This window comes from Tasmannia lanceolata, unplaced genomic scaffold (genome assembly GCF_043159265.1).
Source record: "Tasmannia lanceolata isolate RefF3 unplaced genomic scaffold, GAP_Taslan_0.1 ptg000005l, whole genome shotgun sequence".
Taxonomy (NCBI): Eukaryota; Viridiplantae; Streptophyta; class Magnoliopsida; order Canellales; family Winteraceae; genus Tasmannia; species Tasmannia lanceolata.
The window spans coordinates 1,937,441-2,163,844 of NW_027518682.1; the positions used below are offsets into that span (position 1 = coordinate 1,937,441).

Genomic DNA, 226,404 nt, shown 5'->3' on the forward strand with positions numbered 1-226,404 from the left:
GTAGCATTAGAAAGTTTTCAATTCGTCTTTATTCTAGGTTCTGGCTCGTGAAAGTTAAGAGTGTTACTTTATAGGTAACACTGGTATATTAGCATACTGGCAGATCAAGATATACACGTCGGATCGTGTTTCTATATTATACTAGATTGACAGATCACAGCTAAACTATTTGTTTTTACGGCTACTTGTGTCTTATTATTTCTCTGCCTTTGTATTTTCCCGCCATTTCTATTTTATTGCCTTTATCACAGAAAATAATATCTATATTTGTTTTACCGTGATTGCAGGAATTACTTGGAGCTGGAATTCTTTTTGGTGTATTTGGAGTGATAGCTGTAGTGTCTCTCCTTTTCATATTCTTCTTTATACCAGAAACAAAGGGGCTTAGTCTTGAGGAAATTGAGGCCAAGATTCTTTAGAGAAGTGTACTTGTCTTTCAGGGTTGAATTTGAACTGGAACCGTCTATTCTCAGAGTAGTAACTCAGTTGGGCAAGGGTTGTATAGCAAACTTCTTCCCTTTTTCTGTTTTCTATATTGTTTGTACACCAAACTGATTCCTATACCTTTCCCACATAACAGAAGCATTTAAAATGTAAAATGGCTCTAGCCTAGTTGAAATACCAGAGCTGCACTTCTATTTGGCTCCAATGAATGAAGGAATTATCAGAATGATTGTTGGTATTGCCACCCTTATCAGATTGTTTTATTTCTTATGCTGGGCCACGATGCAAACCAGTCTAGAAGATCTCCATTCCTTTGGCTTTCTACTTTCTGAATCGTTAATTTTTACTGCCTTCTAACATGAATGTTTAGGGGTTCCCACAGTTTCATCTAAAGGGCGTGTGCCGGCTCTGATGTGGAGATCCTCTCCTTTGGGTTTCCTTCACCGATGGATGTTAATTTGTTTGTTTCTGACCCATGTTGGTTTTGTTTATGTTTTCTCTCTTGTTGCCCTTTTGAGCCTATTTTGTTCGTGCTGTGTTGCCCCCTTGTCTAGGTGGGTTTGTCTTTCTCATTGTAATTCCTTTTTTCTTCTAATATATCTGGACGGGGTCTGCCTAACCCCAGCGTACCTATCAAAAAAAAAAAAAAATTGCTTAGGGTTGGCAAATGGAGAAGACTTTTGATGTATGGCGTATACGCGTTGAAAACCAACCCCCTTTTTTTTAAAAGGAAAAATAGGTCAGGATGTTTACTTGTTAAGCACGCAAGTTTAAAGGCAATTTAAACTTTAAAGCTGGGATTCGATGAATAAAATGACAATAAAACCCTTAAAATTTAATTGATTTGGCTAAAATATCTAAGCATTGAGTTTTGGGAGATTTTATATGGTGTTGTACTGTATGCTCCAGTTTTTTTTCTTAAAGTACATACGGCCCATTTCATGGGATGATCCAAACCGTCCATTTGTTGAGCCACAGGGTAAATAGGTTGTGCCCCAGAAATCATTCCATGGGATGATCCTAACCCTATGATCCATAGATGGACTGCACACTGTAGAAACCTCTATAGATCGTCGATATGACCATCAGATAAAAATAAATTACATGTGCATCCTATATATGTTGTGGCCCAACAAATGGACGGTTTGGATCATGTTATCGATTAATCTACCGGCAATCAAATCCAATCCAATTGTGCACAAATTAAACGGAAAAGAAAAATAACAAACAAGCCACAAGATGAACAACAAGGAGAAACACGATCTTCTAATATGAGAAAACAATATACAAGTATTATAATGAGTTTTTGGAAAACCTATACGAAGGAGTTTCTATCAACGCTTTTTTGCCTTCCCACCGAGTGGTGGGAAATAAGGCAACTTTCCCAACAGGGCCAGTACTTTTTTTTGGCCTATACGGCGTCTACACGCCGTGTACAACTCATGAGTTGATTTTTGTTCAGGATTCCGAAGCTAAACCGTTGATTTCTGTTGTCGTTTATTATATGAAGATGCTGTATGGATTGCCTGATGATGTTCCGAGATGAACGATCTAGATTCCAATGTCACATATGGGACCCAAAGGTAGGTTTTAGGATTGATTCAGTGGCTAAAAAAGTTTAGGGTCCAGTAGATTGCCATGACAACCAGGCTCCAAGTGGGTTTTCATTAATTTTCTCATCAATTTTAAAAATAGTAATGCTAGGCAAAAGTGACGTTAAAAAAGTAATTTTTTAACACATGCCACATTCTCATTGCACCTCCTGCTAGCTTTACTGTCGGTCTCCATATTCATAGAACAGTCAAAATGCACCATGTGGACCCGCTTTGACCATCTATAAGTGTGGCCCCCCACCACTGGAACAGTAAGAATGCACCATGTGAACGCCTCATGTAAAGACAGAGAGAGAAGAGAGAGGAAGCTCGAAATCTTTCTACTGGTTAGACGTTTCTAAACCACACAATCCTTCGTAGCAGCTCTCCTCATAAGACTCAAAACTTTTTAAATTGGAGGACATCGCTCACGCCTTTCCTAAATGACCTCTATTTATCTCCTTTAATTTCAGCCTGTTTATTTTTAACTCGGACAGGGTACTTTTACTACTGCTCTCTCTCTCTCTCTCTCTCTCCCTCATTTGTTTGTTTAGAAAAATAGGAGAGTGAAGAGGTTAGTAATCGAGGCTACTTTTCCTCTATTTGTCCAGATCTCAAATCACCCTTTTGCGTTGCTATCCTCATCACAAAGGTATACTTTCATTCATTATTCATTATTTCAATTCCCATAAATGTCCAATGTGCAAATAAGATAAATTTTAAAAAATATATTATTTGCAATTAAGGATCCATGTACACGAACCCAACTAGTGTCAGGATTAGACTCAGTCAATTTGAGCCGGGTAGATCCTTTCACCTTCTTCATGAAAATTTTCTAAAGGATTCATTAGCTGACCCCAAGGCTTAGTTGAGTTGAGTTGTATTATTAGCAATTAAGGACCCTTTTTGTTGGCGTCCAAAGAGGCCCTTGATTCATAAGTATCGATTAGTTTAATTTGAGCAAGTTCCTAACTTGGTGCCTCAAGGAATTTTCCATCAAGCGAAGTAGCTTTGTTATATTCTGAATTGTCACACTCTAACCATCTTCTGTTGTTGTCCATGACAACACCACTCTGGGCCTTCAAGGTTCCATTTCATATACTGTTGTCTTGAATTTTCAAACTCTAACGGGTGACGGCACGGAAGCATAAGAGTGAGAGTGAAACTGAGTAGAACCAAGGTTTTAAATTTTAGTTTTGGTTTCGGTCATCAGTGAAAAGGAAACATTTTGATTTCAGTACGAAATTTTCGCTCAAATTTTGTAAAATCACGGAAACATATCGGTGCAAAATCATGACTGCAATCCAGGTTGGATTCTTCAACACTGGTTTTTCTTTCTATTTTTTGTCGTTTTTAGGAATAACTTACAGAAATCTCGTTGTTCTTCTCTTTTACGCTGATGGAATTGATTTTTGTTAGGGTATCTATCGAATTGTCGACATTTTGATAGAAAATTTTCTTTATATGTGTGTATCACAAGTTACATGTTTCGGACGAAATCTTGTATTTTTCTGAAACCAAGTTGATTTAGTTTCAGTAGTAGCCGAAATCGGAAGAAACGAAAGGTTTCGGACCAAATTTAAAACCATGAGTAAAACATAATTTTTTGTGATGGATGTAAACTAGAGAAGTTGCTGTCATGAACAGAGATGAAATTATTTTTCTCATAGCATTATGTTTCTACATGTATCGGCGTCCTCAAAATATACTTTTCCATAGAAAATTATGCTTACTTCTCAGTTGTTTGAAAATTTCTACAGAGTTTAACTGTAAAAAACATGACGTCCACGACGTTCTGAGGTTGTTCTTGAAGTTCTTGATAGAAAGCACGGTTGTAGATCAACTCTTTTTGTGTGTTTACGTCAATGAAAGGAAGAATCTTTAATGGATTGAGAGGTAAACAATTCTTGCTTGTACTCATCGTTCTTGTTTGTACAACAATTATATTTTGGGCATGGAAGAGAACCCCATTTGTCTCTACATTGTTGCCGCTGCAGAATCAGCTCAAGATCATTTCTCCAGGTTTGTCTCTTCAAGTCCATGTCCCAATTTGCCTTACAATGGTTGTCTTCAATTTTGATGACCATGCTATTTTTCTTTTATCTTAAGCCTTTGTATTATCTTGTACTGGTTCAGAAATTATCATCAGCACCCCGCCGACTTACTCAATACCCGGTGTAAGAGAAAAGAAAGAAAAATACATTGACAAAAACTTGACACATGCACCTGAGATAACAAAAAAGAAAAATGCATACCCAGTAGAAGATTTGTCACATGCACCCAAGGTAAGAGAGAAGAAAAATAATGAAACGGGGCAAAGATATGATGTGAAAGATTTGTCACATGCACCCAAGGTAAGAGAGAAGAAAAATAATGAAACGGGGCAAAGATATGATGTGAAAGATTTGTCACATGCACCCAAGGTAAGAGAGAAGAAAAATAATGAAACAAGACAAAGATTTGATGCTTCACCTGCAAGTGCTGAAATCACAATCTCCCATGAAGAAACAAAAAAAGATGAGAATTTTACAACATTTCCTATGGAGAAAAAAGGTAAGGTAATTCTTTCTGCAGTAGCTTTGATCCTTATTTTATGTCTGTTGCATTTGCAAATATGGGTTATTTGATGAATTTAGTGTTAGATTTTCCAAAACGTAGTACCTGTTTCATTTACAACTACAGCTGAATGAGTATCTTAGTGGTGTGTTTTCTCAAGCTTCTTTCAATGAATAACTTGTGCTATTTGTTGTGTTCTCATAATCAGGAACCTAAGGTTATTCATGAAAGGTGGTTTGTCCCAAGTTTTATTTTCATCCATTGTTTTTTGATTGATCGTCAATGCAGGGTGTAACTATGGCAAAGGAAAATGGGTTGCAGACAGCAGGCGGCCATTGTATTCCGGTTTTGGTTGTAAACAGTGGCTATCTTCGATGTGGGCTTGTAGATTGACCCAACGCCCTGATTTTTCCTATGAAGGATTCCGTTGGCAGCCAGACAATTGCGAAATGCCAGAGTTTGAAGGCTCAATATTCTTGAAAAGGCACATTTTTTACCTTGATTTAATACACTTACAGTTCAAAGGGATGGTGTGATGAACCTATTTGCAAGGACTGATGATTTCCCGTTTTCTCACTTAATGTCATGGATCATCTTAATGTTGTTTAGTGCTGATAGTGACAATGGGTTCCAGGATGCAGGACAAAACTCTTGCTTTCGTAGGAGATTCCTTGGGCAGGCAGCAATTCCAGTCACTGATGTGTATGATCACAGGTGGGAAAGATAGTCCGGAAGTGGAGAATGTTGGATGGAAGTATGGTCTTGTCAAAGCTCGTGGTGCTGTTCGACCCGATGGTTGGGCTTATAGATTCCCAAGCACCAATACTACCATTCTCTATTACTGGTCCGCGAGCCTCTGTGAATTGGAGCCCCTAAGCATTACTAATCCAGCTACTGAATATGCTATGCATCTTGATCGGCCGGCAACATTCTTGAGCTGGTACCTTCACAGGTTTGATGTTCTGGTTTTAAATACGGGACATCATTGGAACAGAGGGAAGTTTAATGCAAATCGGTGGGTGATGTATGTCGGTGGCATTCCCAACAACAATAGGGCACTTGCAGCGATAGGAAGTGCCAAAAATTTTACTGTTTACAGTGTTGTTAAGTGGCTGGATTCGCAACTTCCAAAGCATCCGCGGCTGAAAGCCTTCTTCAGGACAATATCACCTAGGCATTTCGTCAATGGGGATTGGAATACAGGGGGGAGCTGTGACAATACCACTCCACTGGCTGGAGGGAGACAGGTTTTACAAGACAAATCTAGTGACCCTGATGCTGAGGGTGCTGTGGAGGGCACGGGAGTTAAGCTTTTGGACATAACTGCCCTGTCACAACTGAGAGACGAGTGCCACATATCCAGGTACAGCCTTAAAGGCACACAGAATGTGCATGATTGCTTGCACTGGTGTCTACCTGGTGTTCCAGATACATGGAACGAAATTGTTTTTGCACAACTGTAGGCTGTCATTGGTAGCTAGCCAAGGGAAGCATCCTTCAAACACACGAATTTTATTTTTTGAATGGTAACAAAATTTATTAAATGCATAAGTAACCCGATTACAGCAAGAGACAATAGGCCCCACCGAGTGTTACTACATTTACAGCCCAAGTCTGAAACAGGGACTGAACCGATGCCTTGGAAGAATATGGTGAAGCACTTGCAAGTTGGTGGTATCTCTTATGAACCAAATCCGAGATGAAGCCATCTTGGAGCAGTTGACTGTCCAGAAAATACTATATTGTGTAGTCTATTTTGCTTTCCAACTGATAAAAAGGAAAGCACATGGATTCAGTTCATTAGCATTATAATTATTTGTAATCTATCATGAAATAAGCATTTTTTTTTTTGTATAATTCAACTTTTCCAGGGGTTTATGCCCGGAGCACTCTATTAATTGACTGGAAGAATCTGGAGGGCAGACTCAGCATTTGAGCATTGTATTGATTTTGGCTTCAGAGAAGAGGAAAGCCTCTTTCTGTCGTATACCGTCATAAAATGTGTATGTTCAATTATGTTGTAAGCTTTTACTTTGAACTTCAACATGTTTTTATAAGAATACCATTTTGAGTACTTTTTCTTTAAAAGTGTTGTGTTAGCCACTGTTGCAGGCTGGAAAGTATTTTCTCTACTGTCTTAAGTCACCAGTAATAAGAGTGGACGCCCAAGGTCTTGTTGTGGGTGAAATTCTTCAACTGCATTTCTATGGTAAAAAAGTTGTTTCTTTCACGTAGCTGAACCATGTATAAAATCTGGTTTTGTGCATGTGTTATTACTCTGTTTCAAAACCAATGGTTGTATAGATTTGATGATTTTCCCTGCCGTGTAAAAGTCGGAATTCATAATATGCAAATTCTTCTCTCGACTTGTTTTGTCAAGGAAGAGAACTATTATAGGTCTCAACTATTTGTTATTGTAAATATTTCTTAGGAGGCATTCTTATGCAGTATCATTTTTGCTTAAGTAGAGATAAGAACTATAACTTAGTTGTATAGGGATGACTTTGAGGCTGCTGATGGTTCTAACAGGCATGCAATGATCTGAGGTAGTGCAATTTCTCTCCTGTCAAGGTCAGCATTTATATTTTTGTCGAGATCACCAAAGGTTATTGCTTTGTTTTATATTCCTATCACTGTTCACATGATCATCTTTTGTGTATGCTGTGTTGCTTCGGATTCACAGACAGAGGTGCTTATTTTTTGGATGTCTTCTCAGTTCCTTTCCGAAATATTTTTTTATTTAAGTCCAATTGATTGCTTCACCATATTATTGCATGAATCCTATCTGACTATGCAATAAATCAGAAAGTTTAACAACCTTAAAACTCGATTCAAACACGAATAGGAGCCATACTCTTGAGTATTCTGCAAACTCAATAGAGTGTCTTTGAGTTTTATAAACACTTGACAAATCACCTACATCCAATTCGTATGGAAGAAGTAAGAAAGCAGAGAGAAGGGCATAGACTCACAAGAACTTCAGAATTACAGGGGTTTTCAGGTAGCGCATTAGTCCACGTGGTTTTAAAATCTTGAAAGTTTAACATTCTATTTTTTACCATTATTTTGGGAGAGTTTTGGGCCTCACTAATATGTCCAAATAAAGGAAAGTTTATGGGCCCTACTTGTAGGTTCAAATACTTTGATTCACATTTCTGGCAACGTGTACGCGTAATCTTCTACCAATTTTGTGATTGTTTTTGTTTGATTTGAGTGCTTCAAGGTGTGATTGTTTTTGTTTGATGGTGATTGCTTCCTCATATTTTCTTGTGTAATTTCATCTTTGAAGTTATTTGAGGGTTCATGACAAACGATTTCCAATCTTGTGTCAACACCGAATCAAATTCTGACATCTTTTGTGTTTTTTGATTGTGGGATAATCTAACTTTCAATAAGACCTTGTCCTGGATTGTTTGTTGTCATGGGTAGCTTGTGATGAATTAGTTTTATCTTTTGTTTGTAGACTTTGTTTTCTATCCTGGAATTATTTTTGTTCTTTGTTTGTTCTATGTCCTTACTAACTATTTAGGAATTAATTATGTAGTGGAACAATAACGTGAAGGGTGTTGCAAGAGCCCAACAGAAAAGGTGCATCACACACTGCAATGGGAGCAACCATACCTCATAGAAAATGACAAAAATACCCCTATCTCATAGAAAATTACCAAAGTACCTCTATATCATAAAAAATAGCCAAAATTCCCCTAATTCCGAATGAAAGATGAGGGTATTTTGGTTGTTTTCTACAATAAAATCCCCCAAAATTATTCCCTTACAAAAGAAGCATACAAACTATCTTCGTGGAAGTTACTGTCAATAGAATAGTTCAAAGAGAAAAATGAGGCTCTATATCTTCGTGGCAGTAACCAGAGGAAAAATAGGCAACAATATTTCAAGAGACGCTTTTTTGGTAAAATGAGGCTCAACAAACTGGGTTGTGGGCATGGTTTTAAATTTCGAAATGTCACTTTTCCGAAACGGGGCGAAATTTCGTTTTTTTCCGAAATATCAACCAAAAAACATGTTTTTTATTATTATTTTAATATTTGACCAAAATTTCGGTAATTTCGGCCGAAATTTAATATTGAAAAAAATAGGCATTTTTTTTGTACCGGATTTCTACTGAAAATTTTAGGTCCGAAACCGGTACTGAAACTGAAATTTTAAACCATGGTTGAGCATAGGGGTGTAAACGGATCGAATTTGGAGTGGATATGGCTATATCCGAATTCGATTACAGTATACATTATCTGAATTCAGATTCGGATTCGGATTCGACGGATATTTAATATCTATTACCGAATTCGTATCCGTAGGATATTGTTCGAATTCGGATATTATCCGTATCCGTTTATCCGGTAAATTCGAACATTTTATTACAGCACTTTATCTTTTTTCTCCTACTTACTCGAATGAATTTTCCAAATCCTAAAACTAGACCTCTACATTTTCTTCACAAAATTAACTCTCAAACCCTAAAATATATAAGATCATCTTCTTCCTTTTAAAACAAAGGCAAAGAGAGAGAGAGAGAGAGAGGGAGGTGATGTGGATGGATGATAGTGTTGGTAGTGGTCTTTGGGTTTTTCCTTCTTCTTTTTTGTATATGATGGAATGGGTTTGGTTTATTCTGATGGAATGGGTTTGGGCTATTTTTGTTTTTATTTTTATTTTTATTTTTCTAAAAAGAATATTCACTTTTCTTATAGAAACAAAAGATAGTGTGTCACTACTAAAAATAAATATTAATGATATTATTAATAATAAATAAAAAGGATTTACTTCTCGGATTCGGATGTTAAACGGATCGGATATACCATTTACCAGATTCGCATCCGCTAAGAGCTGGATATCTCATAAACGGATTCGGATAATATCCGCTTGAAACAGATTCGGATAATATTCGCTTTAAACGGATTCGGATGCGGACGGTAATCGAATTTCCGAATATCCATTTACACCCCTAGTTGAGCATCCCCTCTCCGACATCAAAGAGAAGGTTTATGATCACACACAAGAGAGAGAGAGAGAGAGAGAGAGAGAGAGAGAGAGAGAGAGAGTTTCCAAATCTAAATTCAACTAAAATGCAACCTTGTATTATACTCTTACATGCAAATCTACTCCTCGAAGTTATCCTATTTCTTAAATGAGTCCTTGAAATCCATAATGGACAAAGAAGATGGACTTCAAAATATCAAAAAAGAATACTTAGCAATGCAAGAGCTAATTCTATATAAACTAAAATTTCAATGGAAACATGCAAGAGATCACACAAAGTCCCATTCCCCAAACATTTTTGTTTTTCAATTTCCTCTCATTTTTTACCTGTTTGACATTCCCAATATTAACCCTTTACTAGTCACCAACCATTGTTATAGAAAGTGAAATACTAAGTAAGGTCTTAAGGCCAAAACCCTGAAACTCATCCCTATTGTCAGTTTCTTTATGTGTGAAGAGGCGTGGGGTTGTTGTGAATTGTGATACCCATTTCTAGCAACATTAATGGCTATATTTAACGGGATGAGTGCCATTTTTTAAGCCTTAGGTCCCAAATTCAACGATAAAGCAGGAATCCCAAACCCACGACTGAAACCCACCTCCCTTATTAAATCCAGTTCATGGTTTTTCAGCCAATCAGACTCCATTCCCATCAGTAGGCCTCCTTTCATCTCTCAGATCTGCCAAACCCATTTCACTGATTTCCCAAAAAAACAACTTTTCTCTATCAAAATCCCTTCTTTGGGTCTCTCTAATCTGGGTCCTCCTTAAATTCCCCAGGAGAACGGAAAAGACGAGATCTTTTCGAGGAATTTCTTAGTTTGATAGATCCAAAACCTAACCCCTCTCTGTTCTTTCAAATTCCAATCCTTCTGTCAAAAACCCTTTCTTTTTGGGTCTGTTGAAGATTTGCAGGAAAATATAGAAAAGTTCTGTTTTTACTATAAAAAAAAAACTTTAGTTTGATGTGGATGTAAGGATCTTCGGTTACACAGATCAGCGAAAGCCATTTCGCTACTCTTTTCGACCAATTTTTATCTCTTTTTTCTTCTTCTTTTGGGACTGTTTAAACAGGCTTGGAAGATCTTAGTTTGATAATCGTGAAAATGGTGGGAGCTGTTGTTATTGTTTTGTTCTTGATTGCTGGTTTGAAAGTTGAAGCAGATGGTTCAAATCACAAGTATAAGGAGGGAGATCATGTCCCTTTGTATGCAAACAAAGTGGGTCCTTTTCACAATCCTAGGTAAGTGGCAAATATATGGGTTTTTAATTTTTATTTTTCAAAAGCAAAGATCTTTGATTGCCTTGGCCATTTTTTGTCTTTTGGATTTTTAGGGTAGATCTGCACTTGTTTTCTTTTCTCTACGAAATTATAATACATATGATTTTGATGGAGAGTTCATGAATTTGCATCATGTTTTTCACATGGGACAGATCTGTTTGATTTCTTGGTGATGGGTTGTAATTTTGTGTTTATTTGTTTAATGCTTGTTCTCTATTGACTTTGTGTTTCCTCGGATCATCCTCCAAAGTTGGCCTTTTGAGGTGAATTTATGAGAATTGGTTACCGTTCAAGGGCATTTTCAATAAGATTTAAACCCAAGCTTGTGCATAAAAAATCATGATAAACTTTCCTTTTTAACTTTTCTGACTTCTGATTCACATGTTTGGTTATTTTCTGTTCTTTTTTATGGCACTTTAATCTGAAATTTACATTTTTGTTTTTGAAGTCTGTTTTAGGAATTCACCTTTTGTTCACTATATGTGACTAAACAATTAATGAAGGAGCTGAAAACATATTGTTTCTAGTGTTTCAATGACACTATTTTACTCTTCTTTTTAAGCTTTTATGTGTTATGTTAATAGTGGGATTTTTCTGCATCTGCAGTGAGACTTATCGATATTATGATCTGCCATTCTGTGCACCAGGTTTGCCAATAGCATAGTTTTGTTCTATAAAATTTGCAATAAGGATAAAATCCATCCTTATCTTGACAGTCTATTTTACTGGTTAGTTTGGTAGGTATCAGAATCTTAATTGATAAAATCATGACAGATCACGTGAAGGAGAAGAGGGAAGATCTTGGGGAAGTTCTAAATGGTGATCGTTTAGTTGATGCACATTATGAATTGAACTTTCGAGTTGACAAACAGTCTGAAATTCTATGCAAGAAAACATTGTCAAAAGAAGATGTTGCAAAGATGAGGGACGCTGTCTCTAAGGACTACTACTTTCAGATGTACTACGATGACTTGCCCATTTGGGGATTCATGGGAAAGGTTGACAAGGAGAACAAGCTGGATCCAAGCGAGTACAGATATTTGCTCTTTAAACATATTGGCTTTGATATTCTCTACAACAATGACCGTGTCATAGAAATAAATGTTCAAACCAATCCAAATTTAGCTGTTGACATCACAGAGGACAAGGAAATTGATGTGGAATTCTCATATTCAGTTAAGTGGAAGGAAACCGATATCCCCTTCGAGAAGAGGATGGAGAAGTACTCAAAATCTTCGTCGATGCCCCAGCACTTGGAAATCCATTGGTTCTCGATAATAAATTCATGTGTAACGGTCCTCCTCCTAACCGGGTTCCTTGCGTCAATTCTTATGCGTGTGCTCAAGAACGACTTCATTAAGTAAGAGATACATTCCAAGTATCTTTTTAACTATTTGGAGCTCTACCGTACATTTCTTGACTGGTTATTTTTCCTTGTTATGTTCAAAGGTATTCGCATGATGAGGAGTCACTCGATGACCAAGAGGAAACTGGTTGGAAGTATATCCATGGAGATGTCTTCCGATTCCCAAAGAACAATTCTTTGTTTTCAGCAGTTCTTGGATCAGGAACTCAGCTCTTAGCTCTGTAAAGTCCCCAAGCGCTTTACCTTCCAATTCTGTGTCACACACGTACATGCACTGGAGCTAATTTACATACTATAACTTACCTAACATGCATTTTTCTGTGCTGTTAACAGTGCAATATTCATCTTCCTTCTCGCGCTTGTTGGTGTATTCTATCCATACAACAGGGGAGCCTTTTTCACTGCTCTAGTTGTCATATACGCTCTTACGTCTGGCATCGCAGGCTATACTGCAACTTCCACTTATTTGCAACTAGAAGGAACTAACTGGGTATGAGCTTTCTTTTTTTAAAATGTTTTCTGTATTTTATTGATCTAATCTCTCCGTGTGTTTATTTTATTTTTCATTTTCTGTCATTGTAGGTGAGGAATTTGTTGTTAACAGGCTGCTTGTTCTGTGGACCCCTGTTCTTGACATTCTGCTTCCTGAACACCGTTGCCATAGCATACAGCGCCACCGCAGCTTTACCTTTTGGTACTATCTTGGTTATTCTTCTCATATGGACACTAGTAACATCTCCATTACTTGTATTGGGTGGCATTGCTGGTAAGAATAGCAGGGCAGAATTCCAAGCTCCATGCCGCACAACAAAGTATCCTAGAGAAATTCCTCCATTGCCTTGGTACAGGGGGACTATCCCTCAGATGGCAATGGCAGGGTTTCTTCCCTTCAGCGCCATCTATATTGAACTATACTACATATTTGCAAGTGTGTGGGGTCACAAGATTTACACTATATATAGCATCCTATTCATCGTTTTCATCATTCTCATCATTGTCACGGCATTCATCACGGTTGCGTTGACATACTTTCAGCTTGCTGTCGAGGACCATGCGTGGTGGTGGAGGTAAGCTGCGGGCTTTCTCTATTTTTTTTTTAATCTTTGGTATTAATTCAATGCAAATAACAGTATGTACATTTCCATGCCTACATATATGCTTCTAGTTCACCAAAATATGAATACATATGGTACATACCTGATATATGTTGCAGACTTACACATCCAATTATTGCCGCAACTTTGTGTGATTTTTTGCTCTTAGGAAAATATTGGCTGCACCTATACCATTTTTATACGTCCTTTAGCCTCTTTAGGAGTAATTGGCAATCACTGTTCTTGTAGGATGATGATTATACTTTCCAATACAAACAGTGCCCTCTGCTCTTTTTGTATTGTAAAAAAGAACCACAATTTTTTATTTCATAATTCTAATATGAGAGATGCTAGGCCTAAGTGATCTTGTCTGCACTGCACACCCACATACGCCCTTTTCTAATTGGATGCTGGAACACTCACGAGGAATGTGCTCTATGCAACCGGCTGTTACGAATTTCGTATGTTAGATTTCTCTTTCCTTTCTTATTCTTCACGTTTTCATCCCAATCTCCAAGTATAACTGAGACTCAGGAAAAAGAAAAGAAAAATGAAAATATATAAAAGAGAAGTCCAATCTTTCAAGAAAAAAGAAGAAGTCCATTTCTTCATCTCAAGCAGAACTCATATCCAAACACGACAACCAAAACCTGAAATAAAAGATCTGACAAACGAAGCCAAAAACACCCATCAAACCCAAATGAGGAAACAAAAAAGGTCACTTATTCTGGTTTGAATTTTGAGTGTAATTCTACTTGTTCTCAGCTTCTTTTTCCTGGGTTTCCGGCTTCTCTTTATCTTTGTTATCACTGAAAGAAAGGCCCTGCTAGAAATGGGGGTGTCAAGGTACCTGGGTTTCTAGTCTCCGGCCATACTCACGACTACTTTGGCTTCCAATATAGGGTGATTTTCATAACATCACTAGGATTTTCATCACCATTTCCAAGATCTTTGTTTGAATCCTCTCCATTCTCCTGATTCCCAGAAAGTTTCCAGTAAGAAAAGGTTTCCAGTAACAACATGCGATAGTCGAAAAAGTGAAAGCTATAAGTATGAGCATCATGGCAGTCAAACCTCTAAGCAGGTAAGGAACCAGAGAATGCCATGGTGAGTGCTGTCCAGCTCTGGCACATGATCTGCATTAATAAGACAGCAAAGCAGTCAACAGAGTACTTACAAGTTACAATCCCACTTCTTGAGGAATACAAAAAAGATGACTTTACATACATCTGTGTGGCAGTGTGGGTGTGGCATTCACTCTCTCTCTCCAACTCATAGGCCTTATCATGGAAATGAGTATGCTTACTGGGTGGCTGGGGTTTCAATTATGATCGCTTATACCTAGCATCTCTTATATTATTGTTTGAGAAATTCCTTTTGGGAAGCTATTCGATCAGATTTGACGACGCTGGCATAAAAGTAGAGTAGTGTCAACACAACTGCTCCCTTTATGTTGCTCCATTCAGACTTAAAATAGTATTCTGTGTTGGCATTATTGAAGTGATTAGATTCTGCCTCCAGGCTCTTTGCTGCAAAAATCATAATCAAACTGCAATTCTTTAATTGTTTCTGAGATATTATCATATGCAAAACATCACAAAAGTAGCAATATATATTTTTTCATTGTCTACCAGAGACATTATCAGATACAGAGCATCAAGGCACCATCATATTAGGCCCTGTTCTTTTGAGATTATGATAACTTAAGGTGAGCCCCCAAACCGATTATTGGACTCAAAAGTGCATTACTTCGGTGAGCCCTCACCATCTGTTGTCATAATGTCAAATGAACAGGGCCTTAGTAATTAATGGCATAATGTTGGTAGGATATTTGAGAATTACCAGAGAAGTAAGAAAGAAACACTTGGATGTGATTCCTCAAGATCTGAGAGCTCGTTCACTCAGACATAAAAACCCAAAGCATTGCTTTTAGAGGTGTTCCTTTTTCATGGCCTGACCCTTTTTCACATTTTATGCAGGTCTGTTCTCTGCGGAGGCTCCACTGGTGTATTTATCTTCGGGTACTGCTTGTACTACTATTACGCAAGATCAGATATGTCAGGATTCATGCAAACATCATTCTTCTTTGGCTACATGGCCTGTATCTGCTATGGATTCTTCCTCATGCTTGGGACTGTAGGTTTTCGTGCCTCCTTGCTGTTTGTGCGCCACATATACCATTCGATCAAGTGCGAGTAGGTGACTTGATCGATCCCGTCACTTTTCCATGCTGTTGTAGTTGGCGCTGCTGTCCCAAGTAACATTGTAGTAGTAGCTTTGTAATAGGCAGTTCCTATTTATTCTTCCATTGCTTAAGCTTCAAATATTCATCCTAGAGAAGGACTAGATTCTGTCTCTTGAATCAAATGTGTTTTTGTCTTACCTGGTTTTAGCTTTGAGCATATGATACATCACTTGAAGATCACTTGAAGTTTTGCAGATTAAAATCATACTTATATGAAGTTATTTTTTTATATAGATGATTCACTTTTAACAGGGTTTGCTTGTATATTTGAGTTCCTCTGTGAAGGAATGATCTTAACAGTTGATCATGGCCTGCAAATGGCTACAGCCAAGATTTAACAGGAAAAACTCTGAAAAGACTTGTCCTTTTTTATCTAGGGGTTAGGATCAATAGTTCCCAACAGCCCCATGTGACCTTCCTGTGGGGTCTCACACGTCAACAGCCCTGATCACCCTACACGTTTAGGCCAGTAATTGGAGGGCTAGGATCATCTGGAAGATTATACTTTGTCTAATGGGTTATTTTAGGTGGGGGCCGACCTCAAAAAGTTATGGTCACCCTGCAAGGATATGACAGATAAGATATGAAAGGATCGTGATCAAGATGCATGTGGATGGATCCGTTGACACTAGTATTATATTACCAGATGTTTGAGCATGAAACTTGCTTGCATCAATTTGGTAGGAGTTTATTGTATGAGCCTCTAGGGAGATGGTTCTCCGTATGAACGGTCCAGATCCTTCAAGCATACAAATGCGTGTCCTATACTCCTATTCTAACCGAGTTTGGCCTGATTGAGTGGTCTGTTTAACAGAGATCAAGCCCATTAGATCAAGGTCTAGGAGCAATAAATACTAAACTTTTCTTAAGAAACTTGTTTATCCCTAATCATGGCAGGTTCAACATTTGATAATCAAAAGATTAGGATCATCTGATCTACGTAGGACCAACAACAATGGAGCAGATTGTAGGCATGGCTGAGTAACAGATCAATCGACCGAATCATCCTACACGTATGGTGGGCCATTGCGACCTTGGTCACAACTCACCCAAAGATTCCCATTCTTCAATTAGAATATTTCGTTAAAATAGTCCCACATCGGAAAGTATAGAGGAATTCTACCTCAGCAGCCTCTTATATAACACCAGGATAAGAAGGTTACAGAGCACGCAGCCTCGTGGTGAGCACAGAGCGAACTATTCTTTCGCCTTTTACTAAAGAATACCGTGTGCTCGCCACTCTAAGAGGCATACGCTTATTTTTGGAGGGCTTCTTCTCTCTTGAGAAAAAGCCCCTTACCAATACACTAGTTTAAGATTTCTTCCTGAAGCGTGGGAAATTTAAGCTTACTTCTTTCTTTTGACAAGTTGAGGACTCAAATTATTCAGTGTTTTGTGTTTTAAGAAAGGCTAACATCAGACGAGTGTTAAGATCAATTGCCTATACAAATTATTCAAAGTTGCAAACAATATTTTCTTTCATTTTCCTAGTGTCATTAGCTCATGGGTTTGTCTTTTTCCACATGAAAACTCACTGCAAAATGCTATCCTGCATAAATGAAATGTACTTCTTTCTTCATAAAGAGAAGGTGTGGAAAAATTGATACCCACTTGCAACAGAAGCATAAACATAGGAAAGTCAGTTGCAGAAGACATTATAATGAGAATTAGTCAAGAGAACTGGGCAAGCACCTAATCAAAGCTTCAAAAATGGCGATGCTTCTGTAGCATCAAACACCTATTTCCTCTGTTTTGTTTTCGAGGCTACGCGGTTTGTACAGGCTGAGGAAAAAGGATACTGTAAAAGCTACCTTTGAAGAGGCTTTGAATTTGGGCAGATCCAACCTCAGATGCCCACCAAAAAACAGCAGTAGATGGAGTCTCTTAAACTTTAAGAAGAGAACCCAACTAGAGAGAGGCTTTTCTTTAGAATTGTTGAGAGAGGGGGGCCTTTATTAAGAAGTGTTTTAATTAAATCAACTAACAATCAAATTATCACACCACCATCCGAGTTGACTCACCATTGCCTATTAACCATCAAAGGCCTTTAATGAGAGGCCTTTCTTTTATAATTTCCATACAATTCTTTTTAGGGATAATTACATTTACACCCCCTCTAGTTTCTGACACATCCACTTCAACCCCTATAGTTTAAAAAGTGACAAAGACATCTCCTCTAGTTTCGTTTTGTTTAAGGTTTGCCCCCTCAGCTGAAGGTTCATCCATAGATTGAAGGGTTAGGATGATCCGATGGAGCTGATTTTTTGGGCACACCCTATCTGTGTCAGGACCCATCAAATGAACGTTTTGGATCATCCAAATAAGTCTTCCCCGGAGCTTCACACTTTTTCCGGGTTAAAACCCCTGCTGACTTGTTCATGGAAATGTGTTGGGCTTCCATGCCAAATCAAAGATCCCACATTAGAAAAGTGAATGGATGTGAGAGGGCTTAAAAGGACTTGAGAACCTCCCCTTGATGGCGAGCTTTTGAGGGTGAGTTCTACCCGGGTCCCAACAAAATGATGGATGAATTTGCAAACAACTTCACAGCCATCCAAATTCCGGTGCCACCCTGGGTTCCAAGATGAAGTCCGGGTTTATAAAAAAATACTTCTAGTCAATCCAACAACTACTTTTTCTGTTCCCTGGACAGACCCTCTATTTGCAAGGTCCACTATGTAAGGAGGACAAATTGGTATGGTGATTGATGAAACAGTGGAACCGCAAATAATCAAAGTAGGAAACATAAATAATCAAGAGAAAATAGAATGGGGTATAAAAATGGGAGGAAGGGCAACGGAAGCATGGCTTTCTCTTAAAAGACTTTAATTTCCCTACTTATGCCCAGTAAATCAGTCCTGACGATACCAGTATGCTTAGAGACAAAACTACTAGAGCGAAAGAGAAGACATCCTTTCAAATGAAATTGAGAAAGTACGGAATGGGGCTAATATTTGGAGAAATTACGGATTGTGGACACCTTTAAAACAAGAACAAAACATGGGCTAATCTTCAAAATCGGGTGGGAAAAAGACCATGATACCCTTCTGACATCAGCAGAAACATCATTCAACTTCCTTTTTCATTACTAGTGTGTTTCACGAGGCTTCTATTGGTTCGTTTGAATGTGTATTTGAACCGACAGAACCTTGAGTTCGTTTCTATCTTGGCCGTCGGAAATAACTAGAGATGGATGAATGCTTGACACGTGTTGAAAAACTTTTTGGAACGCTAGCGGCTCTATACACAGTTGGTTTGGTTTGGATTTGAATTCTTTCTTTGAACCCATTGTCCCTTGGGTTCGTTTAAATCTTGCCTGTCGCCAATATGAATAGACTGTCGGATCCACGACACGTTGACATCAATATGAAACAGTGGCGTCTTCTAATAATACTGCCTCTCTGTACCCGTTATTTCCTCTTACACTCTATTTCCATCGGCATACCCCTTGATATTCCAGCGGCGTACCCTATAATCCGGCGGCGTACTCTACAATCTGACGGCGTATTCGATACGTTTGGAACACATGTTTGAACCCATAAAATCCGGCAACGTACTTGATATTCCGGCGGCGTACTCTAGAATACGCCGGCGTATCCCTGATATTCCGGCGGCGTACTCAATTGCCCCCTAAAAGTTAGGTTTTTTTATATTAGGCTTAAGTTGATAGATTTATTTTGATTTTTTTTTGTAAAGTTTGCGCCCTTAATTTTGGGGTTTTTTCTTAAATAGGTCTATCTTTGATTTTTTTTTTTCCAATAATTTACCCCTTTATTTTCTGGATTTTTTTTGCTTGAATCAATTCCCAAACTCTCTCTCTGTTTAGTTTTATTTTTTCCGTGAAGTTCCCCTTTATTTCAAATTTTTGTTCTTAAACCAGTTCCTAATATCTCTTTCTTATTGTTACATAAAGTTGGATGATCCTAATGATCCTATCTACAATGGGATTGTTCGTTATAGAAACCTATATAGATCTGAGGGTTGAGATCATCCAATGGAGATGATTATGCGGTGGATCTTATATATGTTGTGGCCCAACAAATGAACGGTTTGGATGATATTTTCACTCCTCTACGTTCTCATCTTTAAGATAATGATTGGACATTTTCAAATCTCATCCATCTGGAAGGGCAACATACGAGGACTCTTATGATGCCAGAAGGGTGTGAGAGTCTTTTCCTCACCCGATTTTGAAGATTAGCCCGTGTTTCGTTCTTGTTTTATAAGGTGCCTACAATCCGTAATTTCTCCAAACATCGGCCAACATTCATCGGCCAACATTCCGTACTTTTCTCAATGAAATTAACCTTTCATTTAAAATAATTCTTTTAACATACCTTTTCACAACACTAGTGTCTTTTGAACGGAAATACCATTTCACAAATAGAAGAAGTGTTTCCATAAATCAATTTTATAAAAAAATATTTTGAAAAAAATCCAACAACACTAGAGCATCTGATTCCTTAACAAAGATCTACAGCATTAACAGGATTAAGTTGTAGTCGATAATAGAATCACTTATCCAGGGTTGCAATTAATGTAGCTGATATTTATGTTGTGCGTAACTCAGTAAAAATAGAAGCTATAATTTATTTGAACAAAAGTGGCTGAAGGCCATATAATTCTCCTTGTATACCACCCATAATGTCACATAATCACATTATCTCTTTTGGAAGTTGAGGACCCTGATGCCATAGGCGAAGATGAATGTGAAGAGAAAGGCAAAGACAACATGGATTCCAGCAACCACGCCGAGAAAGTCGTAATCAAATCCTAACCTCTCCTTCACGAACATCTTCACAGGCATGCTTGGCGCCCCCGGTATCTCGACTAGCTCCTCATTTTCACCCACCTGAGACACCACAACCCCGTACACTGTCCAAGCCACCGGAGAAGCCCAATAGTACCACCTCCACCATATCGGGATTTGCTGCAATATTTGAACATCATGACTAATAGAATTAAATCTCAACAGTTAATTTTCTATGCCTTGTTATAGATATATATCATGCACCAATATTTGATTGTAGAGGTTTTCTCTAGTGAATGTTGGCCATTTGTTTCAAGATACTTATTTTTAAGACCACAAATGGGAGGCTTAGGATCGTTCCACTTAGAAGAGTTTTGGTTCATGATGGATCTATAACAAGGCCTAGAAGATAAGTGGTTTGGATCCTTGAACAAGTGGCTCCATTGTACTTCTGCCTGCACATATCTTTCGAGAAAAATATGGCAACGGTTACATAATGACTCATTTTAGTAATAGTAATAGCATAGTTAGGAAGTTCGAATTCGGGAACAATTCTGAGAGGCAAATATTTGAGAAATTAAAAAAAAAAACTCATTTTCTATTTGAACTATGGTTTATCTGTTTTCTAGAGTAGGATGAAAGTTCAGTTTTCACACCAATTTCTTTTTCAATAATTTTAAATTTCACACAACATCTACAAATAATATATCAGAAGGTGACTCTTTTTTGAAAATTTTAAATTTCTCGCAACATCCACAAATGATATATGAGAAGTTGACTAATTATTTGTCAAATTTAAATTTAATTCAGAAACTTGGGGTTTAATTTGGAAATTTTATATTTTGGATTTTTGAATCATTTGGTACTTTTTAAAGCTTAAAAGGTGCATTAAAAGATTCAGGATTTTTCCAAGAATTTTTCAATTATTCGAAGTAATAGTAATAGAGTTGTAGTATGATGCATGGGTATATTTTTCTCTTGAAAATATATGGGCGGGCATAAGTTCAAGTGAGGACCACTTGTTGAACGATCCAAACCCTTTATCTGTTGTTCCAAGCCACAAATAACTCATGATTTAAAAGGAAACAGACTAATTATCCAACAAAGCCTCCACAAATCAAAGGGTTAAGATAGTTTGACGGAGAGAAATGACCCTCCTTAGCAAGTCGTAGCAAATAAATGATTTGGATTATTGAACAAGGAGGTCTCACTTATGTATCATGTGCATCTAATATAACAAGCAATTGCAGTAATAGCAACAGTAATACTAGTTGTAGAAGCAATAGCAGTTAGGCTACATACCGGTCTACTGATTAGGAAGCCAGAGAACAAATTCCAAAGGATCATGAAAAATGACATGACAATGGAAGCTATTGGGTAGTTGGGAGTCAGGGACACGGCCATCATTCCGTACACCGTGAAGACGACCAAGGACATGAACAGGAAGTAAAAGAACCATAAAAAGTTTCCAGCGACCCAAGGGAGATTGATCAGAGCGAAGAGTGGCACACAGTAGACAACGGCCTGCAATGCTAGATACAGTATCTCAATGCTTACCTGCGATGTTTAAGGTTGTTAAGAGACTAGTTTGGCATTTCAGAACTTATAGGAGAATTTCAAGTATGCATCATATGCCCCATATATTTCTTCTAGTTCTGCTATTTAATTTCTCAAACAGCAAATCAGACTAGTCATTGCTAGTCCATATGGTGCGGTGAGTGGTCTTGGTTAGGCACCATGGTTTCAGTTTCTTAATTGCAGCTAAACCAGGAAAAAACACAAGAAAAGAAAAGGAATGTGTTTGGACATGAGGGCTCACTTGAGCAAATGCATAAGCTAATGCAGAGTACATCCCCGCAGCCTTTTCACGGTAGAAGATAGTCCTTTCAATTGCGACAACAGGTTGCACTGTGGCAGCATTGATGGATCCAAGGAAGAAAACAGATGAATAGATGGCTCCGAGCAGATTCAATAGGTCTTGTTGTTTTCTCCTGTTTATGTAATAGAAATGCATAAAAATCAAATATCCTACAAACAACTTAAGAAGAAAAATAAAGAAAAAGTCGCAGAAATACTCTAATGATTTCCCGTATCATTTTGACATGTTCTTGGTTCTCTTAAAAGGATCAGAATACTAATACCCTGTAAAGTATCAGACTATGATCGTCAGAGTAATGGATTTTACGATGTTTTTCCATTTATTATACCAGAATACTAATACTCTGTACAGTATCAGACTGTGATCTTCACAGTAGTAGTTTTTTCAATGTTTTTCCATTTAAATAATAGTAGTAATAATTAATAAATACTAAATCAGAATTGATGCAATTGGGTATTTTCATAATTTGGCATTTCCATCAGGTGAGTTTGAAGGTTAAACTAAGGATGAGGAATAGTTATTTTACCATGAATGCTAATGTCTAGCAGTTCCAGATTGTTTCAAGTGTTATAGTTGCTGAGTAATGAAAATTAAGGGTATCATGATCTCATTTTACATGCCAAAATATGTAACTAGAAGTAATCCACTTGAGAGGATCTACTGGATTCCATATAGTTTCAAATTCTGGATTAACCGACCAAAAAGAAAAATTCACTAAATACTTTGCAAGCAACCAAAAGTTGAGTTTGTTAATTATTGCTCGTGAGCGAGAATCTCCTACAATCAACTGCCATTATCTGCCCAGTTTGGATGTGCTTCAATTCTTCATATTTTTTCTAAAAAAGAAAAAAAAAGCATCTGGTGTAATTATTACTATATATAGTTATTGTTGTTGGTTATAGTGTTTCTGCTCTTGTGTTATCGATGTTATCTAGTCACAACAACAAAACTTCAATACTTACGTCTTATGGCCATCGTCCCAGAAGATAGTACCAAAGAGAACACTAATTATAATTGTCATGAAGAATCGAACTGCATTATACTGTGGGTTTCTCCAGTAGGACCAGTATTGCTTCCATAAACAAGCCATGAATTGAGTAGTAAAGGTTTGAGAGTATCTGGTAGGAAAGTAAAGATCACTGGACTCTGGTGCTGGCGTGCTCAGCTCCTTGATTAGTTCCTGGTTCCGCCTGAAAGACATTGAGAGTATGACAAACATGACAAGATAAAGAATAAAGAGAGTAAGAAGACAAGACTCAAAAACATTGTAATATCTTGTTTCACTTACTTATAAAGTGCAGAAATAGAATAAATTTCTGCAAAATCCTGTCCAAGTTGAGCTTCTACTGAAGAGGAACTGACCTCCAGCATCCACGTAGCAGGATTGTAACCATCTCTGATCTTGGGAACACCTTGGATTGCCTGCAAGATATCATTCTTCATAAGTTGAAGATATTACACTTTGGGATTTCTGTGAAGAGCCTACTATATGTGGCATGAGAGTTGGCTTCTTATACAACTTTTTATATGGTGAACACATCAAAACCATATTAACTAGAAAAAGAAAACTAGTAATATCGAAATTTTTTGCCCAAAACTTTAGGATTTGATGAGGAAAGAGGAAGAAATAAGTAAACCACCTACAAAAACATGAATGTCTTTAGGCACATGAGTGTCCATGCTGCATACAACTATACAAGCGCAAATGTCACTACTTGTGTTATGTATAATTAACTATAACATACTCTTATTTGTTCAATATGGAAAAGGGTCAGTGAGTTGCATGTGTCTATTACTGAACAAAATTATAACCAACCTTGAAAGACATTGGATAATAAGTTATAGCCACCAAGGAATTATTAATCTTTTTCTCCAAACATTCTTTAAGTTCCTAAGAAACTAAGATCCTAGAGGTTCTAGGATCAATTGCCTATGCAAATTGTTCGAAGCTGTAATGGATTGTTTGATTCATTTTGTGATTTATGATCAAAGCTTTAATATATCATGTTATTTTCGAGTGAAAACAAAATTCCGTGACCAACAATTTGAATGGAAGATGAAAGAACTCACTTCAAAATACTCAATAAGCTTGTGGGAATGGCGACCAAGAGGTCCCGCATAAATGAGTTGTCCTCCTTTCTTCATCAAAAGAAGCTGTGGAGTGTGGACAAATTGATACAGTTGAAACAGAAGCATAAACAGATACATGACAATCGCATAGAGGAGATTCTAAAGACAAGGACCAAGAGAACTGGGAAACATACCTCATCAAAAGCTTCAAAAATGTCAATGCTTGGTTGGTGAATAGTGCAAACAACTGTTCGTCCTGTATCCACTGTATTCCTCACTGTCCTCATTACAATTGCTGCTGCTCTAGCATCAAGCCCAGATGTTGGCTCATCCATGAAAATGATGGATGGATTTGCAACCAATTCCACAGCTATCGTTAGCCGTTTTCTCTGTTCAGTCGAAAGACCATCTACTCCAGGGATGCCCACCATAGCATCTCTAAGCCGATCAAGCTCAACCAGATCCATAACTTCGTCAATGAACATCTATGGCAGACAGATTTAAGTTACAGCCAATAATAGCATCATACATCTAGGGCTAGAAATCATGTAGCTATTCATGGGGCATGTTAAGGCTAACAGAAGTAAACAATATCAATTAATTGGAGGGCCAATAATCAGGGTTAGCTAAGGACATGTAAGAAAGGAATGCAAATTCAGAACATTGTATTCTTTGTGCATGTATCTATGTCTTCTTATCTAGAGAGACAAACACCAACATACCTTCCGTGTTTTGGGTTGTACTTCAGGAGAAAGACGCAGCCAAGCTGAGTATACGAGAGACTCATACACAGTTACATTTGGTGAATGAATATCATTTTGCTCGCAGTAACCACTAATTCGGGCAAATGTAGCTTGGTTTTTTGGGTAACCAGAAACACTAACAGTTCCTTCAACGATCCCTTTTGTCTTCCTTCCAGCCAGAACATCCATCAAGGTGGTCTTTCCAGCACCGCTACTTCCAACTAGTGCTGTCAATACACCTGGTCTGAAAGCACCACTAACATTGCGTAGTAACTGGAGATGGGTTCCTCCAATTCCCTGCTTCTTCATTTCCTAGATTGAAAAGAAACTTTCCAGCCTAAGATTTTTTTTACCTTGAATTTCTACTGTAATGGAGTTCAGAATTGTCATGCTACATTCACGAACTAAAAAAACTCTTTTCAAGTTACCATCAACAACATAAACTTAGATCTTGGGGAATCTTGGACAAAGGCACTAAAAATTATGCAAACTTCATAGTAATCAACATGATAAAAAGTTATCAAATGAAACTAGAAAATCCAAGACTGTTTGAAAACTTTGACTATTTAAATCTTTCACAAGTTAAAGTTTGCTTAATTTTTCATTACTGTTTAAAAGGGAACTAAGCATTTCATTGAAATGTAATCCGATTTTAGTTCTTCGATGAAAGAACTGGCAGAATCCAACACTGTCGAGACAGAAGGCAGTGCTGGCTGAATAATAGCCTTCTCCTCCAATCATCAAGATTTTGCAGCGTTAGGTTTCTTTTGACAATTCTTTTGATCTTAACAAAGCAGTTTGAAAATAACATGACTGCTGTGAAGTAAATAAAAGAAATAAGAAAAGCCTCTTTAGACAGTTGAAGTATTTGATGCAAGTGACCTACAGACAATTCTTTTGATCTTAACAAAGAAGTTTGAAAATAACATGACTGCTATGAAGTAAATAAGAGAAATAAGAAAAGCCTCTTGAGACAGTTTAAGTATTTGATGCAAGTGACTTACAGGGGGCATGTCAACATAGTAATTCACGTGATCGAATGCAAGGGAGAGAGGCTGGAATGGCAAAATCATTCCTTTCCTAGGTGCATGGTTTGCATCACTAACACTTGAGTTGGCACTAGCAGGAACATCCCTCACTGGCATACCTGTAATATTGGACACATTGCCTAAGATTACTATAAATAGACCCAGCAGTATGAATTTCCATGCTAATCATATATTTAAGAGTAATTATTATGATTTGCATTTTACGCATTGTATAATGATGCAAGGCCCATATGATCCTTACTGTCTGATAGTTGTCCAACAGACCAGAAGTTGAAACAAAAATGGAAAAATGGACAACAGTCCACATACAAACAAGCAAAAGGTCTATTTTTTCTGATAGTTGGGATAGTCAAGACAGTATGATTTTAGACTGTGCCCCTTCCACTATGGCCCTACTCGATGAGCATCTAGATCATCACACAAGTGGTCAAGTATAGGGTGTCAATGGGGCAGATGTGTAGCCCTCACATCAAATAGTTTCTTTATCTTTTATGTGTAGTGCATATGCTAGTATATAAATGCTTATTGGGTGTGTCGCAGATGTTTAGCACAAAGACGAGCTATTTTTGTCTTCCCCATGTTCATGGTATGACTATGACTTTGTAGTAATTTGTGTACTCAATAGTTTAGTCATCTGGGAACATGTCTTTTGATTAGAGGGAACCAATTTGTACTTTCGGATATTTCATATTTCTCAAATGTTCATCTTGTGAACGATCCTTAGCTTCACACCTTGCACCTAATAACTATGATACATAAATGCAATCGATTAGGCAATAAGAAAGAAACTGGGCTAGAAAATATCTGTTGTTGATTTATTTTGGTCTTGATTATAGTGAAATAGCTTCTAAATTTAGGTTCCACTGCTTGGTTTCTGATATATACGACAATCGAATACAAGTAAAACTCAGTACAACAACTTATTGACTTGGTTAGACTGAGACTGATACGGACAAGTTGTTGATTGACAATGCAAGTTTTAAAAAATTAGCTAGTAGTTTGATCACTAAAATTATCACACTAGGGGTGCTCGATGCTTAACTGAATTCAATGGCTTCTGATATTGGCTCCTTGTTGGAGGATGACTTCTCCTTACGTTTCTCCTCTGCAATCTCATCCAAGGTTACAGCTTGGGAATTACCTAAAGCTGCAATCCATATCATTAAAACAGGCAATGTAAGTATAATACTTGAATCACAGAAACACATACCAGTTATTGATAAGTGGCGACTTACGATTTAGGTACGTTAGTGCCACAACAAAACAAACATTATAGAGAAGAGAAAACCCAATAAGGGCTCCAATAGAAATCCAGAACCAATATTCATCAACAAAAAGGCTTCTAGATTTGAGAAGGGCCTTTCCAATTGTGGGTGCATCAATTTTTGGATCATTGTTGGGCTGTAACAGAGGAAAAATAGAAATGAATGATATTTGGATAATGGCATCAGGGACGTTGAGCTCACTACTAGTTCTAGACATTGAAATGATAAACATCCTAAGATTACTAAAAGGTTAAATCGTAAGCATTTAAACTATATAAAAAAATTAGTACATATATTAGGAAACCCTACAGTGCTCCATCTGTCGTCAAGAAATTCATTGATGGCTATGGCATTTTGTCCATACATCATTGGAGATGCCCAGTAAGCCCAAATCCACCATGGCTGAATGTCATCTGCAGGCAGAGGAAGATAAATTATCCCAAGCACCGTATCGGTATGTTTCATTCTAATTTTCACACAAATTAGGAGCAAAAACATTCATCAGATGCCATAGTCAACCTTTTATTTTCAGTCTGAACTAATCCTTGTGAATTTAAAAAAAGTTGGGATGTGCAACAATTAATAATTATAAGGAATTTCAACAGATAATTGATTATAAAAGAAATTGTTTGGAACCTTTAGCAACGACAAATCCTCCCAGCGTAAACACCACTAGCAAACTGAAAGTTCCAATTGTGTTTGATACAACCATTGTTCTTCCAACTGCAGCAATGAACCGGAAGAGAGAAAGACCCATCTGATGTGTGCAGAATAATGCCAAAAACTGTTTGAAAAACCTGAAAATATCCGACAAACAAGAACAAAAAGAACTTTGTAATTTGCAGCTACTTGTTCCATGGAATAGCCTGCATATGAATATCACTAATTTGAAACTGAAAATAGGAAATTTGTCAATTGTTTACCTGCTGACACCAGGAGCGAAACCAACTGTATAATAAGTAAGAATGATCATTATCCCTGACTCTAGCAGTGAGAGGGGAATCCTAAGGATCGAAAGAGATAAACTGAAAGCCCATGGAGGATAGAACAATAAATCTCTCTGCTTATAGAACACAGGAAGCCTGAGAACAATCATTCCAAGCTCTGCAATGCCATTAAACATTATGTTTATTAGAATGAAAAACAACACCCCTAAGTATTTTCCTCCATCAGCAATTGTTTGGTGCTTCATTTTTGTTCTCAAGAATACAGTCAGGATGATTAACGAAATTGTTGTTATCTGGAAGGTTTTGAATACATAAATAAACCAATTGCGCTTCATCAGCAACCATTCCCTTGAAAAGCATATCTTGAGAATCTCCCAGCTTGATATGCCATATGGTTCTGTTACTAATGCAGAAGGATAGGCTTTGACTTCAGTGTATGGATTTTTGAGGAGTTCTGTCAGTTGTTGGCCAATATAAAAAGATCTGAAGCACTGTGCAAACTCAGAAACTGGTATGTACCGGTAAGATTGGTTCCTATCAGCCCAATATTGTTCCTGATCCTTCTTTGAAGTTACCTCTTGCAGAAAGTCTGCAACTCCTTTTCTTTCAGGACATTTGAAGCCTATGAACTCAAAGAAGTCAAGGATTTTGTCACAAGGACCTTGGTAGACAATCTGACCCTCCGAAAGTAGGATAATATCATCGAAAAGATCGAATGTTTCAGGCGTAGGCTGCAAAAGTGAGATAAGCATGGTGCCATCTGTAACATGAGCCACCTGGCTCATAAACTTAACAATCTGGAAGGCCGTGGAACTGTCCAGCCCAGTTGATATATCATCCATGAGGAAAGCTTTTGCAGGTCCAACCAACATCTCTCCTGCACCCAGAGTAAGCTGTGACTGTTATCTCCTGTAAGTCAATAATTATAAACAATGTAGAACTCACTACAAGCATGTTACATTGTTGAAATGGTTAAAAATGAGAAAATTAAAGACAGGAATCCACAAAGAATTTGAAACAAGGTATTACTCAAAATTAATGAATGGGTCGCATATTTCATAGTTTATAGGAGATCTTGATCAATAGTAAATTCAATGCTTCATATCATTCATTAATTAAATGAGATGAGTTATCCTTGATTTTATGTGCAAATATCTCTCTCTCTCTCTCTCTCTCTCTCTCTCTCTCTCTCTCTCTCTCTCTCTCTCTATATATATATATATATATATATATATATGAGAGAACGGTTCCTACACATATGTGTAGATAAGTTATCTACACACTAGCTTAAAATACAGTGGGGGCCACATTATTTGGGTGATCCAAACCATTCATTTTTAAGGCCCTCACATAGATAGGGTGTCCATAAAAAATCAGATCCATAGGATCATCCTAACCATTCGAACTGTGGAAGCAAAAAATGGACTAATTTGTGAAGGTTTAAAGACATCCATTTTACCTCCACAAATCGTAGGGTTGGGATGATCCTATGGATCTGATTTTTTGTAGACACCCTATCTATGTGAGGGCCTTTAAAATGGATGGCTTGGATCACCCAAACAATGTGGGCCCCCACTATATTTTAAGCTAGTGTGTAGAGAACTGTCTACACATATGTGTCGGAACCGTTTTCTCTATATATATATATATATATATATATATATATATATATATATATATATATGAGAAAACATTTCCTACACACTTGTGTAGGTAAGTTACCTACACACTAGCTTAAAATACAGTGGGGGCCCACATTGTTTGGGTGATCCAAACCATTCATTTGAATGGTCCTCACATAGATAGGGTGTCCACAAAAAATCAGATCCATAGGATCATCCCAACCATTCAAACTATGGAGGCAAAAAATGGACTAATTTGTGAAGGTTTATACACGTCCATTTTACCTCCACAAATCGTAGGGTTGGGAAGATCCTATGGATCTGATTTTTTGTGGACACCCTATCTATGTGAGGACCATTCAAATGAATGGTTTGGATCACCCAAACAATGTGGGCCCCCACTGTATTTTAAGCTAGTGTGTAGGTAACTTACCTACACAAGTGTGTAGGAAATGTTCTCTCTCTCTCTCTCTCTCTCTATATATATATATATGTGTGTGAGAAAACTGTTGGTGCGCTTAAGCTCACCCTTTTTTTGGTGCGCTTAAGTTGTTATAATGCCTCCTATTCGTTTAAATGTTTGGGTCCCGCTTAAGCGCACCAATGGGAGGCGTTATAACAACTTAAGCTCACCAACAGTTTTCTCTCTCTCTCTCTCTCTCTCTCTCTCTCTCTATATATATATATATATATATATATATATATAGAGAGAGAGAGAGAGAGAGAGAGAGGAAAAGGATTGTGAGCTTGAGCATTGGAACATATTCGTGAGCTTGAGCTAAAAAACCATTGAGGCCCACATTGTTAGGATGATCCAAAGCATTCACTAGAAAGGGCCTTACATAGATAGGGCGTGTACAAAAAATCAGCTCCATAGGATCATCCTAACCCATCCATTTGTGGAGGTCAAAATGGACAGACCACAAATCTGCCCTTTTTTTGCCCTCCACTTTTGGAGGGGTTAGGATGATTCAATGGAGCATATATATATATATATATATATATATGTCATTAACTTTCCTATATGAGTTTAAAAAAACAACACAAATGTACTTAGCAATTACTCAACTTTTATGAGTGACACACTAAGAATGTATGACACCAGTCACACCACGCAGAGAAATTTGAGATATTACAAAAACAAGAGATTAAAACCCAATTATATGATGTGAAAAGCCAGCAGTGACATTTGTGGCCCGCTGAACAAAAATCATTAACAAGTGGAGGTGGTATCGAGAATAACTTGTTCAATTTTCCATGCATTAAGTTTATGCTGGAAATTCATGCATAACTCAGACCTCTGAAAAACAATTATATGTTTTGGACTTTGCATTTTCATCACTATAGAGACATACCAGTAGTCACACGCTTCATTTGCCCACCTGAAATTCCCCTTATCATCTCATTGCCCACAGTAATATCCGCACAGATATCCAAACCAAGAAACTGTACAGAATTTCGACAATTCAGGCTTAACAAACTTGGGTTTGTTACATAAGAAGAACAGAAAAATACATTCTGCAAACCTACGTAAAATGGAAGAACTAACCTTGAGAATGGAATTTACAACCACAATGCTTTTCTGGCTTTCCATTGAATTGACTTTCATGTATTCTTCAATCTCGGGATCCAGAGTAATTCCGGCTTCCTTCACTTGTCTCAACAATGTTGCTAGCATTTCATATCTGCCTTCAACTCCCAAGCAATGTCCAGAGAAATCTAATGTCTCTCTAACTGTCATCTCACCACTGTGAACATCATGCTGGCTAACATAAGCACAGGTTCTCTGAGGGACGAATTCCGACAATTTGCGACCACAGTAAGTGATTTTTCCATGTAACTGTCAACCAGACCATGGTATCAAAGGAAGTTAAACTAGCCAAGCAAACATATATGCATAAATACATAAAACAATACACTCCTGTATTCATGAGAAAGAGACCTTTAGCTTTTTATCAAGTTTCCCTGCCAGGGCCAACAACAGGGTTGATTTCCCTGAGCCTGGAGGTCCAAGAAGCAGTGTCATCCTGAAAATAAATAAAGAGAACATAAAAACGACCCTTGATACATTTTCAATGCATTTACGTACTATGACAACCAATGGTAGTTTTTTTTTTCAAAAAAGTTACCGTTAATGTATCGAACCTTCAAGAGTAAACCATTGCTAAATTTGCAACATGGGTGTTCAACAGTTGTGCTAAAACAAGAGGAGAGAAAAGAGCCACCCATGATACATTTTCCATAGTTATGCAAAAACAACCCATGATACATTTTCTACAGTTATGCAACATGGGCACTCAACAATCTACACAGCCATTCACAGCCCCTCTTTTTCAAGAGAGGAGCCACCTCATAGCCGAATTTGTCGTATTCATTTTATTCAAAAGAGTGGCACTTCTCTTGTGAAAAAGAAGGGCTGCAAAATTTCTTTTGCAAAGTTGTCTAGACAATGTAATACATACATACGTAAACATAGATATAATATGGGAAATATCATTTCCTTATATATTTATATTTTAACACTCCCCCGCACGTGTGACCCACTTGGCAAACACGTGGCACATGTGGTCCCACTTTGGGCCGACCATCACATGTGGATTTTTGCTATCCGGGAGGTTTGAACTTGAGACCTTTGGCTTTGATACCATGTTAACTTACCAACTTCTCCAAAAGCTTAAGCTGTCGGAGAAAGGCATTATTTATCTTTTATATTTTAACATAATCTAATATCATATTTATAGTTAAATATATACCTGGATGGCCTCAATACTCCAGAGACGTTGTCAAGTATCTTCTTAACTCTTTTTTTGGATGGTGAAAGCCGAACTAGTCCAAGGACTTCCTGTTGAAAAATGGAAGAAAGAGAGACCAAATATGTTTATGAGGGCTAAAATATTGAAGCTTTCAACTTGCATTTTTATTCTTGTTTTTTCAACTGAAATACTATCAATCATTAGATACATGATGAATTACAGATGAAGAATGATTCAATGTGGTGAGTTCAATTTAAAAATGATGATGTGGCATTCTGGTGTTGCATCGATGGCCCCCACCTTTGGCTAACCCAGATTTGTGACCGTCCGATTGGTGGGACAATCTGCATGTGAAAGCACCTATAATGTATTGATGGCGTTGTTGACTGATCTAAAGTCTAAACCACCTACTAGGTGGGCCCACCTCAAGAATCACTTCACTTAGAGGATGCTAACCATTTGATCTATGTTGCATCAGTGCGGATACGAGTGTCGAAATCCGACACTATGGGTATTGGGTGTTGGATTCGGCAAACCATAAATAGAAAGATTCGTGGATTCGCCAAAAAAATATAATCAATTTTTACATTTTAATTTTTTAGATGATAAAGTTATAACAAGTAATATGATGAAAATTTTAATAGTTAAGCAAATACAATATATTATTTTCACATAAAATTTTATTATTAGGATGGAAAAAAAAACTCAAAGTATACAGTAATTATAAAGTTGTGGTAGTAGTATTCAATAAAAAAAAAGATAAAAGAGATGTAAAAGTGTCGAAGAGAATCCTAAGTATTAGTCACATGTAAATCTAATGCACCATCTGATCATTTTTCATATGAGTAATGATATAGTGAAAAGGGGGCTGCAATTACCATCCCTTAAAATTAGACAGGCCATCCATATCAGTTCGTCTTATAAAAGCAGAGCAAATAAGAGAAAGAAAACATGGTTGCAAAAGTGAATAGAAAAACAAAAGAAGGTACCTCAATTGCATTCATGGTGGCATTGAGCAAAGTAGGAACTGCTCTGCTCCCAACATGAACTTCTGCTTCCACTGACAAATTCTCAAACCGAATTTCAATCTTCCCATTACTTTCTTCATTCTCAACACCTTTCATCTCAACTGTCTCAAAAAATAAATAATTTTGCAATTTTAAAACATCTTTTCCAACAAAGAACACATAGAACGTAGCAAATTTAGCCCTGAAAAAATAGCATTAAAATAAAAACAAATGTTATACTACACCAATAAAAAGCAGATAATAGACGAGACTCCTAAGGAGAAACCCAGTTGAATTCTTCTACTATGACGGTCCAGTTCACAGGGCCAACATGGAACAATATTGTTCAACAATCATACGGTTGGGATAATCCACTCTGTGTGGGACCCATAATCAATGCCTTTTCAGTGCAGTCCCACCAACAACTACGCAAAAAAATATCCATGAAGTTTTGCCACTGTGTAGAGTGGGCCCACGATCAAAAATGATTTTTTTAAGAGGGTGAGAGTGACCTTCGCAGAGTTTATGTGTTTTATGCTCACCCTCTCATTCTCGCTGTGCATGTAAAAACTGGGCGTAATGTTCAGGACTCTGGAGTAGTTTTGGAAAATAACAAAAACAAAAAGGGGGTGGAAATATCATTTCAAGCCTCCTCTATCGTCCTCTTCCTCAGTTCCTCAACCTCCTTCCAAAACGAGATTTCGTTTGGAAATTATAGACGAAACCCTATGTAGTTGTGACAAGTGAGCACGAATCCCCATGAAATCGTCTTTATTTTCGAAACGGAATCCCGTCTTGGGGGCTAGGAACATAAGAGAGAACATGACCTTAGATAGTATAGAATGGAAGAAAATAATCCATGTAGACGAACCCAACTAGTGTCAGGATTAGACTTAGTTAATTTGAGCCGGATAAATCCTTAATCCTTTCACCTTCTTCATGAATTTTTTCTAAAGGATTCATTAGCCGACCCCAACTAGTTTGGGACACAGGCTTAGTTGAGTTGAGTTGAGTTGAGTTGAGAATCCCGTTTTGAAAGTGTTTCCCCATCCTTCTACTTCCAAACCTTGGGTCTAAAACAAGCGAGAATACCTGGAATCATTTTGACTTTCGATTGCACAACTTTGAGTTTCTGCACCACCACCAAAGAGCAATAGAAACGGGGTTCCAAACTGGAAGATAGTCCATCCTAACGAATGAAGATGTGTATTTAACAGTCATGTCACTATTTAGGGCTAAACGGGTTTCTTAATTAGGCGGGGACCATTGCCAACCATAAAAGGAGTTATTGCACTTAACTCTACAAATCTACTCGGTATGCTATACATACTTTTGAGATATGTGCATTTCTACCTGCTTAAGTTGGAAATACTTGGAAATGGGTGGAAATTTTCATTTCCCTATTACATACAAACTAGTTAACAAGCCGTACGATGCACAGGGCGACCAAAAGAGTAAATGATTATAAAAGGATAGATTAAAACAGTGTTTTTAAATAACAAGCCGTGCGATGTACAGGGCGACCAAAAGAGTAAATGATTATAAAAGGATAGATTAAAACTGTGTTTTTAATCAGTTTTGTCCAGCCTTTTCACAGCTAGTACAACTATTATTTTAAGCACAATTGTAGAGAACGTGTTGTTTGGAAGCTAGAAATGCAGGGGGGGAATCTTCAAATGGGTACCTTGAAAATCTTCAAAGGACCGATCAAACTCAGACAATTTATGGGGAAATATGGGAAAGAAGATAACATAAATGGAAAATAGTAATCAATATCTGAGAGTCAAAACCACTTAATTCCAAATCATCCACAACCAATAGAGAAAAATCAGTATAGACATAATTGATTTCTCAAAATCTAAAAACTACTCATGATTGATTCTTCAAGAAGATGCTTGGCCATTATATCCTTATTCGTTTGCATGATCATATTTAAGTTGAGGATGCATGTCTGGATCTTACCCATGCTCTAGAGCAACATAGGAAATAATGGAAAAAGAAAACTTGCGGTAACAAATGAAACTAAATAGTCGTATATAGAAACAAAAAAGTAATACTTTTTTCCATTGAATAAATTATGGGCTACATACTTACCGTGATAGGAGGTTAGACCTCATATTTGCTAGGTAATAGTTGTTAAAGTATAAAAGATAAATAACGCCTTTCTCCAAGAGCTTAAGCTGTTGGAGAAGTTGGTAAGTTAACATGGTATCAGAGCCGAAGGTCTCGAGTTCAAACCTCCTGGATAGTAAAAATCTCAAATGCGATGGTCGGCCCAAAGTGGGACCACATGTGCCACATGTTTGCCAAGTGAGCCACACACGTGCGGGAGAGTGTTAAAGTATAAAAGATAAATAGCGCCTTTCTCCTAGAGCTTAAGCTGTTGGAGAAGTTGGTAAGTTAGCATCCTAAAACCCGTCAACGCAAAACTAACTCGGGCTCCATGGAAGCGAAATGAAACATCGTTATAAAGAGAAAGTGCCGTGTGTTATAAAGACTAAGAGTCATTGCAAATATGGCTTAGGTGCCTGCCACATCAGAATGGGGAAACTGCTATTCCTATCATGTGGAATAGATATTTATGCTATTCCTGTCAAGATTATATATATCAAATAAAGGAATAAGGAAAACCTATCATTTTAGAAAAAAATGAAGAGAAGATAATAAACTGCAAAAAAAAAAAAAAAAAATGGAAACAGAGAGATCACCAGGATTGCCACTAAGGGAAGCAGAACATGAATGTATAGATATCACCCATTTGGATTTCTAGAAACAACTATGAAACAGAGAGATGGTGCAGAAGGAGAAGTAAAGAGAGGTAATTGGAAATAAAGAAGATGAGGTGTGCGTCTTGGAAAGTAGTATGCGTTTTGGAAGAGGGGTTTTATCAAGAGAGAAAAATAGAAAGGGCTTTAATGGTTAGAAGAATGTAGAGGACTCTTAGAAGAAGAATTGGAAGAGCAGTATGCCTTTTGAGTAACCGCTTTGGTAGTAAAAGATATTCATATGAGAGATTTTCTCTGCGAGATTTTCTCCATCGGATAGGAGAAGGGTTATTCGTTTAAGTGAACTAAATTTAGATGTATTTTGTGAAGAATAATGATACGGACACGGGACCAAGAGTGGAACGAAACAATAGTCTCTTCACAGTTAGAAATCACGTTCCTCTCTTTCTGTGTTTTTTGTTATTTAAAATGACAAAACTACCCCTCACATGCCACATGTGAGGATTTTATTAAATGGTCCTATGTCATATTTTGCCGCTGCTAATTTTAGCCATCCAATACTTACTAATAGGGCTGCAACTCGGGTCGGGTGGGTCGGGTTTTGGAGAACCCAACCCTACCCGAGAAATATCTCGGGTCGGGTTTTTTTTCTAAAATTTATAGCATATATCAACATCGTGGCCCACCAGATCAACGGTTATAGCATAGAACAGGTGAGTTATAGCACTAATTCAAACACTTGTTGGTAAGTCTAGCTTCATACTATAAAGAGAGGCCCAAAATGGCCTTAATGTCCCTTTTGCAAATAACTGTTATAATAGTTTTTTATGAGCAATGCTAAACTCACAGGAGCCTTTGCCAAGTGAATTGTTTGGATCACCCTCTGAAGCGGCCCCAGATGGCCTGTTGAAAAAATACTGCGCCTTGATGTCCCATTTGAAAAAAGGTACTGGTATTTGAACAACCATGTTTTTGATAGGTTAGTTTATGCAATTATCAAAACATGGTAGTTCAAACATCAGTAACCTATGCAAATTAAATTAAACTTAAAAGAGGAATGATAAATTGAAGGCCGCCCTTGCAAATACCAGCTACAAGGACGCCCCCCATAGGTCAAAGCCACCAAAGTGCATTTATAAGGGCATTTATAAGGGTCTCAGAAATATATGACAATGGTGCAGAGAAACAAAACAATGAATGTAAACCACCAATACGATCGCCCTAGTAACATGGTAGTTCATAAATCTAATCTCTTCTCATCCAAGCTCGTTTGGATTGCCAGAATCATGAATCAGAATCGGGATCGTATTCTTCCCGATTCAGAGAAGTACATAGAAAACCTTTGCATTGTATTCAAGAAAAAAGAAATAAATTACATATTACATATTTACATGAGATAGGAGAAAGATAAGCTAGCATTGATGGGGTTGGCTGAATGGGAATCATCACTGCCAATATGGAATTGGTAGTGATGTGATGGGACGGGACTTCGGGTGGCATTAATGATAATGAAGAGGATACTAACATTGCTCTGTAATTGCTTATATTTAGGCTATTATATAGGCACCACAATGTTTTAATAATTGCACAGACTTAGCTTGCCTTCTTTTTCTTAACGAGAGCTTTTTGGGAAATGTGTTAACTTTTGACAGCTGTTTAAATAATAAAAGACAAGGTGAGTCTGTGCAATTATCAAAACAAGTGCTGCCAATAGCAGTAGTCTTTCTTAAATACGAGTAAAACTTTACTCCCGGGTTGGATTGCAGGAATTTTCTGGAAAGGTTTGGAAAAGAAAAATATTTCTAAAATTTCATACTATTTTTACATATGAAAAAATTTTTTTCCTGTACTCTGTTCTTCTTCCTTGATTTGTATCTAGGGATAGACTGTTTATGGATTGTATCCTCGTGTTCTTGATTGTATCCCTATCTCTGTGATAGGGATGGTGTTTTGTATGCTTGACTGTAATATCTGTTTCATTTTAATAAACCGGTACTGGTAGGGGTCCTTACAAAACCCCAGCTTACCTACCCAAACTTACCTAACCAAAAAAATGTTAAAAAAAAATAAAAAATATATAATGGTGTACCTCTAAATTAATCATAACTATATTGTTTTTCTCTAAATTGTACAAGAAAATTTTTTTTCCAAGAAATCTTTTTCGTCATAAATGTTTTTTTTTTTTTGCAATCCAAACAAGGCCTTAGGGCATGTTTTGATGGGTAGAAAATTTTCCCTTGAATATTTTTTGTTGGAGAGTTTTTACAAAACTTTTCCTAGAAATTTTTTTATTGTTTCATTCACATCTTTTAATTTTTCGAAATTAAAATACTATTGTTTGGCTGATGCTGAATAGCATTTCATGTAAAATTATCTAGATGAATAAGGCGCCCTTGCAAAAGCCCAACAAAAAGTGTACCCCATTAGATCCAAGTCATTCATTGAAAAGCAATCCTACCTCATGGAAAATATCCAAAATACATGTATGCCATAGAAAAATCCAAAAGGCCCCCATGAAAATAACGAAAATATTAAGGGAAATGATATCCCCCCCCCCTCCCCCCTTTGGACTCACAAGGAAAATGTTTTCTGAGAAAATAGAATCCACATAAGAAGTTTACCGGAAAAGTACAGTTTCTTTTTTTTTTTTTTTGCATGATTTATTTCAGAGCTGTTTTCAAATGTTATTCTAAACATTTTCAACTGAATTATCATTTTTTTACTAGTAGTTTGATCAATGGAATATAGTTGAATTTGTAGGGTTTAAGAAAACAAATTGGGAAATGATACCCACACTCATTAGCTTTAGTAGCGGCACTCCTCCACTTTACACTTTTCTAACGAGTTCTCGGCCAATTGAAATTTGTTTAATAGAGAGAGAGGGGAATGTAAATCTAAAAGAGGAAAAAAAAAACAGATAAAAATGAGATGGAAGAAATACTTACTTAAGGTGCTTTCAAACAGGACGACTCTCAGCTTTTGCAAGCAAAAGGATTGCTTCAAGAAGAAGAAGAAATGGGATTTGAAGTGAAAGAAAGGGTGAGATTTGGAAGTGAAAGAGAAGGGTTTTAGAGAAAGTGAGAAAGAGAGCAAGGGAGAAGTACGTATTTATATTTGGGAGGTACACGTACTTTTCAAAACATAAATAGTTACTTCTCATGATTTTTCTCTCTACTGTTTTCTTTTTTCTTCTTTCTTCTAGAAGATGTGATACTGTCATTTATCTCTCCCAACTTTTATAGTAAAACGTGGGTGTGAAGATTAACAGTGCTATATTTGGTACTTTTAACCGTCTAGATGGACAGAGGAGGTTAGTATCCTTATCAAAATGAACCGGACTTACTACCTTCTCAGGTATTCTTCTTCTCCTTTTTTAGTAACAAATCGATTTTTTTGGGTCCCACTGAGAATATTTTTGTGGGATCGGGACCGTTGATCTTGTTGAGCATCGTGGGATTATCTATGTGGTTTTTTACACGTGCTGAAAACTCTCACGCAATCGTCTCGTGCAGCATGACTGTCACATATAAAGGGAATATATGAACAGCTGTTTTCAAATGTTTAAGCTAAAATAAAGAGTAGGGTGGAATGTCAAAAATAGTGGGGCTGTTGACTTTAATAAGAGCAAGGGTGGAAATATAAAAAAAGAATGGGTTGTAGACATCAATGGAGAGGTCGATATCGAGATAAAATGATCCTAACCATCCAATTAATGGCCAATTATTCTAGCCCCTTGAGCCATTAGGCCACATTAATACCCTACTTGTTTTGGCCTTGCTTGTTTTGGATTTCGGTTAGGTTGAGGACCGAAACACATTCCGAAACCGAAATTTAAAACTATGGTTGTACATATATGGCTGGTTTTTGAATAATTACAATATTTTTCATTACAACCACTTATTTGAGGATTAAAATTTTATAAATATGCCACTCCTAAAGAGAAGCATTGTTCTTAGGGGTATTTTCAGGCCTTGATCGATGTCCTTCTTGGACCTCCCTCCTTTGATCAGACCGTGGCTGGAATCGTCATTCCCCAACTATTATGTCATATGCATGGTAATGATATTCACATGGGATGAGATCGCCAATGTTGGACAGTGTGGCGTCTATTGAAGATCCATGATGATCTGATCATGGCCATTGGTGAAGATCATCAAGTGACAAACACATTGCACAAAACCACATACATTAATGACAAAAATATATATTTAAAATTATTATTTTATATAAAAATCAATTTCTAAATGAGTGTCAAATAAATGGCATATACATTGGGGACTTTGGAAGAGGATATGATGCCACATCAGTTAATGAGTCAGCTTGTTGTAGGTGGACCCATCTAGTGGTTGACAAATGCACTACCTAGTACGAGATCACTCCTGTGTTTGTGAATGATGGAGATAAGGAGCTTCGATCTTGGTCGTTGATTAAAAACATAAGGACCTAAAAGATAGGGGTGCAACTTGGGTCGGGCTCAACTCGAACCCGATGGGTTCAACTCGATTTTGGCTCTGGTTGGATTGACACTTCCTCAAGTCTTCCAACCCTATTTATTTTCGGGTTGGGTTAGGGTTAAGGCCTTGGCAAGTCGACCCACTCAAACCCAACTTTCGTCCTCTAATTTTGTCGTGATTTTCTTAGGGTTATGTTGCTAGTGTCCATCGCAAAAGGCATTTTGCAGATGGTCCGTTGACATATGTGGCTGCTCTGACAAGGTTCAACCCGACCCGACTGAACAACCCTTTTCTAACCCGACTTTTTTTTTTTCCGGGTTGAACTCAACCCAAGTTGCACCCCTACCATTGGAGGAGCTCCTGACCCGAGTTGCACCCCTACTAAAAGATGGGTCATACTGGAGATGAAAAGGATAGTGCAAATCTCCTCAGTGTACATCCATGTAATTAGAGAAAAATCATATTTCCAAGGAGATAATGAAAATCCACACACTTAAACAGAACATATAACCCTAATGTGTCCTACCAATGCAGCTCTGCACTGATTATTTTTTTTAAAATTTTAAATAGGCTTTATTTTTATGGCTCTGTTTTTTTTTTTCGACAAAAATTGGGGGTAAAACAAATTTTATGCGACCAAAATAGATAGGGTGTTTCTTTCATTTTTATTTTTTTTAACATTTAAACGGGTTTATTTCTGTTTCTTTTATCGTAAAATGGGCATAAAACAAATTTTACACCTATTTTTTCCACTTAAAATGACCGTAAAATTTGTTTTACGGCCATTTTTCGTCACCTTAAATGGAAAATGAAAAAATCAACTTAAAATTCAAAGATCAAATCAATGGGGCGTTCAATTACAAATAGAGAGAGCAGATATCCGCTTCTTTTCTTCCCGATTGTATTATGTAACACGAGATTTTATATGGTGTATACAACCCACACCATAGGATGATCCAGACCGTCCATTGTAGGGACCATAACTAAATAGGTTGTGCCCCAAAAAATTATTACCGTTGGATATCCTAACCCTCTGATCTGGTTTCCGTAAGAACTTCACATTCGTTATCTCAGCCTCTCAGGTGTCTAATTATAATTTAATATTATTTAGCTATAACATTTAATAATCTAGATATTAGTATGAGTGACTAACCTTCCCCTATCATTGCCATGTAAACCAAAAATAGGGGCAGTTTTTGTCATTTCATGTAGAAGAAAAAAAACACTACCTTCTGTCATGAACTAACTACCACTTATAGGGTTGCAGGTTTGGGACGTCCCAAAAAAGGCAGTTATTTAATCTGAAACACTGATACATTGATTCAAGTCAGTGTCTCTGGAGTCTGGACCAAGGTCCAAGGCTGCATTTAGACTGCCCAAATCAGGAATCAGCATCCTATTCCGACCCCTATTCCAATTCTCCGGTAACACAATGAAAATGTTAACCAAAATTCTAACAAATTGTTAATTCCCACTATAGCAGAATCATCAGAATACTACCTCTTGGTGTAGGGGTGGACATGGTTCGGTTCGGTTCGGTTTTGGGCTAAACCCAGAACCGAACCATGTATAATCGGTTCCCTGGAATTGGAACCAGAACCGAACCATATATGTCTGGAACCGAACCGAACCAGAACCATATATAATCGGTTCGGTTCTGGGTTTACCCAACCGAACTACAAACAGCCAAACAGGTATATATCCCTATCAAACATGCCCTATCAAATTATATGTGAACAGGTATATATGGACTACAAACAGGTATATACCATTCGTATCAAAGTTTTGGGCAATTCCTAATATACAATATCCAATGCATATCAAAGTTGGGATAACATTTATATATGTGGACTACAAATAGGCCCTATCAAATTATATATGAAGTTATGAACTACAAATCGGTAAAAGGGGGGTGAGTTAAAATTTTAAAGGCAAAGGAAAACGTTACAGAGGGGTGAATTAAATGGGGGAGGACTGATTTTATCAAATCCCTAAGTAAGTACTAAGTAGTGTCGGTTCTCGATTCGGTTCTCGGTTCCGGGATCCCAAACCCAGAACCGAACCGAATATCCACCGGTTCCAAATTTTTAGAACCGGAACCGAACCATATATAGCTGGAACCGAACCGAACCGAACCAAATGTGCCGGTTCGGTTCGGTTCCCCGGTTCGAACCGTAACCATGTCCACCCCTATCTTGGTGAGGGGAACAACTCGGGCATTTTTCCCTTTAATTTCCGCTCCAGTGTCATTTCAGCCTTCTGATTCCGTTCATATTTTGAGCAAATTGCCTGAATCTGATGGAGTCAAAATAGGATGACAATTCCAGCTCCTAATTCCGAAAATCCAAACGCACCCTAAAGCACTGTTCGTTTATGATTATGCCAACTGATTGTGAGTCCAAAACCAATTATTGGACTCAAAATTATGTTTAATTTTGAGTCCAATAATTGGTTTTGGACTCACAATCGGTTGGCATAATCTCAACCGAACAAGGCCCAAGTCCTGGTTCGTCTAAGATTTTGACAACCGATTGTGAGTCAAAAACAAATTATTGGACTAAAAATCGTTTAATTTTGAGTTCAATAATTGGTTCTGGACTCACAATCGGTTGTTATAATCTTAAACGAATATGAGCTGAATGTAGCTGGGAAAACAAGTTTAATTTTGAGTACAATATTAATTGGTTTTGAACTCACAATCAAATCTAAACGAACAGGGCCTAAATGTAGCTGGAGAAAACAAGTATTTATATGGTGGATGACGTGTGGCTAAAAAAGTAAATCAGCTTCCACATGAATGGATGATCCAAACCATTCATTTGTTAGGCCATGACATAAATAGGTTGTGTCCCATAGATCAAGTACATATGATGATCCTAATTCCTCAATCTGTAGAGGTTTCTATAATATGCAATCCATATACTTATCTGAGGATTAGGATTATCTTAGGAAATTATCTAGGGTGTACAATCTATTTATGCTGTAGCCCAACAAATGAACGGCCTGGACCCTCCTTTGAAGTGAGGCCCACTACTTTCCGAAAAATATTGGAGTTCACAGGCGCACACATTATAAATTCTCGTATTGTGAAATTGAGTGTTACTATAACAAAAAAAAAAAAGGATATAAATGTGTGAAAATGTAAAACCTCCAAGTAGAAAAACAAAATTAAAACTCGACTTTACTTGGACTTTACTTCATAAATACCACTATTTCATCGGCTTTTTTAGAAGCTTCACTACCATGGATTTGCACGACAAACGATCAGACGAATCCTAGTGGAATTACTTTTATTTCTCCACAACCATGGCTTTTTTGAAAACAAAAAGTATAGTTATTACACAATAATGTTAATTGCTTGTGTCTAAGATTGGATTTGCTAGGCAATTTCACGGAAGGTTAACAGATGGGATTTGCTTGTGCGAGTGAGTCCCAATCCGATTATGGGACTCAAAATTACACATATTTTTTAGTCCAATAATCAGTATTGAACTGAAAATCGATTCTCAGAATTCAAAACGAACAGGGCCTATGTTTGTGGCGAATGGGAGTTAATTATGTGGTCCCACTTGTCATCAACAATGAGACATAAACCCGTTGCTTTTGACAGGACATTGATGGCAATGGTATGTCTCTGCCCATCTGATACGTTGATCTATGTGGGCTCCAATGCATCGAATAAATTGCTCTCTTCCCTCCAAAAAAAAGTTGTATAAGTAAGGAATGCATCCAAAGACTTCATTCCCATATTCGTAATCCACGCGAACATGGAATTTGAAAATTCAAAATGAGACACATATGTTAGGACTTGGGAACTTTTATCATGTGATGGGTAATTAAGGGCCTGTTTGGATAAGTCACATGCACTGAAGTATGAAATTGGTGGACTTCCTAAGTTCTTTCAATACTCACTTCTTGCTTGTATTATTCAATAATCCCCCACTTCACCCATGACCCATTGAATCCTACCAAACCCTAAATTGCTCCCATGTTCACATGCTATAAACAAAATGGCTTATTTTTTTAATAATTTTGTATAATCACCTACATTAAATTTATTTTATAAAAAGGAAAATGATATTTTCTTCCTCTTTTACAACATTTTCGCTAAGGTTGTTAACTGACCCAATTCAGATCGGTTCTACTTGTATCTATGTCGTGATCCAATTGAATCCTAACCCGGTCGGTCCTGTAAGGTCAGACCTTCAGGTCCTACCTTCTGTGTCTGTGTTGCGGTCTATCAAAGAATCTCATGTCACTAGTGATGTTGTGGCGTGAAACAATTTGTTGAGTCCCCTTTTAGGTCCTACTCTCGGTTACCCTAGCATTTACTCTTTGTATATGTTTTTCCTAGGAATAATATGAGGTAAAATGAATGCCGTTTGTTAACTTATCCAAGCCATTTATCTACTAGGCCTGCCTATGCATGGTTCACATAGTTCTCCTGATTGAACAAATCTGCCTTTGATTTGTGAAGACTTTCGTGATAAATACATCTCCGCGATAGAGCCAACCAAATAAATTGTATAGATCATAGTAATCTTGCTAAGCTGTAGAAGAAATGAAGAATAGTCATGTGCGCACTGCACGCTTGGCTTTTAATATAAGGAAGCAAGCTATAGAGAGAGGGTTGGAACTGGATTCCAAACTTGTCTTGATGAATTTGCCTTTCTTCCTTCCTATCTCGTCTTTCCTTATTTAATTTCCACTTTTTGGCCCAATTGGATCAGATTCCACGCATGCTTCTGTTTTTTTTTTACCTATTCCCCATTTTCATTGTCTCTCCTTTTTCCTTTATTTTATAGCTTGACGCTCAAAAAGCATTCCCATAGGCAGCCATGATTCCTTTTTCCTTTTTTTAAATGATAAAGTAGTTTCCCAAGTAGTGAGAATGGAGCAAGGCGTAGTGCGGGTGGGGGAAGGAGAGACTTGAGTGGGCAAGGATGAGTAAAGGGTGACAAGTGATTAAAAAACGAGGAAAAATAATCATATTTTGGGTATGTCCTTTTTTTTCAGTCTTTTCTTATCCTCCCCTCACCCCGTCCCTTATGCAGTCTAAAAATCTGGATGCTCTTTGTAGCGCAGGAACGGATGCAAGATTGATAAAATAAATGAAAAAATGGGCCCTTCGAACACCGTCGTAAGGAATATAATACTCCGATCACCGTCGAAGATGATGTGATTTACTTTGATCCCGTCGAAGTCGAGTTTCTTAGAGCGAAACTAGAAAGTACTCCTCCAAGTGCTAGTCCAAACAACCAAAAGTTCTCAAAAGAACTCAAAAACTTAAAAGCAAATTTCATTCAATATTAAAAGTCCATTACATTACTTTCATGACATCTATTTATAATAAAAGAAACCCTAAAATCCAACTTAAGGCTTAAGCAACTAATCGTAGCCGTCCATCTAAAATAGCATGACCTAAAACTTGACTAAAACTCACCTAAAATAGTAATTCCCTAATAGACACTTACCATATCCTAAAACTACCTATAACTTAATCAAAGCAAGTCCAAATCACGTGATCTTGGACTAGGTAATCAAAAAACATTTCTAAAAACACCAAAATCATGCCAAAAGAACAAAGATTTGATGCCCTAAATGTCAAAAGCGTTTGGGAAAAAGAAAATATTTTCTTGGAAAGATTTGCTTTTACAAAAGGATGTAGAAGTGTAGTTGAAAAGATAGTCCCGTACCGGATGAGAGAAAAGAAGGAGAAGGGCTTATAAAGCACTACACTTTTCTATTACTTGTTTGATTGCACATTGGGTTGAACCCATGGTTGGACCCGCGGGACGGTACAACGCACCGTTCCCACACGCGCATGCGCGGCGTGGGCAATGGGCTATAGGGCGCATAGTGGCGCTTTTTTAGGTGCACTTTGCACAACGTCGCGAGGAGCGATTGGAGCCTTTAATTTTTTCAGATTTGATCTGCACCGTTGGATCAAGATGAAGGTGGACAGGTCGGATGGATGGGTCAAATGGTTCGTAGGCCCATCAAGCCGAATGGGTTGGGCGGTTGGGTTGGGCTTCGGTTCGGGCCTAATGGTCGGCCCAACGGGCCCATAACTCCAACGGTCAAAGAGTGTGATCAAATGGGTTGTGTCCCTTCCCCCAACGGTCATGTGCCAAGGGGGTGCGATCCACACCATAGATGGTTGATCTAACGATGACTGGGTTGGAGAGAGGTTTTACTCAAACCAACAGTCACATCTAGGATCGATCAGGACCATTCAATATCAATGGGTGCGATCTAACGGTGAGATTTCAAACATTCTGGAAAGGTGCCCTGTAGAGGTGTTTTTCACACTGAAAAGTCACCAGGTGGTCTACGAAATGTGCAGAATTCAATCATTTCATATAGAAAAAACGAATTGGCAATTCTGACAGACTTTACACTCTCTTCTACACTCCTACAAAAATCCCCAAGTATTTCTACATACTGTTTTTCTTTTGTTTACTGTTCTAGATACTGTTTTTCTGCAGAAACAGAATCTAGAGATTTCTCTAAGGCTTGAAATTTCGGAAGGGCATTTTGGGTTTGATTCCGCTAGTGCTACGCGTCATCAAACATTAGTAGGGCTTCCCTACTAGGCTTCATTGTATCTTGGAGGCAATTCGCGGATCCCTTATGCACACTACTAGTGGGGGCAAATCTTGTCTTAAGGAAAGTGATATCACGCCTTAAAGCAACAAGTTTCTGTTTTCTATCATCAACAGTACCCTCAACATATTTTCCAACAAAAATTACTACAAATAAAATGTCGAAAATACAAATTTAAAAATAAGAAAATTGTTCAACGCCAACAAACCGAAATATTCTTGGTGATTTCCGTCCGCAGTACCTCTCATGTCTATCCGTCTCCCACTCTACCTCACCATTAGGTAAGCTAGTATTCTAGAAGATAAAATTCATGGCAGACGGGCACGTTTGGCTACCATAATTATTTTTTTTCATGATAAATCAGTGTCTCCAAGTGGAGATGAGGGTGAAGTGGCTAAAAATTAGGACACTTGTGACTCCAAGTCCGCAAAAAATTGTAAACAAAATACTCTGCTCAAAATAGGATCGACTTTTTACTTATTTTTAGCCACTTCGCATGTTCATCTCAATGGTGCCCTTTCAAATCTCTCTTCTTCTCCCGCTGCCCTTTCCCTCTCTCATCACTTGGAAACACCACCAGTTCATCAACGAAGACATCCTTTCTTCTTTTAATCATCATCCGACATACGAGCCAACATTTTGCTTTTCGTAAGCCGTGCCATTTGAGGATTAGACAATCAAAACATCAGATTAACAGTTGAAATATTCTTCCAATATTCAAGAATAATTTTTAATTTCAACATTTTCAAATAGATGAGGCCTACCAAGGCAATGTGAGGGGCGCGAGGGTCGGGATAGCCACTCCCTATGCACCATGTGTGTGGGGGTGGGCCTCTTGACCCTGACACTCTCTAGGTGGATGTGGTGTCCTCCTATCATTTTTCCTTTCAAACATCAATATTCGTATGAAAATTACAGGCTACTGATATTGGCGTCAACTTGTTTTGTTAACGGGCTAACTCACCGTGTCTCGTGACTCTCGTGAACACTGTCTTATTTAAAACATTATATTAGCTACCTCTAGTGTGAAAAACTTAGGTGGCCTCCAAAGTTATTTAAAACCTTATAAATAAATATAAAGTTTCATCAACTGTGCTTATAAATGTAAATTTCTTCAAAGCTTTTTAACCTCCTATACATGTAAATTTCTCTACCTTATATTTTTTAAGCTGCCTAAAATTTTTGACCTCCAATTTGTCATAAAAGCCCTACATTTTGACATGAATAATGTAGGGCTGGTTTCTTATATTTACAAATAGTGATTTACTAGGGACCATAACATAAGGCATTTCGCAGATAGGATGTTGCATGTGAGAGCAGCAACAGAAGCTCAGCTTTTGTCTTACTCATTTAATACATCTGAGGTGGGAGCTCTCACATACAACAGCCCATCCTGAAAATGCCTTCTGCCATGGTCTCTAGCAAATCCCATATAAATAAATAAACGTAAATAACCTTTTAGAAAGGGGTTGCTCTAATCATGGTTTTAAATTTCGACCGAAATCTGAAATTTTGGATTTCGGTGGAGACCGACACCGAAACCACTCAAAACCAAAATGGTCATTTATTTCGGTCGAGATTTCAGTTTTTCCGAAATTTGACCCATAAAATCTGTTTTTTTTTTAAAATTAATTTAACATTTAACCGAAATTTAATATTAAATAAAATAATAATTTCGATTCTTGTACCAGATTTCGGCCGAAATTTTGAAATTTCAGGGTCCGAAACCGGTACCGAAACTGGTACCGAAACCGAAATTTTAAACCTCGGCTCTAATTAACACCGAAAGCAGGGTGATTTTTTCTTGAGTTTATAAAATAAACGTCAACCTCTTAGAAAGGTGATGTAACACAAAGCAACTGATTCTTGTTTTTCAATTTTGTTTTTTTCTCTTACACCAGATCAAAGAGCAATAATTATATCACATGAAAGGAATGACGAGTGCCATGAAAATCGCCGCGTTGAACGGGGCGTCCTTTTCCGATAAAATCGTCGTGTTGGGCATTTGATCGCGGAGAGATGATATCAGCACTCCCTTGATAAGGATGATCTCGTCATGCAAATCGGCTATAAATGTGGTGCTGACACGTGGTATAATAGGAAGGGCTTCAGGGTTAGAATTTAGAGAGGCAGGCTCGGGGCTCGAGTTTTGGAACTTTAATTAATTACTATTTAGTTTGATATCGGCACCCATTTCTTATTTATCAAAGAACATGTCATCCTCGGATTCTAAAACTATTCGGTTCTTTTTTATTTCATTTTTTAGATTTTGGAATCAGGATCCGGGAAACTGCGGGCTTGTTGCTAAACTTGCATTAAAAAACAATTAGAGCTCTTTAATCCCGACATTGATAGTTTCACACCGACAAGAATAAAATCCTTTGCAATTACCAAAATATCCCCAATTTATACTGCCCAGTCCACCTAGACGGTCCAATTATCTGAATCGCAACTCAAAAAGGATCGCAATATTGAGTCCGAGAACCAGTTTTGGGCTCAAAATCAGGGCCTTAGCCCTTAGGGTCTCAACAAAAGGGACGTAAAAGCTGAGACCACCGTATGAGAGTATTTACGTCATTTCACAAATTTGGGTTAAAGGCCTTGGGTTAACCCGACCCGAAAATAACATGAGCCCGGTTTAGAAATCATGGGTCTTGGCCTATGGGTAGGGTGATTTTAAATTGGAAAACCCAACTCAATCTCAGGTAGCGCCGGATTTAAAAGAAAATAAACTTGAAATCCGACCCGACTCATAAGAGTGTATTGTGACTTTCTTAAATATCTCTTAAATAACATAGCAAATTATTTTCAAATATATTGATACAATTACTTTTATTGAGGTGATCGTGTTTGTTATGTAAAAATATAGTGTCCTTAAATTTATACACTTGATGACATAAACGTAGAGATTTTTGGTGTGAAGATTTGCTCTTTTTTTCTACATCCTTCAAAATTAGTCACCATCCTACGCTAAAAACAAATGAAAAACTAACCGACCCTACCCAACCCGAGAAACTATCTTGAGTAGGGTCGGGTTTATGAATTTCGGATTTTTTTCTGGAAAAAAAAAAAAAAAAAACCGACCAGACCGGAGATAATTCTGGGACTGGGTAGGGTTTTGAAAAACCCGACCCGCCTGACCCGATTAAGTTGCACCCCTGGTCCATTTACTCCCTCTCTCCTCTTTCTCGCTTATCTGGACAACCGATTTTTTTGCCGATATTCTACTTTTCATGATTAGCTTTCTGCAGCGGGAAGCTCAAAATACGCTGTAGGAACAGCAGACCCTTTTTCATTTTTCTATTTTTAATTTTAACTTTACTGACAATTTATAAAAGCAGAAATGTAAAAAAACATCTCATCTCTACCCCACTCTACCCTCCTTTCTTCTTCTGTTATTCCTTTGCATTATCTCACACGCTTCCCCTTTATCAGCTTCTTCTTAGAAAACCCAATTCTCCAAACCATTCCTTCTGGATTTTAATGGCTACTCTTGAAGATATTGGAGTTTCTGCTTTCATAAACATTGTAAGTGCATTTGCCTTCTTGTTGGCTTTTGCTGTGTTGAGACTTCAACCTATTAATGACAGGGTCTACTTCCCCAAATGGTACATTATTGGGTCTAGAAAAAGTCCTAGAAGGTCTGGGAATCTTGTTGGCAAGTTTGTAAATCTCAATTTTAGGACTTACCTTACTTTCTTGAATTGGATACCTGGGGCATTGAGGATGAGTGAGAGCGAGCTTATTGAGCATGCTGGCCTAGACTCTGCTGTTTATCTCCGGATTTATATACTCGGGTAAGGAAAATTCTGCTCTTCTTCATCTCTGTCTCTCTCTTAAAAAAATGGGTTTTGGGTTTTTGTAGTTTTGAACAAATGGGTTTTATTAAGAGTGCAGAGTGCTGGTGGGGTTTGGTTGATTGTCAGTTCATACTTGACTATTTCTAAATTAGACTGTCTATTATATTCTTGGATACATTTCTTTTGAACAAATGGTTTTTTTGTAGTTTTGAACAGAAGGTCCATTGTTTTTTTGAGAATATAATTCTGCGCTTCTTCCTCTCTCCAAAAAAAATTTGGTTATGGATTTTTGTATTTTTGAACAAACGGGTCTTTTTTGTTGATTACTTTCTACTGTTGGTTATCGAACAATTCAATTATTGAAACTTGAAGGCTGCTGATGGGGATTGTTTTATTGTTAGTTCATACTTGACTATTTTTAAGTTAGACTGTCGATTGACATGGAATTATATTCTTGGATACATTTGCTTTTTATTTAGTTTATGGGTTTTTATACTTGTAGACAGATGGTTTTTTCTTTTTTTCTTTTTTTTCTGTTGTCATAACTGTATTTCACTGTTCAGTGTCTATTGAATTACTGTGGAAAATTTATCTGTCTGAAAATTCCAAATTACTTATGTAACTGATTTGGGCTGTTTGATTTGTAGAATACAGAGACTTGTGGGTTTGCTAACATTTTTAATTCAGACTATTTGCCATTTATCTTCTTCTTCTTCTTATTTATTATTATTATTTTTTTGAAAACTTTGTTGTTGGAAAAGAAGAGGAACAAGGAGAAAAGGAGGACAAGAGGTCCTCACAAAGCAGAATAATACAGGAGGAAACTGTTTAAGAAAAGGAAACCAGAGTCCAGACACTAAGAGATGTAGTTATTGGTAATCAAAATGGACAGAGGGCTGCATTGAAGCATCCCTTTAAAATATTTAATGGAGAATCAAATGGGGGAGGAGCATCTGAAACCACAAACCTATCATCAGCTCTATTTCCTTACAACAAGTCTGTGAGATAGACCCTTAGATGGGAGACAGGGGACACTTGACCCATTCAATGCAACCAAAACAGCAACCCTTTCAAGATGTAGATTATCCCCTAGCGGTCATCAACATAGAGAATATAATTGGTTCAAATACAAAGCTTATGATAGCGTCGGCTTTGGTTGCTTTTTTCCTGTTCGTTTCAGATTCTAAGAACAGACTTGAGTCCAAAGCTGATTATTGGACTCAAAATTAGACATAATTTTGAGTCCAATAATCAGTTTTGGACCCACAATTGGTTATCAAATTTCAAACAGGGCCTTAAATGAAGAACCTTGAAAAGGTAACTCCAAAAATTGGAGACCAAATTTTAGTGTGTGTTTCTAGAATTTGATGCTTTGGAGCCGAAACATTTGATTAACTGACCTTAAGAGCTGTGAAACAGACCTATAAACCCACATTTTATAAGATTTCGTCGAACTGCTTTATTGATGTTAAACTTGACCATCAAGAATCAGGGGTGGCCAATTGACCTCATTGATCTTTGGAGCCTCCAGGAACTGATATGGGTTCCCAAAGGAACTGATTGAGGGAAAAGTGGGAATGGGATTGACGAACCTAACTTCTTTGATATCATTGAGGATGTCTATATATGTGTTAACCTTATATTTCCATTTGCTGACCAGGGTTGAGCAGTAAATCTTTCATGGTCAGCTTTATTTGTAAGGTTCCATGATTCTGACATAGTAATGAAGGTGGAATAAATTGAAACTTTCAGTTTAATGCTTCACTTTCAATAAGAAAAAGCATCTTCATTCTTCAATGCTCAACATAGGCACATAAGGAACTTGAAATCAACAACCAAGTTAACCAACATGTTAATGTATTTGGGTTTCATATGTGATGGGATTTGAGATAGCAAGTTGTTTGGGATCAGAAAAGAGGTCCGCAACAAGTAATTTCAGGCAGTGTTTAAAAACTTGCTTGATTTGACTTGGAACTCGGATGAGGCAATGATTAACAATTCCAATCCTTAATGGATGCACTGTCTCTTTGATCTTGTGATTGATCTGTCATTGCTTGTCTAACTCAACATGAGTATTGGCTATCTTTGAAAGTTTTGTGGTGTTGGAAACCATGATTGGATGAAAATTTGTGATGCAGATTATGTCTCTTGCATCCTTATCTGTTTTTTCTCGAAACAATTCCAAGAGGAAAAGAGTAAATGGTTATTTACTTTTTTAGCTGTGAAAAATAGAAATGATTTATTTAAAAAGAAATGGTTACTTTACTTTCATTATGGGAAAATCTTTACCCTTTAACGATGCTAAATGCTGTCAGAGATTGAGGGAGGGGAAACCTCCTCTATTTTAAGCACATATTGATGGCCTTGCAAGATATTATTGCATGCATCATTAAGTATATCCCGAAGTCTTATTTCCTAGTTCGAGTTCACATTTAACTTTTTAAGCACTGGTTTTACTTTCGAGTCAGATTAGAAGTTGGGAGGTCTTTATATCTCTTGAATTTTCGCTCTTTAGTTTTTACTATTTCGAACCACTATTTGTGTTACCTCTTAGATTAGAATTTGGTACTTGGGAGGTCTTTATATATCTTGAATTTTCACTCTTTTTAGTTTTTACTATTTTGAATCACTATTTTTGTTACCCTTCACATGCATGCTTTTTTCCCTAGTGCTATACAAACAGTTCTAGCAAGTGTTGGTTTATTTTTGTTCTGTCTTCTTTTGCTATGTGGTCTGCATTTCTACATATCCCTTACATTACTTTCTTTGCATGTCTACGGCACAATCTTTTTATACTTCAGAGTTAGCTTTGTTTGTTAAAGTTAATGTCTAGTTGTTCATGTCAATATTCTTTCAATTATAATTATTGTTTATTGATCTAAAGATTATTCATTTCATGTGACAGTTTGAAGATTTTTGTGCCAATGACAATCCTAGCACTCTTGGTTCTCATTCCTGTCAACGTATCCGGTGGAACACTATTTTTTCTAAAAAGAGAGTTAGTTTTCAGTGACATTGATAAGCTTTCAATATCAAACGTTAAACCTCGGTCCCAAAAGTAAGTTCATACTTCTCTTACTAATGGAAGAAATATTTTATTTACCACAAAGTATCCCTATGTTTATGTTTTTCTTACAATTGAAAGTAAGTTTATATTGCTATGTACTTGTAGAGATTTTCCCTATCACTTATGCTTCTTCTCCTAAAGCTGGATCCTTATCTGGTCTTAGTATAAGAAGATTGGATGAATAATTTCATAGGACATGCCCATTTTATAAAATAGCTTAATGAACTGTTTACAATTTTACTTGATTGTAAGAAAAGGAGATGTGATTCTGTTGCCTAGTGAAAAAATATCTAATGTTAGTTTACTTTGTTGCAAGTCAGCTTCTCAGGATATTTTAAGGATATGGGTTATTTCTTAGAGAAAACTGAAAAATGATGCCATGGAAACTGTTACCTTGTTTATTAAAACACCATCATACTATTGCAAGAAGAACACTGGATAGTATCCTGGGTGCACATATCCACATAATCCTAATTTACTACAATTTAATTACAAATGTTCTCTCTTGCCTCACAATTGACTTGCCAATTTCACAAACTGTATCACAGTGTCTAGGAACTGCTCGGGAGTGACTCACAATTTAACACCGAAGGTCATGATCAGCCTTGCCTTATTGTTCGTCTCACATTTGTTTGGCTTTTGTAAAGTTTGGATCTCTGATAAATATTGTTTGTATAGAGTTGATGACAGAAAATTCATCTCCATCATCTTCAATTTCATCCATAAAGGATGTAGGATTTTGAGTGCATCAGGTATTTGGTTAGCTATTTGGTGGTGACTTGTCTTTTGGCATTGGTTGCCATGTTGTGTGATGTAACCTTGATGTCCCAGGCCCAACCCCAACCTACTTACCAGATACAGAACCACAGAAGGAAATAGAAGTTTCTGTTTGCCAAAAACTTGGATACGTGAGGTCATTTTCTACTTTACTGCCATGAGGCCATCAGCTATGTCACAAATATCTCTGATATCTTCAAAATATAGCGTTTTTATCGTGAGATTTTGATAAAACGACAAAATCCCGAACTAATCCCGAGTTTTAAAAATATAGCGATATTTTCATTTTTATCATAAAATACCCCGATAATATTGCGATATTATCCCGATATTTTTACTTTATATTTTTTCTTAAATTTAATATTTTTATATATTTTTTTAAATAATTTTAATTTCACCGTTTATTTCCCGATATAAACCCGAAAAAATTTATAAAAATTAATATATCCGAGATTTTCCTCTGCCGAGAAATTCTCAAGAACGACATTTGTGACATATAAGTTTCAGATTTATGCCATTGATAATATCATCTATTTATCATTCCCAGTAGTATTTGGGTCTACTTGTTCTACTACTTTTCTTAGTGCTTCTTTTCTCTAGGCTAACCCAAACTATATTATTTAATTAGTATTGAAAGAGATCATATGTTGCTTCTCCCTACCGAAAAATCCTACTTGAAAGCTCGCTGTGGCTTTATTTCTCAGGTTATTGAGGGTGGAATAGTTCTGTTGTTTGCCTTAACTTTGTGTACTGTAAATTCCATGTATATCTTTTCCTGTACTTTCAAAATACTTTTTGTCTTTCTGCAACGACGTATTTTTTATCTCTTTAGTGTGGTCATTCTTTTTTAATTGACGAGTGTATACAATACTCTATTTAGGTGTACATTCCTTTCTTAAAAATCAATTTTTACATAGATCTTCTGATGAATTACTGCAGCTTCTCTTAGTAATGTGTACTAATTCTAAACGCCTACATTTCCATTTGCATAATTGTTTCATGCTTGTTCTGGTGTTCGATACCACTTGTTTTTTGGGGAGTGATAAATCGACTCCCAAATATCTTAAATCGACTCCCCACTTGTCTTTCTCTCTCCACTTTCTCTCTAACCCAGAAGAGAGAGAAAGACACATGGGGAGTCGATTTATGATATTTGGAAGTCGATTTATCACTGCCCTTGTTTTTTCCTTTTTATTTTAGAGGAGATAATGTTGGACATTGCATTAAGAAAATAATTTTTCTGTTTCAGGTTTTGGGCCCACCTATCAATGGCATACGTGTTTACAATATGGACTTGCTATATGCTCTACTTGGAATATGATAGAGTAGCATTTATGAGGTTGCATTTTCTAGCCTCACAACATCGCCGTGTAGATCAATTCACAGTAAGAGTTCAATGGAAATTGAAGCTTGATAGCACTCTTGAAATTAAATTAAGCACCCTAGTTACTGGGAGAAACCATTCATGTTGTGTTGCTCTTATCTTTTCAAACTTCTATTATTTTGCATTTTCATAAAGTAGATCTGTTATTGATGTTTTGTGAGTACTATTATATTATGACATAACTTTATGCACAAATTTACTTTGACTGTCATCAGTATGCATTTACCATTTTCTGAAAGATTCTGCATAAAACTATGAAGAGACAAGTGGAGGTTTAGTGGAGTTTCTTGGAATTACTTTCAGATCATGGATGCATAAAAACCTGAAAGGAAAATGAAACTATCATAGATATATTCTGAATAAACGTGGATGGGTGAACTATTGCTCTATTGCAGAAGGGAGCAAAATGTCATGACCATGAACTATAGTGACTCATTGAGCTCTCATTTAGAAAACTGATATATATTGGTTGTCGTCTCTAGAGTGCAAAATTGAGTGCATTGCACTAAGAATGTCTACAACATGATCAGGGTGACTTGAAATACTAATCTAACGGTGTGCAATTATTAGAGCTATGATCACGAAAGCAAGGATGTCAGTTTCAGAGTGGAGAAACACTTCTCCTATAATAGCTAATCGAAAATGAATTTTATAATAGTTTCCCCAAAACTGTGGAACCCAAGGAGAAGTCTGGGAAGATGCTAGATGACCTCGAAGAAGTGCTTAGGAAACACATTGCGTGTGTAATGTGCTGCAAAGCACGTTTGTTCATTCCCCAACTTTTCCCATGGATATGATGCACTTCTCCCATCATTTCCTGCTTCATTTTCCATTTCTTGTCTCTACCTCCTCTTTATCTAGGGTCTTCATTTCTCACTCGTGTTTTGCCATTTGTTTTGCTTCTTACTCTGGTAACTTTAACTCCAAGTCATCTGGAGCTGACAAATTTATGTTCTGGTAACATATAATGTTTGCTTCTACATGGAACGATAAAAATGCAGGGAGTAAAACTCCTCAGGAGCTTTGGGATGTATGGTGCTCGAGCTAGTTTTATTGGAAATGGAAATGACCCTTTAAGCTTTTATGACCCACAGGAATTCGGGTTTGATTGCAAAGAGTTTGTGGAGTGATCAAATTGGTTGGTAGAACTCTACTACTCTGAATTCAGAAATCCACTAGCAATGGGCTTCCTCATCTTTGCGCTTGTCTTTGATGGTCCTGTTACAGTTGGTTACCTTAGACTGTTCAGATATGAGGTTATGTGACTTTTAATCTGTTTCTCGGTGTCAAAACATGGTCTTTGAGGTACGATTATGTGTTCAAGAGGTATTTACCAAGGAAGCACTTATTTCTGTGGTGTACTATTCATTCATGTTATAATGAAAAAAGGATAAAAGCTCGCATGCATAGAAGTAAGTCCTGCCTATTTTTTTATTTTAATTTTTTGATGATGATTGGTGAGTCACGACCTACACTTTAATATGAGTAGTTCTTCTTTCATGTATCGACTATGCCGTAATGTGATATCCCACTTCTAACATTGTAGCCAACGGTTGTGGAGTATTTTGAAGCTCACAAAGAATTTTAATTTGGTTTCTGGTTATTTTTGCAGGTAGTGGTCAGAAATGTGCCACATGTTTCAGGCCACTCACTGTCAGAGACTGTGGACCACTTCTTCCAAACTAACCACCCCAACAATTATATTGGTCACCAGGTAGTATTCATTCTTGTAATTAAATTTGTTGAAAATAGTAATGTTCTTTGCATGACATGGAAGGGGAAGCTTTCTGCAGTTGTTGTCACTTGTCACTATAGTTATCATCATGATAAATATGTTGTTTTACTATGGATAATTGTATGGATTTCATGATAATTGATGTTTGTTATTTTTCAGGCTGTCTACAATGCAAACAAATTTGCTAAGCTCGTGAGGCAGAAGGATAGGCTCCAAAACTGGCTGGACTATAACCAGCTTAAGTTAGAAAGGAATCCAGAGAAAAGGCCAACTAGAAAGGTATATCATTTTACAATTCCATGATGATAAAAATCCTTGTCTAAGCTTACCTACTTTTAACCAGACTCAAATTTCAGTACAATCTAGTTGCCTTTGATTGTTGCTTAACTATTGAGTATTTTATTGGTTGTTCTCTTTTCATGTTCCAGAATGGATTTCTTGGCCTTTGTGGTGCAAGGGTGGATTCGATTGACTTCTATAAACACAAGATCAATGAGCTTGAGAGAAATGTAAGTCTTCTAGATGCATAGATGATAATCTTGTGTGGCATATTCAAGTTGCTTGATGATAAATATCTTTGTAAACTTTTGGAGATTTATAATGCAAATGCGTTATATTTTCCCACAGTTTTAAATTTCCACCGAAACCAACACGAATTGACCAAAATGTTTCTGTTTCCATTCTCACCTAAATGTTATTGAAACTGAAACACATACAGGATCCAAATCGTAAGTGCATTAGTGGTATACTGTATCTACATGTGTTACATAGTTACATTTAGATGAATTGCATGTGAAATGTGGTGTATGTATTGTGTATACATATTATATAAATTACATGTGAAATGTGGTGTGTACTGAATTATTAGACATGTGCGACAGCTTATGTCACTAGATGTTCGATGTTATTAAACCATTATGGATGATTGTATTGCTTATGCAATGGTTATTAAGTATGTATTTGTATTTATTCTAGCATTTCCTTACATCATAAAATTCTATCATTTACATCCGTTTCCATGATTTTATTTGATTTTCACTCAAATTCCCAACTGGAGCCAAAACATATCCGTTTTGCTTGGCAGCAACCGAAACTGAAATTTAAAACCTTGCATTTTCACTCATATGGCAACACATGCTGTTCATACTCGGTTTCTACTTCCTAGTTTTTTATGACAACTGATGCATTTTCTTAGTTTGATTGGCATGGATGTCATATGTTTGTTTTTGTTTTGTTTGGATTATCAATTAAGTATGCCCCAACAAGTATTTATACAATTCTCTTATATCATGTTTCAGATTGTATCTGAGCGTCAGAGGATTCTTAAGGATCCAAAAGCTATTATACCAGTAGCTTTTGTTTCATTCGATTCACGATGGGCGGCCGCTGTATGTGCACAGACACAGCAAAGCAAGAATCCCACACTGTGGTTAACGGATTGGGCCCCAGAACCACGTGATGTGTACTGGCAAAATCTTGCAATACCATTTGTTTCTCTCAGCATCCGGAAGCTTGTTATATCACTATCGGTGTTTGCATTGGTGTTCTTTTACATGATACCCATTGCTTTTGTGCAATCACTTGCAAATCTTGATGGTTTAGAAAGAGTTGCTCCTTTCCTTAGGCCAGTGATCGAAGTGTAAGTTTTCTGTCCGAGGTGCTTTATAAGTAGAAGAAATTTTATAATTTTGAGATTTTAAACTAAGCGATTATTTAAAATGACAGGACAAATTAGTTGGGAATCTATACTTCTATATTTGGGTTTGAATGTGTACCGTGGAGCATAGAGTTGATTCATCATTATGATTGAAATGCATTCTACAAGCTCAAAATGAAACCATCTTTAGGAATTTCTGAAAGCTTAGATCAATTTGGTTTTTATGTCTGATTATTTCATTGCATTTCAACATTTTATTGAAGAACCTCTATTATTTCTATATTTTCTTTGTTCATTTTGGTATATTTTACTGTGGTATGCCCCATCCAATAATTTGACTTCACTAATGATTTCGGTTGTGTGTAGCATACTTACAATTTTTTGTGTTGATTTCTATCACTTAATTTGTATTAGGAACTTCCCATCAGTTCAGTGCCATAGATATTTCTTGACCGTTGGATGACTTGGGTTGTGCCAATGATACTAGAATATTTTTTGCTTTCCATTGTTTCTTGTAGCTTTTCTAGTTTGTTATATTATAAAAATGAACTCATGATTTGGGCAACTCTAGTTACTCTGCTTAAGTTTATTGAATATTGAAGTCTTGATTGCTCGTTCAAGATTTTATTGGTGAGATTTTCAAAGCTAACTCTTAGAATAGGTATCAGTTAAATGTTTGTTCTAGCCAAATGTTTGTTCTAGCCTGACATTCATTTCTATTTGTATTGACTTTGGATGCTTGTAATATCATGCAGGAAGGTGATCAAATCATTCCTCCAAGGATTCCTCCCCGGTCTGGCTTTAAAAATATTTTTATACATTCTTCCTTCAGTTCTGATGGTTATGTCAAAAGTTGAAGGCTATATGTCACTATCATCGCTCGAGAGAAAGACCGCATCTAAATATTACTATTTTATGTTGGTCAATGTGTTTTTGGGGAGCATAGTGACTGGAACTGCTTTCCAACAACTCCATTCTTTTCTCCATCAATCACCAACCCAGTAATTGTCTCACACCTTCTGATATTGCGTGTTTTTATTTGCAGATAGTACACTTCATATTTTTGAGCAATTTAGTATAAACGAGGCCATCTTTGGTATTTCACTTATTGTTCTTCATAGTTGAACTTTATAGAAGTTCAAAGTTATCAAATTTTAAAGAAGAGAGAATATCTAACCTAGAATGAGGAGACATCAATGGAAAGTTAAAATTATTCATGTTAAGTTCTTGATTATTTTTCAAAAAAATGTTAAGTTCTTGATTCAAGAAGTGATGGCTCATGATGCAAGTATAAAACTTGCTAGATAATTGAATGTTCACACAAAATTATTCATAGTTAAAAATTATTAAGAACTCATCAAAAGTACAAAATTTCCTAGATAATTGAATGATCACACAAACAATCCAATAGATCTTCACAACCAAATTTGGAGAGATAAAGCGAAAATAGATTTGATCAGAACGTGGTCAAAGAAGGATAAAAGTCAAATCCCAATTGGGGAAACTCACAACTATTCATTGACCTCTTGAAAAGTACATCAAACTTAATATAATATATGCCCAAGACACCTTAAAAACCTAGTTCAATCCTAGCCATTGATATACAATCAATTTAAAGCCCTTGTATCAACGTCAATTAAGCTTGATTTCTGTTTAACATAAAGTTTGAGGCTCAATAGCTAAATACTTGGCAATTGAATCACTAGTAAGAATCTAAAGAGGATATTAGAGCCCCAAAGTCCTTTACATTTTGCTTTCCAAGAAATCCACATAACCATTTTCTAAAATTATAGAACTCTAAAATTAGACTCCATATTTGACGGAAACACTATTCAAGTTTTTGTTCGTATGGCTCACTAAAACCTAATGAAACTTTACGCCAAAATTAAATAAATATTAGTTTCCATTAATCACAATGACCCATCTTGCCAACTTTTCTGATGAATGGAGCTTTGTAGGGCCCACAATTGGAATTAACATGATGTTTTCATTCCCTCTCTGGTCTACTTTTTTATCCTGATTGACCCTCTTCTTCTCTTGAATCATTTTGTTGAATTATGGCCTTGAATAATTTTTTTTCCTGAAATTCGTTTGCCTCGGTTCCTAAGTAGGTGCAAGAGCATACAAATCAGTATGCAATATGCTTAAAAAAAGGGCGGCCCGGTGCATGAGGCTCCCGCCATTGCGGGGTCTGGAGAGGTCTAGATGTACGCATCCTTACCCTTGCTCTGCAGAGAGGCTGTTTTCGTGACTCGAACCATGGCCATCAGGTCACAATGGAGCAACCTTATCTTTGCGCCAAGGCTCGCCCTCTAGTATGCAATATGCTTAGTTTTTTTTTTTTTAAATTATTTGATGTGAATGCATGCATTTTTTATTTTGTGTGGAGTCGTTTGCATATTTAATGAGACAAGAGAAAACAAAAACCATATTTGGATTGCTTGATGTTTAAGCTATTATGATTAGTTTAGAAGTGAAATTTCACAGAAAATGAATGAGACCGTTCAATTAAGGTGGTTTTATCTACTTTCCCGAATTATGATTGGTGCGTCATGTAAAATGCGAGGTGTGGTAGCTTGTATGTCATGTAAACTACGAATCTTTATTTTGTATTTGATAAGGTAATTTGCTCATAGTAGTTTGCAAGTTCTTACACTCAATCTTGCATAACCTCAGCAGTCCATGATTAATTTGAAATTTTCTCATCCAGTGAACAACTCTATTACCGGGCCAAATTGATCTTGCATATACATACAAATCCTGGAAACTCTTTTTCTCTCTCTACAGGATCCCCAGAACCATTGGAGTATCTATACCGATGAAAGCTACGTTCTTCATTACATATATAATGGTTGACGGGTGGGCTGGCATTGCTAGTGAGATTCTACGACTGAAGCCACTGATCGTATTTCATTTGAAAAACATTTTTTTGGTGAAAACTGAAAGAGATAGAGAGAAGGCAATGGACCCTGGAAGTGTTGACCTCCCAGAGACTCTCCCAACACTCCAGTTATACTTTCTACTGGGCATTGTCTATGTTGTGATCACTCCAATCCTTCTTCCTTTTATACTAGTCTTCTTTGGTTTGGCATACCTTGTTTACCGTCATCAGGTTTGCAATCATCCCAATGCTGTTTTTTCTCTTTTCATCCCAATACTTGAATTAAATGTTGAAGGTTACCACATTCTTTAATGGTGCAAACTGGCACAAGACATTAAATATTGCCACCATAAACTTTCCTTTCAACTTGAAAAGGCACTATTTTCAAATATTTGCAAGGTTATCATTGTGGAAAGCTGTTGATGTTTTTTAAGCACTTCGGATATTGAAATTGTTATAAACTGCGAGTGTTATTACTGTTGGTAAGTTCTGTAAGCTCGTGTCTGAAATCAGCTAATCAGTGGCTCAGGTAATTCATGGACATTTAGACTTGGAATGTTAAATATTTGAAAGAAGTGAAAGATTAGGAATAAAGGTTAGGTGAAATATGATAAATATGCAAAATAAGAAAACAATGGGCATAAACAATTTGCAGATGCATTTTTGGAAGGCTTACTGATCTATTATTCATGAATCTCACTGGACCAAACCATTTGAGTTGGTGTTAAATTGAGCTTTACACATCTCCAGTGGTTTTTCTATTTTCAACATTTGAAGAACATGTGACTCCTTTATTTTTTCCCTATAACTTTGCCTACTTTACAATTCTTGCATTCCATATAAATCCTATATGTGAAGAACAGTGTCAAACTTTCATATCAAACTTAATTTTTACTACATATTTGGAAGTCTATCTCAGGGTTTTCTTCTTTACATTGTATCTTCCAGATTATTAATGTCTACAATCAAGAATATGAAAGTGTTGCTGCATTTTGGCCACATGTTCATGGCCGCATTATTGCGAGCTTGTTAATATCCCATCTTCTTCTGCTTGGTCTGCTCAGCACAAAGAAAGCTGCTAAGTCCACTCCTCTTCTTCTTGTTCTGCCTGTACTCACAATATGGTTCCACCGGTACTGCAAGAGTCGCTTTGAACCTGCATTCGGAAAGTATCCTCTAGAGGTGAGCTTGCTAGTATGCATTATTTTCATTTTTCAAATTAAACATTTCTTGCCAGTTGAAGAAAAATATTTGATGGATTCAGAATTAGCAGTTTCCCAGTCAGTTTGATATGGAACTAGTAGTACCCAGCATTCTATGTTATACAAATGTGGGGTATATGGACATACATATAGATACACATATAATGGGAAATGGCATCAACACTCCCTTGTCTTAGTGATGGCACTCTATTTGTTCTACACTTTTCTAATAACCTGCTATAAGCTGTTACAATTCTTCAAAAGCTATTGATAGCTAATCAAAAGGTTTAGTGAAGCGGGTAGTTAAATTATTAAAATAAGGGAGTGCATATTTCATTCCCTACATGTGTATCTTTACGCTTTTCGTGTTTTCTTTTCTGTAATTTACTTTTTAAGTCTCTTCTTTGTATTTCAGGAAGCCATGGCGAAGGACACATTGGAGCGAGCTTCGGAACCAAACCTCAACATTAAAGCATACTTGGCTGATGCATACTTGCACCCAATATTCCGGTCATTCGAGGACATGGAAATGGGAGAGGTCAGAATAGACAAGAGTCAATCTCATATAAGTACGCCCGCCATGAGCGAACTAAGCTCACCGTCTCCTCCCCATTATGTCTATCATTATGAAATCGAGTCTTGAATTGGTGCTTGCCCAACTTGCAGATGGTCTGAAGCGGACCTTTTGTTTCTAGACTCACCACCCCTTTGGCTCAGGTCATCTCCTACACTTCTGTTTTATGTATTTAGGTTCATTTATGTCACTGTAAATTAGTAGTGGACTTCATGGGTAGGAAAACACAGGAATTCAGAATCCTCCCATGGCTGAAAATGCATGGCCGAGGAGTTTCTTGTTCAATTTGGTTTGAATCGGCTTTATATATTATATATCATCAATTTTCCAGTGTAATATATGTTTTACCTAGGTAGGACACAGGACTGAGACGAGTCTGTCTTCTATACATCTTTTACACTTTAAAATTGAATCTAACCCAGCACTTGATGATGTAGCATCAATCGAATTGGTTGTCTCCTGTTGAGAAAATATTCCCACCCAAATAGATTGCATATTCTCTTTCTATGTTGCATCAGTACAGGTACTAGTAGTATGGGTATGTGTGTCCGAATCCAAAACAGGGGTGCTAGTAGTATGGGTATGAGTCTCCGAATCCATACTACTAGTGTCGGATTCAGCAAACCTAAAAAAGAATGCCAAAATATTCCAATCAATTCTCAAATTTTAATCTCTATACATAATAATACGGTTATAGCAAGTAGTATATAGAACAGTTTTAAGTAAATAATTTTTTTTATTTCTATTTAAGAAACCATTAGGATGGTTAAAGCTCTGTAATTATATAGTAATGGTGGTGTAGTAGTAGGGGTGTAAACGACCCGAGCTGAGCCGAGCTTGGCCCAGCTCGGCTCGGCTCGTTAAGCTCAAGAGCTCGGCCCGGCTCACGAGCGGCTCGTGAGCCTTACCGAGCTTGGGTTATATTAAGGGCAATGATATATTCACACCCCTCATCTTCCCTGGACAGCCCTATCTAGTGTAATTTGACTACTCTTTTTACACCACTGGGGGTGGTCCAAGTAACAAATGGGGCTCCAAATAAGAAGTGACATATTTTGCCTCCCTCTTTCACTCCCTGGACAACCCTTTTAGTGTGTGTGTATGTGTGTGTTAAATCCTTAACGAGCCAGGCCAGCCTGGCCTAGCTCGGGCTCAGCTCGTTAAGGATTCAAGCGAGCTCAAGCGAGCTTCCGAGCCTGAGCCAAAATTGACACCCTTATGTAATAGTATTTGGAAAAACAGGTAAAAGAGATATACAAGTGCCCAAGTGAATCCTGAAGTATTTCAACCACGTAACGGAAACAACTTCTCTGCAAAGCAGGGGTAAGGCTGTGTACATCTAGCCCTCCTCATACCCTGCAATGGCGGGAGCCTCGTGCACTGGGCCGCTTCGCCTGCCCATTAAATTGAATTATTTCAATCATATTTACAGTGTTTCTTCCCAAATTGCCTCCGTTTAGACAGCTAAATGCCTAAATTATGTAACCCTGTCTCATGTAGTTTTACCATTCGTTCCTATTTCTAGGTTGCAAATTTGGTTCATTATTTCTACCTCTACCCGATTCATTAAAAAAAAAAAAAAAAAAGTACAATTTGGCATGTTATATATCATCTGATATAATCAGCAAAGGCACTTTGGGAATGGAGGAAAGAGGAATGCAAAGGCTGTGAGTTCCTGCAGTCATGCTTGTAGGAAAAAATTTCTAATACATGAATTTGTCAACTCAGGGCATTTCTTTATATCAGCCACAATACCTCTAGCTATAACAACAATCTCTATCCTCCTAAACGAAATCCTGGCTCCGCCGTAGGTCCCATGTGACATTTGGCCATGCATGGCTTATGTCCTTTCTGTCCTATTTGGTTGCTCAAAACAAGGAGATCATCGGTGTTTTAATCTACCCAACACATGTTTGGTTGTCATTTTGCATTGAAACTCCCTTTTGCAGCTTACTTTTGTAGGAGGGAACAGCCATACAGGCTTATTGATTGTGATATTAAATAACCGCAAGTGCATGGATCACGTGTAGTCACGGGTCGAACTCAGGAAAGATAAATCTTATTTGTGAATCCTATTCTTGTATCGCCTGGCATTTACTCAGGATTTCTGTGGACGTACCTCGGAGCCAACAATATCTATAAATTTTTATTCTAAACAATCTAAGAATCTAACACAAATAAGATTGCGATTTGAAAATCTTAATTTAGGCAAAGTGTACCAAAATTCTAATGATCTTTATTAACTGCTTATCTAATCTAATTACAAAACCAAATTCTAAGGGCTTAAGTAAATTGAAAAATTGCAAAAGTAATTTGGAATAGTGTAAAAACCTTAATTCAATATAAAAGAATACTTAGAGTTAGAATCCACCATGTGTTTGGATAATTTGATTAATTAAAACAATCATTTGAATTAGGTTGAAAATCCAACTAAACAGTCAATAAATAATAAGATCTAAAAGATGTCATTATTTATGAGTATTTAATCAAATTAACCCTCTAATTTATATTAATTATATAGAATTTAATCTTTTTCAATTAACAATCATCCATACGAAAGGGGAAAGCCAATGGCATGGATGATTGTGATTTGTACATAAACAAAACCCTACATAATTTGTTATATAATCCACTTGTTTTAATTACTTCTCTTTCTCCTTCCCCATAGCTTCATCTAAACCCTAAGTATAGTGGGTTTAGCTACTCATGGAGAAGGGGAAAGAAATACAGAAAATGAAATAAAAAGAGAGAGCCATTAAGAGAAAGTGAGCGAAGTGAGAAAAAACAATAATAACTTCTTTAATTGAAATTTGAACAAAAATACATTGAATTAGAATAAAAATAAAAATAAAAAGAGTAAAAACACTTAGGCTCAAAATCCCTCTTAGCAATAGCCCAACCCTTCTTCTTCCTTGAATGATTGGAATTGATGATTAGCGCCAAAGACAACACCGAATGCTTTAAAGTAATTGGAAGAGAAAATTTGGGCAAAAAATAAGACAGGAAAAGAAATGAAAATTCTAAAGAGGAGGATTAGACCCAAAAAAAAAAAAAATTAGAGACAGGAGTGATGTATATATAACTATATAAGTGATGGGTTACCAAATCCATTACTCATTGGATTTCCATATATATTGAATCCCAAAAGGAAAGACAAAATCCATCCAACGGTTAAGATGAGAAATGAGAAATGGCTTGCTTTCTACTTTCTATTCAAATTGCCCATAGAACCCGAATGTGGAAACAAATTGTGGAGCCTTCTAATATAACCCAAGTGGGTCCCACTTGCAAGAATTGTAATTAGCAAAGACAACAGATAACTCGATTCATACCTTCCAAGAAAGATAATGTCGGTTGGAATCATTCTATAATGCTTGGTTGTATAGCTTCCATAATTAGAAGACTCCCAAAACCCAACCCATATTTCCACATATACTTTAATTATTGCCTTTTTCCAGCCCATTTTCAAATATTGGAAGCGTAAATGTGGGGCCTACTCCAAGCCTGGTCAATCGATATGGTAGCCCTCCTCCAAATTTGGCCGAATATGTATCTTTTCCAAAATCAATATATTTTTTTCACATTAGTGGGCCCACTTGAAATTCGAATCATAAAATATGAGATAGAGATAATTGTGCAATCTTGGATGATCCTACCGTCCATTTAATGGTCTAGGAAAGAGATATGTTGTTTACTTTTTCATGTTACCAATGAAATAAGGAATTTCCCTACCAAATAGGAAAGATGGCCATCGAAATAGGGAGGGGGGTCTAAAAATTAGCAAGAGTGAGAAATTATAGGGTCGGTTGGTCATATTGGGATGATCCAAACCGTTCAGATTATAGGTATCCACGCCCATGGTTGTGCCCACTTCATTTTCTCCATAAGATTTGAACCACACGTTGGATGATCTTAACCCTCCATTTACTGAGCTACAATGTAAATGGGCTATTCTCAATGGGTGATCCTAGCCATTCAATTGTTGGGCATAATGTCAATGGGCTACTCCCATTAGTGGTTGATCCCAACTGTCCATTTAGTGGGCTATCAATATAAATAGGTGATGCCCAAAATCAGTTTCATTAGATGACCCAAGCAGTCCATCTAAAGGGCCAAAATGTGAGCAAATAACACCCATAGTTAAAATGATCCAAACTGCACAATTGATTGATCTAAACCATTCACTTGATTAGGCCACAATATACATGGTGTTCCCTTCCAATCCACTCTCACAAGTTGATCTTAACCATCCATCTTGTGGTATTTTCACCGGTTATGCCCATTGAATCAATTCCATAGAATGATGCAATCCATTTGAATGATGGGTCCACTTGCAATTCAGTTATCTCCCAAATCAGCACAATTCCAGCAATATCATTCCAGCATCTACTCCCATTCCAATTCAGCAATTTCTTTCCATTCAACAACTGATTCCAGCAGCATTCCCATTCCAGCAAGTTATTCCAGCACAATTCCAATAACTGATTCCAGCAACTGATTCCAGCAAATGATTCCAGCAGCTTTGAATTCGGCAATTTCAGCACTACTTAATTCCAGCCACTGATTCCAGCTTCTCCATTCCATGCCAGCTTCTTTTCAATTCCAGCAGCAATGCTAATTCCATTCCAGTTTCCAGTACTATTCAATTCGTTTCCAGCAGCTTCTAATTCCAACAATTTTTCAGTAACCTAATTCCATTTCAGCAACCTGATTCCAGCAACATGGAATTTCAGTGTGGTGTAATCCGAACCATTCATTTTAATACCAAAATACAAATAAGTTGTTTTCCCAAATTGCCTTCCCAAATTTGTAACCGGTAGTGAGAAGATAGAGATCCAAATCACATACACTTCATCTTTGCAAACCATATAGATCCTTGAATTCTCTTTGCAATTCCATCTCTTAGCTCTATTTTCTGTGAAAATTCAGAAAACAACCTAAATCACCAAAAACACACAAAATACCTTAATAGCACCGCTTTAAATGAGAGAAATGCGTGCTTTTCCTACCTATAATGCACACATAAATATGCTCATCACTTATCTTTTAGCAGATTTTGTCTTATCCATTTTATTCATCTGACGTGGTGTTCTCTCCTGCAAAAGTTATATGCGAAATGGCTTTCCACGAAATTACCTAGCATTTCCCATATATTAGTTTACGAAAATATCCTCTAATTATTTTTATAACTTTAAGTATTAATTTAGAGGTGTTTTAGTAAAAATTAGCCATATGCGTTTTTTCCTCCAAATCATTCCTAATTTCAATAGTTTTTTTGCTAGGAGCCATCGTAAAAGGTATTTTGCGGACTGGCGGTTGCATGAGAGAGCAGCCACATTAGATGAGTTAAATGAATAAGACAAAATCTGTGCCGAAATGCTTCCTGCGATGGTGCCTAGCAAATCCCTATATTTATTCTTCTCTCTTAAGTCTAGTCACCATCTTCTCTTCATTTTCTAACCATCAACCGAAGTCTCGTGCTGGACTTTGACAAAATTTAGAGATTTCCACTAATTCTTGAATGGGATAGAAACATAGAATGATATCTTGACAATTATACAAGGAAACAATCCTAATAAAATCTACTTTCCTATTGTATAGAATCAAATCTACTTTCCTAATCTCTAAGATTACCTCTTCTAATGTACTTGCCTAATCCACCACCACAATGATCTTACGGTGACATCTTAACCTAATCCAACGGTGAGATCTCACATATTCTAACGGACTTTTGCCCTCTTCTGGGAGTTCAATTGTGTACAATGTAAGTAGAACCTACTTGGACACTCCTATGGATGATCTAATTTGAAATGGATTGTGGCCGAGACACAGGAAGTATATCGTTGGACACTCCTATGGATGATATAATTTGAAATGGATTGTGGCCGAGACACAGGAAGTATATCGGTGCGACACTTTGAATCCGTTCATACCGAAAAGGGAACTGAATGGATAGTGACAAAGACATAATTGGATCAATCCGAAATGGATCTGCTGCACCTATAATTGATTTTGCTACACAAGATCAGCATTTTAAAATTTTGATTAGTGTGCCTGTTTTGACAATTTGTTAGGGGACAGTTTGGTTCCTATTTTTTTAACGGGTGCTCTAGGGGGACAATTTGATAGGGGAAATGATATCAGCACAATCATGTTTTAATAATTGCAGGGACCCAGCTTGACTTTTCTTTTTTAATTGGCTTGACTTGGGAACTGTAATAACCAATCAACAGCTCTTTATTAAATACTAAAAGACAAGACGCATTATGGTTGTGCAGATATCATTTCCCTATGTTATATGTTGACATGTTGGAAAATGATCGGAGGGTCCCTGAAGAAATTTATCAGGATTAGTTTCGGTAAAAAGAAAAAGAAAAAAGGTGAGGACTACCGAATTTCCATAGTCTCGCGGGAAACTAAATAAAGCGGTTACTTTCTAGGAAAAATTATTAAAAAAATGCAAAGTTTTGTCTAAATTGTGAATAAAGGGTAGTGACTTGAAATTTATAAAAAAAGTGTTGTCAGGTGAGAGAAGATGGCTTTTAGGACAAATATACCCCTCCTATCTCTTTTTTCTCTCTACCTTTTTGCATCTATCCCTATGCACTTATTACCTTCTCACCTACCACCTTCTTCTTCCTCAAGACTTTTCTAACGTGGAAAACTCTATGGAAGGGTTTTGAAGGTTGCCATTTACAATATGTTTGGTATTCATGAGGGTTTATTCATGATTAAACTTATCAAAGCAGTGTTATAAAATGTAAAGAAAATGAATTTTAAGCCTAAAACTGAATTTTGTTGTTTTTCCCATTTTCAAGATAAATCCATTTTCTTTGCATTTGTTGGATTCCAAAACATCAAAACCAAGCTTCAATTTATGGTTATCTGCATGACACTAAGATCACAATGTATATCCCTATTATCCTTGAAATTAGTACTCAATTGAAAATAAAAATCTTTGGAACTATCCATATTTTACTAGCTTCCGAATGGAAGCCAGTATACGTAACCAAAATACTGGTTCCATTCGGAAGTTCGAAGGTTTGTTCGGACTTCCGACGGAAGACAGTCGGACTTTGTAGTTCAGTAATTGTCATATGTTAGTGCATCCTTTTGGTATTTTTTTCGTAGTTTTACTACTTTGCTTCCATTTTTTCGTAATTTTTCATTTAAAACTTAGACTTCAGCCACAAATCCGTAATGATTACTATTTTTTGCAATTATGTTTTTGCTAGCTACCTTTGCACCCCCAATCTTTGCATCAAAGGATGGGCCACAAGCCGAGAAGTTGCCTCAGCGAAGGTGGCTAGCAAATTCCTAAACAAAAAAAGGGAAATGTTATCCACACTACTGTATTTCGATGAGGGCACTCCTCACATAATTAAAAGTACGGTATGGCCCCCCATAGGATGATCCAAAGCGTCCATTAGATGGGTCACAGCCTAAATAGGTTGTGTCCCAACAATCATTTCCATAGGTTGATCCTAACCCTCCGATCTATAGAGGGTTAGGACCAACCCTCTAACATTCTGATCAAAGGGTTAGGATCAACCTACCGAAATGCTTTTTGGGGCACAACCTATTTAGGCTGTGGCCCATCTAATGGACGGTTTAGATCATCCTATGGTGCGGGCCATACCGTACTTTTAATAAAGTGAAGAGTGTCCTCATCAAAATACGGTAGTGCGGATAACATTTCCCAAAAACATCTTAAAAAATACGGTAAAAATCTAGGTGACTCGCTGGTCGACCCGGCCCATACGGGCCCGGCGTGGGAACCGCATTTTCTACCCCGGAACCACTAGGGAACCACATTTTATACCCCGGAACCACTAGGGAATCACATTTTATATGTTAGAACCACTAAGGAACCACATTTTATACCTCGGAACCACATTTTATACCCCGGAACCATTACGGAACCACATTTAATACCTCAGAACCACTAGGGAACCACATTTTATACCTCAAAACCACTAGTGAACCACATTCTATACTCTGGAACCACTAGGGAACCACATTTTATACCTCAGAAGAACTAGGGAACCACATTTTATACATCGGAAGCACTAGGGAACCACATTTTCTACTCCGAAACCACTAGGGAACCACATTTTCTACCCCGGAACCACTACGGAACCACATTTAATACCTCAGAACCACTAAGGAACCACATTTTATACCTCGGAACCACTACAGAACCACATTCTATACTCCGGAACCACATTTTATACCTCAAAACTACTAGGGGACCACATTTTATACCCTGGAACCACTAAGGAACCACATTTTCTACCCTGGAACCACTACCGAACCACATTTTATGCCTCGGAACCACTAGGGAACCACATTTTCTACCCCGGAACCACTAGGGAACCACATTTTATACCTCGGAACCACTAGGGAACCACATTTAATACCCCGGAACCACTAGGGAACCACATATTATACCCCGGAACCACTAAAGAACCACATTTTATACCTCGGAACCACTAGGGAACCACATTTTCTACTCCGAAACCACTACGAAACCACATTTTATAACCCGCAACCACTACGGAACCACATTTTCTACCCCGGAACCACCAGGGAACCACATTTTATACCCCGGAACCACTAGGAAACCACAATTTCTACCCCGGAACCAATAGGGAACCACATTTTATACCCCGGAACCACTAGGGAACCATATTTTCTACCCTGGAACCATTACGGAACCACATTTTATACCTCATAAGCACTAGGGAACCACATTTTATACCCCGGAACCACTAGAGAACCACATTTTATACGTCGGAACTACTACGGAACCACATTTTCTACTCCGGAACCACTAGGGAACAACATTTTATACCCCGGAACCATTATGGAACCACATTTTATACCCTAGAACTGCTAAGGAACCACATTTTATACACAACAACCACTAGTGAACCACATTTTATACCTCGGAACAACTAGGGAACCATATTTTATACCCCGGAACCCCACAATTTCTACCCCGGAATCACTAGGGAAGCACATTTTATACCCCGGAAACACTAGGGAACCAAATTTTCTACCCTGGAACCACTACGGAACCACATTTTATACCTCGGAACCACATTTTATACCCCGGAACCACTAGGGAACCACATTTTATGCGTCGGAACTACTACGGAACCACATTTTCTACTCCGGAATTACTAGGGAACAACATTTTATACCCCGGAACCATTAGGGAACCACATTTTATACCCCGGAACCACTATGGAACCACATTTTATACCCCAGAACCATTACAAAACCACATTTTATACCTCGGAACCATTAGAGAACCACATTTTCTACCCCGGAACCACTTCAGAACCACATTTTATACCCCGGAACCACTAGATTCTAACATGTAACCAAACATGATTGTTTACATAGAGAGAGATAGAGAGAGGTCAAAATAAACATTGCAACCAAACAAAGAGTCTCATAAATAGGGTGAAAAAATCAAAGCACAAAAAACATGAAAACATGAAGAGCAGATGTTAAACCTAACCGAAGCTATATTTATCACCCAAATAAGCAATAGAGATTTTTTTCCAAACTACAATGGCAATGGAGCTATATCACGTTGGCAATGGCTTTTTTTCAAAAGTACAATGGCAATGGACCTTTATCACGTTGCAAATGGAGTTTTTTTTTCCAATACTACAATGGTAATAGAGCTTGGAAACATTGGCAATGGAGCTTGGAAACGTTGGCAATAGAGTTTTTTTCCAAAACTACAATGGCAATGGCAAGCTTCAAAAACCTTCCATGAAGCCTTGAAGAAGAAGAAGGTGGTAGGTAAATGGCAACCTTCAAAACCCTCTCATAGAGTTTTTCACGTTAGAAATGCCTTGAGGAAGAAGGTGGTAGGTGAGAAGGTAATAGTGTATAGGGATAGGTGAAATAGTGGAGGGAAAAAAGAGGTAGGAGGAGTATATTTGTCCTAAAAGTCATCTTCTCTCACCTGACAACACATTTTTTATAATTTTCAAATCACTACCCTTTATTCACAATTAAAACAAAATTTTGCATTTTTTTAATAATTTTTCCTACTTCCTATATAGGGGTGTCAATTTTGGCTCGGGCTCGCAAGCTCGCTCGAGCTCGGCTCGAAAAAAGCTCGGCTCGAATCCTTAACGAGCCGAGCCGAGCCGGCTTGCCAGGCTCGTTAAGCTTAACGAGCCGAGCCCGATTTAGGCCAGGCTCGGCTCGGCTCGTTAAGGCTCGTATAAAATATAATATAATTTTTTCCGTAATTGTAATAGTAATAAATATAATTTAAATATAATAGAGTAGGAAACAACTATACATAATCATGACTTTTTTCTGTAATTGTCATAATTTTCAAACTTTTGTTCGTATTTTTTTAGTAATTGTCATAACTTGCCAACTTTTATTCGTAAATTTTCATTTAAAACTTTATTTTAGGTATTTTACTTACTTTTTTTTTCTTTTTCCTTTTTGCTAGCGACCTTTGCCAGACAACTTTTTCTTTTTAAAATAACCAAACCAGTTTTTTCTTTTTGCTAGCGACCTTTGCGAGACATCTGTTTCGTTTTAAAATAGCAAACCAGCCAAGCTCGATAAGGCTCGGGAGCCTAGCCGAGCCTGACCGAGCCGAGCCGAGCCGAGCCGAGCTTGGCCAAGCTCGGCTCGGCTCGGCTCGTTTACACCCCTATTCCTATAGTATCGGCATGCAGATTAAAAAATCTTAAGAAATCTCGAGACGCTCGTGCTCTATGTATCTCTTCTTCTTTCTATTTATGCTCTTGTATTCATTTTCTTCATCTCTCTCTTCCACAGGCCTTCTAAATAAACCCTTGAAAAACCCTAGATTTCAATTGAGAAATCAGTCGCATTTCCTCGTGAAACCATCAACTCAAACATGAGGAAAAGCTGTGATTGGTTTTCTTCTGAAACAGGAATTTACAAAAGCAAACACATGTCTATAGAACTGCCCTCAGACCCATTTTTAGATGTTGTTTCCTTCATATTTTCTCACACCCACCAAGGTGTTTCAGCCTTTGTAGATTCTTCATCTGGGTCCTCAATAACCTATACAGAATTACAAGATCTGGTGAAATCTGTGGCTTCTGGGCTTCACGAATTTGGGATTTCTCAAGGACAGGTAGTCCTTATTCTATTGCCAAATAACATTTACTTTCCTATCATTTATTTGGCTGCTCTGTCTATTGGTGCCATCGTCACTGCTCTAAATCCACTCAGTAGTTTTGCCGAGATCAACAAACAGTTAACAGATCTCAATGTAGGTATTGCTTTTACTCTTCCTTTGTATCTCGAGAACATTAAACAAATGGGTATTCGATCTGTCGCTGTACCGGAGAACAGAGACTTCGATTCGAGCTTGTTGGAATTTTCCTGTTTTAATAGGCTTCTGTTGAGTAATCCGAAACTCACCCCGAAACCCATAATTAATCAGGAAGATACAGCAGCATTGCTCTTTTCTTCAGGTACTACTGGTTTAAGCAAAGGGGTAATTATAACCCATGGGAATTTGATAGCTACAGTGGAGCTTTTCGTTCGTTTCGAAGCTTCACAGTACGAAAATCCAGCTTGGGAGAACGTCTATTTGGCCGCCGTCCCCATGTTTCATGTGTATGGTCTTGCGCTTTTGGTCACAGGGTTGGTGTCATTGGGTTCGACGATTGTGGTGATGAGAAGATTCAGTGAGGAAGAGATGATTCGAGCTATTGAGAGATATAGAGTCACGCACTTTCCGACTGTTCCGCCTATTTTGTCTGCCCTTATCAGAGTAAAGGGTGACCATGACTTGGGATGTTTGAAGCAGGTGTCATGTGGAGCTACTCCTGTCATCAAGAAGCTTATACAAGACTTTCTACAGAGTTTCCCTAAAGTTGATTTCATTCAGGTAAAGGCAAATACCTTTTATATCTTTGGTTTTTGCTTATTTAAGCCTAATTATTTTGTAAATTTAGCTCGAAAGGGCTCTGGTTAGACGTGGAGCTCCTCTATAAGTTGCAACAAATTTGGGCCACATCGAGCAAATGGGCCCAATTCCTTTGATTGGCACTAACAAAGTATAAGTATTTTTCAAGAAGGGCATGGACCCTCTCTGTTTGTCTCCAAGGTTCTGTAATTGATGTAAAGTTTGGGACTTTATTTTTCCTATAAGTCTCTGGATGTTCATGGTAGTCTAGATATTACTTTATTTTTCTTGTAAGGCTCTCAATGTTCAAGGTAGTCTAGATATTACCCTGTTCCTATTTGACTTAATTTATGTTTCAATTGAAGGAAAAATAGCTGGCTACTAACTGAACTGAAAGAATATAAGATAATGGATCTTCTGTTAAACTTGTACATGATAGTGAATTGGCAGTGTAGATCCTCAAATCTTTTCTATTTCAAAAGAAAGAAGAATGAGAGAGATGGATTGTAAATGGTACAGACCCGTGCCATATTGTTGGGGGTTCCACGCAAAATTAAATGTCCTACTTCGGAAAGTGAATGGATTTGGAAGGCCTTATAAGGACTTGGGTGTTCTTCCCTTAACGGTGAGCTTTAAGTGTGAGTTCTACCTAGGTCCTAACAAGTGGTATCAAAGCAGGGGCGTGGTAACCCCTGTGTACCCTCGAGGATGGAGTAAATCCCTCAAAGTAGATTCCCACTTTGCATCCGTGTGGAGGGGGAGATTGTTCGGGGTTCCATGCGAAAAGTAAAGCTCCCACATCGGAAAAATGAATGGATATGGAAGGGCTTATAAGGACATGGGCACCCTCCCCTCAACGGCTAGCCTATAAGGGTGACTTCTAGCTGGGTCCCAACACATAATACTAACCAGAGAGAATATGGATATACTGATTCATCCAAAAGCTTTATATATAGCCATATCAACTCACAATCTGCGTCTGAACTATACAGATCAAGTTGAAGTATCAATGCCTCAACAGTACCAGCATTGTAGAAGAATGTGGATTAGTCTAAGATAATCTTGCATTTTATAATCTTGTCGGCCGTTTCTCCATGGTTTTCCCGTTTGATTTGTTCCTCATTTCGCTATTATAGTTAGAAAACCTTAGGGGCCATTTGGATACGCGGATTTTAGAATCCGGGGTTTCTTCAAAATTGTAGATGAGAGACAAGAGAAGAAGCGGACCAGCCATCGTTTTCTGATTTCTCGCCCTTCTTTATGTCAGCGAGAGAGTAGCAGATCATCCCATGTTTCCAGGTTTTAGAAATCTTAGGATGCGAGAGAGATTTCTAAAACCTGGATTTCTTACTTAAAATCCAAGAAACACTGTCCGGACAGCAGACAGCAGCTTGATCATGAACTCTTTTTACACTGTTTTCAACCTAAAACCTGAATTCTAAAATCCTCGTATCCAAACGGCCCCTTAGAATTTTTAAGATATTCGAATTTATACTTCTTGAAAGTTCAGGTTATGGATGGTTGTTTTAAGTCTAAATAATCTAAAGCGTCTATCTAATTAAGTCAGTGATAGAGCTTTTTCATTCTCGCATAATTCAAGTATTTTTTGCCTAACATTTATGCTTTTTTGGTAGTCTTGTGTATTATAATTTAGTAGATACTTTATTTTTTGTTATGTTGAACTTCTGCTAGTTCCAATAGTTTTTTGGAATAAATCCAACACCATGAATTTTTTATAGAATAAATTATGATACCAAGTGATTTGATAGGGGAGTGATAAATCGACTCCCAAATATGATAAATCGACTCCCCATGTCTTTCTCTCTCCTCTGGGTTAGAGAGAGAAAGAGGAGAGAGATAGACACATGGGGAGTCAATTTATCATTTTGGGGGGTCGATTTATCACTGCCCTATTTGATAATGTGCTCTGATATATAAGATACTCATATCTCCATTTTGTTTTCTCGTTATTTATACTTGCGATCTCTTTATTTATTGATGTTTTCTTGTGAACTCTGTTCACGTTCAGGGCTATGGTTTAACAGAGACAACGGCAGTAGGAACTCGTGGATTCAATACGAAAAACATTAGAAAGTATAATTCAGTTGGACTGTTAGCTCCAAACATGGAGGCAAAAGTTGTAGATTGTAACACTGGTGTCTGCTTGCCTCCTGGAAACAGTGGCGAACTATTGCTACGTGGTCCGGGTATCATGAAAGGTAGAACTTATGTTTCAATTGAGAATTCAAGTATCTAAAATCCCTTTGAAGTGTCCTCAATCCCATGAAATTTAATAGGAATTGGAAATGTTGGCTGTCCATCAGCTCATGTATCGATGAATATTACTATAATGCTCTTCACTGTGCTCCCTTTCCCGTTATCTTGCTCAATCTTTTACCTTTGGCTTGATATGGCATTATCATATTCTCTGTAAACTCAAGTATGTTGCAAACATTTTGCACCATTTGTTTTAAACTTGAATTCGAAGTTGATGCTAAAAGTATAAGACTAGGTAGAGAAATGAGAAAAACTTGAGAAGAAGATAATTAAAACTTGAAGCCAAAAACATCCACGCTATGTAACAATGGACACTTCACATTGATCCAAGTGGATCTCAACTGTATGTGGGCCTAAATCAGGTGGTTAACATGCAAGACAATATTTCACATGTTTGCATATTGCACGCGTAAAGAATAAGATATGCACCAATGATATGCATCAATAATATGCATCAATGAGGTGGCATAGCACATTTACGAGGAGGTCTCTCCCCTATTTTGTTGGAAACTTCCCTATTTAGTAGGAGCAGAGAAGAGGGAGGGGTATCTCCATGAGAATATCGCAAGAAAAAATATTTCCATCTTTTATTTCAGAGGGAGAGATAATTCATAGCGAACTTACTATTTATATCAGTAAGTCTTAAACAGTAGACACTGTTTGTAGTAAGTACAAGATTGAAGGAAACCCCTACTATTATAAATAGGGGGCATGCATATCAATCAAGGAGATAAGTGAAAAAAAGGAATTGAAGAAATCACACATTTGAGGCTTTGAAGGAGGCTCTATGCATTGGGACATAGATCTGAGAGAAAGGAGTACTTCTCTTGACTCCTTTTTTCTCTCTGAGTAATTTATTCTTTATTATTGAATTGATGTTACTTCCCTACATCTTATAAGTAGAGGAAGTATTCTGTTAGCTTGTTTAGATGTCAGTTTATTTATCTTTCTAGGCTAAAAAGATAATTGGTATAATGTTTAGTATTTCTAATTATTGGAAAAGCGTATTTGGAGAAGGGCTTGTTTTCTCTCTTCATTATATTGTTTGTGTGCTGATCTTCTTGTCAATACAACATTACATGTATGCTCTCCTCACTTGCCACCTCCTCAAGTCTCTCCTCTCTCTCTCTCTCTCACCAGCCTTCTCTACTCCTCTTTCACCTTGGGTAAGCAAATATTCCATGAATTTTATTTTCATGGCACCCAAACATGGCCTAAGTTTCTATACTTTTGATAGCATTTCTTATATTCCCCTTGTCCCTGTGCATGTCTCATCAGAATAAGATTGACAGTTTAGCTGTTCACCTCTACCTCTCTTGGGTCTCTCATGAGAGGTTTTAAATCATCTACTCTTACAAGACAGATGTCAATTTCCTAGCGTATAAAGTACTTTGTTTTGGAAGGACAGTCTCTCTCTGATCATTCCAAAAAAAATGATAGTCTCTCTCTGGATTGCATTGGAAAATTTATTTAACATGACATTAACATTTATGCTGTATCAAAGATTTTTCCACCTCTTTATTTTTCCCTCCCTACGTAACATCAGCAATTTATGTGAAGCTTTACAGGGTACTTAAATAATGCGGATGCAACGGCATCTACAATCAAAGATGGGTGGTTACATACTGGAGACATCGCACATTTTGATCAAGATGGGTTCCTGTATATATCAGATCGTTTGAAAGATATGATCAAATACAAGGGATTTCAGGTAAATTCAATCTCTAGACCAATTTATTTATCACTAATTTTTTTAATCATTGTATTTGAACAATTCATTCAAATGGTTTTGCTTATTTATCATCGTAACTGAACAATTCATTCAAATGGTATTGCTTATTTACTAATAAACATATTGATTTTGAGTCAAATTCCACAACTTCAACTACTGGATATATTTTTAAGGACCCAGATTTGAACCAAGTATAAATGCCGCCAAATCGATGTTAGCAATGAGCTTGAATAGCGGATGAAATTTTTCTTTTTTCCTTGAACAAGAAAACGAAATAGAATGCCAAAAGACTCCCCCTCAGTGAATTTTTGTTCTTATTTTTCTAATAGTAAACAAAGGACTTCAAGTGGGTAGCAATTAATGCTTCCACCATCCAATACCAAGAAAAAAAAATACAAATGAGATCGTTCCCGCGTGTCAGGTGAGGTTGCAACTTGGGTCAGGTTTGCCCGACCTGAAAATAACGTGGTTTGGGTTTAGAAATCATGGGTGGCTCGGGTTTAAAGGAAAAAACCTGAAACCCGTCTCGATTCTTACAGGTGTGCTATGATTTTCTTTAATGTCTCTTATATAACATGTCGAATTATTTTCAAGTATATTGATATAATTGTTTTCACTGAAGTGATCATGTGTTGTGATGTGATGTGAAAAAATAGAGAATTTTGATGTGAAGATTTGTTGTTTTCTACACTCTTTGAAATCTTTCTACACTCTTTGAAATTAATCACTATAATAATCTAAACATTGAAAAAGCTGTTCGACCTGACCCTAATCCAAGAACCTATCTTGGGTTGGGTCAGGCTTATGAATCTCGGGTTTTCCCATAAAGACCCTACGCTACCTGACCCAACCCAAGATAATTTCTTGGGTAGGGTAGGGTTATGGAAAACCAGACCCGCCTGACCCGAGTTGCAATCCTAGTGTCAAGTGGCCCCCAACTCCACTTAAGGCGGTGAGATCCCCCGATAGTTTTTGTACAAGATCGATCTTGAGTTATTAGCGATCTTTAATGGGGTATAAACAAATCAAAGGATTTTATGAACATTGATTTTGTGGAACAAAATTTCAATCTTAATAAGGAGATGACAAATTCACATCCCCTCTAGGAGGGAATTATCCTACAGGGGGTGCGAATTTATCATTCCCCTCATAGAGTCATAATGTACTCTTAATTTTTATCTTATTGACCCTATGGTCCTTATGCAGGTTGCCCCAGCAGACTTAGAAGCTGTATTAATTTCCCTCCCTGAAATTCTCGATGTTGCTGTAACCGGGTAAGTAAAATACTTCACTGCTACAATGCAATCATCGACTCATCGAGTCAACTCGGTTTCATTACGAGTCCGAGTTTACTCCCTTTACTTTGGTTGAGTTCTCTTTCAAGTATGAGTTTTCAAAACTGATTTTTTTTTATTGTTCAGTGTCATGGATGAAGAAGCCGGGGAGATACCTGTAGCGTTTGTGGTCAAGAGACCTGGAAGTGCGCTCTCGTCGGCTGATGTTATTGACTATATGTCCAATAAGGTAAATTATTTTTTAGTAATGATTTACCTGCTAAAGACATTTTTCACTAAGGTTTAACTTTTTGAAAAACATTTACATTATCTAAAATAAATAAATGCTAATCCGCGTGAGACACTTAATTTTAATTATATAAAATGCCCATTGAGTAGCTCTAGACGCAAAGCAAAGATCCCACATCGAAAAAGTGAATAGGTGTGGAGGGGCTTGTAAGGATTTGGGTATCTCTTTAGATTTTATATGGTGCACGGCCGAGAAGTCAAGTGTTGGCAATACCACCCTTGATCCAACATCCGACCGCTCTGATCAAATGTCGAAGGTGGTAGTTTTAGAGTACCACCTACACCTGACTTCACGGTCAAGTGGTGTCAAACCTAGGGCATGGTGACCTCCGTGCACTCTCAAGGACAGAGAAAATCCCTTGGGGAAGATCTTGTTCTACCCAAAAACAAAGATCCCACATTGGAAAAGTGAATGGATGTTGAAGGGCTTATAAGGATTTAGGCACCCCCTTAATGGCTCAGTTTTTTGTTTCCCCTAATAATATGACAAGCGATATATCCGCCTCCCTTTTTTTACTCTGGACAGCCATCTCTAGTGTATCTATGACTAGGGGTGATTTACTTCACGTGGAAGGACTCAACGGCCCGGAGTTGGCTGTCCCATGTAAAGAAAAGGGGGTGAATTTATCATTTCCCAATAATATTCATTTTTATACACGTGTGAGAACTTCAATCATTTTGAATATAAGAGGCACTATGTCTAAATATCTTTTTGGCAAAAGTGACCACAATTTTATATGTGAATGACCGGCATTTTCGTCCATACTTATCGGGTTTTTTTTTTTCGGAAATATTTTCAAAAGGTTGATTAAACACTTTGCAAATTAGTGATCTATCTGTAAAAAAACCATTTCTTAAATGATAAAATGCTTACTATATTTTATTCTAGTAATATTTTATCCGAGAACTAAGGTTGGCTCGAATAGAGAATATCATGTCTATCCAAGGATAAGATTTATCTTAGCTTTATGTTTTCTTTTCAAAATGTTGCAGGTTGCCCCTTATAAGAAGGTAAGAAAGGTGGTGTTTGCAAATTCCATTCCAAGGTCTGCTGCCGGCAAGATTCTCAGAAGTCAACTACGAAGTTATGGGATTTCCAAAATGTGATTATAACTGCATTAATCTTGGTTTTAATCTTGGTTTATATCTTTAATTTGGGACAATGGTTTGTTTATTAAATAATTGAATTATTCTCATATTGCACCAAATTTTGACTCTTGTCATAGTGGTGTGATTTGCTTACTAGTTGTGTCCAATTGACACGTGTCCTACATCAATTAGCTACCACCCACTTACGAAGCCTACACACCATTCACGCGCTTTTTTAATGATATTTAATTGTTAAATCTTTCTGGTTAATTTGTTAAACAATATTTGCATAATTTTCTTCTCCTCTTGTCAAGTTTGACTAAAGGAATTTTCGGGAAAAGTTTGGAAAAGAAACATGTTTCTAAATGTTGCGCCGGAAGCAAAAAAGATAACTTGAACCAACCCAATTCAATTTTTATTTAGTGGGACCTTCGATTTATGATGATATCCTTCTAACTTAACCATAATCGTATCTTTTCCTCTTAATTTGTTCTAAGAAATTTTTTTTCCAATAAAACTTTTTGTTAGAAATATTTTTCTTGCAATCCAACAGCGCTAGGGTTGAGGCTTTGTTTCTCAACCTTGAGGTCGCAGGTACGATCCCAGCTTACCAACTAGGGGTGTTCATTATTCGGTTAAAACCGAATAACCGAACCGAACCGAATTGATTCGGTCGGTTCGGTTCGGTTTTTTTCCATTTCGGTTCGGTTTCGGTTTTTATTTTTGGCAATTCGGTTATTCGGTTTCGGTTTCGGTTATCTCCAAAAAAATTCGGTTAACCGAAATAACCGAATTAATGATAAAAACCATTATTTTTTCAAAAAAAGATGTGATATGGGCACTCCAAAGGATGATCAAAACCGTCCATTTGATTGATCATGACTTAATTAGGCTATGCTCAAAAAATCATTTCGATTGGATCATCCTAGCCCTCCGATCGAAACAAAGATTTTGCTTTTTTCCCTCTTTTTCTCCCACTATTCGGTTATTCGGTTTATTCGGTTATAACCGAATAACCGAATTTTTAATCGGTTCGGTTTCGGTTCGATTTTTTAAAATTTCGGTTCGGTTTCGGTTACCAAAATTTGATAACCGAAATTATTTCGGTTATCAAATTTCGGTTATTTCGGTTCGGTTATAACCGAATAACCACCCCTATTACCAACCCAAAAAAGAGCCTCACTCGAACTCCTCATGCCCGAGGTTGGCATAATTATAATTGGATCCGTTGATCTGACTAGCAACCATAAGTCCGACCCATTTCCGTTTACACCATAATCCGATGATCCATTTCTTTTTCTCCATTAAGTTTTGCCGACAAAGACTAAAGCGGTGACCATACCATAGCTTTCGCACTCATTATGGCTTACCAGATCAACGGTCTCGATAACACATGCATGTCCCTTGTGGGACCCAAAACTTGATCAATTTTTGGCACATACTACTGATTTGATGGGCTCTTAATCATTCAATTTGTCGAACTCGTGATAATCATTAACAGTTGAAATTAGGAAAATTTTATTCTTGTTTTTAAAAAGGAAAACAAAATGGGTGGAATGATGCAAAAAGGAGTGGAAATATCATTTCCATTTTTTAGGGAATAGAAAATCCTTTTGAAATAAGTGAAAATCAGAAATGGAGCGATATTGTTACTCACCATCTTGTGTACGGAAAACGAGTTTGTGAATTTGACAAAGATCCCATCGTCGTGGGATGATTCTAGAACCTTGATTCAGCAATGGGAAAGACGTCCTAAAATTGTGTGCGCGCGAGATTATTCAGAAAGTACAGTGGGCCCACTTTTAAGATGATCCAAACCGTTCATTTGATTGGCCACAACGTAAATAGGCTATTCCCTCAGATCATCTCCGTAGGATGATCCTAACCCTCCAATTTGTACAGTGGGCCTCCTTCATGAGATTTTATTTATGGTCGTGCACGTGGAATCAAGGATTTTTCAGAAAGTAACCCTCCCATTTGTACAGTGGGCCTCTTAAGATGATCCAAATCATTCATTTGATGGGCCACAGCATAAATTGGCTTTACCCCGTAAATCATCTCCACAGGATGATCTTAACCATCCCATCTGAAGGGACTCACACATCATTTAAAATCATATCATTTGAAGCCGTTGATTTTCACGTGCCTCAATCTGGCAAATAAGATCCTCACCTCATGTGCAATTCCATCAGATCAACGGTCACGATTTTGCAATCAAACTTTGAATTTTTCCTTTCTTGGGTTCGTACTTCTCGAAGTTCGTACCTACTTAACGTTCTTTGACCACCTTGCACACACACCGGTCCATAATTCGTTGCCAAAAATGGGCCCACATCTTTTGAATCGCGCGTCTCAATTATGTTGACGTGCTCTGACTGCTGACATGGCAGTTATAATTCGTCAGGTGTCAATGGCCCCACACGACACACAATCAAGGCCGTTGGGATCGCATTTCATCTTCGCATCCTAATTACAGAAATAAGACTCTTAACCACATTAAAATGCTAATTTTCCGCCTCATAATCCGGAAGGGATTTCTTTTCGAGGAGTGCTAATACCATTACCCCACAAAGTCCCTATTATCTTCTTCTTCCTTCTTCGGGACCAACTCTACGTGTGAGAATCGTGTGTGTCCCCGACAAAATTTCTCAATAAAGAAAAAAGAAAATGAATCCTAAAGATGGAGAATTTATATGATGGGGGGCCGTGAAAACACGTGAAGTCTAAAAAAGTAGGTACGGCCCACTCCATATGATGATCCAAACCGTTCATCTGTTTGATCATCATATGGAGTGGGTCGTACCTACTTTTTCTAGACTTCACGTGTTCAGAAGGAGACCCTAAACAAGGATCTCTCTCTCTATCTCTAAAGAAATAAAACAACTGCTTTTCTCTCTCTAGATTTTACCTTTAAACGGCTTTCCAATCCCTAGATCTACCCTCCAAAACTACTCTCCTCCGAGAAAACTCAGATTCCCTTCCGATCTGAGAATAAAAGAAAGCAGATCCAGATCGGACGGTGGGAATTCGATGGCGCGATTGTCTCGAAAGCGTCAGACCGTTCCAAAAGCCGACGGAGAGCCGGCGGTGGCAGCCGGAGATTCGCCCGACGCTCCTTCGGTCCGATACGAGCCGCATCCGAATCCGGCGGCCGGAGATTCCAAGAAAGAATCTTCGTCGTCGGAGAAGCCGGTTCGTGTATATGCCGATGGAATCTATGATCTCTTCCATTTCGGCCACGCTCGAGCGCTTGAACAGGCCAAAAAATCGTAAGCATTGTATTGCAATTTTAAGTTCCTTTCATATTTTTCCTTTTTCTTTTCCCCTTTGATCGGCGAGATTGGAAATTCGGTCTCTGATTCGTTAATTTGGAAGCATTTGATTGGAAGAAACCGTGATTTCATAACTCAGTTTAATGAATTTCATTAATTTATAATAATACTTGGAATTCCGAAATGTTTAGTTTTTGTCGAGATCAGAGAAAACGGATGTCGTGTGTGAGAGAATTTGAATGAATTATGTAAAATCAAATTTATGGAAGAGAGATTCGTAGTACGATTTCATGAAATGATGTTTGTTTTCTGATCTCCAAGAAAATTAGGGCAATCGGAGCTCGGGATGGATTGAGTTTGAAAGGAACTGTATCTAATATGAAACAGAGCCATCTAATTTGCTTGGAGTATGGAGGGCCTTCTGTTATTTTGGTGCAAATCTTGAGTTTGTATTGACATTTGGACATTGTTTCTTTTGAGTTTGATGAAATTGAGTGTAATTTGTCTTAGCTTAGCTTCACAATTTTGTGGGCATGGTGGATTTTGAACTCTGCATATTTATAGTCTCTTTCATCATCTTATTGCTCGCATCGTGTCATTGGCCATTCCATGGATCTATATGACTCATGTAGCCTCTTGATTGAGGTTTTTTCTATTTCTTTTTCCTTTTTTGACCTTGATGAAATTTGTGGGTTTTTTTTTTTCTAATGACAATACATGCGTTTTTATTAACCGTAAACTGATTTGATGTGCTTATCATTTAGGTTCCCCAACACACATCTTCTTGTTGGTTGTTGCAATGATGAAGTCACTCATATGTTCAAAGGGAAAACTGTTTTTACTGAAGCTGAGCGCTATGAATCTCTTCGCCACTGCAGGTATTCTGCTTCATTGAAATTGATTCACCTTTGAGTTGTTATATAATCTTCCTATGACATTGACATTGCTATGATTCTGTGGAATTATTTTGTTGGAACCAATTTTATGTGAAATAAAGCACATGTTATGCTATCATTTCGTCTAGCCTTTCTCTTAGCTTATGGTCCTTCTTAGATCTATCCATTCTTTCTTTTTACTTTGCAGATATCTGCCCAGTGTTGACCCGTTATTCATTTGATGTAGTTTTATCTCTAATTTCTTCATTACATCTATCTTTCATAAAAGAAGTAAAAGGAACCACTTGTCAAATGTTGGGCAACACATGCAGGTAGAGGCTAATGTTCCGAACAGTTGATGACACATTAAATTCTGTGTTATACATACCATGTTTCATGTATTTATGTATGTTTGTCTGATGCCATAAGATTTAGTTAATGCATAGCACACTGTAATCATATTGTACAAAACATAACTTTTACAATATCCATACAGGTATGAGCTGTATGGGAAATTCTATGGTATATCTTATCATACTGGGCACTTGTATATGCTTTTGTATCTACTATTCATAGATTTTTATTTGTAAATAGTTTCATATAGAATATTGAATTTGTTCATTCCTCATTGAGAATTTTGAATTTGGACAGTGCTTATTGAGAGTGACAGTGCAAGAGACCTCATGCTTATCTTTTCTTTTTCTGCCTTGCTTTGGAGGATTTGAAAGGAATGTATTGGAAATGCTTTAAGACTGGAAGCAGGCAAAGAGATGTTTTAACGATCTATGAGGATACTCTAAAATGATGCAGATTCGGATTTCTACTACTGCCTAATCTGTTTGTTAGGATCTCTTGCAGAGAGCTAATGATAAATCACATCTGATATGCACATTTGTGGAGGGTAGTTCTATACTTTTATCCAGTCTTTCATAAGTTGTACAGTGGGATAAGTTTTAAAGGACCGCCACAATTAAAAAACTTTTTCTGTATTAGATACCCACAACGGTCTCTGGTTATGATAGTTCTTGACCGTTTGATTGGCCATTTCTGCCCACTTTTGAAATATTACTGGGAGTAAAAAAACATTCAAGTCAGTCAGGTTTATGGTCCTTCAAGGGTGAGGGGAAGATGTGGTTGAGTTTACCCAATCTTTTGGAGTATTGTGATTATACAGTGGTAGATTAGGTGGTCAAACCTGATATTTATCTTCGAATGGCAGCTCCAATGTATGTTGTTTTCTGAAGTGAGTTGCTTAATGTGATAGCTGAGGGTAGCTAGGCCTCATCAACTGTGAGCAGCCTGTTTGGAAAGATTTTTGATCTGATGCAGTGGAGATACTCTCCACTGCCCATGATGGCTGTTACACGTATTGGGATGTAAACTAACCTGTTTTTAAGTTTACATGTTAAAATTGTAAATAATTATTCGAAAATACAGAGCATCTTCTTCCATATCATTACATATTTTCTTTGTCTAGAATTATTATTAGGGATTAGGGAAAAGGCAGTTAGTACTTAGTACACATTTATTGGGTGCAACTGGAGCCCCGGAGAAATAGTAAGGGACAAATTTGTGTAATGGGACTTTTTCCACTGAATGCACCAACAAAAACAATGTAGTCTACTTTATGGTGTGACTTCTGAACAAAGATGCATGGCCCTCTTATTATTACCCTGTATTACATTATATATACCTTTGATATGACTTTAGTTGATTCATGCAGATATGCAAATTAATATATGCATTTTGAATAGTTTCACTATCTATTTGTGTTTCTGTTATACTAGCATATTTGTGTTTCTTTTATAATATATATAATAATATATTTGTGTGTGCTCGCGGTATTACATTTTGTACCTCGGCTTAAGGTTCAATATGGTAAAGCTAACATATCCATGCCTCATCCAGGGCTTATGTCCCCTTATGTCTCTTGTGCATGTCTTATTCAATAAAACTCTATGTTGAGCTTCTATCTTGGACCTTGTCTGCGAGAATGTTATCTAATTTTGTTTAAACTGCAAGAAATATCATAATGTATATGACACCTCAGCTTCAATGTTATATCTGAATCATCTCCATGGTCTTGGTGTGCTCCACATTAGCATATAAGAATGTCATTAAAAAAATAACATATAAGAAACATGGCTCTTTTTGGCAAACATTCTCATAACTGCATAGGTTCCTTTTTTGGAAACATTTAGTATGACCTGTTTTCGTGGATTTGTTTTTGTTTCTTAATTGGTAATTTATGAGACGTTGATAATGGCTAATGCTGACGTGGCTTGTATCTTTTGTCATAGGTGGGTTGATGAAGTTATTCCTGATGCTCCATGGGTGATCACACAGGAGTTCATTGACAAACACGAGATAGACTATGTTGCACATGACTCTCTTCCGTAAGATTTGTGAACATACATGTATTCAATTTGTGGTACTAATCTCATTTGACAAATTGGAGTGGTCATGTACAAGTGTATCAGACATTTGTACTGTGAGAAAATGTGATTGTGTACTGGAGCTTTTTCTGTTTGAAAACCTGATCCTTCCTCATTTATGTCGATCCTCTGTAGATATGCTGATGTCAGTGGAGCCGGCAATGACGTCTATGAATTTGTTAGTTGTTTCCTTGCCTGGATAAATGTGTATCCTTAGTTTGGTGATCACTTCATTTTAAGCATGAGAGTGATCATAATGATCTGTGTGTAGGTTAAAGCCATTGGGAAATTCAAGGAAACACAGCGCACTGAAGGGATCTCTACATCAGACATTATAATGAGGATACTTAAGGACTACAATCAGTATGTTATGCGCAATTTGGCCCGTGGATATTCAAGGAAGGACCTTGGTGTGAGCTATGTGAAGGTACAGAAAAGATGCTAATTGTCTATCATGTTCCTAATAAATATCCGACACATTTTCATTTCAACAACCTTGTTGATAAGTCTCTGAAACTAAATTCTCGGTCCCATACTGTGCTGGTGTGACCTGTTTTTTCTTATTGAAGGCTCTGATCCTTGGCTTTTCATTTTTATTTCCATCAGGAAAAGCAATTGAGGGTGAACATGGGAATAACCAAGTTGCGTGAGAAAGTGAAGGAACATCAGGAAAAGGTGGGCCAGAAGGTTCGTAGGTCCCAAACCAAATGTAGTTGTTTTTGGTCAAATATCTGAAATGAACGTGAAATATCTGAAATGAACTATTCTCTATCATGCTTCAGATCTTTCACAGAACTTGTTTCTTATAGGGACTGAAATCAGTACATAGTAGTAGCAAGCACAACACTGCTTAAGAATTTCCAATAGAATGTCTTTGTTTCTACATCCTTGAAGCTGAGTGTACATCCTAAAAGCAATACATTCCGACGTGTTGAAGAAATGCCTAACCATCTGCATGTAGCTGGCTAATGCTTTGTTGCTTCAATGCGGGCCACTAATTGCTGCCATTTGGATTGTGGCATCGGAAATGTTTTTCATGGAAAATAACAAATTTTAGTTCTCTCACTGTTTTTGTATTTTTGCAAGGAACTGGAGATTGTGACATCTGTATAACCTGGTATTTTTTGCAGTTACATACCGTGGCAAAGACTGCTGGTATGCATCACGGCGAGTGGGTGGAGAATGCAGATCGTTGGGTTGCAGGTTTTCTCGAGAAGTTTGAGGAAGGTTGCCATATAATGGTGAGTCTTCTAGACCTTAAAAAATCTTTTACAGTCCACCTAGCACCTGGCCATCACCAACCCTTGGTTTCATTCTTCTTTCTTTTGGCACAATATTTTTTCTTGAAAGGATAACTGACTAGTGACTTGTAGGCAGGGGCGATGCCACATGAGAGGAAAGGGGGGCAGTTGCCCCCCTTATTTTTTTGGAAAAAAAAAATATGCCTTTATTTTTTAATAATTTTTTAATACTTACCCCCTTTTTTAAAAAATATGCCCCCCTTTCCAATAGAAAATAAGTTTAAAATTTTAATTTTACCATTTTTATCTCCCTTTTTTGTGCAAGATTTACTATAATTTTTGCCCGCCTGTGCAAAATTTCAGATAGAAATTTTTTCTATCTTAATTTCAAGATAGATAAGAAATTACTATAAATTTTGCCCCCCCTTTGCAAAATTTCTGGCATCGCCCCTGCTTGTAGGTTGGGTGGGCTGACAATACGTAGTATTGCAACTTGGGTCGATTTTTTGGAATTTTGGTTGAGCTTTTACCATAAAATGGGATCGGGCTAGGTTGTTTCCAATTTCCTAGTAAGACCAATGCTGGGCCCAATATGACCAGAGTTCAGGATGTTTGCATGAATCAACATAACTATTTTCACTGCACCAAGAATGGGATCCGCTTGCTCTGCTATGTTGGTCTGCTGTTTAAAAAATTGTTGCTATTGTTTGACAGGAAACTGCCATTAAAGACCGGATTCAGGAAGGGTTGAAGAGGCAGCAGTCCAAATTGGCCATGAACAACCTTCTTCAAGACGAAGAAGAAGAAGAAGAAGAAGAAGAAGAAGAAGAAGAAGAGGATGAAGATTGATAATGTTTGGGCTCTGTTATTGGTTTGCGATGATTACAATAACTGAGGTTTTGGAGCCACAGTCAGTACTCTTTTTCCCTTTCAAATCCCTTTTCCGGTTGGTTTTAAAGTTGGTGAATCCTTTAGCTGAAGGTAAATCTTTCTAGTGTACTACTAATATAGAAGTGAAACGAAGTGGACGGGATGTGTTCCTGTTCAATGTTCTGATTGCAGTAAAATCTGCATATTTTCTTCCTAATTTTTTAAATAAACAATCATATATACTCTATATTCCTTTTATGATCGTAGATCATAATAATTCTTGCAAACTTATACTGTTGATTTCATTGTTCCTATAGGCTATTATTCAAGGTTTTTTAATGAATAAAGAATTTCTTGAAAAAAATGCTACTGAAAAAGTGGCAAGATGTTGCTAAGCCATGCATGTTATGACGCATTGGGGAAAGTTTTGCAAATTGGCCGGTGAAAACTGTTATTTTGCGTATGCTTTCCCATTTTTCATTTGTCTTGTGGAAACTGTTTTTTTTTTTTTTTTTTTGCCCTTGACCAATAAACATAAGTCATCAGAAGTTGGTATTGTTCCTTGAGAAATTTAAGAGTTTAGGAGATTGGGGAATTCAAGGAATTAATAATCCTCTTGACGATGCCTAACTATTTTGTATTGGATTTCTATATTCATAAAGCACTTTTACTAAGGAAATCATGAGATTGTAATTTCCAATCATGTGGCTCTCCCAAAAAGAAGGCAAACTCCATCTTTTAACATGGAATTTCATTTACTAAGGGGCCGTTTGGATAAGCAGATTTTAGAATCCAGGTTTTAGTTTGAAAACAGTGTAAAAAAAGGGTCATGATCAAGCTGCTAGTATGCTGTCCTGGCAGCGCTTCGTGAATTTTTAGTAAGAAAACTAAGTTTTAGAAATCTCTCTTGTAACCTGTGATTTCTATAACCTGGAAACATGGGATGATCGCCAGCTCTCTTGCTGTTGGAAAGAAGGGCTAGAAATTAGAAAACGACGGCTGCTCTCTTTCTTCTCTTGTCTCCCAACTACAATTTTGGAGAAATACAGGATTCTAAAATACGTGTATCCAAACGGTGCCTAAGAGTGGAGAACATGAGGTGAGAGGACTTCTACGGGTCACGAATATCTCTCATACATATCCCGTAGGTATTGAATGTCCATAGAGAAGAACTTCCTTTGATGATGCATGTTAGGAGAACAAGCACATATGTGCTTAACACTCCCTCCTAATGAGTCTAATTCATAATTAAAATGGGCTCTCTCCTAAAGATTCTAATTCAGAATTAAAATGCTCTCTCTCTCTCTCTCTCTCTCTCTCTCTCTCTCTGTGCACTGAACTTTGTTGCTGCTTCCAACAACAGGACACGATTACTCCCAAAGATTCTAGTTCAGCTTCTGAAGCTCAAATAGAGGCGGAGACCACGTAGGAGGGTTTTTTTTTTTTTTTTTTCAAGCTTGTATTGATTTGTTTGCACCCTTTTGTTTTAACTTTGTTGAAAATGGTCATTTTGAAGAAAAGACAAACAAAAAGGGGTGGAAAATAACATTTCCCTAAATGGAGTAAATACCCCCAATTTTTACGTCCAATAATACAGAACCTTTCCCCCTTCTCCCAAATTAGCCACTTGCCCACTTGTGAGCAAGGTTTTAAATTTCACCCGAAATTTCAGATTTCGGTGAGGACCGAAACCAAAACGTTCCGAAACTGAAAATGCCGAAATTTCAGCTCAAAAAACGACATTTCGAGTGCCCGTTGCCGAATTTTGGGATTTCGGCTAAAATTTTGGTTTCGGATAGGAGCGAAATTTAAAACTTTGCTTGTGAGTGATGGGACTCACGTGCCTATTTATGGCAACCAAGTTTGCTCCGTACTCTCACGGACTACCAATCTCTCTTATTTGGAATCCAGTAGTGCCACCCTTGCAATTTCGGGGCTATTTATTGGACCCGGAGATTGTATTGCATATAATTTTGGATTATGCTCCGTATAAGTAATTTATTCTATTCAACAACCAAAATTAATGGAGGAAAATGAAACTAGGACACGCACAAGTTATGTTTATACCTAACAGCCACCCTTAAGGCCTTAATATTGTCATGTCCCAATAAATAAAGATCCACTTGACATTCTTGTCATAAAATAATGGCTATTGTTCCACTTGAGAGACATGCTGGTTGGATAATGGTTTTTGTTAGACTACAATTTAGTGGTGATGCCATTTGTTTGAAAATTTAATCCTCACCATGATCCTTGATTTTTATTACCAATCAAAAGACAACGCGTGTATCTATCTATTTCGATCTAAGGATTAGAGTTTTTCGGTGGCGGCAGTGTCAGGATTAGACTTAGCCAATTTGAGCCGGGTAGATTTTTTTCACCTTCTTCGTGAAAGTTTTCTAAAGGATTCATTAGCTGACAAAGGCTTAGTTGAGTTGATTTTGGGTATAAACGATTTAGATAGAACATTAGCAGGGGCGGAGCTAGGAATTTACACTTGGGGGGCGGACTAATTTACACTTGCTAAGCATTGGTCATGGGGGGGAGGGGCATGCCCACTAAACTAGCCAATCATATCTGCCTCCGCCCCTGAACGTTAGGACTATCAAGTTGCAGTTGGCAATGGATCATCCTCTTTAGATATTTTGAAGACTTCGAGGGGTATTTCTGTAAAAATTTCCACTCCTGAAGTTCGGTAAATAGAGCAAAAAAAGGAATTAGTACTCCGCAAGTTTTTCATGGCAATAGAGACCTGCTAAGAAAAGAAAGCAGAGCCTTTTTTTACTTTAATTGCTCCACAGTAAAAAAAAAACATGAAAATTGAGATCGAAAATAAAATCTGCAGAAAAAGTAGAAGAAGCAGAAGAAGAAGATAGGGAGAATAACTGTTCATGGGTCAGCTCTTGCTGTGAGTCTTTCTCTCAAGCTTAAGAATTTCCCTTTTTCTTTTTGTTTCTCTGCTCTTTTTTCATACATGTGAGCACTTGATTACTCAATTTCTACTTTATTTTCCTCTTTGCAGTGGTGGGTGTTTGTTTTTCGAGTTGTAGTTGGTTTTTCATCATGGAATTATGAGTTTCTGTTGGATTGTGACGTTTTTCTAGTTTAAATCCGTGACCCAGATGGTATAATCATGTGGGTTTTGCAATTTGACTTTGTTTCCATGGTTTTTGAGTTTTTTCAGTTGTGGTTTTTTAATATCTTAGATTCTTTTTTCCTTTTTCTCTTTCTCTTCTTTGATCCCATGGCTGATCTTTTATCCTGCTCTCATGGCTGGAAATTGTCAATATTCCATGTATGCTTATGTGGTAATGGGTTATAATTTCACTAGGATGGACACTATTTTTTTGTGTTTGTTCTTTCTTTGGAGTTTGAACTTGGAACAATGTGTTTTTGTTCATGAAGTTCTTTGCTTTCTCTAGCTTAAATCCATGACCCAACTGTTATATCATGTGTTAAAGTTTAGGGGTTTCACAAACAGTTCAAAGCCTTATAAATCAAGTGCTTAAACGCAAGGCACAGTTTTAGCTAATTAACAAACTAATCAAACTCAAAAGTATATACAGAAAGTTTTTTATGCGATTTGGGATTGAACCTGTGACTTCAATGATGGGATACAAAGCCTCAACGATGGAGCTACATGTTCAACCCCTGTATATGCAGAAAGTTGTAAATGAATACCCATCAAACAAAGGAGATCTATAAGTGGTAGAGACATGTTATTCTTTAAATGTTACCCTTTAGTTAGATTGATGCCGCTCATCACCACCACCAGTTCGTGTGCATCGGGATTGCTAACGACTTATCTTTTTGGTACGACCACGTCTCTCAATTGTGCCCTATTCACACAGTAGCTCAAACTTGACTAACACAATCAATGCCAAAGATTAGAAGAGGACATCTGAAAGTTGAATGCTATTCTTGCAAATCAATTCAGGAAATCTCAATCTCAATCTTGAGAACTCGAATCAAAGAAAGGAGGGAAGAGACTTAATAGAGGCGTGTTTTGGATGCACTAAACAAGAGAGCTTGGTCTATCTTATATGGACAACGGAACCCTCAATGTCTATCCTTTAATAGGGCTGAATGGCTCTCAAAATTAACATAAAAAAGTGATAGGCATTAATCCAAAGCTTGTAACATGTAGCCATTCACCTATAAGCTTCAACGACTTATAAAAAAGGGTATTAAATTTGCAAACTCAAAGGGCTAAAACATAAAATAATACCAACAGGAAGGATAAAATAGTATAAAAGATAGGACCCATTGGAGGCACAAGAACTTACAGACATGTGACTGCATGTAAGCCACGCTCACCGTCTTGCGTTGTTGCCTCAGCTCGATGTGTGCATACTTAGTAAAAATATTTGTAAGAATAATATGATACGCAGCAGCATGTGCATTTTTTCTGAAGAAGGTATGGATGAGGTCATGAAAGAGCAATATATAATCCAAGATGAGAAAAACTCGAATAAAGGCAGATTGCATGTGGTTAATGAGCTTATCAATCACAAACTTTAATTTATTGGCCAATATCTTAGTTATGATCTTATAAATGAAATTACAAAGAGAAATGGGCCAAAACTTATCAGGCATAGAGGCATTGGTGGATTTCAGTACAAGTGTGATGAATGTTGAATTGACCTCCTTGAGCATATTTTCCCTGCTGAAGAAGTTTTGAGCTGCGGCAACCATGCCATTTGCAATCAGGTACCAAAAAAGTGTGCAAAACTCCCCAATAAAGCCATCTGGCTGGGGGGCTTTGCTGGGGTTAGAAAACATCACAGTAACTTCAATTTCATTCTTTAGGGTCAGGCGAGGTAGCCAATCAACATCCCGACAAAAGAGTCCTGGTAGGAGTATTGGAGCTACCCAATTTATCCCGTGTAGTAGCCAACAGCCTTTGTGAAGGAGTTCAGGGCAGCACTAATATCATTTTGAGTTTTATCAGCCAAATTGTCCCATGCTCTACAAGTCTGCTTAGTAGACTTCCAATTTTGAAGCAACAACAACAGACTAATGGTGAGTTTTATTTCTTTTGAACGTAAGATGTAGTCCATGTCATTTATATCCTCCTAATACGGTGAGATAACCATCATGGTAGACCATATTCCATATGTGCTCTTTAGATACCTTATCATTCAAAAAAAAAAATCTTTAGATAGCTCAATACCTCAATTCTCTAATAGTGTATCCCTATGTTCTTGAACAGCTTACTCATTTATCTACTTAAGCTTTAGGTACATCAACACTCTGTAAGTTCATCTCGGTGTTTCTGGAAGTGGCTCTTTTTCCTTTTGAAATTTTGTGGTTTCTTAATGATCTCTGCCTGGTATATGTACAAGTCCTCAAAATTGGATTCATTACTTTTATACCAATTATTCTGGACATCTGTTTTTTTTTTTTTTTTGAAAGATGACAATTTTATTGAAACTATGGGAATTACATCGGGGACCAGAGGTCCCAACTTGCAATACATAGGATCAATTAAGGATGGCCAGCAGCATACTTCTGGGCATCTGTTTTGGAACTGAGATTTATTTTATTTTTTACTTTTGTGACGTTAGCTTCATTGCGATCAAAAGATATGTTTCTATCCTGTTTATGAATGGATTGTATGTAGTTGTTTACAGATTTGATGGTGATTTTGGTGAATTTCCCATTTCCAAAGATAGGTTTGGATAGTACTCTGTTGGTAATTCATAACTGTTGTTTCGCGGTGTTCCACTAATTGTTCAGCTTGGTGATATTCTGTTTCCCAAGAGGGGATTCACCAACTTTGTGGTACTCACTTGTAATTACTTGACTTAGAATATGGTTGTTGCATTATGCATGTTTAGTTAATTTCATGGACTGAGCAGGACATTTATCGAGGTTTAGTATTTCTCATGGGCATGCATGGATGAGAAAGGTGAATTAGATATTAGAAATTGGAACTTCACAGAGCAGGCTACAAGCGTAAATTCAGTGTTGAAAGTGGGTGATTTTCCAGACAAAAATTCTACGATTTCTGAAGCTAAAGCAGAAGCAGAAGCATCTTCCATGGAGTTTTCTGATTGGGTTCATCAGAGAAACTTCCAAGCGGCTTCGGATTCTTTGCAAGCAACTCAGGTCAACTCAGAAATGAAATTTGCTGATATTCCAATGGTTCTGGGTTTACCAGAACACGCATCAGAGAATGGCGGGTTTGATACTAAAAATACTAAAATTAAAAAGCAGAAGCCTTCTACGAAGAGGTCTAATCAGATTGCTTCTAAGGTTTTAAGGCCGAAACAGTCAAAACAAAAGGCCTCTGTATCTACGAAGAAAAAGGGTGGTGCTGCAAAACATGAGAAAAACAATACTGATGTTGTTATACATGGGACGGCATTTGATTTTTCCCATGTACCTACACCAGTGTGCTCGTGCACTGGTGTGCCTCACCAATGCTACAGATGGGGTGTGGGAGGGTGGCAATCTTCGTGTTGTACTAAAAACATTTCTGAATATCCTCTGCCAATGAGTCCCTCAAGGCCAGGGGCCCGCATGGCTGGGAGAAAAATGAGTAATGGTGCATATGGAAAACTTCTAGAGAGACTTGCAACTGAAGGTCATGACCTTTCTAATGCAGTTGACTTGAAGACTCATTGGGCTAAGCATGGCACTAATAAGTTTGTGACAATCAGGTAGATGTGAAGAGGTGGCACTTTCATTTATCTGGTAAGCAAAGTCCTTTGTTGCACTAATAAGTTTGTGACAATCAGGTAGATGTGAAGAGGTGGCACTTTCATTTATCTGGTAAGCAAAGTCCTTTGTTTCCCTTTTAAAATGCTTCATGATGTATCTTACAGAGTTTTCAGAAACATTATGTAAAGATCGTATCTGGTTTAAACACTATAAGCTATCCTTGGTTCCTGCAAGTTTGCAAGCTCTTCGAAAATTGCTGATTGCTTGTGTTTTCAAAATTACTATTTTATATGCAGTGTATAAGTAATTACTATTTTATATGCAGTGTAAATAATTTTCGTCCAATCATGCATCGTACATTCGTACTACATATGAAGTGGGCAGGCATTCTCTTTCCAGAAATTCTAAGAATAAATATGAACAATGAAATGCAACTCAAACTTTACTATGTTTCATGATTTCAGCCTTATCTGACTGATGCGCATCCTAAAATTCATACATTTGTTCGTATATGCCTAGATTGATTGTATTTAAACTTTAAGGTGGGTAGTAGAGTGGATTCATTTTGGGTTATGATTTGTGATTTCTTCTTTTCCATTGCAAATAAAATAAACGCCTTTTAAAAAGCCGAGCATCCTCATCGGTCTCACCGTACTCATCTTGAGCTGCAACTAAACCTTGTTTTAATGTCACCAGGTTTTACTTCACTGCAACTAAACCTTGCTTATGTCCTATAGAAACTATTCATAGGACATAAGCAGCTATATAAACAATCTTTCTCTTAATATCTTGTTTCTTTTGGTCAATTCACCAAGGGTTGGAACTATTGCTTTTGCTTCTCCCCTCTTTTCCAATTTGTAGCTAGAGAAGTAGAGAGGCTCAGAAGATAAGAAGTAGGAATAGCTCGAAATGTGAAGAACACGAGAAGTCCTCAGTTTGTTCTACTAATGGAATGATTGGCAAATCTGAGCCATTGCCGTGATGATTGACACTAAAATCACACTTATCAAGTGATCTATAAGTGTTCAGTTAAGGAAAAATGAGCAATGCATCTTGGTAAGCATTATTGTGAAGAGACATGAACCCAAAATCTCACAAGACATTCTCAATTGTTCTATAGAAGGCTTAGAAATGGACATTTAATAAGAAAATTGAGCAATTTTACCCACCAGCATGATCCTTCATTTGGTAATCCTATTGAAGCTGACATGACCATAAAATCAAACTTAAGGGCCCGTTTGGATGCCGAGAAGATTTTGATTTGGTTTTCTCACATTTGCAGCCCTTCTTGAATTTCCAATTCAGCGACTGACAGTGAAAAAAATCAGATTTCCAAATAAGCTGTGGAAATAATAAATTGGAAATCCACAGATCTGGCAGTTTCCTTCACCCTCTTGGCTCCTCAACCTCTCGCCTGCAGCAGGAATTGCCCCTTGCCCCCTTCCTTCTCTGTCTCCCTCAACATGAGCTGGTAAGATCTATTTATTTTGTACTGAAAACTCAATTCCAAATCCAAATACAAAATCTGAGGTATCCCAACGGGCCCTAAAAGAATTTGTTGGTTCTTCCAAGGTTGTGGAAGAGAATAAGATGTGGCCCACCAGATCAACGGTTCTGATAATCAGAATTGTGGCCACAGCTACTGAGCTATGTAATTAATTTGGACAGTGCCCGTCCCATAGTCGGACTTAAGACTAAATAGAAACTCAGAGTAGAGACTCCTGTAATCTTCTCTAACGACTCAACTGAAAGTCCATAGTAGGACCCACTGTGTATAAATGTCCGGATAATCCTGATATCATGTTCGTGGCACAAGCACTGCATCTCATAGTATCTTTTGTGTAGTGCATCTCACGGTTCATCTTTTTTCTTTTTTTTACATGGTCCATTTTTTGAAAAATCAACACTTCACTGAGGAACAAATTTGAAATCAAACCCATCTCATGAAGAGTTGTGGTCTGGAGCAGAATAAAATATTTGCCTCGGAAAGTGTATTTCTCAGGAGATTTTAATTTTAAATTTTTTTTTTGTTACTTTCGTGTTTATATTGGGGGAAACATGAAAAAATGGGAATATGTAAAAATATTTGATTTAATAAACATAGGGTGATGATATTTTCACCCCCCTGCAGTACTTGCACACCCCCTGATAACGGGATTTGACATAAAGTTGCCCACTTTTCACGTCAAATCAGGTTATAAGGGGGGTGTGCACGTAACGTAATGCAAGGGGGGTGAAAATATTCTCTTCCACAACCTTGGAAGAACCATTTTGGATTTAAAAATGAAAATGTAGGATTTAAAAATAAGTAAATAAATAAATAAATAAAATCTCAGGACCATTTCAGGATTTTGTTGTTTTATCAAAACGTTGCAATAAAATCACGATATTTTGAAAAAGTCGGAGATATTTGTGACGGTCTCAAGACCATGGACAAAATTGATGATGGCAGGCAGGATGGCATAATTCAAATGTCCCAGCACTTGAATGTGTTTAGATTTTTACTACATTTTATCATCTTTTTGCTTCTATATTACAAATCTTGACAAAATTACATGAAATGCATAAGGGTGCTCTCTGTCATAGGAGCCTAAATGCAAATTTAATAGGAATGGAGAAGGAAAATTGAAAGACAGGACTGAGGTGATTCTGCAATGTTTACTATTAGGCTTTGGTAGCTTCTAATGGTGCCGCGGCTCTGCTGGAGATAATCTGCTCGTAAAGGTCCCTTATTTTCAACCCAACCATAGTTTGGAAGAGACCAGTGCCATTGTTACTGCCGGGGAAGTCGGAGTGCTTCAACATTTGCTGCGTAATTTCTCCATAAAACTTAGTAGAAATGTTGCTAAGATGGCTTTCCACATAGATCAGTTCATCTAATCTGTCAAACTGCCCATCCATCTCCAACACAGATACCTGATGAAACAGAAACAAATAATAGGTTTGTTATAACTTATAATCATGATCATAGTATAGAAGGGTTTTGTTTCAAAGCAATTATCACATTGATCTACTAATAATAATGTGTCATCCTACTTCGGAATCTTACAGTTCATAGACTTCTTGGGTCTTGAAATTGATTATGGTGTACGGCTTTTTGGTGACCAAGGTTCTACTCAGATTTTTTTTCTTATAGTTTTTTTTATGGGGACGCAACACGAGGAATTTCCAAGAGGTCACCCATTCTAGTACTACGCTCGCCCAAGCATGTTTAACTTGGGAGTTCTGATTGGATCCAATGCATATGTGCTGGTATGATAGCACCCTACTAAGGTTCTACTCAGATGACAAAGCTAGTTACGTTAACTAGCTTAGCTTCGTCATCGATAAGTTGCTGATGGAAGTACAGCAAACAAAAAAATCATGGGGAACCAATCCAGTCCTTTTAACGGGAATTCTCTGTCTGTTCTTAGAACTATAATTTGGGTTGAGAATCAACTAACATTAAGTTTTTCCACCACTAACTACTTTCCAGGAACCACAATGAAAGATGATAGGAAACCCATCCAATTCAGATGAACAAATCGATGTGGTTTATATCAGTGTGAGGAATCCTTCTGCAAATCCTTATATTTTCATAACCACTCCAATCTAAAACCATAAGGTAAGTTTACTTACTGAGCTTGAAATTGGAAAGGCAGAGAAAACAAAGAAATTTGGTTTGAAGATTTTGGTTCAGTTACCTCATGGGAGAAGTAAGCGTCTGGCCCATAGAAGAATTTGATGCCTGGATAGGAGCATGTTAGCTTCCTCCCACAAGGTATCCATGAGATAGTGGAGCCTTCATCGAACAAGTAAATCGGGCTGAAATATTTTACTCCTTCTTTCATTATTAAACGAACCCTCAAGACCTTCCCTTCATTATCATCGGGAATCAGTTCTGTGGGCAGAACTTCGATCACTGCATCTGCATATTGCTTTTGTGGGTCTGCACAACAAAAGAATGGAAGTAATGTTAGGATTGCACGGGAAGGACTGAATATTCAAGCAGAGAACATGAGAACACCAAAATATCCATTTACTATTATATATTAAGGGCCTCTTTGGGTGCCACCAAATTCAGTCCTTATATGCAAAGAAATCTATTTTAAGTTAAATCATTTTTTGGAAGGCCTTTTTGGAAGCCATTAACTATATCATTCCTACAACTGCTATCATTATTTGCAAATAATCAGATTTAACTTCAAAAACATTTGCGTATAAGATTACATGCAAGTAGTTTCTAGAGACAACCAAAAAGACCCAAAAGATTAAAGGTGTCTGGAGCTTTTCCTGTTATTCTAAAAACACCCTCATCTGTGTATAAATCCCTTTTGCAAGCTCATTTTCCTGTAATGTGGTGTCTGGCTCTTTTCACATGTAAATGCTAATTTGAAAATGTTCCTCTTGATTTGCTTTGTAATTACACTTTATTGAATTCTATGAAGAGCTAAAAGGCACAAATGCAACTCTGTAAAAGGAAAGATGGCTGATTATATTTGATAAAGAAATATACCAATGAAAGCATCAAAGTCTGGTTTTCGGGCTTCAATACTGGCTTTAATACTCTCAAGACTGTGCCCCCGTTCCGCCATGTCTCTCTGCAACTCTTCCAACAGTATCAGACCAAAGAACAAGGATAAAAGCGACTCATTTGCAGAAAAAATTCTTGATAAGATGCCTGCTTGCTTACCTGAATTTTCCAAGCAAACTTTACTTCATTGCTAATGTCCAAGTAGATGCTGAAATCCAGGAGTTCCCTCACACGAGAGTCATACCTGAGAAACAGGAAAATTTATCGACTGGTATTTATTGATCAACTGTACAGAAAGAGTTGCTTGTAAACCCAACTGTTTACTAATTCATAACTTTGTAAGTTTTTTTTCCTTTTTGATGAAGATAACAAGCTTTATTAAGATTACAGAAAAACAATGCAAATAGAGGTAATTGGGTAAAAGAGGCCCAATATACATTTGCTGTCTCCATACTCCTGAGTTTGCCAACTTATCGGCTAGGTCATTAGCACAGCTCAGAACGAAATCAAAAGAGATCTCCCGGTCTCTACAGAACTTAGTTAGTTGTTCAAGAAGTTTGTGAACTCAAAACTAACAGTTGATCATAAAATAAATATCTTAAATAAATTTAAAAGAATGAAGTTTCATCGAATAAAACTATTTGGTGGTATTACAATCTACCATAGAGATGGTACTCTTTCAAACCAATGAAATAGACAATAGAAGTGAAAAGTTGGCAAGCTGATGTGAAACCTAAGAGAAAAATGTATGTATCTCATTTGGCTTCCTGAAATGAATAAGTAGGAACTTCTTCAGTTTATGAAACGAAATGCAAATATAACTAGTATGAGTAGACAACTGATCAAAAGAACAGTGCAATTATAATATGCAAATTGACCAACCAAGTCCATTATTTGAACAACTAACTGGATGAAAATCCATTAATTGAACATCTAACAGGATGAAAATCTTGCAACATGGGAATTCCTAATTTCAGAAAATAATTAAAAAGAAAAATTGTCCCATTATAATAAAAACCAGAGAATTTCTTATCTATCCTTCATGACCTGAGATAAATATTTATGAATTTAAATTTGCAATACTTGTTATTTTTTCAGAATTTATGATTTTGTAAAAATTTTCAAGAGCACTGATAAAGAATACTCATGCTATTCTTGACAAAAACTATTCATATTTTGGTCATCTATGAGGATTCTAAATTTTTTCTCATTCTTGAAAAAACAGGCATTATTGTGAATTCGGGCCATTAATAACTTCCTGGAGTGAAAGCAAGTCATAGAATCCATTAATATCAACAATATTTGCCAAAGTGGGAAGCGAATGTGAGAATCAGCTTGGGAAGCAGGTAGCCGGAAAGCGTGAAAGCATTAAAGGAAGCAATGGGGAAAGTAATGCAGAATCAGTAGCCTTATATATACTCCCATTCCAATACACTCATTCGGCACAACCCAAAGGGGAAAACGCTCTTTTAGGAAAAAAATAATCATCGAAATATGGTACTCTTAATTAAGAGGAAGCAAGTTGGAAGAGCACTTCCACTAAATTTGGGAAGCAAGAAGAATTTAGCTTCCGATGTGAGCTTCTAACCCACTCATGGAGCTTCCGGTAACTAAAGGTATCAACTTTGAGGAATAAAACCTTTCAATTCTATGTATGAAACCCCAAAGTGGGAAGAAAGGTTTCCTTTCTATTTATGGAATGTAAGCCACACAAATCCATAATAGATAATCAATTAAGCGGTTAATTAAAATTACTAATTCCCATCGTGAAAGACCTTAGAGTAGAAAATCCTAAAAGCAATACAAATTGAATATTAACCAAGACAATATCAAGAGAATTGAGACAAAACAAAATATACACAGCATTATATATGCTATCCACCGATGAAGGTAACAAAATTGACTTCAAGAAAATTAAAACTACAAGAAGAATCTATATCTTTCTAGCAATCCTTGCTATCCATATCAATAACAAGACATCCATCAATTAGAAGACTAATAAAGTATAAACAAAAATCCAACATAGACCCAATAATTCCCAGACAGAAAACATAGAAATCAGAAATTTGAAACTTACATTGGATGCAACCCTTCAATGACCAGAATCTTGGGAGGCTGAATAAGCTCAGGAGGATCTAGCAGACCAGACACATGGTTATAGATTGGTTTGTCAACTGCAATTCCTTCCTTGAGAGCCTTCACCTGCTCATACATGAGATCAAAGTCGTTGGCTCTTGGGTCTAATGCAGTCACCCCCTTCTCCTTCCTCCCTTTCCTATCAAGAGAGTGATAATCATCCAAGCAAATGACAGTGGTTGTGTCACTAATCAAGGTATTGGAGTCAGGATTTCCACCCTTTGGTGGCTCTGCTGCACCACCAAAAACACTTGTCAATCTCCTCATGAAAGTGCTCTTCCCACAACCAGAATCAGCTGCCAACCCAATGACAATTGTCTTTTCAGCAGAGCATGAGATCTCAGAATAATTGTTTCCTCTGCTAGTTTTCTTGCTACTGCTGTAGAAAAAAACCTGTCTCTGATGAAAACCCAAGTGGGTTTTTGTTGGAGTGGAGATGGAACTGGTTGAGTGAAGTGAATGGGAGGTGTAGACTGTGCAAATTGCCATTTTTGGCCTTTAAGATGCTTTTGGGGAGAGATATGAAGTTGGTTTTTCTTCTTTCCTTCAGTTTCTGAAGGTTGACATACTGAATTCTAGCTGGATTTTAGAACAGACATACATGGGTTTTTTTTTTTTTTTTTTTTTTTCTCCTATGATTTCAAAAGAAAAGCTGGAAGAGAGGATGTGGATGGAGAAATCTGAAAGTAGTTTTTTTTATTTTTTTTTAAACTGCTTTTGTTATCAGAGTATTTATATAAGGTTATTGTGATGATTGAATGATGATGTGGGGTTTCAAAATAGGCTGTTACTACCCCTTGTTTTTGACAAAGTTTTGGAGGTTTTGAGGTGGAAAGAGTGTGGACATGGTTGGACTAAACTTAGGGCGCTCTAAGTAAGTTGTCTTTTAATTTTCTTTTATTCTAGAATATAAATAAAAAATCTAAATCTTTGTGTGTGTGTGTGTGTGTGTGTGTTTTGTTGATTAGGTGATGCTTGTGATGAGCTAACAATTGAGGAAGAGCTTGGTGGTGGTTTCCTGACTTTGGATATGGCCCTGCCAGGTGGCAACAAGAAAGTGGTTGGTTGGAGATGAGGAAATGAAGGGTGTGGAATGGGAGAGATATGGAACATCATCCAGTGTAAGGGGTTTCATTGGCTTTGGATACGTTGAGAGAACATTTTTCTTGAACTGCTTTGGCAGCTTGTGATTAGACCAAGATGAAGTATGTGGGTTCATACAATGAGACCTTCCTATGTGAGACACAGGTAAGACTCCATGTCATATCAAATAAGCCCACCATCCATCCAATCAGAATACTTTTGAATGTGGGACTGTAGCTCAGTTTTCACCGATCCATTCGCACTCCACCCTTAGGATGGTTAGGATCATCCTGTGAGTGTTATGTTACTGATGCCAACAGGATGAAAGGTCTGGATTAACCGGATGTGATGTTGGTGGGTCTAGTTACGAGTGTCTTATAAAGCTGCATCTCATAATATAACTCCACATTTAATAATTATATCAAGTTTGCAAGGGGTTTGTGCCACAGCCACATGCCTTCACAGACAAACAACCCTTGTTCAAAATTGAATTATTGGAAATATATATAAGCCCCCTTTCTTCCCCGGGCCACCCCCTGTAGTGTAAAAAAGAGTAGTAGAGGAGGAGATGGCCCTGGGAAGAAAAGGGGACGAATGAGTTTTGGTAGGCAATATTGAAGAAAGACATTTTGCCCCTAACTTGTGCGCCAGAGAACAGCCACCTCAGATGAATTGAATGAATAAGACAAAATTATCTAAAAGATGAGGGTCTGTGACTGTTCTCTCTCGCAAAAGTGCCTAGCAAATCAACTTTATAAGGAGTATATGTTGGCCCCACATCCCGTCTCACTTTTTGGTTTTCGCACACAAATTGTGGATCGCAACCCAATGCCAATATGAAGGAAAAGGATAGAATTATTAATTACACAGTTTCGTTGAAATATGTAGTTTATGGAGAATACAGATGTTTAGGGTTAAAAAACTTTCAAAACAAAGAAGAAAAAAGAGGATGGTCCATGTTGGAATATCCACACAAGTGGGAAAGTTAGGATAGTCTGAATTGGAGATTCTTCAGGACATGCGATAGGCCCACCAACATAAGGCTTATGGAAGAAAACCTAAGGCCCTGTTCGTTTTAGAATGTTGCAAACCGATTGTGGGCTCTTCACTGATTATTGAAACTCCAAAAGTAAACGTAATTTGGAGTCCAATAATCGGTATGGGCCCACATTCGGTTATCCCAATATAAAACGAAACGAACAGAGCCTAATAGACAGAAGAACATAAGGCTTCTCATCAGCTAAAGCAAGAGACATGTATCTCCTGAGAGATAATATGGCTGCATTTGGATTGCCGGAATCAGGCGTTTGAATTGGCATCCTATTACAATTCCACTAGATTTCAGCATTTAGTTCAAATATATGAATGGAATAAGGGCGGACAGAATTGAAACCGGGGCAGAAAGATGGGGGGGGGGGGGGAATGTTAGCATCTATTTCCCGCCACACGAACTGGTTTAGAATTAAATTTTTACTATAATCTGTTTATTACAAAAAAATTCTATCGAATTAGGGGAATTGGAATAGCTATCGAAATAGAGCGCGGATTTTGATTACTGATTCAGACAGAAAAAAATTGGTAGAGCATATAGGGGTTTGTGGAAGTAGGGGTGTCCATGGATCCACTTTGGACCGTTCACAATGGATGGAATCTATTTCGAATTGGACAGTCCATGAAAGCATCATAGATCCTACTTAAGTTGTACAGTTAGGATTTAAGGTTGGGAGAGGGAGGGAAGAAACTCCAAAGAGAGGAAGAATCATCACACAAATGAAAAAGTGGGAAAATAAAATGATGGGCAGGGTTCTTAAAGCTTGCTTTTGTTTAACAACGCAGTTTCTCTTCACTCCTAGCTGATCGCCTATAACAGAAAATAACTAAGATGGCTTATTTCTCTTTTCACAATAAGATCCATCTTTCACAGAGGGGACTCTGATTTTGCCTACTCTCAGCAATCAGGAAAAAACAAAACAAAGTTTGCTTGAACAGCATCAGATAAATGGAAATCTTACTATGCATGGATTTAAAGAAACAAGACTCAAAAACATGAATCCTATTGGGCAGTCCCGGTACATGAACATCCACATGAAAAAAGAAGGAAAAGCTATGACACCTCCAGCAGTATATGTATATCAACATGTAAAATCAGACGGCATATCATGGCATTCGACTTCAGGTCTTGGCTCCCCTGAAATACATGTATACTTTCTGCAAAAACCAAACAATAACAAAACTTGAGTTATATAAGCAAGCAAGAAAGAAAAAACATATAAAATTTCTCCTCTTTTTTGTGTGTGTAGAATGGAATTTCACATGTTTGGAGATGAGTTTAGGCCTTAGTTTGAGCTTTAAAGCCTTTGTTATCTATAAGTCAAAAAAAAAAAAAAAAAAAAAAGGTCTTTGCACGAATTAGTAACACAGGATGCATCAAGAAAAGAAACTGAAATAAAAAGCATTAAAGATCATAATTTGCCCAATCTCTCTTATTTTTTATGAATTCAATATCTAATTTTCTATCGTTGATAAACACATGCCACATCTGATCATTCATGAAAATGAGAAATAAATCAGGCATGTGAGACTCGAATAGAACCATAAAAGATGGGTGCTCAAAGCGAACCATAATAGGGTTATCATATAAGAAGACACCATTTTATAGAGGCCGTTAATACGAAAGAGATAGAGAGACCAGATTCTACTGAGGAAGTTGATCTCTTTGGGCTGCTTTCAAAAACGGTAGCATGCTCCTAGAGCAGCTGGTTTTCGCAAGCTATTTTTTCAGGAGTTATGGGAGGTGGACAAAGTTGATGTTACGAAGTATGTTTGAGTAGTTCTTTGTAGGGCTGGCAAAGGGGCGGGGCGGGGCAGGGCAGGGCCGGATGTTGCAGTCCCCGTCCCCGTCCCTGCGGGGAATATCTAGTCCCCGTCCCTGTCCCACACAAAAAAATCCTCACCTCAAAAAAAAATTTTAATGCCCGTAAAAAAGAAAAAGACAAGCTGTGTTTGTGCACTTATCAAAATACGGTAGTGCCAATATCACTAGCCTAAAAGAAATATTTACTGTTAACAAAAAAATACTAAAACATTACTAAAATAAGAGGATATTGATAATGGCTTGAGTATTAAAACGGGGCGGGCTGGGGCCATCCCAATCCCCGCTCCAAGTCGGGGAATCCCCACCCATGCGGGGCGGGGCAGATCCCCGTTTTCACGGGTGAAATTGCCAGCCCTAGTTCTTTGACGGGACGTGACTTGATATGAGCGAGGAGGCCTCTTTCATTACGCTCATTCCTAAATGGGATGGACCGATCCACTTGGCTGGTTTTCACCCCAATAGTTTGATGGGGACATGGACCTGGCCAAGGTGTTTGTTGATCGATGGAGACGTGTTTTTGGGAGGATTATTTGAAACCCGCAAAGTGCTTTTATACATGGGAGAGGGGCACATATTTCCAACAAGTGCTTTGAATGGTATCACAAGCATGGTCGTAGTGGGATGTTGTGCAAAGTCGATATGGTGAAAGCCTGTGACAGGGTGGAGTAGTGGAGAATCTTGACTACCTGTTGGATAAGATGGATTTTGGTACCCGCTAATGGTGAAGGTGGATCCACTTTGTGTTTCTTCCGCCTAGTTCTCAGTATTGGTGAATGTATCTCTCCTAGGGGCATCTTCAAGAGCTCCAGGGTATCTGCCAAGGAGATCCCCTCTCCACTCTTCTATCTATGATTGTGGGAGAAGCTAAGTCAGATGCTTGACAAAGCACGGATTGATAGGCTCATGCAGGGTTTTGTTCTTAACCCCTTTAGTTTGGGCACTCTTCTCTTTAGCGATGCTAGTGAGAAGGCGATGACCTTAAGGCAGTGCTTCGGAGTTATGAAACATTGATGGGTCGAAGAATGAACTTCCGAAGTCATCACTTATGGACACTAGGTTGGAAAAAGGGGCGTCGGATGATTTACAATATAGTGGGGTGAAGGCATGCCTTTATCCCAAACTCTTATTTGGATCTTCCGTTGTGTGAGTGGAGACCTCATAAGTCCTCCGGACTCTTGCATTTCAGCATGTTGAAAAGTTGTCCACGTGGAAGAAGTGCATCCTTTCTTCGAGGGATAGAATCACACCTGTAAAGTTTGTCCTAGCTAGTATGTCAATGTCCTTTTATTTTGCTTTCTAATTGTCCAATGGAAGAACTATGGAATGACATGGAGGAGTCTAGGAAGTATCATCTGGATATTGGAGGTAGCATACAAGCATAAGAAAGTTTGGGGTTCAGGAGTCTCGGAGTGATGAACTCAACATTGCTCAGCAAGTGAGTTTGGTGATTTGGGGAGAGGCAGTCCCATTTTTAGAGGATTATGAGCATGGAGTGCGACCTTAAGAGAGGGAGAATGGCTTTATATAATGAGATATACCTCGGAGTTACAGACAGTGTAGATTTTGCATCAAGGTTGATCATTGTATTTGGCTATCGAGTGATCCATGGTGTGGTGACCTATCCCAGAGGGATGAGGTGTTTCTTCTATTCATGATGCGATTGTTGGGGAAAACTTCAGATGGGAAGAAAGTAAGGTGGTTTGGGACATCAAACTTCATCATTTGTTCTTTGCCAGAGAGGTTAGACACCATCACACCGTGGCTGAGTTTACGAGGAGATTATCAGTTTACATTCAGCAGTCGAGTTGAAACTGAAGCATAAAGAAGGCTTGCCATAACGGAGTTATCCTGTGAGATCTTTCTTTAACCAGTCAAACGTGCATTTAGTCTCCGCATGGATGGTGTGGCAGATTCCAACACCCCTCCGGTAATGGCTTTCTACTAGACAGTGTCTTGAAAATATCCTCACGATGGATCAACTACATAATCAAAACCAAAATATAATTAGCAGGTGCAGCTTGTGTGGCAGGGTTGAGGAGGTTGTGGACCATATCTTCATCCATTGTAGGTTGTAGCTATGTGGGTGAGATCTGGAGGTTTAGCCTACCCTTGTTTGAAGTGCTTCGAAGCACATTGACAAGCTGATTGGGACTTTGAGCCTTTGCTCCATAGATATCAAGAGGTGGGATTATTTATAATCTCTTTGGATGCTAACTTATAGTTGGATTGGAAGCAGATAAAAGGATTTTCAAAGGCACCTTGCAACCAACGCATGCATGGTGCTTTCTCTACTACAGTGAGATGGGCGATGGGGCAGAAAGAGTTTAGTGATGTAACGGAGCATCAAAATTGGCACATTTCCATAATTAATACTATTTGATGTTGGTATGAAGTCGTCAATGATAAAGGGACTAAGAGTAGACTTAGCCCGAGTCCATTTCCTCCACTGCCCTCAAACTTAACATTGTCTGGAGCTAGAAAAGCAATCCTGGACAAACTGGTATCAGTGGTGGGGTTGGAAACCAAAGAGGTGAGATCATTAAAGCCTTCTCAGGTCCCATTGGTGTTGCGGATTCTAATGAAGTGGAGCTAAAGTAATGTGAGCCGACGATGACTGCATGTTATTTTTAGAGACTTTAGATTAGTTTAGTTGCAATTTTGTATCTAGGACTAACATTTTAGTATTTTGCTATGTTGGAACCTAGATGCGGAGGTTGTCTACATCACTCAGGGCCCACACCACCTCACACCCATCATCCACACAATCTCATCTCATGCCTTGACCTTATTAGCCTTAAGTACGTTTATTCTTTTATCCAATTTCACCGTAGAATATCGAAAAGCATGGCACCCACCGGTAAAAATGGTCTGCGGTGACAACGAGTGCATCAAAGTAGCTCGCATCGAGGTCGTGTTACTCATCAAGATAGTCAGCAAGTGGTGGTCACTCAATTTTTCAGTCTTCGTTTGATCCTACGTATGAGTTGAAAGAGAGGATTCCGGTGGTTAGCTAATCACTAGGGCCCGGGTGTTCCCCCGGCGTGCCGATAATGGGAGAGTTCGAAGAAGACATCTCTTCTATATTAGAGAGAAGGCGAACCCCCTAACTAGTTCAAAAACTTCAAGCTCGTTACGGTTCATCCCCGAAGAGGGGCAGTAATAATAGATGCTCTCCCCACTTTCTCTCTGAGTCTCCTCCCTAGAGACAATATAGTAGTTCACCCCGTATCACGCAAGGCCTCTCCTATAAGCCCTATATTAGTCAAGGGATCAAACGAGAGAGAGGAAGTGCCTATACTATATTCAATAGTCCTTAGTAATAGGGGTGAAAGGGGAACATTATGTTGGGGTATTTAAGTCATTCACCAATGACTTACGTTATCTTATATCCTATTAATCCATAGGGTAGACCCACTCACTTAAGTTATATCTTATTGACTAGTAGGGAGGGTCCAACAGCCCATTTTTATTATAAATAACTTTAGACAACAAAGTACCAACTCATCTTATAATCAAATACGTGAATCTGACCATATTACTCAACCTAGAAATATCATCATGAGCATTCCCTCAAACTCATCATAGGATATAAGACTTATGTACTAAACCTGATAGAGCAAAAATCATAAAGTCAGCAACCGGGCAATAGATGTCGTTTAAAAGCATGCTTTCTCAAAAGCAGGCCCTGTTAGAATTATACCTATCTTCACGTATCTCATTTCAATTTTCGATAAGTTGAGATACACAACATAGGGGAAGAGGGGGAGAGGGAGAGAGGGGAGGGAGGTCTTGGGTTTCCAACACTAACCTGAAGCACCCACAAGCTTAAAAGCGATTCCAAACAAAACAAACCGAATCCAATCAAGTAGAAGATCTGCAAGGGAAACAAAAAAAATATTATTACCATTTAAAAAATCATAATACACAACAATCCATATTCAGAAGAAAAAAGAACCAGGGAATACTTTCACAAAGTCGATGATTCCCATAAAACTCAAAGCCCTTGAGTTTTTTTAATCATTAAGAACAAATATAGTTTTGTTTAGTATTATTAGGTAAGCTACAGTTAAGGACTAGAGGTATACTGAAATAAGATCCCTCTAGGACTTTGTCTGAGTTTGCATGAACTCAACAACCTTACTATTCCTCTAATAAGTGAATTGATCAAAATGATAGTTCATTTCTGATTCAGATTATAAGTTGCAACAAAAAATAAAAAATTAAATGTCGCAAAGCATGTCTAATGCAACTTACCCCAACCAACACATGGTCCGAGAATACATCAACAGCCGCAAGGATGCCCCTGCATACAGAAAGCAATCATCACATTAGTTTCATAGGATTTTGCTATTCTGAGTTGAAGTATGCATATAAAAGGTGGCAAATGCAATAAAACACATAAAATGCCCTTAAGTACTATCATATCATATATACAAAACTGTAAGACATGGTAATAGGAGCACAGAATGTCGAACCCAAAAACTGATGGTAGCATAACAATGTTGAATAACACAAAGCCAGTCAACCACCATTCCCAACTTAATTTCTCTTTTAATTATATCTAAGGAACAGAGAATTCTTACGGAAGCACTTACGTCAATGACTTTCCGTGAAAGACAATCGGAGGAGCAATAGCAGCAAATATGCAAAAACCTACGTGGAGCTGCAACATGACAATATCAATAACATGGGAAATATAAGTAGAGAATTCAGAATGATGCTTAATCAGAAGATAAAGTTCAGATGAATACCAAGTAAAACAGGAAAAACCAGCTAAAACTCAGGGCACTATCCGTCCTGTAAATGAGAAAAGACAATTAACAAACCATTCATCATCAAGCAAAACAAACTCCTGTAATTCCATGCAATTACAAATGCAAAATAACCCAAAACAGCTGGTATTTTCTTAGGTGATCACCATTTTTTTTTTTTAAAGGGAAAAATACAGTTACACACACATTCAACGATAACCCTGTAGTTTCAAACTCATCAACTACAGCCCCTGACTTTTCATTGTGGATAAGGTAGGCCGCCTTAGTTGACGGTTCGTCCACAAATCAAAGGGTTGGGATGATCCTATGGAGCTGATTTTTTGGGCACACCCTATCTATGTCAAGGCCCATCAAATAAATGCTTTGGATCATCCAAACAATGTGAGCCCAGTGTGTTTCTGGTAGTGTTTGAATTGGGTATGGGGTTTTGATAGGGTTTTGGGGTCTTAATTAGCATTGATAGTGTTTCAAAAGAGGGGGTCTACCTTATACGCATTGAAAAGTCAGGGGGTGTAGTTGATGAGTTTGAAACTACAGGGTTATCATTGAATGTGTCAGAAAGTTGAGAGGGTGTAACTGTATTTTTCCCTTAAAAAAATGTGAGGATACTCCAAATCTTTCAAAAACAATAACGACACCCCGCATCTATGCAACTATACAAGTGTTCGACGGAGATGTAACGCCAATGTTCCAGGTGAAGCAAAAAGATTAAAGTGTTCTGGTTTTCTTTTTCATATATATTTTTGGAACCATTCAAAAAAAATTATTTTTGGAACAAAAGGATAAAAATAATTGGTCATCAATTTAAACTTTAATATATCCATACAATCTAGAAGGGTCTGATAGCAATTTTAGGAACATATGATTCTTACATTGTTCTAGATGACAATAAAGGTTTTCTTACGAACTAAAAGGGGCATCATTCTTGACAGTTATGGCAACTACATCACCCAGATATCGGTATGGCAAGAGTGCATCATGGGTACAAGACTTGCACTTCAATTGAAGTTTCCAACACATGCACAACACTCATTTTGAAATGTCTAGGAAACATAGTGTAGCAAAGGTTATGAAGCAAGAATTTTTCCTGCTTCTCAATTGCTTTCGCCCTTAATACATCGAAAATTATTCCATTTTCTCAAAAATCAAAGCACTATAGTTATTGATAATTTATAAGGCATTTTGCAAATTACTTAGGTCATATTGGAAGAAAAGAAAACAACTGTGCTTGGTCACTTTGCTGAAACCACAAATTTTGGTACTTCGGATAAAAGTGCTACCTTGCGTAGCTGTCCCAGGATAAAACAAACTACCTCAAAAGGATCTATTGGTCATTTTTACCATAACTTTTCTACCATACCTCATACCACGATACAGAGGCCTATACCACAGCACATATGAAAGAGGACATCCAAGTAAAGAATAGATAATTGCAAGGAAAAAGATTTTAACACCTGCAAATGGTGAAATACTCAGAAATTAATATAAATTAAGACACACAAAATGACATTAGAGCAAACCAATTCATGCACGTTGCCTGGAAACTACAGCTTACCTCCACCTTTAATCCAACAAACAGTCACAGCAACTATATTCCATGTCAGACAAAAAACGATACCTGTAAGACCACTAAAAGTAATTAGTTCACAAGCACCTGGAGCGAAGAATTATAATATACATGAGGACAGGTCAAAATTTGACAAATCTACAAGGAATACTTTCCAGTCACAGACTTCATGGAGGATTGTCATGAAGAATTCAAATTTTTAATGGGAAGAAACTAACAAAGTGGGATATTCAGGATAGAATGGCCAGGATAGGAGGGTAGCAGCCACACAACTGGTTTTTGTTATAAGCCAAATACTCTTTAGAGGCTGCAAGGCACCAAAGTGGCTACTCCACATCACAGATCCTTCTCCGAGCATGTAAGGTGAATACTAAGCAGTGGCTCTTCCATCAAGGTAAACTCCATATCATACGATTTTTCTAACAGCATGGGGAGAGACTTCTGGAGGGACTCTTTTCAATTACAGTAGCAATCATTCTGGTATATTAGGTTCTGCTGGTTAAAACTTCAATACAGTCCATTAAAAAAAAATACTCCAATACAGTACAAGGGATAAAGAGTATTTTGACATTCTTGATTAACTAGAATAACTTGGCCAAAAAATTGTACAGAATATGCACAGCACAAGTAAGGGGTCGATATTCCTCGATTTCCAAGGCTCCTTGCTTCTTGGTGATGAGGGAATTGAACCTCGATTGGTACCTCTATTTATTTTTCCCCTCTCGTGGAATCAATTTATGAATTCGGCCAAATCTCCCTTAAGATGATCCCAAAACTCAAGGACTGTCAGATCATGGTGCTTCATCTCCCTCCAATCTTCATAGTCCATACTGAAGATTGTTGTGTGTACCTCTTTCTTTTTTTAATGGTTCTTGTGTGTACCTCTTCTTCATCAAAACTTCTTTAAAAACACACAGCTTTATTCCTCTCAAGGGATTTAAAGGGTAAGCAATCCAATTTCACTCTCCATTATCAAGTAAAAAGTTTTGCTTAAAAAGTTCACAATTTCCTCTTCAATCGCTTGTTTATCTTCACAAGACAGTCTACCACTTCAAGACAAGAGATACAATTCCTCCTTTTTCTAGTGTTTGCCATTTATGATAAAAACATGTGTTGTCCCCTTATTTATCCAAATAGCCCTCAATTTTAGCCGCCAACTTTCCTCTTCCCTTCTAAAAGTTTTCATTTTCCTCACTACATTCAACTCTCTCCATGTATTCTATGGTGAGTTTAAAATTACATTGAAGCAAAGAGATTCATGACAAGTGTTTGCACAGTTGACCCAGAACAAGCAATGAACACATCTAATCTGGCAACATCATTTCATTTAGCATCAATTATGTGGAGACATAGGTGTCTCTTGCTCTTGAATCTTGACCATAGGCAATTGGTAAAACTATAAAAATCTAGGAATTGTCTGGAGCAGTAATGGAGAAGAGCCATGATCATTTGTGTACATTGTTCCTTTAGAGGCTTTTGAGGTGACACATAGCATACCCTCTATATGTTTGCACTCCTCTGCCCTGAGTCCCAAAATTTCCTGAGTACACCTAAATTTGTTTCGTATTGGCCCAACTGCACTACGGTTTTTCTTTTTCCCTCATGTGTATGGCTGTGTGGTTGTGTTAGTTTCTTCTGCAGCCATTAACCAAAATACCCTTATAATTCTTTTAACATTTACTAGAATCTTCAACGAAATTGCCTTTTCAAATATCTAGGGTAAATATACTATATATAGGATAAATATACATATGCAAGTCATTTCAATTTGATCCAATCTCTTCAAAAACACTTTTTAATGATGGAAAAATTTTATTGGAATAGAGGGGGGAAAGACACCAAGACCGAGGTGGTCAAATAAAAGAGAAGAGTACAATGAGTTCAGCAACAAAGAAGTAGAGCCCTCAAGGTGCAAGAAAGTCAAAAATCTCCAACCTATAGCTACCAACACCTGCCCTAACTAATTTATTGGCATCACTGTTAGCCGATCTACGAATGTGATTAAATGATGGCGAAAATCCTGCAAAACAATCCTGAATCTCGTCGAAAAAGTAGGCGAATCTCCAAGGATGGGTGGTGATTTTGGTCTACCCACCGAATGACGTTAAGAGAATCTCCCTCAACGGGATATGGGTTAGTCAAACCTGTTTTTGGTTACAATGATTTCAATGCCAAATAAGAAAATGATTTTTTTTTCATTTCGAAACAGCGCACGGAAAAATATCTTCTAGAAATGTAATTTCTAAATTATAAAGAGAAAAAGTTAACTTTTTTAGTAGATATAAGGAGAAAAAGGCTAACTATGAAGTGAGAAGGTAAATTCATTAATGACCTGGGATCATATCTCTGTCCAGTGCAAATGATAAACGAAAGCTACGGTGGTAGGTTTTAATTTGAAGAGAAAATATGAGCATTCACCAATATTATTGGGTGCAAAAGGGGAACATATTTTAACCAAATGCTTCTAAAATGGAAAATCTTCAAGAAAGAGGATGTAGGAAAGATTTACAATCCATACCTAGCCAACTTGCAAAAGCCAGATACTGCAACCTTTGAGCATGGATTGGTATTTCGTTTGGTATATCATGATGAATGATTGGAAAGAAAGGGGGCCAGTTTTTGTCATCTGTGGGTACGCCAGCTGTATTATCCAAGATTGACAACACATAATAAGTATATGGCAAAAGTGAAAACAAGCACCATCCCTAACCAAAAAAACACAACACATAATAAGCACCTTAGGTTGCAATAAAGCTTACCTCTAGCCACAGCGTCTTCCCTTCGTTTTATGTCCTGCGTTAAATAAGATATGCATAAGGCATCTCAAAAAACTTAATATAAATACTCTGAAGCTATCGTGTCATAATGAGAGTATAAATATATATAACTGCGATAATGTTGATTAAATGATGCACTGTTTTTTTTTATATGATAGGTAAGCTGGAATTGAACCTCGGACCTCCGGGTTAAATGATGCACTGTTTTAGAACACGCATAAATCTCATTTACAAAGAAGTAACTCTGGAGTATTTATTTTCACAAAAAGTTATAGCGCTACCAGCACAGTAAGCTATATTTAAACAATCATTTAATATAAAAAATAACCTTCTCTCTTCTTTTCAAATCTGCTTCCCAAGATGAAAGTTCTCTCTCTTTTTTCTTGGGATCCTGCACAAAACCGCATGCCCTTCGATAAACAGCTCAATTATACACAAAAGTAAATATCAATATACATGGGAGATAATAACTTGTCAACTGCTGTTACATACATTCATTGTATCCAGTGGTATGTCAACAGTTGCATCATGTTTGTGGGTAAAGCCCAAAGGCTCAGGTGCCAGAGGAGGGAGGCGTGATTTTGAACCAGGACCTGCAGAATTCTGCAAAAGGACTACATCAGTGGATTTAAGATGGGCATTGAAATCAACAAAAAGATTTGCGAAGAAAAGTTCATCTCAATTTACGCTTTTACGGTGGCCCTATAAATATACCTCAACCAACATGTAAGCTGTACACATATAAAAAGAATATTAAAAGACGAGAAAATATCTCATTTTCTCAGCTCCATACACAACAGGCTTCAAGTGACATTGAATAAATAATCCCTACAATCTGGCTCTACAATAGACAATGAAGAAAGTGGACTTTCCCATTCGATTATTTAATGCTACATAAGATGCCGCTTGGCGTTCCATTTTAGAGAAGACAAGTTATTGATTATTCTTTCTTCTTTTTAATCTTTTATTCTTTTTGTTACTGTTTACACTTTGCACTAATCTCATAGATTCATGATAATTAGAATGTAATAACTCTATGCTCCTATAAGAAATGTGATCGTGCTTTGACAACCAAGGACGTCCACCAAGCACACCTCAAAAGTTTTTTTTTTCTTTCTTGTTTCTTCTTTAGCATACAGGTGTGACTTCTTGAACCATACATGACTGATGAGTGATAAGCAACCAAGAAAGAATTCTGCCATGTATGCATGAAAGGTATTAATTCTTTCAACGCAAGTCTTCCTCATTTAAACCTCGCCATTGGCGTTACGGCAATGCCATCCTAAAGTGCTACTAAATGAAGGATCTTATCAACATCCATGAATCATAAAAACATAGATCGAACTGCCGAATCAGAAAAATTAGTTATTGAATACCTCTCTATCAGCTAGGATCTTCATTCCCATTTAAGTGTAACCTCTCACATTATATATGGCTGAAAACCAACAGAGCAAAGATATTTTTCTGTTGTGTGCCAAGTATAACATGCCTTAGTGAGGCAAGGATGTGCGGCTCACCATCTGAAGTTATTTCATCCTTTTTTATAAGAAACAAAGAAAAAGAAAATTATCAAAACAAGAAAGAGAAGAATGTATTGCCAATCCAGGGTAAATCAATCGCACCCAACAGTCCAGTCTAAGTCAATCGCACTCAACAACATTGTCCCTGAAAATGCCCCTAATGGTCCACAGAGACCCGTATTGCCCAAGAAGAGTGCTAGTGTAGATGTCCCTTCCCAGTGCGGTTTCTCAAGTGTAAAATATACCATACACCTTGAAGGGAAATCTTCCACTAGTTCCCCATTAAGTCAACCCAAATGTCTAAGATCTTCTGAATACGAATCCAAGAAATAATAAATCCTTTAATCATCTCAATTATGATCAGCAATCCTACCTCATTATCGTCAAGGATCCTACTACTCCAGTCCTTCCAAAATCCTAGAGAATCGATCCACACTTGTAGTCGCACTTTTGGCTTTTATTGTGTCCTCACTCTCGACCATCTCAGTTTATCCACTGTTGTTTTCTTTTTTCTTCTTTGAAGAAAGTTTTATTTTCTATTTTAGAGAAGAGCAAGGATGCACAAGTTCCAAAGAAATCAGTACTTAGAGGAAAGGACAGATTGTCAAGGCCTCACCAATCAGTATTTGTAGGTTCAACCCACTGGACATCAAACAAGGAAATGATTAATGAATGATGTGTGCATGGAACTGTTTGAGCTCCCAACCCTTCCAACCCCTTTAATCGATATCTTTCCTCTGTCTGTCATCCAAATTTGGTCGGGAAGTTCATATGAAAAGGGGCAAGATAAGATCCAAAAAATCTGGCAGAAGTAAAAACAAATGTCTAAGATTGCAGAAAGGGGAGCAACAGGAAAAGCTGGATTAGTGGATAAGTTCATGGTCAATAAAAGTTCAGTTTTCTCTTGTTTGCTAGGCCTTTTGGGTGTAGCAAAGTTTAGCACTGCTGAAATGAAGATCCAGTCTCAAAAGGGACTCTGAAGTATAGGCAACCTCCTCAACAACCGAAAATATGGAAAATATTCCCATAGTATGAGGACATATTAACAAGGAGCGAAAGAAAAAGAAAAAAACAATCATCAAAAGCTCATCCAGAGAAACAATTAGAATCAATAAGGAGACACTTTTCCCGGGATGACGTTTTTTCTCAAATTTCAAATTAAACATGTACAAGGGGAAGAAAAGCAAATCTTTCAATGCACACACTATTCTTGGCTGGTAGATAGGTTGTTTGGGAGATTGTTTGCCAAAATTGTTTTTCCATGTGACTGGAATTACTTGTTCCTTATTATTTTCCACTTTGCAATTACCTAACCTTTGCAAAGTTTTCCATCGGATAATCCAGTAATAAATAAATAATGTACAATATTTATATCACAAGTGACTTAATAAATCTTCAAGCACAAAATATAACTAGAGAATCTACAAGAGTGACACTTTAAAATCTACAGAAGAATCCATTCAATCTACTCGAAATGAAGCAAATGGAAACTGAAACTCCACAGAAAAAAAGTGATGTGTACTTATAGGAATCAAGAATTATAGTTTTCTTGCTGCAATTTCAGCTTGTAATGAAGTTTACTAAAAATCGAAATTCCAGACTAGCAGTGTTCCGAACTACTAGAAATCGAGAGGTTAGGGTTTTCATGTCTACATCAAAATCTCACAATCGAGATCGGGTGCAAGGAGGAGGTGATGTGTACTAATAGGAATCAAGAATTATAGTTTTCTTGCTGCAATTTCAACTTGTAATGAAATCAACGAAAAACGAAAATCCACAGACTAGCAGTGTTCCGAACTCCTAGAAATCGAGAGGTTAGGGTTTTTATGTCTAGCTAAAAATCTCGCAATAGAGATCAAGTGCATGAACATAGCATTACATCTTTCCAGTAAGAAGTTCAGATAATCTAAGAATAAGGCTAGGATTACAAGGGAAAAAAATGAAGAAAATCTAGGGCAAAACAAGAGTAAAAAAAAACTGAAAACTGCGAGAAAGATTCTTATGAAGTTACCGCAAATGGATTCACTTCTTCTTCGTCGAAAGGATTCGGATCATTTTGTCGACGCATTTTTTCCTTTCCGGAATCTGGAAAAAATAAGCAGGTAGGGCGGAAAGAACGAGAGATCGACGGAAAATGCGATAACTCAAATGCGGGAGATGTTGGAGCTTTTTTCTGCTTTTATAAAACGCGCACCATCGTACATGCCACGAAAATTACATCTACTTTCCGTTTTTACCCCTGATGGCGTGTTGCACAACATCCTGCCGTAACTCCCCAGGTTTTTCTTCTTCGAAAATGCCAAAATAACGGCGAAGTCATATATCAGCCCTCTTTTCTCCCTCGGCCCACCCTCTTCTCGTGGCAATCTGAAGAGAAATCATGAGCCCAACTGCCCGAGTCCATGGCTAAACAGATACTTTGTTAATAAGATCAAGGGGCTTTTAGAATATGGAAATCGGACACTATTTGAATCAAATGGTCAAGATCATCCAATCATGGCTAAATCGGGCTGACCAGATCAACGGACTCGATTATCTGCCACGTTTGAAAACATGGCCTATGTTATACAAACTATTTGATGAGGGCGTTCCTTCTCTCTTCAGCAATGGCGATGACAAGAAAACCTGCTTTTTTTCTGCTCTCGAATCTCCTCAAAACCCTAGATTCCTTTCACGCCAATTCGAACTCCAGAAATCTCTCACTTATCAGCAATCATACCGCGAAATGGATGCAGGTATTAATTTTCCCTACTCTTTATACATTGATTTATGGGTATGTTTCTTTTGTTTTTCTATCCCTCTCTTTTTTTTATAATTCTTTAGCGCAGTAATTGGATTTGGGTTCGATAATTTAATTTGTAGATTTCTGAATGCCAATTTCTGGATCTTCCCACGGTGTTTATGTTTTCTTCGTTGATCAGATCCGTTGTTTTTGTTTGTAATTGTGTGAGATTTCTGGTCTACCTTTGGATTTTGTCAATTTAGGGGAAAACCCTAATGAGCATGTTTTCTTTTTTGTAAATTAGGGTTTTTTTAATGGTTTGTAAAATTAGGATTATTAGGGTTTAGATGAGAATTTTTGATTAAGTAGTTATGAGTTTCAATTTATGGGATTCAATATTCTTTTGCTTCTTTGCATTTTTGAAGAAATTGTTCGACTTGGAGTTGAAGATTACATGCTTTCTGAGCCTCATTTTACTTAACTGATTAACACAGCATGGTCTGAACCAGCTTGTCTTAATTTTCATAAGAATCTTTATTAGCTGTGGAGGAAATTCTATTTTTCGGTATTATCTCTGTAAAATTTGGAACGACCTGTGTATTTGAAGGAGCTGTACTATGTTGACTGTTAGAGAGGGCCAGCAAAATGTGTTGTTGACAGTTGATTTGGGATAGAATGATTGTGGTGTGGAACTTAGAATTCTAGATTACTTCAACGTGGTATTCTAACTATTCGTATGGTGAAACACAAAAGTTTTGATCTCCATGAAGTCACAATGGTTGCAATGGCTTAGGCAGGACTGCAGGATGTACTAGACATTGAATTTGTGTGAGCCATTTGTAGTGCACTTGTTTAATCATTTATTAAGTTGCTACCATGAACTTCTTGAAAGTTCAAGTGCTGAAGATATCAAAACAAATGTCCATTTGGTGAAAATATTGGACATATAACTGATCTTATTATTATGAAAGCTTCAAGTCTCTCAAAGCTGAAGTAGAAGCACAGTTATCTTCTGCCCTGCTTGGCACCTTTTTTATGTTAAAACAATGTTGTAGGTTATGGTTAGTTATGATAATTAGAGATTTATGAAGGTGACTGTTGATTCAGGAATGGATTGAGTGTTGGGTTTTGCAAAACCAATTCATACAATTAGATTCATTACCATTGTAACTGAAGCTGGCCTCTCAAACCAGGAGGGACAGTTCTTTATGGCTTGATAACACTTTCTTATTCCTGACTTTTAGTACCATTCGTGGTTGGAAGGTATTTATTTATTGGAAAATGATAAAAGATGGTGGTTGTTAGGTTCGTTACTAACCCACCCCACTGGGCCCCACTTGTGCCAAGTCTATGTGATTGGATCCATTGCTTTGATTGGGGACTACAAGTCCGGCTAAATGCCTTTGGGAGCACCTTAAGCGGAAGATCGTAGGTACCTGACTCATCAAGCCTGTTTTAGGGTTCCTTCAACAGCAGCTAGACCATTTTTTTTGCACCTTTTTATGCACATGGGATGTCCATTCGGCTTGGGACCTAGATTGTACACTCAGCCTAGTCGTTCTCTTATGTATTTTCTGTTCAGTTTCTCTTTAGTTCTTGTGGGGGCATTCGTTGTCTTTTGTCTTTTTTATCTCCTGCAAGGATTGGAGACAGCTCGTGTCTCTTCGCTGTAATGTTTATGCATCATGAATGTAGTTTCTGTTTTTGCTAAAAAGAGCAGCAACTCAGACAATTCATTAAGATGTATGTACCGAGAGAGCCTTGGAAGTAAAAGCCAGGGATAATTCAGCGCAAAGAGAAACACTAATCATTTTAGGTAGTCTATATGCGGAAGTTTCTCAAGGTCCGTGGTCAAGATTTGGAACCAGGATCAAGGTGGCAATGTAAAGTATTTTGAAGTTGGAATGGGTTGGAATCCTGTGCATATTGAACTGTAGAATTACATTTCTCTGCATCTCTTGGTTTAAGCCTCTAGGACCATTAAAAGTCCATTTTAAAAAAAAGGCTCTCGGGCTTTGGTTGAATCAGGCTGTCTATCTTTAACCTTATTTACTACAAAAGCAGTATATTGAGACAGTGCTCAATGTCTCCAAACAGAACTCCAGTAGCTTTCTAGTGAATTTTCATTTTCAAAGTCAGCTCTAGAGAAGAAACATATCAAACACTAGTAAATGTATTGGTTTTAAATAGCAATTGTTTGATACTTGGTACAGGACACAAGTAAGAAATCTCCAATGGAGTTGATCAATGAAGTTCCACCAATCAAAGTTGACGGCCGAATTGTTGCTTGCGAAGGAGGTAATTGTACTTGTACTTAAACCTTATCTTAGAATTGGCTAGGCTCTTCTCTTCTTTCCATTTTCATTTATACATAATTGCATCGCTTGTAAGCTGATACAATTTTTTTGTGCCTACTGAATGCAGACAGCAATCCTGCCCTAGGGCATCCAATCGAATTCATATGTCTTGACCTGAAGGATCCTGCTGTCTGCAAATATTGTGGTCTCCGTTATGTTCAGCATCATCATCACTAGGAAGTCTGCTGTTTTTTAGCAGGATCTAGAGGGAGTTTATCGACCTCTAGTACAAACCATATTCCTCTTGAATGTAAGCTTTTACAAAAAACATGCATTGTGCCTTCAGATGTTTCTTGCCTTTGGGTAATAAAATGTAACTGACCGACTTTTTTAGAAATCAGTTATGTTGCCCCTGATAGCATGAATCTTTTGCCTTAAGGCATTGCTCCCATTTCGACATTACCTGAACAATTTGAGCACAATTTAAGTATTTTCTGGTATTGCTGTTCAAGTACTGAAACTGCATTTTGAAAGTAGTTATATCCAGATTACAATCTGGATATACATCGAAACACATCCTAAAAGCTTAGTCATGACACTTGACTGCAGGAATCTACCCCGACTTCCTTCTAGTCGGTGCATCCCTCGTTGAGTAGACGTACAAGGAAAGTAAAACTGACAACATTTTCCTAGTAAAAACCAAAGTAGAGGTAAAAATCCCATGAACTCCTAGTGAGGATGGATTTTGAAAAATCGAACTAGATGGACTAGGCCCAAGTTGGGTTTCTAGCTAAAATGACAAATTAAATAAGTAGATGCATTTCTTTCGCAATTCTACATTGATGGATGGACTTCCAAGAGGCTTTAAGGACCTCACATCTCTCCGCAGAAGCTAAAATGAGCATGATACAAATCTGAAATTGCCTAAATCATGAAGATGAATATCCTTCTCTGGGAGAATTTTTTAGTAGAAGTCAAGGGTAAAAGAGATGACCTCTTGAATCCCATCTCAGCACATTCGAAAATTTTCTACAGGTTTATGTCAAATTTTAACTCGAGTAAATCTTAAAGATTGGTAACAAGAGAAGCTGATTATTATGAATAAATATAAAGGTAAAAAAGCATGCTCAAATTGATGTAAAGGACTCAGCTCTATGCACGTGTAATGTTGATCTTTCATGCCATAAAAAGGTCACTGTTGATTGTTTGCAGCGTTGAATCTAGGGGCCGAGTCCATCTGTCTTTGAATTTTCTTTCATGTCAATGTGTAGTATTCCACTTTCTACTTATCCGGCGAAAACTTGCCCTGTTTTCTGTTTTTTTTTCGTGTACCACCACATGAAAACACTGAATTTTGCGCTGACAATGGCATTTTAATTCAGTTATATATACAACTGTATCACATCTACAATCCGGATGCCTTCGGCCTTCCAAAAAAAATGAAAGAAAATTCCCACCTCCCATTCGTAAATCTCATGGCAAGACATGAATTGGAAAGGGCTTCCAATATAAATCTTGCACTAAGCTGTCAAAAAAAAAGGAACTGCTGATGGGTGCAGTTCTTGTTTTGTCACTTTGGATTCTCAACAGGCTTTCAAAAACTTTCCGCTTTCGCTCACCTCTCATTTCCGGGCAATTCTAATACAAAATTGAATTCTCTTGCTAGCCATCTCAGCTAGACTAGCACAAGGTCATATCAATATCTCAAAAATTGCTCATGAGATGTTATCCCCAAGGAAGGAAAAAACCCTTGTACTAAACACTCGAGCCAATTCGACAATCTCAGCTTCCTTCATCTGCATTCTCTCTGTGGTATTAGATTTCCGCTTGCCCCTGCTTTTTCTGGATATCCTATCTGCAACATCGAGGGTCAAGTTTGCCATCGCTCTGCTGCTTGTTAGCACTCCCAAGACAGCAGTCGAATAAATGGGATTTGATGCCAATCGATTCAGAAGAATCAATGCTTCCCTCATTAGTAGCATTCTGCATGTTTACATGAACAGAGTACTCATAAGTTCAAGATAATATAATTAGAGTAGCTAATCACGACAGAGTTAAGGCTGCCCACGGGAAATTAGAAGATGTGACATTTCACTAAGGTCACGCTTGGCAACCATGAAAAATTATTCCATCAAATATCAGCGGGGCCAAGTGTGAGAGACTTGCGGATACGGAGAGACTTCAGAATGTGGGAGTGAAGGGAACATGAAAACTGAAAGACCCTGAAAAACCGGAGTGGGGGAGGGGGGGCACCAATCTCGAGTAGCATATTTTTTTTTCACTGTTATTTAGGGATTTCTCATGCTCTCTCTGCTTGTGCCGCATCATCTCTCCGCCTACCTCCTCACCTCTTTTACAATTGGACCCACGAATATTTCATGGAATAATTTTTCATGGTTGCTAAACATGCCCTAAATACAGAAGCAATAGAAATAGAAGGGAGGACTTTCAACAACATAACATGTGACTGAGGAACCCTAAACGACCAGTATCGCACCAATAACAAATGCAAATGCATTTCATAACTTAAACTAGAAATTACTTGGCTATTATATTTACCTTTCTTTGCAGAGGTCATGTGAGTCAGCCAACTCTGCTGCTTCAGCATCCATCTCAGAAGCCAAGACTTGCACAATCAACTCCAGAAAACTGATCCTCTTGGTAGAACCCAAATTCAACAGAATTTCAAAGCCAGATTTGCCAGATGAAGCTATAAATGCCAACAAGATTATTGCATGCCTACGCAGCTTGAGCTCCTGAGAGTTTTGTTCTTGTTTAGAACTTTAATATAAATGATAGAAGAAATAAATGAGAGCAAAAGAAAGTCCAAGGAGGTTCATAGAACTCAACCAAAAGAATTGCAATTAGAGAAAATAAAAACATGACATGCATACATGCAAATGCGATTTTCAGAATGATAGGGATACCTCCGAACAATAAAAAGAAAGTAAATTCAAGAAATGCACATGCAAATATTTCATTGCAAATAATAAAAAAGACCTAATTGAGCACCTGGAACATTTTTCTATTTTTTTATATAGGAAAACATCCAAAATGGCAAATTGTGTTATGAACTTTGAATTCCATGGATTATCTTTCAAAAAAAAACTTTGAATTCCTCGGATTAGCTAAAATATCAAAATCTTTGGTGAAATAATAAATGGTGAACACCATATCCGCAAGTTAACATACTTGGCATTCAACATTCTTTCAATTATTTTAACATTCTTCAGTGAAGTAAGCATAATTGACCACTCTTGTCATCTCAGCTTGGACTAGCGAAGCAGAACAGATCGCATTGCTTACACATTTCTAACACGATCTACCAGAATATGTCTGGAAATATGGTTAAGAATAATAAGATATGTGCTTCTGAATTATGAGTACCATCTATTTCTGGATGCCCATTAATAGTGCCTACGAATCAATAACTTCAACATTATTATAGGACTTTGTTGCCTTCCAAACCAGATCACTCGAGCCCAAAACTGAGAAGCACTAGCAGAACGGACAAATAAGTGAACCGGTAATTATTGAAAGGATACCTGTGTGCCACTCCCTTTGCAGGCTATGCATTCTGTCAAGCCCTCCAGAATACTGCTGACTCCTCCATGCATTATTGGAGCGTCTTTTGGAACATCAGCGGCTCCCACAGATTCCATTTGAGCTTTGTGGTCATTGCAGAACATTGCCAAAAGCTTTGGGCCTTAAATTAAAATGACAGCAAACAGTTAATGAATTTAATGTATGCATACTGACAAAGGTTATCTGATTTATTGATAGATACTTGCCCCAAAATAATTTTAGACGATGATGCCACAGTTTCCATTACAATGGCCAGAATGTTAGCAAACTATCAGAATATTCATAGTTTACATGGCAAAAATGAGAGCACTAGAAAAAGAATAAGGAAATATGAAAATTAAGCGAACTAAAATACAGTGTCACTCCATTACGGACAAAAGCATTTACATTTGTAAACAAAACATAACCTGAAGGGCTAATTGTAGCAACAATAGTCCCAAGTTCAAAAAATTAAAGACTCAAATAATAGTTGCACTAGTAACTCGGAGGGTAACCAAACTGAGTCAATCTGGCCAAATTCCAATTTGATCAGCAAGTTTTCCAAATATTGGTTTCAGTTTTTATTACTATAAAACCCATTCAAGATAACAATCATATGCATATCTTTCCACTGAATAAATTATATATCATTGCCTCGTTGAAGTAAACGACTAACCTTTAGTGCTCATCACTACCCATTCTAAAAGATAGTGGTATCACAGCAAAAAAACAAAAGTTATGCTATAGAAAGGAAAGGAAAAACTGTACAGGCTCCCATGTCAAATATTCGGAAGGAAAAACTAGCGTGCCGCCGGTCAAAATTGGGAAGCCACGGTGAGGGTTAGGTGCTTTTTTAGACTAAACAACTAGACAAGCCGGGCCAGTTACCCTGTTTACCCAGGATTACTTAGCCGATTAGAGTTGAAATGAATGAATCTCCAAGTGGCATGCAGAATCAATCCAAAGAGCACTTCAACAAGAATGTGAACCTACAATTCAAGAGCAGGAATAGGAGACGCACTGCCTGCTTTTGCACGTGCAAGCCAACTTTCTTCCTCAGTAGCGGCGACATGCATTCAAACAGTGGCATCAACCCAAACCTGTGTAAACCAGGATTCCATCAGGTAGGTAAATAAATGATAGTATATGTAGAGATGAGCAACAAAAACAACTCCATCAAACTTACTTTTCTCTCTCTGAATTGGGATCACTTTTCATGAGAATCAGATTCATAATAGACAATGCTTCCACTTGAACGTATTCTTCTGTATTCCCCAAAGCAATCCGATGCATCGTCTCAAAGAGAGAAATCCAATGTGTAGGAGAAAGAAACGTCTTACAGCTAGGGCTATCATTTCCCTCTTTAAATAGATCTTCCACATCAAAGGATCTCGTACTTGATGAAAATAAACCTGGAAAGGATGTCTCATTGCTGTTCATGGAAAACTGCACTCCATGGTGCACCTTCCCTAAGTCAAGGAACTCTGCAGTCATTTTCTTGGAATAATTGTTGTTTTTCTCTTCAACAAAGTTGGGATTTTGAGAATGAATGATCATGACATTGTCCCTGAGCAGAGTAGATCAGTAGAAGGAAAAAATCATACTCAAGTTCATATATTTTTTAACCAGGCGAAGATTTATAAAAAAAAACCAGGCCAAAAAAGGGTGCAAATACAAGAAATAAAAGAACCAAAAAACAACAATGTAAGCATCTCATGCCAAACTGTCAATCATGTGCAGGAGACGTCAATCCTATCATAATGAAGTTCATAATCATAAGCAGTTCAGTACAGAAGAAGCAATAGGAGAGAAATTTATGAATCAATCCAGTCCTATCTATTGCTTATTTACATCCTTATGACATGAATAAAATGTGCAGTTTATTTTTTAATGACATAGGATATCCCTATGCCATTTAGAGCAGGACTAATCCCTACGGATGCACGCAATCACCCGTAAATAGATTATTTTATCGTAATTAACAGATAAAATGACCTCCTTTTCTTAATTTATTCTAATTCAGATAAAAAATTTAAAGAGACAACTAAGCAGGTTACTTATGATTACTTTTAATGAAACAATAAAGACGTTGGGAAGTGATCAGCGTATCACGCTGCAAAATTTATCAATAGGGTTAAACCTACAGACAAAATACAAACTGGCTATTAACTAACATTATACAGGTGCCCTAGCCTATCAAAGTTCTTCAGAGTAAAAGAAAAGGTTGTATTAAAAAAAGTTACATAAGATAAATGCAAGAAAATAAAAACCAGAAAAACACACTGCTTGATGCACATGCCTCTGAGAAACAGCTGAAGAGGGTTTGTTCTGTCTACTTCTCTTTGAGAATTTGGAACCTGGGACATAAAAGGAGAATGCTAAATTTATGAAATATCCACCCAAAATGGGCGCTGACTTTTGGAAGTAACTAAATTTACGCAATGCTCTGCATTCCAGTTCTCCCCGAGTTGTTCTCAGAACAACAATAAATCCAGACCATTAAGTATGAACTCAATAGTTCTACTTTAATCCAGTCACTTTCCCCCTAGAATTTCTATGAACTCTTATTTTCCAGTCTATGATTGTATACAGGTTCTCACTGATTCGGGTAGTAAATTTTAATTAATTTTCAGATGTAAATGTTTTTTGTAAAAATCGATTATATTGCATTACACAATGTGATAGATACATGTAATGTTATTGTTAACTTACCAACTTCTCCAAAAGCTTAAGCTGTTGGAGAAAGGCGTTATTTATCTTTTATACTTTAACACTCCCCCACACATGTGGCCCACTTGGCAAACACGTGGCACATGTGGTCCCACTTTGGGCCGACCATCGCATGTGGATTTTTGCTATCCGGGAGGTTTGAACTCGAGACCTTTTTCTTTTTTTTTTAATGGGTGAAAAAAAAAATGTGATAGATAATGTGATAGATACATGTAATGTTATTGTTAACTTACCAACTTCTCCAAAAGCTTAAGCTATTTGGAGAAAGGTGTTATTTATCTTTTATACTTTGACACTCCCCCGCACGTGTGGCCCACTTGGCAAACACGTGGCACATGTGGTCCCACTTTGGGCCGACCATCTCATGTGGATTTTTGCTATCCGGGAGGTTTGAACTCGAGACATTTGGCTCTGATACCATGTTAACTTACCAACTTCTCCAAAAGCTTAAGCTATTAGAGAAAGGTGTTATTTATCTTTTATACTTTGACAGTTATATTTTTGCATAAAAGCTTTCCAGCGAGTACGGTGAATTCAAAACCTTTACAAATGCATATTGATGCTATCTGCATTATAGAAAAAGATGAAAAAAAAATATAGAAGTGTCACACCTGAATAATGATGTGTCGAAACCTGAGATGTGTTGATATGAGTTAATTTTCTGTTTAGAAGAATAGTGAAAATATACTTCAGAGGTAATGCTTTGGATTAGAAGAAAACCATTGAATGAGCAGTAATGCTCCACCACCATCCTTGCATTTCACAGCTTAAAGACTAGTCAAATCTATTCCAATCACAATCAAATCAACTCAACATTGAGTTCACATAACTCTGGATTTTTTAATCAGTGAAAAAGTCAACGACCTTTTAACAGATATGAAAAGCCTGGGTGGAAACCAAGACTTCTTTTTTTTAATGATAACCAAGACTCATTTTTTCGAGTTCATGCCAAGCATTTTACCCTTTAAGGGTTGGATACGAGATGCTGGACCACTATTATTTTGCATTTGTGGTTTTGTCGGTGGTAGTCTATAGCGGAGACTGGAGAGTGGAGACATTTATTGTCATCAACTGACTCAAATGAATGGTCTTCATTCATGCGTGTGAAAGTAAATTGGCATCAGAAACCTTGTAGGTATGCCAAGCCATATATGTTTGTACACACTGATTTGCAGTTTAATATACTTTTTTTTTGTTATACTAGTACTTTTTCTGATTTTCAAGATATGCAAAAAAAAAATTAGCTGAAAGATCAGCTGAGCCTTTAGTCAGCTGGAAGAACAACTATAAAGTTGACATGGACTCGAGCCGAAATCAACTCGAGGTTCAACCACTGTTGTCTTTAACAAGCCTTAGTTAAATATCCCCATCTCCCAATTAGCATGACTTCAAGCATTTTAAAAGTAATCAAGTAACAAATAGCTAAGACATGGCTAAATCTGCCCAATCAGAATCCGGATACAAGACTAAGGGCCTCTTTGATACCACAAAAAACAGTCATTATTTGCAAATAAATTGTGGAGTAAATGGGCTTCTAAATGCGGTATTTCATTAGTGATTCTTTCAGGGCCTTGACTTGTCACATGAGTCTGAATTTCACATTTCCGGATGTGAAAAGAAGTATAAATATCTCCATATACCAGACGTTCACTAATGAGTACCGCGTCTTCAAAATTGTAGCCTTCCCATGGCATATAAGACACTAATACGTGAGACTCGTGATTCATAGCAGCTTGCCAATGCGGAATCTTTCAAGCGGACGTAGGAACAGTTTCCGAGGCAGTAGCAGTAAGTAGAGCCTGATCTTCGACAGGAAGACGATCATCAAAGACATACTGAGGAAATGGCGGAAATTGAGAAATCGTATCCTTAGAGAGCAACGAAAAACGGGAGTCGGATGACTCACAGTTGGCGGTGAAGAGGTCTCTAGTGGAATGGTGTTACCTGAGGAGAGAGACGGAGGAGATGTTACCGGACTACTCAGTACAGGTCACATAGAATTAGTCATTTTGACTAACATGTTTAGTTTAGAAAAAATAGAGATCTTATCTTTCACATTTCAACTTAGAATGCATCATGTGAGAATCCAAATATAATAGATGGGCATAAAGTTTCTATAAGTGACTAACTTACCCCAATATGAATATGAGTGGAGCGGGACGGGCATACACTGAACGGCCCATCCCATTTTCTTTTTAATTCAACTTTGATCTATGTTCCCATCCTACCTAATATCAAAAAGGATTATATGCAAATCTAACACTAAGTCCAATTTGGAAGCCATTAATTAAGATATAACCATTATTTGCATAAAAGATTTTTGTTTTTTGAAAGATAGCCAATAATATTAGATAGTAACGAAGACCGGGATGGTCAGTACAAAGATGAGCAAAGATAAAGGGGGAAACAAATACAACAATAAAGGTAATCAAGGGGGAAGAGAATCATAGAGCGCTAGGGATGCCTTGGAGACTCCAATTTTTGCAAGGTGATCAGCCACCTCATTGGCAGAATGGCCGCTATGCTCCGTTGCTCTGCTACAGCCGGCCCCTGGACTATGGAAAAGAATCGAGGCCGGGAGCGCACATGCTGAAAAGTTACAGAGGAAGATCCCACCAAATCAAATATTTCATCAAACAAATTATTGAATCTCCACGGCGGCTTTTGAACACCCTTAAGCCATCGAATCACATTCAAAGAATCCCCTTCTACAACCACGTTATTAAAGCCTTTACTTGCTATGAGCCTCAATCCTTGGTGCACTCCCGCACCTCAGCTTCCATAGCATCCGCCACTCCTATGGGACCCGCAAAAGTCCACTCAATCTCCCCTTTCTCATTTCTCAAAACTCCCCCAATTCCAGCTGGGCTAGGATTCCCCAAGCTAGAGACATCAAAGTTAAGTTTCACAAACCCAGGCACAGAAGGATCCCAGACTTGAATAAAAGATTATATGCAAATTATTTTTAGAGGATGTTCTAAGAGGCCCTAAGATTACCAACACAATGAACCAGATGGAATGGAGCTTGTTATTTCACAATAATATTTAGAAAGCAAATTATATGTTATCTTGAGAATACCGAAGAGAACAATGAGCAGCTGCAATCTCTACCTTTTATCAAATCTGGAGCCAAAAATCAGCATGTGTTGCAAGATCACACGCACTATACGGAGAGATCTATGAACAACAACAGCCTGTGGAGAACATAGATATGTGTGAAAACAGGGGAAAAAGAGCAATGCACATTCTATGAAGCTAGAACTAGTAATGTGAAACTAAAGAAACTTGAATTATATGCCATATGCATTTTCAAACCCTTACAAATCGCGAAGACAGTACAAAATTGGATTAAAGATATTCTGCACAATTTATTTTGATTGGTACACCAAGAATAAAGGTTCAACCTGCAGCAAAAAAGAGCTTTGCAGTATGCAGAATAAAAGCATGCCTGGTGTGTCTGATCGTAGTTCTGCAGAAGCGGATCCACACATTTATACATTGCAAGTTGGCTAGAGAGACGTAGTCTCGAGTCCTTGATAAATTCGGCATTTAGCGGATCTTTCCGGCACGGTTGCTTAATCTCCTAGATAGCTGGTATTTAAACTCCCCCCCCCCCCCCCCCCCCCCTCTTGTTTGAACGGTAGTTGTTCTGTTAACCCTTAGAGGGACATGGGGAGAATTTTGTGACGAGCAGTATTTCTGGCGTTACTATGGGTGATTTGGAAGGAAAGAAACAACAGAGTTTTGTAGGCTTGTCCAAAAGCTCGCACTACCTAATCATCAAAGTCATCTCCCTATTTATTTCTTTGGTCAAGATTCTCCCTTGCTTCGGATTCATCTCCTCAGATTTATGGAGACACTGGCGAGAGGTTTGCGCTAGCAATGAGAAGTGGGGCCGCCTCTCCACATTGGACCCTTCCTGAACAAGGCCTATTGAAACTTAGTTTTGATGGCTCAAGCTTGGGTAACCTCGAGAAGTCTTAAGGGGGCGAACACGGGATGACCAGGTGGGCCTTTTATGGGTCGATTGCTATGTTGCATGGATTCTTTGCCCCCCTCTGCCGAATCCGTGTCGACATGTCTCCACATCTGAATCGGACATGGATTCACGTGGGACACACCAGGATTCTTGTCGTAATCGTGTCCTGCACGAATCCTACTTTTTCGGGCAAATCTAATTCATCGTTGTCTCTTTTGAAATGCGAATCCTGTATATTTTCCCTTTAGACGTATTTTCTTCTTAACTTTTTTTATATGAAAGCACAACCCGTACTTTTTTAATAAAAACCCTAGCGCCCCGACCCTCGAACACCGACCCCCTTCCTCCAATACAAAACTTGCCTTAACCCTCTACCCTCAAATTTTTCATGAATATATATGCATATACACACACAAATATATATATATATATATATATATATATATATATATATATATATATATATATATATAAGAATAGTGTTCCTGCGCAGCTGCTGAGAAGCTGCTTCAAAAACTCATGTGGCCCACATTTTTGAGGTGATCCAAAGCATTTCATTTGAAAGGCCCTTCCATGGATAGGGTGTGTACGAAAAATCAGCCCTATAGGATCATCCTAACCCAATCAAAGGTGGAGGGGAAAATGGACAGACACTGTTTCTGACCATTTTTTCCCTCCACAAATGGCAAGGTTAGGATGATCCTAAAGGGCTCATTTTTTGTACACACTCTATCCATGGAAGGGCCTTCCAAATGAATGCTTTGGATCACCCCAAAAATGTGGGGTCACATGAGTTTTTGAAGCAGCTGCTGAGATAAGCTATCTGAGCAGCTGCACAGGAACACCTCTCTCTCTCTCTCTCTCTCTCTCTCTCTCTCTCTCTCTCTAGAGAGAGATATATATATATATATATATATCTATTTAAATTTTAAATTTTTAAATTTTTATTTTATTTAAAAATTACCGAATCTGAATCCTACTTTTGGGGGTTTGCCGAATCCGACACCTCGAATCCGTGCCGTGTCGGATTCCGACACAGGAATCAGAATCCATGCAACGCTGGTCGATTGGGATTACAGACTCCAATAAACCTGAATTAAGAGCGGTTCTTCAAGGGATCGGATCCTCAGATGAAAGTGTACTAAGCAGATTAATTGTAGAGGGAGATTCGCTTAATGTCATTAGGTGGGGCAGTCATCCCTATCCTCGGAGATTTGGTAATTTAATAAATAAGATCCATGAGAGAGTAGCTAACTTCCATGTTTGGTTTCAGTATGTGAAATGATCAGCTGACAGTTTTGGGAACTGCAATAACCTTTGACAGCAGTTTAAATAATAAAAAGACAAAATGAGTTAGTGCAATTATCAAGACATTGTAGTTCCAATATTTGCAATAACTCTTCTTGTCTTTTATTATTTAAAGAGCCGTCAAAGGTTATTACCTTTCCCAAAAAGCTGTCACAAGCCAATTTAAAAAGAAAAGAGAAGCTGAGCTTGTGCACTTATTAAAACAAGGTTGTGCTGATATCATTTCCCAAATTATATTGGAGGAAAATATGTATCCATTTGTTTGTTTAGCTTCTAGAATTCACTGCTCCCCTTGCGTTGTAGTATTTGACCAACAAATCTAATTTTCTTTAGGATATAATAATGAATTACACACAGTGCAATGCATCATGCAAGATGTGCAAAGCATTGAATTGAAACTTATGAACAATCCATTTCTTTATTCTAGAAAATACAAATAAAATATGTTGCGACTCACATTTTCAAGAACACAGATGTCAAGTAATGCTTCAAGTAATGCGTCCAGGTGCACCATCTCATTACTTACCTGTAGAGAGAGAGAGAGAGATTAGAATTCAAATAAAGCACATAAGGCAAAGCCAGGATGATATCATTGCATTACTCTAAAAGACTAGAACTTGAACACCGTCAACAGTATGAGTTCAGGTTTTCGTGAAGTAGGAAGGTTTGCATTATATTGGTACTCTAATATATTTTTCGGTTGCACCCAGTTAAAATTGTGCATATAGCCATATAGTGTAAAATAATAGAAAACATTACAACCTAATATGAAAACAAGTCAAACAGGAAACATAGTTAACATTACAATCCATCCAAGCAGCAACTGAATATATATTAAAAAAAAAGAAACGAAAGAAAGCCTAAGAAGCCCTATCTGTCAGCCAATAGCTGATTCAATGCTTCAGGGAATTGATGGTTCAGAAATTGCATGACCATTTCAAAAGTGTAGAAACCACTGTTTAAAAACACCCCAAGCCAATCATCGGGTTACACGAGTCAACTCTTCTTGACCGAGTTCTCTTCGGAGTCCAAGTTCAGCCCTACCACGCCAATCAAAACCCCTTTGTCTCATCCGAATTAATGAAAAATTGAGCAAATCAATTATTGACTCTCCTGAGTTGATTCCCTTTTACCTTGGCAGAGTTTCATCCAAGTCTGTGTTTTTAAACATTGGTAGAAACAATAGAACAGTGGGAATAACCAAAAGGTAGAATCACAATAAAACAACTAAAAACTAGAACAAGTACTCCCAGGTCATGAGGCTTAAGGCATAAGCCCCATCATTCTATCAATAGAAATAAGAGAAACAAGCCAACAACATCAGAAGTCAGAAGCATATATTAACAAATGATGAAACCTTAGGTAACTAACAAATGATGAACTTTTAGAACATGCTAAACATTATATGCCACCAATGATTGTCAACAGCATCTCTTACGTAATATATTTATTATTTATAGATTATTATTTATATGCAATTGAATGGAGATTAAAAACTAAAAAAAAAACACATCACCACCCATTAAAGTTAAAATAAACCTAACAATGTGCTTCACCCAAATAACATCTCAAGAATAAAGTTGTACGCCTTACTTGCGCCTCAATATGCCCTTTAACATACCCGAACTGAATACAGTAGCATATAACATGGTACAGATATCACAGTTGAAGAAAGACATATAACTACATTATTTATCTAATTACCTTCATTAGTATATCATAGAGTCGAGAAACTTTTAGAGCTTCAATTGAATGAACAGACTGCATGTGATCATGCAAAGTCCCATCAGAAAAGTTTTCATCTGCCAGAGAGTCCAGAGTTATTTTGGAGGCCATGCCCATGCACCTGAAAAGCACATAAAAATCTAATGCACAAGTTTCAAACAACTTGGAGACCAGATTTCTTCCTGTTGTTTTGTCCTTTGGAGAGTCCCAGATTGAAAGCAACTTGTTTGAGAGATCACCCTGCGTAGATAATTCGTTCTTTGTAGTAAAATGGCTACAAGCCTCAGACAGATTAGTTTGAACTCCCATGGATTTAGTACACTTTGCTTGTGCGGTCGTTTCGGGGAAAACAATTCCCTGCGTAAAACAACCCATCTTATTAATGTAACTTTATTTTGAACACGGTAACTCGGAGTGAATATATGAATTAGGTGTGTGAAGTAATGTTCCATGCGAAGAGATTAGGAAATCACCTGAATGGAGCATCTGTTAGAGATCGCCGAATCTAACAAATATCAAAACCAGCACATATCAGGAAAAAAGAGTGATGCAAATATAAAATGCTAGGATAATGTGATTTTTGTCTGAAATATATCTTCAAGTCCAGTTCTCACCACTATCAATCAGGATGCGACGCTTCAATTCAGATGCTGCACCTAATGCATCATTTTGAACATCTTTTCTTGTTGGCTCATGCTCAAGTTCGTTGTTGGTGTTATATAATGATCTTTTTGATGTACTTTCTCTAGGCCATGGAGCACTTGAAGCACTTTTAGCTCCAAAAATAGGATATCCAGTGCCAACATGATCAATAGATGTGCTTGTATTGCGAAGTTGCAGAGAAATCTGAGGATGGTCTTGCATAGATGCATCATAATTCCTGTCAGTGTAAAAATCAATGGCCCACCTCATCCATGACTAGAAGAAAATTCTGATGGTACTAAAGTTATGATCATATAATAAAATGGGACATCTCCTCAACGCAGAACATATACATGAGCGGGCACTCATTCTTTGTCATGTTGTGTTCACTTTTTTAATATTTATTATTGAAGTTTTTTTTTCTTTTACTTGTGACTCAATTTCAGAAACTACATAATGGTCTGACTTGCATGAAGGAAATGGCTCTTAAAAGTATGCATGCTTATATCACATAAGGTGTTGTGTTATGTTTTGTGGACACGGACACGAGTGTCACAAGTCGACACAGACACGGAGTGTCGGACACGGCGAACTCCCAAAATTTAGAAACAGGGACATGCCTAAAATAGAAAGTACATATAATCATGATTTGTGGACACGGATTCGTGTGCCGAGTTTTGACATGGATATGAGGTGTCTAACGCGGCAACCCTTAAAAATCTAGAAATAGTGTCACATTCATACACATACATATATATAAAGTCACTGGCCCCTCGAGCAGTACACTTAAAAGTGTCCAAAGGAGTGTCAACACGTGTGGACATGGGTGTCGTGTCGGACACGACATGACACGACACATGTGTCGGCAATAAATTCAAAGTGTCGACCAAATCATAGGTGTTGTGTTGATTGAATCATTTGTGACAATACACGCTCTTCAACATAAAGGAAGCGGGTCTCTTAGTTTGGCGGTCATGATAATACATCCTTCACTAATATATGACATCTTCTTCATTCTATGTATTTCAATGTATAAATCTATGTATTTCAACGTATTGTGGAAACCTAATACATACCTTTTCTTTTGTTACACATTATGCCTAAGACAAGCTTTATTTATGGCAAGGTAAAAGAAAAAAGCAAGACAAAGTTCTACTAGAGATCATGATAGGATGTAATTAACATGTAATTCAAAGAACCATAGTTTAAAACACCGAGAGTCAAACATTGACCTACCAAATAGACTCAGTTTAGGCCACACCAAGTCAGGATAAAACTCCTTTGGCTCGACCAAGTAAATTTTAACCTGCCACATCAAACATTGACTAGCATGGATCGACTCAATAAATACAAACTTCCCGCATCAATCATTGACTAGCCTGAATTGAATCAATTTTACATTGGGCAAGTTTTAATCCACGTACGAGTTTTTAAACAATGGTTTAAACTTTAAACTACTCCCAAAAACATAGATGGACACTATAATAAAACAAACTACTAACATAACCTTGAAATACAAAACTTTCTTTCCTTTTTTCACATTCTCAATTCTTTGGTTTTGGAGATAGGGCCCAAGCTCACATCACATATGGCATGGAAGAGATTTGGCATCTTACAAAAGAAACTTGCTTTGCTTAGAAAAACAAAATCCAGATCACAACGCACTATATTGGCAAAGAGATTACATTTTTAAAATATATGCATACCTTATTATCACCATAAGAGAAGCATACAGTTCTACTTACATGTCTGTCTTCTTCAAACAGTGAATCTCGGTATCTTTTGCTTCCATCTGTGAAAAGACATGTTTAAGCTGTTCATCTTTCTTGTCTCTATCCTTTTTAAGCTCCGTGCATTCATGTTCCTGGAAGCGTACAACCATTTAATTGAAAACCACTATTTAGCACACTGATGGTGGGAAGACTAAGACAGCATAACTGGCAATATGCAAAGCCAATTTGTTGTTATTCAACCTTTCAAACTTCTCAAAAAAGGAAGATTAAATCAAACGCACAAGAAATGCATTTTTACACTGCAAACTAAAGGAACATGTGTTCTTGGAAAATCTTCCAAGTTTTTAGGAGAGCAACAGCTAACGGGTTTTCTAAATGTAATGTATTTAAGCATGAACGTAAGACGATTGAGATAAAATAAAAACGAAAAACAGCACCAAAAAAAAAATAATGATTTGCATATATAAATTTATAAATATAGAAAACATACTAGGAGATTAAGCTGCTTCGAGACGCGCCCCAATTCCCTCTGCAATTTAAAGAGAGAAAAGAATTAAATACTAAAATCAAATAACTTCAACTTTTTAACAAGTTTTCAAAAGATTTGCTGTCTAACCCAACAAGATTTCACATCATGCTTGTGACACAAACAGTAATTCAGTCTTTTGGGAATGGGCTACTCCCCCAAGAACTCAAGATGACCTGTTAGATGTGTATTCCTTATATTCTCACTAAATAAATTTCAAGTTTAAAAAAAAAAGATTTGCTGTTAAAAGAAACAAAACCTTCAATCTCTCGATCTCTTTTTCCTTCCCCTTCCCGCCATGAGCGGCACTGCCCGAACCAGCGACCCGATTCCCGCCACGACCGGAATTTGCAAATAATCCGATTGTTTCGGGGCCTTTATCAGGGAAATAATCGGATTGGGGTTTCTGAGAGAGCTCTCGGGGAGGGGAGAAGCTGAGGTCACAGAAGCCATTAAAGGAGTTAGGGGCATAAGTGGGAATAGAGAAAGAGGTTGATTGGGTTGCGTTTCTTGTGGAAATGACTTCCTCTTCGAGACGAATTGCTTGATCTAGAAATTTCTCATCCCATTCATCGAATCCTTCGAATCCCTCAAAACTCATCTGATTTTTTTAGAGAATGGTTTCGAGGGTTTTGAGGGATTTGGGAAATGGGTTTCTCTCTGGAAAGAGGGAAGAAATGGGGTGGGATTTCAAATGTGGGCCAAGGGGGGAACAGAGTGTAAGAGAGTCAAGAAATTGCACGAGTTTAGATGACGGAAGGGTAGATTTGTCAGTTGTGGAGGAATTGGGAGAGGATATATGTCCTGTCCTCGAAGCAAATTTTTACTACTTACGGGCCTACTGTAAAAACTATTTTGCCTACGTTGGGAGTTGGGACCATCCATATATGTGGTTTGGACACTGAACTTTTTGGCATAGCCATGGTACGATACAAGTTTAGTTTAAAGGGTTTAGCCATCAGCTTTTAAACTCTTAGCTAACCTAACATTTGGTGTGAAAGTACCCACAACATCACGAGTGGTACCGGGGGCGTGACAAAGGGCCATCAAGCTGTATTGAAAAAAGGCCAAAGTGTAAGCTGCCACAGATTGGGCCACTGATATAGTGAAATATGATGTTCCTAAGTGGGACCTAACATGGTATGAGACCAAGTGGGACACAGCCTGATATGGGACAGGTTTAAAGAACCTAGCTTAATGTGTTTGGGGTATTTGTTGGGTACTCAATAGGTAGTTGCTTCTCTTTTTTAGGAGATATATGATAGATGGTTTCTAGTTTGGGAATATAGGAAATTGGAATGAGTGATGATGTTTTGGGTATTGCTACGACAGATTGGGTGATGGAATTGTTATCTTTGTTCTGAATTTATTTGTGGGTAATGGGGTTTAGGTCTTAATTCATGTCTGCATTGTAGATAAGGTGCCAGCTTTTGCTCTTTTTGCCATTGGAGGTTCATTCACGTGGAAATACAGGTGACATACTCTTTTAAAAATCTGTAATTTTTTCTACACCAAGTCAGAGCCTTGAGAACCATTTGTACGAGCAAAAGTATAGTGTCTGCCAATACTATGCTCGCTCAAATGGGTGACCGTAAAACCCATTTTTCCACTAAAAAATGGGCATAAACTTTGTTTTACGCCCACTTTGCTAAAAAGAAACAAAGCCCAAGTGAAAAATAAAAAGGAGAAGATGAGGAGAAACTGTAATTTATATCGAGTAAATAGAAGAAAATTACAAGAAGAAGATTAATGCAAGTTTAATCATGACTACTTTTGAAAAATTGCTATTAATGCTTCAGGATAGGTGATCATTGTTATTTTGTCGCTCTCGATCTTCAACCTTCATTATGTATGGTTTATTCTTCTCTGAAAACTGTTCCTGTATGCTCAAGGTCTCTCTAGAAGGGTGGATTTTGTAATAGGAGGGAGAGGAAGTGTAGAGAAGGAGTGCCTTTATCAACTATCAAGAGGTTCAACAAGTGATTTTCGAAAAAGGGTGTAAGTAAGAAATGTAGGGTGTACACAGTTTGATACAGGACTACCATCAGTAAATAAATACTCTGATAGAGAACTCCAATGAAGTATTTAGTGGATATAAAAAAATAAAACCAATGATAGACATTAAGAACAAAACAAGGTAAATCAGTCGATTCTTTAATCTTAGTGGAATGTTATAATATTTCATCTCCAAGAATAAATCCGATGATCAAGATTCAGAACCAAAAAAATCAACCAGTCCATGCATACTTCAACCTTAATGGAGGACTGTGATGGTATCTCTGAAACCTAAACAAATGGGCTATACCCAAAGGACCATTAAACTGGACAATATCATTAATGAATATCTTGCAAATAAAAAATATTCAAAAGAAAAAAGTATACATTCTATATCCCTTTTTGTCATTGTTAGAGGAATTGATGCAGAACTTTTGGGCATGATTCACCCATACAATCCATTACTCAAAGAATAAATCCTGATTGCGAACTAGTGGGTCTTGCTAGAACAGAGTGAGGGTGGCCTGCTGGATGTCAAGGGTACTTTGGTGGTTGAAAAGAGCACTAAAAATCCTTCCATTCATCACTGACCTTTGGAGATTCATACAGGTAGTTCAATCATCTTCAAGTATTCTGCTCCACTGATTGAGGCATTTTAATCATTCTAGAAACTAAGAGGGTTTTAGTAATTCAACCAGATAACGATAAAAAGGGAATCCTAATATTTACAATTCCCAATTCTTCTTTTACCCAAACAACCTTGCTTTTATTCTTCTCCTTTTTCCCCACCCTTCCATTGCTGAAGCCATCTTGCTGTTGCTCACACCACTTCAGCCATCACTGGCCCTTGTGGGGCTAAACCCCTCTGCAACAAAGGGTTTTCTCAACAGCCAAAAGCCCTTTTTCAAGAAGTCTCAGGGAAACTTACAGTACACAAGTAATCATTCTAATCAACCATCAGACATTGCAGTTAGGTCTCCAGGTGCCTGCATTATTAGATGTCGCGGCATCATCGTATAATATCATCATGAGATATCGGAATAGTAGAATACAAGCATTGCCACTTTCAGTCTTTGGGTTTCACTTAATGCCAATAATGCCACTTTGGTTTTGGCTCCATACCGATCGTGTAGGAACTAGTAAAGCAAAGAACCCATAATCTGGCATCTCTTTACACCCCATTATGATGTGGTTGTTAAAAAAAAGTTGAAGTTTCCAGGATCTGGGCCATGTCTATCATTACCAAAGATCTCAATCAGTTTTTGTTTTCGATCCAACTTTCAGATTTTTCAGAAACACAATTCTGTGCCTATTCATGGAATCTAGAACATTCCCAGCTTCGAATTCCTTGCCCACAGACTCGTAAAGATGAACAGCTGCACTAAGAATAAACCTATCTGGTTCTAGACGCCCATGAATCTGTTCAAAGAAAGAGATACCCATATCAACATGTCCATAGTCCATATAACCTCTCAGAAGACTTCGACAACATGCTAGATCAGGATTCAAACCAGCTAACTCAATTTCTCTATAAACTCTTTCAGCATCACTAATCATTCCCACTTTTGCAAAAGCAGAAAGAATGAGGTTGAAAGGAGCACATGTAGGAGAGGTTCCATTGTTAAGCATTGTATGGATAACTTTTTCTGCTTCTGAATATTTCTGACCCTCAGTATAAGCTCGAACAAGTGCGAGATAGGTGAAGGAATCAGGAGAATAACCATCCCTCTGCATAGCCTGGAAAAGGTTCTCAGCTTCAAGAGAAAGTCCTGCGGTAGCATAAACATTGATCATAGTGTTGTAGCTGATCTGCATAGTCACAGAAAATGCTAATGTGAGGCTTAGGCACAAAAAGCGCGAGAAAGGAAATGCAAGGACAGGAAGTAAACATAGAAAGTAAGGTACAATAAGGGCATGTTTGGCTACCATGAATTTGTTTTCGTGATAAATCTGCGTCTCCAAGTGGAGATGAGGAAAAATAAGGAAAGAAAAACAGGAAACTAGTGTCTCCAAGTGATAGAAGAGGCTAAAAATTAGGAAAAAAAACTCTACTGAAAAACTCTACTCAAAATACAATTGACTTTTTCCTCATTTTTGGCCACTTCCCATGCTAATCTCCATCGTGCACTCTCAAATCCCTCTCCTTCTCCCCCTGCCCTACTCTCACCACTCGGAGATACAGATTTATAATGAAAAAAAATTCTCAAATCCCTCTCTCACCACTCGGAGATACGGATTTATCATGAAAAAAAATTCCTGGCTGCCAGACATGGCCTAAGACTCAAAGCGTCAAGGAATCCTGAGATGCCAAAATGGGAGTGGTACTAGTAGTAGACCAATGTGTCCAAGGCTAGAATGTGATCATGCCTTTAGCCATATAAATTGATGGTCATTGTGCTGTACCAATAAACAGATGCTTCATGTTTAACAAAATTTATATGAGCAAAGTAAATATCGTCAGAAACAGGACACTCCAAATACAGTCTCAACTTCAAGAGCCATATGCAAGTTAGTCAGTTCATAGTAAGGACTTTCGCTCACATTTTTCCTCAAATTTTTCTTTCAGAAACCATTTAGAATATGTGAATATTGAATACCTTTCCAGGTCTTATTCCTTCTTCCTGCATCTTGCCAAATAAAAGGGATGCTTCTTGAATTTTACCTGCAAAATAAGCAAATAATAATTATGAATTAAGGAGTGTGTTCAGCTACTAAGATTGATATTTGACCAACCACACCAACTACAGAAAGGAAAGAATATTAACAGACTGTATAAACACTGATAATAGCTAGAAATATAATATGAAGCATGAAATTAGGTCCTAAACAGCATTGCAGATGTGGTGGCCACATCCGGGTTCAGTATATAGCTTTGGGCAAGATTTATAAACTCAGAACTTGACTTGGAGTTGATGAGAACCATTGTCTAGAAGACGGTAGATTGGTCAATCAATATTCTGAAATTTAAAAGGCCTATGTTTTCTGAGGTTCAATCCCACCTTACTTATAAAAAAAGGCTTATGTTTTCATCCGAGCTTTCTTGCACACAATTGGGCTTTTTATAATAATTGATTGCGTTGTTTGGTTCTTTCAAGTACTCAGTTTCTTGTGATGAATAATGTTGACCCTTTGAGTCCACAACGATTCAAGGCTTGGCAAAAATTTTACTAAATCAAATTTCTATGCCAATGTAAGTGCCATATACACATAAGGCCAAGTGACATTCTGGACATCCCTTAACAAACAATTTAGCAGCAGATGCTTTGGTACCAACCTTAAATCCAGCACTTGAAGTGGCCTTCTCCGTTGCCATTAAAAAAAAATGTATATTTCTCCACATCGATATTTTAATAACAAGAAAGTAGAATCACAATGAAGAATATGTATACACCATGGAGATGCATGTGAAAAAAATATTGGAATTTTAAAAGGAAGTTTTGTAGAGTTCACTTACTAAGAGAGTACCAGAAGTGATTTAGCATACAAAGGCCTAATGGATCATTAGGAATAAGTGTTGACATACAAAAAACTACTCAATAAATGCAGAATAACATCCATTGCTATACATTCCATAGGGCTAGCTGATCAGTATCTGGATGCACAAAGGAGACAATTAAAAGCTGAATCTCAGCAGCAGGTGTGTGAGCTGTTCTAGAACTTTGCATGATATTTCCTTTTATGGTGACCAGGCTCTCTGTATATTTTTTTCCTTATTTAATTACGAATGCTTAGTGGAAAATATTGGCTCAAATTGCACAGTTCGATAATAGATAAAACAATTCTCAGTTTGATTTGCTAAATTTAGAGGGAAATAAAAAAAAAGTTCTAGGATAAAATATCTGCGCAATTCTTGGTCCCTGATGAACAGTTGTTGAACTACCGTGTCTACGGTTGTTGTCCAATATCTGGAAGCAGTGTGATTTCGTAATCATTGTCACCTCTTAACGGCACCAAGGCTTCAAGAAGAATGCATGGAAAACCCATCCTACAAAATGCCACATTTATCCAGAATTTTGGTTTCAAATTTTCAGTTGTTTTTTAATCTGCCATCTTCTCAGTCTCCTTCATAAACATACCCCTTCTCTAATGATTTATAACCATAATATTGACTGAAACTACATTCTGCATTGCTGAAGTTTACACATTTATAGAGTTCGATAAAATTCAGAGAGCATGACTACTTATTATTATGCATACTTAAATTGCAAGAAATGAGAATGGGAAAAGGATTAATTACCAGCTTTCCCATAATAGAAAATCATGTTAGTATACGCTTTCTCATCTATGGAGACACCCAAACTGTGGGCCATGTTGAACGTCTCAATAGCTTTATCCAACTTTCCACCTCTGCCATATACACTGGAACCATGAAACATAACAAAGAACTCTTTATATTATATTAGAATGAAGACACCACACTTAATACAAATGAAAAAAGGTTCTGATGTGAAGCAAAATGTACGTTTTCCCCCAATTTTCTTCTGATAAAAAGCAAAGATCAACTGAATATCTACCTAATCATGGTGCTATATGTCTGAATTGATGCTGCAACATTTGAAGAAGCCATGCGACTGTATATGTCGGCCGCAAAGTTCAATTTACCTGCACATATAATGTTGCTTTTTAGCTGACACAGATTAATACTATTAAATCAGGCATTTCCGTGCTTTCTTCGCCTCAAAAGTAGTTCTGGAAGCATGCCCCACAAACCTGCTTCTAGCATTGCCTTGATAAAGGTATTGTAGGCAACAGTATCAAGCTCCACGTCACTCTGAAAGCTGTTACGAACTATGCTTTCTGCCTCCTGATATTTGCCTGGAATCATGATAACAAAGAGCATCAAAATGGTAGTAAGTATCCAATCATACGCCTATTTATTTTCAAAATACTCAAGTCCACAGACATTCCGTAGAACAATATAAAGATGAAGAGGCATATGTAATGGTCATCTATATATATAGACTCAGGTTTCACCATTTGAAAATTGTTGCATAGCCACAAAAACCTCAAAGCCCCAAACATATTTATGATCAAGAGAAAGCCAACACACACCATATCTAAAATGGAACATTAGTGGTTTAAGTGGAACAAGCTAGCAGAATTAGTTGTGATTTATGCTTTATGGAATTTCATATGCTTTATAAAATCCATTTGAGGGACATGATATTCCAGGCATCATCAGCCAAGCATAGCGCAGTTGGAGGCCCGTATGCCATTCAATGAAAGGCCGAGGACAGGTATGTGGCTCAGTTGTAGCTTTTGAGAAGCAGATTGTTTATTTATGTATTAAATAAACTATGGACCAAGTGATTAAGAGATTTGATGACTTGGATACCCCAGAACCAGTTAATTCCCAGTGATCTTTCTCTTTCGTTCACTCCATTTAATTTGTTTGTTTTGTATGTATTAGTTAGTAGTTAGTAGTAAGTACAGAAAGTTGTGAATGAAGAAAAACAAAAAAGGCACTGAGTATTCACTGTTAATATATGGAGTTTTGCACACATACCATAATTAGTCAAAGCATTCACAATTACGCTGATGGTAACTGCATCCGGATTGTGCCCTTTCTCAGCCATTTCTTTGAAAAGGTGGGTTGCCTCTTGTAGTGTACCACATTTTGCATAGGCATCAATCATAGAAGAATATATAGGTCTTCCAATTACAGGGGAACCAGAAACTAGCGCAAATATTTCTTGGGCTTGTCTAAGTTGATGTTGCCTGCCGTGGAAACTAATCAGAGAAGCAATTGCCGCATCCTCAGGTCTGTAACCTAGCAGGATTACTTGATCATAAATAAACTGAGCTTTAGCCATGTTACCTGTCACATAAGAAGAATCACTGTTAGAATACAAGAAATGAAAGTTTCTCATGGATAGCAAGTAAACAATAAAGTTATTGCTTAAAATCCATTCAATTTCATAGATGGAAAGCCATGGCAAAGAACCAGATCACAAGTTCCCTGCCTTCTCTAACAAATTTGCTGATGAGTTGGCTGGCTACTGATAAGCCACCTGGAGTCTCCATCATAGATTTCAACATTTTCTTTGCATTGCTTGCATCACCATTTGCCAAATAGAAACTAAGCATCTGATAGAGAGCCATAGCATCAGGCTGCTCTAAGGTCATAAATGTGTCCTCTGCTTTCTGAAGGCTTCCGAATTCTCCGTACATGGCCATCAACAATGTGCTTATGAACTTATCCATACCCAATCCCATCCTCTCCATCTCTTCTACTAATTGTTCGGCGTCACTTATCAAGCCCTCCTTGCAATAAACTTTCATGACAGTCCTGTAAAGGTCCGCATCGAACTGAATTTGATCTTTTTTCATTCGAACAATGAAGGCCTTTGACTTTTCAAAAAAGCCCAGTCTATTATATAAATTAAGCATGCAATTACAGGAAGCTGCATCAGGAATGCCAGTCTTGGACAGAGCTTGAAATGTAACTTCGGCAGACTCCACATCGTCCTTACTTGAATAGCACTGAAGCAAGGCACTATACGCAAACCTTGAAAACTCTACATTTCTAGACCTCATAAGCTCGAAAATATCTAAGGCTTTCTCATGGTTCCCGGCATTCAGATAGACCTGTGCCATTGCTACGTATGTTTTCTCATCATTAAGAATACCCAATTGCTCAATCTCAGAAAAAGTTCTCTCTGCATCTTCATACAAACCAAGTTTGCCATAGATTCTAACAAGTATCCCATAGATGACTTCATCGGCAACAATATTGTTTCTTTCCATCTCAGAGAAGAGGGCAAGAGCTTTGGAATAATCGCCATTTTTGTAATGTAGACTTAGAAGCGAAGCACATGTATAGTTACTTGGAATGATGCCTTGATATTTCATCCCTTCATAAAGTTTTAATGCCACATCCAGATTTCCATGTTTGACAGTTAGGCTGATCAGAAGGCTGTACGTTACCTCCTCGGGGACAAATCCAGATTTTTTCATTTTATCAAATGTATCAAATGCCTCTTCCATAAGTCCTTCTTTGGCATATGAGCTTATAGCAATTGTAAAAGTGAAATGGTTAGGCTTCACTCCTATATCAATCATCTGCTTCCACAACTCAATAACTTTTCCGTGCAGAGCTTTCTTTTGCAAAGAGGAAATCATGAAGTTAAACACGGCAACAGGTGGTAGAATACCCCTTTTGTGCACTAAAGAATAAAATGATAGCATCTCTTTATGGCGGCCCCACCTAGCATAGGTGCACAACATAGTACCGCAAGCAACTTCATCGGGTTCACATCCGGCTTCAAGCATTTCCAAAAAGGTCTGTTCGGCAAGATTGAGCTTTCCAACTTGTCCATACATCCTCAAAACTATTGTGTAAACAATGACACTTGGTCTATAGCATAGCTGCATGCACAAACATAACAAACATGATTGGTTACAGGAAAATTCGCTTCTGTTTCTATATGTCATATAAATATGGAGGTGAACTTTATCATTTCAAAGTGCCAAAGATGTGCACACAAGATTTAGATACATGATACAACATATTTGGGTTTGAGCATGTATTCGAAAATGGAAAATCCGTTTTTAAGAAAAGATAGGGTAAAAACAGTATATCAATAACAATGATTTAAAAAGGAAGATCATCCAGCACACAAAGCATGTACATAGAATGAAAATGATTCAGACCGACAGAAAACACGGCAAAATACACATAAGAACAAGTGTCTTTGAAAACACATGTATGAGTAATACATTCATGGGCATGAGCAGGTACAAAAAAAAGAGACCATATAAGAAACCAAGAATAAGAGTTCATTTTCATAAACAGTTAGGTGCAAAAACACACATAGCATGTCACTTGCCCCATTCTAAATGCAAATTAACAAGAAAGGAAATAAAGAAAGGAAGAAATTCATTTTCTCAGTTATTATCAAGGTTCCACTTCATTTTAAACCCTTCTAGCTTCTAGAGATTAAAGAACCCATTTTCAATAACCTAACGAGGTTAAAGAACCCATTATCCATGCACACTTAGTTGCAAAGTTCAAAAAACTCGAACTCGGTAAATAAGTCACCTAAGGAAAAATGTGGTGGGCATTATGTCCTGAGTCTTTGATTGACTTGAACAAGTCAAACGAGTTTTTGATAGATCAGTAGAGCCAGGAATGTGTTGACTTGGGTGATTCAAAGATTGACCAGGTTTGTTTTAGGCATCGGATAGTTCCACTGTGCTATACACGTAACAAATTAACAATACTCCCCCTTTTTTTATTGACTAGAATTGGCCGAATTCATATGAAAGGCCCAAAAGGTGCATATACTCAAAAATATTTCCCCTAGAAAATCACTGACAATCAAATAACAAAATCACTGCAAGTTTTTTTTTTTTTTGGAATGATAACAAAATCATTTCAAATAATCAGACTACAATTGCACAACTAAAACTTCAAGAGAAGAACAAAATTTGAGTTTTCAGAATCAATATGCAAAATGAGCGAGGGTGATTTCTGTGTGTTTCACCAACTTTTCCCACAAAACCAAAACCAGACATAGTAAGTTAAGAAGAGTACCCCTAAATTTGGGAAGCGAGAAGAACTTAGCTACCGAAGCGAGTTTCCGAGGAAGCGAGCTTCCCATCTTACTAGGAAGTCTCCGGTACCTATGTTTTAAAATTCAGCCAAAACATTTCAATTTCGGCTGCTACCGAAACGAAATCAACTTGGATTTGGAAAAAATTACAAGATTTCGCCAGAAATTTCGGAATTTCATTAATGTTTTGGTCGAAATATGCGAAACATAAGGAAATCAGGTCTTTTGGCAACACTTGAGTTATTAGGAAATAAGCTCTTTGGAAATCCTTGGGCCAATACATTCCTCATGTGTACAGCATCATATTCCCTCAATCATGGATTGTAATTAATCTAATTGATGTAACTTTATATTCTTCCCTCTTTGGGACACATTTGTATCTATATATTGAACATACTTGTATCAATGAAAAGACACACATATAGGAAACAATTCCTATATTTTTGTCATGGTATCAGAGCCACAATTAAGGCCCTTGAAGGTTTTTCCCCCTTTTTAGTTTTGCAAGGCTACAACTACAGTTTGTGCAGCCATTTCATTCTCTCTATTTGATTGACACGTTGCCATTCCGCCACTAGTAGTCGAAGAAATCTCACTACACTTTGATCACCATTGAAGGTCATTCCATCGTTTCTTCGGTAATCACTCCAATCATTCAATTTCAATAACCAAATTCACGTCAACAAAAATTGGCTCGAAAGACTCGATTTCCTAATAAAAATCAATTCTACTAGCATAAAAGGAGAGTATTTCTAAAAAAAGAAAAAATAAAAATAAACCAGTGGTGAAAAAATACTGCTTGGTTGGATTTGAGCTGTGATTTCATACTGAAATGTTTCCATTATTTTACAAGATTTCCTCTGAAATTCATACCAAAACTGAAATTTAAAACCTTGCAATGAAGAACCCACCTGCAATTGCATCCAAGCAAAGAAATCCCTAACTTGTCTCCACCCTTTCTGCTCCTTTAAAACAACACACATCTCTCTAAAAGTAAGTTTCGTTACAAAAGAACCCATAACTTCCCTCATATTATAAGACCCTTCAGCCTTAGTAGACAAATTCCTCACAACCCTAATCGCTGCCACCACATGCTTTCCGTACAGATGCCCCTTTCTATCATCATTTAGCCACTGAATCATCTGTTCAGGCGTTCTTTTGATCCATTTGGGAGTCTGAGCATGAGAGCCCTGGTTTTTTCTAAGCTCGCTTAGGTATTTGGCCTTTGCTTTTATTATACGCCGAGCGTTATCATCGGAGAGGGGTTTTTTTCTCCTGAAAGTTTTTATTATACGGCCATTCCCGTCACTGAGTGTCCAAGGGTCTGAGTTTTGGGAGCAGATGAAGGGAATTTTTAGCGTTTTGTGGGGTTTTGGTGAGGATGATGAGGGAGGGAGGAATGGGTTTTGTGAGGATGGAGAGAAAGTAGAGAGGAATGGGGTTTTGATTGAATCCATGATGGGTGTTTTCTTTCTAAGCGGCGGCCATTTTTAGAGGAGATAAAGGTTGGAACGTAAGGAGCTGTGTTTGTTGGATTTTGTTGTGGGAGTTGGAGAATTGATATCTGCACTCCCCTGTTTCGATAACGACACTATCAAAACAAGAGAGTGATATGGAAGTGAAGTCATCAACCGTGGAAAAATCAAAAGCCTAGGAATTAATGGTTATTGACGTGGGTTTGGTAGAGATTTTCCGGCATTGGCACAATGTATTGTGTGGCTCAATAAATGAACGGGTTCGGATCATAGGAGCTTTTTCATTTATCATTTCCTTATACTTTGAAGCTTCAACGGGTGCAAAAACCAGGAGATTACCAATGAGGTATTTTGGGGTATGCTCCGGTGAGAGTAAATATGAGGGAGTAACTCAATTTAAGTCTCTGTTCCAATCATGGTTTTAAATCTCGACCGAAATTCAAAATTTTGGACCGAAATTCCGGATTTCGGTGGGGACCGAAACCGGTATTCGGCGAAATTAAATATTTCGCCATTTACCAAATTTCAGGAAATTGCAATTTTTATTTTTAAAAAAAAACGTTACAAAATTTTGGCCCAAATTTCGGAATATCAGTCCGAAATTTCGAAATTTCTGTCCGGAATTTCGAACGGGAGTACGAAATTTCGGTTTTCCGAATGTCCAAAACGGTTACTGAAACCAAAATTTTAAACCATGGTTCCAATGAGGATGAATAGGGGTAAAACATTCGTTTACCACTCGTGCAATACTAGACGGTGTTCTACTTGACGGTGTTCCAATAATCAAAATATATGCAACTTTTCTCGTAAGTTGCTTAGGTGTTGCCATTTATTTACCCTGAAAGAAGCGAAATGGCATACACTCAAGGAGTTAGTAATTAGAAACTACATAATTCAGAGTTCCATTGAGTGGTGGAAGTTGGAGAAGTTGAGCGAAATCCTGACCCAAACAAATCTTCTCCCGTATCGGGCGAACATGACTAGAATACTCCCGCGTAATACCCGAGTCATGGGAAATGCCTAAAATACCATTGTGATATAAATACCTCTTTATAATATAAAAATACTAGAATACCCCGAGTCATGGAAAATGACCAAAATACCCCCATTACAAAAAAAGGATCAAAATATGTCGTAAAATGACCAAAATACCCCTATATCAGGTGACAATGACCAGAATACTCCTTAGTCATGGAAAATTACTAGAAACCCTCATGACTTAAAAAATGTTCAAAATACCCCCATATAGGTAAAGATGACTAGACTACCCCCGAGTCATGAAAATAATCGAAACAGCCCTTATCAGGTGAAAATGACCAGAATACTCCTAAGTTAAAAAATGACTCCCAAATACTCCCATGACATAAAAATGATCAAAATATGTTTTATCTAGTATTAAAAGCCTAGAATGTCCCACCCATCATGAAAAATGACCCAAATTCCCCCATAACGGGTGAAAATGACCAAAATACCCCAGTCATGGTAGATGACTGAAATAACCTTATGACATAAAAATGTAGGGGTGTCAATGGAGCCAGACGGTCCGATGGATAGTCAGAATCCGAACCTTGATAAACAGGATCTAGGCACATTAGAAGGATCCATGGACATATTTTGGATCCTCTTCATAAGATCCGAAAAAATTCGAATCGTGATCAGTACATGACAAAAAAATCCGATGGATAGTCATGATCCGAAGTCCATTTACTAGAATACCATTAAAATATTTCTTATATTAAGACTTAAATGAGGGGTATTTTTATAAAAATGAACTAAATATTGCTTAGCTTATGACTTTCCACTTCTCCCCTTTCTGAGCATCTTTTTCTCTTCCTTTCCTCAATCGGTTTTTCTTCCTGTAAACTTGCCATTCACCTTCAACAAGGATTAGTTACTAGAAAGTCTTATCGTCATGCACCCTCGAACGTTGGAGTTCTTTTTCAACAATAAAATCCTATCCTTCATCAAAATCATTGGTTAATATTAGATATGGTGACTAATTCTTTATAAATTGAGGAAGTTTTGGAGTTCATTTCAAATGAAGAAAGCTGAGATTTTTTGTTGTTTTGTAAGTTGGACCTACTAGGACACTCCGATGGACGATCCGATTTGAAATGGATCGTGACTAAGACATAGGTGGATCCGTTGACACCCCTATAAAAATGATCAAAATATGCTGTATCAGATAAAAATTACCAGACCACTCATGCATCATGAAGAATAACTGAAATACACATATATCAGGTGAAAATGACCAAAATAACCGTAGGTCATGGAATATGATTAAAATACCTTTATGATATTTACCCTCTACAATATGTGGTCATAGAACACTAGAAATAAAATACCCTCCTTATTTACTTTATACAATGGAACACCAAAATTTAAATCAAATGTAAACCAATACATGGTAAGTAGATTACATGAAAATGGTTTATCTTGAAATGGATTACTCCCTTGTATTTACCCACCCTAGAACAGCCCCAGATAAATCATTCCAGAGTAATCTACTTACCCTTCACTGGTTTCCACAGAACAACCACCTCATATGAATTTAACAATAAGACAAGAACTACTAAAAAGTGAGCCTATGTAGTTGTTCTCTCGTGAAAAGTCCGCCAAATTAACTAGCTAAACCCATATAATCCTTATCCTTACTATACTAAAAGGGAGAATCCTAATGTTTTTCGGCACGTTCTTTTGGTCATATTCTCGTCATGTCCCACCTGTTGATCGCTATTCTTTTGTAAATATTTTTTGTTCCTATCATTTTTTCGCCATTTCAATGCCCCTCTTACTCCTACAAATACGACCAAAAAAAGCAATTGTCTCCTTTCACTTGCCGCCACTTGTCTTCCATCCTAGATTGGAGCACCACACAAGCAATTACTAAAGTCTCTTGCGTGTCAACTCTCAATATAAGGATCGGATGGAGAAATTATATGATGAAAGGCCATATGAACACATACCGATCATCCCACGTTTGATATTTGATCCAATCTTTCTTCCTATTTCCGTCCACATCCTCCCTACTTTTGCACTAAGTACGAAACAGTTGCAACCGACAACATGTTCCCCGTCCCTAGGATGATCCCAACCGTCCGGACTATAGAAATTTCCATAATGTTACTCCCTCTTTAGATCGGCGGGTTAGAATCATCCTATAATATTATTTCACCCAATAATATTAAAGCAGCACAATTTACACCATCAACAGGAGACTATTCTGCAGAGCCTTGTGATTTTGTTCCTTCATTCTGTTTAGGGAAATGTTATCAGCACTACTGTATTTTGATGATCGCACTCCTCACTTTATTAAAAGTAAGGTATGACCCGCACCATAGGATGATCCAAACCGTCCATTAGTTGATCCTAACCCTCCGATAGATCGGAGGGTTAGGATCATCTTTGAACTTACTATTCTAAAAGTATCTTTAATGGTTTGGAATTTCATGTCTGTAGCATAAAAGTGAAAAGTTTCACTTTCAGTGTCAGTTCCTTATTGCTCTCTGCAGAAAGAAAAAATTAAATTTTTTTTAATGATAGAAGAAATTAAAGTTTAGGTGGCTTAAATCTTATGTTCAACTCAGATGGATGTAGCCATACTTTGTTTGCATTTTGTAGGATGCAAATATTATTTTCCATCGGTTATACTAAATTGACTTTTAAAATTTTATTTTACTGGGTAAATGTTAGGGGGCATATTAGTATTATTTATGTACTAAAGCTTAATTGGAAAATCAATAAGATTGCCAAATGCCTTGTTTGGATTCCATGATATCAAATCTTACCTGATTGCTGAGTTTGAGAGTTGTTAGTTGTACAAAGAGTAGAGTCATCATCGTACTATGGGAGTGCAATATATAATTTTCCTTCCATTATTCAGGTTGTATAATTAATGAGAGCTAAGGAGTGTCATTATCAAAATATAGACATGCAGGATATCATTTCCCCTATTATTAAGGAGTTTCATGAATATTGAGAGCTATGATACCAAAATATAGTAGAAAGCAGCAGGATTTTTAAAATTTTTTTTGGCATAATAGTAGTAACTCCAAAAGAAATTGTAGAAAGCTTGTATTAGAATCAACTAACTTGATATTGGCAATTCTCTATCTTTATCACCTTATTTTAATTAATTGACAACTTATTTTATTTAGTTACAAAATGAAAAATTTCTATAAAATTAGTTTCCTATGCTTATACTAAATTTTACTTTAAAATACCTTCGTTCACCCACGTGCATACATGTGCGTGCGTTTTTACTAGAGGAATAGGCATAACGAAATTCTAAAAATAGCAATAGTGTCATGTCCTTTTTCGTCAGATACCTTTTGCAGTCCCTTTTGTCTTTTTCCTTAATTTTCGTTCGATTATTCTCTCTCATGAAGTATCCAGCTGCAAGAGCTAGATTTTTTGCTGGTCCACAGAGATTTCCAGCAGATAGAGATCCAAGCCTTTATCCCGTGTTTACATATTTATCCTCACTAGACCACTCTGAGAGAGAAATAGGAAACTTGTCCTTGGTGCCGCTTCTAAATAAAGGGTTGAGAGAAAATACCAAAATAAAGACATGATAATAAATCTCCCGTCACTGATTTGTTCAAAAGAGCTAGACAAACATAAGGGTGTGATCCACATCAGCTCGAATCGATTCGCAGTGTTCTTTGGATCCTACTTCCTATGTCTCGGTCACTATCCATTTCAAATCGGACCGTCCATCGGAACGTCCTAGTTGGTCCTACTTACATTTTACTTAATGGGTTAATGCAAAGGTGACCGGAAGCTGTGAGTGTGAGCCGCAACGACGGCAACACAGTGAGCTAGGGACATAGGGTCAATGGTTAGAGAAGGAAGAGAGGAGGGTGACTTGAGATTTGAGAGGGATGGAGGGAAAAAAATATAAAAAATAGGAATGGTTCGTTAAATATATGTTTACAAGTTATTTTTACTAAAATACCCCTAAAATAATACTGAAAGTTATAAAAAAATTAGAGGGTATTTTCATAAAAATAATATAATAAGACCGGAAATGGAGAGACCTGCCTGCTTCTGTCGTGGTCTAGATTCGATCGGTAATAATTTCGGATCCTGTGATAGGGTCCCGAAATGTGTCCATGGATGCTGGAAATAGCATTAGCAGCTGCAAAATTTAACCGTTGACTAGGGGTATTCTAGTCAATATAACTTTCGTGTTTTTTCCTCAAATGGCATCATGTCTAGGAAGTGCTTTCCCTTGTATATTATTATTATCCATCTACATCACTCGTCTGTTTAAGTGTTTATTACCATGAAGTTCTGTAGCTGTCTCTTTTGTGTGAGACATTTGAAAGTGAACAGTAACATTAAAAGAGAAACGGATTCGGACGGTCTGTATTTTCTACTGATGAATTCTCTTCAAAGTCCTTTTCATCCACAGCGTTTTTTTACTCTATCAGATATTTAAGAAAACTTAGAGTCTCCGAACAAAACTCATCAGAACAAGTAACCTTATCTCTCTTCAGTCGATCAGATTCAAAACCCAGAAAAGAATGGTGGGTCTTTTCTCCAGGGTTTCTGGCAGCAAAACTGGACTTAGACGCTCCCAAAGTGCATTAGTAAGCAACCCACCTTCAGAGTTCCTTCTCTCTTGGATTCTTTTCTACTTTACTTTTTTTTTTCCTCTCTCTTTGTTTTCGTTTTCTGGGTCTTGGTTTTTCTTTTCTGGGTTTTAATTTTAGATACCTTGTGGTGAATTAATAAATTAATTTAGATATTTTTTTCTGGGTTTTAATTGTGGATACCTTGTGGTGAATTAATACATTAGTTTAGATAATTGTAGTTTTTGTTCTATCGGAACTTTTCTGATCTTATCTTGATTTGATTGTACTCGTTCATTCAGTCCTAGATTTTTTGAGGTGGTTGATTTATCCTGAAAATTTGGAATTTTTTCTTGTAGTAGAGTTCTATTGGTTCATCTATTTCCTCTGTGCTTTTGTATCAGTCACAGATCATTTAAAGTGATCTATATTTCTTAGAATTTTAGGAGAGTACTTTTCTTCTTAAATCAATTCTACTAGTTGTCATCTTTTCCTGGGTCTTGGGTCCTAGATTTTGTGGGGAAGTGCTTTGTTAATGGTTTGCTTTTGGGCTGTTGACTTATCTTGTTCTTCTTGATAATGGATTCTAGAAATTCGAAGCGATTGCTTCAGCTGTTGATCTCGTCTTTGTTCTTGACATTAAAGAGAATTTGTTTAGTCTGATTATTTGTTATGTTGTGCTTGTAGATTTTCTTTGGTCCTAGTAATTGTTAGAGGTGACTGCACCATCTTGTTCTCCTAAACCTGTGGTTCTCGATCCTTTGAATGAATTGTTTCAGCTGCTTTTGTTTTCTTGTTCCTAAGGAACTCGCATTGAGCTTGTCATTGTGTCCTGTTCCAATTGATTTTCGATCCTCAATTCTTTGAAGAAATCACTTTCACCTTGCCATTTATTTTTTAAGTCAATTACGTGGGGAAATCTTTTCTACACAATCTGTTTGGGCATATGGGGATTATCTTTGCTTGTCTTGATATTAATTAAGCGGTGCATGGTGCAGAATGCTGGGGAAGTGCCCCTGAAAAATGCAGAGGCAGGAGGCTCAGGAAGCTCTGCTGCTGCTGCTGCTACCCATGGAATTGAAGTAGCGATTGAGTTTAAGCCAATCGAACACCCGATCGCGCCTCCTGAAAATGATCAGCCAGTTAGATGTCCGTTACCGGAGCCTTCAATACTAAATGTAAGCATGAGCCAATTACTGACTCTACGGTCAACTGGTTTTGCCAATCTTGATGCTCAATTCATTTATATCACGTATTTCCTATTCTTTCGTGGTCCGAATGCAAGGTTTCAGGTTTCAGTTATGATATGCATTTCGGTCGTGGTGGAAATGGAAATATGTCTGTTTCGGATGAAAATTTCAGTAAAAAACTTGTAAATTATTGAAAACGCATGCAAATGATAGACATTTAAGATGAAACTTCAAGAAGTGCTAGAATAAGCACATATACACACACTAAAAAACTATCAAATAAATAAAAAACTACCTATAATGGTTTAACAACAATAAACACTTAATGGCATGTGTTATTTCACATGTCTAATTAGGGCTGCAACTCGGGTCGGGCGGGTTGGGTTTTGGAGAACCCAACCCTACCCGAGAAATATCTCGGGTCGGGTCGGGTCGGGTTTTTTTTCGGAAAACCCACAATTCCCAAACCCGGCCCTACCCATGATAAATCTCGGGTCGGTTCGGGTCGGGTCGGATTTTTTCACGTTGACACAAATTTTTAAGGAACATTCTTGTTTGGCAAGGCAACTCAATTCAGAGAAGCAGAAATTACACTCACATTACACTTGAATCAAACAATGATGTAATTACACTCACATCACACTTGAATCAAACAATGCTGTAATCAAACAATGTTGTAATTACAATCAAACAATGCTGAATCAAACACTTGAATCAACTCAACTCATAGAAGCAGAAATTACACTCACATACAGTAACAGTGGGTGCGTGGGTTTTCACTTTTAACTTTGGGATAATTACATTCACACCCCCTCTAGTTTCTGACACATCCACTTCCACCCCTATAGTTTAAAACGTGACAAATACACCCCTGTAGTTTCAATTTGTTTAAGGTTTGCCCCCTCAGCTGAAGGTTCGTCCATAGATTGAAGGGTTAGGATGATCCGATGGAGCTGATTTTTTGGGCACACCATATCTATGTCAGGACCCATCAAATGAACGCTTTGGATCATCCAAATAATGTGGGCCCCTACCCGAATCCAAACACTACCAAAAAATCATCCAAATAATGTGGGCCCACATTGTTTGGATGATCCAAAGCGTTCATTTGATGGGTCCTGACATAGTTAGGGTGTGCCAAAAAAATCAGCTCCATCGGATCATCCTAACCCTTCAATCTATAGACGAACCTTCAGCTGAGGGGGCCTACCTTAAACAAATTGAAACTACAAGGGTGTATTTGTCACGTTTTAAACTATAGGGGTGGAAGTGGATGTGTCAGAAACTAGAGGGGGTGTAAATGTAATTATCCCTTTAACTTTTAACTAACAATAGAAAAAAATGTACATACTATAACTTATGTAACTCGGGTCGGGTCGGGTCGGGCCCCTTCAAACCCGGCTCGACCCGAGATTCATACGGGCTTTTGAATGCTGAACCCGGCTCGACCCGAAACCCATGAAACCTGAACCCGACCCAGGCTATTTTCGGGTCGGGTCGATGCGGGTCGGGTTTTACCCGGGTCGAGTTGCAGCCCTATGTCTAATAGTTCAGGGCATATCACATTTCATATGTAATTCATATAAATATTTATTGACTATTCGTACACCACACATCACATGCAATTCATATAAATATGATTGTGTAGCACATCAAGGTGGCAAACGGGCCGTGCAGGCCCGCGGCCTGGCAAGGCACGACACGCCACAGATAGCTACAGTGACGCGTGCCGTGCCGGCATGGCACGAAGCCGCAGGCCGTACCGGGCTTGGTTCGGTGGCATGGCGGGCCGGCACAGCATGGCCCGCGAGCCCTGTTCCCCCTTTATAAAAATACCCCCCAAAAGTTGTTTCAAACGGCTAGTTTGGGGGGCATTTTCGTCCAAAACATATATTTTCAAAAAAAAACACGGGCCGGCACGGCTGGCCGCGCCGCGCCGTGCCTAGCCTCGGGGATTTCGGCCCGGCCCGGCACAGCCCATGACCCCTTCCGTGCCGTGCCGTGCCCTGCTCGCAGGCCTATCCGGGCCTCATTTGGTCGTGCCGTGCCGGCCCGGCACGGCACGTTTGCCACCTTGATGTAGCACATAGTGGTATAACATGGCAGTAACACACTTACAGTTTTGGTTTTGTTGTATGTTTTGGTTTCGGTATGTGTTTTGTTGGGGATGAAAATAGAAACATTTTGATCATTTTGGGTCAGTTTTGGTAGGAATTTAAAACTATGTATGAATGCTTTAGCAATTTTGCAATAAAAAAAACATCTTTTCGATTGATTAGATCATGAATGTATGGTAACCATTGCTCTTTGTGTTCTTTTCCTGAATGATGGGTAAGAATTCTGTTGGGAATTATACTTATGTTGGATATTTCTCAAGCTCCCTTGCCACTTTCATCATTTTTCTTTCAGAGTTTGTTTGTATTACTGGGTGTGGAGAAGAGAGCATTGGGTATTATGGGCTATTTCCATGCTTGTGAGACTTCAAGGCACATCAGGGTCCATTTTACTTTCTGGTCCATGTTGGGGGAATCCTCACATTGGGTGATATTGGTTAGGAAGGGTTTCTCATGGATATCATTCATACACGTCAATAGTGCATTTTCCATCTGCAATTCTTTTTTGAAAGATCTGTCACTCAGCATCATGTCTAAAGCACAAAGAGTAGCCATGTATTTGTTATATTTATCTGCCGTCTTCTATTTACACATTGAATTGTATAGTTTTTAACATTCTATCATCCATTTTCCTTTTTCTTTCTGATTGATCTTGTTAGAAGCTTGAGTTACATAATGGAAATTTTCAAATGGAGGACTAACGAGTTCCAATTGTTATTTTATGAGAATTTACTTTCATCTATAATAGCGGAAGTGCTTTGTTAAGAGTGAATGCCACAATGAGCTAATGAAGTCGAGATGAACAATGAAGCGGTTGAACAGTTTTTATTTTTTTGATATTTTTTTTTTTAACGGTAGCAGTTGAACAGGTTACTCAATGGATCTAGGTGTAATTAAAGGAATCTGCTCTTGGGAAGACAATACTCTCCAATGAACATCTAGAATGGCCTATTTAAGATCCTACATATCCAAAACCTGAGCATGCAAATACTCTGCCCATCAGCCAATGAGCTTTGTTAAGGAGAGAGAACTTTTTAGATTACAAAGGTAACTTGATAGTGAGGCACTCTGATACTAGAAAACCTTCATCATTTTGATGATTTGGACTGTGATAACCAACCATTAAAGACTAGCTATCTGATGTTTTTTACAGCCAGCCACATTATGTCGTTTGAGAGTCATGAAGAGTGTACAAAGATGCTAGATTCAAAATTAATCTAGCAAGTTAAGGATTACCACGTCGAAGAGATCAAATGTAAGATCTAGATACCATCTCCTCAATCCCTATGAAGAGTGACAAAAAAAAATCCCCTTGTTTCAGTTGGATAAAATGGCAACGCCTGTGATATTTATATAGAGAATGTTTTATGGTTCTTTCAATATCGATATTTAGGTTATCTCCACTTATATCTTATACATCATGTATCATTTGGTTTGTTATGATTTCTTTCTTTTGAAACTATTATGGTCAGGGATTGATTTTTTTTTTCCTGTCATATCAGTCATAGGTGCCATTTTTTTTTTGTCCAAGTCTGTAGTAAACTTTATCAAACCATTCTTATGTTTAGTGTTCCTACCATGGCATTATTATTATTATAATCAGTTACAAGTTTTAGCATCATAGAAAAGGAGAATAAGAATTATATGGTGATCGGTCCTATCTTTCCGGAGAATAATAAGGGAGGGAAAAATTACAGGTAGGGAGCACTTCTTCAATGATCTGAACCATTTGTTTGTTGGTCCCCACTAAGTATAGGCCAAGCACCAAAAATCTCCTCCGGTGGACGACTCTAACCCTTGTACTTTTGTAAAATGGACACTTCAGAAAGTAACAAGGCAGTGATGCAAAAATCTTCACAAATTGAAGGATAGGATAGTCCCCTAGGTATGAGTTTTTATTAGTATTTGGTGCATCTATTGCAGGACCTAGCAGATGAATGGTTTGGTTCTATGTTAAAAAACTGACTCAGATGAGAAGTCAGCCAAGGTAAAGTCGACTCAGATGAGTCAATGATTGTCTCTGTCAATTTTTCATTAACTCAGACCAGTTTCTAAACAGTACCTATTTTTTTGTAGCTGATATTTTTCCATGAAAAACTATGCACCTGTACCATATAAATGTTTCCTTTGTACATGATGTTGGTCTTCATCCAACATTTGAAACGGCACACCATACTTGAAGAAAGGTTTTGAGATGACCCAAATTTAAGTGACTAGTGATCCCAAATCTTTGCTTGATTATAGTGAAACGAGGGAATTATCTTTTCTCCATTCTTTTTCTTTGGAAGTTTATTTTCAGTTTATGGCGTAATCGCTCCATTCATAATATATCTCCAACAGAAATTATGTCCTTGTTTGAAGGTTACAATATCTCTCCGAAAATAGCTTTTTGTTATTCCAATTTTCAGGATGGAAGAATATGGAAGGAACGATTATCAGCAGGCGTAAAGAGGAGGGGCGATTTGCCAGTTGTAAAAGAAGGGGCAGACCTTGAATCTGATGGCAGTGTACCAAAGCAACGTCCGGCTCCACCCAAACGCTTTACCCTACCATCATCCATTAGTGCCCCAGAGCATGATCTCCTCACTCTGCTGCAAGAATGTAATGCATCTGGAAATTAGACTGCCTGTTACTGTATTTATAGGAATAAAAAATGCTTCTGTTTCCATGTTTCCCTTTCCTTTTTATCAGATCTGCTGTAGTTTTTTTTCCAAATAGAGAATGGAAGTAAAGAACACTTAGCCTTTCAAATAATTAGAGAATTACATCCCACTTTATAATTTGCAAGTTTATCTCCAATCTCCATTGATGATTGCTCTCATGTATCAGAATCAGTTTCAATTATATCAGCTCAGAAGTGGTTTCTCTTATTCTCTGCCTATGAAACTGTGCACAACTTTGCTAGTAGTTAAGCTGATCTCATTCTTGGGAATAATGGGAATGTGGGTAATCTTGGTTTTACTGAAATGCTTGAATGGAACAATTTCTTATCCGGATGAATCATGAAAAAAATTTGTGGAACAGAGTTGGGCTTGAATTGTGGCATGTGCCACTCAATTTTTTATCTTAGTATTATAGTAATATGATCCTTATTAACAAGATTGCATAATCCTGATCCAAAACCAAAGTTCAAATATAAGGGTTTCTTTGGATTACACCAAAAGTAGTTTGTATTTGCAAATAAGATTATTTTAGTTTAATCTAATGCAAATGGGACATTAAACGTAATTGAAGTAATAATCATTTTTGGACTAACAATCGGTTCTCAAAATCCAAAACAGGCCCTGATTAAACATAAATTTAAGTCCAATAATCAGTTTTGGCTCACAACCAGTTTTCAAAATCCAACAAAAACAGGCCCTGCTTAGACTTAAATTTAAGTCCAACATTCAGTTTTGGACTCACTATTGATTCGTAAAATCCAAAATAAACAGGACCTGATGTGATTCAAACTCTTCTTCGAGTAGGCCCTACAATGAAGATGCATGTATGTAAAACCACACCTGCTGGATATCCTACCTATTTGATCAATTACTTCTAAATAGAAATTTAATATATAAAAAATTAGTGAAAAAATCTAAAAATAAAATTAGAATAATGTTTTTGTGGGGCCCAATACTCCGACCTTAGGCACCACATAGCACATGTATTTGGTCTCCTTATCAGTTGGCTCATATGGTCTTGGCCCCATTCCACACAATACACTCTATGTAAGTATCAATACCTACAAAAAACAGCTATTTTGGTTTTCTTGGCAGCCCCTAAAGATCAAGGTCACAGGATCACCTCCAAAAAACAGATATTTAGGTTTTCTTATTAGCCCCGTGGTTGCCCATCTTTGGTGTCTTGTTTTCCATCCAAATAGAGTGAGCCCATCTTAGTTTAACTAGTAGTAGGACATGTGTTGTTGTGCATCTCAGTTGTGGACTAAAAGAGAGGAAAAATTACACCCTAGAGATGTGGATGGTGAGAGAAAATAGGGAGAATTTCTTCTCAGTTTGGACTATAAAGAGAAAAAAATGCAACCCTAGAGATGTGGATGGTGAAAGAAAAAAGGGAGAGAGTTTCTTCTAGGAAATCTCTCATGCCGGGAGAAAAATAAAAGTGAGTCTCTCATTAGTTTGTGCACGGTCTTTGGCGGAGAGCCATTTCGCGGCTGACTTTTGCATTAGAGAGCAGCCACACAGGCTCACTTTTCAGCAGATTTTGTCTTATTCATTTAATTCATCCGAGATGGCTGTTCTCTCGTGCAGAAGTCAGCTGCAAAATGGCTTTCCGAGAAATTGCCTAGCAATAGCACAATCTGATGTTCCTTTTTTATTTCTTTGTGTGATGTATCTAAATTCGCCCGTTGGATTTTTCGATCAGGAGTGAAGTCGTAGTGGGGCCAGGTAAGTGAAGACACAGAATCCGTGCCTTCCACACAATCTACATTTATAAGGTTTTGAAAAATAGTACAAGAGAACTAAGGTAAAAAGTCACTGTTGGGATCAATGGTGGAGGGCAATTTTTAAATCCCACGGGGGGGAATGTATGAGAAACCAAGACAGTAGTAAAACCTCAACTGATCAACATATTATGGAGAAGATTTTTTGGGCACACGCTATCTGTCACAGCCAACCACATGAACGGTTTGGATCACCCAAATAATATGGGCCCCACCCTTTTAAGGCACACGCTATCTACGTCATGATCACCCAAATGAACGGTTTGGATCACCCAAACAATGAGGGCTCCACTATATAAAATCTCCAAAGACAGTTAATATTGTAGGAGGCATCCCCCATGATCGTGGTCCAGTAGCAAGCAAATATTCCTGATCATATGAACAAGCGTTGAAGGATGCAGCCAGATTTTACTAGTCCTTGCAAATTACAAACAATTCTGCTCGTATGAACAATGAAAGGGATCTTTTCACAAGGCCTCAAGTCTAAAATAAATCTTTTAGCTGCTCAGGTTTCTCACTCAATACAAAAACAAGTCACTTCTACCATCAAAGATAGAGGACAGTTTTTGGGTCTTGAAAAATATGGCCATGTTACAATTTATTTACTTGAGATGAAGACCAGGTCCAAGCTTTGACAAGAAAGGAAAATAGCAACACCTACATCTTGGTTCAAAAATAAAACTAATTTTCTATTAATATGTTTATCATTCAATGTGAATTTGCAAAAACAGCAAGACAATCAGCAATATATCATGATACGACAAGCCAATAAAATCACATCTTTATCATATTAGTCATTTGACATACCACAATACATCAGATCGGTTTGGTTTGAGTCTTCCACAGAATCATCAAGAAGACAATTTTACATTAAGTACCAGTCCTTTCAGTAAAACTTTCGGTAAAACACAAACGGACCCTTTGGAAGTTAGCCCCTTTTGCTTTGATTTGGTACCTATGGAGGATTGTAAAGGAAATAAGGATTGATTGTGTCTCATGGGAAAGAAATGCGACCATATTATGTCAATATAGCATGGGGGTGATCCTAAGAAATTGGAGCACAATCGTTAAAGGGAGAAATTTGAAATTGCACCTAGGAGGCGCCCACGACCCCCTTAGGGCGAGTCAAGTTTAATTTTGATGAGAGTTTCGAAGACAACCCGGGTCAAGAAAGTATTGGTGGTCTTTTTGTGATAATAGCGGCCACACTATCTTTTTTTTTCTGGATAAGCAGGGGAGTGTGATTCCAACGAGGAGGAAGCGAGAGCCCTACTCTAGGGCTTAAGATGGCATGTGAGTAAGATAGTGGGGCCTCTAATCATTGAAGGGATTCAGCAAACATGTTGGCGCGGGCATGGAAGAAGTCTCCTGATCCGTTGAAGCTTGCTAGTATCCTATTGGAAATCCTAGATCTATCTTCGATCATTCACCCTAGAGTTCATCCGTAAGAAGAGGTCTCCAAATGAACGACAAGCTTGCAAAAGATGATGTGGACAAGGAAGTAGTGGTGACCTGTGACTCTAGGTACCGTCTGATTGCATGTGAGTTTGGTGGGTTGCAGGTCAAGAATTCAAGCAGCTGGGGATTTCTGTTGTAATTATTGTTGGGGACGTCTCGTCCCTAACAAAGGTACTTCAGTTTCTTCATTAATAAATTAAACAGTTACTTTCCAAAAAAAGTTCAGAAACCTGTCCATGGTTTAGAACCAGATTCAGTTAATATAAGCTTACCAATGACTTCTTCAGGTAACAAAACCCTAAATACGGCATAATGATGATTCAAACTTTTCTCTCCTTGCAATCTGTGAACGCTGCCCAATGCTCCAGTATTCCGGTTAGGAAAGGCATAAAATATGCGTCGGATTCTTTGATGAACAAGTGCCATCGCACACCTTCCATAACAAAACACACTTAAAAAGGTTAGTTATTTGTTAAAAGAACAAACACACACACACACACACACAAACATATGCAGTGAATAGATGCTAGGGACATAAGCAGACGGAATTTGAGATGAATAAGCATGGCGAAAAAGAAGAGGAAGAACTTGCTAGGGACATAAGCAGACGGAATTTGAGATGAATAAGCATGGCGACAAAGAAGATGAAGAACTTACTTTCATTCTTTGGTATGGCTAGATGATAGCCAAAACACATTTACATACCAAATACAAAGAATTTCAATGGTTGATGAAAATATCTTTCAGTGTTGGAACTTACATTGTGCATGGCTCCCAAACAAGGTAGATATCGAAACCAGTACATAAGTAAGGCCGTGTTGCTTCATTATGCAAACCATTTGGTGGAGCTTCCACAATCGTGTCATCTTCCTGAAATAGAATAATTGGTCATAAAGACCATAAGATATAATGAAGGTCCAAATGCTAACAAGCAGATCAAGGGACTATTTGGATGCCTCTAAAAATCATTTACATACAATCTTATATGCAAATAACAGTTATAATAGTTTTATATCTATTTTCAAACTATAGTTAATGACTTCCAAAGAGGCCTTAATCCCCATTTGCAAATAAGATTATCTTAAATAATCTTATTTTAAAATAAGAACCAATTTCTGTGGGTATCCAAGTGGCCTTAAAGTATATGAAAGCTAATGTAACAAACAGTTATAAATTAGACATACAAATCAAGAGGATGGAAAATATTAGGTTTTTTTTTTTTTAATGGTTGGAAAAATATTAGGTTCGAGCTTATTAATATGAATAAGAAAGATGTCAAGCAGTACAAGCAGGAAAAAGCAATCTTACTTTTGAGAGTTGGGTCTTCTGTCTTTTTGCTGGTGAAATCACAGGAGAAAACTGGAGATTATCCATGTGACTAGTCTGGCATTTTGTAAGCCCAGAACTAGGAAATAGGCACCTATCCCTGGCAGCGGCACATTCAATAGCAACTAAAGCAGCATGCCGTAAAGGATGCCAAGAATTAGTGGTCCCACAATCTACCTTCTGAGTACAATGTTGGTCCTCTGCCCATCTCCAAGGAAATAAACAAGCAACTCCAGAATATGACCCCACATATTCATCATGTGTTCGATCCAAATGAAGAGGCTCATTGTTTATTACGTCATTTGCATCAGAATAATGGGAGGGAGTGATTTCTGTTTGTTCAATGGAGCTGGTATTTTCTAAGCTCCCTTTGTTTGCAGCAGGAGGCCCCACACATGTTTGATCACAAGCACTTGCAATCACTTGCTTAGTTGAAGGGTCTACTATTACTGCAGCATTGACTACCTGAAAATTTGATGAAAATACGTACATAAGAGATGAAGAATGAGCATGGGCATACCAAGGTAATCTTCACTCTATGCAGGATGATCAGAAGAGGAAAACCTAGGTTCAATAATGCAAAGCCATAAGATATTTACAGAAAAGCATAAATGGAACATGATGCAGATACAAATTGCAAAATGATCTTGCTCATTGCCCATTGGGTAAAATTTTGACGACATTTTTATCTTTTTTTAAACTTTCTTTACAGAAACTTCCAGCAGCGTGACCTTTTGCTCAAAAGTCAGTACAAGTGACTAGGGGTTAGATGGTTGTTGCCAAACCAGCTAAGGAGATATAATTCAAGCTTTCATGTGATTTTTTAAGAGAGAAGAAAACTGGGTATTCCAGGAAGAATGAAAATGCAAAGAAGAATGAATCACTGTTTTCAGAGGCAGCAGCATTTAAAAGAAATGTGTCTAGAAGAATGAATAACGATTCCCAAACCAAATGAAGCATAGTGGAGTATTTTGGTTAAATACGAAGTCCACCAACAATGTAGATAGAAATCAAGAGATAGTAGATTTCTCATATCAACAAGAAATCAATAATCAAGCCTTGCATTGAAAGAACACAACGCAATTTGCAGCACTTGATATTCTAAAGAGATAGCAACAGCATCAACAGCCCAAGAAAAGAAGTTCTACCAGACCATACACTAGTTGATGCTAATATAGAAAAGAAAGCCCAAATCATCTCGAGACTATCAAGAGAAACATGCCCTTTATCTAGATGAGATTATTATTCACATACCCGATCATCAAGAAGACCAGACTTTGTAAATTCGATAGCAGCCTTCATAAAATTGTAGACCAATTGTGATTCCTCTTCACTAAATCCAGTAATGCCGTCAATATTGCTGTAATGCAACAAAAAACACAAACGTGAAAACGGATAAAGGAGAAGGACCAGAATAACAATATAATTTTGCTTCTGCCCCATGACCATCAATCTGTAATATTAGTTTCCAAAGTTTTAGTACAAGTGAGTTATATAGTGCTTCATGGTTTTATTTCCCAAAAAATCACTAAATAATGAAGAAAATAGACAGCAACTAAGGTAAATAATTTTATAACCATTCCGTTTCGGAAGATTTCCAAAGCTTCCCATCCCGGAAATAATTCCAAAAAAGGAACTTAAACAAAACGTTCCATAAGGAATTCTGGTCGTTCCGGACTGTTCTTGAAATTCCATTCAGAAACAATTGAAACTGGGCTTCAAACAATTATATTGACAGTGGTGCAGCGGAAATCGCAAAAAGAAGGCTTTGATTCAAACCGACGCTATCAATTTGGCCCCTAGTAGTACTCATCGAGACAATTCCAAAAACAAATCATAAGCCCCAATCCAATGGTCAGCACAGAAGTTATGCTCACTACATCACGATGACATAATGAACGTAGGCTTTGATATCAGCTGGAGTAGCAAAAATCGCAAAAAGAACATGAAGCAGATCGCGTCTCCAACCTCAATCAATACCTAGAATCTATAAGGAAAATAGGGCAAATCGTATTGCATTATGGACAGGAAAACTAAGTTTGCTTTGGGTACATAGAATACTAGACTAAAAAAAACTAAATTTTGCCTTTTGGTGATCTTTCAAGACCCAAATTGACTTTGCCTATTCCAGCACTTGCAGTGCTCGTCGAGACGATTCCAGCGACATATCATAACACTCGATCCAACAATCAGATCATAAGTCGTTTGAAGTTTTGATCCTTTTTTTTTATTGGTACCTTTCTTTTGATCCTATCTGTTTAGAAATTCTTTAGCAACCTGTTCTACATCAAGCAGCAATCCAGTTTTTTTTTTTTTTTTTTTAGAGATTCCAGCTATTTTTACTTGAAAAGTAAGAGTTTGAATTTTTTGGATAAAGTTGATCACTACTTGGACCCACATAATACTATTCAGTTTCTAATTGATAGTGACCTTAATTATAAAACTGCTAGAAAAAATTAGAACTGAAAATATTGTGACCTTATATATGTTTTACTTTTTTTAATATTAAAGATGTCATTTCCATTAAAAAAATAGGGTGCCTCTTATCAATGAAGTATGAAGGGTATACACATGTAAGACAACTGCCAAAATAGAAAACAAACCTAAATGGAGTATAAATAGTACATATCTTTTTTATGAATGTAGAAAAATGAGATTTTGAAATTACTATACTGGTGGATGATATGACGTTGGCCAAAGTTTGCACTGTTCCTTCCATTCTTCTTTTGATGAAGCAGCACACTTTGCAACCTGGCAGCAATTTCGACATTAATAAATATGACAATAAAGTGATAGGTGATGGTTACATAAATGAGCAGAAAAACTCGAACAAAAGAAGAATCGAGACATAAATTTTATAAGTAGCAGTGTACAGCTCAAGCAATATAATCAACACCTATAAACATAATGGCTTTCAAGAAAATAGCATGCCCATTATTCCAACTTCCTTGCTTCACGATCAGTTCAGTTAATACATTTCAAAAGATAAGAAGATTGGGTTGCTTGATTTTCATGTATGATTAGAATTATAAATAGACAGGTAATACAATCATATTAGGAGGCCAAGTTAGCAACTGGAGAGAAGAATAGAATCAATATGTAGGCTTATTTGGGGATAGCAATGCTTAAAGTTTGAAAGTGAGACACAAATAGTAGCCGTACCCTAATATTTGCAATATCTGGTAACTGATATGACATTAATGAATTTTATACATTAGTGATTGTGAATTTTATGTTATCAGCTATTCATGTATAAAGATTATTAGGGAAAAAAGGATAACTTACTTTGGTAATGAAAGGATGTAATTGGAATTCATTTATCAGCTTGAGTACATCATTAGGTATGATGTCCAACTGATTATCGTGTCCAAGGGAAAGACACAAGATCACTGATAACTGAGCTTTCCCTGAAAAATAAGCCAACTGTCATCACCATATTCCGACACGTAATAGCCATAAATAGTCATCCGTAAAGGAACCACGTATAAGCATGCAACAACAAAATTCAGCAGAAAGGTTGTTCTAATGATTTCCCAGTATTTGATTCCAATTCTGTAGCATAGCAAGTTGGCAACGAACAAACAGAAAAAACTACATAGAATTTGTTAATAATGACATGAAGATATTGCTTAAAATAAAAGAAAATTGCAAGAGCAAATGGCATAAAAGAAAAAAGAAGACTTTAGTTACTAAATATGATGATATGGATAGTGTTGGGAGTGAATCCAACTCCAGCTTGACTAGATTGCATTACTTTTTACCTGCAAATACCAACGGCGTGATTCTGATCATATTAATTGCTCCGTTTGGTTGCCAGAATTTTTTTGGTTTTTGGGATTTTTGTGGAACAAAAAACTTCCTGGGAGATTGGTGAGAAAAAAAACTCCCTGGAAGTATCCCGGTAAAATAAAAATCCCATGTTTGGTTGACCAGACTATGGTGGGAAAAAAAAATGCTTTGTTTGGTTGATTGAACTGTTGGGAAGAAAAAAATTCTTCTGCAAGCTTATTTTTTATTCCTGGGATTATTTTGGTTCCTGGGGTTTTTTTTTTTTCCTTCCTGGGGTTTCGTGCGGGGTTATTTTGGTTCCTAGGATTATTTTGGCCCCACCAACCAAACGTGGGTTTCCTACGGAAATTCCACAAAAGTCCCAAGAATCAAAAAATTCCGGCAACCAAACGTAGCATTGGATTAGAGGAGCAGAGCTTCTGAGATAACCTAGGGAGTGGTGAGCAGATTCTGATACTAGGGAGTGGGACATCGTCTTATGAAAAAAAATAAGACACAAAGTTGAAGCTCAAAATTGTCAAAAACAAAAGTCAAAGATCAAGGAGTGGAGATCTGAAGTTTTCCGAGAAGTGGAAGCAAAGAAAAATCAGATATTGGTTGACATTGTGGAAGCTAATAGAAAAGAGGAATTAGGCCAGCCAACAGAGGAAGAAAGAGAAAAAAAGGCACATGCTCAAAGAAGACCATAATAGGAATGTGCTTGAGGAATAGAATAAAGGCAGCAAAGGTCAAGGTGAAATGGTTAAAGCAAAAGGACAAACGCTGCTTTTTCCCCTATGGTTAGTGCTCAAACAAGAATTAGTTGTACCCACAAGTGGAAGATTGTAGACTGATGACTCCATTACCAACATTTTGAGGATCATTACCAATTCCATTATAGGGTTCTTCCAGTCTGATCCAGTCTCTATAAGGAACATTGGAGAAAAAGCTAAATTTGGATGTAATTGTGTTTTACTTTGACCATCATGATCAGTCACTCTAGGAGGAGCTCGAATTACCCTTCACGGAGGAAGAAATCACGAAGGCTGTCTTCAATAGGTGCGGTGACAGACCATGATGGCTTTTGCATCGATTTTTCCCATTCTTGTTGGAATGTTGTGAATTAGGAGTTGTGGGGGTTTTAGTCAATTCATTGAGTGGTAGACTTAGCAAGAATATCAATGCTTCGTTCATCACTTTGATTTTGAAAAAAGACATAGCCAAAGAGCTTAAAGATTTAAGACCTATCAGTTTCATGGGTACATCCACAAAATCCTTGCTAAGGTTCTTTCTTTTAGATTAAGAAGGGTTTTTAGGAGGGATATTTCCCCAAACCAAAGGGCTCCATTCATGGTCATCGAAATTTATTGGTACTTTGATCGCGCATGACCTTTATCACCTCTAGAGACAAGCATAGGAAGCAAGTGCCCACAACCAAAGTGCATGCTAATAGCCTAGTTTTCTATTTTGGCGAACAGATCTATAAAGATTTTCTTCAAGAGCTCTAGAGGTTTATGCCATGGTGACCCCATTCTACTTTTCTTTTTTGACGAAAGGTAACAAAATTTATTAAAAGAAGAAGAAAAACAAATACAAATGGACATCACCAGGCAGCAACTGCCCACGTGTTATTTCCCTCTCTCATGACTATCTCGGTCATCGCTGGTATTTTGGCTTATTCTTTCAATAAAGCATTTTTGTTAACAGTAAAAAATAGCTAAAAGCAGGATGCATGCCTCTTCTAATTTGTGTCCCTAGCTCATCAAAAGAGTCCCATAAAACTATGGGCAGTGTTGAGCAAATGACGCTCCAATTGACCTGCCCTTCCACCAAGACAACTTGCATTAGAAATTGTTGATGTTACATTTCTATTCATATAAATAAGCATGTAACATATTTACACATTCAGGTTAGTCGGAGAAAAATCCAAATAGTTCTCAGGGAGGTATGGAGTGAGTGGAGGTCACGTTCCAACTTGTTGGTAAGTCAATCTAACTCCATACACCCTGGATAGCTTTACGTTTCTGCTTGCACAATCAAAGAACAGGTATAGTTTACTATCTCTTAATCCTAGCCCTAGATCATAGATAAATGCACCAATACCTAGGGGTCTGCACGAAGAGACAACTTAAGGAGGGACAGATCAACTCGGGTAAATCAAAAGACTTGAAGAAATTTCATCGAGCGAGGAGAAAATTGACTTGGGGAGTTTTTAAAGCAGACTTCAGTAAGCATCAAGGATGTAGGTTATATTGTAGTATGTGGAACCATATTTTACAATGGTCTGTACATGTTTTATCATCTACATGAGGCATTCTGTATATTTTGAGTATGAGAAAGCAAGCCAAAGATTTTTATATTTCTATGGGTATTTAAGATGGCCTCGTGCTCCTTGGTTTTCTCCATGCAAACAAGAAAACTTACCAAATCTTCTAAAATCATAGGTTTTTCGTTTACACTTGACAAGGGGTTCAAAACTGAGATTCCTATCAACATGCATAGTGACACATAAAATAAAAATTTGCCACTGTCCAAGCACTGACCATCATACCATTAAGAATTTAATGTTAATGAACCTTATGTCCCTTTAATTTGAAAGTTACGAGCTTGGTACCAGAATTCCTCAAGAACAAAAATCCAAATACATAGAACAAGGTGAAATTTTATCAAATTCAAGTATTGTACAAGAAATTTTATTTATTGCACCTTCTATGATACTCTTCCGCACCCGCTTCACATGACGAAGATTTTCCAGTGGTGCTACTTGATTTAACTGCCTATCAATATAAAAGGAAAATTTATTCTCTAGTATATAACAAAAGAATTCTTACTCAAAAACCTCAATAAGAAGACACTAAAGACGGTTACAAAAGAAAGCACACATGTATAAAGATGAATTGATTTGCAATTAGGTAATAAAGAAGAAGAAGAAGAAGAATCGGATACTGACCCTACGAGAGTGTTGGCAAGCCTCGGATCAATTTCCGAAGCAAAGACATCGGCTGTTTACGAAAGGAAGAAGATGAAGAAAAGAAAAAGAAAATCAGAAGATGAATCAGAGACATTATCGGATAATATTTATGTGATACAAGAACCCTAGGAAAGAGAAGTAGAGTTTCAGGGAGAGACTAGAGAGAGTACCGGTCGATTGCTGGTTTGTGAGTGGAGGATTGTCGGGAATGTGAAGGATTTCCCACTTCATATTGCTTTCGCCTTTGTATGTAGAAGGCGAACTTTCGAGTGATTTACAAGTGCCCGGAGGAATAAACGGCTAGGATTTCTGAGCAAGAGATACCCCTGCCCGGAATGAATTAATCCTTTTGATGGACATCTACTTTCAATTCAATTCAGACGCCACCCACGAATTTTGATAACGGCAACTACTTTCAAATAACACACTCGGGCCATACAAGGATTTTACAAGCCAAACCCTAGATCTTAAATTTTCAGGATTATAAAAGGGCGCTGATATTTCCCCCCACGCAACGTTAGGATTTAACGTAGATGTTACTTTCCCACCATTTGACCTCTCTCTCTCTCCCTCTCTCTCTCCCCACACACACAACAGGAACCGTTGGTGGAATGGTGGGCCCATCTTTGAACAACATAGGCCCCGCTCATACCGCACCATAGGATAATCCAAACCGTCCATTTGATGGGCCATAAATGTAAATAGGTTGCGTCCCAAAATATCATTTCCAGATGCTGATCCTAGCCCTCCGATCTAAATAGAAACTACATCTTATGCAACCTCTATAGATTGTAGGGTTGTGATCATCCTATGGAAATGGTTTGGATCATTCTATGGAGTTGGTAGTAAAGTAACATTAAGGCCCGTCCACAACATAGGACGATCCAAGCCGTCCATGGTTTGGATAATCCTATAGAGTTGGTCGTACACTAACATTAAGGCCCCACCGATATTTTTCAAATTGAAGCGTACCATCCACAACATAGGATGATCCAAGCCATCCATGGTTTGGATCATCCTATGGTGTGGTTCGTACAGTAACATTAAGGCCCAATTTAGGCCCCACCCATATTTTTGAAAATGAAGTGTACCGTCCAGACCATAGGATGATCCGAGCCGTCCATTTGATGGGCCATAACGTAAATGGGTTGTGCCCCCAAAAGAGTTGGCCCATCAAATGAATGGTTTGGATCATCCTGTGGTCGTACAGTAACATTAAGGCCCGTCCACAACATAGGATGATCCAAGCCGTCCATGGTTTGGATCCTATGGTGTGGTTCGTACCAATTTAGGCCCCACCCATATTTTTGAAAATGAAGTGTACCGTCCAGACCATAGGATGATCCAAGCCGTCCATTTGATGGGCCACAATGTAAATAGGTTGTTCCCCAAAAATCATTTCCGTAGGATGATCACAACCCTACAATCTATAGAGGTTGCATAAGACGTAGTTTCTATTTAGATCGGAGGGCTAGGATCAGCCTATGGAAATAATATTTTGGGACGCAACCTATTTACGTTTATGGCCCATCAAATGGACGGTTTGGATTATCCTATGGTGTGGTATGGGCGGGGCCTACGTTGTTCAAAGATGGGCCCACCATTCCACCAACGGTTTCTGTCGGGCCCACCAACTGTTCCTGTGTGTGTGTGTGTGTGGAGAGAGAGAGAGAGAGAGAGAGAGAGAGAGAGAGAGAGAGCGGTCAAACAGTTTGGTGTCTATGTTTCAATGGAAGTGTTGCACTTATGTTAAGCTTCGGATTGTACATTATTAGGTTTTGGTTGTAGACCGTATCCTGTACATGTAATATGTAGTAGAAGTTGTTGGATCACCCTCACGAGTGAACAATCAAAAAAAGAAAGAAGTGTTGAACCACATGAATCTTAGGTTTTCTTGATTAATGTTTTCCGTCTAATTTATGTTTATACGTCTTTCTGTTGAACCCGAACACAGCTTTTAGCTTTTGGGCAACAAAGAGGAATACTTTTATAGAGCATGACCTCCTACTACAATGACACAGGTCTATTGTTATCTAGTAGGCTGCACATTTGATTGATCCAGACCATCCATTAGATCCTTAATTGGATCTCCAATGGCCCCAAAGTCACGTCAACTTAGCAGTCTAAAGATGTCATACCCAGAAGAATTTGATTTGGATCTCACATTTGCGGCCCTTTTTGCACTGTGATTTGGATCCTGATCAAATCCTTCAATTTCCAAATTAGCGACTGATAGTGAAAAAAGAAATTGGAAATCCACATATCCGGCAGTTTCCTTCACCCTCTTTGCTCCTCAACCTCTTCCCTCCGCTAGGAAGTACCCCCTTCCCTTTACATGAGCTGGCAGATCTATTCATTTTGTATTCAAAACTCAATTCCAAATCCAAATACAAAATATAAGGTATCCAAATGGGCCCCTAGCTGAGTGATCTCTCAAACTTCAAAAACTGGCACACGTAGGGATCGCATTATGATGGCCCATTAGATCAATGGTCCCAATCACTAAGCACATGCCACACGATGCATTGGTTCATCATCATTTTCTTTTGTCGAGACGAGATCATCTTGCTAGTTGATCTCATCTATTATATCTTTAAGATCTAGTTGGAAAAGTTTAATTAAAGAGAGCAGCGTCGTTATAAAAAAGAAGTGATCGTAGAAATCCACTTATTTTGATAAACACACCCCTCCCCTCTTCTTTATTTTCAACTTCTCTCATTGACTGTTACAATCTCCCAAAATTGGTCGACAACCAACCAAGGTGAGAAGCCAAGACCCTGTTTGGATTAGAGAAAAACATTTCTTGACGAAAATTCTTTTGTTTCCATGATATAGAGGGAAATGATATGGTTATGGCTAATTTAGAATAATATCATTACAAATTGATGGTTACCTGTAAATGAAACTCGAACTGTAGCACATCAAGTTACTTTTTTTCACGGATAATCAAACAATGGAAACACAGGAAATTCTGGAAATGTTTTTTTTTTAGAACTTTTCTAAGAAAATTCCTGCAATCCAAACCGGGCCTAAAAATAAAGAAGGGTATTTCTCTTGAAAGTAAGTGGGTGCAATCAATAACTTGTGAAATGCAATGACATTTTATTCATTTTCTGACATTTTACATCAATGTTTCAGAGATCTGAAACTATAGGCATTTTATTAATTTTCTGACAGTAAAAAATAAAATGTCAAAAAATATAGGCATTTTATTCATTTTCTGATATTTATGCCCCTTTTCGATCACTAGGGACACGCAGCGCCGGTGTATCAATGACTAAAGGTGGGCTAATGTACTTGACATCAGAAGAAATCCAGTGGGTTTGATTGCCACGTACACTAGCGCTGGGTGTCCCTGGTGATCAAAAGAGGCGTAAATATCATTTCCCTTGATGTAAAAAGTCAGAAAATGAATAAAATGCCTATATTTTTTCTTCCTTACTTTTTACCTCTTTGCCATTACAAAAATGTTTCTGCAAAGATAAAGGGTTGTCAGAGTAGAGCCATGAAAGAAAATGATTTTGGGCAATGCAAGAGTCCATCAATCTCATGGTTAGAATGATCAGGATCATCGTCCAATGGGAACAATTTTGGGCCATGGCCCATTGGGAGCAACCAGATAGACAATCTAGATCACCAAAAGGAAGCCATGTGGAGATGGATGGAATAAACTAACAGTAACATGCTATAATTGCTCAATCTTTTACAGGAAACTAACTGCTGTTGTGAAAGAAACAGAAGTAAACCAAAATGAAAAGAAAAAAAAAAAAACATCCTCTGTATTTCATTAGTTTTATTGAAAATGAGCATTAAAAATAGGCATCTAGGATAGATTAAAATATATCAAAATCCCTCACTAGGGGGAAATAATGATAACAACAGAAAGATTTTAAAAAGATTAGGACAAAAGGAAAGCAGATACTCACCTGCTTGTCTATGGTCATCTACCAAAATCAACCACCAAAGAAGAAAAAGGACAGATCAATCAGTACCCCCCTCGCCGGCAAGCTTCCTTCTCTGTTGATGCTCAGCTACTTTGTAGTCAACCACCTCACGGAACAAGCTCGCGTCAAGCTCGCAATCCTTGCTTCCATAAACAGCGGCCTGAACACTGGCCATCAATTTAGCTATCTCCCTGCCGGAAAATCCTTCAGTTTTAAGCGCGGCCTCACGAATAACATCATCTGACACACCCTTTATCTGTATTTTCTGCTGTTGTCGCCGAAAAAATGATAGCAAACTGGGTTTTCTATCACCTGCCTGTGCAATGTACTTGTCTAGATAAAGTTTAAGCAATTTGAAGCGTTCTTCTTCCCCAGGAAGGGGGAATTCGAGAACCTCATCTATACGATCAGTAACAGCAGAATCAAGATCGCCTGGCCGGTTGGTGGCAAGTGCAAGGACTATATCTTTGGATTGATCACCTGTGCGGAATAGTAGAGCGTTGAGAGCACTCCGTTGGGCTTCACTCATGTAGGTCTTGTTACGCCTAAAAAGTCATAATGAAATATGGCTCAGTTCTCTTAAGGAGGATTAATGAGAAGCTGGTTGATAATGGAAAACATCGTATGAAATGCACATGCATGCATGATACGATCAATCCTCTGCTAGGCTTATACATGCAGTTGTTCATGTCAGTGCACAGGACTGTGAAAAATGGACATTTCTGAAAAAGAAGAGAAAAAAACATTCTGCACAGCGCATCAGCATGGCTATCAGGAACAAACCTTAGGGCCTCTTCGTACACCCTAAAACTTATCTGCATATAATCTTATATGCAAACAATCCAGGTTACAATACTTTTATATCTCATTTTATGCCTTCCAAATTGGCCTCAATGTCTCATTTTCAAATAAGATTAACTGAAAAATAATCTTATTTGCAAAATAAGGACAAATTTGATGGTATCCAAATAGGCCCTTTCGAATACTCTTACATGCTATTCATATAGTGTTCAACTGTTCATGAATCACTACTTACCTAAATACTTTGTTCACATCTTATGCTTTTTTATGAAGTGAAACTGATGCAATAATAGTTTCCAATATAATAACATAACTGTGTAGGAGACTTTAGGGTCTCTTTGGAGTTTGGATACCTCAAAAACTATTTGCACATAATATCAAGGGGACTGATATCCGCACGACCATGTTTTGATGACAGGATGAACTCTGAACTCCCCTCATTTTACAATTTTTAACCAGCTGCAAAGGCTACTACAATTCCTAAAAAACTCTCAGCAGCCAGTCAGGGAAGTGTAAAGCATAGTGAGCCATCCCACTACCAAATCATGGTCGTGCAGATATCAGTAGCCTAATATTAATATAAATGGTTTCAAAGTTAAAATTGATTATTTGCAACTGAAGGTGAAAATGGTTTCACAAATGATATAGTTAATGGCTTCCCTAGAGATTACATGCAGATTAAGATTTAACAATGTAACTAAGTTTTACAACCATACAAGTTTTTGCCCAAGTAAGAATTTTCAAACACTGCCTAAATCACTCGGTAATCAAGAATTTCTTGTGCCATCAATTACCACGCCAGTATCAACAGCGTCAGCAAAATGAATAAACTTTTAAGTATAGAACTATAGATCACTTACTCGCACAAAAAAGCATCTGCTTCATCAATGAAAAGCAGCAAACCCCTTCGAGACTTCTTAGACCAATCAAATAGCTGATGTATTTTGGTGACAGCCTGTGATCCCAATGGCGCGACATCTCCACCAGTCATCAAAGCATAATCCAGACCCTGGGAGAATATAATACAGAAATAATATAGGTAAAATAACAATGTATAAATTTCTTTCACAGTTCACAGCAACTGGCATGGATAGTCACAACATACAGATTTACGAGCAAGTTCTCTAGCAGCCATAGTTTTCCCAGTTCCTGGAGGGCCATAGAACAGCATGTTGCGAAATGGTGCCTGATGAGATTTTGTATTTGCAGTAGCACCAGCAAGCTGTTCAATTCTCTTTTGAAGAGAAGGATTCAGAATCACGTCGCCAAACCCATTTCCACTTTTCCCTGAGGTGATACCCTTGTCGGTTTTATGTGATAATGAACTCATGGTGCGAGAGAACAAACCAGACCAAGGGTACTTCCCTCTGGAGGACTCTCTGATCAGGGATGGTTGTCCTAATATTCTGTCAACATATCCCCAAACCACCCTAGCACCTTCTCTACATGGGGAAAACAGACAATCAGCAGCTAATTTACTCCAACAAGAAGACAAATAATAAGCGAAAGAAAACTGTTTAAGCTTGCTTGCTCCTCAGGAAAGTGTTCTTCTAGGACTGCCTCTACCAAGCAACACTAAAGAACCAAGCCAACGTAAAACATAGAGATACCATATAGATAGGGATTTGTGTTATTTGCTAACCGCCAGAACAATCATGATGAGAGATGGCAAGAGATAATGCAATTAGGAACAAACGCTTGTAAAGAAGAGTTGCAATTATAAACCGCCCAAATAAAAGTATTCCTAAAGGAAAAAAAAAGTGGACCTGGCCATAAAATAACGAGTATGTCAGCTGTTACTTATATGCTGATTCATCTGAGATTAAATTTTATAACACGATATTTATGCCACACCTCTTCTGCTAGATTGATCGGTGTATGAAACCTCAGAATCTTTGCTACATGGCACTTCACAATCACAGATGGTCTTCCTTGAAGCCCCCACTCATCCACATGAACCTTTTCTCACTAGTTCATGCCCTTCCCGGTTGAATTTGTCATAATAGACTGTGTTTGATCAGGATGATCATCACTCCCGCAGAAAGAAATAGCAACAAAGTGAAATCTACCACATGAATCCTAGGCAACAGCATACAAATACCACTAAGAGCAACTAAGAAACTTTAGAAAAGTATAAACCTGGGAATTTGATACAAGTACCAGCACTACACACATAATTTTCAAAAAAATAAAAAATTAACACCACACAGCATTATAAAGCACTTCTCAGCTTCCAAAAGCATCCAATAAGAAATAAGAAGCATCATTCTATGCATGCAGATAATACTTCCAAGCCATTGATCATATACTGAAAGAATACCTAGTGGTGTAAATCCCTGCTGCGAGAGCTGTTACTCCTCCAACTGCCACAACCAGCTTATTTTGATCCGTAAGTATAGCCCTCAAGCCACCTACAAAAAGAGAGAATAATTCCTGCTGAGTTGAGCTTTGGGAACTCATGCAACTCAATATCATCAGTCATCACTAGCATGGAAGAAATATCTTTACCACATTTAAGTTGCACTAGCAAGCATTACAAGGGGAAATTTAGAAATTTTTTTGTTTTCAATGGAAAATTACGACATGTTTCTGTTTGAACTCTAGGGGAGGTTTATGTAACTTCTGCTAAGGGCATAATCGGCAAAAAATTGTTTAAATAGGGTTCGACACTATTTAACATACACAAACAGGCACATAAGAAAGGATAATTGCTCGGTATCCAAAGAGTTGTAACTGCCCAGTATCCAAAGAGTTGTATTTGGAATTACTGATCATAAGAAAACAATACATTTGTACCTTCAATCATTTAATCCATATTTGTACATCTTTATGCACACTTACTCATAAGAGATAGAAAGGAATGATGATAATGATGAATCTTTGACTGTTTCAGCATAGAATAGAAACAAGGATCTGACTCTCCGTAAAAACCGAATGAGAAATATAGCATAGGATTGATTTCAAGTTAATGTTCATTGCTGGATATTCATTCGAAGTATTTCGAACATGAATCCAATGGTAGCTTTATAACAACCAGATTCTTCCAACCCTCACCAGACCTCATTTACCAATGACTTGCTTGAGATTTATTAGCTATGCACCCTAATATAGCATTTGGCATCCCTAATGGTGTAGTTTAAATATAAAAATCTTCTCAAAACAAAACTGCATCCCACCCACGACAAGCAAAGACAAAAAGGTCAAGTATATGCCAAATTGCCATCAATACACCACCAACATCTCTACAAAGAAACCCCCACCAACAATCCACTACCAAAATCTCTACAAGAAACCCCATCAACCCAGGATCCTTCCTACAACTGCTATTGGAATTTAATTTCAACAAGCTAGCAAGGAATGGACTACATGCAACCCCCAAAGTGTCTCCTCCGACGCAGTACCATAACCTCCAAATATGGGAAAAGATATGAGCAATTATATAATAGCTTCACCTCTCTCTCTCTCTCTCTCTCTCTCTCTCTCTCTCTCTCTCTCTCTCTCTCTCTATATATATATATATATATATATATATATATATATATATATATATATATATAGAGAGAGAGAGAGAGAGAGAGGAAAGTGAAGCTACACACTCGTGTAGCTAACTTAGCTACAGCGACGGCTTAAAATACAGTGAGCCCACATTGTTTGGGTGTTCCAAACCATTCATTTGATAGGCCCTCACATTGATAGGGTGTGCCCAAAAACTCAGTTCCATAGGATCATCCCAACCCTTCTAACTGTGGAGGCAAAAATGGACAGATTTGTGAAGGTTTTTACACGTCCATTTTTGCCTCCACAAATCGTAGGGTTGGGATGATCCTATGGAGCTGATTTTTTGGGCACAACCTATCTATGTGAGGGCCCCTCAAATGAATGGTTTGCATCACCCAAACAATGTGGGGCCCACTGTATTTTAAGCACGAGTGTGTAGCTACACTTTTCTCATATATATATATATATATATATATATATATATATATATATATGAGAATAGAGTTCCTAAGGTGTCACCTCATATAGCTTATATGAGGTGGCGCTTAAAAACATAAGGGGCCCACTTTGTTTGGATGATCCAAAGCATTCATTTGATACGCCTTCACATAGATATGGTGTGCCCAAAAAATCAACTTCATAGGATCATCCTAACCCTTCCATTTGTGGAGGTTGAAATGGATGGGTATAAACCTCCATAAATCTGCCCATTTTTAACCTCCATAAATGAAAGGGTTAGGATGATCCTATGGACCTGATTTTTTGTAGGCACCATATCCATCTAAGGGCCTTTCAAATGAGTGGTTTGGATCACCCCAAAAATGTGGGCCCTTTATGTTTTGTGAGCACCACCTCATATAAGCTATATGAGGTGACACCTTAGGAACTCTATTCTCATATATATATATATATATATATATATATATATATATATATATATATATAGAGAGAGAGAGAGAGAGAGAGAGAGAGAGGAAAATGATTGTGAGCTTGAAGCTCATATAGCTTATGTGAGCTTGAAGCTCATATAGCTTATATGAGCTTGAGGACCCAAACACATGTGGGCCCACATTGTTAGGATGATCCAAAGCATTCATTTGAAAGGCCCTTACATAGATAGTGTGTGTACAAAAAATCAGCTCCATAGGATCATCCTAACCCATCCAAAAGTGGAGGGCAGAATGGACAGACACCGTTTGCCACAAATATGCCCATTTTTGCCCTCCGCTTTTGGAGGGGATAGGATGATCCAACGGTGCTGATTTTTGGTACACACCCTATCTATGATGGGGCCTTGCAAATGAATGGTTTGGATCACCACGAAAAATGTGGGACCCATGTGTTTGGGCCCTCAAGCTCATATAAGCTATATGAGCTTCAAGCTCACAATCATTTTCCTCATATATATATATATATATATATATATATATATATATATATATATATATATATATATATATATATATATATATATATATATATAGCAAGGCCCCATCATAGATAGGGTGTGTACCAAAAATCAGCTCCATTGGATCATCCTATCCCATCCAAAAGCGGAGGGCAAAAATGGGCAGATTTGTTGCAAACGGTGTCTATCCATTTTGCCCTCCACTTTTGGATGGGTTAGGATGATCCTATGGAGCCGATTTTTTGTACACACCCTATCTATGTAAGGGCCTTTCAAATGAATGCTTTGAATCATCCTAACAATGTGGGCCCACATGTGTTTGGGCCCTCAAGCTCATATAAGCTATATGAGCTTCAAGTTCACAATCAATTTCCTCTATATATTATATATATATATATATAAGATAGCATGGTTTGTCATATTACATTGATGAAAGGAATAGGTATATCTAGATTCTAATCAAGGAATCGAACACTAAATTCTACGGTCTTTAGTTTCTCTCAGATCTGTCCTTCAGGGAAAACACTGATCCATGGCCACTTCAGCCTCAAGGATATAAATGCGTGCACTCTCATACGTGATAATAGGCTAGAGACAGAGACACCCCAGAAACATCGCCATCAGCGTAAGCACAATACTTCATCCAACATCAAAAGTTTAAAAGGTTACAACAACAAAGAAACCCTATGAAATATGCGCTCGCATTCCACAAAATTACCAAAACATTGTTATCAGAAATGTGTTCCTTAATTGGAAGCCCTACAAGTTGTCGAGTCTGACATTGTAGAAAACATAGCAGTCCTCGCAATTGACATGGTTGAAGTGACATCCCTGACAGCAAACTAGATAGGAGGCTCAACTTGAATGATCAAGTCTACAAGGTACACACGGCACCATAGTGAAACACCCATGTGGCATGGCTTGAGGTGGAGACTGCAAGGACAGAAACATGGCTAACACCAATTCACGAGGGTCACACAAAGAGACTAGACAAGACTAGAATCCTAGCACTAGGGGGGGGCATATGGAGCAAAATTTCAAGAAAGCAGACTTGGACATAGCATTAGTAGTGTGTATTGCATAGAAAGAAGAACCATGATAGCAACAGTTATCAACTCCTGCAGAAGGACCTGACCTACAAAAGCATTAAGAGAACAACAATGAGCGGGTGGCGACACATAGCAAGCCCATAAAGTCCCCAACCCCACTCAACCAAGCCACACCCCTCTCCTTCCTTTCCCCGGTGAAACAGAGCTATATACAGCAGATGGCGGCATAAAATGACCCACCATTGAGGTTCTCCTGCTAATCACCAACTACCTGCTCTAAGCCATAAAAAGAGGGGCAGACTAACCATTAAAAGAATGACAGCCATAACAAAGGTAATGAGTCTTTATAGAGCTAGAATAGAGAATGCAAGGAGTGAGCCATCTGGCAAGCAGATTTTTTTACAAAATTGAGCAAAGCCAAGGCAAGAACTATATGACTTGGTTGGAACAAGAAAGTTCCACTGCAGCCCTAAAACGAGTGCCACACATCATGGTCCAGTTCTAATGCTTAATTCACCTATGTCATTGTAGACTGCTGTCATGAGTCAGGGTATTCAGAAGGCAACCAAGCAGCCAGTGACCAAGAGTATTTGTCAGCATGCACATGAATCAATGAGATCGACACTGTCAGGAAAAAAATTGTGATGATTGTGACGATAGTTAACAGAGAAAGAATAGTCCATGCAGGATAAGCATTGGTACATTTGATCAGCATTGCTCTTCATCCATGATGTTAAAGTTCATAAAGAAACAACCTATAAGAAGAGTTATTTTGGGATGGATAACCATCCTAATCGATCATCTTAATAAAAATGATGGCCAAACGGTTGCAACAAATGTATCAACTATTTAATTATCCTTTTTTTTAATGGTAAACTATTTAATTATCCTCCATAAAAGAATGAGTAGAAGTTCAGTATGCAAGACTTAAAATAGAATGAAGAAGCAGCAATAGCATGGAACAGCTTTTGCATTGAAAATTGTGAAGGATTGCAAGATGCATATCATGTTGACCTGCAGAACTATTTTGACCCAAAAAGTAATTCAATACAAATGCTTAAACTCCGCATGTATGTGAAGAATTGAGTTTGCACCTCCTATATGCTCAAATGTTGTGTTTATAGCTGAAACCCATTTTTCTTTCTCTGCATTTGCCCGTTCAATCAGCATCCGTTTATTTACCTCTTCCGCTAGTTTTGCTTCATGGGCTCTCCCTTCCGCTTCTGCCATAGCCCTAACTCTTATCGTTTCACGCTCTATCTCTGCCTTCTCCCTCTCTGTTTGCAGACGCTGAGCTTGAATCTGTTCTTCTGTTGCACGACGAGCTTGCTCCTGTCTTATAGATGATTCTTCTTGCATTTTAACAAGCTCTTGATTCCTTGCTCTTTGACTTTCATTCTCTGCCTGTAGAAATAACAGAAGAAAAAGTAACACCCTGCTCCAATACAATATTTTTTTGCGGAAATAACAAGTTAAAGGCTTGCCTGCATTCTCTTCCTGGCTAATTCATCCTCATAGCGAGCCATTTGAGCTTTTGTCTGTGCTTGTTGCTGAACTAATTTTTTCTGTTCTTCATAGATCACCTTCTGTCTCTCCTGCAAGATAAAGAGATATTTTCATTAATGCACTATCACTGCCACACAAAAAAACCCTGGCCTATTGCTAAACATGAATACTTTGGCAGACTGAAAGCTGCTCTCAGGTGCATTAATTATCACGACGACTTCACAGAGAAGTAGCTTTTATGTATCTAATAAATAAAAGAAAGTCATGGTTGAAATTTACATGGAAAATCTAAAATCGAGCGTAAAGCGTTTGATATTATATGACAGGAAAGCAAGCTGTTCCAAATTACTAAAAAAATTCTATCTTTTACCCCCATCTAAACTAATAAATTCGAGCTGAGAAAGATTGGTATAAGGATACAACAAACCCAAACAAAACATCACAACATAACAAAACCATTGTAGGCATCTGATGAAACATATTCAGACTGACAAGACTTGTTCATAAAAGCTTCGTCACAAATTTCAGAACAAGCACTTGTCAAATGGATCATTTTCTCAAAGATTGTCGCTGGTGGTGGCATACAATGAACCCATCTTGGTTTATTGCAATGTACCAAGACCACCACTTCACTGAAAACATATACATCTTTACATTGTTTCCCCTTCCAAGCTATATTCCAAAATCAATGTCATAAAAATACTAGAATGTAAAAGATCTTTCAAACAATTTCATACCTCACAACATCCCATTAGACCTAGCAGACTAATTCAAAAAACAAAAATTAATAAATTATGGTGAAAAGGAAGTATCTAATTTGCAACAAAAAAAAAAAAACAGTTGGCAAACTTACAGTTTCGAATTGAGATTGTAACGCCTGGGCTTCAGCTTTCTTTGCCACTAGTTCTGCCTGCCTAGTCTCTTCTTGCTTCTTCATCAGTTCAAAAATCTAACAAATCACCAGAAAATAAGCATAACTTCCCCTTATACATGAAATACACAAAAAACAATGAATTCAAATAACAAAGCCCATACTTTTTTTGGTTGTGAAGATTTCTCAATCTCCCGTACTGCCTTCGCTCCTCTCTCGAGCGCCTCCGGATCAAACCCGGCAGCAGTAGTCCTCGGATTGTCATTTCGAACCCTAGGTTCCTCTTTTGATGCCACAGGAGGCTCTTGTGAAGGGGCTTCTAAAGAGGCTTGAGGAGGTTTTGAAGAAGAAGAAAAGGGTGGGAAATTAAATGGACCATCGGCATAAGCGTGCTCTGTTGCGTAGGCCGCTGATGCCAGTGCAGAAACAATCCCTAGTGCACGAACCCTAGCCATTTTCTCCAAACCCTAGAATCCAAAAACTAAATTTTTCGGCAGAAAAATCCCTTCTTTCCAAAATAAGACTTTTAGATCGATTCTGCAGGAACTTGGGAGGGAATTTTCATGGAGATATGACCGATGTGATGAAGAAAGATAGAAAAATCACTTTCTGTTTGATAAACCTCGGGAAAAAAAAAACAGATTTTTCAGCTGCAATGTTGTTTCCTACTAAATGCAGGGATTTTAGGTGCAAAACGCAGAAACATTACGAAGGTTTTCGTGTGAATATGATTTGTAGGAGAAGAAAGCTAGATTTGAGAGCTTCCGAATGCTGAAAGAAAGGTGAAGAGAGTTTTCGTGAGCTCCAAGATACAAAAAAACAGAGAATTGAAGGAGAACAGCCGTGGAAAGTGTAGACTTGTGAGGCTTTATATGGTTATCTGGGTTCTAAACCCTACAAAACCCTTATTCTCGCCGATTTGGGAGACTTCCAGGGCTTTGTATGGTTGCTCTTTGTTTGGTTACTGGGGGTTAAAACCCTACGAAAACCCTAACCGCCAAAGAGTTCCTGTGTTGCGTACACCGCGGAGTACGAGGAGACATTCCGCATTGGAGGAAATCCGTGAGACCCACGTGAAGACTCATCCAACCCGTTAATTCCATAGCATCTAAACAGAGATAGGGTGTTCCTAATAAACCATCCCCATACAATCATCCTAACCATTCGATCTATACAGGCACAAAATGGACCCATTTTCTAGCCGTCCATTTTAAACCTCCACAAATCAACGCTTACCATGATCCTATGGATATGATTTTTTAGGGATACCATATCTATGTTAGGTCCCACAAAACCAATATCTAATATAACCCAAACAACATAGGCACCCATCCTATTTAGAGTCTCTATCTCAGATAGCCTATCTGACCTTGAGCTCATAACCCACTTAGGTCAAATAGAATGGTTAGGATGATCCTAACCACCTGATTTTTTGTACACACCCTATCTAGAAAAGGGCTTTTCAAATGAATGTTTTGGATCACCCAAAAAATGTGGGCTCACATGAGTTTTTGAGCTCGAGCTCGTGTAAGCTTATTTGAGTTCGAGCTCAGAAACACTTTCCTCTATTAATTATTAGATAGGTAAATGATTTATGAGCTCCAGCTCAGGTAGGTTATCTGAGGTAGAGACTCTAAAAGAGGGAAAATTTGGGTAGATTCGTGAAGAAACAGTATCCGTCCAATTCCCCATCCACTTTTGGATGGGTTAGGATGATCCTAACGACCTGATTTTTGGTACATACCCCATACATGGAAGAGCCTTGCAAATGAATGATTTGGCTGCACCCAAAAATATGGGGCCACATGTGTTTTTGATCTCGAGCTCATATGAGCTTATCTGAAAGCTCGAGCTCAAGAACACTTTCCTCCAATTAATATTGCCGGAGGCCGCATTTATTTATAAGACATTAGGGAGTATTAATTGCAAGAAATTATATGATGCCTGAACGGTGCCTCTTGCATGAGCATGCCCAATCGGGCACTGTATAGAAACTCAGCTATCCTTTCTCCCTACTTCTTGCGTGCCAATTCCTCCATACAATTTGTGTGAGCTCTATGCATGCTTCTTATGCATTTCTATACCTATTAATCTAGTAAGAAACAAAAATTAGGCAATTCCTCGCCGGTGTCACTGTTTGTATCCATTGGTACCGTTGTCATTGTCACGTCAAATTTCATGGCTATTATGGCCACCCGAACGAACAGAGACTGAATAGTGTTTCATATGCACCCACACACATCATGTGCTTAGAATAATGTTATTGTTCACATGTATGTTATTTCGACAATATTTCCTAAGAAGGTACCCTCAGGTATTTTATATCACTAGATTTTTGTATTATAAGGAACAAAGAGTATAAATTACCAGCATAAGAACAATACTGCGATCAATAAGATATTATAGATCAGGAATTTAAGGAGCATTAATTATGGAAAATGATATCAGTGCTCCAATGTTTTGGTATTTTCGCTCAGGTTTCTCATCTCTTAGTATTTAAAGGGCTGGCAAAAGGTTATTACAGTTCCGAAAAAGCTAGCCCTTTAAATACTAAATGACAAGAAACCTAAGTGGAAATATCAAAACATTGGAGCGCTGATATCATGTTCTTTAATTATTAGCATGGTTTTAAATTTCACCCAAAATTTTGGATTTCGACTGGGACCAAAATTTTAAATTTCCAGCCAAAATTATAAAATTTTCACTGAAATTTCCACCGAAACCAAAATTGCCTCCAAAATTTTGTCTTCAGGCTCGTTGAGACCGAAAGCGAAACCGAAATATCAATCCCTAATTGTTAGAGCCCCAACTCTATACTATTAGTGGACTTCTTAGTACAATATGATTGAACATCTTTCCTTATAACACCATTCGAGGTTACTAATCAAACAACACTTGGTGAGACAAAAAAATGGCACGTGATATGCACATGCATCATTTATGCAAAAAGATAGAAGACTAAACTTTTGAGGTAGAAAATAGCAACATATCTTACGATTGGATTTGGAAACTATTTTCTAATTTGTTGGAAAAGACTCGAGTTTCAGTGGTGCAATTGATTTTGAACTACTAATTGTCTTGTGTTTCAAATTTCAATGGTAAATTTGATTTTGAACTACCAATAATCTAACACGAATGCACGCATCAAAAAGTAGGAGAAACAAAATGAGGTTGGATAAATAAAAAGTGGGACCGCCTGGTTAATACGGGGTGCCACATTTTGTATTACAATGCGCCGCTGAAGTACGGAATTGAAAGTCATCGTCCGCATAAACAAATTCTAGGAGACTTAATAATCATGGCTAAGACCCAACTCGACCTACGGTATTGTCGGGCCGGGTTCGAATCAATACGTGTACAATAAAACCCGACCTTGCAAGTTGGAGATTTCCTAACCCCAATTGCCTCTCCTTGTTTTTTTTGGGCGATGATAATTCGCACCCAATGTAGGATAATTCGCACCACTCTAAAGGAGGGATAGGGCAGACTTGACAGGAGAAATCCTGTTTTTCGCGCAATATCTCTTTCCGCCTCGGAGAATCCCATTTTTCTTAACCCCGGCGAGAGATTTTCCTCCAATTTCCAGCACCGGGAATCCATGGCCGCTCTCGAATACCTTGAATCTCTGCGGAATGAGCATCCTGAGCTCGCAGGCTGGTACAATTCACTATTGGATCTGTATCAGAAGAAGCTGTGGCACCAGCTTACTCTCAAGCTCGAACAATTCGTTGCCCTAGCTGTGTTTCAGGTCATTTTTTTGCTCGTTCTTTCTATACTCCGAGTGTTTTTCGTATATGCTATGTGATTTGAACCTATCTCCTTTTTTTTTTTCGTGGTTTTTTTGTTCTAGGGTTTGGTATTGGGGATGATGTGTTACCTTTCTTATTTTACGTTTTTGCGTCTGTTGTTTGGATACTGTGAGATTTTGATTTTTTGTTTACGCGATGGATTGAAATTCGTGTTTTGAATGGGGAATTGTGGTTTCAGATTTCGTGAGTAGAGTTCGATGAAGGAGTAATTGACCTTTGATAAAGTTAGGAACTTAAATGCCTTAACCTGATGTGATCTTTTGATATAATGTGAGAGGAAAAAATAATTCTTGGCAGATATGGCCATTTTTTTTATGGGTATGGCATGGCATAGGTAGTCTGGAACTCTGGACGTCGGGGTTGTTTTGCATTTGATCTACAGATGTAGATTATGTGTCTGATTTGGTTATTGTGGACCCCGATACGAGGACGGTGCCGAGGGACGCGAGATCCCTCCTGCAATCCTCTAAGATCTCCACAACGTGAAGGAGAGCTCTGCCAAGGAACTCTCGAAACTGTTGCCACCCTCACAGCATAGCATGAGTGGCGATATAAAAAGAAAGAGATACATCCTGATCCGGAGCCAGGGCTCGAAACCAAGATATATCTGAAAATAACTCAGAGTCGCCATCCATGGATGCGCCATGGAACCAAAACAAATGCTCTGTTTGCAATGGATAACCAGAGATACAAAAGGTCCGTGCCTGATGACGAATGGAGAAGGTCCGAAGAGCGCCCCCAATTCGCCCGAGTGCGAACACTTGGTCTCTTATGCCATTTATTATTAACCTCGAAGAGTTTTGGGCAAAAATCATGTGAAATGGGAACAATCCTCAGGAGTCGTCTATCTAAGCATGCATTTCCTGAGAATAGAAATAATAAGCACACAAAAAATAAATGAAAGAGGTGCCACCTAAATATTGCTAGGTTATGAGTGACATGTCTAACAGGTGTCTAAGTTCTGGTGGACGAACGCATACATGCTACAGCTAAAGGTATAGGTCTGCACAAGAAAGTAAGAAAACACAACAAAATATACAATATAACAACACCACAAATCCTAAGACTCTAAAACGATTTAGCCCGAGCCCTCGGATGGTCTGATATTCATCCAAAGAAGCCTACGTATTCCCGCCTCCACGAGAATCAAGGCAACGTAGTTCTTCGCGCCTATTCTAAACTAGGATGCCTAAGACACCTAGACCTCTATCTTAGACTCGATCTAAAAGACCGGACTAGTTATTAAAGCTTCTCGAACGATTATTTAAATTCCAGTGAATTGTAGATTTTAGGACACCCTATATGCCCTAACTAAATGCAGGTTAGCCCTAAGCTAATGCAGGTGGTTCCTACAACCTATGTGTAACTAGGCTGTGCATCCTAAGGAAAACGATGGGATCACTAACGCATCTTAGACCTAGTCATCAGTCGGCGATGTGAATCGCCAACTGACCGGACGGAGGCGCTCCTAGCTAGGACAAACTCCTAACTCTAACACAAACACACAACAAGCACACAACAAATAAAAGACAAACTCCTAACTCTAAAACTCTCTATCTAGGACAAACTCCTAACTCTAGAGGAAGATCTTATTGAAAACAAGGTTTTGAAGAAAAATGGTTAAAGCATTTATTTACAAAGTTTGGCTGGACCTGGGATAAAGATCCCAAGCTGCACTACATACCTCGTGGAAGAGGATCAAGCCAACGTAGTTCGAAACGAACTCTCAAACTACGCTTCTAAAAGAAACACTCACACTTCAGATTTTTTAAGGTTTTTTATATTTTCAAATGTTTTTGATATTTTTAAAGTTTTCAAATGTTTTTGAGTTTTAAATTTCTAATGTTTTTGGATTTTAAGGCTTTTCCAATGCTCAGGACCTTTAGATGAATTCACTCTTACAGAGAACAAACAAGCATAACCATAAACTAGGGCAAAGCCCAAAAGCAAAAGGGGAAACCCCAAATAAGCAACTAACGCCTCAAAGAGACGAACCACAACAAGAAAGATAGGGTCCCAAGAAGAGAGAAAACGATCCAAGATCCCAAGCAAGCAAAGCTCTAATAAGACTGAGTTAGCCTCTAATCAAAGCGAAGCAATCAACAACTCTAAAGGAGAAACTCCGAACTAACAACACTAAAGAGGGGAACAAATGAGTCAGAGACTCTCTAATGACACTACCGAGTCAAAGACTATCTCTAAAAGAGGAGGCCACTCTAACATGAGGCTAGGTAAGCCTCCTAAAGGGGAAACTCTCTACATGAGACAAGGCTTGTCTCCGAGACACAAATGACGTAAAAAAGAATAAGAGACCTTGTGCATATTTGGCAAAGGTAAAACACCCAGCCGGGCCGGACAGCTGCCTAGCCCTAGGGTGCAACAAATGTGCAACCCAATACCCATAAGGGTAGGGGTATGCTGCCAAGCCGAGTAGGGTGTTCTCCCAAAATCAAACGACGCACAAAGAGGAGGTTTAGCAAGAGAATGAGACTGGGCAAGTCTCCTATATACAAAGGAGGGGTATGCTACTTGGACTGAGCAAGTCCCCTAAGGATGGGCTTGGGCTAGCGCCTTCATCGCCCTCGCAATGAGAGGGGACTCTAGTGTCTAAAGAAAATTAACAGATATCTATAAGACTGTGTTAGTCTATCAAAGAGAGAAGAAAATGCTACCAGATAATCGCAAACCCATTCTATTCTTATAAAAATGAAACAAGTGCTAGGCAAAGAAGAATTTTCAATAAAAAAATACACAATCTATAACAATCATAAAATGATAAACAACATTAATTAGTCCAGACCAGCCGCTGGATAGCCTAATAAAGTAAAAGAAAACAATATCAAACACTTCTATGCCCAACCACAAACACCACCCTAATATGGGGATGAAATCAGATGATGCTAAAGTAATCATCTGATATCATAATACACATGATAATATTTCTAATCCCGCCTTGAAATCAGACAGTACTCATGTCGATAATATCGAATAGAGTAGTCATCTGATCTCCTTCTTTCCTAAAATAATTTATTTAAATAAAATTAAACAAATATGATAAGCTTCAAGATAATCTCACCTGAACAGTCCATTCATTATTGTCTTCAGAACCTAACTCAATGTTTAAGATAAGAAGAGTATTAAAAATATCAAAAGGTTATGATAATTCCAATTAGTAAAAATTTCAGTGCATACAGGGGACATCAACTTGTGCAGATCCAAGTGCGAAGCGGTGAGCCACAAAACATAAAGACGGGCTCCAAGTAACCTTATCATTGCCCTGAGAAGGGTTCTAACTGGCTAAACACTCTAAGAGGAGAGAATCCCTTAACCTGCGAAAACTCTAAAGCAGGAAGGGAAGAGGTTGGCTCAAGAAACATTCCATCGTCGCCAAGAACCCGAGGAAAGGTTTCGAATCAAAGGAATCCTTAAACTTGAAGAGACACCAAAACACTCTAAAGGAAAGTCCCAAAAGTGGAATAATTCCTGAAGGGTATGGAAGGTCCCAAAACAAAACAGTAGGAAATCACAAGCACAGATGGGAGTCACAAAAACCATATAAACATCCCGAGTGTTGAAGCGAAATCTAAACGCGAAATGAATAGGAATTTGCCCCTTTTGACTGACCGGATCGAAATCAACTAAATCACAATAAGCAGATGAACGGACTCCGTCAAATTGTTCACAGGAAACGTAGTTGGTCCGACCAAAATGATGACCCAAAGCATCTTGAGCGGCTTGTTTCTTAAGAAACGAAGTCGCACTGACTCTGGTAAAAGCTCGAAAGACTTGATCAACTTGTTTAATAAGAAATGAAGTCGATCTGACCGAGAAGCCTAAGTGTCAAGTCCAAGTTGCTTTATGTGAAGTGGAACTGACTCAGCCGAAACAATGAGACTCACCATTTGCCGACTTGTTCCGTGAAGAACAAAGCCAAAAAATATCAACACTACCCTGTCTTGGAAGCATGGAAGGGTATCTTATCATTTAACATCCAATAGCCCCTTATGGAAACACTACATTTTTCAAAATTCATGTGAGTCAATAAAGTAGTGTACTTCACTGATCCTATCAAACACATTTGCAATGACAACATTTATCAAAGGAAGTAAAGAAGAAGAAATCCCCATCAGAAAACTAATATTGCCATACCCTGTTAATTATATCAACCTACTTTGGCTTCCAGTTGCTTCGGCAGTGTTCAAACAATTGTATCTTTTCCATCATTCTATCAAGTATTCATAGAACAAGTGAAAAAGCTTAGATACATGAAGAGAACACGGCAAGTCTACATTATTTGATGATTGAATAGGGTTAGCCCACACCGTTGGATAATCAAACAAAATGGGCTTACACCGTTTAATGGTCCAACAGAGCAAGTGTATATTATTTAAAGACCAAACGAGTGGGCTTGCATGATTCAATGACCCATCAGATAAGGGGTAAACCCATTTCATTTGGTGATCAAATCAAAGTGGACCTTTTCCTGAAATAGTAACTCAACACATTTTGGAATTTAGATTCACATCTTTTCATAGGACAAGTCCAAGCTAAAAAACAAATGCACAAATGACAATTAAATGGAACTCCAAAATCACATATACTATTGGGGAAGATAATCTTCCGGTCATGTACAATTTTCATTTTGCTTAGATCATCAAGGAGAAAACTAGATTACTTCATTAAGTTGCTACATATCAACAGCAAAAGAAAGTAAACCTCAGGATTAATCTCAACTCTTGAGCTGTTATGAATTGAAGAAAAGGAATTTGACAAAAATATTATAATGGAGATCACGTTAATTAGAAATAAACAATGAAACCCCGGAAATCTAATAAATAAGATCAGCGAAAATGGGACTTTTGGTGCGACTCTATAGGACCTTGTAAAACCAATCGTGAAAGCACTTTTCTAAAAAAAAAACATATTGAACAAAGCATGAGTTCAGGGAGCTCCTACGAATTTTATCAACATATCAACCGTATATAGCCATTTCTAAATTATCCGCCATGATACCCAAAAGAAAATTATCAGTCCATCTCAAACATCAAACAACAACACTATAATCAACGTAGCCACCATATATAGAATTTCTCACTCAATCTCCACGATACCCAAAGAAAATTATCACTTCATCTCAAATAGGAAACAACACCATAGAATTAAGGAATTAAAGAAGGGGAGAGAATTACCTGAGATGTTAGTGGCGAATTTGCAAACGATGGTGGAGATGGGATTACGGCGTTGATGGCCGAAATTGGGAATGCTCGTTATCAAAGAAGATGAAATGGAAAGAACTATTGTCGGAGATCGGATCCGCGGGAGGTTCAGGCGGAATTTGTTGAGTTGAAACCCTCTCTGCCAAGGCCCTAAAATCTCTCCTCTGCAATTTCTCTCTAAGCAGATGGGCTCTTTTTTTTTTTTTTTTTTAAAAAAAAAAAAAGAAGAAGAAGAAAATGGCTCGGATGGTGGTGGGATGTAGCTGGCCGGGGAAGAGGGAGTTTGTGGTGATGGATTCCGGTTGGAGTTGGTGGCCGGAGGTGGACAGATTTCAAGGGTTCGGTGGTGGCTTAGATTTTAGGGGAAATGGGTATGGAGGGTAGCTGGATTTTTGCAGGGAAATGGGTTTAGTCTTGGTTTTTCCAGAGAGGACAAGGGTAAATGATAAAGGGGAGGAAGAAAATGGTGGAGGGTAGCTGGATTGGCCGGATTGCAGAGGAGATCAAAGAAGGTCGGCCGGAGCTCCGGTGGTGAAAAAGGTTGCAGAAATGGGTTGCAGAGGGGAAGAAGATGGTGGGGATAATGGTGGGTGAAAATATGTGCGGGCGGTGGGATGGAGGTGGCCGGCCGATCGGATTTCCAGTGAGAATGATGCCGGATTCCGTGGGGGTTGTGGCTGGAATGGGGTGGTGGTGGTTTTGAGAGATAGAAATGGGTTTCGGTTTGGTTAGTAATGGCTGAGATGGGTTTGGATTAGGGGTTTCTGAAAATGGAGGTGATGGTGGTGGCTGTGATGCAGAGAAGGTGGAGATGTTCAGAGCTGGGTTGCAGAGAAGGGCTTGCCGGATTCCGGCCGAAAATGAAGCCGGAGAAAGAGATGGTGGGGGAAAATGGTGGGTGAAAAATCGATTGGAGGTTGTAGATGGGTTTGAGGTGGAAATGAGATGGGTTTTAGAGAGATGGTGGTGGCTGTGAGGACCTTGCCGGATTCCGGCAAACCCACCAGAGAAGATGGGGCGGCGGATTGGAAGAAAAGAAGAAGAAGAAGAAGAAGAAGAAGAAGAAGAAAAGGGTGGTGGTGCTGACCGGTGGTGGGGATGAGGCTCGCCGGAGAAGGGAGAAGAGAGAAATGGCCCAGCCTCTCTCTCTCTGCTTCTCGACAATTTTTCTCTGAAAATCCCCTTTTTTCTCTGCTTCGATGGCTTTTCTTTTTTTTATACAGATGATAAATATATATTTAAACCCGCCCCCTTTCTACCTGGACAGCTACCTCTAGTGTATTTTTAATACTCTTTAACCAGCAGGGGGGGGTGCCCAAGAAGAAAAACAGAAATGATATATTTACTACCCCCAAACCTTCCCGGACACCCCCCTTGGCAAATTTAGGACAACTATTATTCCGCAAGAGGCGGCCCAAGCAGAAAACAGGGGGAAAAAATTTGCAAAAAATATCTTCTTTGAAAAATGATCTCAACCGTTAAAATCACCTTTTCACTCAATGACTGAGATCAAAAGAAACATAACCAACTAAGATTCCCTCTAACTAATCCTAGTCCTAATCACTCACTAACCTAGCTTAGGACTTAATGGTGACTTGGAGAAGAAGAAAAGCATCTTCGCAAATTACGAAATTGCCCTGGTTCAGGATAATACACCCCTCAATTAAGTTGTACACTAATCTGCATACCCCTACATCTCCCCGGACAGCCCGCCATGGCTAATTTGAACTGGTTTTTGAGATTCCAGCACAACCCCTTCTCTGGCTAAATCGCTACTCTTCTGAACTTGCCCCACGACACTGTCTTAGCTTGTTTGCTAGGCAAACGGGCTCGGATCGCGATGAAATTTTACAGGGACCCTGGTGGGACCCTAAGCTAACCTAGGGCACAATTTGGGACCTTAGAACACTAATTTATTAGGACAATTATTTAAAACAAGACATGAAAGGGTTCGGTCAAAATGGGGTGTCTACAGTTATTGAGGAGTTTTTATACGTTTATTTGTGTTGAACTTGAAGATGGCTTGTGCATGTTTGACTGAGTGGCGTTTGGGATTTGAGGTCAACAACTGAAGCGTTATTGGGAGATGACTTTGGTTTAGATTTTCAGTGGAGCTTTTGAAATGAGGTCCCAAAAGCATCTGGTTCATTCGTAAGGAACTTGGAAAAGAGAAGCACTTCTCATGGGGTACTGCATTCTCATGTCCACGGGGTATTAGTCGGGACTTGGAGAAAAAAGCACCTCTGTACATGTGGTGTAGAGGAAAATAATTTCCTCACATCCTTTCTAAGGGTAGCTTTACTGAACATGTGTGTGTGTGTTGGCGGGTGGGGCGTGGGTTTAGTCGGCACTTGTATACGTGTGTGTGATTCATTAGATGAAGTCAGATGGAGAGATTCTTTGGAGGCTTGCAAACATTACAGAGGAGGTCCAAGACATAGCAGCCAAGTCTTGGATTAGTTTTTTCCATGTGGAAATAGAGGCAAATGTGGATGCTGACTCACTAGCAAAAGCGGGGCTAATAGGCCTGAGCTGATTTCTACTTATAGTTGTAAATTAATGGAGTAGGGAAGTGTATTTATTCTGTACAACTAGAAATGATGACTGGACATTTCATTATGATACAACTGACACATGTTATGCTACTGTGTGTGTGTGTGTGTGTGTGAGAGAGAGAGAGAGAGAGAGAGAGAGAGAGAGAGAGAGAGAGAGAGATGTAAGTAAAGTTTATACACTGGACACGATCATTGATTGTAGAACACCACCATTCAAAAAAAAAAAAAAAAATGGTTGTAGAACACCCAGTGGATTTATCAGTTCGTGATGATTAAGGTAATTCTATCTGCATTATATAGCTAATTACTAAACCCGAGGTCCATTTTATTCTATTCATTGTTGGTGTGACTTTGATATTACACCAAACGAGATCATTGATTGTAGATCACCCAGTAGATTTATCACTCTGTCATGTTGAGGTAATTCTATCTGCACTAGATAACTAATTACTAAACCTGAGGGGTCCATATTACTAAACGGTGATGGTCTATAAAGGGCTATATATGGATGTGTTGGGTCCCACACACAACACATGAGATATGTGGATGCTCAATTAGAAGTCCATCACTCATAGGAGAGAATAATTCAGGTAGTTTTCCATATGTATTGGATTCAATAAATTTGGCACCAATGTGATGTGTTTAAAGTGTTTTATCAAAATAATATTTATATAATTAATATTATATCGTTAAAATAATTTTTTAAAAGGAATTTTGGGAGTCCATGTGTGAAATTTTTGGCCCAGAGATAAGTCCCAATAGGCCCACATGGAATTATTGTTTGCCGGAGGGATAAACTTGTTATTCTGTAGGAAATGGTTTCCTTGTAAATTTTTTCAGACTTTAGGGGTTATTGTCATTGTGTTGATTGACATTAATTCCATAGGTAGAAGTTCATAAATATTATTTAATAAATTAAATAATATAAGCATCACGAATTCGTGGGGAGGAGATTCCCAGTATGATCGAATTATTCTACAATTAAGTCATGGGAAACTGGAGAACACCCGTTCCCCCTTTTCCAAGTTACCTCTAACTAACCGTAAGTTTATAAGATATTTTAGGGCTCGCAAAATTCACAATAAGAAGGCCATCGTCTCTTAGAATTTCATGGACTTCACTTTTGAGATGAAAAACTCAATGGCAAAGGTGTGAATCAATAGGAGGCATAACAATTGGGTTGCTCACAGGTGACCCTTAATCTATGCTTTTGATTTTTAATTATAGAAAATTCATAAAAATATGAGCTCTACTATCCAGGATTAAATTTACAGAACTGTTAAATCACGCTTAAATCCAAGAAAATTTATAATCTCAATGTTTCAAATGGAATGTGACAGAAATTAGGACCCTTCTTCTGAGCTTTAATTTGGGATGTTTCTTTTGAATTCTTCAATTGTTCGCTTGAACAGAAGCTGATTATTCGAACAACAGTGTCCACAACTCCTTTGCGAGCTCCATGGCAAGAAATGAGATGTTCCATTAAAGAAAATCCTTCACGTAGACCTTAGACATGGTCTGGGTTTCATGGGTTGTATACCATTGGGTGGACTATTAATAAAGGATGATGTGCTTAATGTGATTATTTGGTGCACTTCATACATCTTTGAAATCATCAAGACAGTTTCATTTCTTAGCATGGTTCATCTCGACCGGGATGTTACTTCGATTGCATATGAATTGTCAAATTGGGGTTCTCATTGTCTGCCTTTATTTTCTAATATTTTATGTAGGAGTTCCCTTTTCTGCCTCTAGGCTGGATTACATTTTATTCTCTTATGAAAACATATTGTTTGTTTGATACAAGACCTACCCTAAAATGAATTGTTATATGGCTATCCCCAAGTTGATCTTTATATATTCACTTCTAAAACACAATACATGCATGCTTTATCTACAATTATTAAATAGTCCGGCTTATTCCCTATTTATTTGGAAAATGGAATATTGCTCTTGGACTCTATATAGTATCCCTTTCTCTCATTCTATTTTATGTTTTTGGATATTTGTATTTTTCCTCGTTTTCTTGTTTCTAGCAGTATTTAATTTGTAAGATATGACATCAATGAAATTTGCTGTTTTTATATACTCATTATCTCTATTCAAACTTTTCAGATTCTTACAACAATTGTTGTTGTTGTTGTTGTTGATGTTATTACTTTCCTCCAGGCTGGTGATGCTCTCATACAGTTATATCATAATTTCATTGCGGACTTCGAGTCAAAGATCAACCTCCTAAAGCTTGCACATTTTGCAGTCATAGTTTCTCAAAGGTATTCAGAAAAAGAAGCTGCAATTTCCTATCTTGAAGGGGTGATTGAAAAATTTTGTGCCACTAGAGAAATGCGGATAGAGGAGTCAATCCTCTATGTAAAGATGCAAATAGCTGCATTCAAACTTGAGCTAGGAGATCAACAGGAATGCAAGAAACTTCTAGAAGATGGAAAGACAACTCTGGACAGCATGACTGATATTGATTCATCTGTTTATGCGAGTTATCACTGGATTTCATCTCAGTACCATAAATCTCTTCAGGAATTTGCGGAGTTCTATAAAAGTGCTCTTCTTTATTTAGCGTACACAACATGGGTGTCACTTTCAGAAACATTCAAGCTGGTACATTTTTTCTTTATTCCATATTTATTGCGAGAAGCTGAATATGAACATGTTAGGACCCTTTTCCATTAATTTTTGGTCCTCCCCGACTGGTTTACCTGATTGTCATTAGCCAATATTTCTTCCAGAATTTTAAATACATTCAATTCAAGCAGTTGAGTGCCATTAAGCTTTTTAAAAATCTATTAGATATCCTTAACTCTGATAATTCAAATAAACAAAAATAAAATACAAAAATCAGTTCACTGCAATAGATACTAGGGGTGGACATGGTTCGGTTCGGTTCGGTTCTGGGTTTGCAACAGTAAAAAAAAATGGTTGGTTTTTAAACCAAGTGAACCTGAAAATTCTGAAATACATCCTCATACTAAACACTGAACCAAATCAGTGTCCTCCAAATGCTATCAAAACCAGAAACCCTAGGTAGAACAGACATGAGACACTACCAAAAAGACATTTTCGGAGCAAATTCGACTAAAATATATCTCAAATCCATGAATGAACAGTTCTGCTAGTACACAAACCAAATCAGAGTCCTCCAAATGTAATCAAAACCAGAAATATGAATGTTGAACAGTAAAAAAAAAGGAATTACAAAAAAAAAAAAAACCACAAATAAAAATCAGAGTACAAGATCCATTTATCAGCCAGGAAACAAGTACTAGATGTGAAAATCGAGTAAAAAAGCAGAGGACTATGAAACTTACCTTGATTCTTTGAAAAAGTTCTTGAAGAAGAAAGAGAAAACAGAAATTGAAAGAGGGATAAAGAGGGATTAATACATACCTTCTTTTTTTTCTTCTTTTTTTTCTTCTTCATCTTCTCACGGCAGCAATCGATGCCGGAGTGGAGGCAGAAACGATCTAGGGTTTCGTTAAGTTAGAACAGTGGAGGCAAAAAAGATCTGGTTTCTTATCTTTTCTTGTTTCTTTTTTCTTAATTTCTTTTGTCTTAAAAATGATATCAGCAGCCCCTTTTGTCATACGAATTTGTTATAAAGTTAAAAATGATATCAACACCCCCCACTTAATACTAATAGTTAATATAATTGTCGGTTTGGTTCGGTTCTCGGTTCCAGGTCCCCAAACCCAGAACCGAACCGAAAGCCATCGGTTCCCAGATTCGGGACCCAGAACCGAACCGTGAAGTTCCAGAACCGAACCGAACCGAACCGAAGCAGCCGGTTCGGTTCGGTTCTTCGGTTAAAACCGGAACCATGTCCAGCCCTAATAGATACTCTCAGACTACCTAATTTCTTTGATGTTACAGAAAAAATGTTATAGGCTAAATAAATGTCACTAAATCCAAAGAAAATTTTACATAAAAGAAAAGATTAACACATGTCCAGTATAAAACAATTGACTAAGATTCCTGAATCACTTCAATTCCTCCCATGTGGGAAGAACTCGACCCTGTCGAGTAAATGTCTGCAACGTGCCAAAACAGGTCCTCGTGATGCCATTGGAACTGTACCACATCCAACCACGAACGCCACATCCAACCACGAACACTGGATCAAAGAACACCATTGCCAACGAACTGGATGCCACCGTAAAATCCTAGGTGGATCCCCGTTGTTTGAACGCCCATGTCGTAAACTTAAGAAGATAACGTTGATAATATACTGGCAAGTTTTCAAGGCGTGGATAATGATACGCCAATCACAAATTGATCCCCAAGGCCGTGGAAGTTACTTCTCTGGTGCTGGTCAGTCGCCACCTCATTACTCTCAATGCTCCATCGCAATCTCTCTAACACCCCTCGGTAAACCACCTCATTGTAGTCAAAAGCGTTTGCCTCAACACAGGGCTTCCCAAGATAGAGCATAGAGATAGGGTCTAAGTGGTGTGGAAGGGGATGGCCAAGAATGATTTCCAAGAATGGCCAAGAATGATTTCAATAAAATCAGCGGCATGCATTATCTTTCAGAAAAATAAAAAATAAAAAAAATCAGCAACATGCATTCCCAAATCAGTATAAACATGACATAATAATAAAAACTTAGCTAAGATTTTCAAAAAAATTCTAAGGTTTTGAGTTCATCCAAATAAATTAGTTCATCCCAAACACGTTCCATACAATAATCCCAAAAGATTGTGAAACGACCAGTTACTCCAAAAGCTGAAGCTTTTGGAGTAACTTAACTGATTGTTTCAAATGGTATTAGAGCAAAAGGACCTGAGTTCAAACCTCCTTGATATAAAAAAAAATCCACATTCAATGGCCAACCAAAAAGTGGGGCCACATGTGCCACGTGTAGGCCAACCCAAATAAAGAGAGGCCACACGTGAGGTGGAGTGTTAAAGTATAAAAAGAATAAATAACGCCTTCTCCATCAGCTTAAGCTTTTGGAGTAAGTGGTTATTTCACAAAGATAACAACTAACTAAAATCATATCTTAATTCAAAATTGTCATAAAAATTGGTATTATGGTTAGTCTATTTTTGTTTTCACATTTCTTTGAAAATTCAAAATACAGCTAACAGTCCTTGCAAGCTACAGATCAGCATCATAAAAATTGAAAGGATGCACTTTAGGTCCAAAACAGCCTTCTGTTACAACTTCAGCAGTTGAGCTGTTTATTGTAGAGGTCCGCCTGAATTTTTCTCAAAGACAATATGAATTATGAAACACTTGCGAAGATTTGCCTCATTTTGTATCATGCATTTCTAATTTTTCAATATTATTCTTTTTTCAGGATTTGGCATTTGACTTGTCCCTTTCTGCATTGCTGGGCGATAACATATACAACTTTGGTGAACTGCTAGCTCACCCAATCGTAAGTGAAATCTTCCTTGATTATTCAGAGTTTCCGTTTTGTAATTTGAATCTTTTGTTTCTATTTAGTATTAAGCTGACTGTAATCCTTCTGTTCGACTTTCTTTGGGAATGTTTTTCTTGCTTGAAGAAGCTCTTTTCTGAACCATGGCAGTACCATTGAGTTATGTGTTCTTTTGAAACCTTATAGGAGTACCATTTGCTGGGTGGAAATGTTGTGTTCATTGTGGAAGATTTGTCATGCTGATAAACAATCTACTGGGTATTGATTTGAGCAATCATCTTTTGTGGAAGAGATTTTGTATGGTATGGTCCTGGTTAGGTAGGTCTGTTTACCAATTAACAGTTGTGAGTATTGAAAATTGGTCAAAAACTTAGTAGGCAATACAAAAATAAGACAACTTATCATGGAATTCATATCAGAACTTTTAGGTGTGAAATATTTTTGAAAGAGCTTTAAAGCCTTTGGATGAATTGACAAAACGATGAAATTCATATCACGGCCCCGAACTATCTTGGTTTTAACTCTGTAATCAACGAAATGGCTGTTTAATTCTTAGAGCAGTCTTTGGGATATTTGTCAAGTAGTTGCTTGAGTGGGAAGCAAATGCAAGAAGGAACACATGAAGTGACAAGTCTAGAAAAAGAGAATGATGCAAGTGAAAAAAGTAAGGATTAAGGAAGCAGTGAGGAAAGTAGAGAGAATTGTGGGAAGCATTATGGGAAGTGAATAGGAAGCATGTAATAAGTTCCGTTAGAAGTGAACGAGAAGAGTATAGAAAGAGATATGGTTATAGTGTTGGTTTTAAATTTTGGTTTTGGTCGGCACGGAAACATAAACATTTCGGTTTTGGTTGGAAATTTCAGTGGAAATCTTGTAAAATCATAGAAACTCATGGAAACATATGCAAATGATGAAATTTTAAGATGAAACCACCACCAACAACAACAACCACAATAAGTGGCTCTTATATATATATATATATATATATATATATAGCTTATCCGAGCAGCTCCTTCAAAACTTATGTGGCCCACATTTTTGGGGTGATCCAAAGCATTCATTTGAAAGGCCCTTCCATAGATAGGGTGTGTACCAAAAATCAGCCCTATAGGATCATCCTAACCCAATCAAAGGTGGAGGGGAAAATGGGCAGACACTGTTTCTGACCCTTTTTCTCTCTACAAATGGCAGGGTTAGGATGATCCTAAAGGGCTCATTTTTGGTACACACCCTATCCATGGAAGGGCCTTCCAAATGAATGCTTTGTTGGATCACTCCATAAATGTAGGGGCCACATGAATTTTTGAAGCAGCTGCTCAGATAAGTTATCTGAGTAGCTGCGCAGGAACACTTTTGTCTCTCTCTCTCTCTCTCTATATATATATATATATATATATAATATATGTGCGTGCGTGCGTGCGTGCGTGTGTGTTGCGATTTATGTTGAAGAACAGCAAAAAAAAGTGAGGGAAGAGGAGGAAGTAGATGTAACTTGCAGGGGTTGTGTGTTGCGATTTATGTTGAAGAATAGCAAAAAAAAAGTGAGGGAAGAGGAGGAAGTAGATGTAACTTGCAGGGGTTGTCATGTTGTAGAACAATCAAAAGTTAATTCTATGCCCCAGATCATTGATCTAAAGAAAATAGGGAAAAAAATAGAAGAATGATGTTCTTCAACATTAGTACTGCTCTTTTGCAGGAAGAGAGGGTTTGCTGGGTTTTAGCCTTTTCATTTGATCAGCGAGGTCTGCTAACGACAATGCACTTTAGAATTTTGACAAAGAATGGGCATGCCATTAGGGTTAAGGAATCATTCCCATGATCTTTCCACTTCTAAAATAAAATTGAATATCTTCTGCAAACCACTAATGATTCCATTCCCATTCCCACTACAATGGGAGCTGACAGCTGTGGGATTCATACATTTTTTCTGTTATGTGCCATGAGAAGTCTGTAAACACAATACACTGTAAAGTCACTGTGGCTTATATGCATCAAAACTAGTGCTCCTGGTGCCTCCTACGTTAATTCGGGTGTGCTTTTAGAAGTTTCCACACTTCTTCCATACAAGAGAGGTATTCATAGAAGGATTGGGGCTTCAAGTTCCCACTTAGTGGAACATGGCGAAGGAAGATACGTTTAGAACGTAAAGGGTTTCTATGCTCCCTCTTTGGGTTACAAAACCATCAAATAATCCATTTTATGAATAGCTAACTAGCTGTATTGACTATTAATAAGGGATTTATTAAGGTTTAATATACCTTTTTCCTTCTGCCCCCTCCTCCCCACCCTGCGATTCGTCTCTCTTGTTGATCAATAACAGAAGGGTTTTTCAAAGATGAGGATTGCATCTAGTTTGCTGGCAACCAAAAAATTTTAGGATAACGGAACTTTCATATTGGAAATCACCACCTCAATGAGTGGCGTCGAACGGTTGAGACATTCTAGGACGGCTAGTAATGGAATCAGAACCAACTGCTAATTAGAGGCTGGGATAGGAAAGAGGGAAATCCTCAGTTTACAACCCCAAAGAGTCCCTTCTACCCTGTTTCATATTTTTAAAATAAGTGCATGGAGATGGGACAAGATCTACTTAGGGCGTGTTCGGCAACCATTATAAAAATGGTTTCCGCCTATTTTGTAGGCGCAGGAATGAGAAAAAAATAGGAAAATCCCAAAAATCTTGTTCGGTAACTAAGGCCCGGAGAGTCCGTTTCTACTTTTTTCACCTTTTTCTTAGGCTAGACGATGAGATTTCGTGGAGCGACTTGGAGTCTCTTCCGTAGATTCTCATTTGTCTGTTTCTAGGCGAATTTTTCCTGCGAGAATAAGAAGCTATGCCGAATGCACCCTTAATTATGGTGCTCTATATTTAGTGCTGTGTTGGGTAGGCAGGGATATATTTGTTCTAATTCCAAGGATTGACTTAGCATTTTTTCCTCAGCGACTGGCAATCAATTTTCTAAGTGTGTTCTCTTTCATCTTGTGAAGGTTCATTATAACAGCCCCAAGTTCTTTCCATAAACTCACACTCTTGCTTTTTACTTTGTGTTTTAATTTCGTTCTTCTTGGTTTTGAGGTTTCAAAATAATTATTTCAGATAAAAAGTCTCTTGGGTACCAAAGTGGAGTGGCTTTACTATATACTACAGGCATTTAATGCTGGTGATTTGGTTCGCTATCAAGAACTCTGCTGCATCCATAAGGCTGCTCTGAGCATGCAACCTGCATTAGTATCGAATGAGAAGAAGTTACTGGAAAAAATTAACATTCTCTGTTTGATGGAAATCATCTTTAGGTAAGAACTCGTCAGTCTATTATGAGTTCTTCCTTTAATTGTTTTATGGCTACATTATTAACTTAATAATTTATTGTACTGTGTCTTCATAAATTCATAGTCCATATATATATTACTGACTCCAACTGTGTTATTTTTCGCAGCCGTCCTTCAGAAGACCGAACAATTCCTTTAAATTTCATTGCAGAACGCACTAGACTATCCGTAGAAGATGTGGAATGCCTTCTCATGAAAAGCCTCTCTGTAAGTCTATACTATTATTCTGCTCACCTCATGTCAGGTAGATAAACTATTTCACATGTTTTGAAAACCGATCATGCCATTTCCTTTACTTTTCAACTTACTCATCAGACCGTGGATCAGTTAAACTAAAAATCCTAGTCCTAGCAGGTATTGGATGCTTCTATATTCTAGGTTCGGGAATATACAAACTTAATAACTCGATATATGGGCCGTAACATGAAATACTAAGGTCTTGTTAAACTTGATGTATGCCTCTCTATACATGCTTCTGTGTTGTTCTCCGATGCTATTGATATTTAAACATTTGGAATTGATACTGCAGGTTCATCTCATTGAAGGCATAATTGATCAAGTTGATGGAACAGTTCATGTATCATGGGTGCAACCGAGGGTTTTGGGGATACCACAGATCAAATCCTTGCATTCTCGGCTGGATAGATGGCTGGAAAGAGTACACACCTCTTTGTTATCTGTTGAAGCAGAAATCCCCGACCTAGTGGCAACATGATTTTTGTTTCTTCACCTCACTTTTTACTGTCTTCTGTAACAAATCTAAGATGCAAAAGAAAGAATATACATGGCTCTGATTTTGGGTTTTTTGCTAATTTTTCCTACAATTTTCATGGAAGGGGCATGCTGCTCTGCGCTGGGCGTGAGGCCTATATTTTTTTAAGTTCTTCTGCTTGCAGGAAAATTTTGGTGTCACATGCTATGACGTTCTAATTCTGTGTATCCTCTATCAAAGAGGGGTATCTACATTTTGCGTTGACCAGGGAGCCTTTTTTAGCAAACCGTGTTTTAGCCAAAGGTCTGATAGGCTTGCCTCTATGAATTGGCTATGTTTTTATTGGACGTTATTGGCCTGATGTTATGGGCGTGTTTTATTGGGGAATTGTTTCAGTGTGGTTAGGAGAACGGGAGGGCGGAGTGGAGATGGCGAGGAAAGTAGCCCCCGAACCAAACTGAACAGTTGCCCCCGATTTTCAATGAATATGAGTAAGGGGTGGCAAAATTGGCCAAAACCGAACCGAAAATTCGGTTTTCGATCTGGGCCTTGTTTACGAATAAGATTATTTTAAGTTGTTCTTATAAAAATTATATGCATATCTGTTTGGATATTAGAAAATCATTGGGGCCATATTCCAATATATTGGCCCAATGTAAATGGGCAATGATGATGATTCGCACCCTAACGTTTAAAGTCTGCCACATGCCATACTTTACAGGGGTGCGAATTATCCTACAGGGGTGCGAATTTATCAACGCCCATGTAGATATGCCTTTCCCTGTTTCCCAAAATTCATCTCCATAAGATCATCCTAACTCTTCGTTCTGTATTGGGGCCCAACAAATGAGCGTTTTAGATCTTCGAAGTAGGGGAGTCCCAAGTATTATTATTTTTTTTTTTGTAAAATGCTCTTTTTTTCTGAGTCCGGTTCAGCCCCAAGAACTAAAAGTTTGCTTTCAAAGAGTGGAGAGACTTAACAATTAAATTGTTTAGTGAGTCCTCATGGTGGAGAGCGAGTAAGAGGGGTTATTTTATCCTACCAAAGGGCCGAATTTATCAGCGTCTTTGAGCCATTACCGTATTCCTCTCTCAGCACGTAATTCCTCTCCTCTCTCGTTTTGGGTTGGGTTTTTGTTTTTTTGGGCGAAAAGGGTTTATCGCTCGGCGTTTTCACAGCCTTTCCTCTCTCTTCTCTCAACAGCCTCCTCTCCTCTGTCGTCCGTCTCTCCTCCAAATCAAGTGCAAATTTCAAGGTATCCATCCCTCTCTCTCTCCCATAGCTTTTCTGCTTTCTCAAAGAGAGCCCCTTTCCAGAATCCCTTTTTTACTTTTTTGGTTTTACAGCTTATCTCCAAAACCAGAAATGAGGACCCATTTAAAAAACAACAACAAATCCGATCTCTTATAATTTCAAGGTATTCATCTCTCTCTCTCTCTCTCTCTCTGCTTGAAGTTTTCAACTTTTCTTTTGTTTCTCTTGGATGACTTTCTTTTTTATGATTTGAAAAATAAAATTTGGGGTTTTTTTTTGTTATCCCTTCCGAATGTGATTTGAAGATTGAACCCTTGTTCTTTGTTTAGGACAATCTAATCCACTTGTATGGTGCATGTGCTTACAAGATGATGCTCACAAGTTGTTTGAGAGAATGACACCAAGAGATGGAATTGTTATAGGCCAAATAAGGCTTGACCCTCTTTAGGCAGATGAGTCTGGATGGTGTTGAACCAGATGACTTCACCTTGATTAGCATGGTCTCACTAAGTTATCATTGATGAATCTGGAAAAAACAACAAGTCTTATTCAGTGGGACAATATGTAAGATTTATTGAAAAATTGAATCCATTCCCTCTTTGGTCTGATGAGTACCAAACACTAGAATTGGAATCACGATTGATTCCCTAGACAAATTCCAGTGCTTACACAAACAGTAGAATTGGAATCATTATCTGTTTATGAGGGGAATTGGAATTGGATTGGAATGTGATACCAATTTTGACACTGTTATGTGCATGTTAGTGGTGTTAGTTGTGTGTGTAGTTACTAAGTAGTGCTATGTAATGTGGGTAGTGGTGTGTGGTTATTAAGTAGTGGTGTTGATGTCATGTGAGTAGTGGTAGTCGGTTAGTGTGGTTTTGTTAGTAGTGATTGCATTATGCATGTGCCAAGTGGCATATATTTGTATTTAAAATTCCATCATCTAATGAAATGGAAGAAGAAGAATTTTACAGCAGCAAAGGAAACTTTGTTTTGGAGAGTCATGGCTCCTCTTGAATCGAGTCATTAGGAGGTCCGGTTGCCTCGAATCAACCTCTCTCCCCCTCTTTTTCTATCTTCCGTTTGTTTATTTGTGTTACGGCCAATTAGGCACGTAATAGACACATACAAGTAGGCTTTGCTTATAACTTCTAAATTCAAATAGGTTTGACTATGCTATTCTTAAGTAGGTGTTGGTATTACTATAGGCCCTGTTTGTATTGCAGGAATTTTCTGGAAAAGTTTGGAAAGGAAAAATATTTCTAAAATTCCTACTTTTTTACATGGAAAAGCATAACTTGGACCAGCCCTATTCAATTTTTATTTAGAGAAATCTCCAAAGTCTAAATTAATGATGATCATATTATTTACCTCTGAATTGTGGAAAGAAAAAATTTACATAGAAACCAAGTAGGTTTTGGTAAATTTGCATATTTTTTTTCAGAGAAGGAGAATGCCTTATTACAGAGGGACAAAATTACAGCAGGGGCAGAGGCACCCCCAATAAGATGATCTCTGCTAGCTCTAAATTAGTAAATTAGGCTACGAATTGGAATTCCCATTCGTGTTGCCTTAATTATTATTTTGCAATGTTGTTGGTTTATGGATGAACTTGCTGAATATATTTGAATCTTCTGATTACAGACACGCGATTAACATATTACAGATACAAAAGGTGGTGAAATGCAGAAACTGGGGGACTTCAAGCTACCACAAATCTTCAACTATCCGCCATATTTTACGTAATTCACTAACCTTTGAGCATGTGGTTCTTTTTTATTTTTATTTTTACTCTGAATTTACAATTAGAAGCCTTTCAACAAATTGCCGATTTCTTAATTGTATGTTCTTTTCTTGCAATTAAATGTGGTTTGCTTATGTTGCTTTAGCTTCGTACAATTTAACTTTGGGTTTGGCACCTGGTTTTGTTGCTAGCATTGTTTCTTATTCTTTCTTAATCAATTTAATAAGTTGGACGTAGAAATTTTGAAATTGTTTAATGGTTTAAAAGGGTATTTAATCCAGTCATTACAGAATTCATATGAATTGGGAGCTATGTTAAAATTTCCCAGTTAAGCAAGATTGTGGGTTTAAATTTTAAGATTCAAAACAGACTGGCATATAAAACTATAAATCCACTACAGCACTTTGATAGAAATCGTAAATAGGGCATGTTGGATAGTTTATTACTTCTATAATTTACAGAAAGGTATAGACATTTTGATTGTTGTTTAGAATATGTTCTGATGAATATAATATGTCTCGTTGTTTTGTTCTTGAGATTGACTGTTAAATGGGGAAAGAGCTGGGAAAGGAATCTTTTTTTTAAAGTAACACCTTTACTTCATGACCCATGGTTATTACAAAGGTGATATATGTTCTTGCTCCATCAACGTAGAACCTTCAACACCAATATGACAATGGCCTTTGTGGTCGTTTTTCTTTGAGGAGTAATTAAAAATGCTGAACGTGCTTCTTTGTAGGTTTCCCTTTATTGCGCCTTCTAACTCCAAGTTAATTGTCTGACATTTGAATTCAAAAGCTTTTGTGTGCTTGCATGCGCTGCTCTTGTATCTACCTGTCAATGAACCCAGTCTTGTTATATGGATTCGATTACAGTTGGATCAATATGGATGGTATGTAGACAAATCTTTGGATCTGATATGATCCTACTAGATCCAAAATTTATTCGGTTGAGATAAAAGAGAGTAGACAGTCTCCATAGGACTGTTCTAAATTCAAATAAAAAAAAAAGGGCGGCCCAGTGCACGAGGCTCCCGCCATTGCGGGGTCTGGGGAGGGCTAGATGTACGTGGCCTTACCCCTGCTTTTCAGAGAGGCTGTTTCCGTGACTCAAACCCGTGACCACCAGGTCACAATGGAGCAACCTTACTGTTGCGCCAAGGCTCGCCCTCTGAATTCAAATGAGATCCAAAAATTTACTTAAATATCGTTGCATGACGGACATGTTTAAGATGTATGAGGTTATGTTAGGTATTGTTCACGGTATTCGAACCTCCATTGTAGAGAAAAGAAGAAGAAGAGAAAAGAGGTAGAGAGAAAAAAGAGAGTAAAATAGCTCTCTCTCTCATAAACATATCATATATATATATATATATATATATATATATATATATATAGAGAGAGAGAGAGAGAGAGAGAGAGAGAGAGAGAGAGAGAGAGTGAAGCTACACCGCCGGCTTAAAATACAATGGGCCCACATTGTTTGGTGATCCAAAGAATTCATTTGATTGGCCCTCACATAGATAGGGTGTCCACCAAAAATCAGCTCCATAGGATCATCCCAACCCTACGATTTGTGGAGGCAAAAATGCACGTGTAAAAACCTTCACAAATTTGTCCATTTTTGCCTCCACAGTTTGAAGGGTTGGGATGATCCTATGGAGCTGATTTTTGGTGGACACCCTATCAATCAAATGAATGGTTTGGATCACCAAAACAATGTGGGTACATTGTATTTTAAGCCGGCGGTGTAGCTAAACATTGTTTTGGTGATCCAAACCATTCATTTGATTGGCCCTCACATAGATAGGGTGTCCACCAAAAATCAGCTCCATAGGATCATCCCAACCCTTCAAACTGTGGAGGCAAAAATGGACAAATTTGTGAAGGTTTTTACACGTGCATTTTTGCCTCCACAAATCGTAGGGTTGGGATGATCCTATGGAGCTGATTTTTGGTGGACACCCTATCTATGTGAGGGCCAATCAAATGAATTCTTTGGATCACCAAAACAATGTGGGCCCATTGTATTTTAAGCCGGCGGTGTAGCTTCACTTTCCTCTCTCTCTCTCTCTCTCTCTATATATATATATATATATATATATATATATATATATATATATATATATATATATATATATATATATATGAGGAAAGTTTTTTAGTCAGCCGACTAGAGAACCTTCTCTAGTCCGCCGACCAAAAACACAATGAGCCCATGTTGTTTGGATAATCCAAAGCATTCATTTGATGGGCCTTGGCATAGATAGGGTGTGCCCAAAAAATCAGCTCCATAGGATCATCCTAGCCCTTCGATTTGTGGAGGTTAAAAATGGACAGTGAAGGTTAAAAACAGAGTGAGCCCACGTTGTTTTGATGATCCAAAGCATTCATTTGATGGGCCCTGACATAGATTGGATGTGCCTAAAAATCATCTCCATAGGATCATCCTAACCCTTCGATTTATGGAGGTTAAAATGGACGCTTATAAACTCCACAAATCTGTCCATTTTTAACCTCCACAAATCAAAGGGTTAGGATGATCCTATGCAGCTGATTTTTTGGGCACACCCTATCTATTCTAGGGCCTATCAAATGAATGTTTTGGATTATCCAAATAATGTGGGACCACTGTGTTTTTTGGTCGGCGGACTAGAGAAGGTTCTCACTAGAAAAGCTTTCCTCTATATATAGGGGAAATGGTTCGTGAGCTAGAGTTCATATAAGCTTATATGAGCTAGAGTGCTCAAACACATGGGTCCCACATTTTTTGTGGTGATCCGAACCATTCATTTGCAAGGCCCCATCATAGATAGGGTGTACCAAAATCAAGTCCATTGGATCATCCTAACCCCTCCAAAAGTGGAGGGAAAAAATGGGCAGATTTGTTTTGTCGACAAACAGTGTCTGTCCATTTTTCCCTTCACTTTTGGATGGGTTAGGATGATCCTATGGACTTGATTTTTGGTACACACCCTATCTATATAAAAGCCTTCCAAATGAGATCACCTCAAAAAATGTGGGACCCATGTGTTTGTGGCACTCTAGCTCATATAAGGTTCGTGAGCTCAAGCTCACAAACCGTTCCCCCCCTCCCCACCCACCCACACACACACACACACACACACACACACACACACACACACATATATATATATATATATATATATATATATATAATATGTTGCTAGGGTTTTCTGTTTTATTATTGAATATTGTGTTTACGGTTTACATCTTTTATTATAAAATCTTCTTTTCTTTTCTTTTTTTTTAATGGTTAAAATCTTCTTTTATTATTGTTAAAGTATAAAAGATAAAATAATGCCATCTCCATAGGCTTATGCTTATGGAGTAACTGGTTGTTTCACATTGTATCAGAGCCAAAGGTCCTGAGTTCAAACCTCTTTGATAGCAAAAATCTACATGCAATGGCCAAACCCAAAAGAGGAGTCACATGTGCCACGTGTAGGCCAATCCTAGAAAGAGGGGCCAGATGTGAGGGAGAGTGTTAAAGTATAAAAGATTAAATAACGCCATCTCTATAAGCTTAAGCTTCTGGAGTAACTGGTTGTTTCACAATTATTAAGTCTTCTTTTAGCTCTTTGTTAACTATTAACTCTCCTTTAACTAATATTTGTTGTTATATTCCCTTCCCTAAACCTAAAACCCTAAACAAATTCTTATTCCAATACTATATTCATTGTATCATATTGGTCTCTCTTTCTCGTAGAGGACCTTCGCGAGGAGTGTACCGCTAAGGTCTTTTGCTTCTACGACTTGGTGAAGACGGTGAAACCGTTGTATATTGGAGGCCGAAGAGAACTTGATTAAATTGATAAATGTGTTGTTATTTGATTATCCCATGTTTGTTCTAGATTTTAGTTGATTGATTCCAAAATTTATTAATTTATCAAATGAATACCATATTTATGAGGAAAAGGATTGTACGCTCGAGCGTACCAAGCTTATGGTACGCTCGAGTCCCAATCACATGGGTCCCACATTTTTTGTGGTGATCCAAAGCATTCATTTGCAAGGTCTTATCATAGATAGGGTGTGTACCAAAAATCAGCTCCATTGAATCATCCTAACCCCTCCAAAGTGGAGGCAAAAATGGGCAGATTTGTGGACACACAGTGTCTGTCCATTGTGACCTCCACAAATGGATGGGTTAGGATCATCCTATGGAGCTGATTTTTGGTACACACCCCATCTATGATAGGGCCTTTCAAATGAATGCTTTGGATCATCCTAACAAAGTGGAACCCCATGTAATTGGGCACTCGAGCGTACCATAAGCTTCGTACGCTCGAGGGTACAATCCTTTTCCTCTTTATTTATTTATTTTTTGAAAGAGGAGAATGAATACCATATTTATATTGTTACAAACTATGATAGTAATCAATAATTTTATGTGTATGTACATGCCACCATTTATGAACAACTCGTATCCGTGTCGAAACTCAACACACACGAATCCATATTGACAAATCATGATTATATACTTTCTATTTTAGTTGCGTCCCCGTTTCTAAATTTTGGGGGTTTGCCGTGTCCGACACTATGTGTCAGTGTCGACATGCGACACTCATGTATGTGTCCACAAATCATAGTTTCTAACAGTTTGTATGTAATAACAATATTTTTTAATGATACCAGATGAAAGTTTTATGCCAAACGACAATAACCAATTTGCCTGCCATCTAACTAGATGGAAAAGAAGCCAACACCCTGACCATTAAAAAAAAAAGCAGCGCACCAACACCCTCTATGGGCTACTATTCCAAGAAAAAAAAAAACACCCTCTATTGGCCCCCAGTGATGATAGTCCCTCTCTAATGATGGAAAGCTTGGAATGACTATATACCATCAGCATTTATGCCTTGGAAGACTGTAGATAATGACCAAAGCAAATGTACTAAACACCGTGATGTATTTATTACTGGGTATGCCTCATGCATGCTCATGCAAATGTTTTTCCTACTATTTGAAAACTCCATGCATCTATCATCAACTCACCTCCATCGACACCCTTTTGCCTTGGCCGAGTTCATGTCCGAGTTCGAGTTTTCCCTACTGGAGGTTTTTCGCATGTTAAAAGTTCAAACTATTGGTAATATTGCATTTTGCCAAATACTGTGAACCACAGCATATGACTATGTGATTCTTGGTTGGAGTTATTATCTTTCTCAGCAGTCAGCACTCCTTTTGTTGGAAATAATGGTTCAACAAGCTTATATTTGGATTTGATTATAGTCGGTCTTTCTATTGTAGAGTTTGACTCAGCAGTTGGACTAAAAGCTTTAGCTATTTAGGCCCTGTTTGGATGCCCAACTGTCGGTGTGTTTAGTGCTTGTTTGGGGAGGATGAGGCACCACCTAAGCAAAACCACCTGCTTGGTTTCCATTTAAGAGAGTAATTGGCAAGTAAACCCGACAGTCCCTTATCGAGTGATGTGTCATACCCGCAGCACCCCCATGAAAGAACCCCAAAACTGGGTTTTTTTGTTGGTAAACTTCACAGTCTCTCTCTCTCTCTCTCCAGCCCATTCTGCCTGCCGTTTCGCGAAGAAGATGAGCACTGTAGCAAAGGGGGAAGGGATACGAGAATGTCATTTTTAAATTTAATCTACGCTTTTGTTCTTTGTTTTTTTTTTTTTTTTTTTTTTTTCCTACATCCCAATTTTACCAGCAAATAAATAGGGTAAACCCCGGGTAAGTCCCAGGGATTCCCAATTCCTGTCTTCTCCCTGAACTTTGCATATCCCTGGAATTAAACTGCATCCAAACAGGGCCTTAAGGTAAAGCAGCATCACTGTCATGACTTTCTACAAAACTGGAGTTTGGGCTTGGTAGTTGATACCCGGCCATTCAGGGAAAAGAAAGAGTTGATACTTGGCCAGACCAATGTTATTTGGCCGAGTAGCCAGCCAATAAGCAAATATTTTTATATTTATCTTTTGTGCAAATTGGATATGTGCAACTCATGATTCAGTCTAATTTGCCTTCGGTCATGGACCTGTCATTCAGTTTGCAGCCAGTAAGGGACACACGGGAAAAGCAGGTTCAACTCTGGAGGGAACTGATACTAGATTACTGTAGAAGTCAAAAGATATTTGTAATTGGATTGGAAGAAGACTTCCCCTTATTCACTAATCCAGTGATTGAAAGTAAGTTATGTCTTTTGCTGAGAAGTTTGTCATTTCCATTAAAAACTGCATGAACTTGTTTTCCCTCAGTCTGTTTACTCAAACCCCATGGAAAGATGGTTTTCTTAAGCATTTGAGATGCTTTGTCACTCTTTTCAGCATCAATAATTTTGTAAACTGGATATGTAGCTCCATAACTTATGCATTTCTGAGAGGTCGCTTAAATTTTAAGTTATGTGAACTCGATTGCTTTCTGTTTATCGTCTCCAAATAGCATAGTTGTGACACTGTTTTTTAACCTTTTAAAATTCTTTGGCAATTCTCTGCAATTGCAATAATTTTATAAACGTGAAGTCATGCAATAACAGCTATTGCCTTTCAAAGAGGTCCATTTTTCATTGAAATGCATGAACTTTTTTCGAGCTCCTCTTATTCCGAACACTGATGATTCTAGTTATACTCTTCTTAATCATTCAAGATATTTTGACTGTTATTCAGAATTCTAATAAAGTTCTCTGATTCAAGTTTCTTTGGTGTATGTTCGTTCGGCTTATTCTTTAGCAGTGCTTTTATCAGCCTTGAAACTGTTCTTTTAGACAATAATCCTCCAAAGTACATCCGATTTATGATGAATTTGGTCGATTGCTTGGAATCTTTTGTAATTTATGATGTCATTGTGGCTTTGCAGGATCTCTTAACCATGAAGCGAGGGAGGTATTCCTTGCAGCCTTAGTTTCAGAAGGTTTGCTTTTTCCCATGTTGATCTTTGGCACTGTCCTTTTTTATATTCTGAGGACATGCTGAATGGTTGGAAGAACTTAAAATTTGTATTGGGCTTCTTAAACTTTCCTTTTTTTTCACAGGGCGTGCTGAATGGATGGACAAAGGACACAAGAAGTGTCTTATTTTATGGCTTCGAATTCAAGACTGGGCCGACTGTATTTTACGTTTTGTGAGTGGAGATTGTAATTGTAATTTGGAAGTTACATGGTGATTCCTGTCGTTTGCCATCTGCTGAATTTTCTTAATTATGTGATTAGGTGAAAGAGAACGGACTTGAAGATGGTGTGATAACTCTGGAAGAAATACGCTCGGGAATTGAATCCCGAGGCACAGGTAAGGTCAATTTATCATTTCTTTCAATGATATAGACCATTTCAACTGAGGTGAAAGTTCATCATGTCATTTCTTTCATTGATCATAGACAAATTCAACTGAAGTGAAAGACCATGACATCCGCCCTTCTATTTTGAAGTTTGTCAATGCAATTAATTTTATCCGTGACCGAAGTGTATTAATTGTTAGTTTACCCTAGATTTGGCTTTTCATTTTTGCCATGTTTGGCAACCATGAAACTTTTTTCCATGGAATGTTAGTTTATCAAGTGGCAAGAGAGAGGGGTAAAGAGGGTGAGAGGAGAGACTTGAGAGGGTATGAAAGAGCTAAAGTCTCTTTCTCTACCACCCTCCCTCACCTTCGAGCAAGCTAATATTCCATGGACAAGAAATTCATGGTTGTTAAACGTGGCCGTATAGTGAACAAAACATTTTGGTGAGTGCAATAACTTGGTTTTCTCTGTTGCCGATTATGCTCCAGAGCTTGCAGGGATTGATCGCACTGTACTGATGCGAGCTCTGAGATTACTGGAAAATAAGGGGAAAGCTACAATTTTCAAAGGCACCTCAGCTGATGATGAAGGTGTGAAATTCTCCGCGTAATATTCATAGTGCCATCTTTGTTCTCAAGTGGATAATGCTCTACTTTTGCTATCCGTCGAGTTTTCTCCAGTCGATGTCGATGTCAGGTTTTCTCCAGTCGATGTTAAAAAACTTGAACTGAATTTGAAATCTGTCTTCGGATTCAAAGCTTGACTTGGTTGAGTCAATTAAAACCAAACTGATTTTGGCCTAATTGATGTGCAGTTTATTATATATAATTGGAATTTTGTATTTCTTTCTTTTTCTCTGGTCTAATCAAGTTGGCAGTTGATTTGAGTTCTAATCCGATCAGACACGCATTTTGAACATTGTTTTGGACAAAAGATTAGAACTCGACTGTTGGACTTTGTGTACGATTTATATAGTTTCAATTAGGAGATAAATTTGCAATTTATTCTGCAAAGTCCACACATTTTTTACTTTGTTTCCTGTCCATTTTGACTAGAAAAGGTGGAACACCCCAAAGTTATGGATCTTTTATGAGAGAATAAACAGATTCCTTTTTCTCTAACTTTTTGTTTCTTCCATCATTCAACCATCTCTTCTCAAGCCTTTCCCTTTTATCTCTGAACCTTTTCTAGGTTTCTCTTTTGAACATTTTATATTTCCATCTTTCCTTTCCTCTCCTCTCCTTTTTCTTCATTTTTTTTGAAAAAGGTTGTCCGTTCTATTCATTTTTAGGCCTTGATAACAATTTTGTGGAGGAAACTTGAGTTTTGCACAAACGAATTAAGGCAAATCTAAATTGAGTCTTAGCAAGACTATTATTCGGTAAGATTAGAGACTATGTTGAATCCTAAACGAGTCCTAAGAGGTCAAGGGGTTAGGATGGCTCCGCTTACTCCCACCTCTCAAGCCTCTTCATCTCTCTCGATGAACCTTTGGTGGGGCCTGACAAATGAATAGCTTAGATCCTTGAATAAGGCAGGCCCCATCCATGAATAGCTTAGGGCCAGCGTCATTCCAATATCCAAATCGTTCATTTGATGTTACTTTATACTCAGAATTCTCTCCCTCTCCTTCTTTCTCAGCCGAATATTCCACGGAATAATTTTTCACGCTCATTCACTGCCTTCCTTAACAATCCTACTCAAGATACCAAACAATGTTTTACTTTCTCACTTTAATCTGATGACTATTTTTTTCTTTGCCTCTTTCCTCTAACTTGTATACATCGGATTTCGGTGGTGACTGAAACCGAAATTTCCTGAATTTTCAATGAAATCTGCCTAAATTTTGAATTTCAGTGGGGTCCGAAATCGGTACCGAAACCGAAATTTAAAACCTTGGTCTACAAGCAGAAATAAGAGACGATCCGAACTCAGACTCCAACTGGATTCGTGATGAAGACATTACATGGATTCGATCCTGAGTGGATCCGTTCACATCTCTACCCCATTTTCAGTGAAACCGTTGTGATCACATCACATCAACCTTCTTTATTCATGGAAACCGTTTTCCACCACATTTGTTATTCGAAACAAGACGAGAACAAATGGTACCCCATTTTTCTTGTTTTTACGCGAATGAGTTTCCAACATCAACCGTCAGCACTCAGCAGCAGGTACAACCATTCCTGTGGGCTGTGTGCCATTCACTCCTCCTTAGGTTTGTTCAACAACTTCTTCAAGATTTTATATTGAGAATTGATATCCCCACTCCCTCGTTTTAATAATGGCACTCTACCCTCTATGGATCTTCCGATCCGGTGCCCTGCTACTGAAATGATTGCATAAGTAGGACCACTCTTGGATCATACTGATATTAGCAGTGGTGGCCCCAACCACCTACTCCTGCAAATAAATCGCTTTATTTAATAGGCCCTGTTTGTTTTTATTTTGAGAATCAGTTGTGAGTCCAAATGTGATTATTGGACTACAATTTGCATTTAATTTTGAGTCTAATAATCAGTTCTCAGAATCCAAAACAAATAGGCCTTACTACTGCAATATGGCAATTGACTCTTGTTTAATAGAAATATGCCGATACCTGTTTGGATTGTTCGATTTTTTTGAGCCAAATACACACGACACATTAATTAATCTGGCCCACCAATGCTCTCCGCAGAGGATCACACAATCCCCAAAGATGCCATTCATCTGACAATCCTGACCATCGGATCTTTGGCTTTCAAAAAGTAAAAGCAGCCGAATGATCTGTAGTAAATTCATCTATCCAATGGCTGGGATCATCGATCGATGCAATTTCAAGGGTTGGCATGCACTTGGCAGGTGTCCATAATATGACCTGTACGGATAACTCTCCATGTGCCTCATGTACAATAATTGGCAAGACACATTAATTAATCTGGCCCACCAATGCTCTCCCCAGAGGATCACACAATCCCCAAAGATGCCATTCATCTGACAATCCTGACCATTGGATCTTTGGCTTTCAAAAAGTAAAAGCAGCCCAATGATCTGTAGTAAATTCATCTATCCAATGGCTGGGATCATACGATCGATGCAATTTCAAGGGTTGGCATGCACTTGGCAGGTCCATAATATGACCTGTACGGATAACTCTGCATGTCCCTCATGTACAATAATTGGCAAGACACATTAATTAATCTGGCCCACCAATGCTCTCCCCAGAGGATCACACAATCCCCAAAGATGCCATTCATCTGACAATCCTGACCATTGGATCTTTGGCTTTCAAAAAGTAAAAGCAGCCCAATGATCTGTAGTAAATTCATCCATCCAATGGCTGGGATCATACGATCGATGCAATTTCAAGGGTTGGCATGCACTTGGCAGGTCCATAATATGAGCTCTACGGATAACTCTGCATGTGCCTCATGTACAATAATTGGCAAGGTAGAGTATCCAATAAAAGTTAGGTGGTCCTGATAGTGATAAGTCCATCCTAAATCTTCAGAGATTTTATTTGCAGTGTACGCCTCAAGTCCAGTGCTTTTTTTTCCAAAAATCAGTGGGCCCCACTTCATACATGATCCAAACCATTCATTTGTTGGGCCACATCCACAACCCTGTAAATCATTTCCATAGGATGATCCTAACCCTCAGGTCTGCAGAGGAACTGCACACATTATAGAAACCTCTATAGATCAGAGTGATAGGAGATGATTTACGGGGTACATTTGGATCTTAACGGTTTGGATTGCCTTATGAAGTGGGGCCCACTGTAATGTTTGAAAATAGTGGAGTTCACACGTGCACCCCATATAAAATCTTGGTAATCTAGCCCCCATAAGGGCATTTTTGGTATACCAATCTAAATTAATTTAACAACAATAAAACAAGCGAGAAGCAAGAAATCTGTCCTCAATTAATTTATATTTATATCAGTGTCGTTATGCTAAATAAATAAAAACTTCCCAAAATTTTAAAATAGCTGTCATTAAAAATCTGTCCTCAAATTCTAAAACTCATCGTATTTTATTGACAAATTGATATAAAAAACTAAAATTTATGAAAGTCCTAACGGGTGTTTACATTGGCAAAAGTGTCGATTTTGTCAACTTAGTTCGGCTCCTTATGGCCTGAGACAAAATAAGAACTATATTTTTATAGTCTGCGAAAGTCCCTAGCAAATCTCTTTAGGGCCCCGTTTGGATACCTGGGATTTTGTATTTGGATTTGAATTTGAGCCCGTTTGGATACCTCAGACTTTGTATTTGGATTTGGAATTGAGCTTTCAGTACAAAATGAATAGATCTGCCAGCTCGCTCATGTTGAGGGAGACAGAGGCAAGGGAGAGATTGAGGAGCCAAGAGGGTGAAGGAAACTCCCAGTTTTGTGGATTTCCAATTTCTTATTTCCACAGCTTATTTGGAAATCTGGTTTTTTTCACCGTAATTCAGCGGAAATTCAAGGAATTGATCGGGATCCAAATGTCAACCCAAAAAGGGCTGCAGATGTGAGAATTCCAAATCAAAATCTTATCGGCATCCAAACGGGCCCTTATAGTTTTTTATGATACATTTGGAGCTTATAATGATATAATGGGATTAGATTATTTATAACTAGACATAAATTCAGATAATATAGTGATATTTTTTCTACAATCATCACCGAGATCTCAGTTAATAATTTCCCCCAAAACCTTTGGATTCAGTTTGGAAAGCAATTATTTTACCAAATTCATTAAGAAGAAGTTCACTAATTAGATGAGCATTTTTTGGTAGGTAAGCTGGGATTGAACCTCCGACCTCATAGAGAAAGAACAAAGACTTAAGCAATTGAGCTACAGGCCAAACCCCTGATGAGAGGAGCTTAATAGAAATGAAAATGAAAAACAATTTAATGAATCTGGCCGGCGTCTTGTACACAATTAGGATTTAGGGTTAGATGACAGAAGAGGGATGGAATTTGAGAAAGAGACAAGAAAATCGTTATCAAAATGAAAAGTGAGAAAATGAGTTGCTTGCCATTTTTAGCAGGTTGTTTAAAATGTGATAAAATGCCATTAATAAAGAGACATATGGTATCAAAATTGACGGTATAACTTCAAAAATAGTGGTGCAATAATAACCATAATAGGGATTTGCTAGGGTCCAACGCAGAAGGCATTTCAGAGATGGTCTGTTGCATCTGACAGCAGCCACCTCTTGAACGAAGACAACATTTGCTGAAAAGTGAGCATATGTCATACATGGCTGCTGTCAGATGCAACAACAGACCATCCACGAAATGCCTTCTGCGATGGACTCTAGCAAATCACACTATAATAACATTATGCAATAATAACGGTTTCTTGAGGTTTCTGGAAGGCAGGTGGTTTGAAGCAAGACTGAGGGATGAAATTAGGAAGGTTATTTTCATACATTGGCGCCCTTCCTTTGGATTTATAATGTTCTATTGGATTTTGTGGCTAAGTCTAGGTCACTGTCTCAAATAATTTTGGACCTTAGGATATGAACCCAATTAACACCATTTAGATATAGCTATTGTTCTCAAATCCTGCCAGTTAACTTCGAATCCTTTGATCCATCGGACCGTTTGGGTCCATTGGCACCTCTCCCTAGGGGCCCCTCTACTGTATTTATGACTACTAGTAAAAAACCCGTGCGATGCACGGGCCGACAAAGAGATGTACGGACCACGTCATAGGTTGATCCAAACCGTCAATGTGATGGAACACAACATAAATAGGTTGTGCCCCAGAAGTCATTTCCATAGGCTGGTCCTAGCCCTCCAATCTATAGATGTTTCCATAATTCCTCTTAAATCAGATGGTTAAGATCGCCCTATAGATTATTTATTAAAAAACCATAAAGGAGGGGCGTAAGATTGAAATTATATGGTTTTAATGGGTGTTAAAAAACCCGTGCGATGCACGGGCCGACAAAGAGTTGTACGGACCACGTCATAGGTTGATCCAAACCGTCCATGTGATGGAACACAACATAAATAGGTTGTGCCCCAAAAATCATTTCCGTAGGCTGATCCTAGCTTTCTAATCTATAGATGTTTCCATAATTCTTCTTAAATCGGATGGTTAAGATCACCCTATAGATTTTTTATTAAAAAACCATAAAGGAGGGGGGTAAGATTGAAATTATATGGCTTTAATGGGTGCCTTTGTTAAAATTATAAAGGAGGGGGTAGGATTGAAAATATGTGAGTTGAATGGG

At 37.8% G+C, this 226,404-nt stretch overlaps 18 protein-coding genes and 2 pseudogenes across 33 annotated transcripts in view; 12 read left to right on the forward strand and 8 right to left on the reverse strand.

Moving 5' to 3' along the window:
- The window catches only part of LOC143877042 (D-xylose-proton symporter-like 2), a 15,343-nt gene extending 14,631 nt beyond the window's left edge, over positions 1-712 (forward strand). The window contains exon 15 of the mRNA XM_077378763.1: positions 288-712. Within this exon, the coding sequence (XP_077234878.1) occupies positions 288-419 (132 nt within the window). The 3' untranslated portion in view covers positions 420-712. The remainder of the gene's footprint in view (positions 1-287) is intronic.
- A 1,621-nt stretch (positions 713-2,333) lies between these two features.
- Positions 2,334-6,680, forward strand: LOC143877044 (protein trichome birefringence-like 14). Its single transcript, XM_077378766.1, has 6 exons — positions 2,334-2,534; positions 2,648-2,688; positions 3,797-4,058; positions 4,173-4,589; positions 4,881-5,076; positions 5,227-6,680. The coding sequence occupies exons 3-6, from the start codon at positions 3,902-3,904 to the stop codon at positions 6,053-6,055; spliced, it is 1,599 nt and encodes a 532-aa protein (XP_077234881.1). The 5' UTR covers positions 2,334-2,534; positions 2,648-2,688; positions 3,797-3,901; the 3' UTR covers positions 6,056-6,680.
- Positions 6,681-9,871: 3,191 nt separating this feature from the next.
- On the forward strand, positions 9,872-15,828 carry LOC143877045 (transmembrane 9 superfamily member 2-like). 2 transcript variants are annotated; one of them, XM_077378767.1, is made up of 7 exons: positions 9,873-10,833; positions 11,479-11,519; positions 11,647-12,232; positions 12,322-12,459; positions 12,572-12,728; positions 12,821-13,305; positions 15,312-15,828. In XM_077378767.1, the coding sequence occupies exons 1-7, from the start codon at positions 10,697-10,699 to the stop codon at positions 15,529-15,531; spliced, it is 1,764 nt and encodes a 587-aa protein (XP_077234882.1). In that variant the 5' UTR covers positions 9,873-10,696; the 3' UTR covers positions 15,532-15,828. The 2 variants fall into 2 exon arrangements, with proteins under 2 accessions (XP_077234883.1, XP_077234882.1); XM_077378768.1 differs by lacking the exon at positions 11,479-11,519 and having other exon boundaries at positions 9,872-10,833.
- A 921-nt stretch (positions 15,829-16,749) lies between these two features.
- On the forward strand, positions 16,750-16,867 carry LOC143878026 (U5 spliceosomal RNA; annotated as a pseudogene).
- A 3,192-nt stretch (positions 16,868-20,059) lies between these two features.
- Positions 20,060-34,869, reverse strand: LOC143877046 (ABC transporter G family member 39-like). Of its 3 annotated transcripts, none has more exons than XM_077378769.1 (20): positions 34,755-34,869; positions 33,645-33,784; positions 32,656-32,744; positions 31,845-31,929; positions 31,452-31,742; positions 31,258-31,348; positions 28,257-29,157; positions 27,970-28,130; positions 27,643-27,746; positions 27,304-27,469; positions 27,111-27,215; positions 26,024-26,166; positions 24,999-25,331; positions 24,471-24,761; positions 24,277-24,360; positions 23,495-23,628; positions 23,169-23,396; positions 22,147-22,318; positions 21,630-21,884; positions 20,060-20,507 (listed from the first exon to the last, which is right to left on the reverse strand). In XM_077378769.1, the coding sequence occupies exons 1-20, from the start codon at positions 34,762-34,764 to the stop codon at positions 20,238-20,240; spliced, it is 4,053 nt and encodes a 1,350-aa protein (XP_077234884.1). In that variant the 5' UTR covers positions 34,765-34,869; the 3' UTR covers positions 20,060-20,237. The 3 variants fall into 3 exon arrangements, with proteins under 3 accessions (XP_077234884.1, XP_077234885.1, XP_077234887.1); XM_077378770.1 differs by having other exon boundaries at positions 33,645-33,788; positions 34,755-34,848; XM_077378772.1 differs by lacking the exon at positions 34,755-34,869 and adding an exon at positions 33,908-33,962.
- Positions 34,870-50,671: 15,802 nt separating this feature from the next.
- Positions 50,672-64,894, forward strand: LOC143877047 (hyperosmolality-gated Ca2+ permeable channel 1.8-like). Its single transcript, XM_077378773.1, has 11 exons — positions 50,672-51,245; positions 54,154-54,306; positions 56,342-56,477; positions 58,089-58,190; positions 58,371-58,490; positions 58,640-58,720; positions 59,510-59,850; positions 60,624-60,869; positions 62,656-62,980; positions 63,698-63,931; positions 64,367-64,894. Exons 1-11 carry the CDS (start codon positions 50,932-50,934, stop codon positions 64,592-64,594), a joined length of 2,280 nt encoding a protein of 759 aa, XP_077234888.1. The 5' UTR covers positions 50,672-50,931; the 3' UTR covers positions 64,595-64,894.
- A 10,380-nt stretch (positions 64,895-75,274) lies between these two features.
- On the forward strand, positions 75,275-83,262 carry LOC143876462 (AMP-dependent synthetase and ligase family protein). The gene is made up of 6 exons (XM_077378162.1): positions 75,275-76,436; positions 78,484-78,673; positions 80,300-80,442; positions 81,670-81,737; positions 81,885-81,987; positions 83,040-83,262. Exons 1-6 carry the CDS (start codon positions 75,432-75,434, stop codon positions 83,151-83,153), a joined length of 1,623 nt encoding a protein of 540 aa, XP_077234277.1. The 5' UTR covers positions 75,275-75,431; the 3' UTR covers positions 83,154-83,262.
- Positions 83,263-85,958: 2,696 nt separating this feature from the next.
- LOC143877048 (choline-phosphate cytidylyltransferase 2-like) lies at positions 85,959-92,086 on the forward strand. Of its 2 annotated transcripts, none has more exons than XM_077378775.1 (8): positions 85,959-86,404; positions 87,172-87,285; positions 89,583-89,678; positions 89,853-89,895; positions 89,989-90,144; positions 90,324-90,392; positions 90,848-90,958; positions 91,673-92,086. In XM_077378775.1, the coding sequence occupies exons 1-8, from the start codon at positions 86,166-86,168 to the stop codon at positions 91,805-91,807; spliced, it is 963 nt and encodes a 320-aa protein (XP_077234890.1). In that variant the 5' UTR covers positions 85,959-86,165; the 3' UTR covers positions 91,808-92,086. The 2 variants fall into 2 exon arrangements, with proteins under 2 accessions (XP_077234890.1, XP_077234889.1); XM_077378774.1 differs by having other exon boundaries at positions 85,960-86,404; positions 90,324-90,404.
- A 2,440-nt stretch (positions 92,087-94,526) lies between these two features.
- Positions 94,527-98,727, forward strand: LOC143877049 (protein BASIC PENTACYSTEINE7-like). 2 transcript variants are annotated; one of them, XM_077378776.1, is made up of 2 exons: positions 94,527-94,736; positions 97,690-98,727. In XM_077378776.1, exon 2 carries the CDS (start codon positions 97,727-97,729, stop codon positions 98,495-98,497), a length of 771 nt encoding a protein of 256 aa, XP_077234891.1. In that variant the 5' UTR covers positions 94,527-94,736; positions 97,690-97,726; the 3' UTR covers positions 98,498-98,727. The 2 variants fall into 2 exon arrangements, with proteins under 2 accessions (XP_077234891.1, XP_077234892.1); XM_077378777.1 differs by having other exon boundaries at positions 97,821-98,727.
- Positions 98,728-100,952: 2,225 nt separating this feature from the next.
- On the reverse strand, positions 100,953-106,092 carry LOC143877050 (phosphoribulokinase, chloroplastic-like). The gene is made up of 5 exons (XM_077378778.1): positions 105,085-106,092; positions 103,167-103,251; positions 102,990-103,074; positions 102,178-102,422; positions 100,953-101,410 (listed from the first exon to the last, which is right to left on the reverse strand). The coding sequence occupies exons 1-5, from the start codon at positions 105,630-105,632 to the stop codon at positions 101,159-101,161; spliced, it is 1,215 nt and encodes a 404-aa protein (XP_077234893.1). The 5' UTR covers positions 105,633-106,092; the 3' UTR covers positions 100,953-101,158.
- Positions 101,642-101,760, reverse strand: LOC143878032 (5S ribosomal RNA; annotated as a pseudogene).
- Positions 106,093-108,222: 2,130 nt separating the features above from the next.
- On the reverse strand, positions 108,223-121,934 carry LOC143877051 (secretory carrier-associated membrane protein 4-like). The gene is made up of 12 exons (XM_077378780.1): positions 121,749-121,934; positions 118,710-118,820; positions 118,546-118,608; positions 118,200-118,233; positions 117,959-118,081; positions 115,429-115,491; positions 115,234-115,327; positions 113,853-113,898; positions 113,697-113,764; positions 113,356-113,404; positions 112,910-112,975; positions 108,223-108,434 (listed from the first exon to the last, which is right to left on the reverse strand). The coding sequence occupies exons 1-12, from the start codon at positions 121,803-121,805 to the stop codon at positions 108,399-108,401; spliced, it is 810 nt and encodes a 269-aa protein (XP_077234895.1). The 5' UTR covers positions 121,806-121,934; the 3' UTR covers positions 108,223-108,398.
- A 266-nt stretch (positions 121,935-122,200) lies between these two features.
- Positions 122,201-125,172, forward strand: LOC143877052 (NADH dehydrogenase [ubiquinone] iron-sulfur protein 6, mitochondrial-like). Its single transcript, XM_077378781.1, has 3 exons — positions 122,201-122,472; positions 124,673-124,757; positions 124,884-125,172. Exons 1-3 carry the CDS (start codon positions 122,317-122,319, stop codon positions 124,991-124,993), a joined length of 351 nt encoding a protein of 116 aa, XP_077234896.1. The 5' UTR covers positions 122,201-122,316; the 3' UTR covers positions 124,994-125,172.
- A 923-nt stretch (positions 125,173-126,095) lies between these two features.
- SUV2 (protein dimerization) lies at positions 126,096-141,732 on the reverse strand. Its single transcript, XM_077378782.1, has 13 exons — positions 141,223-141,732; positions 140,928-140,966; positions 140,450-140,568; positions 138,677-138,942; positions 138,536-138,567; positions 138,042-138,419; positions 136,795-136,863; positions 134,162-134,244; positions 129,507-129,887; positions 129,314-129,420; positions 128,302-128,462; positions 127,316-127,512; positions 126,096-126,739 (listed from the first exon to the last, which is right to left on the reverse strand). The coding sequence occupies exons 1-13, from the start codon at positions 141,562-141,564 to the stop codon at positions 126,472-126,474; spliced, it is 2,442 nt and encodes an 813-aa protein (XP_077234897.1). The 5' UTR covers positions 141,565-141,732; the 3' UTR covers positions 126,096-126,471.
- A 1,542-nt stretch (positions 141,733-143,274) lies between these two features.
- Positions 143,275-153,042, reverse strand: EMB976 (Tetratricopeptide repeat (TPR)-like superfamily protein). The gene is made up of 8 exons (XM_077378783.1): positions 152,425-153,042; positions 148,922-150,326; positions 148,465-148,776; positions 147,669-147,773; positions 147,473-147,560; positions 147,196-147,317; positions 145,556-145,620; positions 143,275-144,767 (listed from the first exon to the last, which is right to left on the reverse strand). Exons 1-8 carry the CDS (start codon positions 152,968-152,970, stop codon positions 144,210-144,212), a joined length of 3,201 nt encoding a protein of 1,066 aa, XP_077234898.1. The 5' UTR covers positions 152,971-153,042; the 3' UTR covers positions 143,275-144,209.
- A 5,383-nt stretch (positions 153,043-158,425) lies between these two features.
- Positions 158,426-164,663, forward strand: LOC143877055 (uncharacterized). The gene is made up of 3 exons (XM_077378784.1): positions 158,426-158,585; positions 159,566-159,745; positions 164,280-164,663. The coding sequence occupies exons 1-3, from the start codon at positions 158,520-158,522 to the stop codon at positions 164,490-164,492; spliced, it is 459 nt and encodes a 152-aa protein (XP_077234899.1). The 5' UTR covers positions 158,426-158,519; the 3' UTR covers positions 164,493-164,663.
- A 2,323-nt stretch (positions 164,664-166,986) lies between these two features.
- On the reverse strand, positions 166,987-176,365 carry EMB2820 (Cytidine/deoxycytidylate deaminase family protein). 6 transcript variants are annotated; one of them, XM_077378785.1, is made up of 10 exons: positions 176,012-176,365; positions 175,821-175,872; positions 175,577-175,647; positions 172,388-172,509; positions 171,771-171,853; positions 170,357-170,462; positions 169,085-169,567; positions 168,537-168,646; positions 168,049-168,209; positions 166,987-167,273 (listed from the first exon to the last, which is right to left on the reverse strand). In XM_077378785.1, exons 1-10 carry the CDS (start codon positions 176,070-176,072, stop codon positions 167,170-167,172), a joined length of 1,353 nt encoding a protein of 450 aa, XP_077234900.1. In that variant the 5' UTR covers positions 176,073-176,365; the 3' UTR covers positions 166,987-167,169. The 6 variants fall into 6 exon arrangements, with proteins under 6 accessions (XP_077234900.1, XP_077234905.1, XP_077234906.1 ...); XM_077378790.1 differs by having other exon boundaries at positions 171,776-171,853; positions 175,577-175,643; positions 176,012-176,074; XM_077378787.1 differs by having other exon boundaries at positions 167,077-167,959.
- A 3,134-nt stretch (positions 176,366-179,499) lies between these two features.
- Positions 179,500-189,903, reverse strand: LOC143877057 (uncharacterized). Its single transcript, XM_077378792.1, has 8 exons — positions 189,083-189,903; positions 188,901-188,996; positions 188,026-188,136; positions 187,636-187,945; positions 182,907-182,997; positions 181,692-182,028; positions 181,447-181,595; positions 179,500-180,330 (listed from the first exon to the last, which is right to left on the reverse strand). Exons 1-8 carry the CDS (start codon positions 189,371-189,373, stop codon positions 179,823-179,825), a joined length of 1,893 nt encoding a protein of 630 aa, XP_077234907.1. The 5' UTR covers positions 189,374-189,903; the 3' UTR covers positions 179,500-179,822.
- Positions 189,904-192,267: 2,364 nt separating this feature from the next.
- Positions 192,268-210,038, forward strand: LOC143877058 (26S proteasome non-ATPase regulatory subunit 13 homolog A-like). Of its 2 annotated transcripts, XR_013250531.1 has the most exons (7): positions 192,268-192,666; positions 202,668-203,114; positions 205,813-205,893; positions 208,994-209,190; positions 209,334-209,433; positions 209,581-209,662; positions 209,756-209,893. XR_013250531.1 is itself a non-coding variant. In XM_077378793.1 (6 exons), the coding sequence occupies exons 1-6, from the start codon at positions 192,517-192,519 to the stop codon at positions 209,939-209,941; spliced, it is 1,161 nt and encodes a 386-aa protein (XP_077234908.1). In that variant the 5' UTR covers positions 192,271-192,516; the 3' UTR covers positions 209,942-210,038. The 2 variants fall into 2 exon arrangements, 1 of the variants encoding a protein (XP_077234908.1); XM_077378793.1 differs by lacking the exon at positions 209,581-209,662 and having other exon boundaries at positions 192,271-192,666; positions 209,756-210,038.
- Positions 210,039-210,887: 849 nt separating this feature from the next.
- Positions 210,888-221,046, forward strand: VPS25 (E2F/DP family winged-helix DNA-binding domain-containing protein). 5 transcript variants are annotated; one of them, XM_077378168.1, is made up of 9 exons: positions 210,888-211,037; positions 211,143-211,194; positions 211,286-211,356; positions 212,863-212,938; positions 218,969-219,108; positions 219,776-219,829; positions 219,951-220,039; positions 220,128-220,203; positions 220,684-221,046. In XM_077378168.1, the coding sequence occupies exons 4-9, from the start codon at positions 212,880-212,882 to the stop codon at positions 220,803-220,805; spliced, it is 540 nt and encodes a 179-aa protein (XP_077234283.1). In that variant the 5' UTR covers positions 210,888-211,037; positions 211,143-211,194; positions 211,286-211,356; positions 212,863-212,879; the 3' UTR covers positions 220,806-221,046. The 5 variants fall into 5 exon arrangements, with proteins under 5 accessions (XP_077234283.1, XP_077234280.1, XP_077234281.1 ...); XM_077378165.1 differs by having other exon boundaries at positions 210,891-211,037; positions 212,841-212,938; XM_077378166.1 differs by having other exon boundaries at positions 210,915-211,194.
- The last annotated feature ends 5,358 nt before the right edge of the window (positions 221,047-226,404 follow it).

Excerpts from the sequence above, each read along its gene's own strand:
- EMB2820 (XM_077378785.1), bottom strand. The coding sequence starts at position 176,072 with ATGAAGTGGGAAATCCTTCACATTCCCGACAATCCTCCACTCACAAAC. Across the intron at positions 168,647-169,084 it reads AGAAGACCCAACTCTCAAAA|GAAGATGACACGATTGTGGA; the intron begins GTAAGATTGCTT and ends ATTCTATTTCAG. Across the intron at positions 168,210-168,536 it reads GTTTGGGAGCCATGCACAAT|GTGTGCGATGGCACTTGTTC; the intron begins GTAAGTTCCAAC and ends TTGTTATGGAAG.
- LOC143877048 (XM_077378774.1), top strand. The coding sequence starts at position 86,166 with ATGGCGCGATTGTCTCGAAAGCGTCAGACCGTTCCAAAAGCCGACGGA. Across the intron at positions 89,679-89,852 it reads GTTGCACATGACTCTCTTCC|ATATGCTGATGTCAGTGGAG; the intron begins GTAAGATTTGTG and ends GATCCTCTGTAG. Across the intron at positions 90,959-91,672 it reads AGGAAGGTTGCCATATAATG|GAAACTGCCATTAAAGACCG; the intron begins GTGAGTCTTCTA and ends ATTGTTTGACAG.
- LOC143877057 (XM_077378792.1), bottom strand. The coding sequence starts at position 189,373 with ATGGCTAGGGTTCGTGCACTAGGGATTGTTTCTGCACTGGCATCAGCG. Across the intron at positions 188,137-188,900 it reads TACAATCTCAATTCGAAACT|GAGAGACAGAAGGTGATCTA; the intron begins GTAAGTTTGCCA and ends TTTATCTTGCAG. Across the intron at positions 182,998-187,635 it reads AACATTTGAGCATATAGGAG|GTGGCTTGAGGGCTATACTT; the intron begins GTGCAAACTCAA and ends CTCTTTTTGTAG.
- LOC143877049 (XM_077378776.1), top strand. The coding sequence starts at position 97,727 with ATGGATGAGAAAGGTGAATTAGATATTAGAAATTGGAACTTCACAGAG.
- LOC143877047 (XM_077378773.1), top strand. The coding sequence starts at position 50,932 with ATGGCTACTCTTGAAGATATTGGAGTTTCTGCTTTCATAAACATTGTA. Across the intron at positions 54,307-56,341 it reads GTTAAACCTCGGTCCCAAAA|GTTTTGGGCCCACCTATCAA; the intron begins GTAAGTTCATAC and ends TTTCTGTTTCAG. Across the intron at positions 62,981-63,697 it reads ACCTTGTTTACCGTCATCAG|ATTATTAATGTCTACAATCA; the intron begins GTTTGCAATCAT and ends TGTATCTTCCAG.
- VPS25 (XM_077378168.1), top strand. The coding sequence starts at position 212,880 with ATGCAGAAACTGGGGGACTTCAAGCTACCACAAATCTTCAACTATCCG. Across the intron at positions 219,830-219,950 it reads TGCAGCCTTAGTTTCAGAAG|GGCGTGCTGAATGGATGGAC; the intron begins GTTTGCTTTTTC and ends TTTTTTTCACAG. Across the intron at positions 220,040-220,127 it reads CCGACTGTATTTTACGTTTT|GTGAAAGAGAACGGACTTGA; the intron begins GTGAGTGGAGAT and ends TTATGTGATTAG.
- LOC143877050 (XM_077378778.1), bottom strand. The coding sequence starts at position 105,632 with ATGGCAATTTGCACAGTCTACACCTCCCATTCACTTCACTCAACCAGT. Across the intron at positions 103,252-105,084 it reads ATTGAAGGGTTGCATCCAAT|GTATGACTCTCGTGTGAGGG; the intron begins GTAAGTTTCAAA and ends CCTGTTTCTCAG. Across the intron at positions 101,411-102,177 it reads ACGCTTACTTCTCCCATGAG|GTATCTGTGTTGGAGATGGA; the intron begins GTAACTGAACCA and ends CTGTTTCATCAG.
- LOC143877055 (XM_077378784.1), top strand. The coding sequence starts at position 158,520 with ATGGTGGGTCTTTTCTCCAGGGTTTCTGGCAGCAAAACTGGACTTAGA. Across the intron at positions 158,586-159,565 it reads GACGCTCCCAAAGTGCATTA|AATGCTGGGGAAGTGCCCCT; the intron begins GTAAGCAACCCA and ends TGCATGGTGCAG. Across the intron at positions 159,746-164,279 it reads CGGAGCCTTCAATACTAAAT|GATGGAAGAATATGGAAGGA; the intron begins GTAAGCATGAGC and ends TCCAATTTTCAG.
- LOC143877046 (XM_077378769.1), bottom strand. Across the intron at positions 31,930-32,655 it reads GGAGTATTGAGGCCATCCAG|GATGACACTGCTTCTTGGAC; the intron begins GTATATATTTAA and ends ATTTATTTTCAG. Across the intron at positions 29,158-31,257 it reads AATGAAGCGTGTGACTACTG|GAGAGATGTTGGTTGGACCT; the intron begins GTATGTCTCTAT and ends CTCTGGGTGCAG.
- LOC143877052 (XM_077378781.1), top strand. The coding sequence starts at position 122,317 with ATGAGGGCGTTCCTTCTCTCTTCAGCAATGGCGATGACAAGAAAACCT. Across the intron at positions 122,473-124,672 it reads ATACCGCGAAATGGATGCAG|GACACAAGTAAGAAATCTCC; the intron begins GTATTAATTTTC and ends TACTTGGTACAG. Across the intron at positions 124,758-124,883 it reads AATTGTTGCTTGCGAAGGAG|ACAGCAATCCTGCCCTAGGG; the intron begins GTAATTGTACTT and ends TACTGAATGCAG.
- EMB976 (XM_077378783.1), bottom strand. The coding sequence starts at position 152,970 with ATGGATTCAATCAAAACCCCATTCCTCTCTACTTTCTCTCCATCCTCA. Across the intron at positions 145,621-147,195 it reads TTTCTATTATGGGAAAGCTG|GTAAAATTCAAGAAGCATCC; the intron begins GTAATTAATCCT and ends CTTATTTTGCAG. Across the intron at positions 144,768-145,555 it reads AAGGAATAAGACCTGGAAAG|ATCAGCTACAACACTATGAT; the intron begins GTATTCAATATT and ends GTGACTATGCAG.
- LOC143877044 (XM_077378766.1), top strand. The coding sequence starts at position 3,902 with ATGAAAGGAAGAATCTTTAATGGATTGAGAGGTAAACAATTCTTGCTT. Across the intron at positions 4,059-4,172 it reads GCTCAAGATCATTTCTCCAG|AAATTATCATCAGCACCCCG; the intron begins GTTTGTCTCTTC and ends GTACTGGTTCAG. Across the intron at positions 5,077-5,226 it reads GGCTCAATATTCTTGAAAAG|GATGCAGGACAAAACTCTTG; the intron begins GCACATTTTTTA and ends AATGGGTTCCAG.
- SUV2 (XM_077378782.1), bottom strand. The coding sequence starts at position 141,564 with ATGAGTTTTGAGGGATTCGAAGGATTCGATGAATGGGATGAGAAATTT. Across the intron at positions 138,420-138,535 it reads CTAACAGATGCTCCATTCAG|GGAATTGTTTTCCCCGAAAC; the intron begins GTGATTTCCTAA and ends TGTTTTACGCAG. Across the intron at positions 136,864-138,041 it reads TCTATGATATACTAATGAAG|GTAAGTAATGAGATGGTGCA; the intron begins GTAATTAGATAA and ends CTCTCTCTACAG.
- LOC143877051 (XM_077378780.1), bottom strand. The coding sequence starts at position 121,805 with ATGCGTCGACAAAATGATCCGAATCCTTTCGACGAAGAAGAAGTGAAT. Across the intron at positions 115,328-115,428 it reads TTGTTGGATTAAAGGTGGAG|GTGTTAAAATCTTTTTCCTT; the intron begins GTAAGCTGTAGT and ends CACCATTTGCAG. Across the intron at positions 112,976-113,355 it reads CGGACCATGTGTTGGTTGGG|ATCTTCTACTTGATTGGATT; the intron begins GTAAGTTGCATT and ends TTTCCCTTGCAG.
- LOC143876462 (XM_077378162.1), top strand. The coding sequence starts at position 75,432 with ATGAGGAAAAGCTGTGATTGGTTTTCTTCTGAAACAGGAATTTACAAA. Across the intron at positions 76,437-78,483 it reads CTAAAGTTGATTTCATTCAG|GGCTATGGTTTAACAGAGAC; the intron begins GTAAAGGCAAAT and ends GTTCACGTTCAG. Across the intron at positions 81,988-83,039 it reads TTGACTATATGTCCAATAAG|GTTGCCCCTTATAAGAAGGT; the intron begins GTAAATTATTTT and ends AAAATGTTGCAG.
- LOC143877058 (XM_077378793.1), top strand. The coding sequence starts at position 192,517 with ATGGCCGCTCTCGAATACCTTGAATCTCTGCGGAATGAGCATCCTGAG. Across the intron at positions 192,667-202,667 it reads TTGCCCTAGCTGTGTTTCAG|GCTGGTGATGCTCTCATACA; the intron begins GTCATTTTTTTG and ends ACTTTCCTCCAG. Across the intron at positions 209,191-209,333 it reads TTGATGGAAATCATCTTTAG|CCGTCCTTCAGAAGACCGAA; the intron begins GTAAGAACTCGT and ends TATTTTTCGCAG.
- LOC143877045 (XM_077378767.1), top strand. The coding sequence starts at position 10,697 with ATGGTGGGAGCTGTTGTTATTGTTTTGTTCTTGATTGCTGGTTTGAAA. Across the intron at positions 12,729-12,820 it reads AACTAGAAGGAACTAACTGG|GTGAGGAATTTGTTGTTAAC; the intron begins GTATGAGCTTTC and ends CTGTCATTGTAG. Across the intron at positions 13,306-15,311 it reads GACCATGCGTGGTGGTGGAG|GTCTGTTCTCTGCGGAGGCT; the intron begins GTAAGCTGCGGG and ends CATTTTATGCAG.